The following is a 235,195-nucleotide window of genomic DNA, read 5'->3' as shown; positions in this document are numbered from 1 at the left end:
AGACTTTGCCAACAAACACCAACCTTGTACGCCCTCAGAGTCCTCCTGGATGGAGAAAGAAAAATGTTGTGAAGAAGAAACGGAGAGTGGTGGTCATGGGGGATTCCCTGTTGAGAGGAACAGAGGCCGCTATCTGCAGACCGGATATAACTACAAGAGAGATGTGTTGTCTTCCAGGTGCAAAAATTAAAGATGTGTCTGACAGGATATCAGGACTCTTCAGACCTACAGATGACTACCCATTCCTGCTACTACATGTGGGGACAAATGACACCGCAAGAAATGACCTGGAAACCATCTGCAGAGACTTTGAAGACTTAGGCAAGAAAGTGAAAGAACTGGGAGCGCAGGTGGTCTTCTCTTCCATCCTCCCAGTGGATGGCCATGGAACAAGGAGGTGGAATAAGATTCTGCAGGTGAACAACTGGCTACGTCGATGGTGCCGTCAGCAACGATTTGGATTTCTGGATCACGGAGTGAACTACTTATACGATGGACTACTTGCTAGAGATGGGGTGCACCTTACGAAGACTGGAAAGCATGTATTTGGAAGTCGCCTTGCTACACTTGTAAGGAGAGCTTTAAACTAGAACAACATGGGAAGGGAAGCAAAAGACCAGAAAAAGCCATACATCTGACAAATGCTATTGAGAACTCTGCTATTAGAAGTGGAAAGGAAGAACAAAGACGAAAGAATCTAATTAATAAAAATATTGGAGAAAGAGAAACCAATCACAAACTAAAATGTTTCTATACTAATGCACAAAGCATGGGCAACAAACAAGGAGAATTGGAACTACTAACACAGGAACAGAAATATGATGTCATTGGAATCACTGAAACTTGGTGGGACAATACACATGATTGGAATACAAGACTAGAAGGATACAACTTATTTGCAAGAAACAGACTTGATAAACGAGGAGGGGGTGTCGCATTGTATGTTAGAAATGCGTATATCTGCACAGAGATTGAAGCTTCAGAGACTGGGAGTTCTGTGGAAACTGTTTGGGTAAGAATACAAGGACAGAACAATGGAAAGGACACCATTGTAGGCATTTACTACAGGCCGCCTGTGCAAGCCGAAGATATAGATGAACTCTTTATGCATCAGATGGCCAAGTTCTCCAAAAAATATGACATAGTTGTCATGGGAGATTTCAACTATCCAGACATTTGTTGGGAATCTCTCTCAGGCAAAACTAACAGGTCAAGGAAATTCTTATCCTCTCTTGCTGACAACTTTATCTTCCAAAAGGTAGGGGAGAAAACAAGGGGAACTGCTACCTTGGATCTAATCCTTATAAACAGGGAGGAAATGGTTGAGGAGGTAAAAGTGGCTGGGACCCTAGGAGGTAGCGACCATGCTATTTTAGAATTTTGGATTACTAGAGGTGGAAGACCTGTGAAGACTCAGACGTCAAGGTTAGATTTCAGAAAGGCAGATTTTAAGGGATTCAGAAAGAGAATTGGAGGGATCCAATGGCTGGATATCCTTAAAGACAAAAATGTCCAGGAAGGATGGGAAATCTTGAAAAATGAAATTCTCAAAGCACAGTTGTTAACAATTCCGAAAAGAGGGAAGAATAGGAAGCATTTAAGGAAACCAGGATGGATGAACACAGAACTTAAGCACATGCTAAAAAGGAAGAAAAAAATGTTTATAAAATGGAAAGAGGGAGGCATATCTAAAGAAGAATATAATGCTGTCTGCAGAACCTGCAGGGCACAAATCAGATTATCTAAAGCTGAAAATGAACTGAGGCTTGCAAGAGATGTCAAAAGCAATAATAAAGGATTTTGGGGATATGTCAAAAGTAAAAGAAAAGTCAAAGATGCTATAGGATTTTTACAGGATGAAAATGATGAAATGGTAAGACAGGATGTTGAGAAGGCTGAACTTTTAAATTCCTATTTTGCATCTGTTTTCTCTCAGAAAGGAAATGCAACATCAACTGTTATTCACTGTCCTATTAAGGGAATAGAAGAATCCAGGATATCTATAAACAGAAAGATAGTGAGGAAACACTTAGCTAACCTAAATGAATTCAAGTCTCCAGGTCCAGATGAATTACACCCCAGAGTACTGAAGGAGATAGCAGAAGAAATTTTTGAACCCCTCTCCATAATCTTTGAAAATTCTTGGAGAACAGGAGAAGTGCCAGAAGACTGGAGAAGAGCAAATGTTGTTCCTATCTTCAAAAAGGGGAAGAAGGTGGACCCAGGCAACTATAGGCCGGTGAGTCTGACTTCTATACCAGGAAAGATCTTTGAACAAATTATTAAACAACATGTATGTCAATACCTGGATAAGAATGAAGTGATTAAACAGAGTCAGCATGGGTTTGTAACTAATAAGTCATGTCAGACTAACTTAATTTCCTTCTATGACGGTATCACTGATTGGGTGGATCAAGGAAATGCTGTAGATATAGTATATCTTGACTTCAGCAAAGCATTTGACAAAGTCTCTCATACAATCCTTATTGAAAAAATGACTAAGTATGGAATGGACAAGGCAACTGTTAGGTGGATTCATAACTGGCTTAGTGATCGGACCCAAAGAGTGGTCGTAAATGGCTGCACATCTAGTTGGAAGAATGTCTCAAGTGGGGTACCACAGGGCTCTGTCCTGGGCCCTGTATTGTTCAACATCTTTATCAACGATTTAGATGAAGGAATTGAGGGTAAACTGATTAAATTTGCTGATGACACAAAGCTAGGAGGGATAGCTAATACTAGAGAAGAGAGAGAGAGGATTCAAAAAGATTTAAATAAACTGGAGCAGTGGGCAGCAACTAACAGAATGGTTTTTAACAGGGAGAAATGCAAAGTACTACATCTGGGCAATAAAAATGAAAAAAGCATATATAGAATGGGAGGAATAGGGCTAAGTGACAGCACATGTGAAAAAGACTTGGGTATACTAATAGATCACAGACTCAATATGAGTCAACAGTGTGATGCAGCAGCAAAAAAGGCAAATGCAATTCTAGGATGTATTAACAGAAGCATACAGTCTAGATCACGTGAAGTCATTTCCCTCTACTCCTCTTTGGTCAGACCTCATCTGGAATATTGTGTCCAGTTTTGGGCACCACATTTTAAAAAAGACATCAACAAACTGGAGCAAGTTCAGAAAAGAGCGACCAGAATGGTGACCGGTCTGCAAACCCTGTCTTATGAGGAAAGGTTGCAGGATTTGGGAATGTTTAGTTTGCAAAAGAGAAGACTGAGAGGAGACTTAATAGCTGTCTACAAATATCTAAAGGGCTGTCACATTGTAGAAGGATCAACTTTATTCTCATTTGCACAAGGAAAGACTAGAAGCAATGGGATGAAACTGAATGGGAAGAGACACAGATTAGATATTAGAAAAAACTTTTTGACAGTTAGAGTGATCAATGAGTGGAACAGGCTGCCACGAGAAGTGGTGAGTTCTCCTTCAATGGAAGTCTTCAAACAGAGGCTGGACAGACATCTGACTGGGATGATTTAGCGAATCCTGCTTTGAGCAGGGGGTTGGACCAGATGGCCCAGGAGGTCCCTTCCAACTCTACGATTCTATGATTCTATATACACATGTCAGTGACACACACACATATACTGTATATACACATGTCAGTGACACATATATACTGTATATACACATGTCAGTGACACACATACATATACTGTATATACACATGTCAGTGACACACACACATATACTGTATATACACATGTCAGTGACACACATATACTGTATATACACATGTCAGTGACACACATATACTGTATATACACATGTCAGTGACACACACACATATACTGTATATACACATGTCAGTGACACACACACATATACTGTATATACACATGTCAGTGACACACATATACTGTATATACACATGTCAGTGACACACATATACTGTATATACACATGTCAGTGACACACACACATATACTGTATATACACATGTCAGTGACACACACACATATACTGTATATACACATGTCAGTGACACACATATACTGTATATACACATGTCAGTGACACACATATACTGTATATACACATGTCAGTGACACACATATACTGTATATACACATGTCAGTGACACACACACATATACTGTGTATACACATGTCAGTGACACACAGATATACTGTATATACACATGTCAGTGACACACACATATACTGTATATACACATGTCAGTGACACACACATATACTGTATATACACATGTCAGTGACACACACATACTGTATATACACATGTCAGTAACACACACACATATACCGTATATACACATGTCAGTGACACACACATATACTGTATATACACATGTCAGTGACACACACATATACCGTATATACACATGTCAGTGACACACATATGCTGTATATACACATGTCAGTGACACACATATACTGTATATACACATGTCAGTGACACACACATATATACTGTATATACACATGTCAGTGACACACACACATATACTGTATATACACATGTCAGTGACACACACACATATACTGTATATACACATGTCAGTAACACACACATATACCGTATATACACATGTCAGTGACACACACATATACTGTATATACACATGTCAGTGACACACATATATACTGTATATACACATGTCAGTGACACACACACATATACTGTATATACACATGTCAGTGACACACACATGTACTGTATATACACATGTCAGTGACACACACACTGTATATACACATGTCAGTGACACACACACATATACTGTATATACACATGTCAGTGACACATATATACTGTATATACACATGTCAGTGACACACATACATATACTGTATATACACATGTCAGTGACACACACACATATACTGTATATACACATGTCAGTGACACACACATATACTGTATATACACATGTCAGTGACACACACATATACTGTATATACACATGTCAGTGACACACACATATACTGTATATACACATGTCAGTGACACACATATACTGTATATACACATGTCAGTGACACATATATACTGTATATACACATGTCAGTGACACACATATACTGTATATACACATGTCAGTGACACACACACATATACTGTATATACACATGTCAGTGACACACACATATACTGTATATACACATGTCAGTGACACACATATATACTGTATATACACATGTCAGTGACACACACACATATACTGTATATACACATGTCAGTGACACACACACACATATACTGTATATACACATGTCAGTGACACACACACATATACTGTATATACACATGTCAGTGACACACACACATATACTGTATATACACATGTCAGTGACACACACACATATACTGTATATACACATGTCAGTGACACACATATACTGTATATACACATGTCAGTGACACACATATACTGTATATACACATGTCAGTGACACACATACTGTATATACACATGTCAGTGACACACACACATATACTGTATATACACATGTCAGTGACACACACACATATACTGTATATACACATGTCAGTGACACACATATACTGTATATACACATGTCAGTGACACACACATGTACTGTATATACACATGTCAGTGACACACACACTGTATATACACATGTCAGTGACACACACACATATACTGTATATACACATGTCAGTGACACATATATACTGTATATACACATGTCAGTGACACACATACATATACTGTATATACACATGTCAGTGACACACACACATATACTGTATATACACATGTCAGTGACACACACATATACTGTATATACACATGTCAGTGACACACACATATACTGTATATACACATGTCAGTGACACACACATATACTGTATATACACATGTCAGTGACACACATATACTGTATATACACATGTCAGTGACACATATATACTGTATATACACATGTCAGTGACACACATATACTGTATATACACATGTCAGTGACACACACACATATACTGTATATACACATGTCAGTGACACACACATATACTGTATATACACATGTCAGTGACACACATATATACTGTATATACACATGTCAGTGACACACACACATATACTGTATATACACATGTCAGTGACACACACACATATACTGTATATACACATGTCAGTGACACACACACATATACTGTATATACACATGTCAGTGACACACATATACTGTATATACACATGTCAGTGACACACATATACTGTATATACACATGTCAGTGACACACATACTGTATATACACATGTCAGTGACACACACACATATACTGTATATACACATGTCAGTGACACACACATATACTGTATATACACATGTCAGTGACACACACACATATACTGTATATACACATGTCAGTGACACACACACATATACTGTATATACACATGTCAGTGACACACACATATACTGTATATACACATGTCAGTGACACACACATATATACTGTATATACACATGTCAGTGACACACACACATATACTGTATATACACATGTCAGTGACACACACACATATACTGTATATACACATGTCAGTGACACACACATATACTGTATATACACATGTCAGTGACACACACACATATACTGTATATACACATGTCAGTGACACACACACATATACTGTATATACACATGTCAGTGACACACACACATATACTGTATATACACATGTCAGTGACACACACATATACTGTATATACACATGTCAGTGACACACACATATACTGTATATACACATGTCAGTGACACACATATACTGTATATACACATGTCAGTGACACACACACATACTGTATATACACATGTCAGTGACACACATATACTGTATATACACATGTCAGTGACACACACATATACTGTATATACACATGTCAGTGACACACACATATACTGTATATACACATGTCAGTGACACACACACATATACTGTATATACACATGTCAGTGACACACACACATATACTGTATATACACATGTCAGTGACACACACACATATACCGTATATACACATGTCAGTGACACACACACATATACCGTATATACACATGTCAGTGACACACATATACCGTATATACACATGTCAGTGACACACACATATACCGTATATACACATGTCAGTGACACACACATATACCGTATATACACATGTCAGTGACACACACACATATACCGTATATACACATGTCAGTGACACACACACATACCGTATATACACATGTCAGTGACACACACACATACCGTATATACACATGTCAGTGACACACAGATATACTGTATATACACATGTCAGTGACACACACATATACTGTATATACACATGTCAGTGGCACACATATATACTGTATATACACATGTCAGTGACACACACACATATACTGTATATACACATGTCAGTGACACACACATATATACCGTATATACACATGTCAGTGACACACACACATATACTGTATATACACGTCAGTGACACACACATATACTGTATATACACATGTCAGTGACACACACACATATACTGTATATACACATGTCAGTGACACACACATATACTGTATATACACATGTCAGTGGCACACATACATACTGTATATACACATGTCAGTGACACACACATATACTGTATATACACATGTCAGTGACACACACATATATACCGTATATACACATGTCAGTGACACACACACATACTGTATATACACATGTCAGTGACACACATATATACTGTATATACACATGTCAGTGACACACACATATATACTGTATATATACATGTCAGTGACACACACACTGTATATACTTTTTTTTACACATGTCAGTGACACACACATATATATGTATTTATATTGCATAGAGAGGTAGATAGAGGAATAGCCGGTAACTCAGCAGCCGCATTACTGTAAAATCACTGCAGGAGCCGACAGATAGAGATGGATTCCATACAGTGTATACACACAAAACAGGGAGAGATATAGATGTCAGTGACCAATACAATTATTGCCGTGTGCGCAGCTTACTGTACATGGATTTAATGAAAAGATTATTTCACGAAAAAACATTTCGTAACCATTAAATCTAATCTAGATGACAATGCATAGACATATCTGCCCTTTTATAGGGGATCCGAACTGAGGAAGTTCAATGCATTAAAATACATAAACCGTATAGAAAAAATGCACATAAAACAACAAAAATTATCAATTAAAAGAATAATATTTTATTAAGGAAACCATAAAAAAAAGTAACATTTATAATATAAATAGTACAAAGGGCTGGTAGGAGAGGTATAGAAAACAAAACTGATGGTCTGCAGGTCAGAGGAATATAAATGAGTTCAAATATGCCCTAAAAAACATCACATATAGAGAAGTACTGTAATTATACTGCAAACCCTGTCTTATGAGGAACGGTTGCAGGATTTGGGAATATTTAGCTGCAGAAGAGAAGACTGAGAGGAGACTTAATAGCTGTCTACAAATATCTAAAGGGCTGTCACATTGTAGAAGGATCAACTTTATTCTCATTTGCACAAGGAAAGACTAGAAGCAATGGGATGAAACTGAATGGGAGGAGACACAGATTAGATATTAGAAAAAACTTTTTGACAGAGTGATCAATGAGTGGAACAGGCTGCCACGAGAAGTGGTGAGTTCTCCTTCAATAGAAGTCTGGGCGGCTCGGTGGCTCAGTGGTTAGCATTGCAGCCTTGCAGCGCTGGAGTCCTGGGTTTGAATCACACCAAGGACAACATCTGCAAGGAGTTTGTATGTTCTCCCCGTGTTTGCGTGGGTTTCCTCCCAAATTCCAAAGACATACTGATAGGGAATTTAGATTGTGAGCCTCATCAGGGACAGTGATGATAATGTGTGCAAACTGTAAAGCGCTGCGGAATATGTTAGCGCTATATAAAAATAATGATTATTCTAAAATAAAGATTATTATAAGTCTTCAAACAGAGGGATGATTTAGTGAATCCTGCTTTGAGCAGGAGGTTGGACCAGATGGCCCAGGAGGTCCCATCCAACTCTACGATTCTATGAAATTCATCCATTTTTAAAGTAATGTGGGTGAAATAATAAACGAAAAGCTTACATCAAAAAATAGTGCACGGGACACGCCAACCATAATGAAGGCATTAAATAACAAAGACACGTGTTTTAAAATATATAGCGATAAAATACTATCAATTATATATTAACATATATAAATACAAAGCTGATAAATGCAATATGTATGCTTGTGCTGTTCCGTCTAAGTTATGATTATATGGTTTAATAGATTTAATTATATTACCATTCTTTGTATAAGTCTTGCATTTGGTCTGCTGCCTCCTGCTGTCCTTTTTCTGTATGGCAGCCTGCAGCTAATTAATTCTAGCACATGCCTTCCACTTCCGGGTCAGGTCACTCCTTCTCTTCCTGCTGGCTGCCATTCTTACTTTCACTTCACCCGGGAGAGACGCGTCTGTACCTAGCTGTGAAAGGCATCAGGTTTTTTACCACATTTGCTGCACCTTGCTGCACACACATTGCTGTACCACCTGGATTGTTACACCTGCATTTTTGGAGAAGTACTGCATTACCAATCTTAGGGTATGTGCACACGTAGTGAAATCTGCTGCGTTGTACAGTACCTTTATTTTCAATGGAAAAAAAAACGCTGTGCACATGCGGATTTTTCCTCGCGGTTTTGCTGCGGTTTACAATCCACAGCATGTCAATTCTTTGGTGCAGAAATGCTGCAGTTTTACACGTCATCCATTATGAGGTGTAAAACCGCAGGGCAAAACCGCAGATAAACAGCAGGACTTTTGTCCTGTGGATTTACCTGCGGTTTTCTCTCCAAAATCCGCACACCCAAAAAACTACGTGTGCACATACCCTTACGCTGCATGTCCAGCACATTTCCAATAAACGAGTCTGGACTTCACAATATCTGGTGCGTATCATCTCTCCGGACGCATGAAAAGCAAAACAGCAACAATGGTCCTGTCTGCTCTGCATTGAGGAAACGGAAGGTAGGAATGTCTCCCAGCCCCAATCAACTACACCTCCATTCGCCTCATGTGGGGACAGAACAGTCAAAATACTGCCTTGAAGCCCGGCATAAAATCACCCTTATATCCTAACCCGTCTGCCCGCTCACATACTGCAGCCCTGCTCTGCTAAAAAAACTCTGCAGCGTCACCCCAGACCGCATTGTGCATAGAGACTCTCTGTATATTATACAACATTGCTGCAGATTGTCGGACTGCAAAACCCCACAATTCTCTAAAAACACAATGGGGATCTCGTCAGGACGTCTTAACTAAGCTGCACCGCGATTTACAGCCCCAAATTCAAAAGTTCAGTTTCTTAAAGAGACAGTGCACGTTAAATCAAAATGGCCGAAAAAGACCCTGCACTGTCTCCCACTGCTGAAACAGCAAATTCTACCCAATACTGTACATTATGAAGAGGGGGAAACAGAGCCAGCTTCAGAAACAGACCAAGACTCACGACCAAGACGCTCTGTCAAACCAACCATAAAGGCTGTCGAAAACTATGTCTACAGGACACTATAAAACGGCTAGACACGGCCCACGAAAGATACAAGAGACTGTCCGCAAGGTACATTGCCTTCCTAAAAGACTCTAATATTGATGAAGCCTCATCAGAATTAAGCAAAGTGGATTGCACAGAAAGAGAAAGGGACGCCGCCGTGCTAGATGCCAAAGATAAAGCGGAGCTCCGTATTGCTCATCTGCAAGAATCAAGATCTCACAGGTCAGGTTCATCCAGACACTCTGCTCGGTCATACAAATCATCCTGCTCAAGAACTTCAGCCCTCAGCGACAGAATCCTAAAGGCCCATTAAATTGCAGAGCGATCCAAACTAAGACGCTCCTACACAGAAAAGAAAGCAGAGGCAGAAGCCAAGAAAGCAGAGGCAGAGGCAGAAGCCAAGAAAGCAGAGGCAGAAGCCAAGAAAGCAGAAGCACAGGCAGAAGCCAAGAAAGCAGAAGCAGAGGCTCAAGCAAAGATCCTTCAAACACAAATGGAGGAAGAAATCGCGTTAGCTGAAGTAAAAATACTCGAGCAAGCATTGAAGCAAAACCTCGACCCGATTTGCCTACTACCACTGGAAGAAGAGGACCCAGCCATCCGTAACAGTGATTACGTGCAGAAACAGATATCTGCAGCACACACCTCCAGCGACGTTCAACCCAACAATGTGGAAACGTCCAAGTCAGCCCAACTTATGGTGCCAGTGTTACCCACAGCATCTGCAGAGACCCAAGACCAATGCCATAATGTGTCCCCTAAGGAGCAGCAATCATCACAAGACGACCACAAGACGCATTCCAGTCCATCTCCACAGTTCAAGCCGCAGTCATCAAAATCTCCAGAGGTTAAACCGCAGCTCAACCCTGCAGCAACATCATTCTACCCGGGAACAATTCACCCTTCCACGCCACACAGCTTATACGCCCGAGAGGCAACACAAGCTAACATGGTAACAAGGAGTGAAGGATCGGACATGCCCGAGTTAGCCAGGTTTATGGTGAGCAAAGAGCTAATCAGCACCAGCCTCTCAAAGTTTGACGACTGTGCAGAGAACTACAGAGCCTGGAAAGCAACCTTCAAGGCCACCATTGCTGACCTCAACCTATCGGCAGAACGGGAGCTCGTCCACATGGTAAAATGGTTGGGTCCTGACGCCACAAACCGTATCAAGAGTCTTCGGACCGTCTGCGTGGGGCAAGCTTAAGCAGGTCTCGCTGCTGCCTGGCTGAGACTCAAAAGAACCTATGGCAGCGCTGAAGCCATAGAAAAGTCCCTATTTAAGAGACTGCAGAACGTTCCAAGGATCAACCTTAAGGAAGCCCCCAAGCTTCTGGACTTAAGTGACCTGCTTATGGAGCTGGAACTTGCAAAAAGAGACCCTCGTCTATCTGGATTGTGCTACCTGGACACTGCCCATGGGGTGAACCCAATCGTCTCAAAGCTGCCACATAGTCTGCAAGAGAAGTGGGCAGTGTGCGTCTCCAGGTACAAAAGGTCACATGATGTCACCTTTCCTCCGTGTAATCAGTTCTGCAAGTTTGTCGACGAACAGGCCCAAATGAGGAACGACCCTAGCCTAGACTTCCTGGAGTCTTACACTACAGCTCTGTCGAGGTAGCTATATAGGGAGGGCTAAATTAACCCTTCACGGTTGATCCAGTGATTTCCAAATTAATCCACAGGGCGTTGCTAGCAACTGGGAATGACCACACGGAGACGGGGGTCTCTGTACAGGAGGATTGAGACAGATCACACTAGCCCCCTTTATTTTAGTCACTTCTTTTATAATATTTTGCATAATTATGCAAAGTTCTCAACTACCAATAGCATCATTTCATTTTATAAGAAAATAATATTGCAAGAAAACCGGAAACTGCATATATGTCCGTATCCAAATAGCATAGAAAGTAGTATAATGGCATATTCTTCAGAGTTCTACACCCCCGGTTCCCTTATCTTGCACCTGATGGGAACAGTCTGGTTTCATGACAGCCTGAACTTTTTCATCCTAATTACAAAAATGTATCTTACAGCAACAAAAATAGAGAAACGAAACCTTCAGAGAATGGAGAAAATGAAACTTCAGCTCTGATTTTAGTTTTAACCCTTCACAATCCTCCCTAGATAATTTTTTTTTTAACACATATGCAGCATCAGAGGTGCTATCCCAAGCTAACAGCTTGAGAGGTACTGGTCTTCACATGACTGATGCCGTGTTATCAGTCATGGCTGTCGCGGCGCACCCGTCCCCCCTGTATACTGCAATTCACGAATAACAATTTTTGATGATGGTGGTGGAGATCTTTTGAAGGTAGCCATGTGCTTGGCATCAACATCTTCATCAAGTAGCCTTTTAAGATCGGTGCAGAGAAGAGCAGGGGCAACGACGCCTTTGGTATCATCATTAGCTGTCTTAGTGCAGAATTTCCTAATACATACAGAAATACACCAAAGAACAAGTTTTAGTATCACAAATGCAACAAGGATACAGGCAGCAGTGTATAACAAGCTTTGTAAGATCCCAGCTATCCAGCCCCCAATTCCCTTAAACCAATTGGCTGGATTAAGAAAGGAGAAGGTGTCTGACCACCAACTGTCCTTATGACGATCATTGTCTTTATCGTATTGATCTCTGAGTCTTTAAATATCTTCTAACTTTAACTTTTAACTTCTACCAATAATAATATGGAAAATGCGAAAAACCAAAACATTATGCCCCCTTTATTTGCTATTGGCTTGTTGGGTGATGAGGAGGACTTGATAGGGACCGTCATACAAGGGTTCTAGTCCGTGCTTCCTGACATACCTCTTCACGACTACCAAATCACCAGGCTTCAGGTTATGACTGGTGTCGGTTTCTGCTGAACCTGGAAAAGAAGAGGAAACTAGAACATAGGTGTTAGCAAGATTATTACTAAGCTGAATAACACATTGAACAGCACGGTCAGTTTCTTCTGATAACTGCAGGGGCTGGAAATTTGCAACTTGGGCCTAGCACCAAACAATATCTCATATGGGGACAGGCCAGGTTTTGTAATAGGGGTAGTACGAATGTGGTATAGTACAATGGGTAGGAGCTCTGGCCATGGAGCCGTAGTCTCCTGCATCATTTTGGTCAGTTGTCCCCTCAGTGTGCCGTTCAGCCTCTCAACTTTCCCACTGGATTGTGGGTGGTACGGAGTATGGAGGGCTACAGTGGATCCAAGCATTGTCAGAACTTCTTGGTACACATGAGAAGAAAAGGCCGGACCTTGGTCACTTTCAACCACTTCTGGAATCCCATATCTGCATATAACTTCCATCACCAGTTTCTTCGCTGTGGTTTTTGCAGTCATGTTGGTAACAGGGAATGCTTCCGGCCAACTGGAGAACCGGGGCCCAGTAGAATTTTTGCATCAGTGCGAGGGCCTGATTCTTTCCTTGATGTGTAGGTCCATGTGCCCCTGTAGCAATAGCAGGGTACATCCACTTAGGGAGACACACAAGTCGCTCCTTTTCCGGAGACCATTATCCATTCGTGCCCCATCAGTCTTCCATTGCTTCACCTCTTTGGACACATTCTCTGCATCGTCATTAAGCGGTCTCGCGGGGTCCGACAGAAAACTTCAGTCTGTTGTAGATCCTCAGGTTCTTGTAGGGTCAGTGCTTCTTGTAACTGTTCACGCTGAGAGCGTGTGGTCACCATAGTTGGTATGGTTGGTTCAACGGGTAAAAGAGCGGCGGCTTTTGCTTGCATATCCGTTGCCAACAGTCTGTGGTCTGGTCCTAGGACCGTGCACCTTAACTTTGATAATGGCCACCTGAGTAGGTAATTTGATCGAGTCCATGAGGGTTTTAACAGCTTCAGCATTTTTCACTGGGGTTCCGGCAGTAGTAATAAACCCTCGATTGGCCCATAGAGCACCAAAATCGTGAGCAATACCAAATGCATACCGTGAGTCCGTGTATATATTAGCCCATCTGTTCTTGGCCAAAGTACATGCAGTAGACAGAGCCTGGAGTTCTGCTTCTTGTGCTGACTGTGATGGCGGGAGTGCAGCTTGCGTGCACTACAGTGTCCTCTGTGGTAACAGCGTATCCCATGTGGAATCTACCAAACTCGTCAGCATATCTTGAACCATCCGTGTATAACACCAGATCGGGATTTGGGAGTGGACTCTCACTGACATTTGGTGGAGTAGCTGTTTCTTCAGTCAGAAGTTGGGAACAATCATGTTGGAGGTAATCCTCATCACTGCCATCTTCCCTTATAATTCATTATACCGTCTTTCAAGGCGTTGTAAAGGGGTTGCATTATGCGGGATGCATCCAGTATCCACTGACAACAATAAGTGCACAGGAAAACGCTGGAGTCCAGTTTCATCTTTTGGGAAAGGAAGGGAGCTGACAGCTATTTTTCTTTTTTCTGCGAGGTGTCTGGCACCCTGAAGGAGACAGTGACCCAAGAACATCACTTGACCAAGGCAGAACGGAAGTCTCGAGGCCAAAACCCGACAGTTCAGTGCTGCCAGATACTTGAGGAGGCTAACAATGGCAGCAATGGCAAAAGACACCTGCTCATATTTTTTTTTTGCAAACTGGTTGGGACTGTTTTGGGCCCCTTGTGGCATCTGTGGGAAAGGCATGAAAAATACAGATTTCCTCACTGTCTTCATCTACATAGGGGTTATATAACATAAGAACCATCTGACCATCAGCATTGCAGACAAGCAGTAGCAGGGAGGGGCTGAAGAGCAGGGTTCCCAGTCATAGGATTAGGAGCTGATGTCTGAGGGGGTGCCAGAGTTTGCTGTGTGCTCGCAGCCGCGCTGGGCGCGATGGTGGGGGCTGCTCTTAGAGCAGGGGCTGTCACAGCTGCCGCTGTTGATTTATTTTTCTATTTCCTTGCTGCTGCAGAGCGGGTTAAATTCTTCTGAAAACTTTTTATTACTTTCAATGCATAATCCGGAGTGGAATTCTCAACGTCAGGTCTAACAGACATTATCACCTCTTGTAATTCGGGTTTAAGACCGGACATCAAAGCTGCCAGAAAAAGATGTGCATGGGCTTCATTATACAGTGAATCATAGAATCGTAGAGTTGGAAGGGACCTCCTGGGCCATCTGGTCCAACCCCCTGCTCAAAGCAGGATTCGCTAAATCATCCCAGTCAGATGTCTGTCCAGCCTCTGTTTGAAGACTTCCATTGAAGGAGAACTCACCACTTCTCGTGGCAGCCTGTTCCACTCATTGATCACTCTAACTGTCAAAAAGTTTTTTCTAATATCTAATCTGTGTCTCCTCCCATTCAGTTTCATCCCATTGCTTCTAGTCTTTCCTTGTGCAAATGAGAATAATGTTGATCCTTCTACAATGTGACAGCCCTTTAGATATTTGTAGACAGCTATTAAGTCTCCTCTCAGTCTTCTCTTTTGCAAACTAAACATTCCCAAATCCTGCAACCTTTCCTCATAAGACAGGGTTTGCAGACCGGTCACCATTCTGGTCGCTCTTTTCTGAACTTGCTCCAGTTTGTTGATGTCTTTTTTAAAATGTGGTGCCCAAAACTGGACACAATATTCCAGATGAGGTCTGACCAAAGAGGAGTAGAGGGAAATAATGACTTCACGTGATCTAGACTGTATGCTTCTGTTAATACATCCTAGAATTGCATTTGCCTTTTTTGCTGCTGCATCACACTGTTGACTCATATTCAGTCTGTGATCTATTAGTATACCCAAGTCTTTTTCACATGTGCTGTCACTTAGCCCTATTCCTGCCATTCTATATATGCTTTTTTCATTTTTATTGCCCAGATGTAGTACTTTGCATTTCTCCCTGTTAAAAACCATTCTGTTAGTTGCTGCCCACTTCTCCAGTTTATTTAAATCTTTTTGAATCCTCTCTCTCTCTTCTCTAGTATTAGCTATCCCTCCTAGCTTTGTGTCATCAGCAAATTTAATCAGTTTACCCTCAATTCCTTCATCTAAATCGTTGATAAAGATGTTGAACAATACAGGGCCCAGGACAGAGCCCTGTGGTACCCCACTTGAGACATTCTTCCAACTGGATGTGCAGCCATTTACGACCACTCTTTGGGTCCGATCACTAAGCCAGTTATGAATCCACCTAACAGTTGCCTTGTCCATTCCATACTTAGTCATTTTTTCAATAAGGATTGTATGAGAGACTTTGTCAAATGCTTTGCTGAAGTCAAGATATACTATATCTACAGCATTTCCTTGATCCACCCAATCAGTGATACCGTCATAGAAGGAAATTAAGTTAGTCTGACATGACTTATTAGTTACAAACCCATGCTGACTGTTTAATCACTTCATTCTTATCAGTGAGAATCCCAGATCTCTAATACTACCATAAGACGCCCATAGAACTTCTCGGCGTTCTCCCCCTTGGCCTGTGTGACATCTGTGAGAGAGGTAGCTTGGTCTGCTAATCTATCTTGTGCCCAAACCTTTAAAGCATTGCAGAAATCAACACCACTCTCATAGGTTTCCCCATCCAGATTCATATTATATATTATGCCACCCTCAATAATTGGAAAATACCCCTCCCCAACTTTTACTCGAAGTGTGTGTAATAGATCTCTTCGGGGAGTGGAATAAATCTCTCGATTTGCTGCCATTTGCCTGTAGAAAGTCATGGGGGAAGTCTCTGGATTGGGTAATTGATTGCAAAGGGTGTCTCCTGGTACAATTGTCATCTAGCAGGGAGACCTCTTCTTTCAAATCATTAATTATTTGTCTGCCTGACACATCAGTCTCGATATCAGTTTCTTCTTTAATCACTTCGTCAATTCTCACACCACAGTCACTTTCTTGAACCACAATACATCCGGTCCTTGCCATAATAATAGACATTTTTTCCTTCTTCAACATAGCAGTAACAGAAACAATCAGAATTCACTTCCTCTGTTCTTCCTAACACCTTTGTCACACAATTCAGGTGCCAAGCCACAAAATTCTTCTTTTCCTTCCACGGATTCTCTCAATTAGAGCTAAAAAATATCCTTACTTCAGTTGTGCACAGTACTGGTGGCCGTTTCAGTCTTTGTTCCACTGGGTCAATAATCCCCCTCTGGGATACACAAAATTCAACGCGGTACTCAGTGAAAGGAGGAGGGCATCTCAGACTATCCCTCCGGACACCTCTGGTTATATATATCTATATATACCTGAGTTACGTATCCTACCCAGTCTTCGATAACATCACCACACCCGATACTAACAGTGATCAGGATTTCAGGATATTTTGACTATAAAGAGAGCCACAATCACTGATCAATCCGGGGTGTCCGTCCCTTATGAGGTACGGTTCGAACACTGGGCCCCCAACGGGACTACACCTCTGTATGATTCCACCCGTGAATCACCCCACCATTAAGGACAAATCTCAGATCCTCTTTGCAGCAACAGACACAGGAAAACCACACCAACGGTCAGTCTGAACAGTATAACTGCCAACTTACCGTGGTTGTCGTGGGGGATGATCAGTCCCAATTTTCCAGCACCCATGTCCGCTCCGAGGGTCCTTTGTCTTGTTGTCCTCCGGGGGCAGAGGCGTCCCTATTTGGGGGCCCCACGTTGGGCAGCCAGCTGTCGAGGTAGCTATTTAGGGAGGGCTAAATTAACCCTTCACGGTTGATCCAGTGATTTCCAAATTAATCCACAGGGCGTTGCTAGCAACAGGAATGACCACACGGAGACAGGGGTCTCTGTATGGGAGGATCGAGACAGATCACTAGCCCCCTTTATTTTAGTCACTTTTATAATATTTTGCTTAATTATGCAAAGTTCTCAACTACCAATAGCATCATTTCACTTTATAAGCCAATAATATTGCAAGAAAACCGGAAACTGCATATATGTCCGTATCCAAATAGCATAGAAAGTAGTATAATGGCATATTCTTCAGAGTTCTACACCCCCGGTTCCCTTATCTTGCACCTAGCCAGAATCCTACTCCACACTGATGAGGGGCAACACCCCGAAACAGCTGTCTGTGGATACCTGGCCTTGGTATTTCCCTTGTCATATCTGTAAACTCGTAATGAGCTGGATATTGACTTAAAGGGCCACTTAATATAGTGGTAATGGTGGTTTCTGAAAGGAGCCACTCCTTGGCTGGGTTTTTCCCTGGAGGAAGATCTGGCTAGTCCCATGTTTGAGACTCTTAAATGAGGCTCCACGGACTTTATTTGCATATTCGTATTTCCCAGGGAGCAATGCACCTAGGATTTCACTGATTGAGCACCTTTGCCGGCTACCGCAGTGTTTTCTTTGACTGGTCTCCCTGAGGTTAGTGATTGTTACGTGATGCTGGTTTCATGACAGCCTGAACTTTTTCATCCTAATTACAAAATTTTATCTTACAGCAACAAAAATAGAGAAACAAAACCTTCAGAGAATGGAGAAAATGAAACTTCAGCTCTGATTTTAGTTTTAACACTTCACAGCTCCAGCAACACTGTCATCAAGGTACGAAAGCGTCACACATAGCCGCAAGGACTTGAGGAGCAGTGTAAGCGTCAGAAAGACTAACCTGCCACCACCTGCAGTAACTGCCGATAAACAGTACACTACTCCATCGAGAGATAAGTCTTTCAATTGTGAGTGTTCCATTCACAAAAAACCGCACTCATTGAACAAATGTAGAGGCCTCAGGTCCAAAACCATGCAGGAGCGCAAGAAAATCCTCAGCGAACTTGGGGTATGTTTCAAGTGCTGCGCCTCATTAGAACACATGGCCAAGGACTGTAAATCTGCCATTAAGTGTGAAGAGTGTCATAGTGACAAACACCCATCAGCTTTGCATCCAACCTCAGCCACCAGCGATCCAGCAGTCGCAGTTACCTCTAGTCTGGCTACAAGCCATGGCGGGGAGCCACAGAATAACCCCAAGTCTATCACGGCTGTCTCCTGCTCAGAGCTATGTGGGGAGAGCCAAAGTTATAAATGCTGTGCCAGGATATGCCTAATCAGAGTTTATCCAGAAGGGCAACCAGAGAAGGCAGTAAAAATGTATGCCATCATTGACGATCAGAGCAATCGATCCCTAGCTGGACCCAAGTTCTTTGAAGCCTTTGGAATCAAGGGACCAGCAACGCCCTATACTCTGAACACTTGCTCAGGCAGCATAGAGGCTAGCGGCAGGAGGGCACAAGGTTTCATTGCTTCTCCTGTTAACGGAAGCGTCGAAATACCCCTACCTACGCTAATCGAAAGCGATCAAATACCCGAACAAAGGGATGAGATCTGTACCCCGGAAGCTGCGTTCCACCAACCACACCTAAGGCACCTAGTCAGCATTATCCCACCTATGGACACAGATGTTGAAATCCTACTTCTGCTCGGCAGAAACAATTTAAGGATACATAAGGTCCGCCAACAGTGTAATGGTCCTGACTATGCCCCCTACGCACAGAGACTCGACTTGGGGTGGGTAATCATAGGAAATGTGTGCTTGGACCGAACAAGAGTTGATTCCTTTAAGACCTATGTGCGCAGAGACGGATGAGCTACTTTCTGCAAACCATGCCCTCATCACTATGAGGTGAAAGAGAAGCCTCCAGATCCCGTACAGCTGCCTGCTGTCATTCCTTCTCCCTATGCAGACGACTTGGGAAGATCGGTGTTTCATACAACTAAGGATGACAACAATGTAGCCCCGTCAATGGAAGACAAGGAATTTGTCAGGATAATGGACAATGAGTTCCTTAAGGACGAGACTAATCACTGGGTTTTTCCCCTAACCTTCCGAGCTATCAGAGTAAGACTCCCGAACAATCGTGAACAAGCCTTGTCCAGATTCAACTCTCTCCAGCGCACACTTAGCAACAAACCGGAGATGAAAGAACACATTGTCACCTTCATGAGCAAGATATTCCGGAATAACCATGCGGAGCCAGCGCCTCCCTTAAAGGAAAACGAGGAGTGCTGGTACCTACCCTCATTCGGAGTATATCACCCACGGAAACCTAAGCTAATTAGAGTTGTCTTTGATTCAAGCGCCAAACATCAAGGTGTATCTCTCAACGATGTCCTCCTCACGGGGCCTATCTTACAAACAACCTAGTAGGAGTGTTGATGCGGTTCCGGAAAGAGCCCATTGCCATCACCGCCGACATTGAACATATGTTCCACTGTTTCATAGAGAGGACCACAGAAATTTCCTCAGGTTCTTATGGTACAATGCCACTGCAGCGCCTGTGGACTTAACGGACAACACTAATTCTATATATCCTTTCCTACTGCTTTATATCTATTTGACTCCCCTGATGAATCCCCACCATTGGGGAAGAAACGCGTAGGGAGCTTCTGTCTATTTTTCCCCTTATCAGTGGGGGTGTCCACTACAGGATCCACTTGGGGCCTGTCCTTGTTAGGACAGGAGTAACACTGGGGCACGACAAGGAGTGTAGGGGAATACTTTACATTAACACTGGTTTTCCCATGTCTCAGCTCCCCATGAGTGGATCGTCTCTCCAGCAGGATACGCCCTGATGCTGGAATGCTATATCTAATACCAATGGTGAGACCAAACCATTTTTTATTGAGTACTGGTTCACATGAGCACTTTTTTGTAATGTTATTGTGTGTTTCCTTTTAATGGTTCATTAAAGGTTATGTTTTAATTTACTTTATGTGGGATACTCTCTAGGCTGTGTGCTACAAGGACAATGACCCCAGCAAAGAGATGGTGGAGTATCGCATGAGGGTGCACGTATTCAGGAACAGCTCTTCTCCCGCAGTGGCAACCTATGGCCTGTGGAGAACCGCTCAAGAAGGAAAGTCCGAATATGGAACAGACTAATATCTCTACCCACAGAAGAAGCGGCTATCGATCTGCTCAAGAAGACCCAAGGTATGCTGTACCAAGCTAAGCTTAGATTGCACAAAATTGCTTCAAACAGCCTGGCTGTCATGAGAGCCTTTGATTAAAGTGACCACGCACCAGGATTCAAGGACATAGACCTGGGACCAGACTGTCCGCCTGTGCAGAGAAGCTTAGGCTTGAGGTGGAACCTGTCAGTCGACACCTTCAGTTTCCAAATCAACTGTGCAGACAAACCATTCACTAAATATCAAAATATTCCAATTTTTATAAAAGTCACAGAGTACATAATAATTTACTCATAACATACCCCAACGGTATGAAACATCATTGGTTGAGTTGATTATGATCTTGTTAGAATACATTCTCATGCACAATGTGTTCATTTTTAACAAGAGGATGTATCTGCAATTACAAGGAACAGCAATGGGGGCCTGTTGTGCCCCCTCCTATGCTAATCTTTTTTTAGGGGCATGGGAGCGAGAGATATTTCAAGATGACCTTATCCAGGAGTTGAACCATGTTCACAACTGGATGAGGTATATCGATGATATTCTCTTTTTATGGGCTGGTCCCGTACAAGAACTGTATCAACTCATGGAACATCTGAATAATAATAATAAAAACATTGAGCTGACTTTTCGATTTGGTAGAGAAATTGACTTTTTGGACATTAAAATGACGGTGGATTCAAGGGGGTTTTTGAATACGGATATTTTTCGTAAGAGTACCTCAACTAATTCTTTTTTGGTTGCAGATTCAGCACATCCAGTTTCCACTATTCGGGGCATTCCAGTAGGTCAATTTTTACGTGCGAAAAGAATTTGTTCAAAGGAGGAGAGTTTTGAGCGACAAGCTGTGGACTTAACAAGAAGATTTTTGGATAGGGGATATAGTAAAAAGATGATAAAGAGAGGCTATTTGAAAGCAGCAAAAACCACAAGCAATAATCTTCTATATGGAACCCCTATCAGAAATAAAGGAGAACAGAGTAATCAAATTCGGTTTGTTAGCACCTTTAGCAATAAGTGGGAGGACCTGAAAGATATTGTGCGGAATCATTGGGGTGTCTTAATGGTGGATCCTGTGTTACGTAAAATTCTCCCGGATCAACCTTCTTTTGTAGCCAAGAGATCGGTAAATTTGAGGGACACTTTAGTCCATAGTCATTTTGAACCTAGAAAAGAGAAATCAAAGTCTGGAACGCCTGGCTTTTTTCCTTGCGGCATGTGTAAGGGATGTCTGAATCATGTAAAATCAGTCTCTTTCTCCAATCATGACGGATCACGTACTTTCGAGAAAGCCTTATTGCAGGTAGAAAGTAGATGGATTTACCGTCTGGGGAGTTTGAGCCCGGATGGACTTAATGAAACCTTCGGTTTTGGGGCATTTCTTTAAGTTTAATGCATCCACAGACGGGTCTTTTTACCATGTATTTAGATATGTTCTTCTGTTTAGTGTGTCTATTGAGGTTCTTTTAGGGATTGGGGTATTATTTTATTTATTTTATTATTAAAATTTGTTTATTATTATCATTGTTTTTAGTGTTTCTGAATACTGGGTCATCTTTTGCTGTCCTCTGATGTGGTTATTCGGAGTTGTCCTTGCTTGCAGAAGTCCATATCAAAAATGAAGAAAAGAACAAGAAATAAAGAATAAAAGATAAAGTGTCTTCATATACACTCACAGGCCACAGGTACACCTGTCCAACTGTGTGTTAAGACTTAATTTCTAATCAGCCAATCACATGGCGGCAACTCAGTGCATTTAGGCATGTAGACATGGTCAAGACAATCTCCTGCAGTTCAAACCGAGCATCAGTATGGGGAAGAAAGGTGATTTGAGTGCCTTTGAACGTGGCATGATTGTTGGTGCCAGAAGGGCTGGTCTGAGAATTTCAGAAACTGCTGATCTACTGGGATTTTCACGCACAACCATCTCTAGGGTTTACAGAGAATGGTCCGAAAAAGAAAAAAAATCCAGTGAGCGGCAGTTCTGTGGCCGGAAATGCCTTGTTGATGCCAGAGGTCAGAGGAGAATGGGCAGACTGGTTCGAGCTGATAGAAAGGCAACAGTGACTCAAATTGCCACCCGTTACAACCAAGGTAGGCAGAAGAGCATCTCTGAACGCACAGTGCGTCGAACTTTGAGGCAGATGGGCTACAGCAGCAGAAGACCACACTGGGTACCACTCCTCTCAGCTAAGAACAGGCATCTGATGGCTACTTTCAGCAGGATAATGCGCCATGTCATAAAGCTCGAATCATCTCAGATTGGTTTCTTGAACATGACAATGAGTTCACTGTACTCAAATGGCCTCCTCAGTCACCAGATCTCAATCCAATAGAGCATCTTTGGGATGTGGTGGAACGGGAGATTCGCATCAGGGATGTGCAGCCGACAAATCTGCGCCAACTGTGTGATGCCATCATGTCAATATGGTCCAAAATCTCTGAGGAATGCTTCCAGCACCTTGTTGAATCTCTGCCACGAAGAATTGAGGCAGTTCTGAAGGCAAAAGGGGGTCCAACCCCTTACTAGCATGGTGTACCTAATAAAGTGGCCAGTGAGTGTACATAATAAAGTTATTAAACTTACCGGTATATGTGTTTTAGTAAGAGATTGATGGATGTATATGTGGACTGTATGTATTACATTATGTATTTGTAGTATGGCAAGTATGGATTGCAATTCATTGAGTTGTATTTTTATTATATGTAAGCTACCTTGTTATTGGCTATTTTATATGGGCACTAATTAGTATTAGTATTGATTTTCACTTTCTATTTTTGGTTGGTATCAATTATCATATATTAATACTAGGTATTTATTAACAATACATTTATTTATTACTTTGAGCACGTGCACTGATTATATTATTCGGGTAATTGCTTATATAAGCACTCGTATTTTAAGTATAAAAATAGCATTGTTCACTGTTTGCACGTGGTAAAAAATTATTGCAGTTATAATTGTAAATTAATTCCCTTGTTGGTTAATTATTATCTGAAGATAGTGCGCATGCATGGTCGGCACTCCGTGTACTTCTTGCAGCGCTGCCAGAATGATCCACATGAATTTATGTGTGGGCCATTTAGCGCATGTCCAAGAAGTAGTTTTACTGCTCTGGGGTGTTCTGGACTGGTGCATGCGCCGTAATGTCTTCTGAGCACTTTGATTATTTTCTCACGTCGGATACTGCACTGCGCACTCCTGGAAGAATGGGGTCACATGATGGTGGATTCAGCTCACTGATTGGCCGTATGTGGATATAAAGAGAGGTCCCTAACTAGGCGGAGGTACGCTCCCGGAAGAAGTTAGAGGGCGAAACGCGCGTCGGGGCGCGGGGATCTTTGCACAGGATTGCTAACATCACCATAAATTGGTTTAAGGTAATTGCTAGTTGGATTGCCTCCCTACCAGGTTATTTAAGATGTCATAGGCTCACTTAAGCGTATGTCGCATTGGCGCTTTATGATAGCGGAGTTGGTTTGCTTTTTCCTTATTATGTTGATATGATGGCTTTATATGGTATCGATATTGTGTCTCATCTCTGAAATTATGTAAGGTCTTTGTACCTGAATTTTTGTACATAGAGTGAGATATGCGATTGTATTTTACATGCCTCAGTGGCGCCTAACAACGATAAGGACAGTTTGCTTCCCCTTTCAGGGTTGTTATAATAACTAGATATGATATTGGTATTTTGTCTTATTCCATAAATTATGTAGGGATATTAGGCACCTTTTCCATGCATTGTGGTATGTTTTTTCATACTATACATATATATTATTTTTAGAAGGATTATTTTCCTGCACTTATGGTCTGTGCAATTTTCCCCGTTGGGGTATGTTATGAGTAAATTATTATGTACTCTGTGACTTTTATAAAAATTGGAATATTTTGATATTCAATAAAATTGCATTTTTTATATGTTGTATTGGTTCGCTTCGTTTTGGGATAATTAGTGAATTCTTTTTACCCCAGTGTGTATTATTGTGTTTGAAGTGCCAAGATTAGTTTAAAGGACATTCCAGAGTCTTAAACCATTCACTAAACGTGGTGTCCTGTCAGTGGTGAATAGCTTGTACGACCCACTGGGGTTCGTAGCACCAATTACCATACAAGGTAAATCCCTTCTGAGACAGCTTTCTGAAACCGTCAAGGACTGGGATGCCCCATTCCCTCCTGAGAAGGAACCAAAATGGGAAACCTGGAAGCAGTCTTTGTGTGCCTTTGATGAAATCCATATACCAAGATGCTACACCAGAACCTCACTTGCTGCTAGCATTAGGAAGGAACTCCATGTGTTCTCTGATGCATTCACGGAGGCCATTGCAGCAGTTGCCTATCTGAAGGTGACGGGACCTGACAATCAAGATCACGTTGGGTTCGTCTTCGGCAAGGCCAAGTTGGCTCCCAAGCCTGATCACACTATTCCCAGGCTTGAACTCTGTGCAACCGTGCTTGCGGTAGAACTCGCAGACTTTATACAGAACGAGCTGGATACCAACATAGACGATGTACAATACTACAGTGACAGTAAGGTTGTCTTAGGTTACATCTACAACCAAACAAGGCGCTTCTACGTGTATGTCAGTAACCGCATCGAGAGAATAAGGAGGTCTTCCAAGCCTGAACAATGGCACTATATCCCATCTGAACTTAATCCTGCTGACCATACCACGAGACCTATGTCTATAAGGTCCTTTGCTAACTCTTCTTGGCTTTCAGGTCCTAAGTTTCTGTTGGAACAGAAGGGAAGTGAACGTGTCCAGGAAGTCTTCAGCATCCATTATCCGGATGGCGATCCAGAGGTCCGCTCCGAGGTCAGTGCTCTGGCTACGAACACTAAACCAACCTCCAGCCTCGGTTGTCAACGCTTCGAACGCTTCTCCAATTGGATGAAACTCGTCAGGACTATAGCAAGGTTAGTCCACATTGCGAGATCTTATCTCAGCTCACTTGGAGACAAAGACTGTCACGGCTGGCACGTCTGCCATAAACCCCTCTCTGCTGAGGACGTTTCTCACTGTGAGTCCCTTAAAATACGTTACGTCCAGCAGAGCATATTCAGTAATGAATGGGAATGCCTACACCACAAACAGCAGATCCCTCTGAAAAGCCCCATTGCCCATTTGAATCCAGTAATGGACAGCTTCGGGTTGCTGAGAGTCGGTGGTCGTTTAAATCAAGCCAAGATTGTGGCTTCAGAGCAACATCCTTGCATCATTCCCAGTAAACATCATATCACTGATCTACTGATCCGGCACTTTCATGAAAAAAACGAGCACCAAGGCAGGCAGATCACAGAAGGCAAGTTACGGTCTGCAGGGCTTTGGATCATAGATATGAAAAGACGTGTAGCAGGATCACTACATCGCTGAGTGCAATGTCAGAAAACCAGAGGAAAACAGGTACATCAACAAATGGCCGACCTGCCCTCTGACAGACTGAATGCTGAACCGCCTTTCACCTACGTTGGCCTAGATGTCTTTGGGCCATGGATGGTGTCTGCACGCAGAACTCGAGGTGGCCACGCCAACAGCAAATGTTGGGCCGTACTATTCACTTGCATGAGTGTCCGTGCCATTCACATAGAGGTAATAGAGTCTATGGACACATCCAGCCTGATCAACGCCCTCCGGCGGTTTCTAGCGATCAGAGGACCGGTGAAACAGTTGAGGTCTGACCGCGGAAGCAACTTCATCGGTGCATGTCGAGAGCTGGATATTGACATCAAGCCAATTCAGGATCAACTGGCAGAAAGAGGATGCACCTGGTTCTTCAATCCTCCGCATAGTACTCACATGGGAGGTTCCTGGGAAAGGATGATCGGGATCTCACGCAACATCCTGAATTCTATGTTTATGGACGTAAACTCTTGAAAAATTACGCATGAGACCTTGGTTACTCTTCGGGTCGAAGTTTCTGCCATAACCAACTCAAGACCACTTGTCCCAGTGTCAATGGATCCCGAAATGCCGACCATTCTTACGCCAGCTACTCTTCTCACCCAAAAGACCGGGAACCCGCTAACAGTTAGGTGAGAGTTTACTCACGCAAACACCTACCAGAAACAGTGGAAACGTGTGCAGTACCTCGCTGATTATTTCTGGAATCGGTGGAGAAAGGAATATCTCGTGACTCTCCAAGGAAGAAAAAATGGCGACAGAATAAACCGAACTTGAAAGAAGGAGACGTGGTACTAATTAAAGAACAACAAGCCCAAAGGATCGAGTGGCCTATGAGAATCGTTACAAAGACTTTCCCTAGTCAAGACGGTAAGGTCCGGAAGGTGGAGCTGAAGGTCCTTAGGAAAGGCGAGACATTTCAGAGGCCAATCCACGAGCTCGTATTGATACTACCAATTGAGGACATTCCGGTAGGATGAACCATGAACAGAACATTGCCCTAGTACTTTGTTCCGTTGGGTCGGAGACAGTTTGGCCTAGTGCAGCTTCTCCGATCCGAAGATGGGTATCTTTGGATTATCTCAGAAACTGTCTGTTACCTACCTCGTTTTGAAGTTATTATTGCATGCATGCATATCTGTGTTTATTTTCTAGGTTATTGAACTTTATTTAAAGAAAAACAAAAAACAATATAGTGGAATCCCTTACGGAATTTCAGACGGGGAGTGTGCTGTTTCGTCTAAGTTATGATTATATGGTTTAATAGATTGAATTATATTACCATTCTTTGTATAAGTCTTGCATTTGGTCTGCTGCCACCTGCTGTCCTTTTTCTGTATGGCAGCCTGCAGCTAATTAATTCTAGCACATGCCTTCCACTTCCGGGTCAGGTCACTCCTTCTCTTCCTGCTGGCTGCCATTCTTAGTTTCACTTCACCCGGGAGAGAAGCGCCTGTACCTAGCTGTGAAAGGCATCAGTTTTTTTTACCACATTTGTTGCACATTTGCTGCACAAGTGCTGCACCTTGCTGCACACACTTTGCTGTACCACCTTGCATCTGCATGTCTGGAGAAATACTGCATTACCAGTCATACACTGTATGTCCAGATTTCCAATAAACAAGTCTGGATTTCACAATCCTTGGTGTGTATCATCTCTCCGAACGCATAAACAGCAAAACAGCAACAATGGTCCTGTCTGCTCTGCATTGAGGAAACGGAAGGTAGGAATCTCTTCCAGCCGCAATCAACTACACCTCCATTCGCCTCATGTGGGGACAGAACAATGCTAGTGCTATACACGTGTTTTAGTATTCATATACAGTTAGAACAATATAAGTGCAAAGTGCCACAATTAAAAAAAATGGCCTAAGTTAAAATCCATGTCTCAACACAAAATGAAACCACAATTATTTAAAAACAAGTAGAGTCAAAGAAATGGTGCAAAGCTCAAAGCTTCAATTAAACCATCAGGTTGCAAAGTCTGTAATCACCATATCCAGCGAGATTCTTTCTGTGCTGGGGTCTACTAACATTTCCTCCTCAAAGGTCTAAATGAACACAGTCAATCCCCTTGACCTGGAGGCCTGTAGGATCACGAGTGGCATTGTTTAAACTGCCTCAGAATACTCTTAAGTATATCCCAGTTATCTTCATCCTTGGCAGCCACTATATCCCTTATGTGTTCTTGTACTCTCACCTTGAGGGCCCTAGTGGTAAGGCCAATATAGATTTTCCTACACGGACAAGATGCGAGATATACTACTGCAGTTGTAGAACATGTCATCACATGGGTGATCTTAATTTTCGTAACCAGCAGAGGGAAAGCTGACGGCTTGGGGCAGGTGTTTATAGCCTGGGACGGGGGTAATACCCATGGAGCTTCCCAGGCTATTAATATCAGCTCACAGCAGTATACTTAGCCTTTACTGGCTGTTAAAATGGAGAACCCCCCAAAAAATGACGTGGGGTCCCCCTATAATTAATAACCAGCAAAGGCTATGAAGACAGCTGGGGGCTGATATTAATAGCCTAGGAAGGGGACATGGATACTGGCCACCCCAGGCTAAAAACATCAGCTCACAGCCGCCCCAAAAAAGGCGCATCTCTAAGATGTGCCAATTCTGGCACTTAGCCTCCGCTCTTCCCACTGCCCTGTTGGGCGGTTTAAATCACCGTCAGGTGACATCAAGCCCCAGGGTTAGTAATGGAGAGGTGTCATATATGAAACATTATCACGGTGATCTGCTGTGAAGACATTGAGCTTGAACTGCGGTCACCTCATCACTGGCATATTCCCACGGTCCAGAGGTCACCGCAGTTCAGGCCGGCTGGTAGGGCAGCCTCAGTGACATCACCACTAGTCACTGAGGCTGCACTGGCAGCAGCTCATTCCCCAGTGGTTGTCAGCCGGGGCGGTCTCATCTTGGCACCGTCCAGGTTGAAAACTGTTTGTCATGATCTCAGTGCGGGTTTGACTCGCACACGTGGGGTTAATGTCTGGAACCAGTGCTGATGACTGGCATTTCTGGGGTTAAAGGTTGTGATCCCGGTGCAGGCTTACCTGCACACCTGGGGCTATGATTGTGGCCTCTCCCTGGTTCTGGGGGAGGCTTCTTATAGCCTCAGGACGCTCCCATCCCTGTCAGTTATACTCTTGCCCTTGGCATTGTGTGGTGACCCCTGAGTGTGTTTGTGCTGTGTTCTGGTTACTTGATTCTCTGTGTATGACTCGGTCTGTTCCCTGGATATCGCTTTGGATTCTGCCTGGTACCTCCTATGTCTGTTTGGTTTTGATCTCTGCTTGGCCCTGATTATCCGCTCTGTCTCCTCCCTGGTACTGTACTGTGATCCTGTGTATGACCTTTGGCTTTGTCTGACCTCCCGTCTGTTTATCCCTCCTGTACCTCGCTGGTCTGTACTGTGCATAACCTCTGCTTTGCTTGGACTCTGAGTTCTCTTCCTTCTCTGTGTGCAGGACGCTAAGCCCCGCCCCCTTGCAGTCACATGACCATTCACATGACCATAGGTCCTATGCTGGCTTCCTAAACTTCAGCATCCACAGGTCCTGTGCATCGGTACTTTCTGGCTGTACCTGACCCCGGTACCCCTACATTGCGGGTGAGTCACTGCTCAGCGGAGGCTGCACGCCGGCGCTGACACTCAGGACACCCGCACTGGCTCAGTGAGCAAGTACAGTGCGGTGTTCCTGACATTATAACTGACCATTTCAGTTTTTTTTTTTCTTCAGAAAAAAAAAAAAAAAGTGTGTTATCCTCATGGATCCCATACAAGCCTTGTCTGATCAGGTCAAGCACCTGACCCAAATGTTCCATAAGCTCAATGTGGAACAACGCACGATGGCCCAGACCCAGCAACAGTTGGTGGTTACTGTGCTGGGGGCTGTCGATGCAGGGGTTTCTAGTTCTGGGGGTAGGGATGTGTCATTAGCGTCCCCCGAATCTCCGGTCAAATTGCCAGACTTTTTCTCAGGGGACAAAAAGGAGTTCAGGTCTTTCAGAGAAGGATGCAAGCTTTTTTTTTCTCTAAGGCCCCGCTCCTCCGGGGATGAGTTCCAGAGGGTGGGGGTCATTATTTCCCTACTTCGGGGGGCTCCGCAAGCATGGGCTTTCTCTCTGTCTTCCTCTGCTCCTGAACGTATGTCAGTGAACGCATTCTTTGAGGCCCTCGGGCACATTTATGATGAGCCTGACCGAGTGTGATTGGCAGAGGACATGGTGATGAGTGTCTGTCAGGGGAAACATTCAGCTGAGTGGTTTTGTTCTGAGTTCCGCCGCTGGGCGGCAGAGGTCTCTTGGAACGACGCCGCACTCCGAGGACTCTTTCGCAGAGGCTTGTCCGAGCGGCTGCAGGATGCCTTGGCGTTACATCCCCCACCTAACTCTCTCGAGGACGCCATGACCCAGGCTGTCCGGATGGACCGCAGGCTGCGGGCCAGAGGGGTGATGCAGGTGGAGACTCCATTATTCCCCAGTGGAAAAGAGACTGCCCCTGAGCCCATGGATGTAGGCGCCCTCTCCCTGAAGGATACGGAGAGGAAACGCCGGAAGGACAAGCAGTTATGCTTTTACTGCGGTAAAACGGGACATTGGAAAAGGGAGTGCCCGAATTGCCCGTCTTCAAACCCGGTCGGCGGGAAACGACTAGGTCTGGGTAGTCAACGGGGAGGCTGCTCAGACCCTCAGGTACCATTTTCCTCGTTTTCTAAAGTATTACTGCCTGTGGAACTGTTTGTGGACGGTAGTTCTTTTTCCTCTACAGCCTTTGTGGACTGCGGATCATCTATTAATCTTATTGACTCCCAATTGGTCACACACTGCAAGATAGGGACAGTTAGGCTCAAGGTTCCGATCAAGGTGATGGCCATTGACTCATCTCCCCTCACTAAGGAGGGAATTCGCTTTATGTCTGATGTGTTTTCGCTCAGAGTGGGCGCTATTCATGTGGAAAACATAAGTTGTTTTGTGCTGGACAATCTACCTGCAGGGTTGGTGTTGGGCATGCCCTGGTTACAACGCCATAACCCAGTTATTAACTGGAAAACGGGAGATTGTTCAATGGGGGTTTAATGATTTTGAGTTATGTGATAAATCCGCACTGCTGGTTGAACCAGTTAAATCTGTGTCTGTATCATCTGTCGAGCTGGAAGGTATTCCGGAATGCCTGAAGGACTTCGAAGATGTATTCTCCGAAAGCGAGGCCGAGACGTTACCGCCACATAGACCCTTTGACTGCGCTATTGAGCTGGTCCCGGGGGCTAAATTACGCAAAGCCCGTCTGTTTAATTTGTCTGGTCCTGAGCGCTTGGCTATGAAGGAGTACATTACTGAAAGTCTGCGCAAAGGACACATACGTCCTTCAGTCTCACCTGTAGCGGCAGGTTTCTTTTTTGTAAAGAAAAAAGATGGCGGGTTACGTCCCTGTCTCGACTTCCGGGAGCTTAATCAAATTACTGTACGGAATACGTACCCCCTTCCGTTGATTCCCGATTTATGTAACCAGCTATCAGGGGCAAAGTGGTTTTCTAAACTTGACCTTCGGGGGGCATATAATTTGATAAGGGTCCGGGAGGGGGATGAATGGAAAACCGCGTTCCTCACGACCGAGGGACTATTTGAAAATTTAGTCATGCCGTTTGGTCTTACTAACGCCCCTGCCATATTTCAGAATTTCATCAACGTGGTATTCTCGGATCTCATTGGTCGTTTTGTCGTTATCTACTTAGATGATATTTTGATATATTCCCCCGACAAGTATTCTCATTTGGAACATGTACGAACTGTGCTCCAAAGGCTTAGAGAAAATCATTTGTATGCCAAATTGGAGAAATGTGTATTCTGTGTACAAGAGTTGTCCTTTTTGGGGTTAATTGTATCCGGTGAGGGTTTTCGCATGGACCCCAAGAAGGTGCAGGCCATTGCGGATTGGGTGCAACCCCGAGATCTTAAGGGTCTTCAGCGCTTCTTGGGGTTCGCCAATTATTACCGCAAATTTATCCGGGGGTTTTCGCAAGTGGTCAAACCTCTCACGGATCTAACATGCAAAGGTGCGGATGTGAGAAATTGGTCCTCGCTCGCAAAAGAGGCCTTTGCAACGCTGAAAAAATGTTTTATGTCTGCTCCTGTGTTAGTGCAGCCAGATCCGTCCAAACCATTCGTCGTGGAAGTGGACGCCTCTGAGGTGGGGGTGGGGGCGGTGTTGTCCCAAGGGCCTGCCACTCTAACCAACCTCAGGCCATGTGCTTTCTTTTCCAAGAAGTTCTCTGCTGCGGAAAGAAATTATGACATAGGCAATAGAGAGCTTCTTGCGGTCAAATTGGCGTTTGAAGAATGGAGGCACTTTTTGGAGGGGGCCAGTCACCCGGTTACGGTGATCACGGATCACAAAAATCTGTCGTACATTGAGGCTGCTAAAAGACTAACGCCCAGACAAGCCCGTTGGTCACTTTTTTTTTCCCGTTTTCAGTTTACGATTACATTTCGTCCAGGGTCTAAGAATGTCAAGGCTGACGCCTTATCACGCAGTTTTCAGCCGGTGTCGCCCCCTGAGCCACCGTCCTCCATTCTTCACCCTGGGGTTGTGATAGCAGAGGTCTCATCTGAATTGGAACGGGAGATTCTGGGGGCCCAGTCGCAGGCCTCGGCGGCCAAGCCGGAGGGGAAGTTGTTTGTCCCAGAGCAACTTCGCACCTCTTGCAGGAGTTCCATGAATCCAAGCTGAGTGCTCACCCTGGTATTTCAGCCACACGTCTGGTGGTGGCTAGGATCTTTTGGTGGCCTACCCTTGGTTCGGACATAAAAAAATTCATTGCTGGTTGTGGGGTCTGCGCTCGTTCTAAAAGCTCTCATAGCCGGCTGGCAGGGGAGCTGACACCCTTGGCAGTGCCCGAAAGGCCATGGACTCATTTATCCATGGATTTTGTTACCAATCTCCCTCCATCTAAGGGTAATACAGTGGTATGGGTAGTGGTGGACAGGTTTTCTAAGCAGGCTCATTTCGTACCCCTGTCCGCACTACCGTCAGCTGAGACGTTGTCCAGGTTGTTTGTGCAGCATGTGATCCGGTTGCATGGGGTACCCCTGAATGTGGTGTCTGATCGTGGTGTGCAGTTTGTGGCTAAGTTTTGGCGTGCTTTCTGCAAAAAATTAGGTATGTCTCTGTCCTTTTCGTCTGCATACCATCCTGAGAGCAATGGGCAGAAGGAACGCACTAACCAGTCCCTGGAACAGATCCTCAGGTGTCTAACCTCTGCTAGACAGAATGACTGGTGCGATGCACTACCGTTGGCTGAATTTGCCTTCAATAGTCGGGTGAGTCAATCCACTGGTAGGTCCCCTTTCTTGATTAACTATGGGTTCAGTCCTCATTTTGGTGAGTTTTCTCGTCTGGATTCGGGGTGTCCCGGGGCTGAGGATTCTGTTCAGCGGTTAAAAGATACATGGGCAGAAGTCCAGTGGCGTATATCTAGGTCTCAAGGCAGGTATAAGTTTTTCGCGGACAGGAAACGAACACCTGGTCCCATGTTTCGGGTGGGAGAGAAAGTTTGGCTCTCCACGCGAAACATTAAGTTAAAGATTCCGTCAGCCAAGTTGGGACCCAAATTCATTGGCCCGTACAAGATTGTGGAAAAAATCAATCCAGTGGCGTATAGGCTGTGCCTTCCACCCTCTTTCAAGATCCCTAACGTCTTCCACAAATCTCTACTGAAACCTTTTGAAGCAGTACGGGGAGACTCCGAGTCTGCTGCTCCTCCGGTTTTGGTCGAGGGGCAGGTGGAGTACGAGGTTGGTCATATCGTAGATTCCAGGTTGGTACGGCGGTCGGTACAGTACCTGGTTCATTGGAAGGGGTATGGACCAGAGGACAGGTCCTGGGTACCAGCCCGGTTGATGCATGCTGATCGCCTGGTGCGGGCTTTCCATGCTAAGTACCCGGGCAAGCCTGGGGGTCCAGAGGCCCCCCGTTGAGAGGGGGGTACTGTCATGATCTCAGTGCGGGTTTGACTCGCACACGTGGGGTTAATGTTTGGAACCAGTGCTGATGACTGGCATTTCTGGGGTTAAAGGTTGTGATCCCGGTGCAGGCTTACCTGCACACCTGGGGCTATGATTGTGGCCTCTCCCTGGTTCTGGGGGAGGCTTCTTATAGCCTCAGGAAGCTCCCATCCCTGTCAGTTATACTCTTGCCCTTGGCATTGTGTGGTGACCCCTGAGTGTGTTTGTGCTGTGTTCTGGTTGCATGATAATCTGTGTACGACTCGGTCTGTTCTCTGGATATCGCTTTGGATTCTGCCTGGTACCTCCTATGTCTGTTTGGTTTTGATCTCTGCTTGGCCCTGATTATCCGCTCTGTCTCATCCCTGGTACTGTACTGTGATCCTGTGTATGACCTTTGGCTTTGTCTGACCTCCCGTCTGTTTATCCCTCCTGTACCTCGCTGGTCTGTACTGTGCATAACCTCTGCTTTGCTTGGACTCTGAGTTCTCTTCCTTCTCTGTGTGCAGGACGCTAAGCCCCGCCCCCTTGCAGTCACATGACCATTCACATGACCATAGGTCCTATGCTGGCTTCCTAAACTTCAGCATCCACAGGTCCTGTGCATCGGTACTTTCTGGCTGTACCTGACCCCGGTACCCCTACATTGCGAGTGAGTCACTGCTCAGCGGAGGCTGCACGCCGGCGCTGACACTCAGGACACGCGCACTGGCTCAGTGAGCAAGTACAGTGCGGTGTTCCTGACATGTTTATACCCCAGATATGGATTACTGTGTGGGACACAACAACGGACAGTTATGGTATATTGTTGGTTTATTATTTTACTTTTATTACAGGAGATGGAGGGCTTTGCAGGAATTAGGCGATGCAGTAAGTATGGTTTAATTAAGATTATTAAAGGAGTCTTTGTCTTTCTTTCAATTAAAGGACTTTTTTCTGGGTGTCTGTGTTTTTTTACAATGTGACTATGGGGTTAGTAATAGGGGTGTCTTATTGACACCTCTCCATTACTAACCTCGGGGCTTGATGTCACCTGACAGCAGGGCCGGCTCCAGGTTTTTGTGGGTCCCGGGCGAAAGTGTCTCAGTGGCCCCTTTAACACGTACCACAATTCATGATGCACAGATACGGCAAAGAAATATAGGTATAGTACAATTCCAAAGATATCACATACTTCTTACATTACATGAGTGATCTCTATTGTAAATTCTACAATAGCTCAGAAACCAGCAAATCCTCGCAGAGCACAGTGCGTGCCCTAGTGGGGAATCAAAAGTTTCCATTTAAGACCGGATAGTATAGAACTCCATACTGTATTCTGGGCATCACATAGTCTTCCATACAGTTTATTGGGCCCCATATATTGCTTCATGCAGAATAATGAGCCCCATATATTGCTCCACACAATATAATGAGCCCCATATATTGCTCCATACAATATAATGAGCCCCACATATTGCTTCATACAGAATAATGGGCCCCAAATATTGCTTCATACAGAAAAATGGTCCTCATATAATGCTCCTTACATACTAATGGGCATCATATAATGCTCTATACAGAATAATGGGCCCCATACGATGATCCATACAGAACTCCATACAGAAAATGGGCCTCATATAATGCTCCATACAGAATAATGGAAACCATATAATGCTCCATACAGAATAACGGGCCCAATATAATGCTCCCTACAGAATAACGGGCCCAATATAATGATCCATACAGAATAACGGGCCCAATATAATGATCCAGCCAGAATAACGGTCCCAATATAATGATACACACAGAATAATGAGCCTCCATATAATGATCCATACAGAATAATGGACATCATATAATGCATCATACAGAATAATGGGCCCTGTTATGAATGAGTCACCGTAGGAGGCAAAAGCAGAAATACAAGCTAAGTCCAGAAAACCAGAGAAGTTGGCAACTATCAGATTGCAGACCCCTGAACCTATCAACACAACTAGCAGTAGCCGTGGGGTATTCCTACGATGCCCTAGACCCCTCGATCACAGCCGGAGAATTACATAGGCCTAAAGAAAGAAAGGGGAAATCTAAACTGCCCCAGAGCAGACCCCAAAGCAATAGGCAGCCCCCAACATATAATGATGGTGAAGCAAGATGAAAATACTAACACAGACAGAAAGATAGACTGAGCAAAGACGGGGCCCAAAACTACCTAGATAGGAAAGGACAGGAAGGCTGCTGTCTGCAATCTGTCAAAACCCTATCAAAAACATAAGCCAACAAGCTGATATGAAAAAGGCCCTGAAGCAGCTAGGCTTCAAAAACTAAATCAGCACTCAGGTATTTTCAGAAGACAGAGCAAAATGAATTCAGCACACCCCAGCAGGGAATGGCAGAAATCCAGAAAAACAAAGCAAAACAAAGTCAAAGCACCAAAGCAAAAGGCTGAGCAGCAAACTTAGCTTTGGAGGAGCAGGAATTCAGACTGGTCTCCAAGGATCCCACAGAGAAATCACCCGCAGGGCAGAAGGGCGTCGGCAGCCTTATATCTAGTCAGTACTCCACTCAGCCAGTCATCATCATCAGCCTCAGGTGTTTGATAATCAGGCTCACTACCTTTCTTTACCAGAAGAGGGAGTTCCTCGGGCCTCAGTAATGAAGGGGAAAATGAACTCACAACAGTACCTCCCCCTTGAGGAGGGGTCACCGAACCCTCAACTACGCCACCAGGGCGATCAGGGTGAGCCCAATGAAAGGCACGCACCAATCTTTTGGCATGAATATCAGAGGCAGAGACCCAGGAATTATCCTCCTGACCATAACCCTTCCACTTAACCAAATATTTGAGTCTCCGTCTAGCCAGACGGGAATCCAGTACTTTCTCTACCTCATATTCCATGTTACCTTCAACCAATACAGGGTCTGGAGGTGCCACCCCCGGAACAACAGGTTCAACAAACCTCTTCAACAAAGATTTATGGAACACATTATGGATTTTAAATGTGACAGGAAGAGCCAAACGAAAAGAGACCGGATTAATAATCTCCACAATCTTGTAAGGTCCAATAAATCTAGGCTTAAACTTAGGAGAAGCCACCTTCATAGCAATATTTTTTGATGATAACCACACCATATCACCAACCTTAAACTGGGGACCAATGGTCCTATGTCGGTTGGAAAACCGCTGGGCCTTTTCCTGGGAGAGAGATAACTTATCCACCACTTGGTCCCAGATCTGGTGCATTCTCTCCACCACAGTGTCAACACCTGGGCAGGCAGAGGGCTCCACCTGCCCTGAAGAAAATCGAGGATGAAACCCAAAGTTACAAAAAAAAGGTGACATCAAAGTGGCAGAACTAGCTCTATTATTTAAAGCAAATTCGGCCAAGGGCAAAAATGAAACCCAATCATCCTGATCAGCAGAAATAAAACATCTCAAATATGACTCCAAGGTCTGGTTTGTTCTCTCTGTCTGCCCATTGGTCTGAGGGTGAAAAGCAGAGGAGAAGGAACACTGAATTCCCAGCCTGGAACAGAAAGTTCTCCAAAATCTAGACACAAACTGGACTCCTCTGTCAGATACAATGTTCTCAGGAATCCCGTGCAAACGAACCACCTGTTGTAAAAACAGGGGCACCAACTCAGAGGAAGACGGCAACTTAGGGAGTGGTACAAGATGAACCATCTTAGAGAACCTATCACAAATCACCCAAATAACAGTCATCCTCTGAGAGACAGGCATATCAGAGATGAAATCCATTGAAATATGGGTCCATGGCCTCTTGGGGACAGGCAAAGGCATCAACAACCCACTAGAGCGAGAACACGATTTAGACCGGGAGCACGTCCCACAGGACTGCACAAAATTCCTGACATCACGAGACAAGGATTTCCCTGGTTACAGATTCATAATCCAAAACTGGATTATGAATCTGTAACCAGGGAAACCCCAGAACAATAGTATCATGCAGATTATGTAACACCAAAAACCTGCAATTTTCTTGATGGTCTGGGGCGACCCGCATTACCACCTGGGTCCAAAACTGGGGTTTATTTTTAGCCAAAGGAGTAGCATCAATCCCCCTCAAAGGGATAGGCGTCTGCAGAGGTGTCATCGGAAATCCACAACGTTTAGCAAAATCCAAGTCCATTAGGTTTAGGGCTGCTCCCGAATCCACAAAAGCCTTGGCGGAAAATGTGGACAGGGAGCAGATCAGAGTAATAGCCAGAAGAAACTTAGGTTGAACACCCCCAACAGAAAACGTGTGTGCAAAGCATTTCTCTCGTTTAGGACAGACAGAAATAATATGCGAGGCATCTCCACAGAAAAAACACAACTTATTACGCCTTCTGAACTCCTGACGCTGCTCTCTGGAAAAAACTCTATCACATTGCATAGGTTCAGACATTTGTTCAACAGGTGGCAACACCTCTCGTGCAGCTTTGCGTTCACGCAAACGCCGATCAACCTGAATGGCTAATGACATAGAATCGACAAGACCAGAGGGAACAGGAAATCCCACCATAGTATCTTTTACGGCTTCTGACAACCCCTTCCGAAAGAGAGCAGCCAAGGCATTATCATTCCAGGTAGTAAGTACTGCCCACTTTCGGAATTTTTGACAGTACAATTCTGCAGAATCACGACCCTGGCTCAATGCCAGCAGGGTCTTTTCAGCCTTATCAATGGCATTAGGTTCGTCATACAACAACCCCAAAGCTTGAAAGAATGTGTTCACATTAGTCAGAATAGGATCATCTGGTTTCAAAGAAAACGCCCAATCCTGGGGATCGCCACGCAGCAAAGAGATGACAATTTTAACCTGTTGCGCGGAGCTCCCTCACGAGTTAGGCTTCAAGGCAAAAAATAATTTACAATTATTTTTGAAATTCAAAAATTTAGACCGATCCCCAAAAAATACATCAGGTGTAGGAGTCTTTGGTTCAGCAGCATGTGAATGAGCAAGGTAGGCGGAAATTCCCCGCACTTCCGCAGCGAGCTGCTCCACACGATCAGACAATTGTTTTATCTCCATTGAGAGAAAAAAAAAATTCCCCCTACGGCCTCAGAGATATAGAGGAAAAAATATACACACTTTTTATTTTTTATTTTTTACAATTCTTTCCTGCTATTGAGTACCCTAGAATCTGCGGTATGGCGGGTGATTCTGTTATGAATGAGTCACCGTAGGAGGCAAAAGCAGAAATACAAGCTAAGTCCAGAAAACCAGAGAAGTTGGCAACTATCAGATTGCAGACCCCTGAACCTATCAACACAACTAGCAGTAGCCGTGGGGGGTTCCTACGATGCCCTAGACCCCTCGATCACAGAATTACATAGGCCTAAAGAAAGAAAGGGGAAATCTAAACTGCCCCAGAGCAGACCCCAAAGCAATAGGCAGCCCCCAACATATAATGACGGTGAAGCAAGATGAAAATACTAACACAGACAGAAAGATAGACTGAGCAAAGACGGGGCCCAAAACTACCTAGGTAGGAAAGGACAGGAAGGCTGCTGTCTGCAATCTGCCAAAACCCTATCAAAAACATAAGCCAAGAAGCTGATATGAAAAAGGCCCTGAAGCAGCTAGGCTTCAAAAACTAAATCAGCACTCAGGTATTTTCAGAAGACAGAGCTAAATGAATTCAGCACACCCCAGCAGGGAATGGCAGAAATCCAGAAAAACAAAGCAAAACAAAGGCAAAGCACCAAAGCAAAAGGCCGAGCAGCAAACTTAGCTTTAGAGGAGCAGGAATTCAGACTGGTCTCCAAGGATCCCACAGAGAAATCACCCGCAGGGCAGAAGGGCGTCGGCAGCCTTATATCCAGTCAGTACTCCACTTACCCAGTCATCATCATCAGCCTCAGGTGTTTGATAATCAGGCTCACTACCTTTCTTTACCAGAAGAGGGAGTTCCCCGGGCCTCAGTAATGAAGGGGAAAATGAACTCACAACAGGGCCCCATATAATGCTCCATACAGAATAATGGACACCATGTAATGCTCCAAACTGGAAAATGGGACCCATATAATGCCCCAAACAGGATGATGGGCCCCATATAATGCTCCAAAAAGGATAATGGGCCCCATATAATGCTCCATACATATAGAATGGGCCCCATATGATGTTCCATACAGAGCTCCATACAGAAAATGGGCCTCATATAATGCTCCATACAGAATAATGGAAACCATATAATGCATCATACAGAATAATGGGCCCCATATAATGCTCCATACAGAATAATTGACACCATGTAAGGCTCCAAACAGGAAAATGAGCCCCATATATTGCTCCATACAATATAATGAGCCCCACATATTGCTTCACACAGAATAATGGGCCCCAAATATTGCTTCATACAGAAAAATGGTCTTCATATAATGCTCCTTACATACTAATGGGCATCATATAATGCTCTATACAGAATAATGGGCCCCATATGATGTTCCATACAGAACCCCATACAGAAAATGGGCCTCATATAATGCTCCATACAGAATAATGGAAACCATATAATGCTCCATACAGAATAATGGGCCCAATATAATGCTCCATACAGAATAACGGGCCCAATATAATGATCCATACAGAATAACGGTCCCAATATCATGATCCATACAGAATAGTAGGCCCAATATAATGATCCATACAGAATAATGAGCCCAATATAATGATCTATACAGAATAACGGTCCCAATATAATGATACACACAGAATTATGAGCCCCCATATAATGATCCATACAGAATAATGGACATCATATAATGCATCATACAGAATAATGGGCCCCATATAATGCTCCATACAGAATAATGGACACCATGTAATGCTCCAAACAGGAAAATGGGCCCCATATAATGCTCCATCCTGGATAATGGGCCCCATATAATGCTCCATACTGGATAATGGGCCCCATATAATGCTCCAAACAGGATGATGGACCCCATATAATGCTTCAAAAAGCATAATGGGCCCCATATAATGCTCCATACATATAGAATGGGCCCCATATAATGCCCCATAGAGAATCATGGGCTCATCTTCCCCACTGGGCTCATTCTCATCTCTGCGGGGCTCACTTCACCCCCCCGCTCACTCTCATCTTCCCCGCTGGGCTCATTCCCCCCACTCACTCTCATCTCCTCCGCTGGGCTCATTCCCCCTGCTCACTCTCATCTCCGCTGGACTCATTTCCCCCCCGATCACTCTCATCTCCCCACTGGGCTCATTTCCCCCCCAACTCACCCTCATCTCCCCTGGGGGCTGGGCTCGTTCCCCCGGGCCTCCCCGCTCATTCTCCCCCGGCTCAATCTCCCCTCGGCCCCGCCGCCGCTCATTCTCAATGCCGCTCACCTGGGTCCAGGCGCTGGGGATTTTTTCCTGTGAGAGCCTGTGGTCACGTGGTACCGCTCATTAAGGTCATGAATATGGGTGCCACACCTATGGGAGTGGAGTGGCGTCCATATTCATGACCTTAATAAGCCGTTACATGTGGACCGCGCACTCTCACAGGAAAAAACAGTGGTGAGTATAATGTTTTGCGGAGGGCGGGGGACCGACCCCGGAATAATAATTAAATTAAAAAAAAAATCTTGTTCAGGTTCAGAGTGGGCTCCCCGTCTTGCCAGGACCCCGGCACTTGCTCGGGTACGTCGGGTGCTGGCGCCGGCCCTGCCTGACAGTGATATCAACCCCCCAACTATTACCCCATGTGCCACCACTACAGGGCAAGTGGGAAGAGCAAGGCTATATGCCAGAATTGGCGCATCTTAGACAAGTGCCTTTTCTGGGGCGGCTGAGAGCTGATGTTTTTAGCCTGGGGGGGTCCAGTAGCCATGGCCCTTTCCTAGGCTATTAATATCAGACCGCAGCTGTCTGCATAGCCTTTACTGGTTATTAATTATAAGGGGACCCCATGTCATTTTTTGGGGGGCTCCCCTATTTTAATGGCCAGTAAAGGCTAAGTAAACAGTTGTGAGCTGATATTAATAACCTGGGAAGCGCCATGGGTATTACCCCCTTCCCAGGCTATAAACATCGGCCCCCGGCCGTCAGCTTTCCGTCTGCTGGTTACGAAAATTGCGCGGAAGCCCACGCCATTTTTTTCCAAAAAATAAGCTTATTAATTAAATACATGTACAGTAATTTGCACACCCACTGTACTAATTGTATTTGTCACTGACAGCTATGTACAGTGGGGAAAAAAAGTATTTAGTCAGTCAGCAATAGTGCAAGTTCCACCACTTAAAAAGATGAGAGGCGTCTGTAATTTACATCATAGGTAGACCTCAACTAAGGGAGACAAACTGAGAAAAAAAAATCCAGAAAATCACATTGTCTGTTTTTTTTCATTTTATTTGCATATTATGGTGGAAAATAAGTATTTGGTCAGAAACAAGCAATCAAGATTTCTGGCTCTCACAGACCTGTAACTTCTTCTTTAAGAGTCTCCTCTTTCCTCCTCTCATTACCTGTAGTAATGGCACCTGTTTAAACTTGTTATCAGTATAAAAAGACACCTGTGCACACCCTCAAACAGTCTGACTCCAAACTCCACTATGGTGAAGACCAAAGAGCTGTCAAAGGACACCAGAAACAAAATTGTAGCCCTGCACCAGGCTGGGAAGACTGAATCTGCAATAGCCAACCAGCTTGGAGTGAAGAAATCAACTGTGGGAGCAATAATTAGAAAATGGAAGACATACAAGACCACTGATAATCTCCCTCGATCTGGTGCTCCACGCAAAATCCCACCCCGTGGGGTCAGAATGATCACAAGAACGGTGAGCAAAAATCCCAGAACCACGCGGGGGGACCTAGTGAATGAACTGTAGAGAGCTGGGACCAATGTAACAAGGCCTACCATAAGTAACACACTACGCCACCATGGACTCAGATCCTGCAGTGCCAGACGTGTCCCACTGCTTAAGCCTGTACATGTCCGGGCCCGTCTGAAGTTTGCTAGAGAGCATTTGGATGATCCAGAGGAGTTTTGGGAGAATGTCCTATGGTCTGATGAAACCAAACTGGAACTGTTTGGTAGAAACACAACTTGTCGTGTTTGGAGGAAAAAGAATACTGAGTTGCATCCATCAAACACCATACCTACTGTAAAGCATGGTGGTGGAAACATCATGCTTTGGGGCTGTTTCTCTGCAAAGGGGCCAGGACGACTGATCCGGGTACATGAAAGAATGAATGGGGCCATGTATCGTGAGATTTTGAGTGCAAACCTCCTTCCATCAGCAAGGGCATTGAAGATGAAACGTGGCTGGGTCTTTCAACATGACAATGATCCAAAGCACACCACCAGGGCAATGAAGGAGTGGCTTCGTAAGAAGCATTTCAAGGTCCTGGAGTGGCCTAGCCAGTCTCCAGATCTCAACCCTATAGAAAACCTTTGGAGGGAGTTGAAAGTCCGTGTTGCCAAGCGAAAAGCCAAAAACATCACTGCTCCAGAGGAGATCTGCATGGAGGAATGGGCCAACATACCAACAACAGTGTGTGGCAACCTTGTGAAGACTTACAGAAAACCTTTGACCTCTGTCATTGCCAACAAAGGATATATAACAAAGTATTGAGATGAAATTTTGTTTCTGACCAAATACTTATTTTCCACCATAATATGCAAATAAAATGAAAAAAAAAACAGACAATGTGATTTTCTGGATTTTTTTTTTCTCAGTTTGTCTCCCATAGTTGAGGTCTACCTATGATGTAAATTACAGACGCCTCTCATCTTTTTAAGTGGTGGAACTTGCACTATTGCTGACTGACTAAATACTTTTTTTCCCCACTGTATCTACCTATTCCAGTTGTCTTTTCTGTATGGAATCCATCTCTATCCTGTCGGCTCCTGCAGTGATTTTACAGTAATGCGGCTGCTAAATTACCGGCTTTTCTTCTATCTATGTAATTTAAATAAATATATATGTGTGTGTCACTGGCATATACAATATATATATGTATTCTATGTGTATATATGTATTCTATCTATTCTAACCTGTCAGTGTGATTTTATTTTAGCCGCAGGCCCGCATACAGTATCGGACTGGGGTGCAAAGCGCCCACCAGTAACATTGACTTTTGGGGGCCACTTTTCACCTGTATACAAATATTACACTACCCTCACTGTCAGGAACGCAAGCAGGAGGCACGCCGCTGCCACCAAATTGTGACGAACGGCGCAGCCGGTGCCACCAAAACGTCACGATCCACTGGCACCAGTAGGTCAGCGGACGGAAGGATGCGACGCACTGCCGGCACACGGCTATCACAGGCACAGTGGGGGCTTATCTTAGTTATCCCACCACTGGCACCATGTGACAAAAATATACAGCAAGCTAATCTCGCTCTAACAATTTACCGCAGGGGGGTATTTTGGATGCCCCACCACTGCTAACAACCTTCCAAGAACTGTGGGGATTTATGTATATCCCACTTTCTCAGTTCCACTTTGGAACTCGCAGCTCTCCGGCGCCCCCCTTACCCTTAGGTCAGTCAGGGAACTGCACCTAGGATAATTAGTTGCCAGATGGGCTGCTTGTTGTGCACGGCCAATTACACTACTGCAGTAAGGGAATTATCAATGCCGTGGCCGCAGCCCCTCATACAGCAATATAAGACCCTCCCAGACTGCCAACTAGCCTAACCAACCGCACACACCACGCTGCCACCAGCCACGCTTTACTTAATCACAGAGTTAATTAAGAGGGTCCGTGACAAACCCCAAATTAGTAGCGATTATCTAAAAAAGGCGCATAGTTCGTTTCATAGAGCATGGAGTCAAACTGATAATTTTACGATTTATTCCCCAAAGTCGGGCAGTGATTACAAACACAAAAGTTGTAATAAAGTGAGACATTAAATATGTACAGTTGCAAATATGAAAACAGCATGGATTAAAAAGCAGAAAGTAACACTTACATGTGCCTAGGTGGTATCAGGCAGACCATGCGGCTCGGGGGATGGGCAGCAGCCAAACATCCCAAGACATGGGGTAGGTCTGTTCAGCATCAGAACTCCAGCTTAACTGACTGGAATTTGGTAGGGAATACCTATAGCCTAGGGTCTGTGACCTCACCAAATGGGCGGTCTGGTGAGGTCCAACTCCCCTTCTCTCTCAGTTATAACTTAACTAAAAAGGTTATGGGTTATGATAACCATATCTTAATGGGGAAGATCGTTTGAACTCACCAAGGGTATCATGTTTCCCAGTGTAACGAACCCAACAAGAAAACATCAAGAATGCACTAGATAGGACACTCCATTTGGGAGCAATCCATATCTCAATTTCTGGAAGTCCGAGAATCGTGAAACTTAGGGGTTTGGAAAGCTGACTTCGTGCTCTTTGCAGACATGTGAGTTTCATATCTCTGTCACAAGCGAAGGGCGTGCTAGGTTTCTTTTAATATTTCCTATACCTGTATTCAAGCTTCATGGTTTCAGAACAAAGCAATGCTTTCCCTTGCAGGGGTGAAGGCTGCGAGAGGAAATGGACGGTTTCATGTTACCAGCAAGCACAGAGCTGATAAGGAGGGGTGGTTGCAGCTACATGACAGGCTCGTCTCCTCAGTGTGTAGCAATGGGAGATTTCTAGAAGGTTGTAGAAACATCATACTTTACTTTAACATACAGATGTTACAGACATTTTACATTACACTAACAAATTTACCTATCTCTATATAATAATAAACTGGATAGTTTGGTAATGAATGATGAGATGCTGCTTTTTTCAGAGCAGAGTGAATCAAGTGAATTATGACAAGTACTGCCCAAACAGTGGGATTGGGGGCTCTAATTTGCACAGGGGCCCACCGGGGGATTCCCCTGTTCCCCTATGGGCCAGTCCGAGCCTGAACACATATGAATTGCCGGCTTTTCAAATGCGATCGGTGTATAAAATTCAGACAGCACTCGCGCGGTGCGAGTGCTGTGCGATTTTTTTCTCACACCCATTGAATTCTGTTGTGGGACTTGATCCAAATTCCTATTACAATCGCAGCTTGCTGCAACATTTTTCCAGACTGATCGTGATCCGATCCGAGCTGGAAAAAAAAAACGCAGATGAAGACTCAATCATAGAATAACATTGGTCCGAATTCAATCCAATTTTTTATTGGATTGCACTTGTCCGATTTCATTACAAGTGGGAATGAGCTCTAAGCCTGATATCCCTAAGGAAGACTCAGAGTGTGGCGATACGCCTGATATCCCTCAGGAAGCCTCCAGTGTGTGGCGATACGCCTGATATCCCTGAGGAAGCCTCCAGTGTGTAGCGATACATCTAATATCCTTGAGGAAGCCTCCAGTGTGTGAAGATACATCTAATATCCTTGAGGAAGCCTCAGTGTGTGGCGATGCAAACAATATCCCTGAGGAAGCCTGCAGTGTGTGGCGATACATCTAATATCCCTGATGAAGCCTCCAGTGTTTGGCGATACATCTAATATCCCTGATGAAGCCTCCAGTGTGTGGCGATGCATCTAATATCCCTGAGGAAGCCTGCAGTGTGTGGCGATACATCTAATATCCCTGAGGAAGCCTCAGTGTGTGGCGATACATCTAATATCCCTGAGGAAACCTCCAGTGTGTGGCGATGCATCTAATATCCCTGATGAAGCCTCCAGTGTGTGGCGATACGCCTCATATCCCTGAGGAAGCCTCAGTGTGTGGCGATACATCTAATATCCCTGAGGAAGCCTCAAGTCTGTGGCGATACATCTAATATCCCTGAGGAAGCCTCCAGTGTGTGGCGATACATCTAATATCCCTGATGAAGCCTCCAGTGTGTGGCGATACGCCTCATATCCCTGAGGAAGCCTCCAGTGTGTGGCGATACATCTAATATCCCTGAGGAAGCCTCCAGTGTGTGGCGATACATCTAATATCCATGATGAAGGCTCCAGTGTGTGGCGATACATCTAATATCCGTGATGAAGCCTCCAGTGTGTGGCGATACATCTAATATCCCTGAGGAAGCCTCCAGTGTGTGGCGATACATCTAGTATCCCTGAGGAAGCCTCTAGTGTGTGTTGATACTCCTGATATCCTGATGAAGCCTCCAGTGTGTGGCGATACATTTAATATACCTGAGGAAGCCTCCAGTGTGTGGTGATACATCTAATATCCGTGATGAAGCCTCAGTGTGCGGCGATACTCCTGATATCCTGATGAAGCCTCCAGTGTGTGGCGGTACATATAATATCCATGTGGAAGCCTCCAGTGTGTGGCGAAACTCCTGATATCCTGAAGAAGACTCCAGTGTGTGGCAATACATCTAATATCCCTGAGGAAGCCTCCAGTGTGTGGTGATACATCTAATATCCCTGAGGAAGCCTCCAGTGTGTGACGATACTCTTGATATCCTCATGAAGCCTCCAGTGTATGGCTATACATCTAATATCCCTGAGGAAGCCTCCAGTGTGTGGTGATACATCTAATATCCCTGAGGAAGCCTCCAGTGTGTGGCGATACTCCTGATATCCTGATGAAGCCTCCAGTGTGTGGCGATACATCTAATATTCCTGAGGAAGCCTCCAGAGTGTGGTGATACATCTAATATCCCTGAGGAAGCCTCCAGTGTTTGACGATACTCCTGATATCCTGATGAAGCCTCCAGTGTATGGCGATACATCTAATATCCCTGAGGAAGCCTCCAGTGTGTGGCGATACATCTAATATCCCTGAGGAAGCCTCCAGTGTGTGACGATACTCCTGATATCCTGATGAAGCCTCCAGTGTATGGCGATACATTTAATATCCCTGAGGAAGCCTCCAGTGTGTGGTGATACATCTAATATCCCTGAGGAAGCCTCCAGTGTGTGGTGATACATCTAATATCCCTGAGGAAGCCTCCAGTGTGTGGCGATATGCCTCATATCCCTGAGGAAGCCTCCAGTGTGTGGCGATACATCTAATATCCCTGATGAAGCCTCCAGTGTGTGGCGATAGATCTAGTATCCCTGATGAAGCCTCCAGTGTGTGGCGATACATCTAATATCCGTGATGAAGCCTCCAGTGTGTGGCGATACATCTAATATCCCTGAGGAAGCCTCCAGTGTGTGGCGATACATCTAATATCCCTGATGAAGCCTCCAGTGTGTGGCAATACATCTAATATCCCTGAGGAAGCCTCCAGTGTGTGGCGATACATCTAATATCCCTGAGGAAGCCTCCAGTGTGTGGCGATACATCTAATATCCCTGAGGAAGCCTCCAGTGTGTGGCGATACATCTAATATCCCTGATGAAGCCTCCAGTGTGTGGCGATACATCTAATATCCCTGATGAAGCCTCCAGTGTGTGGCGGTACATCTAATATCCCTGAGGAAGCCTCCAGTGTGTGGCGATACATGTAATATCCCTGAGGAAGCCTCCAGTGTGTGGCGATACATCTAATATCCCTGATGAAGCCTCCAGTATGTGGCGATACATCTAATATCCCTGATGAAGCCTCCAGTATGTGGCGATACACCTGATATCCTGATGAAGCTTCCAGTGTGTGGCGATACATCTAATATCTGTGATGAAGCCTCCAGTGTGTGGCGATGCATCTAATATCCCTGAGGAAGCCTCCAGTGTGTGGCGATGCATCTAATATCCCTGAGGAAGCCTCCAGTATGTGGCGATGCATCTAATATCCCTGAGGAAGCCTCCTGTGTGCGGCGATACATCTAATATCCCTGATGAAGCCTCCAGTGTGTGGCGATACATCTAATATCTCTGAGGAAGCCTCCAGTGTGTGGCGATGCATCTAATATCCCTGAGGAAGCCTCCAGTATGTGGCGATGCATCTAATATCCCTGAGGAAGCCTCCTGTGTGCGGCGATACATCTAATATCCCTGATGAAGCCTCCAGTGTGTGGCGATACATCTAATATCCCTGAGGAAGCCTCCAGTGTGTGGCGATACATCTAATATCCCTGATGAAGCCTCCAGTATGTGGCGATACATCTAATATCCCTGATGAAGCCTCCAGTATGTGGCGATACACCTGATATCCTGATGAAGCTTCCAGTGTGTGGCGATACATCTAATATCCGTGATGAAGCCTCCAGTGTGTGGCGATGCATCTAATATCCCTGAGGAAGCCTCCAGTGTGTGGCGATGCATCTAATATCCCTGAGGAAGCCTCCAGTATGTGGCAATACATCTAATATCCCTGAGGAAGCCTCCAGTGTGTGGCGATGCATCTAATATCCATGAGGAAGCCTCCAGTATGTGGCGATGCATCTAATATCCCTGAGGAAGCCTCCTGTGTGCGGCGATACATCTAATATCCCTGATGAAGCCTCCAGTGTGTGGCGATACATCTATTATCCCTGAGGAAGCCTCCAGTGTGTGGCGATACATCTAATATCCCTGATGAAGCCTCCAGTATGTGGCGATACATCTAATATCCCTGATGAAGCCTCCAGTATGTGGCGATACATCTAATATCCCTGAGGAAGCCTCCAGTGTGTGGCGATACATCTAATATCCCTGATGAAGCCTCCAGTGTGTGGCGATAGATCTAATATCCCTGATGAAGCCCCAGTGTGTGGCGATACATCTAATATTTCTGATGAAGCCTCCAGTATGTGGCGATACATCTAATATCCGTGATGAAGCCTCCAGTGTGTGGCGATACATCTAATATCCCTGACGAAGCCTCCAGTGTGCGGCGATGCATCTAATATCCCTGAGGAAGCCTATGTGCGGCGATACATCTAATATCCCTGATGAAGCCTCCAGTGTGTGGCGATGCATCTAATATCCCTGAGGAAGCCTCCAGTGTGTGGCGATACATCTAATATCCCTGAGGAAGCCTCCAGTGTGTGGCGATACATCTAATATCCCTGATGAAGCCTCCAATGTGTGGCGATACATCTAATATCCCTGATGAAGCCTCCAGTGTGTGGCGATACATCTAATATCCCTGAGGAAGCCTCCAGTGTGTGGCGATACATGTAATATCCCTGAGGAAGCCTCCAATGTGTGGCGATACATGTAATATCCCTGAGGAAGCCTCCAGTGTGTGGCGATACATCTAATATCCCTGATGAAGCCTCCAGTATGTGGCGATACTCCTGATATCCTGATGAAGCCTCCAGTGTGTGGCGATACATCTAATATCCGTGATGAAGCCTCCAGTGTGTGGCGATGCATCTAATATCCCTGAGGAAGCCTCCAGTGTGTGGCGATGCATCTAATATCCCTGAGGAAGCCTCCAGTATGTGGCGATACATCTAATATCCCTGAGGAAGCCTCCAGTGTGTGGCGATGCAGCTAATATCCCTGAGGAAGCCTCCAGTATGTGGCGATGCATCTAATATCCCTGAGGAAGCCTCCTGTGTGCGGCGATACATCTAATATCCCTGATGAAGCCTCCAGTGTGTGGCGATACATCTAATATCCCTGAGGAAGCCTCCAGTGTGTGGCGATACATCTAATATCCCTGATGAAGCCTCCAGTATGTGGCGATACATCTAATATCCCTGATGAAGCCTCCAGTATGTGGCGATACATCTAATATCCCTGAGGAAGCCTCCAGTGTGTGGCGATACATCTAATATCCCTGATGAAGCCTCCAGTGTGTGGCGATAGATCTAATATCCCTGATGAAGCCCCAGTGTGTGGCGATACATCTAATATCCCTGATGAAGCCTTCAGTATGTGGCGATACATCTAATATCCGTGATGAAGCCTCCAGTGTGTGGCGATACATCTAATATCCCTGATGAAGCCTCCAGTGTGCGGCGATGCATCTAATATCCCTGAGGAAGCCTCCTGTGTGCGGCGATACATCTAATATCCCTGAGGAAGCCTCCAGTGTGTGGCGATGCATCTAATATCCCTGAGGAAGCCTCCAGTGTGTGGCGATACATCTAATATCCCTGAGGAAGCCTCCAGTGTGTGGCGATACATCTAATATCCCTGATGAAGCCTCCAGTGTGTGGCGATGCATCTAATATCCCTGAGGAAGCCTCCAGTGTGTGGCGATACATCTAATATCCCTGAGGAAGCCTCCAGTGTGTGGCGATACATCTAATATCCCTGAGGAAGCCTCCAGTTTGTGGCGATACATCTAATATCCCTGAGGAAGCCTCCAGTATGTGGCGATACATCTAATATCCCTGAGGAAGCCTCCAGTGTGTGGTGATACATCTAATATCCCTGAGGAAGCCTCCAGTATGTGGCGATACATCTAATATCCCTGAGGAAGCCTCCAGTGTGTGGTGATACATCTAAAATCCCTGAGGAAGCCTCCAGTATGTGGCAATACATCTAATATCCCTGAGGAAGCCTCCAGTGTGTGGCGATACATCTAATATCCCTGAGAAAGCCTCCAGTGTGTGGTGATACATCTAATATCCCTGATGAAGCCTCCAGTGTGTGGTGATACATCTAATATCCCCGATGAAGCCTCCAGTATGTGGCGATACATCTAATATCCCTGAGGAAGCCTCCAGTGTGTGGTGATACATCTAATATCCCTGAGGAAGCCTCCAGTGTGTGGTGATACATCTAATATCCCTGATGAAGCCTCCAGTGTGTGGTGATACATCTAATATCCCTGATGAAGCCTCCAGTATGTGGTGATCCATCTAATATCCCTGAGGAAGCCTCCAGTGTGTGGAGATACATCTAATATCCCTGAGGAAGCCTCCAGTATGTGGCGATACATCTAATGTCCCTGAGGAAGCCTCCAGTGTGTGGTGATACATCTAACATCCCTGAGGAAGCCTCCAGTGTGTGGCGATACATCTAATATCCCTGAGGAAGCCTCCAGTGTGTGGTGATACATCTAATATCCCTGAGGAAGCCTCCAGTATGTGTCGATACATCTAATATCCCTGAGGAAGCCTCCAGTGTGTGGCGATACATCTAATATCCCTGATGAAGCCTCCAGTATGTGGCGATACATCTAATATCCCTGATGAAGCCTCCAGTATGTGGCGATACTCCTGATATCCTGAAGAAGCCTCCAGTGTGTGGCGATGCATCTAATATCCCTGAGGAAGCCTCCAGTGTGTGGCGATGCATCTAATATCCCTGAGGAAGCCTCCAGTATGTGGCGATACATCTAATATCCCTGAGGAAGCCTCCAGTGTGTGGCGATGCATCTAATATCCCTGAGGAAGCCTCCAGTATGTGGCGATACATCTAATATCCCTGATGAAGCCTCCAGTGTGTGGCGATACATCTAATATCCCTGAGGAAGCCTCCAGTGTGTGGCGATGTATCTAATATCCCTGAGGAAGCCTCCTGTGTGCGGCGATACATCTAATATCCCTGATGAAGCCTCCAGTGTGTGGCGATACATCTAATATCCCTGATGAAGCCTCCAGTGTGTGGCGATGCATCTAATATCCCTGAGGAAGCCTCCTGTGTGCGGCGATACATCTAATATCCCTGATGAAGCCTCCAGTGTGTGGCGATACATCTAATATCCCTGAGGAAGCCTCCAGTGTGTGGCGATACATCTAATATCCCTGATGAAGCCTCCAGTATGTGGCGATACATCTAATATCCCTGATGAAGCCTCCAGTATGTGACGATACATCTAATATCCCTGAGGAAGCCTCCAGTGTGTGGCGATACATCTAATATCCCTGATGAAGCCTCCAGTGTGTGGCGATAGATCTAATATCCCTGATGAAGCCCCAGTGTGTAGCGATACATCTAATATCCCTGATGAAGCCTCCAGTATGTGGCGATACATCTAATATCCGTGATGAAGCCTCCAGTGTGTGGCGATACATCTAATATATCTGATGAAGCCTCCAGTGTGCGGCGATGCATCTAATATCCCTGAGGAAGCCTCCTGTGTGCGGCGATACATCTAATATCCCTGATGAAGCCTCCAGTGTGTGTCGATGCATCTAATATCCCTGAGGAAGCCTCCATTGTGTGGCGATACATCTAATATCCCTGAGGAAGCCTCCAGTGTGTGGCGATACATCTAATATCCCTGATGAAGCCTCCAGTGTGTGGCGATGCATCTAATATCCCTGAGGAAGCCTCCAGTGTGTGGCGATACATCTAATATCCCTGAGGAAGCCTCCAGTGTGTGGCGATACATCTAATATCCCTGAGGAAGCCTCCAGTGTGTGGCGATACATCTAATATCCCTGAGGAAGCCTCCAGTATGTGGCGATACATCTAATATCCCTGAGGAAGCCTCCAGTGTGTGGTGATACATCTAATATCCCTGAGGAAGCCTCCAGTATGTGGCGATATATCCCTGAGGAAGCCTCCAGTGTGTGGTGATACGTCTAATATCCCTGAGGAAGCCTCCAGTGTGTGGTGATACATCTAATATCCCTGAGGAAGCCTCCAGTGTGTGGTGATACATCTAATATCCCTGATGAAGCCTCCAGTATGTGGCGATACATCTAATATCCCTGAGGAAGCCTCCAGTGTGTGGTGATACATCTAATATCCCTAAGGAAGCCTCCAGTATGTGGCGATACATCTAATATCCCTGAGGAAGCTTCCAGTGTGTGGTTATACATCTAATATCCCTGAGGAAGCCTCCAGTATGTGGCGATACATCTAATGTCCCTGAGGAAGCCTCCAGTGTGTGGTGATACATCTAATATCCCTGAGGAAGCCTCCAGTGTGTGGCGATACATCTAATATCCCTGAGGAAGCCTCCAGTGTGTGGCGATACATCTAATATCCCTGAGGAAGCCTCCAGTATGTGGCGATACATCTAATATCCCTGAGGAAACCTCCAGTGTGTGGCGATACATCTAATATCCCTGATGAAGCCTCCAGTATGTGGCGATACATCTAATATCCCTGATGAAGCCTCCAGTATGTGGCGATACTCCTGATATCCTGATGAAGCCTCCAGTGTGTGGCGATGCATCTAATATCCGTGATGAAGCCTCCAGTGTGTGGCGATGCATCTAATATCCCTGAGGAAGCCTCCAGTGTGTGGCGATGCATCTAATATCCCTGAGGAAGCCTCCAGTATGTGGCGATACATCTAATATCCCTGAGGAAGCCTCCAGTGTGTGGTGATGTATCTAATATCCCTGAGGAAGCCTCCAGTATGTGGCGATACATCTAATATCCCTGATGAAGCCTCCAGTGTGTGGCGATACATCTAATATCCCTGAGGAAGCCTCCAGTGTGTGGCGATGCATCTAATATCCCTGAGGAAGCCTCCAGTGTGTGGCGATACATCTAATATCCCTGATGAAGCCTCCAGTGTGTGGCGATACATCTAATATCCCTGATGAAGCCTCCAGTGTGTGGCGATGCATCTAATATCCCTGAGGAAGCCTCCTGTGTGCGGCGATACATCTAATATCCCTGATGAAGCCTCCAGTGTGTGGCGATACATCTAATATCCCTGAGGAAGCCTCCAGTGTGTGGCGATACATCTAATATCCCTGATGAAGCCTCCAGTATGTGGCGATACATCTAATATCCCTGATGAAGCCTCCAGTATGTGGCGATACATCTAATATCCCTGAGGAAGCCTCCAGTGTGTGGCGATACATCTAATATCCTTGATGAAGCCTCCAGTGTGTGGCGATACATCTAATATCCCTGATGAAGCCCCAGTGTGTGGCGATACATCTAATATCCGTGATGAAACCTCCAGTTTGCGGCGATACATCTAATATCCCTGATGAAGCCTCCAGTGTGTGGCGATACATCTAATATCCTGATGAAGCCTCCAGTGTGTGGTGATACATCTAATATCCCTTGTAGGGATGTGACTCGCTTAGGTGCAGCGGGAGACAAACATGAGGCACGTTCCTTTAAAATTCCACCAGGTTTATTACTCCATAAACCATAGACAGCATAACACTGAAATGTAAACTTCACTTCAGGCAAAGGAACAGAAATGTCCGTGGCTTCAGACTCGGACTGAGAGTCTCAGCACATGCTGGGAGCTGTAGTCCTCCCCATATACACTCTCTGTAGTGTCCCCCCTGGACACATGGAAGTCTGTCCACACTCAGACAGACTCCCTCCACACTCTCTCACATGTGCCAAACACCTCAATTACATAGCCCTGTAACCACACCCACAGGTGATCACATGACTATGACATCACTAAAGGTTGTATAGACACACACAGGCTTCCCTGACACAGTGTAACAGAAAGATCAGCAGTACCTCTGCTGATCAATACACCCTGGAGCCTGCATCCCAAGGCCACCCACCTTGAGACCCATAATGGTCATTTAGGACCCTGCTCCTGTTACCACACTGAATGTGCCTGTACACCCGTCCTGGGACACCCACGCAGCGCCCCCTAGCTGACATAGTGGTAACTACACCACATACCTCCCCCCTCTGTTCAAACTTGTGGGGTTGAACACATGACATCACCCAGGGATCTTGAGACCTGGCACCCATGTCACCTTGCCCTACCAGTCGGGAGGACCATCTCCGTCTGTTTCGGTAGTCATACTGCATATTTACGTTAGGCCTCCCCTGCCCCCAGCGGTCAGTATCTCGGCCTTGGGCCTTCCCGTCAACGTCCGTCAGTGTGACCAGACACTCTTTAGTCTCCGCCTGTCTGCAGTGTGCTCCATCACGCGACCTTTCTCTCACTGACTGGCTCTCCCAGTTCGCACGGTCATGAGTCCCACGTCCAGCTGGGCCAACTGGCTGGTCTGAGTCTGACCCTCTGTCGCTATGTCCACCACCAAGTCTCGTGCCTATGTTACTAAGATTAGACCGGCCACTTGCGGACTCTCGACGTTCTTGCCTTCGACTACCTGTCCTTTCATTCCTTGGAGGATCCCTTCGGGTCCTTACACCTTGGGTTGGAGGGGGACGCCACCTGACATTCTGTATCTGCTTATTCACCTGCAGTCGATCCTGTCTTAGCTGCTCAATCTCCTTCAGGTACGCTACCCGATATTCCAGGAGCATGCGAAGCTTCCCAATGCTTTCCACCGAACCAACCACAATGACAGGAAACATGTCATCTTCAACAGCGACTTGGATTTCAGCAGCAGGTGGGATCCTCACTCTCTTCACACTGGATCGATTCACCATCTCCTGCATTACCTTTCCAAGTCTGCCAACAACTTTCCCCACCAGATTTTTGGGTACCGGAATTATGTCTTCCACAAAGCCCAGCCGACTTTGTGCTTCCCTTGCAAGCTCCAGACGTCGAGCGGCTTTCCTATCACGCTCCACGAGCATCTGTTTCGTGCGGAGACATTGTAGGTGCATCTCCTTCAGGACAGCCACCCTTCTCTCTGTGTCTTCCGTTTCTGCCAGTATCACCAACTGGTCTGTTTCTGGTGCCCAGCTCACACTATAGGCCTTTACTGCCTTTTTAAAGGTCTCATGCACACCTTCGCTGGCACACGCTTCTCGCACGTCTTCGGGTACCTCCATCACGCACTTGAAGGTCATGGACTTGCTCTCATCCTGGACAGATGGCTCTGGGTTCCCCACGGACACTTCCCTCAAGGTATCTGCCAAGACCGGGTGACTGTCTTGTGCAGCTCTTGGCTCACCATCTTCCTGAGATTTACAGTCTTCAGGACCCTTTTCCAAGATGGGCTTTGGCAGTTCTGCCTTGCTATCAGTCGGGCAAGGCCGCTGTACGTCTTCGCCCATCCACTTCTTCTCCTGTAGAAGACCTTTTACTACTCCACTGAGTTCTTGCAGAACTTTATCTCGCTCCTCTGCCAGGTAGCGACGCTGATCCTCTCTCCTGAGAATCTCCTGTTGATGCTTCTCTTGGGCCTCTCTGAGCACCTCCATATCTTCCAACAGGGTCTTGTTCATGGTTTTACACGCTGACAGGTGACCTCTGAGCTCAGAGACTTCCTTCTCCAGCTCATCCACTCTGTGCTCAGCTGCTTGCCTTAGGACTCTTTCCCGTTTGACATGTTCTGTTACAGTCTCCTTTATCAGCTGTATCTCACGATCTTGTTCTCTTTTGGCCAGCACGTGTCTCACCACTACCTCTTTAATTATATCATCAAAGGGTACCACTGGGTCAGTCACACCAGTCGAGTGAACCCTCCAGTTACCGTCCAGCACCAATGTGTCTAGTCCAGTAGTCTCATCTCCCAGCCCACCATCTGTCTTATCACGAGACGTCAGGTCCGTCAGTTGGGCAGATGTACTTCTTCCTCTGGTCAGTTCTACCTCTGACCTGTCCATGTCAGGAGCCGTCACTGTCTCAGTGTCTGCTTGCCCCACAGTCGAAGCATCTCCACCGTCCGACCAAACGTCATCAAACAAAAGAAAGTCCCGGCCCCTCTCCCAGGCATAGACTAAGTCCTGTGGTATCCCTCTACCTTGGCACTCACCACCTTTGGTCCCCTCAAACACTACTGTGTCTACTGCGTAGTTCACCGTGACCCCGTGTTTACAGCGAACCCTGACGTTTTTTTCGGTCAGAGAGAAAACGAGAGGCGTTCCTGTCAGAGTCACCTGACTCTCTGAGTCCAGCCGACCAAAGGCTCCTTCCCGGTACAGCATCACTGTACACATCTGTGGCCCGTCATTACTACCCGGAAAGGATATTCCACATTCTGAAAAAGACCTGCACATACACTGCGGTACTCCAGACGTACCTACTGAGTCACCCAGTGCTGTCACTTCTTCACACTTGGCCACTTGCTGGACCACCACCCCACTTTGGGTTGCCACTCCAATTTGGGTCACCGCCCCCTTTTGGGACCCCACCCCTTTTTGGGTTACCACTCCAATTTGTGTCACCGCCCCCTTTTGGGACTCCACCCCTTTTTTGGTTACCACTCCCTTTTGGGTCACCTCCCCCTTTTGGGATTTCCCCATGTCCGTTCTGCAGAACTTCTTATGCCACAGTTCACACAGTACAGTTTGTCTTTTAACGATACCACACAAGTCTTTGCTGGCACCACCACAGCTCCTGCTGTCACTGATCACCGGCACCTCCGGCTGCTGTTCACACACATACACAGCGGCTGGTGTCACTGCAGTCCCTGCTGCTCCGTCTTCGTGGACCCGCCGATCCACCGGAAGCCGCTTGTCACCTTCGTAACCCCGCCGGGTTACCGGAAACCGCTTGTCACCCTCAAAGATAAAAACCACAAAAGTGCGCCCATAGGGCCTTACCAGTGCAGGTATAATGGGTTATGCAGCAATGATACAGGGTACTCACCCTTAATAGTTGTGTAAAGCCACAACTACTGTATCCGCTTAGTCACATGCAATAAAGCTGCAGCAGGATGGTGTAGACAGACAGCGTCTGCTACCAATGCTCAAAGAGGAGAACCCAAAAAAGGAAAACACCAGGTCCTTGTGCTGCGAGACCTTCGTGACCCCACTGAGCCACAGCAAGCACCTTCAGGTTTTGCAGAGGAAAAGAAAAAAAAAGAAAAAAAACACATGCACAGTCTCTCATGTCCTGTTCGTGTGCCACTCAGGACGTACCGTCTCCACCTGAGACCGTCCAACACACAGGGCGCACCGGGTGCTATTCAGGGAGCCGACCCTCCTCCCAGGGTCTCCCAACACACCAGCCTCACCAGGTCCAGGGGCTCAGCGGGTGCTCTTCAGGACATCCGTCTCCGCCTGAGACTGCCCAACACACGCCTCACCAGGTCCAAGGTCATAGCACGTGTTCCAGGGATCCGATTCCTCTCCTAGAACCTCCCAACACTGACCCTCCAGGACCTTGCTCACTGACCCCTCCAGGGACACAGTCTAACACTGACCCTGGTCAGTGCAACACAGACTCCTGTCTGTTATCTGTGTCGGCCACACAGGTTCCCGGACGCCTCTTCTCCTCAGAGGTATCCCACAAATATTAACACAGTCACTTTCTCTGACCTCGGTCAGTATTACTCACGGTTGTCAGACCGTCTGCTCTCCTGGCTCAGAATCGCCAGCGCTGCCACACGTGCTTCTGGGAGTCGCTGCCCGCAGTCTGTCACCAATTGTAGGGATTCGACTCGCTCAGGTGCAGCGGGAGACAAACATGAGGCACGTTCCTTTAAAATTCCACCAGGTTTATTACTCCATAAACCATAGACAGCATAACACTGAAATGAAACCTTCACTTCAGGCAAAGGAACAGAAATGTCCGTGGCTTCAGACTCGGACTGAGAGTCTCAGCACATGCTGGGAGCTGTAGTCCTCCCCATATACACTCTCTGTAGTGTCCCACCTGGACACATGGAAGTCTGTCCACACTCAGACAGACTCACTCCACTCTCTCTCACATGTGCCAAACACCTCAATTACATAGCCCTGTAACCACACCCACAGGTGATCACATGACTATGACATCACTAAAGGTTGTATAGACACACACAGGCTTCCCTGACAAAGTGTAACAGAAAGATCAGCAGTACCGCTGCTGATCAATACACCCTGGAGCCTGCATCCCAAGGCCACCCACCTTGAGACCCATAATGGTCATTTAGGACCCTGCTCCTGTTACCACACTGAATGTGCCTGTACACCCGTCCTGGGACACCCACGCAGCGCCCCCTAGCTGACATAGTGGTAACTACACCACACCCTGATGAAGCCTCCAGTGTGTGGTGATACATCTAATATCCCTGATGAAGCCTCCAGTGTGTGGCGATACATCTAATATCCGTGATGAAGCCTCCAGTGTGTGGCGATACATCTAATATCCCTGATGAAGCCTCCAGTGTGTGGCGATACATCTAATATCCCTGATGAAGCCTCCAGTGTGTGGTGATACATCTAATATCCCTGATGAAGCCTCCAGTGTGTGGCGATACATCTAATATTCCTGATGAAGCCTCCAGTGTGCGGCGATACATCTAATATCCCTGATGAAGCCTCCAGTGTGTGGCGATACATCTAATATCCCTGATGAAGCCTCCAGTGTGTGGCGATAGATCTAATATCCCTGATGAAGCCTCCAGTGTGTGGCGATAGATCTAATATCCCTGAGGAAGCCTCCAGTGTGTGGCGATACATCTAATATCCCTGATGAAGCCTCCAGTGTGTGGCGATACATCTAATATCCCTGATGAAGCCTCCAGTATGTGGCGATACTCCTGATATCCTGATGAAGCCTCCAGTGTGTGGCGATGCATCTAATATCCGTGATGAAGCCTCCAGTGTGTGGCGATGCATCTAATATCCCTGAGGAAGCCTCCAGTGTGTGGCGATGCATCTAATATCCCTGAGGAAGCCTCCAGTATGTGGCGATACATCTAATATCCCTGAGGAAGCCTCCAGTGTGTGGCGATGTATCTAATATCCCTGAGGAAGCCTCCAGTATGTGGCGATACATCTAATATCCCTGATGAAGCCTCCAGTGTGTGGCGATACATCTAATATCCCTGAGGAAGCCTCCAGTGTGTGGCGATGCATCTAATATCCCTGAGGAAGCCTCCAGTGTGTGGCGATACATCTAATATCCCTGATGAAGCCTCCAGTGTGTGGCGATACATCTAATATCCCTGATGAAGCCTCCAGTGTGTGGCGATGCATCTAATATCCCTGAGGAAGCCTCCTGTGTGCGGCGATACATCTAATATCCCTGATGAAGCCTCCAGTGTGTGGCGATACATCTAATATCCCTGAGGAAGCCTCCAGTGTGTGGCGATACATCTAATATCCCTGATGAAGCCTCCAGTATGTGGCGATACATCTAATATCCCTGATGAAGCCTCCAGTATGTGGCGATACATCTAATATCCCTGAGGAAGCCTCCAGTGTGTGGCGATACATCTAATATCCCTGATGAAGCCCCAGTGTGTGGCGATACATCTAATATCCGTGATGAAACCTCCAGTTTGCGGCGATACATCTAATATCCCTGATGAAGCCTCCAGTGTGTGGCGATACATCTAATATCCTGATGAAGCCTCCAGTGTGTGGTGATACATCTAATATCCCTTGTAGGGATGTGACTCGCTTAGGTGCAGCGGGAGACAAACATGAGGCACGTTCCTTTAAAATTCCACCAGGTTTATTACTCCATAAACCATAGACAGCATAACACTGAAATGTAAACTTCACTTCAGGCAAAGGAACAGAAATGTCCGTGGCTTCAGACTCGGACTGAGAGTCTCAGCACATGCTGGGAGCTGTAGTCCTCCCCATATACACTCTCTGTAGTGTCCCCCCTGGACACATGGAAGTCTGTCCACACTCAGACAGACTCCCTCCACACTCTCTCACATGTGCCAAACACCTCAATTACATAGCCCTGTAACCACACCCACAGGTGATCACATGACTATGACATCACTAAAGGTTGTATAGACACACACAGGCTTCCCTGACACAGTGTAACAGAAAGATCAGCAGTACCTCTGCTGATCAATACACCCTGGAGCCTGCATCCCAAGGCCACCCACCTTGAGACCCATAATGGTCATTTATGACCCTGCTCCTGTTACCACACTGAATGTGCCTGTACACCCGTCCTGGGACACCCACGCAGCGCCCCCTAGCTGACATAGTGGTAACTACACCACATACCTCCCCCCTCTGTTCAAACTTGTGGGGTTGAACACATGACATCACCCAGGGATCTTGAGACCTGGCACCCATGTCACCTTGCCCTACCAGTCGGGAGGACCATCTCCGTCTGTTTCGGTAGTCATACTGCATATTTACGTTAGGCCTCCCCTGCCCCCAGCGGTCAGTATCTCGGCCTTGGGCCTTCCCGTCAACGTCCGTCAGTGTGACCAGACACTCTTTAGTCTCCGCCTGTCTGCAGTGTGCTCCATCACGCGACCTTTCTCTCACTGACTGGCTCTCCCAGTTCGCACGGTCATGAGTCCCACGTCCAGCTGGGCCAACTGGCTGGTCTGAGTCTGACCCTCTGTCGCTATGTCCACCACCAAGTCTCGTGCCTATGTTACTAAGATTAGACCGGCCACTTGCGGACTCTCGACGTTCTTGCCTTCGACTACCTGTCCTTTCATTCCTTGGAGGATCCCTTCGGGTCCTTACACCTTGGGTTGGAGGGGGACGCCACCTGACATTCTGTATCTGCTTATTCACCTGCAGTCGATCCTGTTTTAGCTGCTCAATCTCCTTCAGGTACGCTACCCGATATTCCAGGAGCATGCGAAGCTTCCCAATGCTTTCCACCGAACCAACCACAATGACAGGAAACATGTCATCTTCAACAGCGACTTGGATTTCAGCAGCAGGTGGGATCCTCACTCTCTTCACACTGGATCGATTCACCATCTCCTGCATTACCTTTCCAAGTCTGCCAACAACTTTCCCCACCAGATTTTTGGGTACCGGAATTATGTCTTCCACAAAGCCCAGCCGACTTTGTGCTTCCCTTGCAAGCTCCAGACGTCGAGCGGCTTTCCTATTACGCTCCACGAGCATCTGTTTCGTGCGGAGACATTGTAGGTGCATCTCCTTCAGGACAGCCACCCTTCTCTCTGTGTCTTCCGTTTCTGCCAGTATCACCAACTGGTCTGTTTCTGGTGCCCAGCTCACACTATAGGCCTTTACTGCCTTTTTAAAGGTCTCATGCACACCTTCGCTGGCACACGCTTCTCGCACGTCTTCGGGTACCTCCATCACGCACTTGAAGGTCATGGACTTGCTCTCATCCTGGACAGATGGCTCTGGGTTCCCCACGGACACTTCCCTCAAGGTATCTGCCAAGACCGGGTGACTGTCTTGTGCAGCTCTTGGCTCACCATCTTCCTGAGATTTACAGTCTTCAGGACCCTTTTCCAAGATGGGCTTTGGCAGTTCTGCCTTGCTATCAGTCGGGCAAGGCCGCTGTACGTCTTCGCCCATCCACTTCTTCTCCTGTAGAAGACCTTTTACTACTCCACTGAGTTCTTGCAGAACTTTATCTCGCTCCTCTGCCAGGTAGCGACGCTGATCCTCTCTCCTGAGAATCTCCTGTTGATGCTTCTCTTGGGCCTCTCTGAGCACCTCCATATCTTCCAACAGGGTCTTGTTCATGGTTTTACACGCTGACAGGTGACCTCTGAGCTCAGAGACTTCCTTCTCCAGCTCATCCACTCTGTGCTCAGCTGCTTGCCTTAGGACTCTTTCCCGTTTGACATGTTCTGTTACAGTCTCCTTTATCAGCTGTATCTCACGATCTTGTTCTCTTTTGGCCAGCACGTGTCTCACCACTACCTCTTTAATTATATCATCAAAGGGTACCACTGGGTCAGTCACACCAGTCGAGTGAACCCTCCAGTTACCGTCCAGCACCAATGTGTCTAGTCCAGTAGTCTCATCTCCCAGCCCACCATCTGTCTTATCACGAGACGTCAGGTCCGTCAGTTGGGCAGATGTACTTCTTCCTCTGGTCAGTTCTACCTCTGACCTGTCCATGTCAGGAGCCGTCACTGTTTCAGTGTCTGCTTGCCCCACAGTCGAAGCATCTCCACCGTCCGACCAAACGTCATCAAACAAAAGAAAGTCCCGGCCCCTCTCCCAGGCATAGACTAAGTCCTGTGGTATCCCTCTACCTTGGCACTCACCACCTTTGGTCCCCTCAAACACTACTGTGTCTACTGCGTAGTTCACCGTGACCCCGTGTTTACAGCGAACCCTGACGTTTTTCTCGGTCAGAGAGAAAACGAGAGGCGTTCCTGTCAGAGTCACCTGACTCTCTGAGTCCAGCCGACCAAAGGCTCCTTCCCGGTACAGCATCACTGTACACATCTGTGGCCCGTCATTACTACCCGGAAAGGATATTCCACATTCTGAAAAAGACCTGCACATACACTGCGGTACTCCAGACGTACCTACTGAGTCACCCAGTGCTGTCACTTCTTCACACTTGGCCACTTGCTGGACCACCACCCCACTTTGGGTTGCCACTCCAATTTGGGTCACCGCCCCCTTTTGGGACCCCACCCCTTTTTGGGTTACCACTCCAATTTGTGTCACCGCCCCCTTTTGGGACTCCACCCCTTTTTTGGTTACCACTCCCTTTTGGGTCACCTCCCCCTTTTGGGATTTCCCCATGTCCGTTCTGCAGAACTTCTTATGCCACAGTTCACACAGTACAGTTTGTCTTTTAACGATACCACACAAGTCTTTGCTGGCACCACCACAGCTCCTGCTGTCACTGATCACCGGCACCTCCGGCTGCTGTTCACACACATACACAGCGGCTGGTGTCACTGCAGTCCCTGCTGCTCCGTCTTCGTGGACCCGCCGATCCACCGGAAGCCGCTTGTCACCTTCGTAACCCCGCCGGGTTACCGGAAACCGCTTGTCACCCTCAAAGATAAAAACCACAAAAGTGCGCCCATAGGGCCTTACCAGTGCAGGTATAATGGGTTATGCAGCAATGATACAGGGTACTCACCCTTAATAGTTGTGTAAAGCCACAACTACTGTATCCGCTTAGTCACATGCAATAAAGCTGCAGCAGGATGGTGTAGACAGACAGCGTCTGCTACCAATGCTCAAAGAGGAGAACCCAAAAAAGGAAAACACCAGGTCCTTGTGCTGCGAGACCTTCGTGACCCCACTGAGCCACAGCAAGCACCTTCAGGTTTTGCAGAGGAAAAGAAAAAAAAAGAAAAAAAACACATGCACAGTCTCTCATGTCCTGTTCGTGTGCCACTCAGGACGTACCGTCTCCACCTGAGACCGTCCAACACACAGGGCGCACCGGGTGCTATTCAGGGAGCCGACCCTCCTCCCAGGGTCTCCCAACACACCAGCCTCACCAGGTCCAGGGGCTCAGCAGGTGCTCTTCTGGACATCCGTCTCCGCCTGAGACTGCCCAACACACGCCTCACCAGGTCCAAGGTCATAGCACGTGTTCCAGGGATCCGATTCCTCTCCTAGAACCTCCCAACACTGACCCTCCAGGACCTTGCTCACTGACCCCTCCAGGGACACAGTCTCTCACTGACCCTGGTCAGTGCAACACAGACTCCTGTCTGTTATCTGTGTCGGCCACACAGGTTCCCGGACGCCTCTTCTCCTCAGAGGTATCCCACAAATATTAACACAGTCACTTTCTCTGACCTCGGTCAGTATTACTCACGGTTGTCAGACCGTCTGCTCTCCTGGCTCAGAATCGCCAGCGCTGCCACACGTGCTTCTGGGAGTCGCTGCCCGCAGTCTGTCACCAATTGTAGGGATTCGACTCGCTCAGGTGCAGCGGGAGACAAACATGAGGCACGTTCCTTTAAAATTCCACCAGGTTTATTACTCCATAAACCATAGACAGCATAACACTGAAATGAAACCTTCACTTCAGGCAAAGGAACAGAAATGTCCGTGGCTTCAGACTCGGACTGAGAGTCTCAGCACATGCTGGGAGCTGTAGTCCTCCCCATATACACTCTCTGTAGTGTCCCACCTGGACACATGGAAGTCTGTCCACACTCAGACAGACTCACTCCACTCTCTCTCACATGTGCCAAACACCTCAATTACATAGCCCTGTAACCACACCCACAGGTGATCACATGACTATGACATCACTAAAGGTTGTATAGACACACACAGGCTTCCCTGACAAAGTGTAACAGAAAGATCAGCAGTACCGCTGCTGATCAATACACCCTGGAGCCTGCATCCCAAGGCCACCCACCTTGAGACCCATAATGGTCATTTAGGACCCTGCTCCTGTTACCACACTGAATGTGCCTGTACACCCGTCCTGGGACACCCACGCAGCGCCCCCTAGCTGACATAGTGGTAACTACACCACACCCTGATGAAGCCTCCAGTGTGTGGTGATACATCTAATATCCCTGATGAAGCCTCCAGTGTGTGGCGATACATCTAATATCCGTGATGAAGCCTCCAGTGTGTGGCGATACATCTAATATCCCTGATGAAGCCTCCAGTGTGTGGCGATACATCTAATATCCCTGATGAAGCCTCCAGTGTGTGGTGATACATCTAATATCCCTGATGAAGCCTCCAGTGTGTGGCGATACATCTAATATTCCTGATGAAGCCTCCAGTGTGCGGCGATACATCTAATATCCCTGATGAAGCCTCCAGTGTGTGGCGATACATCTAATATCCCTGATGAAGCCTCCAGTGTGTGGCGATAGATCTAATATCCCTGATGAAGCCTCCAGTGTGTGGCGATAGATCTAATATCCCTGAGGAAGCCTCCAGTGTGTGGCGATACATCTAATATCCCTGATGAAGCCTCCAGTGTGTGGCGATACATCTAATATCCCTGATGAAGCCTCCAGTATGTGGCGATACATCTAATATCCCTGGTGAAGCCTCCAGTATGTGGCGATAGATCTAATATCCCTGAGGAAGCCTCCAGTGTGTGGTGATACATCTAATATCCCTGAGGAAGCCTCCAGTGTGTGGTGATACATCTAATATCCCTGAGGAAGCCTCCAGTGTATGGCGATACATCTAATATCCCTGATGAAGCCTCCAGTGTGTGGCGATACATCTAATATCCCTGAGGAAGCCTCCAGTGTGTGGTGATACATCTAATATCCCTGATGAAGCCTCCAGTGTGTGGTGATACATCTAATATCCCTGATGAAGCCTCCAGTGTGTGGTGATACATCTAATATCCCTGATGAAGCCTCCAGTGTATGGCGATACATCTAATATCCCTGAGGAAGCCTCCAGTGTGTGGTGATACATCTAATATCCCTGAGGAAGCCTCCAGTGTGTGGTGATACATCTAATATCCCTGATGAAGCCTCCAGTGTGTGGCGATACATCTAATATCCCTGATGAAGCCTCCAGTGTGTGGCGATACATCTAATATCCGTGATGAAGCCTCCAGTGTGTGGTGATACATCTAATATCCCTGATGAAGCCTCCAGTGTGTGGCGATACAGCTAATATCCCTGAGGAAGCCTCCAGTGTGTGGCGATGCATCTAATATCCCTGATGAAGCCTCCAGTGTATGGCGATACATCTAATATCCCTGAGGAAGCCTCAGTGTGTGGCGATACATCTAATATCCCTGATGAAGCCTCCAGTGTGTGGCGATACATCTAATATCCCTGATGAAGCCTCCAGTGTGTGGCGATACATCTAATATCCCTGATGAAGCCTCCAGTGTGTGGCGATACATCTAATATCCCTGAGGAAGCCTCCAGTGTGTGGCGATACATCTAATATCCCTGATGAAGCCTCCAGTATGTGGCGATACATCTAATATCCCTGATGAAGCCTCCAGTGTGTGGCGATAGATCTAATATCCCTGAGGAAGCCTCCAGTGTGTGGCGATACATCTAATATCCCTGAGGAAGCCTCCAGTGTGTGGCGATACATCTAATATCCCTGATGAAGCCTCCAGTATGTGGCGATACATCTAATAACCCTGATGAAGCCTCCAGTGTGTGGCGATAGATCTAATATCCCTGAGGAAGCCTCCAGTGTGTGGCGATACATCTAATATCCCTGATGAAGCCTCCAGTATGTGGCGATACATCTAATATCCCTGATGAAGCCTCCAGTGTGTGGCGATAGATCTAATATCGCTGAGGAAGCCTCCAGTGTGTGGCGATACATCTAATATCCCTGAGGAAGCCTTCAGTGTGTGGCGATACATCTAATATCCCTGATGAAGCCTCCAGTATGTGGCGATACATCTAATAACCCTGATGAAGCCTCCAGTGTGTGGCGATAGATCTAATATCCCTGAGGAAGCCTCCAGTGTGTGGCGATACATCTAATATCCCTGATGAAGCCTCCAGTATGTGGCGATACATCTAATATCCCTGAGGAAGCCTCCAGTGTGTGGCGATACATCTAATATCCCTGATGAAGCCTCCAGTGTATGGCGATACATCTAATATCCCTGAGGAAGCCTCCAGTGTGTGGTGATACATCTAATATCCCTGATGAAGCCTCCAGTGTGTGGTGATACATCTAATATCCCTGATGAAGCCTCCAGTGTGTGGCGATACATCTAATATCCCTGATGAAGCCTCCAGTGTGTGGCGATACATCTAATATCCCTGAGGAAGCCTCCAGTGTGTGGTGATACATCTAATATCCCTGATGAAGCCTCCAGTGTGTGGTGATACATCTAATATCCCTGATGAAGCCTCCAGTGTGTGGTGATACATCTAATATCCCTGATGAAGCCTCCAGTGTATGGCGATACATCTAATATCCCTGAGGAAGCCTCCAGTGTGTGGTGATACATCTAATATCCCTGAGGAAGCCTCCAGTGTGTGGCGATACATCTAATATCCCTGAGGAAGCCTCCAGTGTGTGGCGATACATCTAATATCCCTGATGAAGCCTCCAGTTTGTGGCGATACATCTAATATCCGTGATGAAGCCTCCAGTGTGTGGTGATACATCTAATATCCCTGATGAAGCCTCCACTGTGTGGCGATACATCTAATATCCCTGAGGAAGCCTCCAGTGTGTGGCGATGCATCTAATATCCCTGATGAAGCCTCCAGTGTATGGCGATACATCTAATATCCCTGAGGAAGCCTCAGTGTGTGGCGATACATCTAATATCCCTGATGAAGCCTCCAGTGTGTGGCGATACATCTAATATCCCTGATGAAGCCTCCAGTGTGTGGCGATACATCTAATATCCCTGATGAAGCCTCCAGTGTGTGGCGATACATCTAATATCCCTGAGGAAGCCTCCAGTGTGTGGCGATACATCTAATATCCCTGATGAAGCCTCCAGTGTATAGCGATACATCTAATATCCCTGATGAAGCCTCCAGTGTGTGGCGATACATCTAATATCCCTGAGGAAGCCTCCAGTGTGTGGCGATACATCTAATATCCCTGATGAAGCCTCCAGTGTATGGCGATACATCTAATATCCCTGAGGAAGCCTCCAGTGTGTGGCGATACATCTAATATCCCTGATGAAGCCTCCAGTGTGTGGCGATACATCTAATATCCCTGATGAAGCCTCCAGTGTATGGCGATATATCTAATATCCCTGATGAAGCCTCCAGTGTGTGGCGATACATCTAATATCCCTGAGGAAGCCTCCAGTGTGTGGCGATACATCTAATATCCCTGATGAAGCCTCCAGTGTGTGGCGATACATCTAATATCCCTGATGAAGCCTCCAGTGTGTGGCGATACATCTAATATCCCTGAGGAAGCCTCCAGTGTGTGGCGATACATCTAATATCCCTGATGAAGCCTCCAGTGTATGGCGATACATCTAATATCCCTGAGGAAGCCTCCAGTGTGTGGCGATACATCTAATATCCCTGATGAAGCCTCCAGTGTGTGGCGATACATCTAATATCCCTGATGAAGCCTCCAGTGTGTGGCGATACATCTAATATCCCTGAGGAAGCCTCCAGTGTGTGGCGATACATCTAATATCCCTGATGAAGCCTCCAGTGTGTGGCGATACATCTAATATCCCTGATGAAGCCTCCAGTGTATGGCGATACATCTAATATCCCTGAGGAAGCCTCCAGTGTGTGGCGATACATCTAATATCCCTGATGAAGCCTCCAGTGTATGGCGATACATCTAATATCCCTGAGGAAGCCTCCAGTGTGTGGCGATACATCTAATATCCCTGATGAAGCCTCCAGTGTGTGGTGATACATCTAATATCCCTGATGAAGCCTCCAGTGTGTGGCGATACAGCTAATATCCCTGAGGAAGCCTCCAGTGTGTGGCGATGCATCTAATATCCCTGATGAAGCCTCCAGTGTATGGCGATACATCTAATATCCCTGAGGAAGCCTCCAGTGTGTGGCGATACATCTAATATCCCTGATGAAGCCTCCAGTGTGTGGCGATACATCTAATATCCCTGAGGAAGCCTCCAGTGTGTGGCGATACATCTAATATCCCTGATGAAGCCTCCAGTGTGTGGTGATACATCTAATATCCCTGATGAAGCCTCCAGTATGTGGCGATACATCTAATATCCCTGATGAAGCCTCCAGTGTGTGGTGATACATCTAATATCCCTGATGAAGCCTCCAGTGTGTGGCGATACATCTAATATCCCTTAGGAAGCCTCCAGTATGTGGCGATACATCTAATATCCCTGATGAAGCCTCCAGTGTGTGGTGATACATCTAATATCCCTGATGAAGCCTCCAGTGTGTGGCGATACATCTAATATCCCTGATGAAGCCTCCAGTGTGCGGCGATACATCTAATATCCCTGATGAAGCCTCCAGTGTGTGGTGATACATCTAATATCCCTGAGGAAGCCTCCAGTGTGTGGCGATACATCTAATATCCCTGATGAAGCCTCCAGTGTGCGGCGATACATCTAATATCCCTGATGAAGCCTCCAGTGTGTGGCGATACATCTAATATCCCTGATGAAGCCTCCAGTGTGTGGCGATACATCTAATATCCCTGAGGAAGCCTCCAGTGTGTGGCGATACATCTAATATCCCTGAGGAAGCCTCCAGTGTGCGGCGATACATCTAATATCCCTGAGGAAGCCTCCAGTGTGTGGCGATACATCTAATATCCCTGATGAAGCCTCCAGTGTGTGGCGATACATCTAATATCCCTGAGGAAGCCTCCAGTGTGTGGCGATACATCTAATATCCCTGATGAAGCCTCCAGTGTGCGGCGATACATCTAATATCCCTGAGGAAGCCTCCAGTGTGTGGCGATACATCTAATATCCCTGAGGAAGCCTCCAGTGTGTGGCGATACATCTAATATCCCTGATGAAGCCTCCAGTGTGTGGCGATACATCTAATATCCTTGAGGAAGCCTCCAGTGTGTGGCGATACATCTAATATCCCTGAGGAAGCCTCCAGTGTGTGGCGATACATCTAATATCCCTGAGGAAGCCTCCAGTGTGTGGCGATACATCTAATATCCCTGATGAAGCCTCCAGTGTGCGGCGATACATCTAATATCCCTGAGGAAGCCTCCAGTGTGTGGCGATACATCTAATATCCCTGAGGAAGCCTCCAGTGTGTGGCGATACATCTAATATCCCTGATGAAGCCTCCAGTGTGTGGCGATACATCTAATATCCCTGAGGAAGCCTCCAGTGTGTGGCGATACATCTAATATCCCTGAGGAAGCCTCCAGTGTGTGGCGATACATCTAATATCCCTGAGGAAGCCTCCAGTGTGTGGCGATACATCTAATATCCCTGATGAAGCCTCCAGTATGTGGCGATACATCTAATATCCCTGAGGAAGCCTCCAGTGTGTGGCGATACATCTAATATCTCTGAGGAAGCCTCCAGTGTGTGGCGATACATCTAATATCCCTGAGGAAGCCTCCAGTATGTGGCGATACATCTAATATCCCTGAGGAAGCCTCCAGTGTGTGGCGATACATCTAATATCCCTGAGGAAGCCTCCAGTGTGTGGCGATACATCTAATATCCCTGAGGAAGCCTCCAGTGTGTGGCGATACATCTAATATCCCTGATGAAGCCTCCAGTATGTGGCGATACATCTAATATCCCTGAGGAAGCCTCCAGTGTGTGGCGATACATCTAATATCTCTGAGGAAGCCTCCAGTGTGTGGCGATACATCTAATATCCCTGAGGAAGCCTCCAGTGTGTGGCGATACATCTAATATCCCTGAGGAAGCCTCCAGTGTGTGGCGATACATCTAATATCCCTGAGGAAGCTTCCAGTGTGTGGTTATACATCTAATATCCCTGAGGAAGCCTCCAGTATGTGGCGATACATCTAATATCCCTGAGGAAGCCTCCAGTGTGTGGCGATACATCTAATATCCCTGAGGAAGCCTCCAGTGTGTGGCGATACATCTAATATCCCTGATGAAGCCTCCAGTGTGCGGCGATACATCTAATATCCCTGAGGAAGCCTCCAGTATGTGGCGATACATCTAATATCCCTGAGGAAGCCTCCAGTGTGTGGCGATACATCTAATATCTCTGAGGAAGCCTCCAGTGTGTGGCGATACATCTAATATCCCTGAGGAAGCCTCCAGTGTGTGGCGATACATCTAATATCCCTGAGGAAGCTTCCAGTGTGTGGTTATACATCTAATATCCCTGAGGAAGCCTCCAGTATGTGGCGATACATCTAATATCCCTGAGGAAGCCTCCAGTGTGTGGCGATACATCTAATATCCCTGAGGAAGCCTCCAGTGTGTGGCGATACATCTAATATCCCTGATGAAGCCTCCAGTGTGCGGCGATACATCTAATATCCCTGAGGAAGCCTCCAGTGTGTGGCGATACATCTAATATCTCTGAGGAAGCCTCCAGTATGTGGCGATACATCTAATATCCCTGAGGAAGCCTCCAGTGTGTGGCGATACATCTAATATCCCTGAGGAAGCCTCCAGTGTGTGGCGATAGTTTGGGGACGGTTTCCTCTCCCGCCGGTTCCTCTTTGGCCCAGGTAATGTGCACACTGGATCTCCTTTTCCTCTTTCCCAGTGGGTGATCCCCACTTGCTTCATCTGCGGATTGCGTTCTTCATTGATGCGTTTTTCTGCAGCTTTTCTTGCCCTGGTTCTAGGTCGGGGCTTGGGCTGCGCTCCTCGGGCCCGGCAGGTGAGGGCCCCACATCCCCCACAATGCAGCGCGGCAGGTCTGTCTCCTCATTTCCACTGCGCTGTCACCTGTGGCCCTGCCGTGGTGTGCTGGGACTTGTGGTTCTCCGCCAGGTGCAGGGAGCCCCCTCCCCCCGGCTCCTCTTCTGTCCCTCTGGGGCCCGTGAATAATTCATCACTCAGTGTAATAACAGCAGAGAGGATCAGCGCTCCGGAGAGGAGAGGAGCCCCGCGCCCTGTCAGGTGAGAGCCGAGAAGCGAGTGTCAGCAGCGGTACCTGCGGCCGCCAGCGATCACTGCGAGAGCCGGGTGCGGCGGAGTACTGCCCGCTCAGTGCCCCTCTCTGTGCCCCTCTGTGCCGCTCTCTGGGCCCCTCTGTGCCCCTCTGTGCCCCTCTCTGTGCCCCTCTCTGTTCCCCTCTGTGCCGCTCTCTGTTCCCCTCTCTGTGCCCCTCTTTGTGCCCCTCTGTTCCCCTCTCTATGCCGCTCTCTGTGCCCCTCTGTGCCCCTCTCTGGGCCCCTCTCTGTGCCCCTCTGTGCCCCTCTCTGTGCCCCTCTCTGTTCCCCTCTGTGCCGCTCTCTGTTCCCCTCTCTGTGCCCCTCTTTGTGCCCCTCTGTTCCCCTCTCTATGCCGCTCTCTGTGCCCCTCTGTGCCCCTCTTTTTGCCCCTCTGTTCCCCTCTCTGTGCCCCTCTGTTCCCCTCTTTGTGCCCCTCTGTTCCCCTCTGTTCCCCTCTCTGTGCACCTCTCTGTTCCCCTCTGTTCCCCTCTCTGTGCACCTCTCTGTTCCCCTCTGTTCCCCTCTCTGTGCCCCTCTCTGTGCCCCTCTCTGTGCCCCTCTCTGTTCCCCTCTGTGCCGCTCTCTGTTCCCCTCTCTGTGCCCCTCTCTGTTCCCCTCTCTGTGCCCCTCTCTGTTCCCCTCTGTGCCGCTCTCTGTTCCCCTCTCTGTGCCCCTCTCTGTTCCCCTCTCTGTGCCCCTCTTTGTTCCCCTCTGTGCCCCTCTCTGTGCCCCTCTTTGTGCCCCTCTGTTCCCCTCTCTATGCCGCTCTCTGTGCCCCTCTGTGCCCCTCTCTGTGCCCCTCTCTGTTCCCCTCTGTGCCGCTCTCTGTTCCCCTCTCTGTGCCCCTCTTTGTGCCCCTCTGTTCCCCTCTCTATGCCGCTCTCTGTGCCCCTCTGTGCCCCTCTTTTTGCCCCTCTGTTCCCCTCTCTGTGCCCCTCTGTTCCCCTCTTTGTGCCCCTCTGTTCCCCTCTGTTCCCCTCTCTGTGCACCTCTCTGTGCACCTCTCTGTTCCCCTCTGTTCCCCTCTCTGTGCACCTCTCTGTTCCCCTCTCTGTGCCCCTCTCTGTGCCCCTCTCTGTGCCCCTCTCTGTTCCCCTCTGTGCCGCTCTCTGTTCCCCTCTCTGTGCCCCCCTCTGTTCCCCTCTCTGTGCACCTCTCTGTTCCCCTCTCTGTGCCCCTCTCTGTTCCCCTCTCTGTGCCCCTCTCTGTTCCCCTCTCTGTGCCGCTCTCTGTTCCCCTCTGTGCCGCTCTCTGTTCCCCTCTCTGTGCCCCTCTCTGTTCCCCTCTCTGTGCCCCTCTTTGTTCCCCTCTGTGCCCCTCTCTGTGCCCCTCTTTGTGCCCCTCTGTTCCCCTCTCTATGCCGCTCTCTGTGCCCCTCTGTGCCCCTCTTTTTGCCCCTCTGTTCCCCTCTCTGTGCCCCTCTGTTCCCCTCTTTGTGCCCCTCTGTTCCCCTCTCTGTGCCCCTCTTTGTGCCCCTCTTTGTGCCCCTCTGTTCCCCTCTGTTCCCCTCTCTGTTCCCCTCTGTGCCCCTCTTTGTGCCCCTCTGTTCCCCTCTCTATGCCGCTCTCTGTGCCCCTCTGTGCCCCTCTTTTTGCCCCTCTGTTCCCCTCTCTGTGCCCCTCTGTTCCCCTCTTTGTGCCCCTCTGTTCCCCTCTCTGTGCCCCTCTTTGTGCCCCTCTTTGTGCCCCTCTGTTCCCCTCTGTTCCCCTCTCTGTGCCCCTCTGTTCCCCTCTCTGTGCCCCTCTGTTCCCCTCTCTGTTCCCCTCTATGTGCCCCTCTCTGTGCCCCTCTTTGTGCCCCTCTATTCCCCTCTCTATGCCGCTCTCTGTGCCTCTCTATGCCCCTATGTGCCGCTCTTTTTGTCCCTCTGTTCCCCTCTCTGTGCCCCTCTCTGTGCCCCTCTGTTCCCCTCTCTGTGCCCCTCTGTTCCCCTCTCTGTTCCCCTCTATGTGCCCCTCTCTGTGCCCCTCTGTTCCCCTCTCTGTGCCCCTCTCTGTGCCTCTCTATGCCCCTCTGTGCCGCTCTTTTTGTCCCTCTGTTCCCCTCTCTGTTCCCCTCTCTGTGCCCCTCTCTGTGCCCCTCTTTGTGCCCCTCTGTTCCCCTCTCTATGCCGCTCTCTGTGCCCCTCTATGCCCCTCTGTGCCCCTCTTTTTGCCCCTCTGTTCCCCTCTCTGTGCCCCTCTGTTCCCCTCTCTGTGCCACTATCACTGGAGATTTCCCTACTGGACGACACTTTATTATGCCCGGGAAACGTGCAAAAGTGAGTGCACCCAGCGTGGCGGCGGCTCCATGGTGCTCACGTCCCATTTCAGTCCGTCGTCAGCTGATATATGAAGAACCGTGCTGTGTCAGGTTTGGGCACTGATGGCCCCCTGGTTCATGAGCTCGATCCAAGAGCTTACACTCTAATTTCTGCCGCTGATTCTGCCCGATGTTCACACATAAACACCGGCAACAAACGGTTAACTTCTAACTCCATTAGCTGTGGGCACCGTGCCAGTGGAAAGTCTCATTACTGGGAGAGGTGTACCGCCCCCCCGGGGACGGTGTAGTGGTATCCTCCATTATCAGGAAGACTCCAGGGCAGATCACGGCGGGGGATGAGGTGATGGGTGTCAGGGCACCGACCGTCCTCACTCAGGGCAGATCAGGGCGGGGGATCGGGCGATGGGTGTCAGGACACCGGCTGTCCTCACTCGGGGCAGATTAGGTGGAGTATCGGGCAATGGGTGTCAGGGCGCCGGCCTTCCTCACTCGGGGCAGATCAGGGTGGGGGATCGGGCAATGGGTGTCATTGCATCGGCGGCTGTCCTCACTCGGGGCTGACCAGGTGGGCGATCGGGTGATCGGTGTCAGGGTGCTGGCCATCCTCACTCAGGGCAGATCAGGAGGGGTATCAGGTGATGGGTGTCAGGGCATCGGCCATCCACACTTGGGGCAGATCAGGGCGGAGGATCGGGCGATGGGTGTCAAGGCGCCGGCCCTCCTCAATCGGGGCAGATCAGGGCCGGGGGATCTGGCGATGGCTGTCAGGGTGCCGGCCGTCCTCAGTCATGGGGGATTGGGCAATGGGTGTCAGGGAACTGTCCGTCCTCACTCGGGGCAGATCAGGGCGGGGGATCGGGCGATGGGTGTAAGGGCGCCGACCGTCCTCACTCGGCAGATCAGGTGGGGGATCGGGCGATGGGTGTCAGTGGGCCGGCCGTCCTCACTCGGGGCAGATCAGGTGGGGGATTGGGTGATGGGTGTCAGGGCACCGGCCGTCCTCACTCGGGGCAGATCAGGTGGGGGATCGGGCAATGGGTGTCAGTGGGCCGGCTGTCCTCACTCGGGGCAGATCAGGTGGGGGATCGGGCAATGGGTGTCAGGGCGCCAGCCGTCCTCACTCGGGGCAGATCAGGGAGGGGGATCGGGTGATGGGTGTCAGGGTGCTGGCCATCCTCACTCAGGGCAGATCAGGTGGGGTATCAGGTGATGGGTGTCAGGCCATCGGCCATCCACACTTGGGGCAGATCAGGGCGGAGGATCGGGCGATGGGTGTCAAGGCGCCGGCCCTCCTCAATCGGGGCAGATCAGGACCGGGGGATCTGGCTATGGCTGTCAGGGTGCCGGCCGTCCTCACTCTTGGGGGATCGGGCAATGGGTGTAAGGGCGCCGACCGTCCTCACTCAGGGCAGATCAGGTGGGGGATCGGGCGATGGGTGTCAGTGGGGCGGCCGTCCTCACTCGGGGCAGATCAGGAGGGGGATGGGGTAATAGGTGTCAGTGGGCCGGCTGTCCTCACTCGGGGCAGATCAGGTGGGGGATCGGGCGATGGATGTCAGGGCTCCGGCCGTTCTCACTCGGGGTAGATCAGGTGGGGGATCGGGCGATGGGTGTCAGGGCGCCAGCCGTTCTCACTCGGGGCAGATCAGGGCGGAGGATCGGGTGATGGGTGTCAGGGCCCCGGCCGTTCTCACTCGGGGCAGATCAGGGCAGAGGATCGGGTAATGGGTGTCAGGGCGCCGGCCGTACTCACTCGGGGCAGATCAGGGCGGGGGATCAGGCGATGGGTGTCAGGGCGCCGGCTGTCCTCACTCGGGGCAGATCAGGTGGGGGATCGGGTGGTGGGTGTCAGGGCGCCGGCTGTCCTCACTCGGGGCAGATCAGGGTGGGGGATCGGGCGATGGGTGTTAGGGCGCTGGCTGTCCTCACTCAGGGCAGATCAGGTGGGGAATCGGGCAATGGGTGTCAGTGGGCCAGCCGTCCTCACTCGGGGCAGATCAGGTGGGGGATCGGTCGATGGGTGTCAGTGGGCCAGCCGTCCTCACTAGGGGCAGATCAGGTGGGGGATCGGTCGATGGGAGTCAGTGGGCCAGCCGTCCTCACTCGGGGCAGATCAGGTGGGGGATCGGGCGATGGGTGTCAGTGGGCCGGCCGTACTCACTCGGGGCAGATCAGGTGGGGGACCGGGCGATGGGTGTCAGGGCGCCGGCCGTTCTCACTCGGAGCAGATCAGGGCAGAAGATCGGGTGATGGGTGTCAGAGCGTCGGCCGTACTCGGGGCAGATCAGGGCGTGGGATCGGGCGATGGGTGTCAGGGCGCCGGCTGTCCTCACTCGGGGCAGATCAGGTGGGGGATCGGGTGGTGGGTGTCAGGGCGCCGGCTGTCCTCACTCGGGGCAGATCAGGTGGGGGATCGGGCGATGGGTGTCAGTGGGCCAGCCGTCCTCACTCGGGGCAGATCAGGTGGGTGAACGGGCGATGGGTGTCTGTGGGGCGGCCGTACTCACTCGGGGCAGATCAGGTGCGGGATCGGGCGATGGGTGTCAGTGGGCCAGCCGTCCTCACTCGGGGCAGATCAGGTGGGTGAACGGGCGATGGGTGTCTGTGGGCCGGCCGTTCTCACTCGGGGCAGATCAGGGCAGAGGATCGGGTAATGGGTGTCAGGGCGCCGGCTGTACTCACTTGGGGCAGATCAGGGAGGGGGATCGGGCGATGGGTGTCAGGGCGCCGGCTGTCCTCACTCGGGGCAGATCAGGGCGGGGGATCGGGTGATGGGTGTCAGGGCACCGGCCTTCCTCACTCGGGGTAGGTCAGGGTGGGGGATCGGGCAATGGGTGTCATTGCATCGGCTGTCCTCACTCGGGGCTGACCAGGTGGGGGATCGGGTGATGGGTGTCAGGGTGCTGGCCATCCTCACTCAGGGCAGATCAGGTGGGGTATCAGGTGATGGGTGTCAGGGCATCGGCCATCCACACTTGGGGCAGATCAGGGCGGAGGATCGGGCGATGGGTGTCAAGGCGCCGGCCCTCCTCAATCGGGGCAGATCAGGGCCGGGGGATCTATGGCTGTCAGGGTGCCGGCCGTCCTCACTCTTGGGGGATCGGGCAATGGGTGTAAGGGCGCCGACCGTCCTCACTCAGGGCAGATCAGGTGGGGGATCGGGCGATGGGTGTCAGTGGGGCGGCCGTCCTCACTCGGGGCAGATCAGGAGGGGGATGGGGTAATAGGTGTCAGTGGGCCGGCTGTCCTCACTCGGGGTAGATCAGGGCAGAGGATCGGGTAATGGGTGTCAGGGCGCCGGCCGTACTCACTCGGGGCAGATCAGGGCGGGGGATCAGGCGATGGGTGTCAGGGCGCCGGCTGTCCTCACTCGGGGCAGATCAGGTGGGGGATCGGGTGGTTGATGTCAGGGCGCCGGCTGTCCTCACTCGGGGCAGATCAGGGTGGGGGATCGGGCGATGGGTGTCAGGGCGCTGGCTGTCCTCACTCAGGGCAGATCAGGTGGGGAATCGGGCAATGGGTGTCAGTGGGCCAGCCGTCCTCACTCGGGGCAGATCAGGTGGGGGATCGGTCGATGGGTGTCAGTGGGCCAGCCGTCCTCACTCGGGGCAGATCAGGTGGGGGATCGGTCGATGGGTGTCAGTGGGCCAGCCGTCCTCACTAGGGGCAGATCAGGTGGGGGATCGGTCGATGGGAGTCAGTGGGCCAGCCGTCCTCACTCGGGGCAGATCAGGTGGGGGATCGGGCGATGGGTGTCAGTGGGCCGGCCGTACTCACTCGGAGCAGATCAGGTGGGGGACCGGGCGATGGGTGTCAGGGCTCCGGCCGTTCTCACTCGGGGCAGATCAGGGCAGAAGATCGGGTGATGGGTGTCAGAGCGTCGGCCGTACTCGGGGCAGATCAGGGCGTGGGATCGGGTGGTGGGTGTCAGGGCGCCGGCTGTCCTCACTCGGGGCAGATCAGGTGGAGGATCGGGCGATGGGTGTCAGTGGGCCAGCCGTCCTCACTCGGGGCAGATCAGGTGGGTGAACGGGCGATGGGTGTCTGTGGGGCGGCCGTACTCACTCGGGGCAGATCAGGTGCGGGATCGGGCGATGGGTGTCAGTGGGCCAGCCGTCCTCACTCGGGGCAGATCAGGTGGGTGAACGGGCGATGGGTGTCTGTGGGGCGGCCGTACTCACTCGGGGCAGATCAGGTGCGGGATCGGGCGATGGGTGTCAGTGGGCCAGCCGTCCTCACTCGGGGCAGATCAGGTGGGTGAACGGGCGATGGGTGTCTGTGGGCCGGCCGTTCTCACTCGGGGCAGATCAGGGCAGAGGATCGGGTAATGGGTGTCAGGGCGCCGGCTGTACTCACTTGGGGCAGATCAGGGAGGGGGATCGGGCGATGGGTGTCAGGGTGTCGGCTGTCCTCACTCGGGGCAGATCAGGTGGGGGATTGGGTGGTGGGTGTCAGGGTGCGGCTGTCCTCACTCGGGGCAGATCAGGGTGGGGAATCGGGCGATGGGTCTCAGGGCGCTGGCTGTCCTCACTCACAGCAGATCAGGGTGGGGGATCGGGCAATAGGTGTCATTGCATCGGCTGTCCTCACTCGGGCTGACCAGGTGAGGGATCGGTTGATGGCTGTCAGGGTGCTGGCCATCCTCACTCAGGGCAGATCAGGTGGGGTATCAGGTGATGGGTGTCAGGGCATCGGCCTTCCACACTTGGGGCAGATCAGGGCGGAGGATCGGGCGATGGGTGTCCAGGCGCCGGTCCTCCTCAATCGGGGCAGATCAGGGCCGGGGGATCGGGCGATGGCTGCCAGGGTGCCGGCCGTCCTCACTCATGGGGGATCGGGCGATGGGTGTCAGTGGGCCGGCCGTCCTCACTCGGGGCAGATCAGGTGGGGGATCGGGCAATGGGTGTCAGTGGGCCGGCTGTCCTCACTCGGGGCAGATCAGGTGGGGGATCGGGCGATGGGTGTCAGGGCGCCGGCCGTTCTCACTCGAGGCAGATCAGGGCGGAGGATCGGGTGATGGGTGTCAGGGCCCCGGCCGTTCTCACTCGGGGCAGATCAGGGCAGAGGATCGGGTAATGGGTGTCAGGATGCCGACCGTACTCACTCGGGGCAGATCAGGGCGGGGAATCGGGCGATGGGTGTCAGGGCGCCGGCTGTCCTCACTCGGGGCAGATCAGGTGGGGGATCGGGTGGTGGGTGTCAGGGCGCCGGCTGTCCTCACTTGGGGCAGATCAGGGAAGGGGATCGGGCGATGGGTGTCAGGGCGCCGGCTGTCCTCACTCGGGGCAGATCAGGGCGGGGAATCGCGCAATGGGTGTCAGTGGGCCAGCCGTCCTCACTCGGGAAGATCAAGTGGGGGATCGGACGATGGGTGTCAGTGGGCCAGCCGTCCTCACTCGGGGCAGATCAGGTGGGGGATCGGGCGATGAGTGTCAGTGGGCCGGCCGTCCTCACTCGGGGCAGATCAGGTGGGGGATCGGGCGATGGATGTCAGGGCGCCGGCCGTTCTCACTCGGGGTAGATCAGGTGGGGGATCGGGCGATGGGTGTCAGGGCGCCGGCCGTTCTCACTCGGGGCAGATCAGGGCGGAGGATCGGGTGATGGGTGTCAGGGCGCCGGCCGTTCTCACTCGGGGCAGATCAGGGCAGAAGATCGGGTGATGGGTGTCAGAGCGTCGGCCGTACTCGGGGCAGATCAGGGCGTGGGATCGGGAGATGGGTGTCAGGGCACCGGCTGTCCTCACTCGGGGCAGATCAGGTGGGGGATCGGGTGGTGGGTGTCAAGGCGCCTGCTGTCCTCACTCGGGGCAGATCAGGTGGGGGATCGGGCGATGGGTGTCAGTGGGCCAGCCGTCCTCACTCGGGGCAGATCAGGTGGGGGATCGAGCGATGGGTGTCTGTGGGGCGGCCGTACTCACTCGGAGCAGATCAGGTGCGGGATCGGGCGATGGGTGTCAGTGGGCCGGCCGTTCTCACTCGGGGCAGATCAGGGCAGAGGATCGGGTAATGGGTGTCAGGGCGCCGGCTGTACTCACTTGGGGCAGATCAGGGCGGGGGATTGGGAGATGGGTGTCAGGGTGTCGGCTGTCCTCACTCGGGGCAGATCAGGTGGGGGATCGGGTGGTGGGTGTCAGGGTGCGGCTGTCCTCACTCGGGGCAGATCAGGGTGGGGGATCGAGCGATGGGTGTCAGGGCGCTGGCTGTCCTCACTCAGAGCAGATAAGGGTGGGGGATCGGGCAATGGGTGTCATTGCATCGGCTGTCCTCACTCGGGCTGACCAGGTGGGGGATCGGTTGATGGGTGTCAGGGTGCTGGCCATCCTCACTCAGGGTAGATCAGGTGGGGTATCAGGTGATGGGTGTCAGGGCGCCAGCTGTCCTCACTTGGGGCAGATCAGGTGGGGGATCGGGTGGTGGGTGTCAGAGCGCCGGCTGTCCTCACTCGGGGCAGATCAGGGTGGGGGATCGGGCGATGGGTGTCAGGGCGCTAGCTGTCCTCACTCAGGGCAGATCAGGTGGGAGATCGGGCAATGGGTGTCAGTGGGCCGGCCGTCCTCACTCGGGGCAGATCAGATGGGGATCGGGCGATGGGTGTCAGTGGGCCGGCCGTACTCACTCGGGGCAGATCAGGTGGGGGATTGGGCGATGGGTGTCAGGGCGCCGGCTGTTCTCACTCGGGGCAGATCAGGGCAGAGGATCGGGTGATGGGTCAAGGGGCCCGGCCGTACTCACTCGGGGCAGATCAGGGTGGGGGATCGGGCGATGGGTGTCCGGGCGCCAGCTGTCCTCACTCGGGGCAGATCAGGTGAGGTATCGGGCAGTGGGTGTCAGGGCTCCGGCTGTTCTCACTCGGGGCAGATCAGGGCAGAAGATCGGGTGATGGGTGTCAGGGCGCCACCGTACTCAGTTGGGGCAGATCAGGGTGGGGGATCGGGCGATGGGTTTCAGGGCGCCAGCTGTCCTCACTCGGGGCAGATCAGGTGGGGGATCGGGTGGTGGGTGTCAGAGCGCCGGCTGTCCTCACTCGGGGAAGATCAGGGTGGGGGATCGGGCGATGGGTGTCAGGGCGCTAGCTGTCCTCACTCAGGGCAGATCAGGTGGGAGATCGGGCAATGGGTGTCAGGGCGCCGGCTGTTCTCACTCGGGGCAGATCAGGGCAGAGGATCGGGTGATGGGTGAAGGGGCGCCGGCCGTACTCACTCGGGGCAGATCAGGGTGGGGGATCGGGCGATGGGTGTCAGGGCGCCAGCTGTCCTCACTCGGGGCAGATCAGGTGAGGTATCGGGCAGTGGGTGTCAGGACGCCGGCTGTCCTCACTCGGGGCAGATCAGGGTGGGGGATCGGGCGATGGGTGTCAGGGCGCTGGCTGTCCTCACTCAGGGCAGATCAGGTGGGGAATCGGGCAATGGGTGTCAGTGGGCCAGCCGTCCTCACTCGGGGCAGATCAGGTGGGGGATCGGTCGATGGGTGTCAGTGGGCCAGCCGTCCTCACTAGGGGCAGATCAGGTGGGGGATCGGTCGATGGGAGTCAGTGGGCCAGCCGTCCTCACTCGGGGCAGATCAGGTGGGGGATCGGGCGATGGGTGTCAGTGGGCCGGCCGTACTCACTCGGAGCAGATCAGGTGGGGGACCGGGCGATGGGTGTCAGGGCTCCGGCCGTTCTCACTCGGGGCAGATCAGGGCAGAAGATCGGGTGATGGGTGTCAGAGCGTCGGCCGTACTCGGGGCAGATCAGGGCGTGGGATCGGGTGGTGGGTGTCAGGGCGCCGGCTGTCCTCACTCGGGGCAGATCAGGTGGAGGATCGGGCGATGGGTGTCAGTGGGCCAGCCGTCCTCACTCGGGGCAGATCAGGTGGGTGAACGGGCGATGGGTGTCTGTGGGGCGGCCGTACTCACTCGGGGCAGATCAGGTGCGGGATCGGGCGATGGGTGTCAGTGGGCCAGCCGTCCTCACTCGGGGCAGATCAGGTGGGTGAACGGGCGATGGGTGTCTGTGGGCCGGCCGTCACTCGGGGCAGATCAGGGCAGAGGATCGGGTAATGGGTGTCAGGGCGCCGGCTGTACTCACTTGGGGCAGATCAGGGAGGGGGATCGGGCGATGGGTGTCAGGGCGTCGGCTGTCCTCACTCGGGGCAGATCAGGTGGGGGATTGGGTGGTGGGTGTCAGGGTGCGGCTGTCCTCACTCGGGGCAGATCAGGGTGGGGAATCGGGCGATGGGTCTCAGGGCGCTGGCTGTCCTCACTCACAGCAGATCAGGGTGGGGGATCGGGCAATAGGTGTCATTGCATCGGCTGTCCTCACTCGGGCTGACCAGGTGAGGGATCGGTTGATGGGTGTCAGGGTGCTGGCCATCCTCACTCAGGGCAGATCAGGTGGGGTATCAGGTGATGGGTGTCAGGGCATCGGCCTTCCACACTTGGGGCAGATCAGGGCGGAGGATCGGGCGATGGGTGTCCAGGCGCCGGTCCTCCTCAATCGGGGCAGATCAGGGCCGGGGGATCGGGCGATGGCTGCCAGGGTGCCGGCCGTCCTCACTCATGGGGGATCGGGCGATGGGTGTCAGTGGGCCGGCCGTCCTCACTCGGGGCAGATCAGGTGGGGGATCGGGCAATGGGTGTCAGTGGGCCGGCTGTCCTCACTCGGGGCAGATCAGGTGGGGGATCGGGCGATGGGTGTCAGGGCGCCGGCCGTTCTCACTCGAGGCAGATCAGGGCGGAGGATCGGGTGATGGGTGTCAGGGCCCCGGCCGTTCTCACTCGGGGCAGATCAGGGCAGAGGATCGGGTAATGGGTGTCAGGATGCCGACCGTACTCACTCGGGGCAGATCAGGGCGGGGAATCGGGCGATGGGTGTCAGGGCGCCGGCTGTCCTCACTCGGGGCAGATCAGGTGGGGGATCGGGTGGTGGGTGTCAGGGCGCCGGCTGTCCTCACTTGGGGCAGATCAGGGAAGGGGATCGGGTGATGGGTGTCAGGGAGCCGGCTGTCCTCACTCGGGGCAGATCAGGGCGGGGAATCGCGCAATGGGTGTCAGTGGGCCAGCCGTCCTCACTCGGGAAGATCAAGTGGGGGATCGGACGATGGGTGTCAGTGGGCCAGCCGTCCTCACTCGGGGCAGATCAGGTGGGGGATCGGGCGATGAGTGTCAGTGGGCCGGCCGTCCTCACTCGGGGCAGATCAGGTGGGGGATCGGGCGATGGATGTCAGGGCGCCGGCCGTTCTCACTCGGGGTAGATCAGGTGGGGGATCGGGCGATGGGTGTCAGGGCGCCGGCCGTTCTCACTCGGGGCAGATCAGGGCGGAGGATCGGGTGATGGGTGTCAGGGCGCCGGCCGTTCTCACTCGGGGCAGATCAGGGCAGAAGATCGGGTGATGGGTGTCAGAGCGTCGGCCGTACTCGGGGCAGATCAGGGCGTGGGATCGGGAGATGGGTGTCAGGGCACCGGCTGTCCTCACTCGGGGCAGATCAGGTGGGGGATCGGGTGGTGGGTGTCAAGGCGCCTGCTGTCCTCACTCGGGGCAGATCAGGTGGGGGATCGGGCGATGGGTGTCAGTGGGCCAGCCGTCCTCACTCGGGGCAGATCAGGTGGGGGATCGGGCGATGGGTGTCTGTGGGGCGGCCGTACTCACTCGGAGCAGATCAGGTGCGGGATCGGGCGATGGGTGTCAGTGGGCCGGCCGTTCTCACTCGGGGCAGATCAGGGCAGAGGATCGGGTAATGGGTGTCAGGGCGCCGGCTGTACTCACTTGGGGCAGATCAGGGCGGGGGATTGGGAGATGGGTGTCAGGGTGTCGGCTGTCCTCACTCGGGGCAGATCAGGTGGGGGATCGGGTGGTGGGTGTCAGGGTGCGGCTGTCCTCACTCGGGGCAGATCAGGGTGGGGGATCGAGCGATGGGTGTCAGGGCGCTGGCTGTCCTCACTCAGAGCAGATAAGGGTGGGGGATCGGGCAATGGGTGTCATTGCATCGGCTGTCCTCACTCGGGCTGACCAGGTGGGGGATCGGTTGATGGGTGTCAGGGTGCTGGCCATCCTCACTCAGGGTAGATCAGGTGGGGTATCAGGTGATGGGTGTCAGGGCGCCAGCTGTCCTCACTTGGGGCAGATCAGGTGGGGGATCGGGTGGTGGGTGTCAGAGCGCCGGCTGTCCTCACTCGGGGCAGATCAGGGTGGGGGATCGGGCGATGGGTGTCAGGGCGCTAGCTGTCCTCACTCAGGGCAGATCAGGTGGGAGATCGGGCAATGGGTGTCAGTGGGCCGGCCGTCCTCACTCGGGGCAGATCAGATGGGGATCGGGCGATGGGTGTCAGTGGGCTGGCCGTACTCACTCGGGGCAGATCAGGTGGGGGATTGGGCGATGGGTGTCAGGGCGCCGGCTGTTCTCACTCGGAGCAGATCAGGGCAGAGGATCGGGTGATGGGTCAAGGGGCCCGGCCGTACTCACTCGGGGCAGATCAGGGTGGGGGATCGGGCGATGGGTGTCCGGGCGCCAGCTGTCCTCACTCGGGGCAGATCAGGTGAGGTATCGGGCAGTGGGTGTCAGGGCTCCGGCTGTTCTCACTCGGGGCAGATCAGGGCAGAAGATCGGGTGATGGGTGTCAGGGCGCCACCGTACTCAGTTGGGGCAGATCAGGGTGGGGGATCGGGCGATGGGTTTCAGGGCGCCAGCTGTCCTCACTCGGGGCAGATCAGGTGGGGGATCGGGTGGTGGGTGTCAGAGCGCCGGCTGTCCTCACTCGGGGAAGATCAGGGTGGGGGATCGGGCGATGGGTGTCAGGGCGCTAGCTGTCCTCACTCAGGGCAGATCAGGTGGGAGATCGGGCAATGGGTGTCAGGGCGCCGGCTGTTCTCACTCGGGGCAGATCAGGGCAGAGGATCGGGTGATGGGTGAAGGGGCGCCGGCCGTACTCACTCGGGGCAGATCAGGGTGGGGGATCGGGCGATGGGTGTCAGGGCGCCAGCTGTCCTCACTCGGGGCAGATCAGGTGCGGTATCGGGCAGTGGGTGTCAGGACGCCGGCTGTCCTCACTCGGGGCAGATCAGGGTGGGGGATCGGGCATTGGGTGTCAGGGCGCTGGCTGTCCTCACTCAGGGCAGATCAGGTGGCGCATCGGGCAATGGTTGTCAGTGGGCCGGCCGTCCTCACTCGGGGCAGATCTGGTGGGGGATCGGGCGATGGGTGTCAGTGGGCTGGCCGTCCTCACTCAGGGCAGATCAGGTGGGGGATCGGGCGATGGGTGTCAGTGGGCCGGCCGTTCTCACTCAGGGCAGATCAGGGCAGAGGATCGGGTAATGGGTGTCAGGGCGCTGGCCGTACTCACTCGGGGCAGATCAGGGCGGGGGATCGGGCGATGGGTGTCAGTGGGTCGGCCGTACTCTCTCAGTGCAGATCAGGTGGGGGATTGGGCGATGGGTGTCAGGGCGCCGGCTGTCCTCACTCGGGGCAGATCAGGGCAGAGGATCGGGTAATGGGTGTCAGGGCGCTGGCCGTACTCACTCGGGGCAGATCAGGGCGGGGGATCGGGCGATGGGTGTCAGTGGGTCGGCCGTACTCTCTCGGTGCAGATCAGGTGGGGGATTGGGCGATGGGTGTCAGGGCGCCGGCTGTCCTCACTCGGGGCAGTATACTTTGCGGGATAGGTGCTGGCTCCCAGGAGTCTGGGAGTCAGGTTGACAACCCCTGTTGGAGATGTAACGATGGTGATATTGGTTGTCACCCAGGGAAGGATTTGTGGTACTGGGGGCCACGGTCCTCGCGGTGCACCCTGCCCCCACCATGACTATTCCCCTTCATGACAGATAACTCCTATCAGGCTGCCGGGCGCTAAATCTGTCTCTCATTATCCTGCTCTGTGTCTGCTCTCACTCATCAGTTGCCACAGATAGAAGCGAGAATGACAGGACGCCACATGCTCGCCATCACATGAGCAGCGCACAGCGCCATTACCGTATACCGCCATATACCAGGTACAGCCTTCCCTGCGTGTCACCTGTCTCTGCCGTCCCTGCGTGTCACCTGTCTCTGCCCTCCCTGTGTGTCCCCTGTCTCTGCCCTCCCTGTGTGTCACCTGTCTCTGCCCTCCCTGTGTGTCACCTGTCTCTGCCCTCCCTGCGTGTCACCTGTCTCTGCCCTCCGTGCCTGTCACCTGTCTCTGCCCTCCCTGTGTGTCACCTGTCTCTGCCCTCCCTGTGTGTCACCTGTCTCTGCCCTCCCTGCGTGTCACCTGTCTCTGCCCTCCGTGCCTGTCACCTGTCTCTGCCCTCCCTGTGTGTCACCTGTCTCTGCCCTCCCTGCGTGTCACCTGTCTCTGCCCTCCCTGCGTGTCACCTGTCTCTGCCCTCCGTGCCTGTCACCTGTCTCTGCCCTCCCTGTGTGTCACCTGTCTCTGCCCTCCCTGTGTGTCACCTGTCTCTGCCCTCCCTGCGTGTCACCTGTCTCTGCCCTCCGTGCCTGTCACCTGTCTCTGCCCTCCCTGTGTGTCACCTGTCTCTGCCCTCCCTGTGTGTCACCTGTCTCTGCCCTCCCTGTGTGTCACCTGTCTCTGCCCTCCCTGTGTGTCACCTGTCTCTGCCCTCCCTGCGTGTCACCTGTCTCTGCCCTCCGTGCCTGTCACCTGTCTCTGCCCTCCCTGTGTGTCACCTGTCTCTGCCCTCCCTGCGTGTCACCTTTCTCTGCCCTCTTACATGTCTCTGCCCTCCCTGCACAACTCCTTTCTCCACTCTCTCATCATTTCATCCCTCTGCCCTTACTGGCATCTCTCTACTGCCTCTCCATGCCACCTCTGTCCCTGTGTAGCACTTCTTCCTTCTCTGCCTGCTATGGCCTCTGTCTTCTCTGCCCTGCATGTTGTATCTCTGTGTGTTTTCGTCGTCCCTCTTACCTCATCTCTGCTTTACAGTCATTAGTGGGATTTTCTGTTGGGAAAGGGCAGTGGGTTCAGCCTTCAGATGTCCATGATCTACCTCCTACTATTAATGCTGTAACGCAGATCGTGAAACAAGAGCTGCAAAACAAGCTCTATATACAGTGCCTTGAAAAAGTATTCATACCCCTTGAAATTTTCCACATAAGTCACATAATTAGTACATTGCTTCCACCTGGGTGTGAGTTCTTCTCAGTATAACTACAGCTGTGCGGTGAAGGCCTCAGAGGTTTGTGTGAGAACATTCAAGATGAAAACCAAGGAGCTCAACAGACAGGTCAAGGATAAAGTTGTGGAGAAGAGGAAAGTAGGGTTAAGCCCCCATCTCACACACCGATTTTATGACGCAGCAGCGACCTCGCCAGCGATCTCGCTACATGTGACACGCAGCGGCGACCAGCCCCCCACTGCGATCTCGCTGATCGTGCTCGAATGTCCTGGGCCATTTTTTCGGCGTCGGCATCCCGCTGGCCGGCATGCATCGCCCTGTTTGAACCCATGAGCGACCTCGTTGGCGATGCAGAACTCAGGACGCAGGCGGAATCGTCAGAATAGCTGCTGTGTCACAAGGTCCCAATGACCGGAGAGGTCGTTACACGGATCGCCGGATCGTTGCTGCGTGGTTGAGTGGATCTGCCTGTTTGGCAGCTCACTAGCGTCTATTTAGCGACGTACCAGCGATCCTGACCGGGTCGTATCGTTGTCGGGATCGCTGGAGCGTCGCTGTGTGAAATGGGACCCTTAGGTTATAAAAAATAGCCCAAGCTCTGAACATCTCATGGAGCACCATGCAACCAATCATCCAAAAATGTAAGGAGTATGGCACAACTGCAAACCTACCGAGACACGGCCGTCCACCTAACCGGACATCCCAAGCCAGGACCCCACTCATGAGAGAAGCAGCCGAGAGGCCCATGGCCACTGTGGGGGAGATCCACAGCTCAGGGAGGAGAATCTGGCCACAGGACAACTGGGAAATTTGTTGATAAAATTAGAAATCGCTGGTCAACTTTTAACTCTTCTAACTTGAATGTGGAAAAGTTCACGGGGTATGAATACTTTTTCAATCACTGTATATATGTAGTATGTAATCCCTTATGTAGGTCTTGAGCAGTAACATAGAGCTGTGATTATTGTACCCCACGCCTCTAATAATAATGAGATGACTCTGCACATAGTGCCTCAGTCCATACAGCAAAGGTGACAAGTGAGCTGCAAAGAGCAGAAATCTGCAGCCTTTTGTGGTTGCTGTGGTGGTCGGTGTGAGGACAGCAGGCCGCGGGATACGGCAGGCCGCGGGAGACAGCAGGCCGCGGGAGACAGCAGGCCGCGGGATACGGCCCTCTCAGCAGGGTGAACTGACTTCATGTCCTTCTTCTGCCAGTGACAGTGATGGAATATTTCTAGTTTGCATCTAGAGGTGAAACCGCAACGTTCCCACCTGTCCGACTGATGGTTGCTATGTATGATCATATGTAAGGACTACTGGCCACGAGTCCAGGACAGCAGAGACGTGTGCAACGACGGCACTGACTCCATCATTGTCTACATTGTCACATACACATGCTTCTTGTCATGTCTCTGTTCTCTCCATCTCTATGGTCTGTCTCTGTCCTCTCCATCTCTATGGTCTGTCTCTGTGCTCTCCATCTCTATGGTCTGTCTCTGTCCTCTCCATCTCTATGGTCTGTCTCTGTCCTCTCCATCTCTATGGTCTGTCTCTGTTCTCTCCATCTCTATGGTCTGTCTCTGTCCTCTCCATCTCTATGGTCTGTCTCTGTTCTCTCCATCTCTATGGTCTGTCTCTGTGCTCCCCATCTCTATGGTCTGTCTCTGTGCTCCCCATCTCTATGGTCTGTCTCTGTGCTCTTGTCATGTCTCTGTCCTCTCCATCTCTATGGTCTGTCTCTGTTCTCTCCATCTCTATGGTCTGTCTCTGTGCTCTCCATCTCTATGGTCTGTCTCTGTTCTCTCCATCTCTATGGTCTGTCTCTGTGCTCTCCATCTCTATGGTCTGTCTCTGTCCTCTCCATCTCTATGGTCTGTCTCTGTTCTCTCCATCTCTATGGTCTGTCTCTGTGCTCCCCATCTCTATGGTCTGTCTCTGTGCTCCCCATCTCTATGGTCTGTCTCTGTGCTCTTGTCATGTCTCTGTCCTCTCCATCTCTATGGTCTGTCTCTGTTCTCTCCATTTCTATGGTCTGTCTCTGTGCTCTCCATCTCTATGGTCTGTCTCTGTGCTCTCCATCTCTATGGTTTGTCTCTGTGCTCTCCATTTCTATGGTCTGTCTCTGTGCTCTCCATTTCTATGGTCTGTCTCTGTGCTCTCCATCTCTATGGTTTGTCTCTGTGCTCTCCATTTCTATGGTCTGTCTCTGTGCTCTCCATCTCTATGGTCTGTCTCTGTGCTCTCCATCTCTATGGTTTGTCTCTGTGCTCTCCATTTCTATGGTCTGTCTCTGTGCTCTCCATTTCTATGGTCTGTCTCTGTGCTCTTGTCATGTCTCTGTGCTCTCCATTTCTATGATCTGTCTCTGTGCTCTTGTCATGCCTCTGTGTTCTCCATCTCTATGGTTTATCTCTGTGCTCTCCATTTCCATGGTCTGTCTCTGTGCTCTCCATTTCTATGGTCTGTCTCTGTGCTCTTGTCATGTCTCTGTGCTCTCCATCTCTATGGTCTGTCTCTGTGCTCTCCATCTCTATGGTCTGTCTCTGTGCTCTCCATTTCTATGGTCTGTCTCTGTGCTCTTGTCATGTCTCTGTGCTCTCCATCTCTATGGTCTGTCTCTGTGCTCTCCATCTCTATGGTCTGTCTCTGTGCTCTCCATCTCTATGGTCTGTCTCTGTGCTCTCCATTTCTATGGTCTGTCTCTGTGCTCTCCATTTCTATGGTCTGTCTCTGTGCTCTCCATTTCTATGGTCTGTCTCTGTGCTCTCCATTTCTATGGTCTGTCTCTGTGCTCTCCATTTCTATGACCTGTCTCTGTGCTCTTGTCATGCCTCTGTGCTCTCCATCTCTATGGTCTGTCTCTGTGCTCTCCATCTCTATGGTCTGTCTCTGTGCTCTCCATCTCTATGGTTTGTCTCTGTGCTCTCCATTTCTATGGTCTGTCTCTGTGCTCTTGTCATGCCTCTGCTCTCCATCTCTATGGTCTGTCTCTGTGCTCTCCATCTCTATGGTCTGTCTCTGTGCTCTCCATCTCTATGGTTTGTCTCTGTGCTCTCCATTTCTATGGTCTGTCTCTGTGCTCTTGTCATGCCTCTGTGCTCTCCATCTCTATGGTCTGTCTCTGTGCTCTCCATCTCTATGATCTGTCTCTGTGCTCTCCATCTCTATGGTCTGTCTCTGTGCTCTCCATCTCTATGATCTGTCTCTGTGCTCTCCATTTCTATGGTCTGTCTCTGTGCTCTCCATCTCTATGGTCTGTCTCTGTGCTCTCCACCTCTATGGTCTGTCTCTGTACTAGTGTCATGTCTCTGTGCTCTCCTTGGCACTTGGTTGTGATATCCTTCTTGGAATGCCTCTGTGGTTTCCTTGCAGTGTCTGTGTTCTTCCGCTTCACATGCCTCTGTCCTCACTGTCTTGATATGCCTCTGTATTTTTTTCTTGATATTTCTATGTACTCTACTTGACATATCTCTTTTCTCATTCTTCACATGTCTCCGTTTTCTCCTTCTCTCCATGCCTCTTAATTTTTCTCCTTGGAATTTTTCTGTCCTTTCCCTCTTTGCATATCTCTGTGCTCTTCCTCTTCACATGTCTTTTGTCCTTTCCTTCTTGGCGTGTCCCTGTCCTCTTTTTGTTATGTCTCTGTACTCTTCTTAGCATGTCTCAGTCCTGTTTCTAGGAATATCTCTGTGCTCCATATGTATGCCATTCCCTCTATTTTCTTTTTTTTTGTTCTCTTACTCTTTGTATGTCTCTGTCCTCTCTTTTTTGTTGTGTCTCTGTCCTCTCCCTTTTCGCTTGTCTCTGTCCTTTTTCTTGGCATCTCTCTATGCTCTGTGTACGACATCCTCTCTGTTTTCCTCTCTCTATCTCTCCCCTGTCTTGGAATGCCTCTGTGTAGACTCCCCTCTGTGTCCCTCTCTCTGTGATGTGTACACTGTCCCCTCTGTCGCCCTCTCTTTGTGTACACCTTCCTTTCTGTCCCCCCTCTCTCTGCACGCTGTCTTTTCTGTCCCCCCTCTCTCTGCACGCTGTCTTTTCTGTCCCCCCTCTCTCTGCACGCTGTCTTTTCTGTCCCCCCTCTCTCTGCACGCTGTCCTTTCTGTCCCCCCTCTCTCTGCACGCTGTCCTTTCTGTCCCCCCTCTCTCTGCACGCTGTCCTTTCTGTTCCCCCTCTTTGTGCACACCGTCCCCTCTATTTCCCTCTCAGTGCCCATTGTACAGCGTCCTCTCTGTTCCCCCACTCTCTGTGTACACCATCGCCTCTTTCCCCCTCCCTGTGTACGCCGTCCCCTCTGTCCCCCTTTATTTGTGTACGCCGTTCCCCCTTTCCCCCTCTCTCTTTGTACGCCGTCCCCTCTTTTCCCACTCTGTGTACGCCGTCCTCTCTGTCCCCCTCTCTGTGCACACTGTGCCCCCTTTTCCCCTATCTTTGTATCCCATCCCCTCAGTCTTACGCTCTGTGTACACCGCCCCCTCTTTCCCTTCTCTGTGCTCAGTGTACGCAGTCTCCTCTTTTCCCCTTCTATGTACGCCGTCCCCTCAGTCTCACGCTCTCTGCTCTGTTTACGCCGTCTCCCTTTTCCCCCTCTCTGTGTACGCTGTCCCCTCAGGCTCACGCTCTGTGCTCAGTGTACGCCGTCCCCCCTTTTCCCTTATCTTTGTACGCCGTCCCCTCAGGCTCACGCTCTGAGCTCTGTGTATGCCATTCCCCCTCTCTGTGCACGCCGTCCCCTCAGGCTCACGCTCTGTGCTCAGTGTACGCCGTCCCCCCTTTTCCCTTATCTTTGTACGCTGTCCCCTCAGGCTCACGCTCTGTGCTCAGTGTATGCCATTCCCCCTCTCTGTGCACGCCGTCCCCTCAGGCTCACGCTCTGTGCTCAGTGTACGCCGTCCCCCCTTTTCCCTTATCTTTGTACGCCGTCCCCTCAGGCTCACGCTCTGTGCACCTGCTTGTGGCCATGATCCTGTTTTAGCTGTCTGGGAAGGGATCGGCCTTCAGCTCGGCCGGAGGGCTGGAGTCGGGGCTGCACTCACCTCCGGCTGCTGCACATGCCTCGTCTCTGCTCCGGGGGTCCTGAGTGGGATTTTGCGTCCTGAGTGGGATTTTGCGGCAGGGGGAGGGCGGGGGGCTCAGTCTTAAGTAGCAGCAACCTGCCCCTTCTATAAGTTAATAACAATAATAATAAGTTTTATTTCTATAGCGCCGACATATTCCGCAGCACTTTACATTTCAGAGGGGACTTGTACAGACAATAGACATTACAGCATAACAATAATCACATAGATCATAACAGATCCCAGGAGGAGTGAGGGCCCTGCTCGCAAGCTTACAGTCTAGGAGGTTCTGTAACACTATGTTTTCTGGGGACGCCACGTGACAACCCTGGCGGTCAGGGTGACTGCAGAGCTGCAGACAGCCGTGTCCATGTGCACAGTCACGGTCCGGCCTTCTGTGGGCCTCCAGCAGTACAACCCGTGATTATCATCCCCACCCTCTAATGATGATGAGATGACTCTGCGTATACTGTCCCAGCCTGTACAACAAAGGTGACAAGTGAGCTGCAGAAAACAGGAAGGATCAGCCTTGGTGCGCTCTAGAGGTCGGTGTGAGAACTGCAGGGTTGTATGCTCATGGTTTGTTACAATGCGGTGATGTAGCGTTCAGGATCGGGGGGGGGTTGAGATGTGATCATGGATCGTCTGCAGTGATACATTGTAACGCACCCTTAGCTGTATGAGCTGTAGGTGGTTATAAAATGACGCTTTCTATCACACTCCGTGACTTTGCTGATAACAGCGGGCACTAGCTGTTTCTGGGCAGGGTGTAGTGGTGGCGGAGGCCGTGCGCCCTGTAATCTCTCGTGCCCGCTCGCTATCTCTGTGTAACCCTTCTTGGATTACATCTCCAAACATGGCCATCCAGCTGGGGTGTCACTTCAAGCTGTCTCCAGTACAGAGACATTCCAGACCCCGGCTGCCTGCGCCGCTTTGTGCGGGGTCTCCTCCTGCTAGTCAGATCTCGGGGGGCCGAGCGGACTGTCCAGCAGGTGATCGGTGGCCCCATGGACTGACGCTAACCCCAGTGTGCGCAGCGTACTCCCAGCGCTCAGAGTCACTCACAGAGGTAAGCCTCCAGGGGGACGCAGGGTCCCGACCACATCGCTCTTCTAGCTGGGAATGTATTTTAGGGGTCATCTGCTAAAATAATCCCCCACAACTTTATCATACTCTGTTAGTCCCCCAGGGTCCCCGCCTTGCTGCAATGTGTAACACTCCTCCTGCGGAGAAGAATAAGAATATTACCCCAGCATCACAGGACAGGCATTCTCCGCAGGGCGTCCTGTCTGCTGAGTTCTGTTCAGCCTGAGCCTCCTGCTGCATGATTGAATGTTGAACCTACAGGAGAAGTTCTGCCACATCCTAGCATACGGCGTTCTGCGACTTGTCTGCAAGATCTCTGCTTGCTGTCAGCAAATAGGAACAATGACTGGAAATCAGCTGAGATGCAGTATACGTCAGGGTTTATAAGATTGACTGCACTGATACATTGTAACAAAGCCTCACCTGTGAAACGTTAGTAAATACACCAGAATGTTCCCATTCACTGACAGCAAGAAAGATGTTACCATTGTATGTAGTTGTGATCTCTTAGATGAGGATTATTATTATTATTTATTTCTATAGCCCCATTGGTTCCATGGTGCTGTACATGAGAAGGGGTTACATACAAGTTACAGATATCACTTACAGTAAACTAACAATCACAGACTGATACAGAGGGGAGAGAGGACCCTGCCCCGGGGGTCTAACAAGCTACAGGATGGGGGGAAGGAGACAGTAGGTTGGTGGGTTGCAGCAGCTCCGGTGTTGGTTGAGGTGATATCACTGGTAGTGGTGAGAGAGAAGGAGGCAGCGGGGTCATTGCAGGCTGTAGGCTTTCTTGAAGAGGTGGGTTTTCAGATTCCTTCTGAAAGATCCGAATGTGGTTGATAGTTGGACTTGTTGGGGCAAAGAATTCCAGAGGATGGGGGCTATTCGGGAGAAGTCTTGGAGGCGGTTGGGTGAGGAGCGAATAAGTGTGGAGGAGAGAAGGAGGTCTTGGGAGGACCGGAGAATACGTGAGGGAAAGTATCGGGAGATTAGTTCAGAGATATATGGGGGAGACAGGTTATAGATGGCCTTGTAGGTCAGTATTAGTAATTTGAACTGGATACTCTGAGGGAATGGGAGCCAGTGAAGAGATTTGCAGAGGGGAGAAGCAGAGGAGTAGCGAGGAGGGAGATGAATTAGTCGGGCAGCAGAGTTGAGGATGGACTGGAGAGGTGCGAGGGTGTTAGCAGGGAGGCCACAGAAAAGGATGTTGCAGTAGTCGAGGCGGGAGATGATGAGGGCATGCACAAGCATTTTAGTAGATTTAGGGCTGAGGAAGGGACGGATTCTGGAAATATTTTTGAGCTGGAGGCGACAGGAGGTGGAGAGAGCTTGGATGTGTGGTTTGAAGGACAGGGCAGAGTCAAGGGTTACTCCAAGGCAGCGGACCTCTGGTACGGGGGAAAGCGTGTTGTTACTAATTGTGATAGGTCAGGTAAGGAATATCTGTGAGAGGGGGGAAAGATGATGAGTTCAGATTTGTCCACATTGAGTTTGAGGAAACGGGAGGAGAAGAAGGAGGGTATGGCTGATAGACACTCTGGGATTCTGGGCAGCAGAGAGGTGACGTCTGGGCCAGTGAGGTAGATCTGAGTGTCGTCAGCATAAAGGTGGTAGTGGAATCCGTGGGACTTTATGAGTTGCCCCAGGCCAAGTGTATAGATTAAGAAGAGTAGGGGTCCTAAAACAGAGCCTTGAGGGACTCCAACAGAGAGAGGGTGGGATGAGGAGGTGGTGTGGGAGTGGGAGACGCTGAATATGTGGTTGGAAAGGTATGAGGAGATCCAGGATAGGGCGAGGTCTTTGATGCCAAAGGAGGAGAGGATCTGTAGTAGGAGCCAGTGGTCAACTGTGTCAAAGGCAGAGGACAGGTCTAGAAGCAGGAGTATAGAGTATTGTCCGTTTGATTTGGCTGTAAGTAGGTCGTTAGTAATTTTGGTCAGGGCTGTCTCAGTGGAGTGATGGGGGCGGAAACCAGATTGTAGATTGTCAAAGAGAAAGTTAGATGAGAGATGGGAGGAAAGTTCAGTGTGGACGTGCTGTTCCAGGAGTTTGGAGGCGAATGGGAGCAGCGATATTGGGTGATAGCTGGACATAGCGGATGGGTGGAGAGTTGGCTTTTTAAGGATAGGCGTGATTGAAAGCAGAAGGGAAGGTACCGGAAGTTAGTGATAGGTTGAAGAGGTGGGTTAGGGATGGGATAAGAGTGGTGATGAGGTTGGGGAGGAGATGGGATGGGGTCAAGTGCACATGTGGTGAGGTGTGATTTGGAGAGAAGATGAGCAAGCTCCCCTTCAGTGATGTTAGGTAGGGAGGTTATGGGGTTTGGGCATTGGTCTGGTATACAAAGGGGTTGTGGTGGTTGAGTGATGAAGACTTGCCGTGTTTGATCTATCTTGTTTTTGAAGTGCGCAGCAAAGTCCTCGGCAGAGATTAGGGAAGTCGGAGGGGGGCAGTGGTGGGCGGAGGAGGGAGTTAAAAGTATTGAACAACTGTTTGGGGTTGTGGGATAAGGATGATACAAGGGTTGTGAAGTAGGCCTGTTTAGCAGAGGTGAGGGCAGATTTGAATGCGAGTGTTGCTTGTTTGAGTGCAGTGATGTCGTCTTGAGAATACGTTTTCTTCCAGCGCCGTTCTGCAATTCTGGATGCTTGCCGGAGCTTTTTAGTGGTGTTATTGTGCCAGGGTTGTCTATTGATTCGTCGCACTCTGTTATGCATGACAGGGGCGACCGAGTTGATGGCTGATGCAAGAGTGGCATTGTAGAACCTAGTGGCAGTGTCTGTGTCATGGAGTGAAGATATGGAGGACAGTGGTAGTGGTCTCTGTCCTCTCTTCAGACTCGCCAGTCCTTCCTCTAGACTCCCCCAGTCCTCCCTCTAGACTCCCCCAGTCCTCCCTCTAGACTCCTCTGTCTTCCTTCCTCTAAACTCCCCTGTGCTCCCTCCAGACTCCTCTGTCCTCCTCACCACAGACTCCTCTGTCCTCCTTCCTCCAGACTCCTTGTTGTTTAATCTTTGTAGTTTTGAGTTAATGAGATTCTCGTGCTTCGGGGCGGGGCTGTGGGTGGCATGTGGGCAGGGCTTTATGTGGTGCGCTGTTTAGAAAATCATTCTTATGGCTTATGACAGGTCACTGATCCCTCTCTGGCCCGCCCCCTATTTTACATACTGTATATAATATGGTTTAAAAAAAAAAAGCACATTTATCAGGCAGGTGACATCAACCCCACAAATACTAACCCCAGTTGCCACTGCTACAGGGCAAGTGGGAAGAACCAGGCAAAGCACCTCACAGAGGTGAGGACCCCGACGCGCATTTCGCTTCTGTCGCTTCTTCCAAGGGGGCGTCAGTATATACAACGATAGTGTCAGCTATATATAGGGTGTAAAATCCCCGTGTTCAATGTGGCGCTGATGGTGGCGATTCAGAAACCGGAAGCGGCGGGTCCGGCGTCCCACGTCATCAATCCCCGCCCCCCTCTGACGCGCCAGAGGAAGGGAGGGAGCGACAACGCTGAGAGACGCCTTGCCACGGCAACCAGACACTGTAGGCCTGCACAAGCGCAAATCGCAGGATGTGAAAGACACGCCATGATGGAAAAGGGCCGAACAACCATATGTGTAAAAAACTATAAGGGACATGCTAATGTGCAAAACTAAAGGAAAAACTTTGCATTATATGAAATTATAACATGAAACTAGATATGACTCAGGGGAAAGGAAAGTGTCAGTGCCCACATATATAAATAATGTGTATAAATAACACAATAAAATACATATAGATGTAAAGCTAACCTGTATATAGTATTATATACATAGGAAAACAAACCAAAAATATGGACATATAAATAATATTACTATATTAAATAATATTAAATTTAATAATGTGCAAAATATATTATATGTGATAGTAGATGATATGAGCTTGACACGGAGATCCTTGGAGCCAAGAAGCACATGCCAATCCGGATAAAAGACAAGGTTATCGACATCGGTTCCCATCAATGGCTAGAATAATACTAGAAAATAAGAAGAAGAATATTAAAATCAATACAAAATAAAAGCTAAAAACACCATCAGCATAATAATGTTTTTATTTAGTGAAAGGGAGCAAAACTAATCACTTCATTTAGAGCAGGTTCCCCAACTCCAGTCCTCAAGGCCCACCAACAGGTCATGTTTTCAGGATTTCCTTAGTATTGCCCAGGTGATAATTGCTTCATCTGTACGATACAAAGGAATTCCATAAAACATGACCTGTTGGTGGGCCTTGAGGACTGGAGTTGGGGAACCCGGATTTAGACCACAAGGCTGTACTGAGACTATTTTAGAGATCCAACGTGTTTCCAATTGGGCCAATTTTTTTTTCATATCCCCAACCCGTGAGTCAACCAAGATACGGTCAATTCCAATCACACGAAGCAAGTTAGAATTGCAACCATGTACCTTCTTGAAATGACGAGGTATTGGTTTTAACACTGTCAAGTCATTGACCTCACGGGCATGTATGATATCTTGAGTGGGCGAGTGGTCATGCCCACGTACACCAGGGGACATGAGCAAACCGCATAATAGATGACGTGATCAGTGGCACGTGTAATATTGTGGGTGATATGAAAAATCTTATCACCCTGGGCACTCTTAAATTGTGTGGCTTTATCCATGTTGGTGCAAGCCAAGCAATTTTTACATGGGAAAAAAAACCATTTTGGTCCCTTGGTGCCAAAGTAAATTCCCGTAGTCGTACCTTTGTAGTGACTGTGGACCAATTCATCTCTCAGATTTTTGGCTCTCCTGTACATAATGGACGGTGAGACTCTTAAGGTTTTTGACTAAAACTGGGTCACTACTAATGATTGGCCAAAATTTGGACAAGGCCTGTCTCATAAGGTTCCATTTTTCATTGTATGTGGAAATAAATCTGACCTCAGTCGATCCTAGTTTGTGTTTCCTTTTTTGTAGCAAGTCGGTTCTTGTATTTTTTCGTGCCTTAGACCATCCATAATTAATCACCCGATTAGAATACCCTCTTTGGGAAAATCGGTGTACCAACTCAGAGGCCTGAATCTCAAAGGAGGATTCACTGGTGCAAATTCTCCTTGTTCGTAGGAACTGACTGTATGGAATGCCGTCCTTAAGGGGTTTAGGATGGGAAGAGGTGGCATGTAGAACCGAGTTAACGGCTGTAGATTTTCTAAAGACTTCTGTCTGTAGAAATCTATCTTCACCTTTGAAAATTCGTGTATCCAGAAAATCTATACTCACCTGACTATACGTGCATGTCAGCTTAATGTTCAAATCATTCTCATTTAGATGTTGGGTGAAGAGTAGCGAATCAGTTTCAGAGCCCTGCCAAATAACCAGAATGTCGTCGATGAAGCGCATCCAGGTAGAAACTTGTTCAATCAAAGGGACACAATTCGTTTGAAAGATGTTATGTTCCCAGGACCCCAAAAATAAGTTTGCGTATGAGGGCACAAAGGCCGCCCCCATCACAGATCCTTGTAATTGGAGGTACAAGGTTTCTTTAAAAATAAAGAAGTTATGCGTTAAGGCAAACTCAAGTAAAGTGAGAAGAAACTCACTCAAACCATTCTCAGTGTTGGACATCTGTAAAAATTGTCTTACAGCCTCAATACCGTTGTCATGTCGAATAGACGTATACAACGATTCGACGTCATAAGTTACCCACCACATATTGTTTTCAAGAGGAACACCTTTCAATTTCCTTACTACATCATTGGTGTCCTTGATGTACGAAGGCAGGGATTCAACAATAGGCTTGAGGTGAAAGTCTAGGAACTTATTGATAGTTTCACATTGTCCCCCACTACCAGATACAATTCGTCGCCCTGGGGGATTGGTAGCAGATTTGTGCACCTTAGGTAGTAAATATAGACAGGGGGTTCGTGGTTTCTCCGGAACCAATCCTATACTCAACTCCTTTGAAATAATATCCTCAAGGAAAGCCTGTTCAGTTAATTCATGCAGTTCTTTTTGAAAAATAGTGGTTGGATTGAAAGATAATCGCCTATAGCAGTCCGAATCCCTTAGGCCTGTTTCACACATCAGTTTTTCACCATCAGTCAAAATCCGCCAAAAAGTGAAAATGGCGGATCCGCTAAAAATGTGTAAAAACGGATGGTACGGATCTGTTTTTTGACAGATCCGCTATACGAATTTTGGTACGGATCCGTCTAATACCGGATCCGTTCCATCCGCTGCCATCCGTTGGTTCCGTTTTCTGACGAATCCGTTTTTCCACACCTCCAAAATGGGATGCTCCCAAATATGATTGGCTCTTGGAAAATGATCCCAAATGTGATTGGCTCCTGGAAACTAGGGGAAACTATATCTAGGGTGTTGTGATACAATATCTTTGAAAGGTTTTTGAGCTAGTGGCAGTGATGGAAGGAGTCATTGTGAATATTAGCAGCTTCTGTGTGGACTTTGATCTTCACTGCAATCGGTTGGCAATTATTGCTCTCCAGAGGGAGAAAAGAAGACTGCGAATCCTGGGTCTGAGGAGACGACGGCAGTGGATTCATCCGATAAATGTGCAGAGGTTTACCCGTGGCGTGTTTTCTACACTGTATCTGGGATTGAGGGATAATCCAGACAAGTTCTTCAACTATGTGCGCATGAGGCAGGACTTGTTCGAGATTTTGGTGGAGCGTGTTGGAGCTCAAATCCGGAGAAGAGACACCTACATGCGGTTTTCTGTATCACCGGCGGAGCGTTTGATGGTGACCCTTCGGTAAGTTATCTATTTTTTAAAAGTTTTCAGATTCTGCAGACTTTTATTGTTATGTTATGACTTGTAGTTTGTATTAATTTTACTTTTTTTCCCTTTTTTTTACCAGATTCCTGGCAACTGGAGAATCCTTCACCTCCCTCCATTACCAGTTCCGGCTCGGGATTTCAACAATATCTGGAATAGTCCAACAGACCTGCCGGGCATTGTGGGATTGTCTACACCAGGAGTACATCCCACAGCCAACACAGGAGAGGTGGCTGGAGATTGCGGATAACTTTCATGAAATCTGCCAGTTTCCGAATTGTGTTGGTGCGGTGGATGGGAAGCATATCAGGATTGTGAAACCCATCGGATCCGGATCAGAATTTTTCAACTACAAGAAATTCTTCTCCATTGTACTGATGGCCATTGCAGACTCCAAATGCAAATTTATTGCGGTGGACATGGGTGCATATGGTCGATCAAATGATTCGCAGGTAATCAAGATGTCTGCAATGGGCCATCGTTTGTATGGAGACGATTTTGAGTTCCCACCTCCAAAACCACTCCCTGGAACAACAGGCCCACCAATGCCATGTGTGTGTGTGTTGGTGACGACGCATTTCAACTCTCCAAACATCTTCTCAAACCACATGGTAGTCATGGATTGACACACCACAAAAAAATATTTAACCATCGATTGACCAGAGCGCGCAGAGTGGTGGAGTGCGCTTTTGGGATTTTAACTGCCAAATGGAGAGTCCTGTTAACGGCCATAAAATGAAAACTGAGACTGTGGATGAGGTGGTGAAGGCGAGTGTCATCCTGCACAACGTTGTACTTTCAAAGGAACCTGTTTCCATGGAAGAAAATGTTTGTGAAACCACCTTGTGGGATTGTCAGCAGACAAGTGTTCGGAGTACTGGGTCAGTATCAAGAATGAGGGACACATTTGCGGATTATTTTCTGCCACCAGAAGGAAGAGTTGACTAGCAAGATGACAAGGTATAACTTTTTTTTTTTTTGTTACCAAGGTTCCTTTGAAAAACTGTAATTTTTCCTTTTTTAGTTTTGATACCTTTACACCAATTGTGGGTAATAACAGTGTTGTTTTTTTTACCTTTACACCACCAGTGTACTTTGAAATGTTACCACGTGTTGTGTATTTGTATCTGTGCACCACCGGTGTACTTTCAACCTTTTACCAAGAACTAAAGAAAAATAGGAAACTACACAATAAAATTGTTTTGAAACAAAAACATGTTTATTTTTGCATTTTTTAAAATACTGTTATTTTAATTTTTGATAAAAAAACTGTTATTTAAATTTTTTTAACAAAGTTAAAGATGCCGGTATTGTTGGGTGGAGATATCATCGGAGGGGTTAACAGGGTTGACCACATCGAGGGGGGGGTGGAGGACTGGGAACGGAGTTGGTGAGGATCAGAAGTGGAAGGGGGTTGAAAACATGAGGTTGGGATGGGAGTTGATGGACAGAGGAGGTTTGTGGGAACATTGAAGGTGTGTGTGTGGGTATGGTGAGGGCATTGGGGTATAATGTAATGGGGAAGGAAGGTACTGGGAAGAATGGAATGGGGGAACTAGAGAAAGGAGAAGGAGTAGGAGGATGGATGGTGGTGGAAGGATGGACAGAGGGAGGATGGACAGAGGAAGGATGGATGGTGGAATGAGGTGATGGAATAGGTGCATGGGATGCTTCAGACACTGCAGCCACTAGAGCATTGTGACAGGCTTGCATCACATGCATCTGCTGGTATTTAAACCTTCCATTTGCCGGATAACTGAATGAAAATGTGTCTCGGCGTCTGGTTTGACTCTGCATTCATCCATTCCATGTAGCTTCTGAGTGTCATGATACTTTGATTTATCATGTTCAAACCAGAAGCTAACTGCTGACCATAAACGTGGAAAGCATTCTGGACGGATGAGTTCAGACTCAAATGGGTCGCCCTCCCAGGGCCGTGGGGTACTCGGTACCGGGCCGGTATCAGTGGGACGTGTCACAGCAGCGGTGACCCGGACCGTGGCCCTGGGCGCCCAAGCAATGGCGGAGATGTGAATAGTGGAATGTAGTTAATGGAATAGTTTGTGACGCCACCTGTGGTGTTCGGCAAGGGAGGTGTTAAGCCGACACTGCAGACAGATCCTCCGGGACAGATGGTGTGGTGCAGCAATGATGGTATAGCCCTCCACAGGCAGGGCTGTTGTCCCAGGGCAGTGTAGATGTGGAGACACTTAGATGGTATAGTTTTTGGCGCAGGGGATGTAACAGTGCCAGGCGGACGGACGCAGGAAGGAATGGAGGACACCAGGGCATGTAGTTCCAAAGCTTTACTCACAGTCTGTAGTGCCCGTTGCTGTGCCGTGTCCTCCGGGTCAGGGACTCGGTCAACCTCCAGGCAAGATGGAATGCTCCCTTCCAACACTCCGCCACCTTATGTGTCTTTTCTGAACGTCTCCTCTATAGCGCCTTTAAGTGTGAAGATCTCCTAGTACTGAGTTACACTGGAGTTCCTCCTGACAGATGTTCCCTAGAACTCTACTTGTACGGCAGACAGCTGTAGCCTGCTTCGGGGACTCTCTACTCCTGAGTCCCGGCTTTCTATCCGTGTTGCTGTTGTGCCCCCAAGTCTTAGATGGGAGTAGTGCATTTACAGCCCACTACTCCACCGGTGTCTGCTGCAGAACCATTAGTGTCCATACAACCTCGGGGACTGGGCCCCGGCCTTGCGTTTAGAACTTCTAGGCAGGGTTCTTCATCTAACCCAAGTCCTCTGTGTTCCCTTTTACTCCTACGTTCCGTACTTGTCTTTCCCTTCTATGGAAGTGTCGAGGGAGCTATTTAGGGAGGGCTAAATTAACCCTTCATGGTTGATCCAGTGATTTCCAAATTAATTCATAGGGCGTTGCTAGCAACTGGGAATGACCACACGGAGACAGGGGTCTCTGTACGGGAGGATCCAGGCAGATCACCAAGCCCCTTTATTTTAGTCACTTCTTTTATAACATTTTGCTTAATTATGCAAAGTTCTCAACTACCAATAACGTCATTTCCCTTTTGTAAGCCAATAATATTGCAAGAAAACCAGAATATGTCCCTAGTTACGTGACGTAGAGAATAGAACAATAGCACATTCTTTTAGGGTCTCATATCTCATATCTTGTACAAGCTAGAACAGTCTAGTTTCATAACACCTGCGAACTTTCACCTAATTACAAAATTTATCTTGTAAACAACAAAATGGCGTCGCAAGCACAAAAATGGATCCTGGAGAACAAGATGTCCTGTACACCTGAATACTGTACTTCACAGTCCCCCCTAGATAAATTTTGTTAACACATTTGCAGCATCAGAGGTGCTATCCCAAGCCATAAGCTCGAGGGATACTGGTCATCACATGACTGATGCCGTGTTATCAGTCATGGCTGTCGTGGCGCACCCATCCCCCCTGTATACTACAATTTACGAATAACAATTTTTGATAACAGTGGTGAAGATCTTTTGTAGGTATCCATGTGCTTGGCTTCAACATCTTCATCAAGTAGCCTTTTGAGATCGGTGCAGAGAAAAGCAGGGGCAATGACACCTTTGGTATCATCATTAGCTGTCTTAGTGCAGAATTTCCTAATACATACAGGAATACACCAAAGAACAAGTTTTAGTATCACATATGCAACAAGGATACAGGTAGCAATATGCAACAAGCTTTGTAAGATCCCAGCTACCCAGCCCCCAATTCCCTTAAACCAATTGGCTGGATTGAGAAAGAGAAGGTGTCTGACCACCAACTCTCCTTATTACGATCATTGTCTTTATCGTATTGATCTCTGAGTCTTTGAATATCTTCTAACTTTAACTTTTAACTTCTACCAATAATAATATGGAAAATGTCAAAAACCAAAACATTATGCCCCTTCATTTGCTTTTGACTGGTTGGGTGATGAGGAGAACTTGATAGGGACCGTCATACAAGGGTTCTAGTCCATGCTTCCTGACATACCTCTTCGCGACTACCAAATCACCAGGCTTCAGGTTATGACAGGTGTCGTCAATTGTCCCCTCAGTGTGCCGTTCAGCCTCTCAACTTCCCCACTGGATTGTCGGTGGTATGGAGTATGGAGGGCTACAGTGGATCCAAGCAGTGTCAGAACTTCTTGGTACACATGAGAAGAAAAGGCCAGACCTTGATCACTTTCACCAACTTCTAGAACCCCATATCTGCATATGACTTCCATCACCAGTTTCTTCGCTGTGGTTTTTGCAGCCATGTTGGTAACAGGGAATGCTTCCGGCCAACTGGAGAACATGTCAACAACAACCAAACAGTATTCATACCTTCCAGACTTAGGCAACGTGATATGGTCCACCAGGAGCCTTTGGAAAGGATAGTCGGGCTTAGCAAGATGCTTCGGGGGTACACGTTGAAGTTGACCGGGATTACAAGTCTGACATATTACAGGAACGGTTGAGCGCTGTCAAAACTGTGGAAATTCCCGGGGCCCAGTAGAATTTTTGCTCCAGTGCGAGGGTCTGATTCTTTCCTCGATATGTAGGTCCATGTGCCCATGTGGCAATAGCAGGGTACATCCGCTTAGGGAGACACACGAGTTGGTCCTTTTTCCAGAGACCATTATCCATACGTGTCCCATCAGTCTTCCATTGCTTCACCTCTTCCTTTGGAGACATTCTCTGTGTCGTCATTAAGCGGTCTCGCGGGGTCCGACAGAAAACTTCAGTCTGTTGTAGATCATCAGGTTCTTGTAGGGTCAGTGCTTCTTGTAACTGTTTACGCTGAGAGCGTGTGGTCACCATAGTTGGTATGGTTGGTTCAACGGGTAAAAGAGCGGCGGCTTTTGCTTGCATATCCGCAAATGCATTGCCAACAGTCTGTGGACTGGTCCTAGGACCGTGCGCCTTAACTTTGATAATAGCCACCTGAGTAGGTAATTTGATCGAGTCCATGAGGGTTTTAACAGCTTCAGCATTTTTCACTGGGGTTCCGGCAGTAGTAATAAACCCTCGATTGGCCCATAGAGCCCCCAAAATCGTGAGCAATACCAAATGTATACCGTGAGTCCGTGTATATATTAGCCCCTCTGTTCTTGGCCAAAGTACATGGAGTAGACAGAGCCTGGAGTTCTGCTTCTTGTGCTGACTGTGAGGGCGGGAGCGCAGCTGCGTGCACTACAGTGTCCTCTGTGGTAACAGCATATCCCGTGTGGAATCTACCAAACTCATCAGCATATCAGGAACCATCCGTGTATAACACCAGATCAGGATTTGGGAGTGGATTCTCACTGACATTTGGTGGAGTAACTGTTTCTTCTATCAGAAGTTGGGAACAATCATGTTGGAGGTAATCCTCATCACTGCCATCTTTCCTTATAATTCATTATACCGTCTTTCAAGGCGTTGTAAAGGGGTTGCATTATGCGGGATGCATCCGGTATCCACTGACAACAATAAGTGCACAGGAAAACGCTGGAGTCCAGTTTCATCTTTTGGGAAAGGAAGGGAGCCAGTGTCTGGCACCCTGAATGAGACAGTGACCCAAGAATATCACTTGACCAAGGCAGAACTGAAGTCCCGAGGCCGAAACCCGACAGTTCAGTGCTGCCAGATACTTAAGGAGGCTAACAATGGCAAAAGACACCTGTGCATATTTTTTTTTTTTTGCAAATTGGTTGGGACTGTTTTGGGCCCCTGTGGCATCTGTGGGAAGGACATTAAAAATACAGATTTCCTCACTGTCTTCATCTGCATAGGAGTTTTGTAACGTAAGAATCATCTGACCATCATCTTGGAATTGTATTCTGGAGCGGAACTGTGATAATAAATCTGCCCCTAGCAAATTTATTGGACATATGGAAGAGATTACGAACTGAGTAGTAACCTCAGGAAAGGGTTTTATGGGGTTTATAAAAGTATATTAATTGGGTCTGCCATCTACTCCGATTAAAATAGCGGCCTGTATGACAATCTCTCTGAAAGTGTCCGAATTGGGCACAGCGCCAGAATTGGCAGGGAGGGGCTGGGGAGAAAGGTTCCTAGTCATAGGATTAGGAGCTGAAGTCTGAGGGGGGCGTCAGAGTTTGCTGTATGGGCTGAAGGGCACACTGATAAGGGACAAACTGTGTGCTCGCAGCCGCGCTGAGCACGATGGTGGGGGCTGGAGCAGCTACTAGTTTGCTTTTTTTTATTCTCTCCTCTGCTGTAAATTATTTCTTGCCTTGAAGCCTAACTCATCGGGGAGCTCGGCGCAGCAGGTTAAGATTGTCATCTCCTTGCTGCGCGGCGATCCCCAGGATTGGGCGTTTTCTTTAGTACCAGATGATCCTATTCTAACTAATGTGGACGCATTTTTTCAGGCCTTGGGGTTGTTGTATGATGAACCTAATGCGATTGATCAAGCTGAAAAGACCCTGTTGGCATTGAGCCAGGGTCAAGATTCTGCAGAACTGTACTGTCAAAAATTCCAAAAGTGGGCGGTCCTCACCACTTGGAATGATGGTGCCTTGGCAGCTCTCTTTCGGAAGGGTTTGTCAGAAACCGTAAGATACTATGGTGGGATTTCCTGTTTCCTCTGGTCTTGACAATTCTATGTCATTAGCCATTCAGGTTGATCGGCGTTTACGTGAACGTAAAATTATACGGGAAATGCTGCCACCTGTTGAACAAATATCTGAACCTATGCAATGTGATAGAGTTTTGTCTAGTGCACAACGTCAGGAGTTCAGAAGGCGTAATAAGCTGTGTTTTTTCTGTGGAGATGCCTCTCATTATTTCTGTCTGCCCTAAACGAGAGAAAAGTTTTGCACACACATTTGCTGTAGGTGGTGTACAACCTAAGTTTCTTCTGGCAGTTACTCTGATCTGCTCCCTGTCCACATTTTCTGCTAAAGCCTTTGTGGATTCAGGAGCAGCCTTGAACCTAATGGATTTAGATTTTGCTAAACGTGCTTTCCCTATGACACCCCTGCTCTATGCAATGTGATAGAGTTTTGTCTAGGGCACAACGTCAGGAGTTCAGAAGGCGTAATAAGCTGTGTTTTTTCTGTGGAGATGCCTCTCATATTATTTCTGTCTGCCCTAAATGAGAGAAAAGTTTTGCACACACATTTGCTGTAGGTGGTGTACAACCTAAGTTTCTTCTGGCAATTACTCTGATCTGCTCCCTGTCCACATTTTCTGCTAAAGCCTTTTTGGATTCAGGAGCAGCCTTGAACCTAATGGATTTAGATTTTGCTAAACGTGCTTTCCCTATGACACCCCTGCGGACGTCTATTCCTTTGAGGGGTATTGATGCTACTCCTTTGGCGAAGAATAAACCTCAGTTTTGAACCCAGGTGATAATGCGGGTCGCCCAGACCATCAAGAAAATTGCAGATTTTTGGTGTTGCATAATTTGCATGATACCATCGTGCTGGGGTTCCCCTGGTTGCAAATCCATAACCCAGTTTTGGATTGGAAATCTGTGTCTGTGGTGAGTTGGGGTTGTCGGAGTGCTCTTAGTGACGCTCCTGTTTTTTCCACCTCTCCCCAGTCGCATGATGTTCCTGACTATTCGGCTGATTTTTATGATGTGTTTAGTGAGAGTAAGTCTGCATCTTTGCCTCCTCATAGGAGTTATGACTGCAATTGAGCTGAGTCCTGGGTGTAAATTTCCCAAGGGTCGACTTTTTAATTTACCTGTACCCGAACATGAGGCTATGCGTTCTTATATTAAGGAGTCGTTGGAGAAGGGTCATATTAGACCATCCTCTTCACCCTTAGGTGCTGGGTTTTTTTTGTGGCCAAGAAGGATGGTTCATTAAGGCCTTGTATTGACTATTGCTCCCTTAACAAAATTACTGTTAAATATCAGTATCCGTTACCCCTGATTTCTGATCTATTCTCCAGAGTTGAAGGTGCTTGCTGGTTTACCAAGCTTGACCTCAGGGGGGCGTATAATCTTATTCGCATTAAGCATGGGGATGAATGGAAGACGGCGTTTAATACTCCGGAGGGACATTTTGAGTACCTGGTGATGCCTTTTGGGCTCACTAATGCCCCTTCTGTCTTGCAGTGCTTCATGAATGATATTTTCCGGGACTTTGTGGATAAGTTTCTGATCATCTATTTGGATGATAATTTGATCTTTTCCAAGGATTGGGATTCTCATGTGGAACATGTTCGGACTGTGTTCCGGATTTTGAGGGGAAACTCCCTGTATGTTAAGGGATCGAAATGTCTTTTTGGTGTACAGAGGATTTCATTTTTGGGATTTATTTTGTCTCCGTCAACTATTGAAATGGACCCGGAAGGTACAGGCCATTTATGATTGGGTTCAGCCCACTTCTTTGAAGGCTCTCCAGAAGTTTTTGGGTTTTGCTAATTTTTATCGTAAGTTTATAGCCAATTTTTCTGTTATTGCCAAACCATTGACTGATAATAATAATAATAATAATAATAATAATAATAATAAATTTTATTTTTATAGCGCCGACATATTCCGCAGCACTTTACATTTCAGAGGGACTGATTTGACTAAGAAGGGCGCTGATTTGCTGAATTGTTCTCCAGAGGCTGTTTCTTCTTTTCAGGAGCTGAAGCGGAGGTTCACTTCTTCTCCGGTTTTGCGACAACCCGATGTCTCACTTCCATTTCAGGTGGAGGTGGATGCTTCAGAGATTGGTGCAGGAGCTGTTTTGTCCCAAAAAGATCCTGTAACATCTAAAATGAACCCCTGTGCCTTCTTTTCCCGAAAGTTATCTCCTTCGGAATGCAACTATGATGTGGGGAATCGAGAACTGTTGGCCATGAAGTGGGCATTTGAGCAGTGGAGACATTGGTTGGAGGGAGCTAGACATCAAGTTGTGGCCCTCACTGACCACAAGAATTTGATCTACCTTGAGTCGGCTAAACGCTTGAATCCGAGACAGGCCAGGTGGGCCTTGTTTTTCACATGTTTTGATTTTGTGGTCTCCTCCCAGGCACTATGAACGTTAAGGCTGATGCCCTCTCTAGGAGTTTTTTGGCCGATTCTCCTATTGTGACCAAGCCTGCTACCATCTTAGGTGAGGGGGTGGTTCTTTCTGCCATCTCGCCTGATTTGAGACGTGCTCTGGAGAAGTTTCAGGAGGATAAGCCTGAGCGTTGTCCCAGTGGTAGGTTGTATGTTCCTGACCAGTGGAGGAGGAAAGTAATGTCTGAGGTTCATTGCTCCGCGTTGGCTGGTCATCTAGGTATTTTTGGTATTAGAGATTTGGTGAGTCGGTCTTTTTGGTGGCCTGCCTTGTCTCGTGATGTCAGAAATTTTGTGCAGTCCTGTGGGACTTGCTCCCGATCTAAGCCTTGTTCTCGTTCTAGTGGGTTGTTGATGCCTTTGCCAGTGCCCAGGAGGCCATGGACCCATATTTCAATGGATTTTATTTCTGATCTGCCTGTCTCTCAGAGGATGACTGTTATCTGGGTGATTTGTGATAGATTCTCTAATATGGTCCATCTTGTACCACTCCCTAATTTGCCATCTTCCTCAGAGTTGGTGCCCTTGTTTTTGCAACAGGTGGTTCGCTTGCACAGGATTCCTGAGAACATTGTATCGGACAGAGGAGTTCAGTTTATCTCTAGATTCTGGAGGACCTTTTGTTCCAAGTTGGGAATTCAGTTGTCTGTTATGATTGAGTCACAGCAGGAGGCAAAAACAGAAATGCAAGCTAAGTCCAGAAAACCAGAGAGGTTGGCAGCTATCGGATTGCAGACCCCTGAATCTATCAACACAACTAGCAGTAGCCGTGGGGGGTTCCTACAATGCCCTAGACCCCTCGATCACAGCCGGAGGACTAGATAGCCTAAAGACAGAAAGGGAAATCTAAACTGCCCCAGAGCAGACCCCACAGCAAAAGGCAGCCCCCCACATATAATGACGGTGAAGCAAGAAGAAAGAACACAACACAGACAGAAAGATAGACTGAGCAAAGACGGGGCCCAAGCTAACTAGATAGGAAAGGACAGGAAGGCTGCTGTCTGCAATCCGTGAAAAACCCTATGAAGATAAGGGCCAACAGACTGACAGTGAAAAAGGCCCTGAAGACGCTAGGCTTCAAAAAGACTATGTCAGTACTCAGGAATATTCTGAAGACAGAGCAACAGGCAAATGGAGATTCAGCAAACCCCAGCAGGGAATGGCAGAATCCAGAAAAGCAAGGCAAAAAACAAAACACAAATGCAAAAAGGCAAAGCAGCAAACTTAGCTTTAGAGGAGCAGGAATCAGACTGGTGTCCTAGAAGTCCACAGAGAAATCACCCGCAGGGCAGAAGGGCGTTGGCAGCCTTATATCCAGTCAGTGACTCCACTCAGCCAGTCATCATCATTAGGCTCAGGTGCCTGATAATCAGGCTCACTACCTTCCCTCACCAGAATAGGGAGTTCACCAGACCTCAGTGACAAAGGGGAAAATGAACTCACAACAGTTGTCCTTCTTCTCTGCATTTCACCCTCAGACCAATGGGCAGACGGAGAGAACAAACCAGACTTTGGAGGCTTATTTGAGATGTTTTATATTTGCTGATTAGGATGATTGGGTCTCATTTTTACCCTTGGCCGAATTTGCTTTAAATAATAGAGCTAGTTCTGCCACTTTGATGTCACCCATTTTCTGTAACTTTTGGTTTCATCCTCGATTTTCTTCAGGGCAGGTGGAGTCTTCTGCCTGCCCAGGGGTTGACACTGTGGTGGAAAGAATGCAGCAGATTTGGGACCAAGTGGTGGATAAGTTGTCTCTTTCCCAGGAAAAGGCCTAGCGGTTTTCTAACCGGCATAGGACCATTGGTCCCCGGTTTAAGGTGGGTGATATGGTCTGGTTGTCATCAAAGAATATCTCTATGAAAGTGGCTTCTCCAAAGTTTAAACCTAGATTTATTGGACCTTACAAGATTTTGGAGATTATTAATCCGGTCTCTTTTCGTTTGGCTCTTCCTGTCACATTTAAGATTCATAATGTGTTTCATAAGTCCTTGTTGAAGAGGTTTGTTGAACCAGTGGTTCCTATGGCGGCACCTCCTGACCCTGTGTTGGTTGAAGGTAACATGGAATATGAGGTAGAGAAGATACTGGATTCCCGTCTGGCTAGACGGAGACTCCAGTATTTGGTTAAGTGGAAGGGTTATGGTCAGGAGGATAATTCCTGGGTCTCTGCCTCGGATATTCATGCCGAAAGATTGGTGCGTGCTTTTCATCGAGCTCATCCTGATCGGCCTGGTGGCTTGGATGAGGGTTCGGTGACCCCTCCTCAAGGGGGAGGTACTGTTGTGAGCTCATCTGTTCATTCATCTTTTGTGTCCAAGGATCTCCCTCTTCTGGTGAAGGAAGGTAGTGAGGCTGATTACCAAACACCTGATCAGGTGGATGGTGACTGTATAACGGGAACTTCTGACTGGATATAGGGCAGCTGACGCCCTTCTGAGTTGCTGGTGATTTCTCTGCTGGATTCTTGGAGACCAGTCTGATACCTGCTTCCCATAGATAAGTTTTTGCTCTGCTATTGAACTTATTAGTTTTGGTTTTGTTTACCTTGTTTTTTGGAGTTCAGCCATCCCCGGCCGGGGGTGTGCAGGATTCTTTTTCCTTGATCAGTGTTCTCTTTTGCTCTGCTTCCAGAATATTCTGAGTGCAGATATAGGGTTTGAAATCTAGTGACTTCAGGGTCCTTTTTGCTTATCAGTTGTGTTGGTAATATTTTTAGCAGGGTTTTCTCGGATTGCAGACAGCAGCTTTTCTATCCTGTCCTTTTTAGTTAGCTTGGGCCCCATCGTTTGCTCAACATATCTTTCTATCTGTGTTAGTGTTTTCATCTTGCTTCACCGTCATTATATGTTGGGGGCTGCCTATTGCTTTGGGGTCTGCTCTGGGGCAGTCAGTTTTTCCCATCTGGCCTGGGGGGTTGACTGAGTCCCAGACCCGGAGGACACGGCACAGAAGCAGGCACCTCTTTGTGCAACAGACTGTGAGTAAAGCTTTGGAACTACATGCCCTGGTGTCCACTTATTCCAGCATCAACCTGCCCGGCCCCGCTACATCCCCTGCGCCTGACACTACACCACCAAAGTGTCACCATATCTACTCTGCCCTGGGACAACAGCCCTGCCTGTGGAGGGCTATAACATCACTGCTGCACCACACCATCTGTCCCAGAGGATCTGTCTGCAGCGTCGGCCTAACATCTACATTGCCGAACACCACAGGTGGCGTCACGACTTATTCATTCACACTGAACATTTACCATGGGCGCCCAGGGCCATGGGTCGGGTCACAGCTACTGTGACAACTCCCATTGAGATCCACCGGGCCCGGTACCAAGTACCCCACAGCCCTCGGTGTGAGGGCGTCCCATTTGCATGTGTGTAAAGTCCCTGAAAATCTCACTGAGAGTTTAACCACACTGTGATTGCATGTGTGTAATTCCCTGAAAATCTCTCACTGAGAGTAACCACACTGTGATTGGATGTGTGTAATTCCCTGTAACTCTCACTGAGAGTATAGCCAAGTGTTTGCATGTGTAAATTCCAATCTCTCACTTGAGAGTATAACCACACTTGTATACCAAAAACCAAAACTGAGGCTGTGTTCACACACAGTGTTTTTTTTAGCGGTTTTTACCGCGGTTTTCGCTATAAAACCGCTAAAAATAAGCTGCACAGTCATTTCTATGCATTTTGCACTTTTTGTGCACATTAATGCATTTTTTACCGCGAAAAAAACGCATTGCGGTAAAAAACGCAGCATGCTCATTAATTTTGCGGATTTTCCCCGTTTTAGGCCTCTTCCATGCGGTTTTAAACCGCTGCGGAAAAAAAATGCATAAAAACCGCTTAAAAAACGCAAGCGGAAAAATAGGTGCGGTTTCTGGGAAGGGATTCAGGTTTTTGAGCAGAAAATTTCTGCAACGTGTGCACTTAGCCTAAATGTACCTTTTTTTGCAGGTATACCCATACGTAATTTTGCCTGGTTTTAAAATAATACTACGGACAGTTTTTATAAACAGTTTTTATTAATTTTTTTTTTTCACAAGTAGGAGCTACTCTGCTCTTTATTTTAAATACCACAATAAATGAAAAATAAAAAAAACAGTGATATACTACAGAAACACCACATACAATACACAATCACAGCACAGTTGCAAATATGCAAATAAAATTACAGTACTTTGAAAATAAATTCAGTACACATGCAACAGAAAGGCTGTGTGCACACGCTGCGGATTAGGTGCGGATTCATCCGCGAGGATTTTGTAAAATCCGCAGGTGAAACCGCAGGTCAAAATACCTGCGGTTTTACCTGCGGATTGCTCTGCGGTTTTGCCCTGCGGTTTTTCATCTCCTCAATGGAGGAGATGGCAAACCGCAGCAGAATCCGCAGATAATCCGCACGGAAAATTCCGCACCGTCTGCATTGTGGTTTTTGATTCCCATAGGGAATCATGGTACTGTACACCGCAGCAAAACTGATGCGGAACCGCAGCAAAATCTGCAGCGTGTGCACACAGCCAAAAGCAAAGTATGAAAAAAAAAGCATAATAAAAATACACACACACAGACATGCAACACTGGGAGGCCACGAACATACAGGCAGGAAGGCAGACCACACACACAAACACGCGGGCCACACACACACAGGCAGGCAAGCCACAGACACACAGACATGCCCCACACAAACAGTTTAATACTCACACAATTGGTGGCTTTGGTAGCAGGCCTCTCCGTCCTGGCTTGGTGCTGGGCAGCTGGGCAGGTTATGGCAGGCTCTGTCTCTCTTCTCAGCTGGGGGTCTTGCTGCTGGGCAGGTGCTGGCTGGCTCTGGGTCTTCAGTCTGGCTGGTGCCGGATGTCTGGGCCCAATGATTAATTAGCCCACCTTATATAGAATTTGGACTGTCTGGAAAAGTATCTTTTTTTCTGAGCATGCTCAGTGCGATTTAGCGGATTCCGCCGACCATAGGCGCTCATTCTACCACATGGTGGACGACGGCGGATCCGCCGTCTCCCACCATTTTGAAGGCGCCAAAAAACGTTGCAAAGTCCGTTCACCTCAGACAGAATCCGGCAGAAATCTGGCGGATCCGCCGAATAGCGGACGTAACGGCCGACCATCTGCCAAAATCCGCCACTAATGTATCTCTATGGGAAAAAATGGCGGATCCGCCACAAGAAAAGCAGATCCACCATTTTCAAATTTTGGCGGATTTTGACTGATGGTGAAAAACTGATGTGTGAAACAGACCTTAACTGCCTGAAAGCCCCCTATATAAATGTGTATGCAATTTTATTTATTGGCATGTTAGTGGTTAAAGACTCCCTGTAAATATCATTCTGAGCAGCACATTGTCCTGTGCACACATGTGCTGCTGAGAACAATAAAACACTGAAGAGGCAAAATGTGAAAACCAGAATGTACTGTATGTCAATCCCAAAAATTTTGGCCACAACTTTACATGCAGATTTATACAGTCATGCCCCACACAGCTTCCAGCTAACCCCAGCTTACCCCAGTGTTATTTATGACCTTGTTTACTCTGGCTTGATTGTATGCATCTGGTCCACTCTTAATTGTCTGACCAAGATGAGCAGAGAGCACTCCTCTCTGCTTCACACCTGACTGCACTTAGTTGTACATATATTGCATAGCTCAAGTCTGCATAGACTTCAGTCTGCAGTGTGATTCCTAGAAGTGTGTCCTAGAAGTGTGAAGATAAATTTTAGAATTAAAACCAGAATTGAACCTGAAGGTAACTGTACACAGTCAGTTTAAACAATGTTTCTGTTTGTTTTCACTTTCACCCCTATAATCCTTCACTTTCTGCTAATTCCCCTAATCCCTACTCCTAGTAAGGAACTGTTCATCTCTTCTTCAATCCTCCCCATCCACCTCACCTCCTCCTCAAAACTGTTCCTTAACATACAGTCCTCTGTCTCCAAACACAGACAGCCCCCTCATGCCCTCTCCTGCTCCCACCTGCTAACACTTTCTCTGCTCCTTCTCACTGCTGGTGATATCTCTCCAAATCCTGGTCCTCCTCACCACATTCCCACAGTCATTTCTACCTCCCATCCACGCTCTATCACAACCTTCCGTAACCACTCCAACCTTATACCCATTCACCCAGCCCCTGCTTCCCCAGTCCCACTAACAGGAGCTCTGTGGAACGCTCGCTCTGTCTGCAACAAGCTTTCCTACATCCATGATCTTTTTGTTACTACCAAACTTTCCTTCCTCGCCATCACCGAAACCTGGCTCACCCCTTCTGACACAGCCTCTCCTGCTGCACTTTCATATGGTGGCTTCCACCTTTCTCACCCCTCCCCGCCCCAGCAGCAAACATGGCGGAGGAGTTGGTTTTCTCCTGTCAGATACCTGCTCCTTCACCCCAATCCCACTGCCACCCTCTGTTACACTCCCTTCCTTTGAGGTGCACTCTGTGCGCATCTACTCCCCCTCCAACCTCCAACTGGCTGTCATCTACCGCCCCCCAGGGACATCCACCACCTTCTTTGACCACTTCACCACCTGGCTACTTCATTTCCTTTCCGCAGACATCCCTACTATCATCATGGGTGACTTCAACATCCCCATTGACACTTCCCTCTCAGCTGCCACTAAACTTCTATCTCTCACTTCCTCCTTCGGCCTCACTAAATGGTCTTCTACAGCCACCCACAAAGATGGCCACACACTGGACCTCATCTTCACCCGCCTCTGCTCCATATCTAGCCTCTCTAACTCACCTCTACCTCTCTCTGACCACAACCTTCTCACATTCTCTTCCCTCTCCACTCCATGTCTACAATCCCCACCCCATAAACTTTCACATCCTCGCAGAAATCTTAAACACCTTGACCTACACTCATTCTCTGAATCCCTCCTCCCTCTCACAGATATGTTCTTTACACAATGCAGATGACGCTGCTGCTCTATATAACACCACAATAGCTGTAGCTTTGGAATCTGCTGCCCCACTTACACATACCAAAGCTCGCAAAATCAACAGACAGCCCTGGCACACCAGCCTGACGAAAGAACTGAGGCGAGCTTCCAGGGCTGCTGAGCACGGATGGAAAAGATCCCACTCCAACGAGCACTTCATCGCATTCAAACAGTCCCTCACTACTTTCAAGACCACACTCGCCACAGCTAAACACACCTACTTCTCATCTCTCATATCCTCCCTGTCTCACAACCCTAAACAGTTATTCAACACCTTCAATTCCTCCGTCCCCCAGCACCTCCTCCCTCCCCACTCATCTCAGCTGAAGACTTTGCCTAATTTTTCAAGCAGAAGATTGATAACATCAGAGACAGTTTTAGTCAACAACCCCCAGAGCCCCTCCTCCCGACTTCCCAGCCCTCCACCTCCAAAACCAACTTCTCCACCATCACAGAAGATCGACTCTCCACTCTAATCTCAAGATCACATCTCACCACCTGTGTACTTGACCCGATCCCATCCCACTTCATCCCAAACCTCACCACAGTCTTCATCCTAACCCTAACCCATCTCTTTAACCTGTCACTAACAACTGGTGTTTTCCCCTCAAGCTTTAAACATGCCTCCATCACACCTATCCTCAAAAAGCCCTCTCTTGACCCATCCTCTGTATCTAGCTATCGCCCTATATCACTTCTCCCCTATGCCTCCAAGCTACTGGAACAACACGTCTACCTTGAACTGTCCTCCCATCTCTCTTCTTGCTCCCTCTTCGACCGCTTACAATCTGGCTTCCGGTCACACCACTCCACTGAAACTGCCCTTACTAAGGTCACCAATGACCTCTTAACCGCCAAGAGCAAGCGACACTACTCTGTCCTCCTCCTCCTGGACCTGTCGGCTGCCTTTGACACAGTGGACCATTCCCTATTATTACAGACCCTCTCATCCCTTGGCATCACAGACTTGGCCCTATTCTGGATCTCAACATACCTAACAGACCGGACATTCAGCGTCTCCCAATCACACACCACCTCCTCACCTCGCCCCCTATCTGTCGGAGTCCCACAAGGTTCAGTCCTAGGACCCCTGCTCTTCTCCATTTACACCTTTGGCCTGGGACAGCTCATAGAATCTCATGGCTTTCAGTATCATCTCTATGCTGATGACACACAGATCTACATCTCTGGACCAGATATCACCTCCCTACTAACCAGAATCCCACAATGTCTGTCCACTATTTCATCCTTTTCTCCGCTAGATTTTTGAAACTTAAAATGGACAAAACAGAATTCATCATCTTTCCCCCATCTCACGTGACCCCCCCAATGAACCTATCCATTACAGTCAATGGCTGCCCACTCTCCCCAGTCCCACAAGCTCGCTGCCTCGGGGTTATCCTTGACGCTGATCTCTCCTTCAAACCACATATCCAAGCCCTTTCCACTTCCTGCCGACTTCAACTCAAAAATATTTCACGAATCCGTTCATTCCTCAACCAAAAATCTACAAAAACCCTAGTCCATGCCCTCATCATCTCTCGCCTTGACTACTGCAACCTCCTGCTCTGTGTCCTCCCCTCGAACACTCTCGCCCCTCCAATCTATTCTAAACTGTGCTACCCGACTAATCCACCTGTCCCCCCGCTATTCCCCGGCCTCTCCCCTCTGTCAATCCCTTCACTGGCTCCCCATTGCCCAGAGACTCCAGTACAAAACCTTAACCATGACATACAAAGCCATCCACAACCTGTCTCCTCCATACATCTGTGACCTCGTCTCCCGGTACTTTCCTGCACACAACCTCCGATCCTCACAAGATCTCCTTCTCTACTCCCCTCTTATCTCCTCTTCCCACAATCGCATACAAGATTTCTCTCACGCATCACCTCTACTCTGGAACTCTCTACCACAACATAGCAGACTCTCACCTACCATGGAAACCTTCAAAAAGAACCTGAAGACCCACCTCTTCCGACAAGCTTATAACCTGCAGTAACCACCGATCCACCAAACCGCTGCATGATCAGCTCTACCCTCACCTACTGTATTCTCACCCATCCCTTGTAGATTGTGAGCCTTCGCCGGCAGGGTCCTCTCGCCTCCTGTACCAGTTATGACTTGTATTGTTTAACATTATTGTACTTGTTTTTATTAAGTATACCCCTCCTTACATGTAAAGCGCCATGGAATAAATGGCGCTATAACAATAAATAATAATACAGTCACCACTAGAGGGAGCTCACTACATACAGATTTATACAGTCACCACTAGAGGGAGCTCACTACATACAGATTTATACAGCCACCACTAGGAGGCGCTCACTACATACAGATTTATACAGTCACCACTTGGCGGAGCTCACTACATACAGATTTATACAGTCACCTCTAGAGGGAGCTCACTACATACAGATTTATACATCCACCACTAGGAGGCGCTCACTACATACAGATTTATACAGTCACCACTAGGGGGAGCTCACTATGTACAGATTTATACAGACACCACTAGAGGGAGCTCACTACATACAGATTTATACAGTCACCACTAGGAGGAGCTTACTACATACAGATTTATACAGCCACCACTAGGTGGAGCTCACTATGTACAGATTTATACAGACACCACTAGAGGGAGCTCACTACATGCAGATTTATACAATCACCACTAGAGGGAGCTCCCTACATACAGATTTATACAGCCACCACTAGGGGGAGCTCACTACATATAGATTTATACAGTCACCACTAGAGGGAGCTTACTGCATACAGATTTATACAGTCACGACTAGAGGGAGCTCACTACATACAGATTTATACAGTCACCACTAGGGGGAGCTCACTACATACAGATTTATACAGCCAGCACTAGGAGGCGCTCACTACATACAGATTTATACAGTCACCACTAGAGGGAGCTCACTGCATACAGATTTATACAGTCACGACTAGAGGGAGCTCACTACATACATATTTATACAGTCACCACTAGGGGGAGCTCACTACATACAGATTTATACAGTCACCACTAGGGGGAGCTCACTACATACAGATTTATACAGACCACTAGGGGGAGCTCACTTCATACAGATTTAAACAGTCACCACTAGAGGGAGCTCACTACATACAGATTTATAAGTCACCACTAGAGGGAGCTCACTACATACAGATTTATACAGCCACCACTAGGAGGCGCTCACTACATACAGATTTATACAGTCACAACTAGGGGGAGCTCACTACATACAGATTTATACAGTGACCACTAGAGGGAGCTCACTACATACAGATTTATACAGTCACCACTAGTGCGAGCTCACTACATAGAGATTTATACAGTCACCACTAGAGGGAGCTCACTACATACAGATTTATACAGTCACCACTAGGGGGAGCTCACTACCTACAGATTTATACAGTCACCACTAGAGGGAGCTCACTACATACAGATTTATACAGTCACCACTAGAGGGAGCTCACTATGTACAGACACCAATAGAGGGAGCTCACTACATACAGAGTTATACAGTCACCACTAGGAGGAGCTCACTACATACAGATTTATACAGCCACCACTAGTTGGAGCTCACTACATACAGATTTATACAGTCACCACTAGAGGGAGCTCACTATGTACAGATTTATACAGTCACCACTAGGGAGAGCTCACTGCATACAGATTTATACAGGTACCACTAGAGGGAGCTCACTACATACAGATTTATACAGCCACCACTAGAGGGAGCTCACTATATACAGATTTATACAGCCACCACTAGAGGGAGCTCACTATATACAGATTTATACAGGTACCACTAAAGGAAGCTCACTACATACAGATTTATACAGCCACCACTAGAGGGAGCTCACTACATACAGATTTATACAGTCACCACTAGAGGGAGCTCACTATATACAGATTTATACAGTCACCACTAGGGAGAGCTCACTACATACAGATTTATACAGGTACCACTAGAGGGAGCTCACTACATACAGATTTATACAGCCACCTCTAGAATGGAGCTCACTACATACAGATTTATACAGGTACCACTAGAGGGAGCTCACTACATACAGATTTATACAGCCACCTCTAGAATGGAGCTCACTACATACAGATTTATACATCCACCACTAAGGAGAGCTCACTACATACAGATTTATACAGCCACCAATATGGAGAGCTCACTGCATACAGATTTATACAGTCACCACTAGAGGGAGCTCACTACATACAGATTTATACAGCCACCACTAGAGAGAGCTCACTACATACAGATTTATACAGCCACCACTAGGAGGTGCTCACTACATACAGATTTATACAGCCACCACTAGAGGGAGCTCACTACATACAGATTTATACAGCCACCGCTAGAGGGAGCTCACTACATACAGATTTATACACTCACCACTAGGGGGAGCTCACTACATACAGATTTATACAGCCACTACTAGAGGGAGCTCACTACATACAGATTTATACAGCCACCACTAGAGGGAGCTCACTACATACAGATTTATACAGCCACCACTAGAGGGAGCTCAGTACATACAGATTTATACAGCCACCGCTAGCGGGAGCTCACTACATACAGATTTATCCAGCCACCACTAGAGGGAGTTCACTACATACAGATTTATACAGCCACCACTAGAGCGAGTTCACTACATACAAATTTATCCAGCCACCACTAGAGGGAGTTCACTACATACAGATTTATACAGCCACCACTAGAGCGAGTTCACTACATACAGATTTATACAGCCACCGCTAGCGGGAGCTCACTGAGGGTAGATGTATACAACTTGAGTTCAGATAAGTAGGAGGAGTAGAAAATGATATGAAGTGATCGCCCCCATCAGTGTTATGAGTGACGTTTCGTTCTTTCCCGTCTGCGGCCGTGTTTTTAGTGTATATTATTAGACAGATTGATCCGTCACGGTGACCTCCTGTCCTGTTCTTCTCTGCAGGTGAAGGAGTAAGGATGTCGGCCTCCAGTTCAGAGCTGGACCACTTCTTTTATGCCCCCCAGTGTGTGGGATGGAGGTTCTACATGGAGGGCAGCATGTACCAGCTGGCCAGCTTCATTCTCTTGCTGGCATTCATGGGGGGCAGCGGCATCTTGGGTTGCATCTACGTCTTTGCGCTGCTGTCCGTTGGCTTCTTCTGCATGGTGCTGTGGGGCTGGCTGTGGGCCTGCGGGGTGGACACGGTGGTCTGGAACGTGCTGCTGATGGTGGCCTGCCTCGTCCAGATCGCTCATCTCATCTACCGACTTCACGGAGAATCTTATGGCCAGGACTATGATGCCGTGTACCGCACCCTGTACCAACCGCTGCAGGTTCCTTTGCCCGTCTTCAAGGAGATCGCTCACTGCAGCGGCATGGAGGTCCATCCACTGGGAGCGGACCAGAGCTACGCCCTGGAGGGCAAGACCCCTATTGACCGTCTGTCTCTTCTCATCTCTGGCAGGTGGGTGCGCGGTGTGGTCACAGGATGTCGGGTGCTGTAGATATTACTGCACATGCACAGCGCCAAGTAATCGGCTGCTGAGCGGCCTCAGAGTAACCGGGGTCTCAATCCCTGATGCTCCAACACAGAGAACCGATTGCCTGGATCCCTGGTGGGCTAGGGCAGACAAAGGGTTAATGTTGGTGGGCTAGGGCACGATAGGGGTTCAGTGGTTCCTTTCTGCAGAGTATCCACTCTACAGATCTGCAGCACATCGCTCCTCTACTGACTGATGTATAGTGATATATCCTGCAGATTATTACTCCTTGGACCTCTGCAGGTTATTCACACTCGAATGAGTGGACTAACAAAACCCGTAGTCCAAAACCAAGTGTCCAGTAGGGGGGCTCTCAAAATGGCACATAGAAATGATAAGCCAGCTAATCCAGTATGGCAAATCCCCACATGAAATCAATCACCATAATAAGAAGCACAATAGCCAATTTCAATATAAACTGTAAGAGGAAAGTACAAAACCCTCCAACACTGGGGCCTGCATAAATGCCACCTAAGGGATGCAGTGAAAACTATATGAATTCCTCCATAGATAAACAAGCAAACTTACACAGTAACAAAATAAAACCTAAAGTAATAAACAGATGGTTTTACCTGCTATGCAATAAGACATGGACCAGTGTTGGGGCCGGAGCCAACCGAGAGACCTCCCTCACCCCAACGCGCGTTTCGCCCAAGCTATGGCAGGCCCCAGTGTTGGAGGGTTTTGTATTCCACCTGAGTGAGTATGATGTTGGAAGTGTCATATTTGTTGCGATACATTGTGACAAATTCAGATATAACTATGGTAACTCTGCAGATTATTATTCATCTGCAGCAAATCACTCCTCTATCTTCTGACTGCTGCATGGTGATATATCCTGCGGATTATTACTCCTCTGACCTCCCTGCAGCTCATCGCTCATGTCTGTCTGTGTCGCAGGGTGAAGGTGAGCCTGGACGGTCAGTTCTTACACTACATCTTCCCATACCAGTTCCTGGATTCTCCAGAGTGGGAATCTCTGCGGCCCTCGGAAGAAGGAACATTCCAGGTGAGGAGACGCAGGAGGCGGAAGTGGACATTTCCTCTAATTAATCTGCTCCAATAAAGCAGTCTCACTTTAAAGGGGTTTTCCACGTTTATTTCCTGTAGAAATAAATCCATCAGTATTCCCCCCTGCCGCTCCGACATCAGTATTCCCCCCTGCCGCTCCGGCATCTTTATTCCCCCCTGCCGCTCCGGCATCAGTATTCCCCCCTGCCGCTCCGGCATCTTTATTCCCCCCTGCCGCTCCGGCATCAGTATTCCCCCCTGCCGCTCCGGCATCAGTATTCCCCCCTTCCGCTCCGGCATCAGTATTCCCCCCTGCCGCTCCGGCATCAGTATTTCCCCCTGTCGCATCGGCATCAGTATTTCCCCCTGCCGCTCCGGCATCAGTATTCCCCCCTGCCGCTCCGGCATCAGTATTCCCCCCTGCCGCTCCGGCATCAGTATTTCCCCCTGCCGCTCCGGCATCAGTATTTCCCCCTGCCGCTCCGGCATCAGTATTCCCCCCTGCCGCTCCGGCATCAGTATTCCCCCCTGCCGCTCCGGCATCAGTATTTCCCCCTGCCGCTCCGGCATCAGTATTTCCCCCTGCCGCTCCGGCATCAGTATTTCCCCCTGCCGCTCCGGCATCAGTATTTCCCCCTGCCGCTCCGGCATCAGTATTCCCCCCTGCCGCTGCGGCATCAATATTCCCCCCGCCGCTCCGGCATCAGTATTTCCCAATGCCGCTCCGGCATCAGTATTCCCTCCTGCCGCTCCGGCATCAGTATTCCCCCCTGCCGCTCCGGCATCAGTATTTCCCCCTGCCGCTCTGGCATCAGTATTCCCTCCTGCCGCTCCGGCATCAGTATTCCCCCCTGCCGCTCTGGCATCAGTATTTCCCCCTGCCGCTCTGGCATCAGTATTCCCTCCTGCCGCTCCGGCATCAGTATTCCCCCCTGCCGCTCTGGCATCAGTATTTCCCCCTGTCGCATCGGCATCAGTATTTCCCCCTGCCGCTCCGGCATCAGTATTCCCCCCTGCCGCTCCGGCATCAGTATTCCCCCCTGCCGCTCCGGCATCAGTATTTCCCCCTGTCGCATCGGCATCAGTATTCCCCCCTGCCGCTCTGGCATCAGTATTTCCCCCTGTCGCATCGGCATCAGTATTTCCCCCTGCCGCTCCGGCATCAGTATTCCCCCCTGCCGCTCCGGCATCAGTATTCCCCCCTGCCGCTCCGGCATCAGTATTCCCCCCTGCCGCTCTGGCATCAGTATTTCCCCCTGTCGCATCGGCATCAGTATTTCCCCCTGCCGCTCCGGCATCAGTATTCCCTCCTGCCGCTCCGGCATCAGTATTCCCCCCTGCCGCTCCGGCATCAGTATTCCCCCCTGCCGCTCCGGCATCAGTATTCCCTCCTGCCGCTCCGGCATCAGTATTCCCCCCTGCCGCTCCGGCATCAGTATTTCCCCCTGCCGCTCTGGCATCAGTATTCCCTCCTGCCGCTCCGGCATCAGTATTCCCCCCTGCCGCTCTGGCATCAGTATTTCCCCCTGTCGCATCGGCATCAGTATTTCCCCCTGCCGCTCCGGCATCAGTATTCCCCCCTGCCGCTCCGGCATCAGTATTTCCCCCTGTCGCATCGGCATCAGTATTCCCCCCTGCCGCTCCGGCATCAGTATTCCCCCCTGCCGCTCCGGCATCAGTATTCCCCCCTGCCGCTCCGGCATCAGTATTCCCTCCTGCCGCTCCGGCATCAGTATTCCCCCCTGCCGCTCCGGCATCAGTATTTCCCCCTGCCGCTCTGGCATCAGTATTCCCTCCTGCCGCTCCGGCATCAGTATTCCCCCCTGCCGCTCCGGCATCAGTATTTCCCCCTGCCGCTCCGGCATCAGTATTCCCCCCCGCCGCTCCGGCATCAGTATTTCCCCCTGCCGCTCTGGCATCAGTATTCCCTCCTGCCGCTCCGGCATCAGTATTCCCCCCTGCCGCTCCGGCATCAGTATTCCCCCCCGCCGCTCCGGCATCAGTATTTCCCCCTGCCGCTCTGGCATCAGTATTCCCTCCTGCCGCTCCGGCATCAGTATTCCCCCCTGCCGCTCCGGCATCAGTATTTCCCCCTGCCGCTCTGGCATCAGTATTTCCCCCTGCCGCTCTGGCATCAGTATTCCCTCCTGCCGCTCCGGCATCAGTATTCCCCCCTGCCGCTCTGGCATCAGTATTCCCTCCTGCCGCTCCGGCATCAGTATTCCCCCCTGCCGCTCCGGCATCAATATTCCCCCCGCCGCTCCGGCATCAGTATTTCCCAATGCCGCTCCGGCATCAGTATTCCCTCCTGCCGCTCTGGCATCAGTATTCCCCCCTGCCGCTCCGGCATCAGTATTTCCCCCTGCCGCTCTGGCATCAGTATTCCCTCCTGCCGCTCCGGCATCAGTATTCCCCCCTGCCGCTCTGGCATCAGTATTCCCTCCTGCCGCTCCGGCATCAGTATTTCCCCCTGCCGCTCTGGCATCAGTATTCCCTCCTGCCGCTCCGGCATCAGTATTCCCCCCTGCCGCTCTGGCATCAGTATTCCCTCCTGCCGCTCCGGCATCAGTATTTCCCCCTGCCGCTCTGGCATCAGTATTCCCTCCTGCCGCTCCGGCATCAGTATTCCCCCCTGCCGCTCTGGCATCAGTATTCCCTCCTGCCGCTCCGGCATCAGTATTCCCTCCTGCCGCTCTGGCATCAGTATTCCCCCCTGCCGCTCCGGCATCAGTATTTCCCCCTGCCGCTCTGGCATCAGTATTTCCCCCTGCCGCTCTGGCATCAGTATTCCCCCCTGCCGCTCCGGCATCAGTATTTCCCCCTGCCGCTCCGGCATCAGTATTCCCCCCTGCCGCTGCGGCATCAGTATTTCCCCCTGCCGCTCTGGCATCAGTATTCCCCCCTGCCGCTCCGGCATCAGTATTCTCCCCTCCCTGGCGCTCTGGCATCAGTATTTCCCAATGCCGCTCCGGCATCAGTATTCCCTCCTGCCGCTCCGGCATCAGTATTCCCCCCTGCCGCTCCGGCATCAGTATTTCCCCCTGCCGCTCTGGCATCAGTATTCCCTCCTGCCGCTCCGGCATCAGTATTCCCCCCTGCCGCTCTGGCATCAGTATTCTCCCCTCCCTGGCGCTCTGGCATCAGTTTTCCCCCCTGCCAATCCGGCACCGGCTTTCACTGCTGCCTCTGTACTTTTGCTGATGGAGTTGCAGCAAAGAAATCTAGAAAGTCTGGGGCAGCAGCGCTGAGCCGGCGCTGGAACAAAGTATAAAATTTGAAAGCTAATGTCCCTTTAAATAAAATCCTGTGATGTCCATTATGGGGCGGGGCTCTGACAACCTCGCAGACATGATCTAAAGGCTGGTTGTCACTTCATGCGAATGGCAGGTCATCACTAACAAGCTGATATCACCCTGTACATGATCTATACGTATGTGGCAGTTGTCACCGCACTGTGACCATCGCAGGGCAGCCATTGGTCTGTGATCTTGCATGGCCCCGCCCCTGAGGAGCTGTCACTACTGATAAGGATGATAGGGGCAGCAGTGACAGCCTCAGCCATTGCTTTGTTTTCCTCCAGGTGACCCTGACAGCGGAGACAGACAGCACGTTCATCAGCTGGCCACGGAAGAAGCTCTACCTCCTGCTGGTTCGGGAAAAGTACATCTCCCGCCTCTTCTCTGCACTCCTTGGCTTCGACATCTCTCAGAAACTCTATGCGCTTAATGACAAGCTCTTTGCCAAGTTTGGCCTCCGCTTTGACATCCGCCTGCCCAGCCTCTACCACGTCCTGGGGCCATCGCCAGATCCTGATATAGGACCGGTCACAGAGCATTTGGTCTCCAACCTCCCACAAGCTGCTCCACCCCCCCAAAGGGCATCTGCCAGCCTTCCTCACCAGCCAGCGGGCACCAGGGGCTCCCGGCCTGACAGTGGCAATCTGGGTGAGGACTCCAGTAGCCTCATTCTAGAGGACTTTGCGGAGCTGCCTGGTTCCTATATGGATTATGTGAGCGAGGGGGAATATATGAAGTGAGCGGGGGCGAGGCAGCTGGCATGGGCACACCCTGTAAGTACCACCCTGCCTGCCTGCTCATACGGAGGGTGCCTTTGTGCGTTTGTGGCCCCCGGCTGTCTAACTTGTGTGTCATATCAGCTGGGGACGTATCCGCGTGGTGTTCAGTAGCCATTCATGGGTCTGTGCCCGGTGTCAGGGGCCCTAGAACTAGTGCTTCTTGCCCTACAGAAGTCCTCCGCGTGCTGCAGTGGCCACAGCACGGACTGACGCTCCGATATAGACGGTGGCACAGACTGACGCTCTGATATAGACGGCAGCGCAGACTGACGCTCCGATATAGACGGCGGTACAGACTGACGCTCTGATATAGGCGGCACATACTGACGCTTCAATATAGACGGCAGCGCAGACTGACGCTCCAATATAGACGGCAGCGCAGACTGACGCTCCGATATAGACGGCACATACTGACGCTCCGATATAGACGGTGGCACAGACTGACGCTCTGATATAGACGGCGGCACAGACTGACGCTCCGATATAGACGGCGGTACAGACTGACGCTCTGATATAGGCGGCACATACTGACGCTCCAATATAGACGGCAGCGCAGACTGACGCTCCGATATAGACGGCACATACTGACGCTCCGATATAGACGGCAGCACAGACTGACGCTCCGATATAGACGGCGGCGCAGACTGACGCTCCGATATAGACGGCACATACTGACGCTCCGATATAGACGGCAGCACAGACTGACGCTCCGATATAGACGACGGCACAGACTGACACTCTGATATAGACGGCACATACTGACGCTCCGATATAGACGGCAGCGCAGACTGACGCTCTGATATAGGCGGCACATACTGACACTCCGATATAGACGGCAGCGCAGACTGACGCTCCAATATAGACGGCAGCGCAGACTGACGCTCCGATATAGACGGCACATACTGACGCTCCGATATAGACGGTGGCACAGACTGACGCTCCGATATAGACGGCGGTACAGACTGACGCTCCGATATAGACGGCACATACTGACGCTCCGATATAGACGGCGGCACAGACTGACGCTCTGATATAGACGGCGGCACAGACTGACGCTCCGATATAGACGGCGGTACAGACTGACGCTCTGATATAGGCGGCACATACTGACGCTCCAATATAGACGGCAGCGCAGACTGACGCTCCGATATAGACGGCACATACTGACGCTCCGATATAGACGGCGGCACAGACTGACGCTCTGATATAGACGGCGGCACAGACTGACGCTCCGATATAGACGGCGGTACAGACTGACGCTCTGATATAGGCGGCACATACTGACGCTCCAATATAGACGGCAGCGCAGACTGACGCTCCGATATAGACGGCACATACTGACGCTCCGATATAGACGGCAGCACAGACTGACGCTCCGATATAGACGGCGGCGCAGACTGACGCTCCGATATAGACGGCACATACTGACGCTCCGATATAGACGGCAGCACAGACTGACGCTCCGATATAGACGACGGCACAGACTGACACTGATATAGACGGCACATACTGACGCTCCGATATAGACGGCAGAGCAGACTGACGCTCTGATATAGGCGGCACATACTGACACTCCGATATAGACGGCAGCGCAGACTGACGCTCTGATATAGGCGGCACATACTGACACTCCGATATAGACGGCAGCGCAGACTGACGCTCCGATATAGACGGCACATACTGACGCTCCGATATAGACGGCAGCACAGACTGACGCTCCAATATAGACGGCACATACTGACGCTCCGATATAGACGGCAGCACAGACTGATGCTCCGATATAGACGGCGGCGCAGACTGACGCTCCGATATAGACGGCACATACTGACGCTCCGATATAGACGGCAGCACAGACTGACACTCCGATATAGACGGCAGCACAGACTGACGCTCCAATATAGACGGCACATACTGACGCTCCGATATAGACGGCAGCACAGACTGATGCTCCGATATAGACGGCGGCGCAGACTGACGCTCCGATATAGACGGCACATACTGACGCTCCGATATAGACGGCAGCACAGACTGACACTCCGATATAGACGGCGGCACAGACTGACACTCTGATATAGATAGCACAGACTGACACTCCGATATAGACGGCAGCGCAGACTGACGCTCCGATATAGACGGCGGCGCAGACTGACGCTCCGATATAGACGGCGGCGCAGACTGACGCTCCGATATAGACGGCACATACTGACGCTGCGATATAGACGGCGGCACAGACTGACGCTCCCATATATACGGCAGCGCGGCAGCGCAGACTGACGCTCCGATATAGATGGCAGCGCAGACTGACGCTCTGATATAGATGGCAGCGCAGACTGACGCTCCGATATAGACGGCAGCACAGACTGACGCTCCGATATAGACGGCAGCGCGGACTGATGCTCCGATATAGACGGCGGCGCAGACTGACGCTCTGATATAGATGGCACAGACTGACGCTCCGATATAGACAGCAGCACAGACTGACACTCCGATATAGACGGTGGTGCAGACTGACGCTCCAATATAGACGGCGGCACAGACTGACACTCTGATATAGATGGCACAGACTGACGCTCCGATATAGACGGTGGCGCAGACTGACGCTCCGATAGAGATGGCAGCACAGACTGACGCTCTGATATAGACGGCAGCACAGGCTGACGCTCCGATATAGACGGCGGCACAGACTGACGCTCCGATATAGACAGCAACACAGACTGACGCTCCGATATAGACGGCAGCACAGACTGACGCTCCGATATAGACGGTGGCGCAGACTGACCCTCCGATATAGACGGCAGTGCGGACTGACACTCTGATATAGATGGCACAGACTGACGCTCCGATATAGACGGCGGCACAGACTGACCCTCCGATATAGACGGTGGCGCAGACTGACGCTCCGATATAGACGGCGGCACAGACTGACGCTCCGATATAGACGGTGGCGCAGACTGACGCTCCGATATAGACGGCGGCACAGACTTACACTCTGATATAGATGGCACAGACTGACGCTCCGATATAGACGGCAGCACAGACTGACGCTCCGATATAGACGGTGGCGCAGACTGACGCTCCGATATAGAAGGCAGCACGGACTGACGCTCAGATATAGACGGCGACGCAGACTGATGCTCCGATATAGACGGCGGCGCAGACTGACGCTCTGATATAGATGGCACAGACTGACGCTCCGATATAGACAGCAGCACAGACTGACGCTCCGATATAGACGGTGGTGCAGACTGACGCTCCAATATAGACGGCGGAACAGACTGACACTCTGATATAGATGGCACAGACTGACGCTCCGATATAGACGGCAGCACAGACTGACGCTCCGATATAGACGGTGGCGCAGACTGACGCTCCGATAGAGATGGCAGCACAGACTGACGCTCTGATATAGACGGCAGCGCAGGCTGACGCTCCGATATAGACGGCGGCGCAGACTGACGCTCCGATATAGACAGCAACACAGTCTGACGCTCCGATATAGACGGCAGCACAGACTGACGCTCCGATATAGACGGTGGCGCAGACTGACCCTCCGATATAGACGGCAGTACGGACTGACGCTCCGAAATAGATGGCAGCACGGACTGACGCTCCGATATAGACGGCAGCACGGACTGACACTCCGATATAGACGGCAGCACGGACTGACACTCCGATATAGACGGCAGCACGGACTGACGCTCTGATATAGACGGCAGCACGGACTGACACTCCGATATAGACGGCAGCACGGACTGACGCTCCGATATAGACGGTGGCGCAGACTGACCCTCCGATAGAGACGGCAGCACGGACTGACGCTCCGATATAGACGGCAGCATGGACTGACGCTCTGATATAGACGGCAGCACGGACTGACGCTCCGATATAGATGGCAGTGCGGGCTGACGCTCCGATATAGACGGCAGTGTGGACTGATGCTCCGATATAGACGGCAGCACAGACTGACGCTCCGATATAGACGGCAGCACGGACTGACGCTCCGATATAGACGGCAGCATGGACTGACGCTCTGATATAGACGGCAGCACAGACTGACGCTCCGATATAGACGGCAGCACGGACTGACGCTCCGATATAGATGGCAGTGCGGAGTGACGCTCCGATATAGATGTTGGCGCAGACTGACGCTCCGATATAGACGGCAGTGCGGACTGACACTTCCACATAGAGCGCAGTACCCTTGGTGCAGTTTTCTCCTCTTTCTCCTTTATACACTGACTCATTCCTGCCGTATTTCGTGTCATTGATCAGAGCTGATATTTCTGCATGTTGCATCTTCTAACGTGGATGATCATGTGAACACCGCCATAAACCTGTACGTTGTGGCCAGGACCGGTGTGTGAGTGCGGGATTACAGGGCTGTAACCAATGTGTAACTGGTCACCGAGTCCTGACCAATCAAATACAGTGCCTTGCAAAAGTCTTCATAGCCCGTGAACTTTACCACATTTTCTCATATTACACCACAAACTTACATGTATTTTATTGGGATTTTCTGTGATAACACAAAGTAACAAGTATTAGTGACAAGTAAGGGAATGATTTGGGGTGTACTATTTTATAAATATAGAGTGGGTACGGAAAATTTATTAAAAAAGAAAAACCTGAAATCTCACATGGTCATAAGTATTCAGCCCCTTTGCTCAGTATTGAGTAGACGCACCTTTTGAGCTAGTACAGCCATGAGTCTTCTTGGGAATGATGCCACAAGTTTTTCCCCCCTGGATTTGGGGATCCTCGGCCATTCTTCCTTGCAGATCCTCTCCAGTTCCGTAAGGTTGGATGGTGAACGTTGGTGGACAGCCATTTTCAGGTCTCTCCAGAGATGCTCCGTTGGGTTTAGGTCAGGGCTCTGGCTGGGCCAGTCAAGAATGGTCACAGAGCTGTTCTGAAGCCTCTCCTTTGTTATTTTAGCTGTGTGCTTAGGGTCATTGTCTTGTTGGAAGGTGAACCTTCAGCCCAGTAAAAAAGGGGAGAAGCCAGCACTGCCTGTGGTCAGAACGCAATACATAAAGTGCATATGCACATATTGATTTCTAACAGTATTTCAAAATGAGACATTTGACAAAAAATTGATCGATCATTTGAGCCACCCCGCCACGCCAAGGCATTCTCATAAGGGGCAGTCCTACTCTACGTTATTTATATTCGCTGTGCCATTACATCCTCCTAAATGTATTAAAGGCAAGACCATATTGAATGCACACTATACCTGAAGCGTTTCTGAATCACTCCCATGAAGCCAGAAAAGGCGAGCGCAGATAAATGCCAACCAGGTCCAGACAGACATTTCAGATCTAACCTCCACACTTGCTTGACCAGCAACCACAGATGTAGGGTGATACAGGCCCAGACACAGGTGCACAATCAAACAGAGCCCTGGGGCGGGGCAGGGCTGCCGTGTGTGTGCACAGCAGCCTAGATCAATCACAATGAACACAGAAAGAACGGCAAATATAACCCAGTGCGCACGGCAACGGTGGTGGTCAGCCACAAACCAATCAAGTAAAAAAAAAAGGGGAGATGCCAGCGCTTCTTGTGGTTAGAACGCAATACATAAAGTGCAAACGCACATATTAATTTCTAACTGTATTTCAAAATGAGACATTTAGCAAACAATTGATCAATCATACCGCTGGCTTCCCCCCTTTTTTTTTATTTGATATTGGTTGATGGCTGACCACCACTGTTGCCGTGCGCACTGGGTTATGTTCGCCATTCTTTCTGTCTTTATTGTGATTGATCTAGGCTGCTGTGCACACACACAGCAGCCCTGCCCTGCCCCAAGCTCTGTTTGATTGTGCACCTGTATCTGGGCCTGTTTCACCCTTCATCTGTGGTGCTGGTCAGGAAGTGTGGGGGTTAAACCTGAAATGTCTATTTCCAGACCTGGTCAACCTTTATCTGCACTTGCCTTTCCTGGCTCCATGGGAGTGATTCAGAAACGCTTCAGGTACAGTTTGCTTTTAATGCATTTAGGAGGCCGTAATGGCTCAGCGAAAATAAAAAACGTAGAGTAGGAATTGATCAATTTTTTGCTAAATGTCTCATTTTGAAATACAGTTATAAATCAATATGTGCATATGCACTTTATGTATTGCGTTCTGACCATAGGCAGCGCTGGCTTCGCCCCCTTTTTTTATTTGAGCCTTCAGCCAGGTCTGAGGTCCAGAGCACTCTGGAAGAGGTTTTCATCCAGGATATCTCTGTACTTGGCCACATTTATGTTTCATTCAATTGCCACCAGTCCTGTCCCTACAGCTGAAAAACTCTCCCATAGCATGATGCTGCCACCATCATGTTTCACTGTTGGGATTGTATTGGGCAGGTGCTGAGCAGTGCCTGTTTTTCTCCACACATACCGCTTAGAATTATCACCAAAAAGGTCTATCTTCGCCTCATCAGACCAGAGAATCTTATTTCTCATAGTCTGGGAGTCCTTCATGTGTTTTTTTCAGCAAACTCTATGCGGGCTTTCATATGTCTGGCACTGAGGAGAGGCTTCCGTCGGGCCACTCTGCCATAAAGGCCTGACTGGTGGAGGGCTGCAGTGATAGTTGACTTTGTGGAACTTTCTCCCATCTGCCTACTGCATCTGTGGAGCTCAGCCACAGTGATCTTGGGGCTCTTCTTTACCTCTCTCACCAAGGCTCTTCTCCCACGATTGCTCAGTTTGGCTGGACGGCCAGGTCTAGGAAGACTTCTGCTCGTCCCAAACTTCTTCCATTTAAGGAATATGGAGGCCACTGTGCTCTCAGGAACCTTGAATACTGCAGAAATTCTTTTGTAACCATGGCCAGATCTGCGCCTTGCCACAATTCTGTATCTGAGCCCCTTGTCCACTTGCTTTGGCCTCATGATTCTCATTTGGTGTGACATGCACTGTGAGCTGTGTGGTCTTATATAGAAAGGTGTGTGCCTTTACAAATCAAGTCCTATCAGTTTAATTACACACAGCTGGACTCCAATGAAGGAGTAGAACCATCTCAAGGAGGATCACAAGGAAATGGACAGCATGTGACTTACATATGAGTGTCTGAGCAAAGGGGCTTGTTAGTGTTCTAGGTAGAAACCCGAGAGTGGACCCTCTGGGTCGTGGCTCCAGAGCCCCCGAGGGCGAGCGGACCAGGTGATGACCACCCCCTATTCAGGGAGTGTTAGGGGCAGGCCCAAGGGAGATGGAACCACGACAGCCGGAACCAAAGGGACGACCCGGGGGGTATACAGGAGAGCAGATCAGAGCGTGGGAGGGTATACGAGGGATTGAGTAGACACAAGGCAGGAGGGAACAGGCTGTGGAACCGGGAAGGAACAGGACGGAGCCGAGGCAAATAGCTGGAATGGAAGAAGGACACAAGGAGAGTAGGGGACACTGGACCTAGGGGTTCTGGCAGAGAACAAGATAGAGGGAAGAAGCACAATACACAGGAGACAGACAATTACAGAGGCAGCAGTACAGGCGGGAAGCAGGCACAGGAGAATACAGGATGGCGAACAGGGAACCAGGAGAGGAAGGTAGGACGGGAGAATGGAGAAGGAACAAATAGCAGGGAGAAACTGGACAGGGCAGAGCGCAGCACCGGAGGTGCGCAGGGACCTGAGAGCCGGGGGTGACGCTGCGCAGGGACTGCAAGCGCCACGGACAAAGACAAACAGGCGTCTTACCTTCCAAGACGCCAAGCAGAAATACCCAGTGGGCGCCGCCATGATGGGGCAGAGCCACCGGGTCACGTGCTCCCCGGATGCCCAGCGGCCGGGGAAGGGCGAGCGCACATGCGCGGGCCTCTGACGCGCCGTGACCCTGTAAAGCCAGACAGGGGACGGCGCAAGGCGTCGGGGGAGGTAACAGGGCTGAATACTTATGACCAGGTGATATTTCAGTTTTTCTATTTTAATAAATTTGCAAAAATTTCTACATTTCAGTTTTTTTCAGTCAAGATGGGGTGCAGAGTGTACCTTAATGAGGAAAAAATGAACTTTTTTGAATTTACCAAACAAATGGCTGCAATGAAACAAAGAGTGAAAAATTTAAAGGAGGGGTCTGAATACTTTGTATACCCACTGTAAATCTGACAATTCTGACAATTGTGCTGTGCATTAGTCTTCAGCCCCCTGAGTCAGTACTTTGTAGGACCACCTTTCTCTGCAGTTACTGCTGCAGTCTTTTGGGGTCTGTCTCTCCAGCTTTGCACATCTAGAGGTGACATTCTTTGCCCCCTCGGTCTCGCTCAGTGAGGTTGGATGGAGACTAGTTGTCACGCCGCCTCCGCATTCTCACCCGGCCTCCGCTCCCATGCCGCAGCTGCCCGACAGCCACGGCGGTCCCTTCTGACAGCTGACAGGCTCGCGGCCGACGGGGTCTCTGCATGCAATGCGCATGCGCCATAGGCCGCGCCTCCCTCCTACTTGTGCTCCGGCCCCGCAGTCTGGTGCTCCGTAGGTCCAGCTATCTACACTCCAGTCCTGCCTCCGGTGTTCCTGCTCCACCCTGCTATCCTCACTCCAGTCCTTCAGTCCTACTCCAGTCCTGCCTCTGGTGTTCCTGCTCCACCCTGCTATCCACACTTCTGTCCTTCAGTCCTACGCCAGTCCTGCTTCCGGTGTTCCTGCTCCATTCAGCTATCCACACGCCAGTCCTTCAGTCCTACTCCAGTCCTGCCTCCAGTGTTCCTGCTCCACCCTGCTATCCACACTTCTGTCCTTCAGTCCTACGCCAGTCCTGCCTCCGGTGTTCCTGCTCCATTCAGCTATCCTCACTCCAGTCCTTCAGTCCTACTCCAGTCCTGCCTCCGGTGTTCCTACTCCATCCTGCTCTACACACTTCTGTCCTTCAGTCCTACTCCAGTCCTGCCTCCGGTGTTCCTGCTCCATTCAGCTATCCACACGCCAGTCCTTCAGTCCTACTCCAGTCCTGCCTCCGGTGTTCCTGCTCCATCCTGCTATCCAAACTGCAGTCCTACTCCAGTCCTGCCTCCGGTGTTCCTGCTCCACCCTGCTATCCACACTTCTGTCCTTCAGTCCTACTCCAGAACTGCCTCTGGTGTTCCTGCTCCATTCAGCTATCCACACGCCAGTCCGTCAGTCCTACTCCAGTCCTGCCTCCGGTGTTCCTGCTCCGTCCTGTTGTCTATGCTCCAGTCCTGCAGTCCTACTCCGGTCTAGTCTCCAGTGATCCCCCTCTGTTGTCTACGCTTCAGTCCCGCACTCCTACTCCAGTCCGTCCTGAGACACCCCTCTTGGTACTGGCTATCTTGGTACCCGAACCCCTGGGCCTGCTCCTAACGATCTCTGTATAGGGGTCGGCTCCACCTGGCAGCTCGTCCGGGGCTCCTCAGTGCCACGGTCCAGAGGGTCCACTCCTGGAGATTTGTCTCTTGACCAGCCGTTGTAACACTAATGATAAGTGAATGTGCTTGGATAAGGTGTTATCTGAGCATGCTCGTGTGCTAACCGTGTGACTTCGGCATGCTCTAATACTGTGTTCGAGTCCCCTGCACATCTCGACTTTATTATTATTTATTAGTATAGCGCCATTTCTCCCATGGCGCTTTACATGTGAGGAGGGGTATATATAATACATACAAGTACAGTAATCTTAATGAATACAAGTCACGATTGGTACAGGAGGAGAGAGGACCCTGCCCGCGAGGGCTCACAATCTACAACAGGATGGGTGAGGATACAGTAGGTGAGGGTAGAGCAGGTCGTGCAACGGTTTGTGGATCGGTGGTTACTGCAGGTTATAGGCTTGTCGGAAGAGGTCGGTCTTCAGGTTCTTTTTGAAGGTGTCCATGGTAGGCGAGAGTCTGATATGTTGTGGTAGAGAGTTCCAGAGTAGGGGGGAAGCACGGGAGAAGTCTTGTATGTGGTTGTGGGAATAGGAGATAAGAGGGGAGTAGAGAAGGAGATCTTGTGAGGATCGGAGGTTGCGTGCAGGTAAGTACTGGGAGACGAGGTCAGAGATGTATGGAGGACTCAGGTTGTGGATGGCTTTGTATGTCATGGTTAGGGTTTTGAACTGGAGTCTTTGGGTAATGGGGAGACAATGCAGGGATTGACAGAGGGGACAGGCCGGGGAATGGCGGGTGGACAGGTGGATTAGTCGGGCAGCAGAGTTTAGGTTAGATTGGAGGGGTGCAAGAGTGTTAGAGAGGAGACCACAGAGCAGTAGGTTGCAGTAGTCAAGGCGGGAGATGATGAGGGCATGCACTAGGGTTTTTGCAGATTCTTGGTTGAGGAATGTACGGATCCGGGCAATTCTTTTGAGTTGAAGTCGGCAGGAAATGGAAAGGGCTTGGATATGTGGCTTGAAAGAGAGATCAGTGTCAAGGATAACCCCGAGGCATAACCCCGAGGCAGCGAGCTTGTGGGACTGGAGAGAGTGAGCAGCCGTTTACTTTAATGGATAGGTCTGTTGGGGGGGTAGCGTGAGATGGGGAAAGATGATTCATTCTGTTTTGTTCATATTAAGTTTTAGAAATATAGCGGAGAAGAAGGATGAAATAGCGGACAGACATTGAGGGATTCTGTTTAGTAGGGAGGTTATATCGGGTCCAGAGATGTAGATTTGTGTGTCATCAGCATAAAGATGATACTGAAAGCCATGAGATTCTATAAGCTGTCCGAGGCTGAAGATGTAAACGGAGAAGAGCAGGGGCCCTAGGACTGAACCTTGCGGGACTCCGACAGTCAGGGGGCGAGGTGAGGAGGTGGTGTGCGGGTGGGAGACGCTGAATGTCCGGTCTGTTAGGTATGACGAGGTCCAGGATAGGGCCAAGTCTGAGATGCCAAGAGATGAGAGGGTCTGTAGTAATAGGGAATGGTCCACTGTGTCAAAGGCAGAGGACAGGTCCTGGAGGAGGAGGACAGAGTAGTGTCGCTTGGTGGTTAATAGGTCATTGGTGACCTTAGTCTAGTGTTATCATAAATCTGATCGCTCCATCAGTCTCCTCCTTTTCCCATTCAGCGAGTAAAGTAGAGGTTTTATAACGAAGATGCCCTGGAGGCAGAGAAATTGTGAGACGTCCACATGTTCCAAGCTCTGCACCTCCCGCCGGGGGTTTGTTGAGTGTAGTGGGGCAGATATTTCACCCTCACGTACATGTTGGGGTTCTCTATTCTGCCATAACTGGCTACTTTCCCTTATTGGAGTCCTCTTGGTTTATTGTGTTATTTGTCTATGTCGAGGCTTTTAGGGTCTGATTATGCACATGGGGCGCCTTGAATACCCCAGGCAGATATTTCATCCCGTACATGCTATTGGTGGATGTTCTTCATCCTTCTATCTTCTGCTTGGTCTGGTCGGACGTTTTTGCTGCTTTTTTCCTCGTCTTTCTTAACGTTCTTTGAATTGATCTAGTAAAAGTTAGATTTAACCCTTTTTGTGATATCAACCTTGAATTTGCCTGAGAGTCGCGTTGTCTGAGCTTCTTATTATGGACGTCTGTGATCGGTGATTTTCACGTCTTGTCAGAGATTCTCTGTGATTTGGGTCTGGACGGTGACGGCGCCGATCACACAGGAATATGCCCTGATCTAGACCCTCCATTGTGGCTCTGGCAGGATGTTGAGGGTCGTTGTCTTGGAAGGTGAACCTACGCCCCAGTCTCACGTCTTCTGCCGCCTCTAACAGGTTTTCCTCCATTTTGCCCTGCCTTTAGCTCCATCCATCTTCCCGTCACCTCTGACCAGCTCAGATCAATTCCTTACACGTCACTAATACTTGTCACATAAAATCCCAATAAAATACTGGTAAGTTTGTGGTATAACGTGAGAAAATGTGGAAAAGTTCACGGGGTATGAAGACTTTTTCAAGGCAGTGTATACCATGTGATTTAATTTACTTTTCTGAGCCAAGGAACAGTGACGAGCAGAGCGCCCCCGTAATAAGAGGGTCTCCGTGTCGTCGGCTGGAGGTGATTGGAGGATCTGGTCTGTTCTGTGTGTGAGCTCGGACAATCTGATCTGCACAATCTCACATGTGATTGAGTGCTGCTGCCCTCTGCTGGCGGCAGACGAGTAATGTCTGAGCGGCTTCTGACTCCATCATATGTGGACCCTGCGGATCTGGGGTCCGCTGCTCCGCTCACAGACAGGGGCCCCGCACTCCAGGAGCCTCCACTGATCTCTAGGAAAGATGTCAGGAGACGTCTGGATTCCTGTGTTCATCATTGGACCTGCAACTCTCCAGCTGCTGGGGGACTACAATTCCCAGCATGTTCTTCTTGGTCTCTTAGCAGCTGGGAGTCTATCTAGATGCTTTGCCTTGAACCCTGCATTTTCCTTTGATGCAATCTGGGCAGCCGCACAGGGGCCCAAGAGCTCACGGGGCCACCTTCACCCCCATGGCAGGTTGCATTATGCACTATGATGGGCCAATATACTATTCCTGCTCAGGGGCCCCTCCTGTCTGTGTCCTACCCTGCATGCTGGTTGTAGTAGTCCCTCAGCTGGAGCCCACCACCTGGGGCCCTGCTCTGATAACACACGCTCTGTTTTCTGTTTTGCAGCCTCCAGTGTTCTGCAGAAAGGTCACCCGCGCCTCCTGTCTCAGGGACGGGCCCCTCTGGCCCCAACACAAACTCCAGAGCTGTAGGGAGCAATGACCGGACCCCGGTGTGAGCACAGAACACGTGAGTTCACCGACACAATGGTGACAGGACGGACGATGGCTCCGTCCTGTGCGCCAGATCCTCGGGGGCGGGAGCTCCTGTCTCCTCTCACTAGCCAGTCACAGCCCCTCACGCATGAGGCTCCTCGGGGGAGGAGTCTTCAGTACCACGAGAAGCAGCGAGAACAGAGCGTAATACAGAAACAATGGGAGAAATGAAGGTGAAGACGCGAGCCAGGGTCACCGGGGACATCTTGCCCGGTCCGTCCAGTCACGGGAACCTCCGCTGACACACTGTAACGAACCCTCCCCAGTCACCTGCAGTGTCACCCCACCCCACAGCAAGCGACGGTCACCCCAGAATCTGGCGGAGTCCACACCCTTACTGTGTGAATACACTTTATTGAGATAATACATTGGGTTCCTGTAAAAACGCCACAAAAACAGAAAAAGGTGAAACTTTTGAGAAAGCGATTCTGCCCCGTTATCAAGACCTCTGCTTACTGCCAGCGAAAAGAGACATTGTCTCCACCCGGACCTGACTGCTGCTCACAGCTGAGGATTTGTTACAACTGGATCCAGTCCAGAGACTCCTAATCAGTCTGCTGCGCACTGATACATTGTAACGAACAGTCAGCACCGATGCAACTGCGACAAACCCTCAGCTGTGAGGAGATGGAAGTGAGAACGACGGCAGCCGCGCTCTCGAGGATGGAGCCGCAGTAGTCGCTCAGGGTCATCATTGCATTTCCGCCTTTTTATGTCGGTTTTGCCATTTTTTGGCTTGAATTGTGGCTTCCAGATGTTCTCAGAAGATTCATCATTTTGGCATAATGTTCTCCAGCCCCCGACTCCCCCCATGTTCTCCAGCCCCCGACTCCCCCCATGTTCTCCAGCCCCCGACTCCCCCCATGTTCTCCAGCCCCCGACTCCCCCCATGTTCTCCAGCCCCCGACTCCCCCGTCTCTCGTGTGGTTTTTACAGAAATTTTTCTGCAAATTTTGCGACATTTTAAGCTTTAAAAAGCCACAAAAAAAGGTAAAAGACAAAAATAAAAGAACAGTTTTGATTTTGTCCACAATTGATGAATCTCGTCCGACAGGTTTATGGAAAAAGTCAACGGAGACAAATAAAAAGAATCCGCAAATAATGGATGGTCTGCAGCGTGAGATCTGCAGAAACCTCACTGGTGGAAATCCACCGATCTGTCTATGAAATCGTCATTATGACGGGATTACGCTTTATTCTTGCTGTCAGTGAATGAAAACATCATCTACAGCCAGGGACTGGATCAGATGAATACTGTCCACAGCTGAGGGTTTGCTACACTGCACATGGGTGTAGACCAGGGGTGGCCACACGAGAAGCCAATAGGCTGAAATGAATTCTGCTCAATATTAGTTATAATTATTTGTTATTAATATTAACAGTATTACTTAATATTGAGCAGAATTACGTATGCTGACATCCTCCTATATACAGCATAAGCCCACACACAGCCTCCCCATATACAGCAGCAGACCCCCAATGCCTCCCCATTTCCAGCAGGAGCCCCCCCATAGCTTCCCCATATCCAGCAAGAGACCCTCATAGCCTTCCCATAGTCTAGCAGGAGCCCCCCATAGTCTCCCCATGCCCAGCTGGAGCCCCCCATAGCCTCCCCATGCCCAGCAGGAGACTCCCCCATAGCCTCCCCATGCCCAGCTAAGCATCCCCTCGCTCCCGCTCCCCCGACACTCTGCTCCCCTCGCTCCCTCTCCCCCGGCGCTCTGATCCCCTCGCTCCCACTCCCCCGGCGCTCTGATCCCCTCGCTCCCTCTCCCCCGACGCTCTGCTCCCCCGACAATCTGCTCCCCTCGCTCCCGCTCCCCCGGCGCTCTGCTCCCCTCGCTCCCGCTCCCCCGGCGCTCTGCTCCCCTCGCTCCCGCTCCCCCGGCGCTCTGCTCCCCTCGCTCCCTCTCCCCCGGCGCTCTGCTCCCCTCGCTCCCTCTCCCCCGGCGCTCTGCTCCCCTCGCTCCCGCTCCCCCGGCGCTCTGCTCCCCTCGCTCCCGCTCCCCCGGCGCTCTGCTCCCCTCGCTCCCGCTCCCCCGGTCCTCTGCTCCTCTCGCTCCCGCTCCCCCGGCGCTCTGCTCCCCTCGCTCCCGCTCCCCCCGGCGCTCTGCTCCCCTCGCTCCCGCTCCCCCGGCGCTCTGCTCCCCTCGCTCCCGCTCCCCCGGCGCTCTGCTCCCCTCGCTCCCGCTCCCCCGGCGCTCTGCTCCCCTCGCTCCCGCTCCCCCGGTCCTCTGCTCCTCTCGCTCCCGCTCCCCCGGCGCTCTGCTCCCCTCGCTCCCGCTCCCCCCGGCGCTCTGCTCCCCTCGCTCCCGCTCCCCCGGCGCTCTGCTCCCCTCGCTCCCGCTCCCCCGGCGCTCTGCTCCCCTCGCTCCCTCTCCCCCGGCGCTCTGCTCCCCTCGCTCCCGCTCCCCCGACGTTCTGCTCCCCTCGCTCCCGCTCCCCCGGCGCTCTGCTCCCCTGGCTCCCTCTCCCCCGGCGCGCTGCTCCCCTCGCTCCCGCTCCCCCGGCGCTCTGCTCCCCTCGCTCCCGCTCCCCCGGTCCTCTGCTCCCCTCGCTCCCGCTCCCCCGGTGCTCTGCTCCCCTCGCTCCCGCTCCCCCGGTGCTCTGCTCCCGTCGCTCCCGCTCCCCCCGGTGCTCTGCTCCCCTCGCTCCCGCTCCCTCGGCGCTCTGCTCCCCTCGCTCCCGCTCTCCCGACGCTCTGCTCCCCTCGTTCCCGTTCCCATGGCGCTCTGCTCCCCTCGCTCCCGCTCCCCTGGCGCTCTGCTCCCCTCGCTCCCACTCCCCTGGCGCTCTGCTCCCCTCGCTCCCGCTCCCCCCGGCGCTCTGCTCCCCTTGCTCCCGCTCCCTCGGCGCTCTGCTCCCCTCACGCTCTGCTCCCCTCATTCCCGTTCCCATGGCGCTCTGCTCCCCTCGCTCCCGCTCCCCTGGTGCTCTGCTCCCCTCGCTCCCGCTCCCCTGGCGCTCTGCTCCCCTCGCTCCCTCTCCCCCGACGCTCTGCTCCCGCTCCCCGAAGCTCTGCTCCCCTCGCTCCCGCTCCCCCGGTCCTCTGCTCCCCCGGCGCTCCTGCTCCCCCGGTCCTCGCTCCCGCTCCCCCCGCGTCTGCTCCCCTCGCTCCCGCTCCCCTGGCCCTCTGCTCCTCTTACTCCCTCTCCTCCGAAGCTCTGCTCCCCTCGCTCCCGCTCCCCCAGCGCTCTGCTCCCCTCGCTCCCTCTCCCCCGGCGCTCTGCTCCCCTCGCTCCCTCTCCCCCGGCGCTCTGCTCCCCTCGCTCCCGCTCCCCCGGTCCTCTGCTCCTCTCGCTCCCCCGGCGCTCTGCTCCCCTCGCTCCCGCTCCCCCGGCGCTCTGCTCCCCTCGCTCCCGCTCCCCCGGCGCTCTGCTCCCCTCGCTCCCGCTCCCCCCGGCGCTCTGCTCCCCTCGCTCCCACTCCCCCGGCGCTCTGCTCCCCTCGTTCCCGTTCCCATGGCGCTCTGCTCCCCTCGCTCCCGCTCGCCCGGCGCTCTGCTCCCCTCGCTCCCGCTCCCCCGACGTTCTGCTCCCCTCGCTCCCGCTCCCCCGACGCTCTGCTCCCCTCGCTCCCGCTCCCCCGACGCTCTGCTCCCCTTGCTCCCGCTCCCCCGACGCTCTGCTCCCCTCGCTCCCGCTCTCCCGGCGCTCTGCTCCCCTCGCTCCCGCTCTCCCGGCGCTCTGCTCCCCTCGCTCCCGCTCCCCGAAGCTCTGCTCCCCTCGCTCCCGCTCCCCCGGTGCTCTGCTCCCCTCGCTCCCGCGGCGCTCTGCTTCCCTCGCTCCCGCTCCCCCGGTCCTCTGCTCCCCCCGGTCCTCTGCTCCTCTCGCTCCCCCGGCGCTCTTCTCCCGCTCCCCCGACGCTCTGCTCCCCTCGCTCCCGCTCCCCCGGCGCTCTGCTCCCCTCGCTCCCGCTCTCCCAGCGCTCTGCTCCCCTCGCTCCCGCTCTCCCGGCGCTCTGCTCCCCTCGCTCCCGCTCCCCCGGCGCTCTGCTCCCCTCGCTCCCGCTCCCCCGGCGCTCTGCTCCCCTCGCTCCCGAGGCGCTCTGCTCCCCTCGCTCCCGGTCCTCTGCTCCTCTCGCTCCCCCGGCGCTCTGCTCCCGCTCCCCCGGTGCTCTGCTCCCCTCGCTCCCGCTCCCCCCGGCGCTCTGCTCCCCTCGCTCCCGCTCCCTCGGCGCTCTGCTCCCCTCGTTCCCGTTCCCATGGCGCTCTGCTCCCCTCGCTCCCGCTCCCCTGGCGCTCTGCTCCCCTCGCTCCCGCTCTCCCGACGCTCTGCTCCCCTCGTTCCCGTTCCCATGGCGCTCTGCTCCCCTCGCTCCCGCTCCCCTGGCGCTCTGCTCCCCTGGCGCTCTGCTCCCCTCGCTCCCGCTCCCCTGGCACTCTGCTCCCCTCGCTCCCTCTCCCCCGACGCTCTGCTCCCGCTCCCCGAAGCTCTGCTCCCCTCGCTCCCGCTCCCCCGGTCCTCTGCTCCCCCGGCGCTCCCGCTCCCCCGGTCCTCTGCTCCCTCGGCGCTCCCGCTCCCCCGGTCCTCTGCTCCCTCGGCGCTCCCGCTCCCCCGGTCCTCTGCTCCCCCGGCGCTCCCGCTCCCCCGGTCCTCTGCTCTCCTGGCGCTCCCGCTCCCCCGGTCCTCTGCTCCCCTCGCTCCCGCTCCCCCGGTCCTCTGCTCCCCTCGCTCCCGCTCCCCCGGTCCTCTGCTCCCTTCGCTCCCGCTCCCCCAGTCCTCTACTCCCCCGGCGCTCCCGCTCTCCCGGCGCTCTGCTCCCCTTGCTCCCGCTCTCCCGACGCTCTGCTCCCCTTGCTCCCGCTCTCCCGGCACTCTGCTCCCCTTGCTCCCGTTCTCCCGGCACTCTGCTCCCCTCGCTCCCGCTCCCCCGGCACTCTGCTCCCCTCGCTCCCCCGGCGCTCTGCTCCCCTTGCTCCCGCTCCCCTGGCGCTCTGCTCCCCTTGCTCCCGCTCTCCCGGCGCTCTGCTCCCCTCGCTCCCTCTCCCCCGACGCTCTGCTCCCCTTGCTCCCTCTCCCCCGTTACAATGTGTCAGTGCAGGTAAGACATCGTGCTGACTCCCGGCCGGCTGCTGCTGTCAATCATCCATGAGGGAGGCGGGGACATGAAAATTAAAGACAGATCTGAGACTTTAGCCACGCCCAGAGTGCACCATGCGATCTCATTAGCATATTTAGTTAACCGTCGGTTTCTGCAGAGCGGAGGCAGTGATTAGAGAGCTGAGGGGCGATGTCCTCTACAAGGCGATGTGCTTCGTTTATACGGTCAGTCTGGGCGGCCACACTCCCGTTAACTCAGCCTGGATCCAGTTGTAACAAATCCTCAGCTGTGAGAAGAAGTCGGTGATGACAGTTTTTCTGATTGTCGCCATTCACTGACAGCTGGCAGAGATCTATATTTATACAGGACAGGACCGGCCTTTGTTGGGGTCTTGTCTGTGGCCTCGTCCTGCCGATGTCTCCCCCTCCAGAATGTGGCCCCCGGGGGTCCCGGCGTCATCTTCTGACAGTAGGTGGACGGTGGCGGCGTTACTGGCAGCAGTGGCCTCTGCTGTCCGCTAAGTTGTGAGTCTGGTGGCCGCTGCCCAAGAATGTCAGCGTCTCCGGTAAACACGTCATCTGTCTGAAGAGAGAAACCGACAGGCGGTTATATGTGACGAGCTGCGGCATTACAGGCACAGACGAGGGGCACAACGCGCCCCCCGAGCCCCAATATCAACCTTAGCTCCAGCCGTCGTCAAGATCTCTGCGGCCTGTCAGTGACAGGAAAGTCTGCAGATCTCGAGGCAGATTCAGGCGATGTTCACACAGAGCGGTTTTTAGGTAAAGTAAAAGCTGCTTTTTCAGGAGCAGCGAAAGCTCCGAGATCTCGGAAATCTCAGGCACGCTTGGTTTTCATCACTGACTGTAATCAATGTGCTGCAGACAAGTGACGCATTTAATCTGCACCAAAAACACACAAACCCTCATTTGTATAAGCAGCTGCCAGGAGTGCAGAAAAACTGCAGCAAAAAAGCAATGTGTGAACATAGGCTAAATCATTCTCACTGCTGAGGGTTTGTTACATACCAAGATAATGCAGGTAAACCGCACTGATACATTGTAACAAACTGTGAGGAGAGGATTGTCTACACCAGACCTGGGCAAAGTGCGGCACAGGGTCCGAGACAGCCGAGGGGCTGAAACCAGCGGCCCACGGGACGCACCATGCGCCACCCTCACCGCCGGGCAGCTCAGTGTCACCACTATCTGCATCCTGAGGATGAAGAATGTCATATTATTCATGTGCAAATAAAATGAATAAACCAGCTCACCTGCCTTGGCTTAGTGGTGCGTGGAAGCACGGATTCCGTGTAGTCTCACGTCCAGAAGGCCAACAAAAAAAATTCCAATTCAGCTTCCAAATTTTAGAAAAATTTATTGGACATAAAAACAGAATGTAACGGACAAGCCGCACCAATGCTGAGGCAACGCGTTTCGAACTGAAGTAGTTCAGCTTTGAAAAATAACTACTTCAGTTCGAAACGCGTTGCCTCAGCATTGGTGCGGCTTGTCCGTTACTTTCTGTTTTTATGTCCAATAAATTTTTCTAAAATTTGGAAGCTGAATTGTTTTTTTTTTATCAGGGTGATTATACTGTGTGGTGGTCTGAAGAGGGATCTTTATGCAGGGGAATGTGAAGACCATCATACTGTGTGGGGGGCTGTGAGGACATCATACTGTGTGGGGGGCTGTGAGGACATCATACTGTGTGGGGGGCTGTGAGGACTATCATACTGTGGGGGGCTGTGAGGACATCATACTGTGTGGGGGGCTGTGAGGACCATCATTCTGTGTTGGGGCAGTGAGGAGCATCCTACCATGTGTGGGGGGCTGTGAGGACATCATACTGTGTGGGGGGCTGTGAGGCCTATCATACTGTGTGGGGGGCTGTGAGGACATACTGTGTGGGGGGCTGTGAGGACTATCATACTGTGTGGGGGGCTGTGAGGACATCATACTGTGTGGGGGGCTGTGAGGACCATCATACTGTGTGGGGGGCTGTGAGGACCATCATACTGTGTGGGGGGCTGTGAGGAGCATCCTACCATGTGTGGGGGGCTGTGAGGACATCATACTGTGTGGGGGGGCAGTGAGGACATCATACTGTGTGGGGGGCTGTGAGGACATCATACTGTGTGGAGGGCTGTGAGGACATCATACTGTGTGTGGGGGCTGTGAGGACATCATACTGTGTGGGGGGCTGTGAGGACATCATACTGTGTGTGGGGGCTGTGAAGACTGTCATTCTGTGTGTGGGGCTGTGAGGACCATCATACTGTGTGGGGGGTGTGAGGACATAATACTTTGTGGGGGGCTGTGAGGACTATCATACTGTGTGGGGGCTGTGAGGACCATCATACTGTGTGGGGGGCTGTGAGGACCATCATACCATGTGTGGGGGGCTGTGAGGGCCATCATTCTGTGTTGGGGCAGTGAGGACCCTCATACTGTGTGGGGGGCTGTGAGGACCATCATACAGTGTGGGGGGCTGTGAGGACATCATACTGTGTGGGGGGCTGTGAGGACATCATACTGTGTTGGGGCAGTGAGGACCCTCATACTGTGTGGGGGGCTGTGAGGACCATCATTCTGTGTTGGGGCAGTGAGGACCCTCATACTGTGTGGGGGGCTGTGAGGGCCATCATACTGTGGGGGGGCTGTGAGAACATCATACTGTGTGGGGGGGCTGTGAGGACATCATAATGTGTGGGGGGCTGTGAGGACCATCATACCATGTGTGGGGGGGCTGTGAGGACCATCATTCTGTGTTGGGGCAGTGAGGACCCTCATACTGTGTGGGGGGCTGTGAGGACCATCATACAGTGTGGGGGGCTGTGAGGACCATCATACAGTGTGGGGGGCTGTGAGGACATCATACTGTGGGGGGGGGCTGTGAGGACCATCATACTGTGTGGGGGCTGTGAGGACCATCATACAGTGTGGGGGGCTGTGAGGACCATCATACAGTGTGGGGGGCTGTGAGGACCATCATTCTGTGTTGGGGCAGTGAGGACCATCATACTGTGTGGGGGGCTGTGAGGACCATTATACTTTGTGGGGGGCTGTGATAACTATCATATTGTGTGGGGGGCTGTGAGGACTATCTACTGTGTGAGGGGCCTGTGAGGACATCATACCATGCAGGGGGGCTGTGAGGACCATCATACTGTGTGGAGGGCTGTGATAACTATCATATTGTGTGGGGGTCTGTGAGGACATCATACCATGCGGGGGGGCTGTGAGGACTGTCATACTGTGTGGGGGGCTGTGAGGACCATTATACTGTGTGGGGGGGTTGTGACGACATCGTACTATGTGGGGGCCCGTGAGGTGCAAGGGTTGAATGTCAGCATAATAACTGCTCAGTATTAAGTGATATAATTATTATTAATATAAAATAATATAATTATATGTTAATATTGAACATAATTAATTTCAGTCTATTTTTCGGTCTCCACAAAATTAATTGCCCAGGTCTGATCGACGCAAACACATTGTAACAAACTCTCAGCTTTGAGAAGGAATAGATCAGATCAGGTTTTTAGCCATTTGACTTGTCTTTAATATGAGATTGGTGGAGGTCTGGAGCTGTGCTGCGCCGTGCACTGTCTTCATCCAGCCGGTGCTCATAACGGCCGATCTGGGGGGCGGAGTCAGACCTCCACTCATCTGATATTAAGGACCTACACTGAGGACAAGTAGTTGAGATCCCCTTTAAGAATAGACCCCAAAAGGTTATTGTAGACTAATAGATTCTCCTGTTAGTGAGACCCTGCAGAAAAATCATCCACAAGTCCTGTACCCCAAGCCCCGAGTTCTGCTTGCCGAGGACCCCTTTAAGTACTGAGTTTCTTGTTATTAGGATCCTTTCTCCTGTTTTAGCGATGGATACATCAGCAACAATCTACCAGGAATATACAGGTGATTCTCACAACATTAGAATATCATTGTTGGGTCTGGTGTCTCATCTTCCTCTTGACAATACTCCGTAGATTCTCTATGGGGTTAAGGATATCGTGTACTGTGTAATGCTGTGAGTAGAACATTAACACGGTGGTGCAGTCGCCCATGGCCACTGGTCTCAGAAGGTGGACTGGCGTGTTTAGTGACTGTAATCCAAAGGATATGTGCCCGGCTGCGATCCAGAGAGTATCGTGTCCTGAGTTGTGCTGAGCTGAACATTAAAAAGATGTTTTGCTTTGAACTTTTCTGGGTTCATCACTGCACAGTGTGCTACCACTACACTACATATGCTGGAGAAAGTGAGGCAGTGTGAACTGAGGCATACCCCAAAGAGTGCTGCGTGGAAGACGGAAAAATGGAGGAGCTTTTGAAACAGGTGGCCCTCATTCAGCAGCAGGAGCTGCAGTTGCAGTGGAAGCAGCAGAGAACGTGTGAGCTGATTTTGCAGCAGGTTGTGACCCTGCGAGGGGAGACCCCTAAGGTGAGGGGCGATCAGTGGGTGTTTATTAAGTGCTGTCGGTGTCAAGGGCCCGGACATGTGGCTGTCAATTGCCCTTCTGATGTCTGAACCCATGGACTGCGGGTATACCTGCCGTGTGTCTATGTATACCCAGCCAGTCTGTACCGCCACTACGGCACTGCCGGCGGTGAACCGCAGCTGTACCGGGTACTTGTCAACAGATGCCAAATGGACGATCTCCTGGACTCGGGGAGCATAGTGACTTTGGTCCATAGGTCCCTTGTTGCCAGGGACAACCCCAAAGTAAAGAAAGTGGAGGTGATGGGTATCCATGGGGGAATCAGGGAGTACCCGACCGCGGAGGTTAGTTTTCTACATCATGTGGGGACATTAAACATGTGGTGGGAGTGGTGAAGACCCTTCCATATGGCATTGTGTTGGGAAGAGATTTACCCCTGTTCTGGTTCCTGTGGAAGACCAGGGTCAACCCTCTCAAGGTAAATGTTGTTCCGGGCGCAGAACTCAAAGATTCCAAGTCAGGGATACCTGCCATAGGGGTCGCCAACCTAGGGACAGAGTGTAACCCTGATAGGTTTCCCCTAGATTTTGTATAAGAATAAAACTTGGCACTCAATAGAATAATCTGAAGAAAAGTTTAATTGCAGTCAATCCGTACAAAGACAAGAGACGTTTCGGTCCCACATGGACCTTCATCAGTCCAACCGACTGCTCAAACGAGAAAATGGGTGGTAAGTATATGATGATGCTGTTAGTCTGTGGGGATGACAGATGAGTACAATAAATTCAGTAGAGGCCCTAAAATGGGGTCCTAGTTGGACCTGTATAAGAGACAGGTGAACCAAAAAGATTCAGGAGGCCCCAGACGAGGTCCTAATAGGATGTTTGCGTCTCAAGGAGCTCTGCTCACACCGATGCGGCGTCCACCGCTGGTCGGATAGATTTTGTGGCAGGAGAGGTCGTGGAGAACCCAACGATCCCAGAGCTGGAAATGTCCCTTGGTGAGTTTGGTACAGTTCAGTTCCAGGGGCCCACGCAAAGACACAGGTATAAAAAAAACATAAAAGAAAGCCTGGTGGAACCAGGAAGGTGTGGTCACGGAGGCAACTAGGAACGTACGCACGAGGAATCCTCTGGCACCAGTTATGGATGTGGCCAGGCATCAGGGTAAAATAGATAGAGCTCTCGCTAGACAGCAGCGTCAGGAGGCTTTGGTTCGGGTGCGACGTGATGCGCATGTATGCCCGAAGTTCTCAGGGTGAACCTCGGCGTTTCGTCAGGAAGGGATCACCGAGGCACGGATAAGGGTACGGAAGAAATGGTACCAAGGGCCCGAAGGTAGGTACTTAGGTCACGGGATGAGCTGCGGGGTTAGTGAACCCAAAATAAACAAGACCATCCAAAACTGGCCCAAATCTACTGTAAGTTAGGAAAGTGGGCGTGTCTTCTGCAACGGAGAGCAGGGAGGTGGGTGGTCATGTAACAAAGTATGGAGGAGTAACACAAAGGGGAGGGATGTCTATGTCAACCGATGGTTCCGGTACCTACCTTGATTTCTCAGTACAGGGTCATGCAGAAGCCCTGTTACGGGCCCATATGAGGTGACAAGTGTTCAACCTCACAGGTTTGAACAGAGGGAGGCGGTATGTGAGGCAGTGACTGGTGTTACATGTGAGGGTTGCTGTATGTTCCCCCCAGGAAGGGCACAGAGGTGTACTGAGGCCATGAGAGGGCATTTCAGTCACAGGCGTAGCTGTGGTTGCAATGCAGACTAAAGTGAGTATAGGTCAGGGACATGCTGGTTGTCCAAGGCAGATTTAGGGAAAACCTGCTCTGGGTTTTGATATTTTGAAACAGACTGCAGATAGTAGTGTTGCAGTCCATTTAATTTCAGGCCTGGGGTTTCATGTGGTCCATGGCCACAGATTCTAGTTAAAAACCCTGCAGTATAGGGTTTGGGTGTGTCAGGTTCAGGGTCTCTCTGATGTTTGCTAGAGTGCAGAGCAGACGGCTCTGCACAGCTCCACCTGTGTGAGACAACACAGGCAATTGGAGCCAGACAGCTGAATAGCCTGGCACCCACTGTGTACACAGCGGTGCAGTCGCCCACGGCAACAGTCTCAGGAAGTGGACTGATGTGTTTAGTGACTGTGAACCGGAGATTGACTGTCTTGTTCCTGGTTACGATCCAGAGGTCGACTGTCCTGTTTCCCGGCTGCAATCCGGAGAATATCGTGTGCTGTGTTGTGCTGAGTTGAAGCATTAAAGAGACGTTTTGCTTTGAACTTTGCTGGGTCACTGCCTCATCACTGCACAGTGTGCTACAGCTGCACTACACTAGTCAGGCCCCCAGCACATGGAGGACGGGGGAGGTGTTACCTGCTGTTCAGGGGCAGCTCCGCCAGGCACAGCCATCCGCTGAATTCTTTCTTTCTTCTCAGTGACATGAAGGAGCTGCTGGTCCGTAACACGATCATGTCCACCTGGCACAGGGGTGTCCTGTGGGCGGCCAGACCCCGGCCCTCCAGGGATTGCCTAGAACTTAAGGGAAGGAAAAGTTGTTGGGAAAATTAGTAATTTCCAATGGAAAGTGCAGCCCCTCCCCCGCACCAATATTAAAAATGTTGGCTGGCCAATACTTTTTATGTCCCTTTCATATGAACTAACTTCTATAGATCAGCTGTTCACTGAATGCTTTACTGTGTCACCGCCTGCTGTAACAGGAGAGTCTCCTCTGGTCACAAGATCTTCTGGCTCAGAATCTCCGGCTCCCTGTGATGTCACCGCAGATTCTCCCTCATCTCCCAGCTTGGAAACTAACAGGTGGGTGGAGTTGCATTCACCAGAGCTCACACTGTTCCTCTGGGTGCTGCAGACACGTCTCTCCCCCTAGTGGTGGCTATGTAAATCTATATCTAGTGAGCTCCCTCTAGTGGTGGCTGTATAAATATGTATGTAGTGAGCTCCCCCTAGTGGTGACTGCATATATCTTTATGTAGTGAGCTCCCTCTAGTGGTGTCTGTATAAATCTGTATGTAGTGATCTCCCCCCTATTGGTGGCTGTATAAATCTGTATGTAGTGAGCTCCCCCTAGTGGTGACTGTATAAATCTGTATGTAGTGAGCTCCCTCTTGTGGTGACTGTATATAAATCTGCATTTAGTGAGCTACCTATAATGGTGACTGTATAAATCTATATATAGTGAGCTCCCCCTAGTGGTGACTGTATAAATCTGTATGTAGTGAGCTCCCTCTAGTGGTGGCTGCATAAATATGTACGTAGTGAGCTCCATCTAGTGATGGCTGTATAAATCCATCACCCTGGAGGAGACTGATGCTGACCCATCACTGCCAACATCTGAGCTCCAAATCAGAGCGTTCTGTTATCAGGAATAACGAAAATTCCCTAATAAAGTGATTTTCAAAATAAAGACAGTGAGGAAGAAACGTGTAACTACTAATAAGTAGGTGCTCTTTTCTGTTACACAGAGCTCCAAACCCTATAACTCCTTTAACATATTGATAGTACAATAGGCCAGTCTTTCTGCAGCTGGCACAAGAGGGAGCTCACTACATACAGAGTTATACAGCCACCACTAGGGGGAGCTCACTACATACAGATTTATACAGCCACCACTAGGGGTAGCTCACTACATACAGATTTATACAGCCACCACTAGGGGGAGCTCACTACATACAGATTTATACAGTCACCATTAGAGGGAGCTCACTACATACAGATTTATACAGTCACCACTAGAGGGAGCTCACTACATACAGATTTATACAGCCACCACTAGGGGGAGCTCACTACATACAGATTTATACTGTCACCATTAGAGGGAGCTCACTACATACAGATTTATACAGTCACCACTAGGGGGAGCTCACTACATACAGATTTATACAGCCACCACTAGAGGGAGCTCACTACATACAGATTTATACAGCCACCACTAGGGGGAGCTCACTACATGCAGATTTATATAGTCACCACTAGGGGGAGCGCACTAAATACAGATTTATACAGCCACCACTAGAGGGAGCTCACTACATACAGATTTATACAGCCACCACTAGGGAGAGTTCACTACATACAGATTTATGTGATGGACTTATTAGAACAAAGCTTGTGAGACAACGATGCAGAGCAATCACTGCCATCATCTGTACTCCAAAAGTGTAAATTCTTATATTATTGCAGCAAATAGACTGGGGAAAGCCGAAGTGAGGAAACCACATACATGAATATTATTCTTACAGGATTATAGACAAGTCCCTAGTATAGTGGAGGTGGATGTGGGGGGCACATACTTTCTCCATATTAATGTCTATGGATGTAGATGAGGACAGAGAAGCCCCCGGAGGTGGATGTGGGGGGCACATACTTTCTCCATATTAATGTCTGTGGATGTAGATGAGGACAGAGAAGCCCCCAGAGGTGGATGTGGGGGGTACATACTTTCTCCATATTAATGTCTATAGATGAAGATGAGGACAGAGAAGCCCCCGGAGGTGTATGTGGGGGGCACATACTTTCTCCATATTAATGTCTATGGATGTAGATGAGGACAGAGAAGCCCCCGGAGGTGGATGTGGGGGCACATACTTTCTCCATATTAATGTCTATGGATGTAGATGAGGACAGTGAAGCCCCCGGGGGTGGATGTGGGGGGCACATACTTTCTCCATATTAATGTCTATGGATGTAGATGAGGACAGTGAAACCCCGGTGGTGGATGTGGGGGGCACATACTTTCTCCATATTAATGTCTATGGATGTAGATGAGGACAGAGAAGCCCCCGGAGGTGGATGTGGGGGGCACATACTTTCTCCATATTAATGTCTATGGATGTAGATGAGGACAGTGAAGCCCCCGGTGGTGGATGTGGTGGGCACATACTTTCTCCATATTAATGTCTGTGGATGTAGATGAGGACAGTGAAGCCCCCGGAGGTGGATGTGGGGGGCACATACTTTCTCCATATTAATGTCTGTGGATGTAGATGAGGACAGTGAAGCCCCCGGAGGTGGATGTGGGGGGCACATACTTTCTCCATATTAATGTCTATGGATGTAGATGAGGACAGTGAAACCCCCGGTGGTGGATGTGGGGGGCACATACTTTCTCCATATTAATGTCTATGGATGTAGATGAGGACAGAGAAGCCCCCGGAGGTGGATGTGGGGGGCACATACTTTCTCCATATTAATGTCTATGGATGTAGATGAGGACAGTGAAGCCCCCGGTGGTGGATGTGGGGGGCACATACTTTCTCCATATTAATGTCTATGGATGTAGATGAGGACAGTGAAGCCCCCGGAGGTGGATGTGGGGGGCACATACTTTCTCCATATTAATGTCTGTGGATGTAGATGAGGACAGTGAAGCCCCCGGAGGTGGATGTGGGGGGGCACATACTTTCCTCCATATTAATGTCTATGGATGTAGATGAGGACAGTGAAGCCCCCGGAGGTGGATGTGGGGGGCACATACTTTCTCCATATTAATGTCTATGGATGTAGATTAGGACAGTGAAGCCCCCGGTGGTGGATGTGGGGGGCACATACTTTCTCCATATTAATGTCTATGGATGTAGATGAGGACAGAGAAGCCCCCGGAGGTGGATGTGGGGGGCACATACTTTCCTCCATATTAATGTCTATGGATGTAGATGAGGACAGAGAAGCCCCCGGAGGTGGATGTGGGGGGCACATACTTTCCTCCATATTAATGTCTATAGATGAAGATGAGGACAGAGAAGCTCCGGAGGTGTATGTGGGGGGCACATACTTTCTCCATATTAATGTCTATGGATGTAGATGAGGACAGAGAAGCCCCCGGAGGTGGATGTGGGGGCACATACTTTCTCCATATTAATGTCTATGGATGTAGATGAGGACAGTGAAGCCCCCGGAGGTGGATGTGGGGGGCACATACTTTCTCCATATTAATGTCTATGGATGTAGATTAGGACAGTGAAGCCCCCGGTGGTGGATGTGGGGGGCACATACTTTCTCCATATTAATGTCTATGGATGTAGATGAGGACAGAGAAGCCCCCGGAGGTGGATGTGGGGGGCACATACTTTCCTCCATATTAATGTCTATGGATGTAGATGAGGACAGAGAAGCCCCCGGAGGTGGATGTGGGGGGCACATACTTTTCTCCATATTAATGTCTATGGAGATGAGGACAGAGAAGCCCCCGGAGGTGGATGTGGGGGGCACATACTTTTCTCCATATTAATGTCTATGGATGTAGATGAGGACAGAGAAGCCCCCGGTGGTGGATGTGGGGGGCACATACTTTCTCCATATTAATGTCTATGGATGTAGATGAGGACAGTGAAGCCCCCGGAGGTGGATGTGGGGGGCACATACTTTCTCCATATTAATGTCTATGGAATTGATGAGGACAGAGAAGCCCCCGGAGGTGGATGTGGGGGGCACATACTTTCTCCATATTAATGTCTATAGATGTAGATGAGGACAGAGAAGCCCCTGGAGGTGGATGTGGGGGGCACATACTTTCTCCATATTAATGTCTATGGATGTAGATGAGGACAGAGAAGCCCCCGGAGGTGGATGTGGGGGGCACATACTTTCTCCATATTAATGTCTATGGATGTAGATGAGGACAGAGAAGCCCCCGGAGGTGGATGTGGGGGGCACATACTTTCTCCATATTAATGTCTATGGATGTAGATGAGGACAGAGAAGCCCCCGGAGGTGGATGTGGGGGGCACATACTTTCCTCCATATTAATGTCTATAGATGAAGATGAGGACAGAGAAGCTCCGGAGGTGTATGTGGGGGGCACATACTTTCTCCATATTAATGTCTATGGATGTAGATGAGGACAGAGAAGCCCCCGGAGGTGGATGTGGGGGCACATACTTTCTCCATATTAATGTCTATGGATGTAGATGAGGACAGTGAAGCCCCCGGAGGTGGATGTGGGGGGCACATACTTTCTCCATATTAATGTCTATGGATGTAGATTAGGACAGTGAAGCCCCCGGTGGTGGATGTGGGGGGCACATACTTTCTCCATATTAATGTCTATGGATGTAGATGAGGACAGAGAAGCCCCCGGAGGTGGATGTGGGGGGCACATACTTTCCTCCATATTAATGTCTATGGATGTAGATGAGGACAGAGAAGCCCCCGGAGGTGGATGTGGGGGGCACATACTTTTCTCCATATTAATGTCTATGGAGATGAGGACAGAGAAGCCCCCGGAGGTGGATGTGGGGGGCACATACTTTTCTCCATATTAATGTCTATGGATGTAGATGAGGACAGAGAAGCCCCCGGTGGTGGATGTGGGGGGCACATACTTTCTCCATATTAATGTCTATGGATGTAGATGAGGACAGTGAAGCCCCCGGAGGTGGATGTGGGGGGCACATACTTTCTCCATATTAATGTCTATGGAATTGATGAGGACAGAGAAGCCCCCGGAGGTGGATGTGGGGGGCACATACTTTCTCCATATTAATGTCTATAGATGTAGATGAGGACAGAGAAGCCCCTGGAGGTGGATGTGGGGGGCACATACTTTCTCCATATTAATGTCTATGGATGTAGATGAGGACAGAGAAGCCCCCGGAGGTGGATGTGGGGGGCACATACTTTCTCCATATTAATGTCTATGGATGTAGATGAGGACAGTGAAGCCCCCGGAGGTGGATGTGGGGGGCACATACTTTCTCCATATTAATGTCTATAGATGTAGATGAGGACAGAGAAGCCCCTGGAGGTGGATGTGGGGGGCACATACTTTCTCCATATTAATGTCTATGGATGTAGATGAGGACAGAGAAGCCCCCGGAGGTGGATGTGGGGGGCACATACTTTCTCCATATTAATGTCTATGGATGTAGATGAGGACAGTGAAGCACCTCGGAGGTGAATGTGGGGGGCACATACTTTCTCCATATTAATGTCTATGGATGTAGATGAGGACAGAGAAGCCCCCGGAGGTGGATGTGGGGGGCACATACTTTCTCCATATTAATGTCTATGGATGTAGATGAGGACAGAGAAGCCCCCGGAGGTGGATGTGGGGGGCACATACTTTCTCCATAATAATGTCTATGGATGTAGATGAGGACAGTGAAGCCCCCGGAGGTGGATGTGGGGGGCACATACTTTCTCCATATTAATGTCTATGGATGTAGATGAGGACAGAGAAGCCCCCGGAGGTGGATGTGGGGGGCACATACTTTCTCCATATTAATGTCTATGGATGTAGATGAGGACAGTGAAGCCCCCGGAGGTGGATGTGGGGGGCACATACTTTCTCCATATTAATGTCTATGGATGTAGATGAGGACAGAGAAGCCCCCGGTGGTGGATGTGGGGGGCACATAGTTTCTCCATATTAATGTCTATGGATGTAGATGAGGACAGAGAAGCCCCCGAAGGTGGATGTGGGGGGCACATACTTTCTCCATATTAATGTCTATGGATGTAGATGAGGACAGTGAAGCCCCCGGAGGTGGATGTGGGGGGCACATACTTTCTCCATATTAATGTCTATGGATGTAGATGGGCACAGAGAAGCCCGCGGAGGTGGATGTGGGGGGCACATACTTTCTCCATATTAATGTCTATGGATTGTGGCAGGTCGGCTGACTTAGCTGCTCCTCGAAGACGACACAGACACACGTGTGGTTAAACTCTCTTGGTGGCTTATTGCATCATAAATCCAAACTGGTAACAATAAAACAGCCGGTCCTGTTCAAATGAAAATAAACCGTTCATACACTGTCCTGCCCAGTACTTCTGGGACCACACATATGGAAGCTCTCTCAGGCGCTAGCAGTGAGGAGGCTTCCTACCTCTACACAATACAGACTGAGAAACAAAAACTGGCTGGACATTAATTTTTCCAGCCACACCCTGGAGGTCGAGATATGGTGAGTAGGCGTCCCGCCCATCTCTTACCTACTCACCTAAAAACCCGCCCATAACATGGCCACTCCTTCAGCACATATCATGCTCAAAAAAAACATAGGGGTTTCTAGATCATGGAGGAAAACATATCCCCCCCTGCCCAAAACCGGGGGTTTTGACACCTTCAGACACCAAACAGGGAATTCGGGAGAGGGCATCTGAGTTCCTGTGTGACTTCCCGAGCCGGTGTTCTACATGGAACTTGAAATCCTCGAGGCCTAAGACTCACCTAGTCACCCGGGCGTTCTTACCCTTTTTCCTCCTTAACCATCTCAGAGGAGCATGATCGGACACAAGTTTGAACCTCCGGCCTAGTAGATAATACCCTAATGTATCCACGGCCCATTTTATGCCCAGACACTCCTTCTTGACGATGGCATAGTTCTTCTAGCATGACAAGAGCTTCCGATTCAAATTCAGGATGGGATGTTCTTCTCCATTTATTACTTGACACAGCAAGGCTCCAAGCCAACTTCTGACGCATCCATCTGGAACCACAAACTCTTTGCTGAAGTCTGGTGCGACCAGAACCGGATGTTTACACAGAGCCTGCTTCAGGTCCTGGAACACCATCTCTGTGTCATCAGTCCATTTAACTATCGACGATTTGGTGCCTGTAAGAAGATGTCAAAGGTGTGGCGATCATTGCGAAATTCAGAATGAATCGCCAATAGTACCCCACATTTCCAAGAAACACTCTCACTTGCGTCTTGGAAAGCGGTTGCAGACACTCTTGAATCGCTTCATTTTTGTTGATTTGCGGCTTAATTTCACCTCTCCCGACGACATAGCTTAGGTACTTGGCCTCTTCCTTCCCTATGGCACATTTTTTCACGAACCCCGCATTTCTTAAAGCATCCAGAACCGCCTGTACTTTTGGCAGATCACTAGCCCAGTCAGGGCTAAAGACCACAATGTCATTGTCATGTCTGCCGTGTCTGTTTTGGCTCAAGAACTCCTGGAGCGATGTGCATGCGCATATCTTGTCTGCTATCCTGCTTGTTCCCTAGAGCAGTGTGCACACTCACCTCATGTCTGAGCTGCAGGATGCCTGCGTTTCTGCTCTGTCTTCTGTGATCGTCTCGTCATGTCTAGAATCTCTGATCAGGTGTCCCTGTCTGGATCCTGCACTGTCTGGTTCTGCAATCATCTCGTCATGTCTAGAACTCTGATCATGTGACCTATCTAGGTTTCAGCACTGATTCTTCAGTCGTCTCGTCATGTCTGGAACTCCGATCATGTGACTACGCTCTGTTGTCCTGTGGATCTGAACCCAGAAGTGCTCCCCTGGGCCTGACCTGGAAGAGGAGGTGCTATGCCCTATATCAGGCCGCCCCTTCCTATGCTCAGGGCCTGAGTATTGTGTTGCTTCCCTGCATGGCTGCTTGGTCTGTGGGGCGCTCCCTCTATTCTGTGCCCTTGCACTCTCCTCTGTCGTGCGTCTCTGCACACGCTCCGTGCTCGTATTCCATCTCTTGTCTCGTGCTTTGTCTAGTGTTTCTCCTTCGTGCCATTTTGTCTTTGCTCTGCTTTGCCTTGTAGTCCTTGTTTGCTCTGATTCTGTTCTGTGTTTCTCTCCTCGTGTCATGTCTCGCTCTGCTTTGTGGCTTCAGGTACCCTGCCTCTGTCTCTGTCCCTGACGTGTCCTTACACGTGCAGATCTCCGTCTCTGTACCCTGCCCTGACGTGTCTCCCTACACGTGCAGGCCTCTGCCTCCGTCCCTGTCCCTGGCGTGTCTCTACACGTGCAGGCCTCCGCTCTGAACCTCTCCCTGGCGTGTCTCTACACGTGCAGGCCTCGCTGTGTACCCTGTCTAGTCCCAAGGTCCTTCCTTGGCCCGGCTCTGGGCTTCGGCCTACGCTCCGCTGCTAGACTGTCCCTGTCCCTTGCATGTCTCCACACGTGCAGGCCTCCGCTCTGAACCTCTCCCTGGCGTGTCTCTACACATGCAGGCCTTACTCTGTACCCTGTCTAGTCCCAAGGCCCTGCCTTGGCCCGGCTCTGGGCTTCGGCCTACGCTCCGCTGCTAGACTGTCCCTGCCCCTGGCATGCTCTCCGCATGCGCAGGTCTCTGCCTCGTTCTGTGTCTTGTCCCTGTTTCGTGCCCCTTTGCACATTTCGTACTAGGCTTTGCCATGCTGTCTCGCATGTGGCTCTTTCCTGTACACTTTGCCTAGCCCTGCCTTGTGACTCCGTGCCTCTGTGCACGTGCCTGGTCCTGTGCCTACCTGGTGAGCCTCAGCAATGCCGCCTCTAGCCGTGCTCGCCTGTGTGCCCCAGCCGTGCCCCATCCAGTGCTATAGTGGTCTGGCTGCGTGGCCCCGCAGCGGTGCCGCCTCTAGTCGTGCCCACTTGCAACTGCCATCGTCGGTACCACCTGCCGGTGCTCCCAGCCGTGGTCTCTGTGCTTCCTTGCACTCACTCTGGTTCTCGCACTGTGCCTTTTCGTGCTACTCTTACACAAAGCCTTTGTCTCTTTTGCTCTTCTCTGACCCTAGTTTGCCTGCCGGATTCCATAACCTGCCGACCGCTGCCAGAGGTCCGGACCTAGATGACTGCGGCCTGATGTCCGGAGCTGATGTCCGTAGCCAGATACCTGGACCCTGTCGGTCGATGCCAGCATTTGGATTCCGATGCCACCGTACCCTGTGTCTCTCCCTGGCATGCCCCTTGGCGTGTGCAGGCCACCGTTCTGTGAACCTGACCCGTCCCTGGCATGCCCCTTGGCATGCGCAGGCCACCGTCCTATGAACCTGACCCGTCCCTGGCATGCCCCTCGGCATGCGCAGGTCTCTGTCCTGTGAACCTGATCCTGGCGTGTCTGTTGACACGCACCATGTCACTAACTCTACCTTGTTTCCTTGCATGGAACCTTGGCTGACTTCTGGATGTCCGGATCCTGCCGATCATCCTCTGAGCTACAGACCCTGATGCCCTGGTTGATCGTGGACTGTTGTTCGGAGTCCGATGTCCGCGTACCATCTGCACGTTCCATGCTTGGACCTCGGCATGCCATTGCACGCACCCTGTTCCACGAACTCTGTGTGTTCACGTTTGCTCCTGTTGCATCCTGAAGAGTTCCTCAAGTCTTGGACCTGAGCGTGCCCTTGCACGCACCTTGTCTTATGTTCTGTGTGTTCACGTTTTGCACCTGTTGTACCTGAAGTCTTCCTTAATGAAGTTTCATTGAATTGACGACTCGTCTTGCCTTGTCTTGTCTCCCTGAGCCGACCGTCTGGTCCAGCTGCCGTGGTGGCTCACCCCCTTGGTCTTGCCCGACACTCCCTGTATAGGGGGTGGTTCTCATTAGGTCAGCTCGCCCTAGGTGGGTGGGTGCCACGGCCCAGAGGGTCCACTCTTTCTAAGAAGAACGACTCAGCGTAAGCTGATACTCGTCACAGTCATCAAGATACGCTGCGGCACACTTCTTATGCGAAGCCAGGACCCGATCTATAACTCTCTGGAAGGTGGCCGGGGCTCCCTGCAGACCGAAGGACATCTTGGTGTATTGAAAACACCCATCAGGCGTTGAGAAGGCTGTCTTCACCTTGCCACTCTGGGACATGGGTATCTGTCAATAGCCCTTCGTCAGGTCCAGGGTTGTAATGTACCACGCGGGTCCAAGTCTCTCAATGAGTTCATCTACACGGGGCATCTGGTGAGCATTGAGCATCAAAACTAGAGACTTCATTCAGCCTGTGGTAGTCGTTGCAAAACTGCCACTTACCGTCAGGCTTCGGTACGAGACGATAGGACTCGACCATCCACTTTTTGACTCCTCTATCACCCGAGGTCTAGCATCCTCTTCACCTAATTGGATATCACCTCTCTCCATGCTTTTGGAATTCTATAGGACTTGAGGTTCACCCTCACATGCGGTTCCGTCAACACGTCATGCTCGACCACCTGCATATGTCCTGGTAACTCTGAGACTAGGTCCGCTGCAACAGCTCCCGACGCTGTTGCCTCAGGGCCGGCATCAGAGTCTCTGCAATGGTGACTTTGAGATTGGTCCCAGGCAAGGCGTGTCCAGCGATTCTTGGTCTTGCCAGGGTTTGAGTAAGTTCACATGCTAGACCTGGTGCGGCTTCCTTTGCTCCGGCTGGTGTACCTTGTAATTAACCTCTCCAAGTTTTTTCACCACCTTATATGGGCTTTGCCACTTGGCTAGGAAGTTGCTCTCCACCGTGGGGATAAGCACTAGCATACGGTTCCCTGGCTGGCTCAGCCTCGCTGATCGGTTATACACCCTTGCCTGTGCCTGGAGAAGATGCTCCTTCATGATAGGTGCCACTTTCACCATTCTCTCCTGCAGCTGGGCGACATGCCCTATATTGCTCCGGTGTGGCGTGACCTCAGCTTCCCACGTTTCTTTGACGATGTCCAGGAGCCCTCGCGGATGTCTATCATACAGGGGCTCGAACGGCGAGAACCCCTTAGAGGCCTGGGGCACTTCCCTGATGGAGAAGAGCAGAAACGGAAGTAGGTATTCTCAGGTTCGACCATCCTTCTCAAAGACCTTTTTGAGCATCGCCTTCAAGGTTTTAGTGAAGCGCTCTACTAGGCCGTCGGTCTATGGATGATACACTAAGGTTTGCATCTAGGCAATCTGGAGGACCCTACAGAGTTCTTTCATTACCTTGCTCATGAAGGGGGTTCTCTGGTCTGTCAGAATCTCCTTTGGCAGGCGCATCCTAGCAAAAATATTGAAAATTTCCCGGGCAATACACTTAGCCGAAGCATTCCTTAGGGGTACTACTTCAGGGTAACGGGTCACATAGTCCATGACCATTAGAATATATTGGTTCCCTCGTGCAGATTTAACTAAAGGACCTGCTAGGTCCATGGCAATTCCCTCAAATGGGATCTCTATTACCAGTACCGGGACTAGAGGACTTCAGAAATGAGAAGAGTGAGCGATTATCTGGTAGGTGGGGCAGGATGTACTGTTATGATTGAGTCACCATAGGAGGCAAAAACAGAAATGCTTGCTAAGTCCAGAAAACCAGAGAAGTTGGCAACTATCAGATTGCAGACCCCTGAACCTATCAACACAACTAGCAGTAGCCGTGGGGGGTTCCTACGATGACCTAGACCCCTCGATCACAGCCGGAGAGATACATAGGCCTAAAGAAGGAAAGGGGAAATCTAACTGCCCCAGAGCAGACCCCAAAGCAATAGGAAGCCCCCCACATATAATGACGGTGAAGCAAGATGAAAACACTTACACAAACAGAAAGACAGGCTGAGCAAAGACGGGGCCCAAAAACTACCTAGATAGGAACGGATAGGAAGGCTGCTGTCTGCAATCTGCCAAAACCCTAACAGAGACAAAAGCCAACAAGCTGATATAAAAATGGCCCTGAAGCAACTAAGCTTCAAAAACTAAATCAGCACTCAGGTACTTTCAGAAGACAGAGCTCACGGAACACTGCACACTCCAGCAGGGAGTGGCAGAATCCAAAAAGCAAGAAAAACAAATCTTAAATGCAAAAAGGCAAAACAGAAAACTTAGCTTTAGGAGAGCAGGAATCAGACTGGTGTCCAAGAGTCCACAGAGAAATCACCCGCAGGGCAGAAAGGGCGTAGGCTGCCTTAAATCCAGTCAGAGACTCCACTCAGCCAATCGTCTTCATTAGTCCCAGGTGCCTGATAATCAGGCTCACTACCTTCCTTCACTAGAATAGGGAGTTCACCAGGCCTCAGTGACGGAGGGGAAAATGAACTCACAACAGTACCCCCCCCTTGAGGAGGGGTCACCGAACCCTCAACAACGCTACCAGGGCGATCAGGGTGAGCCCGATGAAAGGCACGCACCAATCTTTTGGCATGAATATCAGAGGCAGAGACCCAGGAATTATCCTCCTGACCATAACCCTTCCACTTAACCAAATACTGGAGTCTCCGTCTAGCCAGACGGGAATCCAGAATTTTCTCTACCTCATATTCCAAGTTACCTTCAACCAATACAGGGTCCGGAGGTGCCACCTCAGGCACAACTGGCTCAACAAACCTCTTCAACAAGGACTTATGGAACACATTATGGATCTTAAATGTGACAGGAAGAGCCAAACGAAAAGAGACCGGATTAATAATCTCCAAAATCTTGTAAGGTCCAATAAATCTAGGCTTAAACTTAGGAGAAGCCACCTTCATAGCAATATTCTTTGATGATAACCACACCATTTCACCAATCTTAAACTGGGGACCAATGGTCCTATGTCGATTGGAAAACCGCTGGGCCTTTTCCTGGGAGATAACTTATCCACCACTTGGTCCCAGATCTGGTGCATTCTCTCCACCACAGTGTCAACACCTGGGCAGGCAGAGGGCTCCACCTGCCCTGAAGAAAATCGAGGATGAAACCCAAAGTTACAAAAAAAAGGTGACATCAAAGTGGCAGAACTAGCTCTATTATTTAAAGCATATTCGGCCAAGGGCAAAAATGAAACCCAATCATCCTGATCAGCGGAAATAAAACATCTCAAATACGACTCCAAGGTCTGGTTTGTTCTCTCTGTCTGCCCATTGGTCTGAGGGTGAAAAGTAGAGGAGAAGGACAACTGAATTCCCAACTTGGAACAGAACGTCCTCCAAAATTTAGACACAAATTGAACTCCTCTGTCAGATACAATGTTCTCAGGAATCCCGTGCAAGCGAACCACCTGTTGCAAAAACAGGGGCACCAACTCAGAGGAAGATGGCAACTTAGGGAGTGGTACAAGATGAACCATCTTAGAGAACCTATCACAAATCACCCAAATAACAGTCATTCTTTGAGAGACCGGCATATCAGAGATGAAATCCATTGAAATATGGGTCCATGGCCTCCTGGGGACCGGTAAAGGCATCAACAACCCACTAGAGCGAGAACAAGATTTAGACCGGGAGCAAGTCCCACAGGACTGCACAAAATTCCTGACATCATGAGACAAGGTGGGCCACCAAAAGGAGCGACTCACCAGATCTCTAGAACCAAAAATACCCGGATGACCAGCCAATGCAGAGCAATGAACTTCAGACATCACTCTCTTCTTCCACTGGTCAGGAACATACAACTTTCCACTGGGGCAACGCTCAGGTTTGTCCTCCTGGAACTCTTGCAGAGCAAGTCTCAAATCGGGCGAAATGGCAGAAAGAACTACCCCTTCGCCTAAGATGGTAGCAGGCTTGGTCATCACAGGAGAATCAGCAAAGCAACTCCTAGAGAGGGCGTCTGCCTTGACATTCTTAGTTCCAGGAAGGAAAGAGACCACAAAATCAAAACGTGTAAAAAACAAGGCCCACCTAGCCTGTCTAGGGTTCAAGCGTTTAGCCGACTCTATGTAAATCAAATTTTTGTGGTCAGTGAGGACCACAACTTGATGTTTGGCTCCCTCCAACCAATGTCTCCACTCCTCAAATGCCCATTTCATGGCCAACAGTTCCCGAATTCCCCACATCATAGTTACGTTCAGATGAAGAGAACTTTCGGGAAAAGAAAGCACAGGGATTCATTTTAGATGTTACAGGATCCTTTTGGGACAACACTGCTCCTGCACCAATCTCAGAAGCATCCACCTCTACCTGAAACGGGAGTGAGACATCAGGTTGCCGCAGAACCGGGGAGGAGGTAAATCTACGCTTCAGCTCCTGAAAGGAAGCAACCGCCTCCGGAGACCAATTCAACACATCCGCACCCTTCCTGGTCAGGTCAGTCAATGGTTTGGCAATACTAGAAAATTTTGCTATAAATTTCCGATAAAAATTAGCAAAACCCAAAAACTTCTGGAGGGCCTTCAAAGAAGTGGGCTGAACCCAATCATAAATGGCCTGTACCTTGGCCGGGTCCATTTCAATAGTTGACGGAGACAAAATAAATCCCAAAAAAGAAATCCTCTGTACTCCAAAAAGGCATTTTGATCCTTTGACATACAGAGAATTCTCTCTCAAGATCCGGAACACAGTCCGAATATGTTCCACATGAGCATCTCAATCCTTGGAGAAGATCAAAATATCGTCCAGATAGATAATCAAAAATTTATCGACAAAGTCTCGGAAAATATCGTTCATGAAGCACTGGAAGACAGAAGGGGCATTAGTGAGCCCAAAAGGCATCACCAGGTATTCAAAATGTCCCTCCGGAGTATTAAACGCCATCTTCAATTCATCCCCCTGCTTAATGCGGATAAGATTATACGCCCCCCTGAGGTCAAGCTTGGTAAACCAGCAAGCACCTCTGACTCTAGAGAATAGATCTGAAATCAGGGGTAACGGATACTGATATTTAATAGTAATTTTATTGAGGGCACAATAATCAATACACGGCCTTAAAGAACCATCCTTCTTGGCCACAAAAAAAAAAACGGCACCTAAGGGTGAAGAGGATGGTCTAATATGACCCTTCTCCAACGCCTCCTTAATATAGGACCGCATAGTCTCGTGCTCGGGTACAGATAAATTGAAGAGCCGACCCTTAGGAAATTTACACCCTGGGCTTAGTTCAATAGCACAGTCATAACTCCTATGAGGAGGCAAGGACGCAGACTCATTCTCACTAAATACATCATAGTAGTCCGCCAAATAGTCAGGAACCTCATGCGACTGAGGAGAGGTGGAAAAAACCAGAGCCTCACTAAAGGTACACCAGCAACCCCAACTCACCACAGACACAGACTTCCAATCCAAAACTGGATTATGAATCTGCAACCAGGGAAACCCCAGAACAACGGCATCATGCAGACCATGCAACACCAAAAATCTGCAATTTTCTTGGTGGTCTGGGGCGACCCGCATGACCAACTGGGGCCAAAACTGAGGTTTATTTTTAGCCAGAGGGGTAGCATCAATCCCCCTCAAAGGGATAGGCGTCTGCAGAGGTGTCAACGGAAATCCACAACGTTTAGCAAAATCCAAGTCCATTAGGTTTAGCGCTGCTCCCGAATCCACAAAAGCCTTGGCGGAAAAGGTGGACAGGGAACAGATCAGAGTAATCGCCAAAAGAAACTTAGGCTGAACCCCACCAACAGAAAACGTGTGTGCAAAGCGTTTCTCACCTTTAGGACAAACAGAAATAATATGTGAGGCATCTCCACAGAAAAAACACAGCTTATTGCGCCTTCTGAATTCCTGACGTTGCGCCTTAGACAAAACTCTATCACATTGCATAGGTTCAGACGTCTGTTCAACCGGTGGCAACACCTCTCGTGTAATCCTGCATTCACGTAAACGCCGATCAACCTGAATGGCTAAAGACATAGAATCGTCCAGACCAGAGGGAACAGGAAATCCCACCATAGTATCTTTTACGGCTTCTGACAAACCCTTCCGAAAGAGAGCAGCCAAGGCATTATCATTCCAGGTAGTAAGGACCGCCCACTTTCGGAACTTTTGACAGTACAACTCTGCAGATTCTCGACCCTGGTTCAATGCTAACAGGGTCTTTTCAGCCTGATCAATAGCATTAGGTTCGTCGTACAGCAACCCCAAGGTTTGAAAAAATGCGTTCACATTAGTCAGAATAGGGTCATCTGGTTTCAAAGAAAACGCCCAATCCTGGGGATCGCCGCGCAGCAAAGAGATGACAATTTTAACCTGCTGCTCGGGGCTCCCTGACGAGTTAGGCTTCAAAGCAAAAAATAATTTACAATTATTTTTGAAACTCAAAAATTTAGATCGATCCCCAAAAAATACATCAGGTGTGGGGATCTTTGGTTCATCAGCATGTGAACGAGCAAGATAGGCGGAAATTCCCCGCACTTCAGCAGCGAGCTGCTCCACACGATCAGACACTTGCTTTATCTCCATTGAGAGAAAAAAAAAATTCCCCCTACGGCCTCAGAGATATAGAGGAAAGAATATACACACTCTTTTTTTTTTTTTTTTTTTTTCTTTTTAAACACAAACCTCTCCTGCTATTGAGTACCCCAGGATCTGCGGTTTGGCGGGTGATTCTGTTATGATTGAGTCACCGTAGGAGGCAAAAACAGAAATGCTAGCTAAGTCCAGAAAACCAGAGAAGTTGGCAACTATCAGATTGCAGACCCCTGAACCTATCAACACAACTAGCAGTAGCCGTGGGGGGTTCCTATGATGACCTAGACCCCTCGATCACAGCCGGAGAGATACATAGGCCTAAAGAAGGAAAGGGGAAATCTAACTGCCCCAGAGCAGACCGCAAAGCAATAGGCAGCCCCCCACATATAATGACGGTGAAGGAAGATGAAAACACTTACACAGACAGAAAGATAGGCTGACCAAAGACGGGGCCCAAAAACTACCTAGATAGGAACGGATAGGAAGGCTGCTGTCTGCAATCTGCCAAAACCCTAACAGAGACAAAAGCCAACAAGCTGATATAAAAATGGCCCTGAAGCAACTAAGCTTCAAAAACTAAATCAGCACTCAGGTACTTTCAGAAGACAGAGCTCACGGAACACTGCACACTCCAGCAGGGAGTGGCAGAATCCAAAAAGCAAGAAAAACAAAAACAAATCTTAAATGCAAAAAGGCAAAACAGAAAACTTAGCTTTAGGAGAGCAGGAATCAGACTGGTGTCCAAGAGTCCACAGAGAAATCACCCGCAGGGCAGAAAGGGCGTAGGCTGCCTTAAATCCAGTCAGAGACTCCACTCAGCCAATCGTCTTCATTAGTCCCAGGTGCCTGATAATCAGGCTCACTACCTTCCTTCACTAGAATAGGGAGTTCACCAGGCCTCAGTGACGGAGGGGAAAATGAACTCACAACAATGTACAATAATTAAGTATCTGACGATAACATCCCAGCCAATAGAACCTCTGCATTATTCCCTCCTGCATTTTCTCCACCCCCAGATGTCCCTCTAAAACATGTGAATGGGCCATGTCTAGAACCCTCTGCCGGTGTGGCCCTGGAACCAACAGCTGCTCCACTATCTCCCCTCCCATCAGTGTGGTCAACCGCTACAACAATTCGTTTTTGACTGCAAAGTGTGGGTACCTGCTGTCAGCTCTGGGCTCTTGAGCAACCCCATCAATCACAGACACATTTTCAAAGGCCCCTTTTAGGGAAAGATCCCACATTTGAGCAGTCTCGAAATTTTCCCCAGAAAACCCCAGTTCAGGAACCTTGGCCTCACTGGTCACTGATTTGTCCTCCTCCCCAGCTAGGAAGCACAAGGGGAACTCCTCCACCTCCGACAGGGAGTCATCAGGGTTGCGCTGGCTCCTGCCTGAGACACTGGGTTCCCCTGCCTTTCCCCACAAGTCCCAAAACAGGCTGAAGTCCTGCACGATTTTCACGGCATGTAGTAAGTCTCTGACTACCCCAACCTAATGGAACTCAGTAACAAGGCTCGATTTAATCAGCATTCTGGCAACAGGGTAGTCTTTGGCATCCACATGGATACAGCGGACGCCCACATTTCTCTGGGATCAACTGGTGGGGAAGCGTGGCCCTTATCAGGGTCACCCAACTCCCAAAGTCTAAGAGAACTGATACCAGTACTCTGTTTACGGTCACAGGACATAACTGCGGCCCCTCTCCAGGCTCATAGTCCACACTGCAAGCTGGGTAGGCATAATACGAGCAGCGCTTGTCTAGGCTGCAATCCATCTGTTTGGCAGACATAGGACAACGGGATGCTATGTGTCCAAGACTGTGACACCGCCAGCAGATCAGGTCTTTAGCAGCAGCCTTTGGTAGCCCCTAAGTGGCTCCTTGGGACTTAGGTCTCCCCCCAGTAGTGGCTCTGTTACCCCTTTTTCGAGACTCAAAATACTGCTGGGTATCCCAGTATGGAGATGTACCACCGACTGGCTTCCTCAGGAACCTCTCGACCACCTGGCACCTTTCCATGAGGCCCATGAGGTCATCCGCATTCCGGGTGTCTACTTGGGGAACCCAGGTCTACACAGGTCTGGGGAGAGAGTGAATACATCTGTCCATGACGACCCACTCGTCCATCTGGGCTGGAGTCGAGGACTCCGGCTGCAACCATTTCTAGACCAAATGCAACAAGTCAAACATTTGTGAACGGGGAGGTTTATCCCTGCAACACGCTCAGTGATGAATTCTTTGGGCTCTGACACACATTGTGACCCCCTGAGCATGCCAATATCTCCGTTTTCAACTTGGCATATTCACAGGCATCCTGCAAGGCCAAGTCAGTATAGGTTTTCTGGGGTTCACCTGTCAGACAGGGGGCCAGGACCTCCGCCCACTGCTCTGGGGGCAGCCACTCCCGCTCTGCAACCCATTCAAAAACAGTCAAAAAAGCCTCTATATCATCCCCTGGGGTCATCTTTTGCATGGCCCATCTTACCGCTTTTCGGATGCACGAGTAATAACCTTTATTAGCTCCTCCATTTTATCTGACCACTGTTCCATTTCATTAGCTGCCTTAACTCAGGACATACGATTTGTCCACAGCTGCTACATGTGTCCCTGGAACGTTGCTCGCAAACACCACTTGAGGCAGGTCGGCTCACTTAGCTGCTCCTCAAGGTAGACACAGGCACATGTGAGGTTAATGTCTCTGGGTGGTTTATTGTGTCTTAAACCAAAAAAAACAAAATGGTATCAGAAAAACAGCCTGTCCTGCTCAAAAGAAAATAAACAGCTCATACACCGTCCTGTCCTGCACTTCTGGGACAACACATATAGAAGCTCTCACAGGGGCATCAGACTGGAGGCTTTCGTGGCCCCCTGCATCTTTACAACCACAAAATGGTTAAATATGTACTGTTTTGCATGTGTTTTGTGAGCAATGGGAGTTATGCTTTCTCTGCTAGAGACCACAACACACAATTTTCCTCACTCCCTTACTTGTCTGAAGCTTAGAGCTTTGCAGACATACTCTAACTGGGAGGGGGAGGAGTTGAGAGTTGTTGTTGTTCAGTGAAGAGGAGGAAGAACGCTCTTGGAAGCCATGATAAGACATGTGCTTGTGGCGCCCCTGAGGCTCAGTCGCCACAGAGGTACTGCACCTCCTCCTGAGGTGTGGTATCCCACCATCCAGGTAAGGTGGAGACTCCTGACCACACTCCAACACCTGCACCCCACACCACAAAGTAGTGTTGCAAAGCACCTTCGGCGGCTCCCTGCTTGGAGAATAGCAGAGCACCCCTTGGTGGCTCCCTGCTTGGAACACGAAATGTGCTGGGAGGTGGGTGGAGTTAGTTAACATTACAAGGAGCGGGAAGAGTTTAGGATTAAGAGGTGAGTTGGTTAGTGAGTTGGAGAGAGAAGAAGATCCCAGGAGAGAGGGATAGATGGATGGAAGTGCTGCAGCAGATCCCAGTGACCTGGGTCTGCTGGCACGGGAAAGGAAGAGAGAGAGCAACATAGACTGAAAGCCTGATTCTCCATAGAAAGCAAGGATTAGTAGGGAACGTGAGGAGTGAAAGAGAACAGAGGACGTGGGTAAGAAGAGAACCCTGCCTAGAAGTTCTAAGCGCAAGGTCGGGGCCTGGTCCCCGAGGTTGTATGGATACTAATGGTCCTGCAGCAGACACCGGAGGAATAGAAGTAGTGACCACTTTATTCCCACACAAGACTTGGGTGCACAACAGCAACTGGATAGTGAGCCGGGACTTAGTAGCAAGGAGTCCCCGAAGCAGGCTACAGCTGTCTGCCATACAAGTAGAGTTCATAGGAACATCGGACAGGAGGAACTCCAGTGTAACTCAGTACTAGGAGTACTTCATCTAAAGGCGCTATAAGAGAAGACGTTCAGAAAGGCACATGTTGGTGGAGTGTTGGACAGGAGTATTCCATCTGGTCTGGAGGGTTGACTGAGTCCCTGACCCGGAGGACACGGCACGGAGGCAGGCACCTGTTTGTAAAACAGACTGTGAGTAAAGCTTTGGAACTACATGCCCTGGTGTCCTCCACTTATTCCTGCGCCAACCTGCCCAGCACTGCTACATCCCTTGTGCCTGACACCACACCAACTACGTGTCACCTCACTTACTCTGCCCTGGGACTCCAGCCCTGCCTGTGGAGGGCTATAACATGATTGCTGCACCACGCCATCAGTCCCAGATGATCTGCATGCAGCGTCGGCTTAACACCTCCCTTGCCGAACACCACAGGTGGCCTCACAAACTATTCATTTCCAAAACAAACATCATTCAATCTCCCTTTTACTTGGGCGCCCAGGGCCACGGACTGGGTCACCGCTGCTGTGACAATCCCCTCTGAGAGACCGGCCTGGTACCGAGTACCCCACAGCCCTGGGAGGGTGACCCATGCTCCATCCAGGAGTACAGCTAAAGAAGCATCAGGGAACCAGCCCCTAGACCATCCATGCTTTCAGAGCAGGGTGGTAAGCTGAAAGACTCTGTGGGATTATACAACCATGCAAGTGGGAACTTGAGCTGCTTCACACAGGATTCAAGCTGCAAGTTGCTGAAGGCGAAATACACAGTGAGAAGAGGCAATATTGGAAGTTCTAAACTCCGGGAAGCCTTGGTCCCAGAAGGGATTAGAATAGCAGGAAGCTTACACTGAGTCACAGCAGAGAGGGAAAGATAACTCCCATTCTCCAGAGCAGACTGTAACCTGGTGAGAGTTGTAATATCTCCTCTGAACTGCACCTGAACTACAGTAAATGATAAAGTGGCTTTTCTTGTCTCCTGCCTTATTACGCCGTGCCTTCTACTTCCATCACAATCTCTGAGGGTCTGCCCTGGTTGGAGAGGGTTAAACATCTGCACTGTCATCACCATCTACTCCCCCAGGGATCATCTGCAGTGCCGGCTATACTACAGTCGAACACTCCAACTGGCATCACGAATCACTACATAAACTTTATCCCCATCCAATTCTACCCCTTTTACATGACATCCTGAGGCCACGGACCAGGTCACTGCCACTGTGACATTTCCCATTGAGGTTATCAGGCTCGTTACCGAGTATCCCACGGCCTCTGGGGCGCGTCACTTTCTTGCCTCCACACAACACAGACAGAGAAAAAAACTGTCTGGATATTTATTTCTCCAGCCACACCCTTGAGGTGGAGATATGGTGGGTAGGCATCCACCCATCTCTTACCTACTCACCTAAAAACCCGCCCATAACATGGCTGCTTAACTCCTCAGTACATATCATGCTGAAAAGAAACTTATGGGTTTCTAGATCACGGAGGAAAGCAATCTCCCGTCACATACAGTGCCTGAGACCCTGTCACAGGATGTGGATGAGGACAGAGAAGCCCCCGGAGGTGGATGTGGGGGGCACATACTTTCCTCCATATTAATGTCTATGGATGTAGATGAGGACAGTGAAGCCCCCAGAGGTGGATGTGGGGGGCACATACTTTCTCCATATTAATGTCTATGGATGTAGATGAGGACAGTGAAGCTCCTGGAGGTGGATGTGGGGGGCGCATACTTTTCCCCATATTAATGTCTATGGTTGTAGATGAGGACAGTGAAGCCCCCGAAGGTGGATGTGGGGGGCACATACTTTCCTCCATATTAATGTCTATGGATGTAGATGAGGACAGAGAAGCTCCTGGAGGTGGATGTGGGGGGCACATACTTTCTCCATATTAAGGTCTATGGAAGTAGATGAGGACAGTGAAGCCCCGGAGGTGGATGTGGGGGGCTCATAGTTTCTCCATATTAATGTCTATAGGTGTAGATGAGGACAGAGAAGCCCCTGGAGGTGGATGTGGGGGGCACATACTTTCTCCATATTAATGTCTATGGATGTAGATGGGGACAGTGAAGCCCCCGGAGGTGGATGTGGGGGGCACATACTTTCTCCATATTAATGTCTATGGATGTAGATGAGGACAGTGAAGTCCCCGGAGGTGGATGGGGGGGGAACATACTTTCCTCCATATTAATGTCTATGGATGTAGACGAGGACAGAGAAGCCCCCGGAGGTGGATGTGGGGGGCACATACTTTCCTCCATATTAATGACTATGGATGTAGATGAGGACAGACAAGCCCCCAGAGGTGGATGTGGGGGGCACATACTTTCTCCATATTAATGTCTATGGATGTAGATGAGGACAGAGAAGCCCCCGGAGGTGGATGTGGGGGACACATACTTTCTCCATATTAATGTCTATGGATGTAGATGAGGACAGTGAAGCCCCCGGAGGTGGATGTGGGGGGCACATACTTTCTCCATATTAATGTCTATGGATGTAGATGAGGACAGAGAAGCGCCCGGAGGTGGATGTGGGGGGCACATACTTTCTCCATATTAATGTCTATGGATGTAGATGAGGACAGTGAAGCCCCCGGAGGTGGATGTGGGGGGGCACATACTTTCTCCATATTAATGTCTATGGATGTAGATGAGGACAGTGAAGCCCCGGAGGTGGATGTGGGGGGCACATACTTTCCTCCATATTAATGTCTATGGATGTAGATGAGGACAGTGAAGCTCCTGGAGGTGGATGTGGGGGGCACATACCGTATATACTCGTGTATAAGCTGAGATTTTCAGCCCATTTATTAGGGCTGAAAGTCCCCCTCTCGGCTTATACACGGGTCATATACCTGGGGGTCGGCGGGGGAGGGGGAGCGGGGGTGTCAGAGATCATACTCACCCATCCTGCCGCGGTCTCTGCAGCCTCGCTCGCTTCTCCACTGTCTCCCTACCTGTCTTCAGCGGTCACGTGGTGCCGCTCATTACCACTCGTGAATATGCGCATATTCATGAGTGGTAATGAGCAGTACCACGTGACCGCTGAAGACAGGAAGGGAAGGGAGACAGTGGAGAAGCGATCGAGGCTGCAGAGACCGAGGCAGGATGGGTGAGTATAGCGATATTCACCTGTCCTCGGTCCACCGCTGCTCACCGCTGTCTCTGCTGCATCCTGTGTCAGTGACGTTTAGGCAGCAGGGGGCGCGGTGACATGATTAATGCACGCCGCCCCTCTGCTGGCTGATCAGTCACTGACACAAGAAGCGGAAGACAGCAGCGATGGACCCAGGAGAGGGGAGTATGGCTTTTTTTTCTTTGCAGCATATGGGGGCATAGTCTATGGAGCATTATATGGGGGCATAGTCTATGGAGCAGCATATGGGGGGCATAGTCTATGGAGCAGCATATGGGGGGCATAGTCTATGGAGCAGCATATGGGGACATATTCTATGGGGCAGCATATGGGGGCATAGTCTATGGAGCAGCATATGGTGGCATAGTCTATGGAGCAGTATATGGGGGCATATTCTATGGAGCAGCATATGGGGGGGCATAGTCTATGGGGCAGCATATGGGGGCATAGTATATGTGGCAGTATATGGGGCATATTCTATAGAGCAGCATATGGAGGCATAGTCTATGGAGCAGAATATGGGGGGCATAAACTATGGAGCAGCATATGGGGTCATAAACTATGGAGCAGCATGTGGGGGCATAAACTATGGAGCAGCATATGGGGGCATATTCTATGGAGCAGCATATGGGGGCATAGTCTATGGAGCAGCATATGGGGGCATAAACTATGGAGCAGCATATGGGGGCATAATCTATGGAGCAGCATATGGGGGCATGGTCTATGGAGCAGTATATGGGGGCATAGTCTATGGAGCAGCATATGAGGGGCATATTCTATGGAGCAGCATATGGGGGCATATTCTATGGAGCAGTATGTGGGGGCATAGTGTAAGAAGCAGCATATGGGGGGCATAGTCTATGGAGCAGTATATGGGGGCATAGTCTATGTAGCAGCATATGGGGGGCATAAACTATCGAGAAGTATATGGGGGCATAATCTATGGAGCAGCATATTGGGGTGTATTCTATGGAGCAGCATATGGGGGCATAAACTATGTAGCAGCATATGGGGGCATAGTCTATGGATTCCACCCTTGGCTTATATACGAGTCAATAAGTTTTCACAGTTTTCTGTGGCAAAATTAGGGGGTTCAGCTTATACACGGGTTGGCTTATACACGAGTATATACGGTACTTTTCTCCGTACATTGTACACGGGGTGCTGTGCCCATGCTGCGGGGCTGCCAGGTTCTTACACTGTGATCTTGGCTTTGCTGGTGCCGGTGTTGGCGCTGATCAGTTCGATGTGCAGAGTGATGACGTTTTCTTTTGGTTCTGTCAGTTTAAACTCCAGTAAAATGTGATGAGCTGAGAACAGAGAACAAAGAGCAGGTCATCTACAGTCATGGCTGAAAGTGTTGGCACCCTTGAAATTGTTCCAGAACATTACTACAATTCCTCATGTTTTGGTATACTCAGGTTTATTTCCTTTGTGTGTATTGGGACAACACAAAAAACATAGAAAAAGGCAAATTGGACATAATTTCACAGAAAACTCCAAAATGAGCCAGACAAAATTATTGGCACCTTTCCAGAATTGTGGCCACACAATTTGTTTCCAGCATGTGATGCTCGTTCACACGCACCTGTGGCAAGTAACAGGTGTGAGCAATAGGGAAATCACACCTGAAACCTGATAGAAAGGGGAGAAATTGCCTCAATTTTTTCATTGTGTGTCTGTGTGTGCCAAACTAAGTATGGAGAACAGAAAGAGGAGAAGAGAACTGTCCGAGGACTTAAGAACAAAAATTGCCAAAATGTTCCTTTGTCCACGGTTCGCAACATATTCAAGACGTTTACAACCCATGGTGCTGTAGCTAATCTCCTTGGCTGTGGACAGCCGATAAATGATGAAAGGTTGTGACGCAGGATAGTTCAATGGTGGTGAAAGCTGTCCTGCAGGTTCAGGTGCATCAGTGTCAACGTGAACTATCCGTCCACATGTGAATGAAATTTAAAACTCTGGCAGGAGACCCCAGAGAACCCCACTGCTGACATAGAGACATAAAAGTGCTAGAATATAGTTTGCCAAAATGTAATTGATTAAGCCGAAATCCTTCTGGGAAAGTGTCTTGTGAACAAATGAGACCAAGATAGAGCTTTTGGTAAAGCCGATCATTCTACTGTTTAACGAAAATGAAATGAGGCCTTCAAAGAAAAGAACACAGTACCTACAGTCAAATATGGTGGAGGGTCACAGATATTCTGGGGTTGTTTTGCTGCCTCTCGCACTGGGGACCTTGACTGTGTGCAAGACATCATGAAATCTGAGAATTACCAAAGGATTTTGGGTAGCAATGTAGTGCAACGTGTGAGAAAGTTCATAGAATCATGGAATACAATCCTAGAATGCTAGAGTTGGAAGGGACCTCCAGGGTTCTTGTATCCAAACCCCTGCTCAATGCAGGATTCACTAAACCATCTCAGACAGATGTCTGTCCTGCCTCTGCTTAAAGACTTCCATTGAAGAACTCACCACCTCTCGTGGCCACCTGTTCCACTCATTGATCACCCTCACTGTCAAAAAGTTTTTTATAATATCTAATCTGTATCTTCTCCCTTTCATCCCATTGAGAATAATGATGATCTCTCTACACTGTGACAGCCCTTCAGATATTTGTAGACAGCTATTAAGTCTCCTCTTCACCTTCTTTTTTTGCAAGTAAAACATTCACAGATCCTTTAACCATTCCTCGTAGGACATACTTTGCAGTCTGCCCACCATCCTGGTCCCTCTTCTCTGAACTTGCTCCAGTTTTACAATGTCTTTTTTAAAATGGGGTGCCAAAAATGGACCCAGTATTCCAGATGAGGACTGACCAAGGAGGAGTAGAGGGGGACAATTACTTCACGTGATCTAGACTCTAGACTTCACTTACATCCTAGAACTGTGTTTGCATTTTTTGCTACTGCATAACACTGTTGACTCATGTGCAGTCTGTGATCTATTAGTACACCCAAGTCTTTCTCACACGTGCCATTGCTTAGTTCTTTTCCACCCATTCTATAGATGTAATTTTCATTTTTCTTGCCAAGAAGTAGAATCTTGCATTTCTCCCTGTTAAATACCATTCTATTAGGGTACCATTACACCTAGCGATGCACTAGCGATCCCGACAAGCGATATGACGCGGTCACGATCGCTGATGCATCGCTGGGTGGTCGCTAGTGAGCTGCCACACAGGCAGATCTCACCAGCGACATCGCTGGGGACGGGGGTCGCTACTTACCTGTCAGACGCGGCGATCCTGACGTCCTCCCGCCCGCGTCCACGCGTCGCTCGTCGGCGCCACAGGAAGCCCAGCAGGAAGTGCCCGACGAGAAATGATCCAGGAGCTTCTCGCGCGATCAGCGATAACCAGCGGGGGAGCCAGTCGGAGGTAAGTATCACATGCAGCGATATCGCTAGCAATATCGCTGCAACGTCACAAAATCAGTGACTTTACAGCGATATTGCTAGCGATATCGCAGTGTGTAACGGGGGGCTTTAGTCGTTACCCATTGTTCAAGCTTATCTAGATCCTTCTGAATCCTTTTTCTGTCTTCTCTAGTGTTAGCTATCCCTACTAGCTTTGCATTGTCTGAAAATTTGATTAGTTTACCTTCAGTTCCCTTATCTAGATTATTTATAGAAATGTTGAACAACACTGGGGCCAGGACAGACCCAATTGGATGTGCAACCATTTATCACCACTATTTGAGTACGATCACTGAGCCCGTTATGCATCCACCTAACCGTAGCCTTGTCAATCACATGCTTGGTCATTAACAATAGTATAATATACTTTATTAAATGCTTTGCTGAATTCGAGATATTCTATATTTACCACATTTCCCTTATCCACCCAGTCAGTGATTCCATCATAGAAGGAAATTAGATTAGTCTGACATGACTTGTTTGGTACAAACCCATGCTGGCTCTGGTTAATTACTGTATTCTTATCTAAGTACTTATCCAAGCTGGTTTCACCTGTGGAGAGATCTTAAAATTGCTGTTGAGAGAAGACGACTTCACATATTAGAGATCTGGAGAAGTTTTTGAGAAGAATCCAAAATTCCAGCTGAGAGGTTTAAGAAGCTTGTGGATGGTTATAGAAAGCAAAAAATTGCAGTTATTTATTCCAAAGGGTGCAACCAAATAATAAATTGAGGGTGCCAACACTTTTGTACGCCCATTTTTGGAGTTTTGTGTGAAATTTTGTCCAATTTGCCTTTTTTTTCTCTTTTTATGTTGTTTCAATACACAAAGGAAATAAACCTGTGTATAACAAAACATGGAGCATTGTAATGACGTTCTGGGAGAAATACGACATTTTCTGGAATAAATTCAAGGGTGCTAACACTTTCGCCATGACTCTATCCATCCCTCTATCTCTCGATGCTCGTCACTCACCGCAGTATGGTTCTGATGTTGTGGTGAACATGAACACGGGGACTTGGACCTGTGGGACGTCTGGTGTGGAATATTCCCTGTGGACGTCTGGTGTGGAATATTCCCTGTGGATGGTGTCGGTGATGTTCTCCACTCCCGGTCTGGCTGTTGTGCTGCTTACGACTTGTGAAGGAACCTGGAGACTTTTCATTCCTGAACAGAGACTGAAGCTCAGCTCTGACTTAGTCCTGGTGTCACAGCTGAGGATTCATTACAGTTGTGACACACAACTGAGACACACAAGGACGGTAGCACCCTTGATCTGGTCTTTGTCCGGCTCTGTTCAATCTCCCACCTAAATAACTCACCGCTTCCACTCTCTGACCACAACATTCTCTCCTTCACGCTCACAAATCCTCGCCCACCCCAGCTCACTCCTACCTACCACACAGTCAGAAATCTACAAGCCATTAACCCTCAGACACTTGCAGACTCGCTACACTCATCACTGTCCCCAATCTCCTCTTTTTTCTGTCCTGATCTGGCTGTTCATCACTACAACAGCACTCTTAGAAGCACCCTTGACCAAGTAGCTCCCCTCACCCTCAGAACCTCCAAGCACAGAATAAAACAGCCCTGGCTCACACCGCAAACTCAACTTCTCCAGCGATGCTCTAGGAGTGCTGAACGCCTATGGAGAAAAACCCGCACACCAGAAGACGTCATCCACTTCAAATTCATGTTAAGAACGTATAACGCTGCCCTTCACCTCGCCAAACAGACCTACTTCACCACCCTGATCTCCTCACTAGCCAACAACCCCAAACTTTTTGACACTTTTCACTCCCTCCTCAGGCCAAGAGCACAAGCCCCTATCACAGACATTTGTGCAGATGACCTGGCCTCCCACTTTACAGAAAAAATAGATAATATCCGTCAGGAAATCTACCACCAAGTGCTGTGACTCCCATCCCTTCCTGCATCTCCCCTGGCTCACTTTCCAAATTTGATCCCATCACAGAAGAAGAAGTCTCCAGACTCCTCTCTTCCTCTCGTCCAACCACATGCACTACCGACCCCATTCCCTCACATCTCCTCCAGTCTCTCTCTCCTGTCGTCACAACTCACCTAACTACAATCTTTAATCTCTCCCTCTCCTCGGGCATTTTCCCATCCTCCTTCAAACACGCCATCGTTACTACATTACTAAAGAAACCAGCTCTCGACCCATCCTGCACAAACAACTACAGACCAGTCTCCAATCTCCCCTTCATCTCTAAACTTTAGGAGCGCCTAGTCTACTCCCACCTTACCCGCTACCTCTCCAGTCACTCCCTCCTAGACCCTTCACAGTCCTGCTTCCGCCCCCTACATTTGACTGAAACTGCACTCATCAAAGTGACCAATGACCTTCTGACAGCAAAACGTAACGGTGACCACTCTCTGCTCGTTCTTCTTGACCTATCTGCAGCTTTCGACACTGTTGACCACCATCTCCTACTCTCTAGGCTCCAGTCACTAGGCATTAAGGACACTGCTCTCTCCAGGTTCTCTTCCTATCTCTCTGACCGCTCCTTCAGTGTTTTGTTCGCTGGCTCCACGTCATCTCCTCTTCCTCTCTCTGTCGGGGTACCTCAGGGCTCAGTCCTTGGCCCCCTTCTCTTCTCTCTCTACACGGCCCCAATTGGACAGACCATCAGCAGATTTGGCTTTCGGTACCATCTTTATTCTGATGACACACAACTATTTACGTCATCCCCCGACCTTACCCCCTCTGTACTACAGAACGCCAGTGACTGTCTGTCCGCAGTCTCCAACATCATGTCCGCTCTCTATCTGAAACTCAACCTCTCCAAAACTGAGCTTCTTCTGCTCCCGCCGTCTACTAACCTCCCTAAATCTGACATTTCCCTCTCCGTGAGGGGCACCACAAGACCCTCTGTTTCCAAAATAGGATGTCCCATGAAAATGGAGATCCCCATACACTGCATGGACAATAATCAGCGTGTAATACCGCTTCTCCCCTGTAGTGGCGCTGCAGAGTTACTGTCTGACCCCCAGGAATGTTGGCTGATCACGGGGATGCAATGATGAGGGTGATACCTATGCGAGGGCAGGAGGACATCCCAGACGTCTGACAATCCACACAGTGACCGTCCCGAAACATCTGGTAATCTGAGCACGGAAATCCAGTGAACGAGCAGATCCCCCGCAGCGCATTGATGAATATCAGGACCGATCTCATGTGGTCACAGATCATGTATCCGTACACTGCAAATGTAACGAATGGTTAATGGAAATCTGTAATAGCAATCCGCATCTACAATAACGTGCTGAAATACTCTGTGCTGCTATATGCATATGGAGGGCCAACAGCAGCATACAGTATATTCATAGACACTAATAATAAAGGAATACGGAGCGTGCCCCCTAGTGGTGACTGCAGACAGGATCTTATCATGTATCTTTGTATACAGGGAGCTCCCCCTAGTGGTGGCTGCAGACAGGATCTTATCATGTATCTCTGCATACAGGGAGCTCCCCCTAGTGGTGGCTGCAGACAGGATCTCGTCATGTATCTCTGTATACAGGGAGCTCCCCCTAGTGGTGGCTGCAGACAGGATCTTATCATGTATCTCTGTATACAGGGAGCTCCCCCTAGTAGTGGCTGCAGACAGGATCTTATCATGTATCTCTGTATACAGGGAGCTCCTCCTAGTGGTGACTGCAGACAGGATCTTATCATGTACCTCTGTATGCAGGGAGCTCCCCCTAGTGGTGACTATTACAGCCAGGGCAGCCATCAGGACATTACTGCCCTTAGTCCTGTATGGGGCCTGGTGAGCAGCAGTACAGAGGGGGTCCTGGGTCTCCTCGTGCAATGACATTCTGTGCACGGAGCACACCTCGGCGGTGGGAGCTTTCTTGGAGCTCCATGGCTATCTAACTGAACAGCTGCACAGCTCCTGCTACCTCCGCCCTCTTGACTTCCGGTCAGGTGAAGGCACGTATGCGATAAGGTTATCGCGTACGCGCTGTCCTGTACGAGGACATCAGAAGTAGAGCTGCACCTGTAGGGAATCGTCAGTGAGGTAAGTATGAAAAAAATTTTTTTCTTCATAAAATGATTGAAATGGGTGAGGGGAAGGGAGACAGCAAATGATGGAGAGGGGGCTACAAATGAGGAAGTGAGTGGAGGAATGGGGGGCTGAGAATGATGAAATGGGGGGACTGCAAATGAATTGAAGGTGAGGGGATGGGGAGAGCAGTTGACAATGAATTAGATGGTGGGGGTGGGAGAGAGAGAAGGCATGACAATGATTTGGAGCAGAGGGGGCATGTCAATATAATGATTTGGGGGGGGAGCGGGAGGTACATAGTGGGGGGCGTTGAGGATGCAGTGACTGGTAATGAACTGGGGAAAGAGTACAGGTGCTAATTAATTTATATATTTATAAGATGGGGAAAGTGGCTATTTATAGGTTGGTAGGGGCACAGTGGTGGATTATAATTTCTATTTTAACTGGTGGGTTGCATAATAATTAATTACATATTAATTGTGGGTGCATGTCTGTATTCAGATGTGTAGTGTAGAAGAAAGGGAAATAGTGGAGTGATTCATTATTACCTGTACACAAACACTATATACAGAGCTCCTGTGTATAATGCCACTGGTGATCTCTGTATTACCTGTACACTGACACTATATACAGAGCTCCTGAATATAATGTCACCGGTGATCACTGTATTACCTGTACACTGACACTATATACAGAGCTCCTGTGTATAATGTCACTGGTGATCTCTGTATTACCTGTACACTGACACTATATACAGAGCTCCTGTGTATAATGTCACCGGTGATCGCTGTATTACCTGTACACTGACACTATATACAGAGCTCCTGTGTATAATATCACTGGTGATCACTGTATTAGCTGTACACTGACACTATATACAGAGTTCCTGTGGATAATGTCACTGGTGATCACTGTATTAGCTGTACACTGACACTATATACAGAGTTCATGTGTATAATATCACTGGTGACCACTGTATTACCTGTACACTGACACTATATACAGAGCTCCTGTGTATAATGTCACCGGTGATCACTGTATTAGCTGTACACTGACACTATATACAGAGCTCCTGTGTATAATATCACTGGTGATCACTGTATTATCTGTACACTGACACTATATGCAGAGCTCCTGTGTATAATGTCACTGGTAATCTCTGTATTACCTCTACACTGACACTATATACAGAGGTCCTGTGTATAATGTCACTAGTGATCACTGTATTACCTGAACACTGACACTATATACAGAGCTCCTGAGTATAATGTCACCGGTGATCACTGTATTACCTGTACACTATATACAGAGCTCCTGTGTATAATGTCACTGGTGATCTCTGTATTACCTGTACACTGACACTATATACAGAGCTCCTGAGTATAATGTCACTGGTGATCCCTGTATTACCTGTATACTGACACTATATACAGAGCTCCTGAGTATAATGTCAGTGATCACTGTATTACCTGTACACTGACACTATATACAGAGCTCCTGTGTATAATGTCACTGGTGATCTCTGTATTACATGTACTCTATACACTATATACAGAGCTCCTGTGTATACTGTCACTGGTGAGCCCTGTATTACCTGTACACTGACACTATATACAGAGCTCCTGTGTATAATGTCACTGGTGATCACTGTATTACCTGTACACTGACACTATATACAGAGCTCCTGTGTATAATGTCACTTAGTATTGTGTTTTTTTAGTAATGATCAGTATTTTGGTATTCGGTTACTATGTGGTAGTAATATCTGATCTGGTCATGGTGTGGCGGTTTTTGTCCCTTGTATGTTCTACTATTCGGTTACTGTGATTTTAATATGTGGTCTGTTCAAGGTGAGGTGGCATTTGTCCCTTCTATGTGGCATTATTCGGTCACCTTGTGGTGGTAATATGTGATCTGGTCATGGTGTGACGCTCCTTGTTCCTTGTATGAGGTATTATTGGTCATTTTAAAAAATGTATGTGACTCATTTCCTTAAAGAAAAATAAAAAAACTATACCTAAAAAGAGTATTGGATATTTTAAGAAATGTTTAATAGGTTACAGTCGAGTATAGCTCGGCCAAAAGAGTCTACCTTGTCGTGGTGGCAGATTAAAAAAATCTTTTGGCCAAAGCAAAAGCTGCCGGCTATGAGTGTGATCTGGTGATGGGAACTGTTAATGTGTGATTGGTGAGAATGAAGTTTTTCCAAGAGTGGGCGGTGGGACTGTGGACAGTTCAAGGGGTGGAGGCAGGGCTGGGGTGGAGCCTGGGCGGAGTGTCAAGGGGGCCCCGAAAATGTTGCCAGTGTGGGGCCCCCGAATTCCTAGTGGCAGCCCTAGGTGCAGCTGGATTGTGCGGCAATCTCCTGTCCTCTGTCCATACTGCTCTGTCCATGTCCGGCCGAGGTCGGGAAGGAGATGAAGGAGTCATAACTAAACTCACTGATGGTGGATATATCGGCTCGTTGGTTAACTCCTTCATTTCTTTCACCATCTTTCTCCATTTCATATTAATAGAACTTACAGTTTCGTAACGACGGACAGCCCGGCTGATCTCGGCCGCCGTTGACAAAGTAATCGACGTGTCCAACTGGGATGCGGATCCCAAAGTCTAAAAGAATAGAAAAAGACATAACATTATAAGGGAACAGCAGCTTACATCATGTCTGTCCTCCAGTCATCACCAGAGCTGCACTCACTATTCTGCTGTTACATCATGTCTGTCCTCCAGTCACCACCAGAGCTGCACTCACTATTCTGCTGTTACATCATGTCTGTCCTCCAACTCTTTTATTTTACAAAATTATCAAAATTACACTCAGAAACAAACCACAATACATAAACTAAAGAAAACCAACATAGACAGACATAAAATGTGCAAAACATGCGCAAACAACTGAAAGTCCAAATCCTTTCCTTGTCCTCCACTGAGCTCGGCAGCTTAGGGTCCCCCAGCAGGAATCCACTGAAAAGAGAATACAAAGAAACATAAACCCCTCTCCCCACTCTCACTCCATTCACCCCCATTCACCCCCATTCACACCTCACCGATTTTACTAGTTTACTATTTACAATTTTACTATTTACAAAAACCAAACGAAAATAACCCTTTCCTGGCCCTCCGCCTTGAAAAAAACAAGAACTCTGCCACTTTGGCCGACAAACCTTACCTCCTATTACACAGCAAAGATTTTTTTTTTTTTTTTTTTTTTTTTTTTTTTTTCCTCTCCCACACATGGCAACAAGTTCGCAGCCTTTTTTTCCCACCACCTTGCACCGCAGGTCCTACAAGTTTGTAGCCTTGTCACTGCAAAATCTGGTCCACGAAAGTTTATGGCCTTTTGATTCCACACAAAAATTATTTCCAGGGTCCGCAGAGTCTACTTCTCCTGCCCTGCTCCTCTGCTCCTTCATGTTGCTCTTGGCATCCGGTCATCCATCCACCACCCCCCATGCACCCCCCTCCCAACCTGACTACACCCCATCCACACATTCTAACTAAAAAAACAAAAAAAAACGTGTGTTATATGTTTTTCCTTTTACCAAAGCACAACCAAAAGACATTTTCCAAAACTCTCAATACCATCCCATCTACTTACGCATTAATATACAAACTAAACACAGCATTTACATACCCAAGGCCCAAGTTTGGCACCTGTAAGCCCAATATCCATTATATGTCCTGTTTTTAAAACAAAAAGCTAAGGTGGCATGCACCAGCCCACCACCAGGAAAACGGGGTTCTAGAGGCTCCATCCCTCACTAACACATTCATCCTATCCCTCAAGAACTAAGACTGTCCCTACTTCTGTCCCTAAAAAAAGAAACCTGTCCCTATCTGTCCCTACCTGCCCCTACTCTACCTAACTTATCATAACTAACTCTCTATCTGTCCCTCAGTGCCTGTCCCTCCCTGTCCCTATCTGCCCCTACTTCTGTCCCTAACACACCCAGTGAAACTTATGCTATCCCTACCCTCATTCACACAGAGCTAGCTCTCCCTTGAGTGCGTTTTTAAAAGGAGAGGCCTCTCCAAAGCCAAGAGGCCTTCCTCACACCCAACCTTTCGAACTCCAAAGAACGGACCTTCACCAGGTCACCCAAGATGTTTCCTACCACCTCATCCCTTGGGAGGGTTTTTTTCCGCGTCGTAACTAGGCACCGTGCATTCCAAGTGTGGAACCTAACCGCTGCACTGACTAGGAATAAAGTGCACGGGTCCCGGCCACCCAGGGATCTGAACGCTCCATAGGCCCATTCAGTGTAGGAGAGGGACGCCAGCCGCGGCCAACGTATGGAGGCACCCACCCTGTTGTAAACCTCTGCATTAAAGGGACAATGAAGCAGGAAGTGCTCCATGCTTTCCAGCACGTCGCCACACTCCTCACGAGGGCAACCCCGGTCATCGGAGTTCCTGCACTTCAAGTTGTCCCTTACATACAGCCTCCCGTGGAAGCAACGCCAGGTCAAGTCCCAAAACTTCATGGGGATCCGCTTAGAATTTAAAAGCCCCAGCCCGACCTCCAGATCCCGGCCTGGGCAATCCTTAAGGGCCAGGGGCTTCTGGAAATGGGTCAACAGGACCCTCCTGTCAAGGCACTGCCTCGACATGGTCCTGATTTCCCACATTCCCAGACCCCACCGGCGGATCACCTTCAGAACCGGGGTAGCGTAAGCCGGAAGATGCCCATGAGGTGTGCGTAGGTCCTTCACCCGCCCTCCTGTCTCCCATTCCTGGAAGAAAGGCCAAAGCCAACCCTTGCAGGAGACTACCCACGGAGGAGCCCTCTCTAGCCAGAGGTTAGAGATGTTAGTCTTAAGAAAGGTGTTTACTAGAAACACCACCGGGTTGACCATACCCAACCCGCCTAGTCTCCTCGTACGGTATGTAACCTCCCTCTTGATTAGGTTAAGCCTATTCCCCCATAACAATTGGAAGAACAGGCTATAGACCCGCGTCCAGAGAGGTTCCGGCAAGATGCACACACTGCCCAGGTATATCAATAAAGGTAGCAGATAGCCTTTAGCCAGGGCAACCCTTTCCCTCAGGGTTAAAGACCAACCCTTCCATTGGTCCACCTTTTGGGCGGCGATCTTAAGTCTGCCCTCCCAATTTTGCTGGGGGTAGTCCCCGGGGCCAAATTCGATGCCTAGAATTTTGGCGGTGGCCTGGGGCCCTGGAAGGGTGTCCGGGAGATCAAAACTAGGATCTCCCCCTCCCAGCCAGAGACTTTCACACTTATCCCGGTTGATCATGGACCCGGATGCCTCCGAGTAGCGCACTACCTCCGACATGACCCAGTCCGCCTCCCCTCTCGAGGATACGAACAGGGAAACATCATCGGCGTACGCCACCACCCTCAGAGAGGAGCCAGAGCCCGCCCGGTCCATCCCGACTCCCGCCAACGGTCCACGATCTACCCTCCTTAAGAAGGGATCGATCGCGAACACGTATAAAAGCGGGCTCAGCGGACAGCCCTGACGGACCCCAGAACCCACCTCAAAAGGACGACCTGACCAACCATTCACCAGCGGAAAAGTCTCAGCCCCTTGGTACAAGATCTCTAACCATTTTACAAACCTCCCAGGCAGACCATACCTCAAAAGGACGGACCAGAGGTACTCGTGGTTGACCCGGTCAAAGGCTTTCGCTTGATCTAATGACAGCAAGTACCCCTTCCAGTGACCTGCCCTACCCTGCTCCACTGCCTCTCGGACACCGAGCACAGCACTAAAAGTACTGCGGCCTGGAACAGAGCAATGCTGGGCCCCTGAAAGGAGCCGGGGTGCAAACTTCACCAGCCGATTAAACAGCACCTTGGCCAGAACCTTCCGGTCCGTATCGAGAAGCGCTATGGGACGCCAGTTCTCGATTCGGGACGGATCCTTACCCTTTGACAGAATAATGAGGGCTGACTTCCTCATTGAGCCGGGAAGAGTGCCCGAGGAGAGACACTCATTAAAGACCCCTGTCAAGAGGGGGACCAAGGAGTCCCTAAAAGTCTTATAGAACTCAGATGTTAAGCCATCCGGACCTGGCGATTTCTTGAGCCGAAGCCCATCAATGGCCAGTCTCACTTCCTCTTCCCTGATTTCTTCTGCCAAAACACCAAGAGAGGGGTCACCCCCTGGCTCAGGGATGGCTTCAGCCAGGAAAGCCGACATCCTGTCCCGATCCAGATCCTTCTTTTCCAAGAGGTGTGAGTAGAAGGATCTGACCACCTCCAGGATCCCTGATTTGGATCTGTTCAGGGACCCCGTACTGTCGATCAGTCCTGTCACCATCTTACAATTCACTGACATCTTACAGTTTCTGTAAGGGTCGGGCGAGCGGTACTTCCCGAAGTCCCTCTCAAAAACCAAGGATGTGTGCCTATCATACTGACACCTCTTGAGCAAAGATTTCACTCTGGAGATTTCCTCTCGGTCACCTCCAGTCGAGACAAGCTGCTCGAGTTTCCTCCCCAGAGCCTGGTACAAGCGGTGCCTGTTCAGACTCCTGAGGCTCGAGAGCTGACGGAAGAACCCCGCCACCCGCTTTTTGAAGATCTCCCACCACTCTGACTTACTACTACAGAGATCCAACAGCGGTACCTGGCTCTGAAGAAAATCCTCGAAGGATTGTCTCACCTCCGCTTCTTCCAGCAGGGACGAATTGAGCTTCCACAGCCCTCTTCCCATCCGAGGAGTCTCTGCAACATTCAGAGAAAAGAAAATTAGACAGTGATCGGAGAACTCCACCTCAACGGCGTACACAGCAGAAAAGATGGCGTCCTCCTTCAAAAAAAACCTGTCTATTCTAGACCTACAGCTACCCCTATGGTAGGTGAAACCTCCGTGACCTGGAGTGTGCCGGATGTGGGCATCCACCAGGCGAGCTTCACTGGCTATGCTATTCAACGCGACGCTATCATAAGCCAGGCGATCTCCGGGACCCCCCCGGTCACGGGACCTCGTAATGGTGTTGAAGTCCCCACCGAAGACCACCTGTCGGCTCGTAAAAAGAAAGGGCTTGATCCTCAGGAAGAGACATTTGCGGTCCCACTTGGACTGCGGGCCGTAGATGTTGATGAGCCGGAGCTCTTGTCCCCTCATGAAGACATCTAGGATCAGGCACCTCCCCATTTCCAACTCAGTAACCCGTCGGCATTCAACTGCTGCAGTCTTAAAAAGGACTGCCACCCCGCTATACGGCTCGGCCGCAAGAGACCAGTATGAGGGCCCGCACCTCCACTCCCTCCGTGCTTTATAGATGGCCCCCATGTCTGTTAGTCTGGTCTCTTGCAAGAATAAAATTTCTGCCTCAATCCGGGAGAAAAAATCAAAGGCCGTGAAGCGAGCCGCATCTGACTTAATGCTGGCGACATTAATAGACGCCAGCGTCAACGGGGCGAGTTCAGCCATCATGGGTGATCGAGTTGGATGGCCAATTTCTTCCCTACCCCGCTATTACCTCCTCCTGGGGAGGGGTCAGACACCTTCCTTTTCAGGGAAGCTCCCGACGTGTCCATCCCACCCCCCCCGGTGTCCTCGCCCCCGGGTTCCAGGTCTGTCCCCCCCTCAGGAGGAGCAATGCCCCCTGAGGGACGGACTCCGCCATCCCCTGAAGGACCCTCCGGTGTTGCCCCCGGCCCAGTACCCTCGTCTTGCGGTTCATCATCTGAACCCCCGAGGGCGCTGAACCGGTTGGAGAGTCTGATCAGAGGGGGGTCAGCGGGCCCTTCCGTATGCACCCTTGTGGTCGGGGGTGGGGGGGACTTTGAAGGCTTGTCAGCCTTCCTCCCCACCGCTTTGCGCTTGGCACGCCTGGTTTTGCCACCTGGTGCTGTAGGCTGCTCTTGGACATCCTCATCAACACTTTCATACTGAGAGGAATTGTCCGAGTCAGCCGCTTTCTCCTCTCTCTCCATCCTCCTGATCTCCTCACTCACCGCACTCTCCCCCAGGGCCTCAGAGGCTTTGGCCACGGGCCTGGAGGGAGGAGCAGGCATCACCCCGGTTGCCCGAGGCTCCACCTGTCCCTTACCTCCCTGGCGTTTTTCCTGCCTCCGCTGGTACGCGGGGCCCCTTGCAGCATTGCCCTTCCTCACTGGCCCCTCAGCCCTTCCCCCTTCGCCACCACCTGCCACAGCAGAAGCAGCGCCACCGGGGGTTGCCCCCCCGCGGTCTCCCCCCACCGGGCCTGTGGCGGCATTAGAGAAAGAGCGAGGGCAGCGGCTGAGAGGGTGACCCAGGTCACCACACAGGTGGCACCGAATGTCTTTGCACAAGGCAGCCAGGTGACCTACCCCACCACACAACGCGCACTTCTGCACCTTGCAGTTGGCGCTGAAGTGAGTGGGGTCGCCGCACTTGTGGCAGACCTTCGGTTGCCCCTGGTAGAAGACCAGGATCCTGTCCCTTCCCAGGAACGCCGAGGAAGGGATGTGGGTGACCGTGCCGCCGGAAACCTTCAATTTGACCATGAAGGTCCAGCCCCCCGACCAGATGCCAAACTCGTCCCTGTTCTTTTTTGGGACCTCGGTGACCTCCCCGTAACGGGAAAGCCACGTCATGATGTCCACGCCTGCGAGTGACTCGTTACATGTAACCACGGTCACTCGCTTGACGGAATTTTGGCGAGACACCGCTTGAGCCACGAAGTCTCGCCATCCGGGCTCTTCTCGCACCAGCTCGTAGTTTGACCAGAAGAGCTCAAGCCCCTCTGGCCGCACGAAGCTGACGTCGAAGAAGCGGGACGCCGAAGGGTGTATCAGGGCAAAGATGTCATTCGCCCCGAAGCCCATCTTAAGGAGGAGCTCCACCACCTTGCTCCTAGGTGGACAGGCTTCACTGCCCCCCCACCTAAGACGGACCACATTCCTTCTTGGCGGCCCCTGCCCGGCTGTGGGGAGAGACCAAACAGTCCCTCCCTCCCTTTGATTTTGGAAGGCTGCTAGGCCATGTCTCTCTATCCAGAAAGACAGGTCCACTGTCCTCCCCTCTACCATGATCGATCTTTCTCCCCTTTGGAGGGCCTCCAGGAAACGGCGGTGCAAACCGCCGTCCCCGGAGCCCGGAGGCGAGGAGACCCCCCCGGAACCACCCCGACCCCCAGCCGCGACCCCCGCATAATTACGTTGGGGCCTCGCGGCTGGGGGGGCAGATGGGCCAGCCCTCCCACCACTACCACCACTTGTGCCAGCACCCTCATTCACTCTCCCGTTCACTCTTTTATTATTTCCACTCGCTCCGGCACTCACTCCAGCATTTACTACCACATTCACACTCGCACTCACTCCCTCATCCATATCGCTCACATCACCATTTATGTCCTCAAACAGCTCTTCAAAAATATCTCCTATCTCACTCCCACTCTCACTTCCAGATAGACCACTATTTACATTAGCAGACTTGGTGTTGCAGTACCCCTGCCTGCCTGCTGGGGGCCCTGACTGGCCAGTGCTCTGCTCCTTGGAGCTGCTGGCACTGCTCCAACTCTTGTCCAGGAGTGCCGCTGCCCCTTTAAATACCTCCGAGCAGAGCGCACTCAGTACGCCCTGCCCGAGCCTGGGAGCAGCAGCAGCTCCTGGGTTCTCTGGCTCCACTTTTTTTTCTTTTTGTGGTGTCTTTGCACTGAGGACAGGGACGGCCACTGCCACCGCACCCTGCCCTCTGCTGTTCGCCCCCGCCGGCTTCCCAAGGAGCGCCAGAGCCCCCGCACCACCAGATGGAGGTAAGCGGGCTGGGGACCCCGACAACTCCCTACCGACTTTTGGGGGCACTATGCTGCTTGAGGGGGTAGGCGGGACAGGAGGCAGTGGGCCCGCCAAGGCCACGCCCCCCCCGCCGGCCGCAGCCACCCCGGGCAGAGCAGTGACCCCTTGCGAGGCCACGCCCTCCCCAGGTGACGCGGGCACAGCGGGCGGGACAGCGGCCGAGGAGGACACGCCCCCCCCGCATGCCGCAGCCTTTGCAGGCTGGGCAACACTCGGGGAGGCCACGCCCCCCTCACGGACTGTCACTGCGCCCCTGAACCCACCACTTGATGTTGGCAGGGCTGGCCACTCCCCCTCATCGCCCAGCGGCGGCGGTGCCCCCAGCACGGACCCCTTTTTGGGTCTACGCGCCGGGGACCCCGCTCTTGCCACGGGCGCCGTCAGAGGAGCTACCAGCCCCTTGCATTTTTTTAGCTGCTGCTTCACAGCAGCCTCCACGCCCTTTCTAGGTCTCTGGACCCCCATAAGTGGACCAGACTTAACGGACCCGTGCGTGGGGGATCCAGAGACCCCAGCACTCACCGCCGGAGGTGCGGTCCTGGCTGTACCCGTGCTGAGCGCCAGGCCAGCCCCCCCTGCCACCGGGGACTGAGCCCGGACACCACTACTGCCAATACCGCCAGCGGCTGTTACACCACTGGCACCAGCACCGACCTCCATGTCGCTGCCTGAACCCTCACCGCCACCACCAGATGTGACGGTAAGGTCCAGGCACACATCACTCTGCCCGCGCCCCCGCTGCGGACCCACCACAGGGCCCGAGCCGGGGTGGGCAGCGGGTTCCATACAGCGGGACAGAGGGGCCCCGGAAAGAGGGACAAACATAAGTTTGTCAGCCACGGTGTTTTTTGGCTTGCGCTTGTTTTTTTTCTTTTTCCTCTTTCCGGTTGCCTCGTCCTCAGGGCAGACCTCATCCCCAAAGAGCAGTGTGCCAAACCGCTCTGGGGACTCGATCTGCCTCACCTGCTGTAGGACGAGGCAGCCCCCCTCACTACTACTGTCCCCACTCCCACCAGCCTCCCCCTCGCCCCCACTTTCCTCCGAGTAACTGGAGTCCGGTGGGAGAGCCACTTGCTCAGGGGCCACCCCGCTGCATGTTACCTGGGTGTTGTTGCTCACCAGGCCTTCAGGTGGGGCAGGCGTAGATGTTCCGCCATCCTCCTCCTCTTGGCCCTCCACCTGGCAGGGGCCTCCCGACCCCCCAGGAGACCCTCCGGTCATGGCTCTAAACCGGTCATCGTTTTTCAGTTTCTCTGCAAAGGGGCCGCTCCCACTCAGGATAGCCGCCCGTATCTCCTCCAAGGCCCTGATAGCCCCCTTCAGCCTCTCCACCGTGGCGGAGACCTCAGCTCGTCTCGAGGCGGGGAGCCGGTTCTTAGCCACCGCTCGTGCTCCCCTTAACTCCTCCCGGAGTTTTCTCAGCTGTTTGGCGGCCTCCTCATATTCGCAGAGGTGCGCATGGATGCGGGAGGCGTAGATGGTGGATGGCTCTCCCTCAGCTCTGGAGCCCCAGATGTTGGGGGGCTCTGCCACTGCACCTCTGCTCTGGGCCGCCACTCCTCCGGGAGGAGGAGCCGCCACGGTACCAGCTTCGGGGGGCCCGGTGTCCCGGGGCTCCTGGGTCCTGCGACCCCCTCTCTCCTGGGTCCGTCTCTTCCCCATCTCCCTGGGACTGGCTGGCTGCACCCTGGCCTCCGGATGGTGCTGAGGCCCCCCACCCCCAGCTGGCTTGCCGGAGGGTGGGAGCCAGGGGCACAGCCCCGGCGCTCAGTCCCAGGGAAAGTCCTCTTTCCTGGGAAGGGGGCAGATGGAAAGTCCTTGCAGGAAAAAACCTCCCTTCCCAGGAGCTTAGCAAGGCCCTAGCCTGCAGATGCTCAGCACAGATGCTCCTCCTCTTCCTGGGCGTGCTCTATCCTCCAGTCACCTCCAGAGCTGCACTCACTATTCTGCTGTTACATCATGTCTGTCCTCCAGTCACCACCAGAGCTGCACCTACTATTCTGCTGTTACACCATGTCTGTCCTCCAGTCACCACCAGAGCTGCACTCACTATTCTGCTGTTACATCGTGTCATATCCTCCAGTCACCTCCAGAGCTGCAGTCTCTGCAGCCGAGCGCCTGATGAGTGTGGATTACCAGTCTCCGTATTGTGTATGACTTGTGTATCTCCTTGGTAACAGACTACAAGCACACACTGTGCGGTCTGATTCGGGAGTTCTGTTACACGACAGCAGTCAGAAGAACGATCAGCCTATATGGGGTCTGATGGCAGTAACCATGGAGACACATCAGTCTGCAGCGGAGCTGTGCGCAATCAACTATTGGCACTGATGTCTGTTTTTATTTTGGATGTATTGGAGCAATGATAAGTAAGAACACCCCCAATGCCCAGCCTGACGTGTTGACAGATAATTACTGTCTGTGTCAGTGTGCACGGCCTCCACAAACATGGCGTCGCTCGGGTCCAATCTCTCATCCGGGCTGCTGTGTGTGAACTTGTACGCCGCAGGATCCAGACCTGAGAGGAGAGGAAGAAGAGAAGAAGAGAAAAACATTTCACCAGACAGATCCGCACAGAGCAGCATGGCCGAGCCGACAGGACAGGCAAATATAACAAGGATGGTCAGTCCCAGCAACTACGGCCTCGGTCCCAGTAACTACGGCCTCGGTCCCAGTAACTACGGCCTCAGTCTCAGTAACTACGGCCTCAGTCTCAGTTACTACGGCCTCAGTCCCAGCAGCTATGGCCTCCATCTCAGTAACTACGGCCTCAGTCTCAGTAGCTACGGCCTCAGTCTCAGTAACTACGGCCTCGGTCCCAGTAACTACGGCCTCGGTCTCAGTAACTACGGCCTCAGTCTCAGTTACTACGGCCTCAGTCTCAGTTACTACGGCCTCAGTCTCAGTAACTACGGCCTCAGTCTCAGTAACTACGGCCTCAGTCTCAGTAACTACGGCCTCAGTCTCAGTAACTACGGCCTCAGTCTCAGTAGCTACGGCCTCAGTCTCAGTAGCTACGGCCTCAGTCTCAGTAGCTACGGCCTCAGTCTCAGTAACTACGGCCTCAGTCTCAGTAACTACGGCCTCAGTCCCAGCAGCTATGGCCTCCATCTCAGTAACTACGGCCTCAGTCTCAGTAGCTACGGCCTCAGTCTCAGTAGCTACGGCCTCAGTCTCAGTAACTACGGCCTCAGTCTCAGTAGCTACGGCCTCAGTCTCAGTAGCTACGGCCTCAGTCTCAGTAACTACGGCCTCAGTCTCAGTAACTACGGCCTCAGTCTCAGTAACTACGGCCTCAGTCTCAGTAACTACGGCCTCAGTCTCAGTAGCTACGGCCTCAGTCTCAGTAGCTACGGCCTCAGTCTCAGTAACTACGGCCTCAGTCTCAGTAACTACGGCCTCAGTCCCAGCAGCTATGGCCTCCATCTCAGTAACTACGGCCTCAGTCTCAGTAGCTACGGCCTCAGTCTCAGTAGCTACGGCCTCAGTCTCAGTAGCTACGGCCTCAGTCTCAGTAACTACGGCTTCAGTCTCAGTAACTACGGCCTCAGTCCCAGCAGCTATGGCCTCCATCTCAGTAACTCCGGCTTCAGTCTCAGTAACTACGGCCTCAGTCTAAGTAACTACGGCCTCAGTCACAGTAACTACGGCCTCAGTCACAGTAACTACGGCCTCAGTCTCAGTAGCTACGGCCTCAGTCTCAGTAGCTACGGCCTCAGTCTCAGTAGCTACGGCCTCAGTCTCAGTAGCTACGGCCTCAGTCTCAGTAGCTACGGCCTCAGTCTCAGTAGCTACGGCCTCAGTCTCAGTAGCTACGGCCTCAGTCTCAGTAACTACGGCCTCAGTCTCAGTAACTACGGCCTCAGTCTCAGTAACTACGGCCTCAGTCTCAGGAACTACGGCCTCAGTCTCAGGAACTACGGCCTCAGTCTCAGTAACTACGGCCTCAGTCTCAGTAACTATGGCCTCAGTCTCAGTAACTACGGCCTCAGTCTCAGTAACTACAGCCTCAGTCTCAGCTGCTATGGCCTTAGTCTCAGTAACTACAGCCTCAGTCCCAGTAGCTACGGCCTCAGTCTCAGCAACTATGATCTCGTTCCCAGTAGCTACGGCCTCGGTCCCAGTAGCTACGGCCTCAGTCTCAGCAACTATGATCTCGGTCCCAGTAGCTACAGCCTCGGTCCCAGTAGCTACGGCCTCAGTCCCAGTAGCTACGGCCTCAGTCCCAGTAGCTACGGCCTCATTCTCAGTAACTACGGCCTCAGTCTCAGTAACTACGGCCTCATTCTCAGTAACTCCGGCTTCAGTCTCAGTAACTACGGCCTCAGTCTCAGTAGCTACGGCCTCAGTCTCAGTAACTACGGCCTCAGTCTCAGTAACTCCGGCTTCAGTCTCAGTAACTACGGCCTCAGTCTCAGTAACTCCGGCCTCATTCTCAGTAACTCCGGCTTCAGTCTCAGTAACTACGGCCTCAGTCTCAGTAACTCCGGCTTCAGTCTCAGTAACTCCGGCTTCAGTCTCAGTAACTACGGCCTCAGTCTCAGTAGCTACGGCCTCAGTCTCAGTAACTACGGCCTCAGTCTCAGTAACTACGGCTTCAGTCTCAGTAACTACGGCCTCAGTCTCAGTAACTCCGGCCTCATTCTCAGTAACTCCGGCTTCAGTCTCAGTAACTACGGCCTCAGTCTCAGTAACTCCGGCCTCATTCTCAGTAACTCCGGCTTCAGTCTCAGTAACTACGGCCTCAGTCTCAGTAACTCCGGCCTCAGTCTCAGTAACTACGGCCTCAGTCTCAGTAACTACGGCCTCAGTCTCAGTAGCTATGGTCTCCGTCCCAGCAGCTATGGTCTCAGTCCCAGTAGCTACGGCCTCAGTCCCAGTAGCTACGGCCTCAGTCCCAGTAGCTACGGCCTAAGTCGCAGTAGCTACGGCCTCTTCTCCTTATGTTCCCACTTGCCTGTAATCCTTCCAATTCGGCCTCCATAGTAATGTCCGATGTAACCAGCAACATGAGCGCCCAGAGAGACCCCGACCAGATGGAGCGATGGCTCTGTAGATCCCAGCTCCTGCGGATTCAGCAATGATGGGTGAGAAGATCTGGAGAGAGACTGATGGGAGTGAAGAGTGCAGCACCGCGGCGGCCGATGCACTGACCACCACTGAAGGCAGATTGTACAATTGTCCCTAACCTTTGGCTGTCAGGACTTGCTGAGAGTTGTAGTTGTAAGACAGGGGGAAGGGAACATTGGTCTAGAGGTCTATCTTATCTGAGGTCTAGAAATAACGAAATATTCTAGTGCCGCTGCAACAGAAAATGAGTTATCTAGATGCACAAACCGTATTTGATCTTCTAGAGTATCAGTACACTCAGGACATGAATGACCCATAGGACATTCATATTTTAGAAGGACGCTGATTCTAGAACAACATTATGGACCCCGAGGTTGATTGGATCTTTATGTCCGACAACAGACACCGGAGGAGTAGTGAGCCGCTAAGGCCTCTTTCACACATCAGGTTTTCGCCGTCAGGCGCGATCCGGCTCTTTTGACAAAAACCGGATCCGGCGAAATGCAATGCCGGATCCGGTTTCCCCCCCCATTGACTTGCATTTGCGCCGTATCGCGCCGGATGGCCATGCGTTTCATCCGGTTTTCGTCGGATCCAGCAATGTGTCGCAATCCGGAATCTGGAAAAAATGGCTACTGTAACTTTTTTGTCTCCGGCGAAAAAGCCGGACACGCCGGATCCGGCGCGTCCAGCTTTTTCACACAATGAAAGTCTATGAGCGCCGCAATGCGCCGGATCTGGTTTTTTGGGTCTGAGCATGCTCAGTAGCTCTGCCCACAGGAGATATATAAAAGCATGACAGTGGGACCCTCAGCCACACCCAACATGCCACCAAAGACAGCAACCAGGCGCAGGAGAAGGCAGGAGACCACTGCAGCACCATCAGCACCACCACCACCCCAAATGGAGCAGCAAAGGGAACATGCTGAGGAGGGGAGTCCAGCAGCAGATGAGAGACGGTAATTATCAAATCCCCCATTCCTCAAAACTAGGGCCATGGAATATCAAGATATTCATTGGCCCTTTGTTTCTCTTTATTCAACAGCCGCCCAAGAGATGCAGCAGCAGTAGCACTGGCAGCACTGGCAGCAGCAACAGCAGCAGCACCACCCACAGGCATGGAGTGTGGCCATCAGGAAGACAGCACATCTTCTTCTGGGAGCCCTCCCTCGCATCGTCAGCGTTTGACGGTAAGTTTTTATTTCCAAAATCCATCTTCTCTGTAATATACTGTATGTCTATTCATTGCCTTTTATTTCAAAACAGGATTCACAAGATGAAGAGGAGCTCCCAGAAGAAGAAGGAAGGGGTGGACAGACACCTGGAGTGGGCTCACAATTGGTAAGTTTTTTGCATCAAACGCAGAAACACAACATCACACTACACACAACACATAGAAAACAATGTTCTGCAGACCACACACAGCAAACAAATGCCTACATCCAAAGACATAACATTTTTTGTTTTCTTCTCTAGTCTTCCCAATCTGGTGCTCGGCCAAGAGGTCCTCGCAGTGCCTCCCAGGGTCGTCGGCGACAGCAACGCGGCGGTCACCAGCGTGTAAGTATAAATATTTAAGTTAAATTTTGGTACACTTTTTATTTCATGTCTTAAAGTGTGGTGACTAATTTTGCTATTTTTCTATTTTACTTTAACAGCCTTCACAGCGTGCTCCCGACTCTGACGGTGAGGATGGAGGGATTGATGTGGACCACCTCATCGATCTCGTCAGAGAAAGGGAGCCGCTCTGGAATATGGCTGACCGCCGCCACGCTGACCTGATAGTTACCCGACGGCTCTGGGAGGAAATCTGTTCTCTCCTTGTGGGCCGCTGGGAGGACCTCGATGTTCGGGCCCAGATTACAGAGCGTAAGTATATACAGTACCGGTTGCTTGATGTAAACCAGTGTTTCCCGAACTCCAGTCCTCGTGGTCCCCACGGATCATGTGTTCAGGATTTCTGTTTACTATGGAAATCCTGAAAACATGACCCCTGGGGACCATGAGGACTGGAGTTTGGGAAACACTGATGTTGTATACTAACCACTTTGTCCTTTCTCGTTTCAGGGAACAGAATTGTGAATCGGTGGCGGTCTGTGAGGGATCGTTTCAAGAAGGAGTTCAATAAAGAGATGCGGGCCCCGAGTGGATCTGGAGGACGCAGGAGCAAGTACAAGTACGCACGAGCCCTGTCGTTCCTCCGGGATACAATGCTCACCAGAAGGTAAATATTACACACCACATGTGACAAAAAAATGTTTAGATGTAAAAAAAATTTTTTCAGCCAGGGCCATACCATGTCAGTATTTTAATTGTTTTTTTTTCTCTTTATTCCACAGCACGGTGAGCAGCACTCGGGAGCCGGCACGATTGGACCCTTCTGAGGCGATTCCTGAGGAGACCGGCACCGAGGGACACTTCGACCGCCCCGGTACATCTGCACCTTCCCAGCCTTCCCACACATTCGACCCCTCTGTCCCATCCACCAGCACAGGAGCATCATGGCCGCCTACATTACATGAAGCTGCTGGTGAGGAGATCGCTTTCCCTTTACCCCACCCTTCTGCCCCTGCCACCTCTACTACACCTGCGGGTACTGGGCGGCAGCGGCAGAGGGGTCAGGAAAAGAGTTATGCGCCAGAGTTCTTGCATCTGAATGCATCTTTCCAGAACTGTCTAAAAGTCTTGTCAGAGCAAATCTCCGCAGGCTATCAGCAGATCAACTCCAGCATTCTGGAGGTGAAGACACTTCTGCAAACCATGCATTCAGAAGCAAGATCTTCGCCAAACCACACCTTTTTCAGGTCTGTTGTGGAGCGCATGGAAACGCTCTCTCCTGCCCAGCAGATGCATGTAATGCATTCATGCCACGGTGCTCTCCAGCACATTACCTCCCAACCTCCTCCTCCCACCACAGTAGTTCCTCCACCTGCACCCCCTCCAGCCACTTTCCATCCTCCCCCTCCTATTACATACCATCCACCTCCCCAGCAACAGCAACCTCCCCAGTACCAGCAACCTCCCCAGTACCAGCAACCTCCCCAGTACCAGACATCTCCCCACTTCCAGCAACCTGCCCCGTACCAAACTCCTTCCCCATACAACTTTCCATCAACATCATCTGCTCCTACAGTCCCTGCCCAACCCTCCACTCCACCACCCACCACCTCTTCTGCCTCCCACGTGTCCACCCATTCTGTAGCTTTTTCCACACCATCACCTCTAACTGTTCCTTCCCCACCACGATCCCAGTCCTCTCTCCACACTCCCAGTGTCGAAGTGTCCCGCAGCCCCTCCAGCAGTATTTCCACCCCACACTACACCGAGTTATAATGTGTTTTGTAATAAAAATGCCCATTTGGTTTCAAACCTTTATTAAACAAGTTTTTTTAACTTTAAAAACATTTTACAAAAAAAAAATATTTTAAATAAAAGTTAAATTATCGTTTTACACTGGTTGTCTGTCATTTCTTTCTGCGGCGAAATATGTTTAAAAAAAAGGTTAAATACAGGGTATTTCAAAGGTAAAAAGGTATTCAAAACCAGGTATATAACTGTGGGTAAATTTTAGCTTTTTGCCACAGTTGTGTTCCTGGTTGTGTTTGAAGCAAAGTATTTCACCTAAAAAGTTGTGTTTATTGTTGGTGATTTCCTACCAATGTACACAACTTTTGTTAAAAGGTGAAATACTTTGCATAAAACACAACCAGGTACACACCTGTGGCCTAAAGCTAAAAATAGAGACCATGACAAGATAGCCAACTTTGGTTGGCAAAGGTATATACTGTTGGTCCAGAAGGTACACAAGTTTGGTTGGGCACAAATCTTTCACACTCTGTCATCCTGCCAGTGTACTCTGCCTTGAGGTGACATAAAGTATAGTGCAAAATTGTCCCTCATTACTGAAACCGTCACAGAACTTCTAGTGGTAATGTCATGGTAATCTTGCAAGGTGGTTTCTTCAGAGGTGTCCTCAATGGAAATGGGTTCCTTGCAGATAACAAAATTGTGGAGTACCACGCACGCTTTGATCACCTCGTCCACAGTTTCTGTCTTGAGGTTGATCGCAGTCAATAGGACCCGCCATTTGGCTGTCAGAATACCAAAGGTACATTCAACCATTCTTCTTGCTCTTGTGAGGCGGTAATTAAAAATGCGTTTTGGTCTTGTCAATCCTCTGCTAGAGTACGGTTTCAAAAGGTGTTCTGACAGCTGGAAGGCTTCATCCCCTACACAGACAAATGGCATAAGTGGACCAGATGTTTGCGGCAGCGGTCTAGGTGGTGGGAACTGGAAGGTGTTTCCATACAGTTTACGCCCCATGGCAGACAGTTTGAAAACTTGAGAGTCATTGGAGCGGCCATAGGCCCCAATATCAACAGCAATAAATTTGTATTCGGCGTCAGCGATGGCCATGAGGACAATTGAAAAATATTTCTTGTAATTGAAATATTCCGATCCCGATCCGGCTGGCTTTACAAAGCGGATATGTTTCCCGTTCACAGCGCCCAAGCAGTTCGGAAACTGACATATCTGTTGAAACTTTTCTGAAATTTCAATCCACCTCTCTGTTGTGGGCTCTGGTAAAAACTCTTCAGCTAAGGAGTCCCACAGTGCACGGCATGTGTACTTCACTATTCCAGATATGGTGGAAATCCCGAGTCTGTACTGGAAATGCAGTGACGAAAGGGATTCTCCAGTTGCAAGAAATCTGTGGGGAATTAAAAAACAATCAATTACTTTAAAATCACAGCATTACATACCAAAACTGACCTATAACACTTGGAGATACAAATTACCACCAACAAGATTGCAGTGAAAGTGTGCTCTGATGCGAGCATATCCAATAAATGTAGCTTACCTTAAAGTCACCATCAGACGCTCTGTGGGTGAAACAGAGAAGCGGCAATAGGTGTCCGCTTTTCTTATGAGGTGTGCAATGCGCTCCACCAAGTAATCAAAATTCTCCATTTTCATCCGAACATATCCAAAAAATTTATCCGGGTTTCGTCTAAGGTCCATGCAGAGTGTAGAATAGACCCCACGCGTCATTCTCTTGGCTGTGATGGGGTGGATCCACAAACGTCGTCTGCGATGCCTGATGCGCTGCTGTCTCGCTCTCTCCTTCTCCAGAACAATCACCCTCAAACGATTCACCTCCGCTGTAAAATCCGCCAAATTCTTCAAAATATTTCCAATCACAACATCCATCTTCGCCAGTAACTTGCTCTTCTCTCCAACCTGCACTTTCTCCTCTACAACCTGTCAAAGAAGGGCTGTAGGAACACGCTATATATAGTTTTTCAGTAGGCAATCCTGTTCGGAAGGCCACAAGGGGCGATTTTAAAAACCGGACCGGCGTAATCCGTCGAAAAACGGATCGAAAACTAGATGAACCGGATGAGACGGATCCGGTTTTGGCTGTCAAGCGCAAGAATGATCCGGCAGAAAACCGGATCCGTCACATCCGGTTTTACAAAACATTTGCCGGATCCGGCGCTCCGGGACGACGCCGGAACGCGCCTGACGCCGAAAACCTGATGTGTAAAGGTAGCCTAACACCTTGCTCCCATCATAGACTTGGGACACAACAGCAACTGAATAGAGAGCCGGGACGCAGAGAGGAGTCCCCGAAGCAGGCTACAGCTGTCTGTCATACAAGTAAAGACTAGGAACACCTAGAGAGAGGCATTCCAGGGTAACTAAGTACTGGAGTGCTTCGCACCTAAAGGCGCATTGGAGGAGTCATTCAGGAAGGTACATGTTGGCGGAGTGTGGAAGGGAGAATCCTATCTGGCCTGGAGGTTGGCTGGAGCCCTGACCTGGAGAACACGGTACGGAGGCAGGTAGTGGTGTGAACTGCAAACAGTGAGTAAAGCTTTGGAACCGCATACTCTGTTGTCCTCCAATTATTCCAGCACCACCACATCTGGGTAACAACATCTATACCATTCTGCAACTCTCCTCAACCATTGCGCCTGCACTGCCCTGGGACTACAGCTCCACCTGTGGGGAGCTACACCATCTTTGCTGCACCACACCATCAGTCCCAGAGGATCTGCACGCAGCGTTGGCTCAACATCTTACTTGCCAAACACCACGGGTGGCGTCACAAACTATCCAAATAAACTATTCCACCATTAACATCACCGCCATTGATACTGGGTACCCAGGGCCACGGACCGGGTCACCGCTGCTGTGACACACATTCCCCCTTGACACCGGCCCGGTACCGAGTACCCCGCTGCTCTGGGTGTGAGGGGCGACCCACACCTATCAGTAGCTATAATAATGGAGGAGATTCTAGAAGGACAATGGGTAACTACCAGAAAGCAGTTGATAAGTGCCACCACCTCCCGGCTCAGTCTGGGAACATTTTCGACAGCTTGGTTATATTTCGCCGTGGCACCACACACCCAGTCCACGGCTACAACGTTAACCTCCCCAGTCGTAAGCAGAGATTCCACCATGTTGTCAATCCAAGATGGCTTTGTACCTAAAGCCCTAGAAGAAGAACGAGTCCACGTCAGCCCGGTTATGAGTGTAGAGGAAGCTCCATACATTATTCGAGAGGCGCTATCTATCGGTCTTCTAACCTAAAGCCGTGAATGAGGACCTTGGTGTCCAGAGATGCATTGAAGGCTGACTTCTCGATTCCTTGCGTCTCATTGGCCTGGATGAGCTCAGCACATTTTTGGTTCCTCGGGGTGAAGAGCAGGAACTGCGTATGGAGAGTGTTATCCCGGAAAAATCCTGATGTCTGGAATTCAGCACATTTCGGGGGAGTGATGTGTGAAATTACTGCAGGAAGAGAAACCAGCATTATCACAAGGTGAACGAGACCCCAGTGTGTAACCCCTGTGCAGTGGTGGTGCAGACCCACACTGGGGTAAGATCTGTGGAAGGAGGAGCTTCACATGCCCTACGGCCATAGACAGAGATATGGTGAATGACCAAGTGGGACTGGTAACATCTGTGTCACAATTCTGTTGTCAGATGTCCCAGACCAGGGGCTCCTTCCCTGTCCCTAATGGTAGGGGCGCCTTGGCTCACCCTGTTCCCTGTATTACTTCTGATGGTGATGAAGCTGGGGCCATGTACAGTACCTTGCCTTACCTCCTGAATTTGCCCTCAGTCTGTGCCCTTCACATACCCAGGGAAGAGGGGAGTAGTAATGTACAGTTATGCACCAACCAGAATAACAAGGTCACACGAACAAGGATAAAGGAAAATACCAAACATACAAACATACTCACACATTTAACAGAGGAATACACCGGGGAGTGTAGGATGGGGTAAAACCAAAGTAGAAGAAAGGGAATTATCATATACCCAAAACCAAGCAACAGTCACAGATAAACTCACCAAGCGCCTTCTCCAATAACCACCACCAACAACAACCACAATCCACCATCTCCTAAACCATAAAATAATTAAATGACAACTAACCCACGTCATTGTTATTTTCAGCCCCATATGGTGCAGGGTAAAGAGTATAACCAACAAAAAGAAATGTGTCAAGGAAGAGAGAACATCAAATGTTTTAGTAAAACACTAATTGTATTCAATAATTTTCTTTAAAATCAAATATCAGACTATAGAGGAAACAGCAGAGTGTCAGGTGCAGACCCCAGGGGGTACATATATATTTATATATATAATGTCAGGTGCAGACCCCAGGGGGGTACATATATATATATATAATGTCAGGTGCAGACCCCAGGGGGGTACATATATATATATATATATATATAATGTCAGGTGCAGACCCAAGAGCGATGGTGGATGAGCTGATCTGATCACATGTATATACAGGGTGGTCCAAAAGTAGGTGGACAGAAAATAACATTTATTTTGATTTATATATAAAATTATATTTCCTAACACAAGCATAACATTGACAATTAAATTTTATTCTGAACAATAATACAAAATCTCTTAAATGTCATCAGCGCAGGCGCTCACACTGTCTTCCATCAAAATTTGCACAGCTTTGAAGCCTCTTACGCTTCGACAAACATTTTTGCACAAGTCTCTTTGGGTATTAATCTCTTGAAATGCATCTCTTATGTAATTTTTCAAATCACTGACACTTTTTGGGTTTCGACTATAAACTTTGTCCTTGAGTACTCCCCAAAAGAAACAATCCATTGGGGTCAAGTCTGGTGAACGTGCCGGCCAATCAAGTGGACCTCTTCGGCCAATCCATTTATTAGGAAATGTTTCATCAAGATCCTCGCGGACGACTCCTGAATAATGTGGAGGGGCCCCATCTTGTTGGAGATAAAGGTCATCTGAATTAGGCTGTTGCTGTAACTGGGGAACAACTTGATTCATTAGAATTTCGAGATACTTATCTCCTGTGACTGATCCATAAAAAAAAAAAAATGGTCCAAAAACCCCAAAACGTGAAATCCCACCCCAACCATTGAATACCAGTAGATACAATTCTGTCTGGTAATATGGCAGATAATGTGACAAAAGCGTCATCACTCCACATCATGAGATCTAACATTACTGGATGTTCTTCAGTTTCGTTAGGCATAGTCTCACTAAATTGCAGCCGCCTGTCTGGATCACCCTCCAATAAACCATGAGTTAGACGTGGACGATAAGCTTTCCACCCGATAGATTTCAGGATTCACATGGTGGAAGCTCGTGATATTCCCAATTCTAAAGAGACTCTTCTGGGGGACTTTTTCGGACTCTGAACAAATGTTTCAGTAACAAGGTGCTTCTTATTTTCTGTACAGGCTGTTTTGGGTCAACCAGTTTTTGGAGCATTAAAGGGGTTGTCCGGGCTTTTCACATAATCTCAGTGCATATCTGGGCTGCAGAATGCTGACAATAAGTAATTTACCTTCTGTGGCTAGTCTGCAGGGTTTCCAAGATATCATCTCTTGCTTGTAAGAAAAATGTCCAGGGAGGGGGTGTTCTGGCATTGAAATGAGAACTGGTCGTTTCCTCAATAGTTTCACTTTCCATAGATCACTGTTCAGCGTGTGTCTGGGGGAGGAGCAGCTGGGTGGTCCTGCTCTCTGCACTGAGCCTGCTGGAGGGGAAGATTTGTTACTGTGTGAGGAGGGCTGCTTCATGTGGTCGGGGAGAGCCTGTAGCTATGAAGGGTGGGGTTGTTGCTATAGAGGGCAGGTTTTTAGTAGAGTAGGAGGAAACGACCAGTTCTCACTTCAATGCCATAACACCCCCCCCCCCGGACGTTTTTCTTACAAGAGCTGATAACTAGCAAACCCTGCAAACTGGCCACAGAAGGTAAATTACTTATTGTCAGCATTCTGCAGCCCAGATATGCACTGAGATTATATGAAAAGCCCAGACAACCCCTTTAAGGATTGAGTCAGTGGCATCGAATTTGTCACGAATGCGGTAAATGGTTTGTCTCTTTGGGGCTTGAGGACCAAATGTTTCAGCCCAATTTGCTCTAACTGTTTCAGCATTTTGAGATTTCCAATACTCTTAACATCCATTTTCTTTGATCTATATTTAAATTATTTGCCATTATGGGTTATCTGAAAAGAAAACAGATTTGGGGGAGATTTATCTGTGAAAACTGGATCTGTGAAACTCTCCGTTGCCCTTAGCAACCAATCAGATTCCACCTTTCATTGTCCAAAGAGTCTGTGAAGAATGAAAAGTGGAATCTGATTGGTTGCTAAGGGCAACTGAGTCAGTTTCACTTTACACCATGTTTGATAACTCTCCCCCTTCATAACCCTATTACACACACTGTCCACCTACTTTTGAACCACACTGTATATATATCAGGTGCAGACCCCAGAGTGATGGTGGATGAGCTGATCAGACCACGTGTGTGTGTGTGTGTATATATATATATACACACACACAGTTGTGGCCAAAAGTATTGACACCCCTGCAATTCTGTCAGATAATACTCAGTTTCTTCCTGAAAATGATTGCAAACAAAAATTCTTTGTTATTATTATCTTCATTTAATTTGTCTTAAATGAAAAAACACAAAAAGAATTGTCCTAAAGCCAAATTGGATATAATTCCACACCCAACATAAAAAAGAGGGTGGACAAAAGTATTGGCACTGTTGGAAAAATCATGTGATGCATCTCTAATTTGTGTAATTAACAGCACCTGTAACTTACCTGTGGCACCTAACAGGTGTTGGCAATAACTAAATCACACTTGCATCCAGTGATGGATGAACACAGAACTTAAGCACATGCTAAAAAGGAAGAAAAAAATGTTTATAAAATGGAAAGAGGGAGGCATATCTAAAGAAGAATATAATGCTGTCTGCAGAACCTGCAGGTCACAAATCAGATTTGCTAAAGCTGAAAATGAATTGAGGCTTGCAAGAGATGTCAAAAGCAATAATAAAGGATTTTGGGGATATGTCAAAAGTAAAAGAAAAGTCAAAGATGCTATAGGATTTTTACAGGATGAAAATGATGAAATGGTAAGACAGGATGTTGAGAAGGCTGAACTTTTAAATTCCTATTTTGCATCTGTTTTCTCTCAGAAAGGAAATGTAACATCAACTGTTATTCACTGTCCTATTAAGGGAATAGAAGAATCCAGGATATCTATAAACAGAAAGATAGTGAGGAAACACTTAGCTAACCTAAATGAATTCAAGTCTCCAGGTCCAGATGAATTACACCCCAGAGTACTGAAGGAGATAGCAGAAGAAATTTTTAAACCCCTCTCCATAATCTTTGAAAATTCTTGGAGAACAGGAGAAGTGCCAGAAGACTGGAGAAGAGCAAATGTTGTTCCTATCTTCAAAAAGGGGAAGAAGGTGGACCCAGGCAACTATAGGCCGGTGAGTCTGACTTCTATACCAGGAAAGATCTTTGAACAAATTATTAAACAACATGTATGTCAGTACCTGGATAAGAATGAAGTGATTAAACAGTCAGCATGGGTTTGTAACTAATAAGTCATGTCAGACTAACTTAATTTCCTTCTATGATGGAATCACTGATTGGGTGGATCAAGGAAATGCTGTAGATATAGTATATCTTGACTTCAGCAAAGCATTTGACAAAGTCTCTCATACAATCCTTATTGAAAAAATGACTAAGTATGGAATGGACAAGGCAACTGTTAGGTGGATTCATAACTGGCTTAGTGATCGGACCCAAAGAGTGGTCGTAAATGGCTGCACATCCAGTTGGAAGAATGTCTCAAGTGGGGTACCACAGGGCTCTGTCCTGGGCCCTGTATTGTTCAACATCTTTATCAACGATTTAGATGAAGGAATTGAGGGTAAACTGATTAAATTTGCTGATGACACAAAGCTAGGAGGGATAGCTAATACTAGAGAAGAGAGAGAGAGGATTCAAAAAGATATAAATAAACTGGAGCAGTGGGCAGCAACTAACAGAATGGTTTTTAACAGGGAGAAATGCAAAGTACTACATCTGGGCAATAAAAATGAAAAAAGCATATATAGAATGGGAGGAATAGGGCTAAGTGACAGCACATGTGAAAAAGACTTGGGTATACTAATAGATCACAGACTGAATATGAGTCAACAGTGTGATGCAGCAGCAAAAAAGGCAAATGCAATTCTAGGATGTATTAACAGAAGCATACAGTCTAGATCACGTGAAGTCATTATTTCCCTCTACTCCTCTTTGGTCAGACCTCATCTGGAATATTGTGTCCAGTTTTGGGCACCACATTTTAAAAAAGACATCAACAAACTGGAGCAAGTTCAGAAAAGAGCGACCAGAATGGTGACCGGTCTGCAAACCCTGTCTTATGAGGAAAGGTTGCAGGATTTGGGAATGTTTAGTTTGTAAAAGAGAAGACTGAGAGGAGACTTAATAGCTGTCTACAAATATCTAAAGGGCTGTCACATTGTAGAAGGATCAACTTTATTCTCATTTGCACAAGGAAAGACTAGAAGCAATGGGATGAAACTGAATGGGAGGAGACACAGATTAGATATTAGAAAAAACTTTTTGACAGTTAGAGTGATCAATGAGTGGAACAGGCTGCCACGAGAAGTGGTGAGTTCTCCTTCAATGGAAGTCTTCAAACAGAGGCTGGACAGACATCTGACTGGGATGATTTAGCGAACCCTGCTTTGAGCAGGGGGTTGGACCAGATGGCCCAGGAGGTCCCTTCCAACTCTACGATTCTATGATTCTATGATTCTATGATTAAAGTTGACTCAACCTCTGTCCTGTGTCCTTGTGTGTACCACACTGAGCATGGAGAAAAGAAAGAAGACCAAAGAACTGTCTGAGGACTTGAGAAACCAAATTGTGAGGAAGCATGAGCAATCTCAAGGCTACAAGTCCATCTCCAAAGACCTGAATGTTCCTGTGTCTACCGTGCGCAGTGTCATCAAGAAGTGTAAAGCCCATGGCACTGTGGCTAACCTCCCAAGATGTGGACGGAAAAGAAAAATTGACAAGAGATTTCAACGCAATATTGTGCGGATGTTGGATAAAGGACCTTGACTAACATCCAAACAAGTTCAAGCTGCCCTGCAGTCCGAGGGTACAACAGTGTCAACCCGTACTATCCGTCGGCATCTGAATGAAAAGGGACTGTATGGTAGGAGACCCAGGAAGACCCCACTTCTTACCCCGAGACATAAAAAAGCCAGGCTGGAGTTTGCCAAAACTTACCTAAAACGTTTTGGAAGAATGTTCTCTGGTCAGATGAGACAAAAGTAGAGCTTTTTGGGCAAAGGCATCAACATAGAGTTTACAGGAGAAAAAAAAGAGGCATTCAAAGAAAAAAACACGGTCCCTACAGTCAAACATGGCGGAGTTCCCTGATGTTTTGTGGTTGCTTTGCTGCCTCTGGCACTGGACTGCTTGACCGTGTGCATGGCATTATGAAGTCTGAAGACTACCAACAAATTTTGCAGCATAATGTAGGGCCCAGTGTGAGAAAGCTGGGTCTCCCTCAGAGGTCATGAGTCTTCCAGCAGGACAATGACCCAAAACACACTTCAAAAAGCACTAGAAAATGGTTTGAGAGAAAGCACTGGAGGCTTCTAAGGTGGCCAGCAATGAGTCCAGACCTGAATCCCATAGAACACCTGTGGAGAGATCTAAAAATGGCAGTTTGGAGAAGGCCCCCTTCTAATATCAGGGACCTGGAGCAGTTTGCCAAAGAAGAATGGTCTAAAATTCCAGCAGAGCATTGTAAGAAACTCATTGATGGTTACCGGAAGCGGTTGGTCGCAGTTATTTTGGCTAAAGGTTGTGCAACCAAGTATTAGGCTGAGGGTGCCAATACTTTTGTCTGGCCCATTTTTGGAGTTTTGTGTGAAATGATCAATGTTTCGCTTTTTGCTTCATTCTCTTTTGTGTTTTTTCACTTAAGACAAATTAAATGAAGATAATAATACCAAAGAATTTGTGATTGCAATCATTTTCAGGAAGAAACTGAGTATTATCTGACGGAATTGCAGGGGTGTCAATACTTTTGGCCACAACTGTATCTATCTATATAAACGCCTTATCGTGCCTGTCTGTAACCGAAATCGCGGCCCGCTGATCGGTCGCGGCTGCCAGGCCTTAATCAGTAAAAAAGAGAATCAAAATAAAAAAAAGTTATTCTCACCTTCTGACGGCCTCCTGTCTTCTTTCCACGCGCCCGGCCTCGCGTTCCCAGTAATGCTTTGTGGCGTAGACCGCTGATGACGTCACTCTCGCGAGAGCGAGAAAGAAGACCGACGTCATCAGCGGTCTAAGCTGGAAAGCGTTACTGGGAACGCGAGGCCGGGCGCGTGGAAAGAAGACAGGAGGCCGTCAGAAGGTGAGAATAACTTTTTTTTATTTTTTAATATTTTTGTACAGGGCCGCGGCAGTGATTGGTCGTGGCTACACGGAAAGGGGGGTGAGGGGACCATGCATACCAGGATTGGGGGGGTGAGGGGACCATGCATACCAGGATTGGGGGGGTGAGGGGACCATGCATACCAGGAAAGGAGGGTGAGGGGACCATGCATACCAGGAAAGGGGGGTGAGGGGACCATGCATACCAGGAAAGGGGGGTGAGGGGACCATGCATACCAGGAAAGGGGGGTGAGGGGACCATGCATACCAGGAAAGGGGGGTGAGGGGACCATGCATACCAGGATAGGGGGGTGAGGGGACCATGCATACCAAGAAAGGGGGGTGAGGGGACCATGCATACCAAGAAAGGGGGGTGAGGGGACCATGCATACCAGGAAAGGGGGGTGAGGGGACCATGCATACCAGGAAAGGGGGGTGAGGGGACCATGCATACCAGGAAAGGGGGGTGAGGGGACCATGCATACCAAGAAAGGGGGGTGAGGGGACCATGCATACCAGGATAGGGGGGTGAGGGGACCATGCATACCAGGAAAGGGGGGTGAGGGGACCATGCATACCAGGAAAGGGGGGTGAGGGGACCATGCATACCAGGAAAGGGGGGTGAGGGGACCATGCATACCAGGAAAGGGGGGTGAGGGGACCATGCATACCAGGCAAGGGGGATGACGGTGAGCATACATACCAGGATTGGGGTGTGAGAGGACCATGCATACCAGCAAAGGGGGGTGAGGGGACCATGCATACCAGGATAGGGGGGTGAGGGGACCATGCATACCAGGATTGGGGGGTAAGAGGACCATGCATACCCCAAAAGGGGGGTAAGAGGGCCATGCATACCAGGAAAGACAGGTGAGAGGACCATGCATACCAGGATTGGGGGACAAAGGACCATGCATACTAGGATAGGGGGTGAGAGAACCATACATATCAGGATTGGGGGTGAGAGAACCATACACATCAGGATTGGGGGGTGCATTATTGCATTATTATTAAATCTTCAAAAATAAACTGCATATATATTCTAGAATACCTGATGCGTTAGAATCGGGCCACCATCTAGTATATATATATGTCAGGTGCTGACCCCAGAGTGATGGTGGATGAGCTGATCAGATCACACATGTATATATATGGCAGCGAGGTTTGTATAGACTAATAGTCATTCAAAATAAAATAAGGATTCGTATTCATGCATTTGTTTGCTGAGTGAATACAAGTAAGAAACGTATAAGATAACAATAAGGTAGTAAATAATAAGTGTATGTGGGGATATGTCCAGTATGCAGACAGAAAAGACACTGAAACAGCGATGATCAGCTCACCCACCAAGGACATGTGTTTCACCACAGCTTCGTCAGGGGGTATTACTGTGCGGCGTGCAAGAGGGTATTACTGTGCAAAGTGTAAGGGGGCTTTACTGTGTGGAGGGGATGCTTCTGTGCAGAGTGTAAGGGGGTATTACTGTGCAGCACTTGCTATTATTCTCTTGCTTCCCTGCCATCACATGTGGATATGAAGTTTCTAATATATGGGAAGAAATGGAGAAGACTGGTGCCATCATGGTGCCCATTGTGGTGCCATTGCGGAGCCCATGGTGGTGCCCATTGCGGTGCCCTGCTCACCCAGCTGTGTGAGAGCAGCATCCTGTAATCTGTGTTCCACTCCCCCCACTGAGGGACACATTTAACCCTGCTGTTCTGTTCGGTCAAAAATGACCGTTTTTGAACTTTGATATTTTTTAAAAAATTCATTATGCGGTTCTGAAACTTGTGGTTACTTCTATTTTCCTAATTTGGGGGATTCTTTCTAAGGGTACTTTTTTTTTTTTTTTGGTTTAGTTTTTGCGCCACATTTTTTTTTACACTTGTACTGTCCCGGTCAAAAATGACCGAATAGCATTTTATGCTAATTTCAGCCATTTTTGGAGTAAAACAAATGAGTTATAATTTCTTTTGAGACTACTTATTGCATCTGCTATTGTTTATGAAGTAAACAGTTGCTTTAGGTGCAGATTTACATGTGCTTTCAGAACAAACCATACGCATTGGCTTTCAGTACAGTTTTGTGCAATTTTTTTCTCTGTATGTTATTTACCCTGCTTTTCCTCTAAAAATAAAAAAAACTGATTTTTTTTATTTTTTTATTATTTTTATTACTTTTTTCAAAATGTTTGCACGCATTTTATACTATAGTTAATTTTAGTTATAGTTATAGTTGTTATAGTAGTAGTTGTTTTAGTTAGTTAGGCTCAAATTTGTAATTTCTGTGCAGAATTCAATAAGCCCTTGTAACCTTTATAAACACAAAATAAATAAAAAAAAATTGAGTTTTTTACGTATTTTTTTTATAATGACCAACCATGTTCACATACAGTATAATAACGCAACAGGTATTCAAACTTTTTTTAAGTAGCTAAAACAGCATTTTAATAGGTCCGGTCAAAAATGACAGGAGCAGTACAAGTGTATAGTGGAAACGAACAGACCAGCAGGGTAAATGTACGGCGCAGACCTCGGGGGCTGTATACTGGGCTCATGGTTCGGGTGCTGGAGATGGGGAAGCCGGCAGGGATTGAGGGACACAGTGGGGCCCTACCAACACCAACGGCCATCTCTGAAGCGCTCAATGATCCCAGCAGCTCTGCGCCATGGATCCTGTGGGACCTGCTGTGTGCGGAGGCTGACGTGCAGTCTCAGCTCCGTGTTACGGACTCACCTGAGGATATCATGCAGGTAAGTAGGGCTGTGGTCATCCTGTGTCCGGCCATGATGTGGAGTCGCCAAGTCTGTAACCCTTTCATGAGGTTACGAGATTACGGAGGGTGTGTTGACCCGAGCTCAGCCTGTGTCGTCCTACTCCAGCAGTGAGAGGGTTAATGCCAGCAATCATTAGTCAGGTCTGTGCTGTCAGAAGCCCTCCCTGCTGATAGAGGCCAGAAGTCCAGGAGCCACAGCAGAGGACAGGGTCTCCAGCCCCCCCAAGAAACAAGTGTCAGCCAGCGAGAAGCACGTGACAGTCACAATCTGCTGTGCCCAACACAGAGGGGCATTATCTGGCCAGAGCCTGGTGCTGGCAGACACTAACATGTGCACCTCCTGCTGCTGTGCTACACCATGTCTCATCCTCCAGTCACCTCCAGAGCTGCACTCACTATTCTGCTGTTACATCGTCTCATCCTCCAGTCACCTCCAGAGCTGCACTCACTATTCTGCTGTTACATCGTCTCATCCTCCAGTCACCTCCAGAGCTGCACTCACTATTCTGCTGTTACATCATGTCTTATCCTCCAACTCTTTTATTTTACAAAATTATCAAAATTACACTCAGAAACAAACCACAATACATAAACTAAAGAAAACCAACATAGACAGACATAAAATGTGCAAAACATGCGCAAACAACTGAAAGTCCAAATCCTTTCCTTGTCCTCCACTAAGCTTGGCAGCTTAGGGTCCCCCAGCAGGAATCCACTTAAAAGAAAATACAAAGAAACATAAACCCCTCTCCCCACTCTCACTCCATTCACCCCCATTCACCCCCATTCACACCTCACCGATTTTACTAGTTTACTATTTACAATTTTACTATTTACAAAAACCAAACGAAAATAACCCTTTCCTGGCCCTCCGCCTTGAAAAAAACAAGAACTCTGCCACTTTGGCCGACAAACCTTACCTCCTATTACACAGCAAAGATTTTTTTTTATTATTTTTTTTTTTTTTTTTTTTTTTTTTTTTTTTTCCTCTCCCACACATGGCAACAAGTTCGCAGCCTTTTTTTCCCACCACCTTGCACCGCAGGTCCTACAAGTTTGTAGCCTTGTCACTGCAAAATCTGGTCCACGAAAGTTTATGGCCTTTTGATTCCACACAAAAATTATTTCCAGGGTCCGCAGAGTCTACTTCTCCTGCCCTGCTCCTCTGCTCCTTCATGTTGCTCTTGGCATCCGGTCATCCATCCACCACCCCCCATGCACCCCCCTCCCAACCTGACTACACCCCATCCACACATTCTAACTAAAAAAACAAAAAAAAACAAAAAAAAACGTGTGTTATATGTTTTTCCTTTTACCAAAGCACAACCAAAAGACATTTTCCAAAACTCTCAATACCATCCCATCTACTTACGCATTAATATACAAACTAAACACAGCATTTACATACCCAAGGCCCAAGTTTGGCACCTGTAAGCCCAATATCCATTATATGTCCTGTTTTTAAAACAAAAAGCTAAGGTGGCATGCACCAGCCCACCACCAGGAAAACGGGGTTCTAGAGGCTCCATCCCTCACTAACACATTCATCCTATCCCTCAAGAACTAAGACTGTCCCTACTTCTGTCCCTATAGAAACTGTCCCTGTCTGTCCCTTCCTGGCCCTACTCTACCTAACTTATCATAACTAACTCTCTATCTGTCCCTCAGTGCCTGTCCCTCCCTGTCCCTATCTGCCCCTACTTCTGTCCCTAACACACCCAGTGAAACTTATGCTATCCCTACCCTCATTCACACGGAGCTAGCTCTCCCTTGAGTGCGTTTTTAAAAGGAGAGGCCTCTCCAAAGCCAAGAGGCCTTCCTCACACCCAACCTTTCGAACTCCAAAGAACGGACCTTCACCAGGTCACCCAAGATGTTTCCTACCACCTCATCCCTTGGGAGGGTTTTTTTCCGCGTCGTAACTAGGCACCGTGCATTCCAAGTGTGGAACCTAACCGCTGCACTGACTAGGAATAAAGTGCACGGGTCCCGGCCACCCAGGGATCTGAACGCTCCATAGGCCCATTCAGTGTAGGAGAGGGACGCCAGCCGCGGCCAACGTATGGAGGCACCCACCCTGTTGTAAACCTCTGCATTAAAGGGACAATGAAGCAGGAAGTGCTCCATGCTTTCCAGCACGTCGCCACACTCCTCACGAGGGCAACCCCGGTCATCGGAGTTCCTGCACTTCAAGTTGTCCCTTACATACAGCCTCCCGTGGAAGCAACGCCAGGTCAAGTCCCAAAACTTCATGGGGATCCGCTTAGAATTTAAAAGCCCCAGCCCGACCTCCAGATCCCGGCCTGGGCAATCCTTAAGGGCCAGGGGCTTCTGGAAATGGGTCAACAGGACCCTCCTGTCAAGGCACTGCCTCGACATGGTCCTGATTTCCCACATTCCCAGACCCCACCGGCGGATCACCTTCAGAACCGGGGTAGCGTAAGCCGGAAGATGCCCATGAGGTGTGCGTAGGTCCTTCACCCGCCCTCCTGTCTCCCATTCCTGGAAGAAAGGCCAAAGCCAACCCTTGCAGGAGACTACCCACGGAGGAGCCCTCTCTAGCCAGAGGTTAGAGATGTTAGTCTTAAGAAAGGTGTTTACTAGAAACACCACCGGGTTGACCATACCCAACCCGCCTAGTCTCCTCGTACGGTATGTAACCTCCCTCTTGATTAGGTTAAGCCTATTCCCCCATAACAATTGGAAGAACAGGCTATAGACCCGCGTCCAGAGAGGTTCCGGCAAGATGCACACACTGCCCAGGTATATCAATAAAGGTAGCAGATAGCCTTTAGCCAGGGCAACCCTTTCCCTCAGGGTTAAAGACCAACCCTTCCATTGGTCCACCTTTTGGGCGGCGATCTTAAGTCTGCCCTCCCAATTTTGCTGGGGGTAGTCCCCGGGGCCAAATTCGATGCCTAGAATTTTGGCGGTGGCCTGGGGCCCTGGAAGGGTGTCCGGGAGATCAAAACTAGGATCTCCCCCTCCCAGCCAGAGACTTTCACACTTATCCCGGTTGATCATGGACCCGGATGCCTCCGAGTAGCGCACTACCTCCGACATGACCCAGTCCGCCTCCCCTCTCGAGGATACGAACAGGGAAACATCATCGGCGTACGCCACCACCCTCAGAGAGGAGCCAGAGCCCGCCCGGTCCATCCCGACTCCCGCCAACGGTCCACGATCTACCCTCCTTAAGAAGGGATCGATCGCGAACACGTATAAAAGCGGGCTCAGCGGACAGCCCTGACGGACCCCAGAACCCACCTCAAAAGGACGACCTGACCAACCATTCACCAGCGGAAAAGTCTCAGCCCCTTGGTACAAGATCTCTAACCATTTTACAAACCTCCCAGGCAGACCATACCTCAAAAGGACGGACCAGAGGTACTCGTGGTTGACCCGGTCAAAGGCTTTCGCTTGATCTAATGACAGCAAGTACCCCTTCCAGTGACCTGCCCTACCCTGCTCCACTGCCTCTCGGACACCGAGCACAGCACTAAAAGTACTGCGGCCTGGAACAGAGCAATGCTGGGCCCCTGAAAGGAGCCGGGGTGCAAACTTCACCAGCCGATTAAACAGCACCTTGGCCAGAACCTTCCGGTCCGCATCGAGAAGCGCTATGGGACGCCAGTTCTCGATTCGGGACGGATCCTTACCCTTTGACAGAATAATGAGGGCTGACTTCCTCATTGAGCCGGGAAGAGTGCCCGAGGAGAGACACTCATTAAAGACCCCTGTCAAGAGGGGGACCAAGGAGTCCCTAAAAGTCTTATAGAACTCAGATGTTAAGCCATCCGGACCTGGCGATTTCTTGAGCCGAAGCCCATCAATGGCCAGTCTCACTTCCTCTTCCCTGATTTCTTCTGCCAAAACACCAAGAGAGGGGTCACCCCCTGGCTCAGGGATGGCTTCAGCCAGGAAAGCCGACATCCTGTCCCGATCCAGATCCTTCTTTTCCAAGAGGTGTGAGTAGAAGGATCTGACCACCTCCAGGATCCCTGATTTGGATCTGTTCAGGGACCCCGTACTGTCGATCAGTCCTGTCACCATCTTACAATTCACTGACATCTTACAGTTTCTGTAAGGGTCGGGCGAGCGGTACTTCCCGAAGTCCCTCTCAAAAACCAAGGATGTGTGCCTATCATACTGACACCTCTTGAGCAAAGATTTCACTCTGGAGATTTCCTCTCGGTCACCTCCAGTCGAGACAAGCTGCTCGAGTTTCCTCCCCAGAGCCTGGTACAAGCGGTGCCTGTTCAGACTCCTGAGGCTCGAGAGCTGGCGGAAGAACCCCGCCACCCGCTTTTTGAAGATCTCCCACCACTCTGACTTACTACTACAGAGATCCAACAGCGGTACCTGGCTCTGAAGAAAATCCTCGAAGGATTGTCTCACCTCCGCTTCTTCCAGCAGGGACGAATTGAGCTTCCACAGCCCTCTTCCCATCCGAGGAGTCTCTGCAACATTCAGAGAAAAGAAAATTAGACAGTGATCGGAGAACTCCACCTCAACGGCGGACACAGCAGAAAAGATGGCGTCCTCCTTCAAAAAAAACCTGTCTATTCTAGACCTACAGCTACCCCTATGGTAGGTGAAACCTCCGTGACCTGGAGTGTGCCGGATGTGGGCATCCACCAGGCGAGCTTCACTGGCTATGCTATTCAACGCGACGCTATCATAAGCCAGGCGATCTCCGGGACCCCCCCGGTCACGGGACCTCGTAATGGTGTTGAAGTCCCCACCGAAGACCACCTGTCGGCTCGTAAAAAGAAAGGGCTTGATCCTCAGGAAGAGACATTTGCGGTCCCACTTGGACTGCGGGCCGTAGATGTTGATGAGCCGGAGCTCTTGTCCCCTCATGAAGACATCTAGGATCAGGCACCTCCCCATTTCCAACTCAGTAACCCGTCGGCATTCAACTGCTGCAGTCTTAAAAAGGACTGCCACCCCGCTATACGGCTCGGCCGCAAGAGACCAGTATGAGGGCCCGCACCTCCACTCCCTCCGTGCTTTATAGATGGCCCCCATGTCTGTTAGTCTGGTCTCTTGCAAGAATAAAATTTCTGCCTCAATCCGGGAGAAAAAATCAAAGGCCGTGAAGCGAGCCGCATCTGACTTAATGCTGGCGACATTAATAGACGCCAGCGTCAACGGGGCGAGTTCAGCCATCATGGGTGATCGAGTTGGATGGCCAATTTCTTCCCTACCCCGCTATTACCTCCTCCTGGGGAGGGGTCAGACACCTTCCTTTTCAGGGAAGCTCCCGACGTGTCCATCCCACCCCCCCGGTGTCCTCGCCCCCGGGTTCCAGGTCTGTCCCCCCCTCAGGAGGAGCAATGCCCCCTGAGGGACGGACTCCGCCATCCCCTGAAGGACCCTCCGGTGTTGCCCCCGGCCCAGTACCCTCGTCTTGCGGTTCATCATCTGAACCCCCGAGGGCGCTGAACCGGTTGGAGAGTCTGATCAGAGGGGGGTCAGCGGGCCCTTCCGTATGCACCCTTGTGGTCGGGGGTGGGGGGGACTTTGAAGGCTTGTCAGCCTTCCTCCCCACCGCTTTGCGCTTGGCACGCCTGGTTTTGCCACCTGGTGCTGTAGGCTGCTCTTGGACATCCTCATCAACACTTTCATACTGAGAGGAATTGTCCGAGTCAGCCGCTTTCTCCTCTCTCTCCATCCTCCTGATCTCCTCACTCACCGCACTCTCCCCCAGGGCCTCAGAGGCTTTGGCCACGGGCCTGGAGGGAGGAGCAGGCATCACCCCGGTTGCCCGAGGCTCCACCTGTCCCTTACCTCCCTGGCGTTTTTCCTGCCTCCGCTGGTACGCGGGGCCCCTTGCAGCATTGCCCTTCCTCACTGGCCCCTCAGCCCTTCCCCCTTCGCCACCACCTGCCACAGCAGAAGCAGCGCCACCGGGGGTTGCCCCCCCGCGGTCTCCCCCCACCGGGCCTGTGGCGGCATTAGAGAAAGAGCGAGGGCAGCGGCTGAGAGGGTGACCCAGGTCACCACACAGGTGGCACCGAATGTCTTTGCACAAGGCAGCCAGGTGACCTACCCCACCACACAACGCGCACTTCTGCACCTTGCAGTTGGCGCTGAAGTGAGTGGGGTCGCCGCACTTGTGGCAGACCTTCGGTTGCCCCTGGTAGAAGACCAGGATCCTGTCCCTTCCCAGGAACGCCGAGGAAGGGATGTGGGTGACCGTGCCGCCGGAAACCTTCAATTTGACCATGAAGGTCCAGCCCCCCGACCAGATGCCAAACTCGTCCCTGTTCTTTTTTGGGACCTCGGTGACCTCCCCGTAACGGGAAAGCCACGTCATGATGTCCACGCCTGCGAGTGACTCGTTACATGTAACCACGGTCACTCGCTTGACGGAATTTTGGCGAGACACCGCTTGAGCCACGAAGTCTCGTCATCCGGGCTCTTCTCGCACCAGCTCGTAGTTTGACCAGAAGAGCTCAAGCCCCTCTGGCCGCACGAAGCTGACGTCGAAGAAGCGGGACGCCGAAGGGTGTATCAGGGCAAAGATGTCATTCGCCCCGAAGCCCATCTTAAGGAGGAGCTCCACCACCTTGCTCCTAGGTGGACAAGCTTCACTGCCCCCCCACCTAAGACGGACCACATTCCTTCTTGGCGGCCCCTGCCCGGCTGTGGGGAGAGACCAAACAGTCCCTCCCTCCCTTTGATTTTGGAAGGCTGCTAGGCCATGTCTCTCTATCCAGAAAGACAGGTCCACTGTCCTCCCCTCTACCATGATCGATCTTTCTCCCCTTTGGAGGGCCTCCAGGAAACGGCGGTGCAAACCGCCGTCCCCGGAGCCCGGAGGCGAGGAGACCCCCCCGGAACCACCCCGACCCCCAGCCGCGACCCCCGCATAATTACGTTGGGGCCTCGCGGATGGGGGGGCAGACGGGCCAGCCCTCCCACCACTACCACCACTTGTGCCAGCACCCTCATTCATTCTCCCGTTCACTCTTTTATTATTTCCACTCGCTCCGGCACTCACTCCAGCATTTACTGCCACATTCACACTCGCACTCACTCCCTCATCCATATCGCTCACATCACCATTTATGTCCTCAAACAGCTCTTCAAAAATATCTCCTATCTCACTCCCACTCTCACTTCCAGATAGACCACTATTTACATTAGCAGACTTGGTGTTGCAGTACCCCTGCCTGCCTGCTGGGGGCCCTGACTGGCCAGTGCTCTGCTCCTTGGAGCTGCTGGCACTGCTCCAACTCTTGTCCAAGAGTGCCGCTGCCCCTTTAAATACCTCCGAGCAGAGCGCACTCAGTACGCCCTGCCCGAGCCTGGGAGCAGCAGCAGCTCCTGGGTTCTCTGGCTCCACTTTTTTTTCTTTTTGCGGTGTCTTTGCACTGAGGACAGGGACAGCCACTGCCACCGCACCCTGCCCTCTGCTGTTCGCCCCCGCCGGCTTCCCAAGGAGCGCCAGAGCCCCCGCACCACCAGATGGAGGTAAGCGGGCTGGGGACCCCGACAACTCCCTACCGACTTTTGGGGGCACTATGCTGCTTGAGGGGGTAGGCGGGACAGGAGGCAGTGGGCCCGCCAAGGCCACGCCCCCCCCGCCGGCCGCAGCCACCCCGGGCAGAGCAGTGACCCCTTGCGAGGCCACGCCCTCCCCAGGTGACGCGGGCACAGCGGGCGGGACAGCGGCCGAGGAGGACACGCCCCCCCCGCATGCCGCAGCCTTTGCAGGCTGGGCAACACTCGGGGAGGCCACGCCCCCCTCACGGACCGTCACTGCGCCCCTGAACCCACCACTTGATGTTGGCAGGGCTGGCCACTCCCCCCCGTCGCCCAGCGGCGGCGGTGCCCCCAGCACGGACCCCTTTTTGGGTCTACGCGCCGGGGACCCCGCTCTTGCCACGGGCGCCGTCAGAGGAGCTACCAGCCCCTTGCATTTTTTTAGCTGCTGCTTCACAGCAGCCTCCACGCCCTTTCTAGGTCTCTGGACCCCCATAAGTGGACCAGACTTAACGGACCCGTGCGTGGGGGATCCAGAGACCCCAGCACTCACCGCCGGAGGTGCGGTCCTGGCTGTACCCGTGCTGAGCGCCAGGCCAGCCCCCCCTGCCACCGGGGACTGAGCCCGGACACCACTACTGCCAATACCGCCAGCGGCTGTTACACCACTGGCACCAGCACCGACCTCCATGTCGCTGCCTGAACCCTCACCGCCACCACCAGATGTGACGGTAAGGTCCAGGCACACATCACTCTCCCCGCGCCCCCGCTGCGGACCCACCACAGGGCCCGAGCCGGGGTGGGCAGCGGGTTCCATACAGCGGGACAGAGGGGCCCCGGAAAGAGGGACAAACATAAGTTTGTCAGCCACGGTGTTCTTTGGCTTGCGCTTGTTTTTTTTCTTTTTCCTCTTTCCGGTTGCCTCGTCCTCAGGGCAGACCTCATCCCCAAAGAGCAGTGTGCCAAACCGCTCTGGGGACTCGATCTGCCTCACCTGTTGTAGGACGAGGCAGCCCCCCTCACTACTACTGTCCCCACTCCCACCAGCCTCCCCCTCGCCCCCACTTTCCTCCGAGTAACTGGAGTCCGGTGGGAGAGCCACTTGCTCAGGGGCCACCCCGCTGCATGTTACCTGGGTGTTGTTGCTCACCAGGCCTTCAGGTGGGGCAGGCGTAGATGTTCCGCCATCCTCCTCTTCGTGCTCCACCTGGCAGGGGCCTCCCGACCCCCCAGGAGACCCTCCGGTCATGGCTCTAAACCGGTCATCATTTTTCAGTTTCTCTGCAAAGGGGCCGCTCCCACTCAGGATAGCCGCCCGTATCTCCTCCAAGGCCCTGATAGCCCCCTTCAGCCTCTCCACCGTGGCGGAGACCTCAGCTCGTCTCGAGGCGGGGAGCCGGTTCTTAGCCACCGCTCGTGCTCCCCTTAACTCCTCCCGGAGTTTTCCCAGCTGTTTGGCGGCCTCCTCATATTCGCAGAGGTGCGCATGGATGCGGGAGGCGTAGATGGTGGATGGCTCTCCCTCAGCTCTGGAGCCCCAGATGTTGGGGGGCTCTGCCACTGCACCTCTGCTCTGGGCCGCCACTCCTCCGGGAGGAGGAGCCGCCACGGTACCAGCTTCGGGGGGCCCGGTGTCCCGGGGCTCCTGGGTCCTGCGACCCCCTCTCTCTTGGCTCCGTCTCTTCCCCATCTCCCTGGGACTGGCTGGCTGCACCCTGGCCTCTGGATGGTGCTGAGGCCCCCCACCCCCAGCTGGCTTGCCGGAGGGTGGGAGCCAGGGGCACAGCCCCGGCGCTCAGTCCCAGGGAAAGTCCTCTTTCCTGGGAAGGGGGCAGATGGAAAGTCCTTGCAGGAAAAAACCTCCCTTCCCAGGAGCTTAGCAAGGCCCTAGCCTGCAGATGCTCAGCACAGATGCTCCTCCTCTTCCTGGGCGTGCTCTATCCTCCAGTCACCTCCAGAGCTGCACTCACTATTCTGCTGTTACATCATTTCTTATCCTCCAGAGCTGCAGTCACTATTCTGCTGTTACATCATGTCTTATCCTCCAGAGCTGCACTCACTATTCTGCTGTTACATCATGTCTTTTCCTCCAGTCACCTCCAGAGCTGCACTCACTATTCTGCTGTTACATCATGTCTTATCCTCCAACTCTTTTATTTTACAAAATTATCAAAATTACACTCAGAAACAAACCACAATACATAAACTAAAGAAAACCAACATAGACAGACATAAAATGTGCAAAACATGCGCAAACAACTGAAAGTCCAAATCCTTTCCTTGTCCTCCACTGAACTCGGCAGCTTAGGGTCCCCCAGCAGGAATCCACTTAAAAGAGAATACAAAGAAACATAAACCCCTCTCCCCACTCTCACTCCATTCACCCCCATTCACCCCCATTCACACCTCACCGATTTTACTAGTTTACTATTTACAATTTTACTATTTACAAAAACCAAACGAAAATAACCCTTTCCTGGCCCTCCGCCTTGAAAAAAACAAGAACTCTGCCACTTTGGCCGACAAACCTTACCTCCTATTACACAGCAAAGATTTTTTTTTTTTTTTTTTTTTTTTTTTTTTCCTCTCCCACACATGGCAACAAGTTCGCAGCCTTTTTTTTCCCACCACCTTGCACCGCAGGTCCTACAAGTTTGTAGCCTTGTCACTTCACAATCTGGTCCACGAAAGTTTATGGCCTTTTGATTCCACACAAAAATTATTTCCAGGGTCCGCAGAGTCTACTTCTCCTGCCCTGCTCCTCTGCTCCTTCATGTTGCTCTTGGCATCCGGTCATCCATCCACCACCCCCCATGCACCCCCCTCCCAACCTGACTACACCCCATCCACACATTCTAACTAAAAAAACAAAAAAAAAAAAAATGTGTGTTATATGTTTTTCCTTTTACCAAAGCACAACCAAAAGACATTTTCCAAAACTCTCAATACCATCCCATCTACTTACGCATTAATATACAAACTAAACACAGCATTTACATACCCAAGGCCCAAGTTTGGCACCTGTAAGCCCAATATCCATTATATGTCCTGTTTTTAAAACAAAAAGCTAAGGTGGCATGCACCAGCCCACCACCAGGAAAACGGGGTTCTAGAGGCTCCATCCCTCACTAACACATTCATCCTATCCCTCAAGAACTAAGACTGTCCCTACTTCTGTCCCTAAAAAAAAAAGAAACCTGTCCCTATCTGTCCCTACCTGCCCCTACTCTACCTAACTTATCATAACTAACTCTCTATCTGTCCCTCAGTGCCTGTCCCTCCCTGTCCCTATCTGCCCCTACTTCTGTCCCTAACACACCCAGTGAAACTTATGCTATCCCTACCCTCATTCACACGGAGCTAGCTCTCCCTTGAGTGCGTTTTTAAAAGGAGAGGCCTCTCCAAAGCCAAGAGGCCTTCCTCACACCCAACCTTTCGAACTCCAAAGAACGGACCTTCACCAGGTCACCCAAGATGTTTCCTACCACCTCATCCCTTGGGAGGGTTTTTTTCCGCGTCGTAACTAGGCACCGTGCATTCCAAGTGTGGAACCTAACCGCTGCACTGACTAGGAATAAAGTGCACGGGTCCCGGCCACCCAGGGATCTGAACGCTCCATAGGCCCATTCAGTGTAGGAGAGGGACGCCAGCCGCGGCCAACGTATGGAGGCACCCACCCTGTTGTAAACCTCTGCATTAAAGGGACAATGAAGCAGGAAGTGCTCCATGCTTTCCAGCACGTCGCCACACTCCTCACGAGGGCAACCCCGGTCATCGGAGTTCCTGCACTTCAAGTTGTCCCTTACATACAGCCTCCCGTGGAAGCAACGCCAGGTCAAGTCCCAAAACTTCATGGGGATCCGCTTAGAATTTAAAAGCCCCAGCCCGACCTCCAGATCCCGGCCTGGGCAATCCTTAAGGGCCAGGGGCTTCTGGAAATGGGTCAACAGGACCCTCCTGTCAAGGCACTGCCTCGACATGGTCCTGATTTCCCACATTCCCAGACCCCACCGGCGGATCACCTTCAGAACCGGGGTAGCGTAAGCCGGAAGATGCCCATGAGGTGTGCGTAGGTCCTTCACCCGCCCTCCTGTCTCCCATTCCTGGAAGAAAGGCCAAAGCCAACCCTTGCAGGAGACTACCCACGGAGGAGCCCTCTCTAGCCAGAGGTTAGAGATGTTAGTCTTAAGAAAGGTGTTTACTAGAAACACCACCGGGTTGACCATACCCAACCCGCCTAGTCTCCTCGTACGGTATGTAACCTCCCTCTTGATTAGGTTAAGCCTATTCCCCCATAACAATTGGAAGAACAGGCTATAGACCCGCGTCCAGAGAGGTTCCGGCAAGATGCACACACTGCCCAGGTATATCAATAAAGGTAGCAGATAGCCTTTAGCCAGGGCAACCCTTTCCCTCAGGGTTAAAGACCAACCCTTCCATTGGTCCACCTTTTGGGCGGCGATCTTAAGTCTGCCCTCCCAATTTTGCTGGGGGTAGTCCCCGGGGCCAAATTCGATGCCTAGAATTTTGGCGGTGGCCTGGGGCCCTGGAAGGGTGTCCGGGAGATCAAAACTAGGATCTCCCCCTCCCAGCCAGAGACTTTCACACTTATCCCGGTTGATCATGGACCCGGATGCCTCCGAGTAGCGCACTACCTCCGACATGACCCAGTCCGCCTCCCCTCTCGAGGATACGAACAGGGAAACATCATCGGCGTACGCCACCACCCTCAGAGAGGAGCCAGAGCCCGCCCGGTCCATCCCGACTCCCGCCAACGGTCCACGATCTACCCTCCTTAGGAAGGGATCGATCGCGAACACGTATAAAAGCGGGCTCAGCGGACAGCCCTGACGGACCCCAGAACCCACCTCAAAAGGACGACCTGACCAACCATTCACCAGCGGAAAAGTCTCAGCCCCTTGGTACAAGATCTCTAACCATTTTACAAACCTCCCAGGCAGACCATACCTCAAAAGGACGGACCAGAGGTACTCGTGGTTGACCCGGTCAAAGGCTTTCGCTTGATCTAATGACAGCAAGTACCCCTTCCAGTGACCTGCCCTACCCTGCTCCACTGCCTCTCGGACACCGAGCACAGCACTAAAAGTACTGCGGCCTGGGACAGAGCAATGCTGGGCCCCTGAAAGGAGCCGGGGTGCAAACTTCACCAGCCGATTAAACAGCACCTTGGCCAGAACCTTCCGGTCCGTATCGAGAAGCGCTATGGGACGCCAGTTCTCGATTCGGGACGGATCCTTACCCTTTGACAGAATAATGAGGGCTGACTTCCTCATTGAGCCGGGAAGAGTGCCCGAGGAGAGACACTCATTAAAGACCCCTGTCAAGAGGGGGACCAAGGAGTCCCTAAAAGTCTTATAGAACTCAGATGTTAAGCCATCCGGACCTGGCGATTTCTTGAGCCGAAGCCCATCAATGGCCAGTCTCACTTCCTCTTCCCTGATTTCTTCTGCCAAAACACCAAGAGAGGGGTCACCCCCTGGCTCAGGGATGGCTTCAGCCAGGAAAGCCGACATCCTGTCCCGATCCAGATCCTTCTTTTCCAAGAGGTGTGAGTAGAAGGATCTGACCACCTCCAGGATCCCTGATTTGGATCTGTTCAGGGACCCCGTACTGTCGATCAGTCCTGTCACCATCTTACAATTCACTGACATCTTACAGTTTCTGTAAGGGTCGGGCGAGCGGTACTTCCCGAAGTCCCTCTCAAAAACCAAAGATGTGTGCCTATCATACTGACACCTCTTGAGCAAAGATTTCACTCTGGAGATTTCCTCTCGGTCACCTCCAGTCGAGACAAGCTGCTCGAGTTTCCTCCCCAGAGCCTGGTACAAGCGGTGCCTGTTCAGACTCCTGAGGCTCGAGAGCTGACGGAAGAACCCCGCCACCCGCTTTTTGAAGATCTCCCACCACTCTGACTTACTACTACAGAGATCCAACAGCGGTACCTGGCTCTGAAGAAAATCCTCGAAGGATTGTCTCACCTCCGCTTCTTCCAGCAGGGACGAATTGAGCTTCCACAGCCCTCTTCCCATCCGAGGAGTCTCTGCAACATTCAGAGAAAAGAAAATTAGACAGTGATCGGAGAACTCCACCTCAACGGCGGACACAGCAGAAAAGATGGCGTCCTCCTTCAAAAAAAACCTGTCTATTCTAGACCTACAGCTACCCCTATGGTAGGTGAAACCTCCGTGACCTGGGGTGTGCCGGATGTGGGCATCCACCAGGCGAGCTTCACTGGCTATGCTATTCAACGCGACGCTATCATAAGCCAGGCGATCTCCGGGACCCCCCCGGTCACGGGACCTCGTAATGGTGTTGAAGTCCCCACCGAAGACCACCTGTCGGCTCGTAAAAAGAAAGGGCTTGATCCTCAGGAAGAGACATTTGCGGTCCCACTTGGACTGCGGGCCGTAGATGTTGATGAGCCGGAGCTCTTGTCCCCTCATGAAGACATCTAGGATCAGGCACCTCCCCATTTCCAACTCAGTAACCCGTCGGCATTCAACTGCTGCAGTCTTAAAAAGGACTGCCACCCCGCTATACGGCTCGGCCGCAAGAGACCAGTATGAGGGCCCGCACCTCCACTCCCTCCGTGATTTATAGATGGCCCCCATGTCTGTTAGTCTGGTCTCTTGCAAGAATAAAATTTCTGCCTCAATCCGGGAGAAAAAATCAAAGGCCGTGAAGCGAGCCGCATCTGACTTAATGCTGGCGACATTAATAGACGCCAGCGTCAACGGGGCGAGTTCAGCCATCATGGGTGATCGAGTTGGATGGCCAATTTCTTCCCTACCCCGCTATTACCTCCTCCTGGGGAGGGGTCAGACACCTTCCTTTTCAGGGAAGCTCCCGACGTGTCCATCCCACCCCCCCCGGTGTCCTCGCCCCCGGGTTCCAGGTCTGTCCCCCCCTCAGGAGGAGCAATGCCCCCTGAGGGACGGACTCCGCCATCCCCCGAAGGACCCTCCGGTGTTACCCCCGGCCCAGTACCCTCGTCTTGCGGTTCATCATCTGAACCCCCGAGGGCGCTGAACCGGTTGGAGAGTCTGATCAGAGGGGGGTCAGCGGGCCCTTCCGTATGCACCCTTGTGGTCGGGGGCGGGGGGGACTTTGAAGGCTTGTCAGCCTTCCTCCCCACCGCTTTGCGCTTGGCACGCCTGGTTTTGCCACCTGGTGCTGTAGGCTGCTCTTGGACATCCTCATCAACACTTTCATACTGAGAGGAATTGTCCGAGTCAGCCGCTTTCTCCTCTCTCTCCATCCTCCTGATCTCCTCACTCACCGCACTCTCCCCCAGGGCCTCAGAGGCTTTGGCCACGGGCCTGGAGGGAGGAGCAGGCATCACCCCGGTTGCCCGAGGCTCCACCTGTCCCTTACCTCCCTGGCGTTTTTCCTGCCTCCGCTGGTACGCGGGGCCCCTTGCAGCATTGCCCTTCCTCACTGGCCCCTCAGCCCTTCCCCCTTCGCCACCACCTGCCACAGCAGAAGCAGCGCCACCGGGGGTTGCCCCCCCGCGGTCTCCCCCCACCGGGCCTGTGGCGGCATTAGAGAAAGAGCGAGGGCAGCGGCTGAGAGGGTGACCCAGGTCACCACACAGGTGGCACCGAATGTCTTTGCACAAGGCAGCCAGGTGACCTACCCCACCACACAACGCGCACTTCTGCACCTTGCAGTTGGCGCTGAAGTGAGTGGGGTCGCCGCACTTGTGGCAGACCTTCGGTTGCCCCTGGTAGAAGACCAGGATCCTGTCCCTTCCCAGGAACGCTGAGGAAGGGATGTGGGTGACCGTGCCGCCGGAAACCTTCAATTTGACCATGAAGGTCCAGCCCCCCGACCAGATGCCAAACTCGTCCCTGTTCTTTTTTGGGACCTCGGTGACCTCCCCGTAACGGGAAAGCCACGTCATGATGTCCACGCCTGCGAGTGACTCGTTACATGTAACCACGGTCACTCGCTTGACGGAATTTTGGCGAGACACCGCTTGAGCCACGAAGTCTCGCCATCCGGGCTCTTCTCGCACCAGCTCGTAGTTTGACCAGAAGAGCTCAAGCCCCTCTGGCCGCACGAAGCTGACGTCGAAGAAGCGGGACGCCGAAGGGTGTATCAGGGCAAAGATGTCATTCGCCCCGAAGCCCATCTTAAGGAGGAGCTCCACCACCTTGCTCCTAGGTGGACAAGCTTCACTGCCCCCCCACCTAAGACGGACCACATTCCTTCTTGGCGGCCCCTGCCCGGCTGTGGGGAGAGACCAAACAGTCCCTCCCTCCCTTTGATTTTGGAAGGCTGCTAGGCCATGTCTCTCTATCCAGAAAGACAGGTCCACTGTCCTCCCCTCTACCATGATCGATCTTTCTCCCCTTTGGAGGGCCTCCAGGAAACGGCGGTGCAAACCGCCGTCCCCGGAGCCCGGAGGCGAGGAGACCCCCCCGGAACCACCCCGACCCCCAGCCGCGACCCCCGCATAATTACGTTGGGGCCTCGCGGCTGGGGGGGCAGACGGGCCAGCCCTCCCACCACTACCACCACTTGTGCCAGCACCCTCATTCACTCTCCCGTTCACTCTTTTATTATTTCCACTCGCTCCGGCACTCACTCCAGCATTTACTGCCACATTCACACTCGCACTCACTCCCTCATCCATATCGCTCACATCACCATTTATGTCCTCAAACAGCTCTTCAAAAATATCTCCTATCTCACTCCCACTCTCACTTCCAGATAGACCACTATTTACATTAGCAGACTTGGTGTTGCAGTACCCCTGCCTGCCTGCTGGGGGCCCTGACTGGCCAGTGCTCTGCTCCTTGGAGCTGCTGGCACTGCTCCAACTCTTGTCCAGGAGTGCCGCTGCCCCTTTAAATACCTCCGAGCAGAGCGCACTCAGTACGCCCTGCCCGAGCCTGGGAGCAGCAGCAGCTCCTGGGTTCTCTGGCTCCACTTTTTTTCCTTTTTGCGGTGTCTTTGCACTGAGGACAGGGACGGCCACTGCCACCGCACCCTGCCCTCTGCTGTTCGCCCCCGCCGGCTTCCCAAGGAGCGCCAGAGCCCCCGCACCACCAGATGGAGGTAAGCGGGCTGGGGACCCCGACAACTCCCTACCGACTTTTGGGGGCACTATGCTGCTTGAGGGGGTAGGCGGGACAGGAGGCAGTGGGCCCGCCAAGGCCACGCCCCCCCCGCCGGCCGCAGCCACCCCGGGCAGAGCAGTGACCCCTTGCGAGGCCACGCCCTCCCCAGGTGACGCGGGCACAGCGGGCGGGACAGCGGCCGAGGAGGACACGCCCCCCCCGCATGCCGCAGCCTTTGCAGGCTGGGCAACACTCGGGGAGGCCACGCCCCCCTCACGGACTGTCACTGCGCCCCTGAACCCACCACTTGATGTTGGCAGGGCTGGCCACTCCCCCTCATCGCCCAGCGGCGGCGGTGCCCCCAGCACGGACCCCTTTTTGGGTCTACGCGCCGGGGACCCCGCTCTTGCCACGGGCGCCGTCAGAGGAGCTACCAGCCCCTTGCATTTTTTTAGCTGCTGCTTCACAGCAGCCTCCGCGCCCTTTCTAGGTCTCTGGACCCCCATAAGTGGACCAGACTTAACGGACCCGTGCGTGGGGGATCCAGGGACCCCAGCACTCACCGCCGGAGGTGCGGTCCTGGCTGTACCCGTGCTGAGCGCCAGGCCAGCCCCCCCTGCCACCGGGGACTGAGCCCGGACACCACTACTGCCAATACCGCCAGCGGCTGTTACACCACTGGCACCAGCACCGACCTCCATGTCGCTTCCTGAACCCTCACCGCCACCACCAGATGTGACGGTAAGGCCCAGGCACACATCACTCTGCCCGCGCCCCCGCTGCGGACCCACCACAGGGCCCGAGCCGGGGTGGGCAGCGGGTTCCATACAGCGGGACAGAGGGGCCCCGGAAAGAGGGACAAACATAAGTTTGTCAGCCACGGTGTTTTTTGGCTTGCGCTTGTTTTTTTTCTTTTTCCTCTTTCCGGTTGCCTCGTCCTCAGGGCAGACCTCATCCCCAAAGAGCAGTGTGCCAAACCGCTCTGGGGACTCGATCTGCCTCACCTGCTGTAGGACGAGGCAGCCCCCCTCACTACTACTGTCCCCACTCCCACCAGCCTCCCCCTCGCCCCCACTTTCCTCCGAGTAACTGGAGTCCGGTGGGAGAGCCACTTGCTCAGGGGCAACCCCGCTGCATGTTACCTGGGTGTTGTTGCTCACCAGGCCTTCAGGTGGGGCAGGCGTAGATGTTCCGCCATCCTCCTCCTCTTGGCCCTCCACCTGGCAGGGGCCTCCCGACCCCCCAGGAGACCCTCCGGTCATGGCTCTAAACCGGTCATCGTTTTTCAGTTTCTCTGCAAAGGGGCCGCTCCCACTCAGGATAGCCGCCCGTATCTCCTCCAAGGCCCTGATAGCCCCCTTCAGCCTCTCCACCGTGGCGGAGACCTCAGCTCGTCTCGAGGCGGGGAGCCGGTTCTTAGCCACCGCTCGTGCTCCCCTTAACTCCTCCCGGAGTTTTCTCAGCTGTTTGGCGGCCTCCTCATATTCGCAGAGGTGCGCATGGATGCGGGAGGCGTAGATGGTGGATGGCTCTCCCTCAGCTCTGGAGCCCCAGATGTTGGGGGGCTCCGCCACTGCACCTCTGCTCTGGGCCGCCACTCCTCCGGGAGGAGGAGCCGCCACGGTACCAGCTTCGGGGGGCCCGGTGTCCCGGGGCTCCTGGGTCCTGCGACCCCCTCTCTCCTGGCTCCGTCTTTTCCCCATCTCCCTGGGACTGGCTGGCTGCACCCTGGCCTCTGGATGGTGCTGAGGCCCCCCACCCCCAGCTGGCTTGCCGGAGGGTGGGAGCCAGGGGCACAGCCCCGGCGCTCAGTCCCAGGGAAAGTCCTCTTTCCTGGGAAGGGGGCAGATGGAAAGTCCTTGCAGGAAAAAACCTCCCTTCCCAGGAGCTTAGCAAGACCCTAGCCTGCAGACGCTCAGCACAGATGCTCCTCCTCTTCCTGGGCGTGCTCTATCCTCCAGTCACCTCCAGAGCTGCACTCACTATTCTGCTGTTACATCATTTCTTATCCTCCAGAGCTGCAGTCACTATTCTGCTGTTACATCATGTCTTATCCTCCAGAGCTGCACTCACTATTCTGCTGTTACATCATGTCTTTTCCTCCAGTCACCTCCAGAGCTGCACTCACTATTCTGCTGTTACATCATGTCTTATCCTCCAGTCACCTCCAGAGCTGCACTCACTATTCTGCTGTTACATCATTTCTTATCCTCCAGAGCTGCAGTCACTATTCTGCTGTTACATCATGTCTTATCCTCCAGAGCTGCACTCACTATTCTGCTGTTACATCATGTCTTATCCTCCAGTCACCTCCAGAGCTGCAGTCACTATTCTGCTGTTACATCATGTCTTATCTTCCAGTCACCTCCAGAGCTGCACTCACTATTCTCCTGTTACATCGTGTCTTATCCTCCAGTCACCTCCAGAGCTGCACTCACTATTTTCCTGTTACATCATGTCTCATCCTCCAGTCTCCTCCAGAGCTGCACTCACTATTCTGCTGTTACATCATGTCTTATCCTCCAGTCACCTCCAGAGCTGCACTCATTATTCTCCTGTTACATCGTGTCTTATCCTCCAGTCACCTCCTGAGCTGCACTCACTATTCTGCTGTTACATCATGTCTTATCCTCCAGTCACCTCCAGAGCTGCACTCACTATTCTCCTGTTACATGGTGTCTTATCCTCCACTCACTTCCAGAACTGCAGTCACTATTCTGCTGTTACATCATGTCTTATCCTCCAGTCACCTCCAGAGCTGCACTCACTATTCTGCTGTTACATCATGTCTTATCCTCCAGAGCTGCACTCACTATTCTGCTGTTACATCATGTCTTATCCTCCAGTCACCTCCAGAGCTGCACTCACTATTCTGCTGTTACATCATGTCTTATCCTCCAGTCACCTCCAGAGCTGCACTCACTATTCTGCTGTTACATCATTTCTTATCCTCCAGAGCTGCAGTCACTATTCTGCTGTTACATCATGTCTTATCCTCCAGAGCTGCACTCACTATTCTGCTGTTACATCATGTCTTTTCCTCCAGTCACCTCCAGAGCTGCACTCACTATTCTGCTGTTACATCATGTCTTATCCTCCAGAGCTGCACTCACTACTCTGCTGTTGCATCATGTCCAACGCCGACATGGAACCTGAAAGAAGGAGAGAAGAAAACACTATGAAACAATAATGCAACAATTCAAGTCCATACTTGAGCGATGACGCTTAGTTCTTGAATAAGAAATAAAATATGAATATGAGTTCGATAGAAAAAAACATCTTTGGATTAGGGAAGCAGCAACAAGCCAACTCTTCCACCAACCCAATGGTAACTTTTAATCCACGGGGGAGTGTTCAAGTACGGTTGCACGCAGAACATTTTATGTCCTAGCATGGCTGGGGTATGAAGTATGCTCCCCGCCGTGGTGGAATCCAGCCGCAATGTTCAGTTCATGTGACGGCCTCCTCCTGTAAAAGTAGCACAAGTTCAGTGACTGGGCGAAAGAAGATTCGAGTTGAACTCCCTTTTGTCACCTTGAC

General features: G+C 50.3%; 2 protein-coding genes across 6 annotated transcripts; one reads left to right on the top strand and one right to left on the bottom strand.

Moving 5' to 3' along the window:
• Positions 1–73,260: 73,260 nt before the first annotated feature.
• POPDC2 (popeye domain cAMP effector 2) lies at positions 73,261–142,034 on the top strand. Of its 4 annotated transcripts, none has more exons than XM_073576965.1 (5): positions 73,261–73,431; positions 122,671–123,172; positions 124,149–124,257; positions 127,840–128,328; positions 140,865–142,034. In XM_073576965.1, the coding sequence occupies exons 2-4, from the start codon at positions 122,685–122,687 to the stop codon at positions 128,293–128,295; spliced, it is 1,053 nt and encodes a 350-aa protein (XP_073433066.1). In that variant the 5' UTR covers positions 73,261–73,431; positions 122,671–122,684; the 3' UTR covers positions 128,296–128,328; positions 140,865–142,034. The 4 variants fall into 4 exon arrangements, with proteins under 4 accessions (XP_073433066.1, XP_073433065.1, XP_073433068.1 ...); XM_073576964.1 differs by lacking the exon at positions 73,261–73,431 and adding an exon at positions 87,161–87,696; XM_073576967.1 differs by lacking the exon at positions 73,261–73,431 and adding an exon at positions 87,164–87,696 and having other exon boundaries at positions 127,840–128,203.
• A 3,957-nt stretch (positions 142,035–145,991) lies between these two features.
• PLA1A (phospholipase A1 member A) lies at positions 145,992–216,280 on the bottom strand. 2 transcript variants are annotated; one of them, XM_073576962.1, is made up of 11 exons: positions 215,036–216,276; positions 205,100–205,304; positions 204,830–205,007; positions 198,391–198,499; positions 195,850–195,951; positions 186,200–186,286; positions 182,700–182,867; positions 180,618–180,809; positions 177,421–177,532; positions 152,879–153,040; positions 145,992–146,638 (listed from the first exon to the last, which is right to left on the bottom strand). In XM_073576962.1, the coding sequence occupies exons 1-11, from the start codon at positions 215,118–215,120 to the stop codon at positions 146,545–146,547; spliced, it is 1,494 nt and encodes a 497-aa protein (XP_073433063.1). In that variant the 5' UTR covers positions 215,121–216,276; the 3' UTR covers positions 145,992–146,544. The 2 variants fall into 2 exon arrangements, with proteins under 2 accessions (XP_073433063.1, XP_073433064.1); XM_073576963.1 differs by lacking the exon at positions 145,992–146,638 and having other exon boundaries at positions 152,909–153,040; positions 177,372–177,532; positions 215,036–216,280.
• Positions 216,281–235,195: the final 18,915 nt, after the last annotated feature.

This window comes from Dendrobates tinctorius, unplaced genomic scaffold (assembly GCF_039654945.1).
Source record: "Dendrobates tinctorius isolate UK_male_01 unplaced genomic scaffold, ASM3965494v1 ptg000054l, whole genome shotgun sequence".
NCBI classification, from domain to species: Eukaryota; Metazoa; Chordata; class Amphibia; order Anura; family Dendrobatidae; genus Dendrobates; species Dendrobates tinctorius.
This window is presented reverse-complemented; position numbering and strand designations above follow the sequence as displayed.

Bases quoted from the DNA above. Each gene is read 5' to 3' on its own strand.
- POPDC2 (XM_073576965.1), top strand. From the start codon at position 122,685: ATGTCGGCCTCCAGTTCAGAGCTGGACCACTTCTTTTATGCCCCCCAG. The intron at 123,173-124,148 runs GTGGGTGCGCGG...TCTGTGTCGCAG, and splicing joins TCTCTTCTCATCTCTGGCAG to GGTGAAGGTGAGCCTGGACG. The intron at 124,258-127,839 runs GTGAGGAGACGC...GTTTTCCTCCAG, and splicing joins CGGAAGAAGGAACATTCCAG to GTGACCCTGACAGCGGAGAC.
- PLA1A (XM_073576962.1), bottom strand. From the start codon at position 215,120: ATGAAAGGGTTACAGACTTGGCGACTCCACATCATGGCCGGACACAGG. The intron at 205,305-215,035 runs GTGAGTCCGTAA...CTCTTCCTGCAG, and splicing joins TACCTGCATGATATCCTCAG to TAATTTCACACATCACTCCC. The intron at 198,500-204,829 runs GTAGTTACCCAT...CTGAATCCGCAG, and splicing joins CACTTATCAACTGCTTTCTG to GAGCTGGGATCTACAGAGCC.